This window comes from Pongo pygmaeus, chromosome 9, assembly GCF_028885625.2.
Source record: "Pongo pygmaeus isolate AG05252 chromosome 9, NHGRI_mPonPyg2-v2.0_pri, whole genome shotgun sequence".
Classification (NCBI taxonomy): Eukaryota; Metazoa; Chordata; class Mammalia; order Primates; family Hominidae; genus Pongo; species Pongo pygmaeus.
In genome coordinates, this window is record NC_072382.2 from 90,376,294 (window position 1) to 90,664,651 (window position 288,358).

The 288,358-nt window shown below is 35.8% G+C and overlaps 1 protein-coding gene across 9 annotated transcripts; it reads right to left on the reverse strand.

Moving 5' to 3' along the window:
- Positions 1–23,471: 23,471 nt before the first annotated feature.
- Positions 23,472–191,971, reverse strand: NOX4 (NADPH oxidase 4). Of its 9 annotated transcripts, none has more exons than XM_063671312.1 (18): positions 191,463–191,969; positions 190,728–190,823; positions 145,348–145,458; positions 143,161–143,245; positions 137,879–137,976; positions 134,437–134,464; positions 127,073–127,145; positions 116,165–116,245; positions 96,495–96,711; positions 94,382–94,546; positions 94,184–94,246; positions 67,671–67,731; positions 49,148–49,229; positions 36,281–36,400; positions 34,267–34,375; positions 31,654–31,722; positions 30,018–30,115; positions 23,472–24,005 (listed from the first exon to the last, which is right to left on the reverse strand). In XM_063671312.1, the coding sequence occupies exons 1-18, from the start codon at positions 191,517–191,519 to the stop codon at positions 23,885–23,887; spliced, it is 1,734 nt and encodes a 577-aa protein (XP_063527382.1). In that variant the 5' UTR covers positions 191,520–191,969; the 3' UTR covers positions 23,472–23,884. The 9 variants fall into 9 exon arrangements, with proteins under 9 accessions (XP_063527382.1, XP_063527383.1, XP_054295356.2 ...); XM_063671313.1 differs by having other exon boundaries at positions 30,018–30,118; positions 191,483–191,968; XM_054439381.2 differs by having other exon boundaries at positions 30,018–30,118; positions 191,463–191,968.
- Positions 191,972–288,358: the final 96,387 nt, after the last annotated feature.

The window sequence follows — 288,358 nt, forward strand, 5'->3', positions numbered from 1 at the left end:
TGACTACTTTTGTTTCCAGTGTCATCTTTGAGCACCATACTTTCTCTGTCCCTTGGTGGCATATTAAAGGCAGACCTACTCAATCCAGGCTCCTAGAAACCTCTCTGGGTCTGGGATCTCAGCCCTAAATCTCTGGGAAGGTAGTTAAGACGAGACACACAGGTTTTTATGAGGTACCTTTCAGTCACAAGATTCTATAACTACTAAAAGGTCTGCAGCATAGCATTCTGATAGTTTATAAATGCATTTAAAAATAAATTGGCTGAAAAATTTGAGCTCTTGAAAACACCTTTATCTGCATAAGACTGACCTAAAATCAAGACCACATAATTTTCAAATGATTACTTTTTATTTAGTCCCATTTTATATTTCAAAGAGAGGCAAATATCATCCTACTTTACACATGTCCTAACCACACACATGTTCTAACCACACATTTTGGTTAATTTTAAAATCTACAATAAGTAAAAATTTACAATTATTTCTGAAGTTATCTTATTAATTATCAGAAATTCCTAACAGTTACTAAACTTGGTAATAGAGCAGCAGTCATCTTCTGACTCTCGTTAGTTGTCAGGCTTAAGCTAGCATGTCTAATTTCTGATACTGACTGCAGGAAAATCTGGCAAGAAGTGGGGAGTAGAACACACGGACACAGTAGAAGTCTGTGGGAGGAAGTGATAAATACCAGGGAGTATATCTTCAACTTAGTACACAACCAGCAAAAAAGATTTCAAGCAGATCATTAACAATGGTGTCTGAGGATTAGAGTCAATTATAGATGGGAATTGAAGCTAGTTAAATGAAGAGCAAGAAGGAATGGGAAAAGAAATTCACACAATAGTCTGTAGAAGATTCTGAAGAAGGAATAACGGTGATTGGGGGCACTTTTAGTCACAGATCACACGTGTGGGTGGGTCTGCCTTACCTAACAGGGGCCAAGGTGTTGTGGACACTGCAAAACAACTATGTGTGGGTCACTCATCTAGGATTGATTTGAAGGCAAGATGTTAGTCCAGGGTGGTATGTTTAAATCATTTTTGCAACACATTTTGAATAAAAGTCCACCTAAGAAATTGTCATTGTTACTGAGAGGGAGCCATATAAAGTCATTTTTTTCCTTTGTCACAGGCAATTCCCTCCATCACCGCACCTCAATATAGAACATCACTTTGTTTCTCTAGAGGCTTGAGGTGTCTATTTGTATACAAGCAGCATCTATGATGAAACCATCATCACTTTAATTCCATGGTTTTCTCAATATGGCATAGAAATTACATGACTGATATTTCAAACTGACAGTTCTATTAAATTATAATCAACATTATATTCTATGGCTTTGTTTTTTACTGAGACCTTTACAAATTGCTTCATTTTATGCTTCTGCTCTTATTATTTTCCATTGCTGCATTGTAAGCCACATTCTGTTGAAAAAAAAAGGGAAATAAGCAGCTGCTACTCTTTTTTTAATCTCTCTGTGTTTCGTAAAAAAAAAATGTATTTTTAGTATCCAACCTTTCCAACAAGTCAAATATATAATTCTCCATCTGTAGAAATTACATTTGCAATTGGCACAAGTCATTTCAGCAAGTGTCTCCAGTAGGCTAACAACTGGCATTAGTGGCGGATGTTTTTAGCTTTTTCCTTGTTTGTGTAGGCTTTGATTTTGTGGGATTTCTTTGTCATCATAAAAAGGGCCTTACTGGGGCCACCTATTGTAAGCTTGTTTTGGAGGACATGTCAGTAGAACAAAGTTCCACTCCCCCTGTGATTAGATGCCTTCTGAAAGCTGCTGAAATGCAAATGTGAAAATAGTTTTGGTTTTTTAATAAACTTTTTATTGCTTATTTTCAAAATCATTTGCCATTTTGTACAATGTAATGAAAATTAAAATTGGCTATGGAAACCACTTAGACCTCAAGAGCTTTCAAATTGTTCAGCTATTTAAAACAATATGGGAAGAATTTAAGTATTTTTTTAAAGAAAGGCTTGCCAAAATTCTATATTGTTCATGTTTATCTTATTGTTTTATGAGTTTTCTTAATAGCAATGTAAGAAATTATTCTTATGACTTCATGTTCATCTTCCAATTTTTATGTTTCACAATCATGATTATAAGGCATATTCTTATGATTTCTAGTTTTTCAATTAGAAATAAGTAACAAAGATGTTACAATTTAGTCAGTAGTTGTGATATTCAAAGAACTGTGCTAGGCACTTTCATGTATGTTAACTCATTTAATAATCGACATGTTACCAATATGAGAATAAGTACCATTCATACTGTCAAGGAAGGAAACTGGTTGAAATAGGGTAAACACCTTCCCAAGTTTACACGTCTGCTCAGTAGTTTAGGTAATTTATCTTGGATTTGAGTTTAGTTATTCCTAGGTGATTCTTATTATAAATTTAATTGTTATATTTTACTCAATTATGTCGAAGTGTAATAACCAACTCCTTGCTACTAAACAGTTTTGATTTAGCTTTTGTCATCATTTTGTTTAATATTGTAATGCATATCTTGGTTCATATACCATTTTGTTTATCTGAAGTTATTTTCCAGGAGTAGGTTCTCTGGGTCAAAGCACATGAATACTTTTATAACTTTTCTAATGGACTGCCACAGTGCTTTTGAAAAGGATTATGTGGACTTAAAAATGCAAAGAAAAGAGTCTAAAAAAAGGACATCAGAAAGAATAAATGAGAAAATTAAAAGGTAAAGAACTTAGAAGAAAGAAGACATGCTGCAGTTATCTTTGAGGGGAACTGAAGAGCCTTATTTAAGTTAGAGCCTTAACTTCATGTGAATTTAACATGGCATAGGCTGTGATATTAAGTGCATTAAACATTTGAGAAAATTTTTAACATATGTGGGATCTCAAGTCAGACTCTATGAATTTGATTCCTGGTTCAATCTCTCACTAGCTGTATAACCTTGTGTGAGTTATCTTACCTCTGTGTGCCCCAGTTTTATCATTGTTAAAATGCATGTAATAATAGTACTTTCCTCAGAATGTCCTAAAGAGTAAATCTAAAGCCTTTACAATAGTGCATAAATATTCATTATTATTTCACAAGTTCTCATAGAGTATGTTAACTCAACATGTTACCTGTTTTCAGAAAGAAAGATAAAAATATAACCACACATTTTGTTTTTCAATAATAATTTTGCAAAACCATGAATAGTAATGTACCTATTTAATAAAATGATATTATGATAAGTGTACTTTTAAGACAGAGAAACATTTGGGGCCTAGAAATATTAATCATGCAAGTACATAGACTTCTAGCTCATAAACAAAAGTTGGCTATTAAAGCACCTATGATGTGGTACTGGGCTTGAACCTAATGCACATCCTTGGCCAACAGTCCCTAGCAGGATAAACTCCTCTGAACTACAGAGTGTTGGTTCACTTTTAATCATTCACTCATTCATTCAAGGAACAAGTCTTTATAGAACACCTACTCTGTCTTGGCACTTTGCTGGAGATACAAATGTTAATAAGATTTAGTCTCTATTCACAGTGAAATCACAGTACTCTGAGAAAAAAGTCTATAAGCAAATCATTGCAAAATTATAAATACCATCATAAAGGAATATTCCATGTCTTATAGAAGTAATATAATTAATACTGCAGGGGTACAATATCATCAGGGGAGCTATAGAAGATTTCAAAGAAAAGCTAATAATTGAATGGTATTCCCAGAAGTTCACCAGGTAGATGAGGTGATCGATAATCTGAAGAAAATGATAACATGAGCAAAGGTAAGTGCGGACAAGCTATGGCTAATGGGCTAAATCCTGCCTGGCAGTTGTTTTTGTAAATGAAGCTTTATTGAAACACAGCCAAACTCATTCATTTACATTACATATCGTCTATTGATGTTTTAATGCTACAATGGTAGAGCTAAGTAGTTGCAACAGCAACCATATGGCCCAAAGCCTACAGTATTTACTATCTTGCCTTTGATTGAAAAAGTCTGCTGACCCCTGGCATAAACCAAATCAGAAAAATTCAGATTAGGTGAAGATAGAGCAACGTAGATAAAAAATCATGAAAAAGAACTTCACCTTAACAATTGAGAAAAGAATAGTTGATTAGGGTTTTCATTATTCTACTGTTTTGTCAGTTTATTTTAAAGATATAAAGTGCTTTGGCACAGATATGTAGATATAGATATAATAACAGACATACATACACACACGGACACACACTGAATTATATGAATAAGGTATGTGGGATTTTAAATATTTTTTCTGCCAGCAAATCTACAAATTTCCTAGATTTTTGTTTTATTGATCTTCTTTTTATTCCCTACTGTATCAGTCAATTTTCACACTGCTGATATAGACATACCTGAGAGTTGGCAACTTACAAAAGAAAGAGGTTTAATTGGACTCACAGCTGCACGTGGCTAGGGAGGCCTCACAATCTTAGAGGAAGGCAAGGAGGAACAAATCACATCTTACATGGATGGTGGCAGGAAGAGATATAATTCGTACAGGGAAACTCCACCTTATGAAGCCATCAAATCTCATGAAACTTATTCACTATCACGAGAACAGGATGGGAAAGACCTGCTCCCATGATTCAATTACCTCCCACCTGTCCCTCCCACAACACGTGGGAATTCAAGATGAGATTTGGGTGGGGACACAGCCAAACCACATCACTCACTGTTGCCATTAAGTGTCCTTCCTATGGAACACCCATCTCTTTGTAAGCTCAGGAACCCAACCCTTCTGAAATTCCTGAGTTTTTATTTCACTAATTTTCCTCATTCTTCCCTGTGTCTTCAACCCTTCCCATACTGTAGGGTCCTTAACACTTCAGCATTCAGATATGCTTAACTTAAAAAAGAAAAATCACTCTCCATTGATAGCACATGAGCTAAAATAAGTTATGCACAGGTGAGAGTTTCTTTGACCAAGAAAGGCCAAAATAAAAAAAAGCTGAGTTTCCACTCAGCTTTTGCCCTATTTCTTTCTATAGCCAAGCTTCTTAACAATGCTGTTTATATTTGTGGCCTTTACTGCTATGTCTTTTACTGACTACTTAACACACTTCAATTTGTTTTCTGTTCTGCCTCTCTATGGAAACTTTCCTTACCATTGTCACCAAAGGTGTTTATACTGACAAATTAGATGACATTTTTGGTACTCATTTAACCTGATTCTCTCTTCTACATAAACACTCTTTCCTTATGGTTTCTGAGCAGTAACTCACCTGTAGGTGTTCTCTTCCTGTCTGCTTTTTCCTTCTGGCATTTCCAAAAGGTTCAACTCTTCTATCTCTAGATGTTGAAGGTTTTTTAGTTTGAGTTCTCTAAGGCAGATGTTTGCATGCAGGTGGTTTTTTAGAAAGTGTTTGTAAAATTTGTTCTCACTCATAAGTAGGAGCTAAATAATGTGTACATATGGACGCAGAGTTTGGAATGATGGACAATGAGGAATCCACGGGGTTGAGGAGTGGGAGGAGGATGGACAATGGCAGGTTTCTTTGTGGGTACAATGCACATTGCTCCAGTAATTAATGCACTGAAGGCTCTGACTTCACCACAATGAACTATGTCAATGTAGCAAAAATTGCACTTGCATTCCATGATTATAAATAAATAAAAATTCAAATAAAGGAAATAATAAAAGAAGAAAAGGTAAAACGCTTGCAGAACTAATATCTCTAATGGTGTAAGAGAAGTATGGAGTGAAAGGAAGAGAAAAAGCAATGTAATAGAGGCTTCAGCCCACCCTATGGGGATCTCAGCAGCTAGGAGAAATATGAATATATATACAAACATATAAACATATATATAAGCATATGTATAAACTTTTTATAAGAAATTTGTCTCACATAATTATAGGGGTTGACTAAACCAGTCTGAATTTTGTAGAACAAACAGGAAGGGAAGATAAGATGACTGAAACTCGAACCTCAAGCACATGAGCTAATGCACAGTTGAGAGTTTCTTTGACAAAGAAAGGCCAAAACCCTTTTTTAAAGACTTTCCAATGGATTAAGCTCCACATTTCAGCTTAAATTGTAGATCCCTTGGGTTCACAATTCATTTTAGTCAGCCCTAAACTTTCATTGTCGTTTTTCAGCATCAATGTATCAATAGCACTCAACAAGAGCCACTTCCTTTGAACTTCCCAAATCCCTAAATTGTGCTTTAGTTACAGGTGCATTCAATTCTTCTGTAAGCCCATTCCAGTTAATACTGGTAAAGTTTTTAACAATTGCCCACTATATCATGCTAGGAGCTATCTGTATTCCAACTACTACTAGTGATGGAGTTTTCATTGCCAATTAACTGGTGGATTATCCAGCAGCAAAATCCTATTTCAGAGAATGCTTCCTAAGACTACTTTTGGCACCAGTGGTCTTCAGGTTTCCCAGAAGTCTCAGGTGATCCAACAGCTATCTGCAGTTGGGATGGTCTTTTAGAACTGTCCCACATTAAAGCCAGGAGCTTCAGCATTTGTTTTCCCACATTGTCTAGTCATTGCATTTGAGGTGCCCCAGGCAAGAGACTCAGGCCCAGAGACTCCCTTCTGTGAGCACAGTTCTTGAAGAGGGACTCAGCTATGAGCAATCAGCAGCCAACACCAACAGTAGCTGGGGGAAATGAATGCTTTGGTCCTTAAGGAACAATCTGTTCAGTACAGCAGAGCATCCACTACACGTGGATGATCTTATCACTCTCATCTTTCCATTCTACTTCCTGCTTAAGTATTCTTTTCTAAAATTCCAGAATTGTTGATGACTCCCAAGCTTATATCTCTAGTCCAAGCTTCATCTTAGAGCTTCTGATTGACATATCCAATTGCTTATTTTAAAATTTACTTATTTTATAGGAATTAAAACTGAACACATCTAAAAGTGACCTCTTACTATCATCCTAAATATCAATTCTCAGTGAAATAATGTCTTTTGTAGCAACATGGATGGAGGTTATTATTCTAAGTGAAATAACTCAGGAACAAACCAAATACCATATGCTCTCACTAATAGATGACAGCTGAGCCATATGCTATGCAAAGGCATATAGAGTGGTGTAATGGACATTTGAGACTCAGAAGGTGGGAAGATGGGAACAGGATGAGGGATAAAAAAGTTACCTGTTGGGTATAATGTACACTGTTTGGCTGAGGGGTACACTTAAAACCCAGACTTCACCATTATACAATTTATCCATGTAACCAAAAACTACTTGTACCCCTAAAAATTATTGAAAAAAAATTACTTTCTCATCCAAACTTCCACAACTTAATAAATGACACCTGACCCAGGTTATTTCTCATGCAATAAACTTGGAAGTCTTCTCCGATATAGTTTCCCACACATCTAATCTATTTGCAGCAGTCCTATTTCTGCCTGCAATATGCAATGACTTTGGTATGTCTCTACTTCATTCTAACATGCCCTCACTGTCACATCACAGCAATCTCTCTATTTCAGTTCTAGACTAAGTCATAATCTTCTGTTGTTGAAACTACTGCAATAGCCACTTAATTCTAACTCCCCCATTTGCCTTCTTCTAATCTGCATAGCAATTAAAGTGACCATTTAAAAAGATGCTTATAACACTTCAGAAGCTTAATATTTCTCTCCAGTTAAATTCTAAATCCTCAACAAAGACCTCCTGTTTTAGCCCCTGCCTCCCTTTCCAGTTTTATTTCATGCTATTCTGCAACTTACTTTCAGTACTTTGGCAAGTAAATTCTATGAATCCGTTTCCACTAGATAATAAATTGCATGAAGATAAATTCTGCATTAATTTTGAGAAATTACATTCCCAATGTCTTGTCCCTAGTAAGAATAGGATAAATATTAAATGGAAGAATGAAAGTGAAACTCTTCAAAAATTAAATCTAAGCAAATAGAGAAAAGTAAAAACAGAATAAACATACTTTATGCTTAAAAAACAATAAGATCTAGCCCTCACTTCAGTATGTCAAGGACTTCCAAAAAGTGAAGATTGCTGATAGCTCTCCAGGTTGCATTAAACTAGGTAATACTTCAACTAAAAGGAAATAGAGAACCCAAACTGGTAAACACGGTGACACTGAGAAGTGGGAACTACTTATAGAAAAATCCTCAGTACGAGTTGAAGGCATGCTGATGTGATAAATCTTCTAGTGACTCTAAAAGACAATGTTCTTAGATGGAGATGGTGAACATTTCCATCAGAGCTTCCACAGCATGATAGATCATAAAGAAAAGTTATTAATAATAGGCAATACTGGAATAATTCATAAAAATAGCTTGGTTCAAAAAAATTATTTTCAGATATCAATGGATGAAACATGAGTTGAAATTAGAATGCTAGGCTAAGATATGTGGGGCTACAGAAGTAGCTAGAAAGAAGTTCTGGCCCTTAAGATGGTTTCAGCCTAGGAAGAAATATAAGAAATATTTATACTCCCAAGCTATAAAAATATGATAGATTTGGCTTAGGGCTATAGAAGAAGAGTTATGAAAGATGGAAGATTTTATGGACTTAATACTTAGGGAGGATTTTATAATATGTGTCATGATCTGGGTATTTTACATATTTGATCTCATTGCATTGTCACTGAAATTTTGTGAATTTATTACTATCGTCACTTGCAAGATAAAGAAACTGATATGCTAAGAGGCTTAGTAGCATGCCCAAAGTCATGCTGCCACTATGAAATTGAGATCCAAACCTATGGCTAAACTCAAAGTTCATAGATATTCCAATATACCATGTTGGTATCGATTACTGCCAGGTGTGTGTGATTGTTTAAAGTGTGTATATGTATCTGGTAGTAGCATCAAGGAAAAATCAAGGAAATAATTACATTTAAACTGATCTTTCTAGTTATTCAAATGAGTGGTGTATCTTAAATCAAGGTTTGAAGGCCAACACCAAAAGAGTGTGTTGAGAATTTTAAGTTTGTGTCCTTTGATAATAATGTAGCTTTTCTAGAAAAGAAATCCTGCTCTCCTGCCCGTCAAAAAACTACAGGTCACCGGGGTGTGCATCTTGTAAAACTTCATTAAGGTACATACTTAGTTGATGCCTAAAAATATTTTGAGTGTAGGCACAGACAATAAGTAAAAAAGAAGACCAGGAGCTATAGATATTAAAATTTTTATGAAAAACATTTACAAGTACACATGGAAAAAACATTTTGTATTGCTAGTAGTCTTGAATTTAACGCTGCTTCATATTAGAAAATGAATTAACTAGCTGGTGTTAAATTATCTCGAAAACTAGGATGGTGGCCATGGAAAGAGAAAAGGACAGATGTGAGAAACCTCAAAATGAGAAAATTAAGAGGACTTAGTGACATAAATAATAGAGAGGAAAAATCAAAATTCACATTCAACTTGAAAGTCTGTTTTTTCCCTAAGTTTTCCTTTTTTTTCCAACTAGACTAATAACTAGTCTTTTCTCTAACTAGACTATTACCTAATTTTTAAGTACTAAAAAGTAATGTGTTGATCATATACATAATTAACTGTTTCCATTTAGTTTTTCTTTATAATATTTTTAAGGAAAACTATTAAGATTCTTTTTATGGTTCTAAGTACCCCTAACAATACTCAATATTTCCTATTAGGCATGGCTTTTAGGTATAACAACACAATGAGAATTACATTTAATTTACCAGTTACTGAGAACTTATTGAAAATCAGAAATTTTGCTAGAACTCAGGGGTGAAAAGATGATTAAGACTCTAAAACCATGTACTACTTTGAAGAAATGCACACTTACTGGAGGTGACAGGCAAGCTGATAAATACCTATGAAATTATAACGAAAATGTAATCACTTCTGAAAAATATTTTAAAAACACACTTTCGTAAATAAGTTCATAATATAGAAAAAATAACAAACTATCCATAGTTCACTACCTTATTTCTTCAGGTTGGCCCAATTTCTTTCATAATTATTATAATAGATGCCTTTCTATCTTTTCTATGTTAGACATAATTCAATCACTATATAATTGACATATAGTTGTCATATACACACTGGACATGAGTATATTATTTCAATTTTAATGAGGAGGACACTTGAAGAACAGAGAGCTTCCCAAAGTCACACAACTAGTAAAATGGAGAGACCAGGACTTTTAATCATACATTCCTGATTTTACATCCTCATCCTTCATGCTATCCATACTATTTCCTTGACTTTCAAATTCATCTTTGTCTAATTAGTAAAATTATCGTTATTAATAGCATTTAGAATTTACTTTGTGACCCTAGATACCTTACATCTTATTGATTCATGTAACCCTCATTCTACAGATAAAAAAACTAAAGCTGATAATCATTTTTAAAACATCGTCCAAGGTAACAGAGCTCACTCACACTGGTGCAGGCAGGATTTTAACTCAAGCAGTATGACTTTACATTTTAGAGAGTTTGTCTCAGAAGAAATTGTAACCGCCACATTATATGGTCAGTTCTGGAATTCAATAGGTCCAGAAAGATATCAATCTATAAAGTCAATTAAAAGAAATCATCAGCCATCATCTTGACAGAAACCTAAAAGCTCCTGGACAAGCAGTTGAAGCAGCATCAGTGTGTCATGTATTGACCTTAAAATTGCTGTCTCAGGTAAACTGTTTATTCTGAATTTAAAAAAATAAAGACTGGAAGAAAAACTCGTCACTGGTAGTATATAAAACCATCAAAAAGAACAGCTGATGAGGTATATTCTATTTTTCCTAGGAATATAACCTGTTGTCTAGGTTAAGGTTGGAATTATGAGATTCAATGAAATGAGATAGATTGGAGAATGCAGGAAAGATTACTAAGAGAAGAAAGAAGACTTTGGAAAAGCTAATTCTACCAACACAGATGACATCCACCACAATCCACTTTGGAAAAAGATGGGAGGAGATTGGTTGAATAGAAAAATGAGCAGAGAAAAAAGCAAGGAATATTAGGGCTTTGGTGATATTATAATGTTTTAACTCTGCCCTGCCAATCACCTCTGTTTTGTGTTAGGGAACTGACAGAGGAATATACAATAAACAATATGCAAAGGGGAAAGAAGGTTATATTACCAGCGATGTCAGTGGCTAACTTTAGTTTGGGGTTCTCTGCTAAAGCTAGGTTGGTGCACAAGACTTAAGCAATAGTCTCAAATGAAATGGTTAGAAAAAAATGACTCCAAATCTGGGGCACTTACCACCCTTAGTCTATCAAATTGTGAAAGGAAGGCAAAGAGAGAAAAGAAGCATAACAAAGATGACAGCAACCTCATTGACAGTCTAGCATACGTATGGCATAGAAGAAATGGAAGAGAGAATGAGAATATGGGATAAAGTCCTGCCTCCACTTTTCTCCCAGGGACAAAAGACAATGACAGATGAAGGTACTAAGAGGCATGCAAATTGTGTCAGGGGTGCCCAGTATCACGTAGGTTTACTAATTCTCTAAGGATACTCAAGATCTCAGTATACTTTTACTCACAGCTATGATTTACTACAACGAAAGAATACAAAGCAAAATCAGTAAAGGGATGAAGTGTGTGGGGTGAAGTCCAGGGGAAATCAGGCACAAGCTTCCAAGAGTCCTCTTCAGTGGAGTCGCACAGGATACACTTAATTCCTCCAGCAACAAGTTGTGACTTGCATGAAGTGTTGTCTATAAAGGAAGTTCTTTTAGACACTCAGTGCCCAAGGTTTTTATTGGAGGTTGATCTCACAGGCATCTTGCCTAGCACTTATCACAATTCCAGAGTCCCAGAAAAAAAGCAGGTGTTCATTATAAACCTTATTGTTTGCACGAAAGTTTTGTAACATTCAGTCATTGTTATCATTTGGGGTAATGAGAATTGTCCTGAAATTTCAAGTTCCCAAATGCCAGCCAAGAGACAAGCTTGCAAGCACACTTTTCTCAGAAGGATATTAGTCTCAGGCCTGGTGTATTAACTTTTTTTCTGCACACAGATATATGTGTAATCCTTTATACACAAGAATCATAGCTATTAATAAATGTGGACCAATAAAAATTTCACACCCTGTCCAAATTATTATTCTCTATTCTCTATTCTTGAAGGCAGAAGAAAGGGACGAGAGGAAAGGCCGACCAATCAAAATAGAAAAGCATCTCTGTCTCCTACAGAAATGCCAAAGTTCGTTCAAAATCAGTAAGTGAAGAATAAAAACCGAAGATATAAAAAGTTGTAGAATCTTCCTTCCCATTTACCACACCTAGAAAAAATAGATACTATCAAGCCTCATTATATGTAGATTCTATATTTGCAAATCACCTGCTTGCTAAAAATTTTTGTGACCCCCCAAATTAATACCTGCTGCACTTTCATGGTTATTTGCAGCCATGAGCAGAGCACCCAAACATTTGTCTCTCCAGGTTGACGTTCCCAGCTGAGCCTCAAGTGTAGTGAAGTTTTGTTTAGTGTTCCTAAGGACCTCCTATTAAAGTCTTTTGTCAGAATAAAACAAAAAGTATATCTTCTTGTCTTGTGGATTTTATATATATATGGTAGATAAGCTTTGTCCAGGGATGAGTTCAATGTTAATTAATCAACAATATATATTAAATAAGGTGTCTTTAAAAAGAATCACACATATATAAGGTTATTTATTAAAAGGTAGATGGAAATTTGATCATAGGTTCGAGGGAGCCTATCTGAGAGTAATGGTTTGCTATTCACTAATTCAGTCTGTGTGGCAACTTTATAGAACAAAACTACCATAAATAATGAGAATTGACTCCATTTCAAACATCACTTCATACACAAAGAACCTCTATCTACCATAAAGTCACTGGGTTCTGCAGCACATTGTGCACGTCAGGGAGCTATAGCAACCATGGGCACAGAAGGGGCTGTGACTGGGCAGGGCCAGTGCCTCCATGACTCCTCTGAGCCCTGGGGCAGAGAAAAACTCAGAATCAAGGATAATAGGCTAATTCAAGCGCTGAATTGGGAATAGACAAACTCAGAGCTTGGATTAATCCAAAAACTCAAACAAATAGGCTTCTGCCAATTGTGGCAGCGAACTTTGGGTCTTAAAGTCTGTAGCTGGGTTATTAACCAACAGGGAAAAATAAGGCTCAAGGTTAAAGTTAGGTTCCAGGAAATAGGTTAGGAAAAGAGTTTATATTAGAAAACAAAACAAAAAATGTAGTCATAGTACAACTTCAAGGTATAGCTGTGGCTCTCAGGGCTCTGTCTGTCTGTTAGCTCTAATTTGAAGCATTCTTCCTATTACTTGTAGATAAGGGTTAAAGGGAAGAGGCAACTGCCCCAAAAGACAAGGCTTAACAACACCCACATGGTCATAATATATATTACCAGATATTTTGTTTCAATCTGCTTTGGAAAACAGGTATAAGGTAACTATGCCCTCAATATTTCCCAAGTGTCCCATTAGATATTTAAAATAAATAACTAAACAAACCACTTCCTACAATCACTGTAAGAGAAAACCAAGGCACAGAGGCTGCTATTTAAAAATCTTGAAATCTGAGTTTATTTATCAGTCAAAACCTCCATTAAAGTCTTTTATCAAAATAAAACACAAATTTAATTTCAGAAATCACCTTGTCAAAATGCATGTGTATTTGGAATCTGTCATAATTAGCAGTTACTTTAAGCGTATTTTTTCACACAATATTTGGGTCTATATCTGAAATGCAAAGCCAATTCTGGCATGTATGCTTACATCTCCTAGTTGATTACACATTTATCAGCAAGCTGCAAACTTGGCCTCTGCAACACAAGCCACTTGTAAAGATTTCTCAGAGATTTTCTTGCCTAATAAAAAGTCTGATGAGAAACTTTTACTGTCACATATTTTCATATTTTTTATTCCTAGCAAACACATTCCTGACAAGTGAATCAATACAAATAAGGGAAGACATTTCAGAGAAACTTTTAGTCTTCAGAACTGAGATTTGCATCAATGCCTCTCTGATTTGTGCATCCTTCAAATACTTTTTTCCCCAATTATCTTTTGTGTTATTCTCTCGCTGGCTGCTGCTGATGAGTAATTTTACAACACTGGTGCTATTAAAGCATGCACTCATGACCCCATTGTGACACAAAGCAAATAGTGCACGTAGTGAATGCAAGCACATAACTGCTAATCTTGCCTTTTAAATGCATTTGAACTTGACCTATTGAAATACCCATTACAGAATGTATGACAGCTTGACGAAATACATGGGTCAAGACATCATCTCAGGAAAGCAGACTCTTTGAAAATAAATCACTTGAAAGACTGCAATGTGGTAGGAATTAATTGAGAAAAATGCAGTACCACATAGTGAAGTAACCTGCTTAAACCCTACAAAACAAGTCACTACTTCTAAAAGCTCTGTAAGTTAGAGCTCAGTGGCATCTAATTTAATCCATAAATGACTCTAAAAGAAAAATAATGGCTAATAATTTAATGTAAAGAGCATATATTCAGAAACATCAATAATATAATGTCTTGTATTCTGAAGCAAATATATTTTCTTTTTTCTTTCTTTTTTTTTTTTTTCCCAGATGGAGTTTCACTCTTGTTGCCCAGGCTGGAGTACAATGGCACAATCTCACCTCACTGCAACCTCCACCTGCCTGGTTCAAGTGATTCTCCTGTCTCAGCCTCCTGAGTAGCTAGGATTACAAGCATGAAGCACCACGCCCGGCTAATTTTGTATTTTTAGTAGAGATGGGGTTTCACCATGTTGGCCAGGCTGGTCTTGAATGCCTGACCTTAGGTGATCCACCCACTTCGGCCTCCCAAAGTGCTGAGATTACAGGTGTGAGCCACCATGCCCAGCCAGCAAATATATGTTCATGCTGCTGATGTAGGAACGCATTTCAACTTGGTATAGCCTAGGCATATCTTAGGACCTAAAGGTGCCCACAGTCATATATACTGAAGCATTTTTACTCATCCTATCCACTATAAAATTATCAATTCTACTGAGAGTCAAAGTCAATATAGAAGCACAAGCTATAATGATTCTCAGAGAGATTTTTAGAAAAAAGTCTGATATGCATTATACTGACAGGAAAAGTAGTTTTCAGATGGTATCAGAACACTGGTCTCTAGGACAGGGCTTATGGCAAATGGCTCATATCCCACGTTGGTAAATGTCAGGCACACTTGACAGTAACTCTACTATTATTCTTTATTTTACATAATTTGAAGATTTCAAAAAAGGGAGATTATGATGTGCTGGATAAAATAAACAAAAATCTGTAAGCAGGAGTTTTTACATGTGTGTAAATATGTATGGTATACTCAGTGTTTAGGTAAAACTGACTCCTCAATGGTCAAACATAAAAACTCAACATTTAAACTTCATAATGAACATATTATGTTTTATTAATTTTCTGTGCAAATATTTTTTTTAATATTTTAAAATTATATAAATATTTAATGTTCCAATCTTACTGGGCACAATTATGAGATTTAAAAATAATAACAAAAAACAAACCAAAAATAAAACCGAAATCCCAAACCCAGCATGTTAAATATAAACATCAGAATCCTATCATTCCCAATTACATATCCTGCTGTAAGGAAAATTACAAAAGCGTTGAGTGGCTTGGAAATTAGAACACTTTCAAAGTGTTTCAAAGGAGCAGTTCTTAAATACTACTTTTTTTATTATCTTCACATGTAAGACTGGTCCTTCTTTAGGATGAAAACAACACTATGCTGTTCTCAAAATCCTAGAGAAAATTCTTGATTATTATTGCCAAAAGTGCATAATTGCCAATGAAAAGAGATTTTAAGTACATTTGAACAAATTTTATTTGTTTCAATTGTAAGCACTGTGTCATGTTCTAAAGTAATAAAGGTTTTCCTACATACTATGACTTTATACATACTATGGCTTTATAGCAATAAAATTATATATAAATATATGCATATTGTCAATTATTTACGAACATTGAATTTGATCTAGTGCTTTCTCTCCAGCATTGTATAATGCCACACCTCCATTTAACTAGATAACAAGGATCAAACGCCAAACCTGGATTGCTGACCATCTCACACTTGGATGGGAGGACTACACTTTCTCTAATTGCAAACCCGAAATTGTTGAATGCTGTAAAAGCTGGAGAGTGTTACTAAGCATTATTCTAGAATTTCATTTTCACCCGAGTTTTTTTTATAATCCACCATAAAAATACACATATGCACACACACATTATTTAAATATAAAAATCTACAAAATAACATGAGCTTTGATGAAAACCCATAATGTAAAATATCTCCAGTAAGAGTAAGAAAGCTATACTTTACTTTATTTCCATCTAAAAAAAAAAGCAGATAAAATGTCTTGCATTTTTTGTAAATACAAGGATTTCTAGTGATAAGACATAGGTCTTGAATTTAATTCAGTAGAATATCTCATAAACACCTAAATTTTCCTCCATTAAATCTCAAATAAGTGGGATAACTTATGCTACCCTCTGCGATTCCTGACTTAATTTTCATAAGTCAATACAACTATCTCTAGCCATATTGGCCCTGACCAAAACTAGCTAAGAGGAATTCAGAAAGCATATACTAGATTTAACAAAAGACTTTCTTTGTGGAGAGAAAAACAAAGACAGATAGTGGTGCTGGTTTGCTGTGGGTGTTTCTCTACTTGCCCAGAAAATAAAATTAAATAATCAATCTTTCACGTACAATGGACTGCAACTCATCAAAGCCTGAGTTTTACTTTCTTACAACAGTGTTTGATTTTACACTGTCATCAAAAGTCTACTAACAGAGATTTGCTTAGGAAATCTCTCTCTTCACCACACTTCTCCTCCCCTCTTTCACATTTTTGCCACACTACATCCCTAGTAGATATTATTCCCATTTTTATGTAAGTGGTCTAATACATTTCAGGGATGAAGGCTCCAAATTTTCTGATTTCTCTCTCAGAAGCCTATTTACTCCACAACCATTGAATGTGGCTGAATAGAATGGTAACACTGGCACGCTCTCAGGGTAGAACAGCATGTCATCCAATTGTATGCTTAATTTTTAAAGTGATTTCTACTTTTCCCACCTCTAATTTAAATTTATTTATTTATTTATTTATTTATTTATTTATTTATTTATTTATTTATTTTTGAGACTGAGTCTCACTCCTGTCCCCCAGGCTGGAGGGCAATGGCCAAGCTTGGCTCACCACAACCTCCGCCTCACAGGTTTAAGTGATTCTCTTGCCTCAGCCTCCCTAGTAGCTGGGATTACCAGTGCCTGCCACCACGCCCAGATAATTTTTGTATTTTTGGTAGAGACGGGTTTTCACCATGTTGGCCATGCTGATCTCAAACTCCTGACCTCAGATGATCTGCCCGCCTCAGCCTCCCAAAGTGCTGGGATTACAGGCGTGAGCCACAGTGCCTGGCCTTAAAACAAATTTTAATGAAAAGAGAAAAAAAAAGATAATCTCCTGCTAACGCCTTTTGGTAAGCAGATAATTGCCATATTTAAATAAAGGTGTAATTGCACATGGTGGGCACCCAGTTCTGCCATTAAAAATGCCACACTGACTGAAGAGATTGTATTTTCCTAAACCTGTTAGTCCCTGGGAACCTAAAGAATAAACTGTGCAGCACATCTAATCACAGAGTGCAGGGTATGTCCCAGGTCATGTTCCAACATACACGGGTAAGGTATTTTACATTCCTTTGAGGTTCAGCTGCAGATAAAAACCTAGAAAATTTAACAGCTTTGTCTTTAGCCAATGTGTTGGCTGCACTAAATTTTTAAGCAAGTAAGCAAAGCTCCCATTTTATGCACTGTGGATATTTCTCACGACTAAAATGAATTACATAGTCATACTAAATTGATACTAGGTGCAAGTGAATATGCTGTTATAAGTAAATATATATACTTTTATGTTACAACAGAGACAATGTATGTATCTCAGTGTCTACAATTGTTAAGAAGGTTTTCATTCCCTGGGTGGAAGGATAACGGTTGTGAAATATGACCTTGTAATGACAGAATTTTAATGCATTGTGTATGTGACTAAAGCAATGCATGGCATCCTGGCCTTCTTTATTGCTATGTATGTTAGAGTATTTTGCAGTGCTGGCTCTCATCTAAGCATCGGGGTCTTCTGTAGGTCAAATAGCAGCTCATCAATGCTTTATTTCTTAAAGAACCTAGATGTAATTTTAATCTAAGATAAAGTTTCTTGCTAAAATTCTAATGTCAGTGAAAATGTGAAAAGTTCCCTAAAATCTAGCCAAACATCACATTCTTTCACATTCTTCCAAACCAGAGAGAAAGCCAGTTTACCATGTATTTAAGCATCTTTTGAGTTATAAAAGGAAAAACATTATTATGTCCTGATGTGTTAAATGATTTTGCTTTCTCTGACAATTTTTATTCCTCCTATGAGGCATTTCTTGCCCTTCCTAGTTCCAAAATGTGAATTTTCACACTTTGCATCAGGTTGTTGGTCTCCGTTCTAAAGCAACATTAAACTTTCTGCTAATTTTTATAAAAGATCCACATGGCCTTTTTTTCTCTTATCTTATAATAAACCCCTCTTTCCTAAGTATTAGATGTTTTCTGCTTTTTCTCTTTAGAAAACTTAGTTTAGCTAGTCTTTGCAATTCTGTCCTTTGAGAATAAAGAATATAATAGTATAGAATAGAATAAAGAGTCTCACAGAATAGAATAATAAAGTTAGTGCAATAGAGAGGATATTTAGAAGAGAAATAACAGTGAGTTCTCATTGTCCTGAGGTGGCTGAAGTAAATGCCAATCTCATTACATTTGATTTCATTTATTTCCTGTCTCACTAGTTTACAAAATGCTGACTCTTTTCTCCTGGACAAAAAGTGAGTTATGGTCATGTGGGTAGTGAACAATAGTCATTTGTTTTGACACCAGTTTTTCCTGGGTGGTTAGAAAGCTGGCGAAGTTGTGATTTTCATCTATGAACTTGAATTTAAAATTATATTATTAGCATTTCCTAGAAACTACACTAATACAGATTTTCTCCAATGCAAAACTCTGGAGAACACAATCCCTTTACTACAATTATCATACTTAAAAATAGGTACATGAAAATGGTTTTTAATAGGCAAAACATATAAGACTAACAAATTTAGAATAAGAAGATAGATTCGTAAGAAGAGTATAATTTTCTGAATCTGAATCTGGAATTAACACTCAGTATCATATTTTCCACATGACACTAAATAGGGTTTAACAGGGAGATTCAAACTCACGGTGCAAGATATTTTTATTAGATGAAGATTTCATGGGGAGGTGAAGAGCCTTTCAGTAGAAGAGACTAAAAAAATTGAACTCCAGGCCGGGCGCAGTGGCTCACGCCAGTAATCCCAGAACTTTGGGAGGCCGAGATGGGCGGATCACAAGGTCAGGAGATCGAGACCATCCTGGCTAACATGGTGAAACCCCATCTCTACTAAAAAAAAGTTCAAAAAATTAGCCGGGCGTGCTGGTGGGAGCCTGTAGTTCCAGCTACTCAGGAGGTTGAGGCAGGAGAATGGCTTGGACCTGGGAGGCGGAGCTTGCAGTGAGCCGAGATCATCGCGCCACTACACTCCAGCCTGGGCAACAATGCAAGACTCTGTCTCAAAAAAACAAAAAACAAAAACAAAAACAAAAAAACCAAAAACAACAAAAAAAAATTGAATTCCAGTCTCAGCTCTGCTACAAGCTCAATAATGACTTGTAGCAATTTTGGGCCTCAGTTTTCCCAATCGTAAAATAAGACTACTCCTACCTTCAGTATTTTATATTCAATAATATAACTGTATATGGAAAAAGTCCTAGCTAGTGCAAGAAAAGGAAACTTCTTAAAGTGAATAGCAACTTAAAAATTTTCCCCTTGGTTTGTTTAGAAAACTCAGTTTTTGGTTAGTATAACCATCCTTAAGGAACAAAACATTTTTTCTTAAAATTTATTCTCTTTTATATAATGAATATTCTTCATCACTAGCATTATCTGTTAATGACAACAGTCCATTTGCCTCCAGTGAATCTCTTTAACAATGGCTCATAATTTAAATCCACCACCCGCTGTGAAAGCTCCAAGTAAACACTGATTTGTGGGTTTATAAATCACATGGCTGTGTAGATTGAATTGATTCAGCCTGTTCCTTGTCTACATTGCTTTTATGCTGTTGTTTTAAATGCCTGTACTACCACAGTCACCTAATTGGCATTTTAAAGTCAATGAATGAAGAACTATCAAGCATTTCACTTTTAACTTGAAATTTTTAAAAAAGCAAATGAAGTCCCAATTGTATGTATGTATATGTATGGATTTATGTAGTATATACGTATGAGTGTGTGTGTATGAATTAGTCTTTTAGAATTATTTATATTTAAAAATTATAGCCTTCTCTTGCATAAATCAGGTGATACGGCAAGATTAAAAACCAATGGAAAGTCCTATTGAATTCTCTGTTTGGGAACATATAAAGAGAATGTCCTTGTCCACAAAATAAATGTCTTGGTATAATCCTATAGAAATTGGTAGTTTGGGCCAGGCGTGGTGGCTCACACCTGTAATCCCAGCACTTTGAGAGGCCAAGGTGGGAGAATCACTTAAGCCCGGGAGTTTGAGACCAGCCTGGTCAACATTGTGAAACCCCTGTCTTTACTAAAAATACAAAAATTGGCTAGGTGTGGTGGCGTGTGCCTGTAGTCCCAGTTACTTGGTAGGTTGAGATGGAAGGATCACCTCAGTTCAGGAGGTGGAGGTTGCAGTGAACTGAGATCATGTCACTGCATGCCAGTGTGGCTGGAAGACCCTGTCTCAGGAAAAAAAAAAAAAAAGACAAGAAAAAGAAAAGAGGTGTATGAGTAGAAAGACCTATAGCAATAGCCATTTTGTTTAGAGGTTCTTAAACAGGGGTGCTTCTTTCTGGAGTGCGTTTGTAGGTTCCCCAAAATTGTAGGGATGTGCTGTATGTCATACCAAGCATTTTAATCAGATTCTCAAAGGGATACACTATCCAAAAATTAATAAAATGATACATTTTAGTCTATGTATGAGAAGTAATTCGACTTAGTCACACCATTAACCTGCAACAACATTGATAGTTCCAGAACTCAGATTCCTAAGGCTTCTCATGTTAGTGTGCACTCAAATGCTAATTCCTTTTTTTTTTTTTTTTTTTTTTTTTTTTTGAGACAGAGTATCACTCTGTTGACAGGGCAGGGTTGGAGTGCAGTGGCACAATCTCGGCTCACTGCAACCTTGGCCTTGCCTCCCCGGTTCAAGTGATTCTTGTGCCTCAGCCTCCCGAGTAGCTGGGACTATAGGCACCCACCACCATGTCTGTCTAATTTTTGTATTTTTAGTAGAGATGGGGTTTCACCATGTTGGCCAGGTTAGTCTTCAACTCCTGACCTCAAGTGATCTGCCCGCCTCGGCCTCCCAAAGTGCTGGGATTACAGGTGTGAGCCACCACGGCCGGTGCAAATGGTAATTCCTGACAAGCAGAGTGTGATTCCTAAACTTGCATCATCTTGTGAACAAATGTTGCTGCTTTATTTGTTCCAAAGTTATAGTGAGCTTATAGAAATTTCAAGGACACCATTTCAATTTTAACATTTATTGCTACTAAAATTAGTGATTTAAGGCTTATAAGAATGATCCCCAGAGAAATAATCCCTCAAAATAAAACAAAGTTCTCTTAAACATGCAAGATGAAGCCCTGCAGAAGCAAAGATGACCTATGTTTAACATTTAACATTTGAACACCTACTGGAACTTAAATAAGCAAGGAGGGTCATCTAGAATGGCAGACCAGCTTTGAAACATCATCTTTCTTTTGAAAAATCTTCTACCTGTTTTAATGAAATTAGGTCTATTAATATAATCACATAAATAAATAATGATCAGTATAGAGTTAGTATAGCACATTAAGCCTGGACTAACTCAAAGTTTCTTTTTACTAGTTCTTTCTGTTAAATGTTTTCATGAAAATTCTTTTTAATCTAAAGACTGTTGTCAAGACATACTAGTTATTAAATATGCCTTCAGAGCTAAATCTGCATGAACATTCCACATTTCCTATCACTTTTTTGGGTTCATCTTCTTTCCACAGAAAGGAGAATTTCAAGGAAAGGAAGAAATATCTACAAGTAAATATCATTCGGTATGGGTTAGCATGCTTGATTGCTATAGGTGAATTATAGCAAAAAAAGGCCTCAGCATCTATCATGTTATGTTTTATGTAACATTTTAACAATGGCAAGGTAAGTCACACTGCTGATTTCAGCAATGTGTTATATTTGATAGCAACTGATAGCTGACTACTAAAAAAAATCACTAAACTGTATGAATGCTTTAATTCTTTTTTTTCTTTTTTTTTTTTTTTTTTTAGATGGGATCTTGCTCTGTCACCCAAACTGGAGTGCAGTGGTACAATTTTGGCTCACTGCAACCTCCGCCCACCGGGTTCAAGCGATTCTCTGCCTCAGTCTCCCGAGTAGCTGGGATTATAGGCACCCGCCACCACACCTGCCTAATTTTTGTATTTTTAGTAGCGATGGGGTTTCACCAACTTGGTCAGGCTGGTCTTGAACTGTGACCTCGTGATCCACCCGCCTTGGCCTCCCAAAGTGCCGGGATTACAGGCGTGAGCCATGAATGCCTTAATTCTTAAGATAGTAATGGGGAATATTGTTCTGAGCCAAGAATATGATAGCCAGGGAACATAAGTTTTTAAGATCATACAGTGTAGTTCCAACAGTGACTTTAAACCCAATAGTTCCCTATGGAAACTCAGAATACCAAAAAGTGCAACAGTAATATTCTGGATTCTAAACTTAAGTTTGAATAAGAATATCACATTTCCTCTTACTTAAAAGGTAAAATACACGTTTTACTGTTCAGGAATGTGACTAGACTTTCAATATCTCCATCATAAACCAATGTGTGACAAAGGAGATAAATCTTATATTCGGTCCCTACTGACACACATGATGTCCTTTGGTCGCAAAGTGCAAATTAACTAACTATCCTTAGAGGCTACAGCCTAAGACAAACCCTACCTGAGAAAAAAACAATAATAATAATAGAGACAAAAATGCTGAAAAAAGGAAAAAGTTATTAGTATATGTGTGTATATATATATATCCCTTTATAATTTATAGTAGGAATATTTTCATTACCATGCAATAGTGATAGATTCAAATAAAGATGAAAGGGACCTATTAAATCATTATGTCTAATGCATGCTAAGGGAAGGCATATTTCCCTAGAGAGAGGAATAAAAAGAAAAAATATATATATAAATAGATACTATAACAACATTTGAGGATGGTTCAGTTAGCATATAGTCTTCAGATATCAAATAGAGGTATTAGCATAAGTAGTGGAGACGATTAGATATTGACACAAAGTACCTGTATCAATACAGAGTCTTGTGCTGTGTTTTCAAACATCTAATATATTTGCCTGGAGTGCTTGCAAATTAAAGCTACTCTGTTTATACACAACATAGAAAATGGAATTTGAGCTTCAATGAATTTTTAATTTTGTTCAATCTTGCATTTGTTCAACCAAAAACAATTTAAAGAAGAACACGACAATCAGCCTTAGATTGAGCAAGTTGAGCTCCTCACTAGGGAGTTCTTGAATCCACCATAAAAATCAACAGTGTGCATCTAATAGTTTTCTTTTAATTTGAGAACTGAAAAGTGAATCATCACATCAAATATTCTTCAGGGTCTCTTTGGTTTCCAGATTAAACATGTAATGTGACCGGTCATCTTGCCACATTCTCACATTTCCATTTTAAATAATCATAAATAAGAAAACCTTACTATTCTCTGGCATAACACAGCTGTTTGATTCCGCTGAGTTTCAAAGTCTTAGAAATTGCACTCATTCCTTCTTTAGAGTCCTGCTTCATGGCAAAAGTTTTCAGCTGAAAGACTCTTTATTGTATTCAAATCTTGTCCCATATGAGTTGATCTGGTTACTCAGTTTATGAAGAGTCTTGGATAGTGAATTGGGTCCACAACAGAAGACACCAACTGTTTTCCTAGAACAAGAGCAGAGGAAATGGAAAATCAGGTGTAAAATTAGGCAGAACATGACAAGAAGTATGCTTTATGAGCATGGTTTAAAGTATTAACAAAGTCAATTTCTTGCTATTTTACATAGTGAAAACAATTTTCTAATTATTTCCAAATGTAAATGTCAACCAGGAAAATATTTTATTTACCTCATACTTTTCATTCTAGAATTTAGGATAATTCAGGAATGTACCTATGAGCACAAATATGCTTATTATCAGGCAGAGATTTATCAGTTTGCCTTAGTTTTTTCATGACTTGTCATTGGTGAAACCAGCAACCTCATTAAGAGCAACAATTGATAGATGTCAATTGCTAAACAGCTGACCTCTGAATAGATGTTCAGTCCACACTGGACAATGTAAATTCTTCTTTTATTAGACACTTTACACATAGTTATCTAAAATTCCTACATGGATTTGCAAAAGCAGTGATGAACAAGGAAGGAAAGAAAAAAGATATTTCCAATTCGAAATAATAATTTTAAGTGGCTAATTTATATTCACAGTAAAACAAAAAACATATTCATCTAGTTCTTTTTTATTTATGCACTGCAATAATGTTAACAAATTCCAAGCAGTTTTTATTATTCTCTAAGATAAAATTTTAGTAGTTAAATAATACGTATCTCTAACAAATAGACTAAATAAATCCCAGGAAATAAATAATATTTCAAATTGACCTTCTTCCCAAGTTTGATTTGCATTTGATTCTTCCTAGGATGTCAAAATGATTAATATTTCATCTCATATCCTGGGAAAATCCAGTATCTCTTAATTATCTCAGAATAACTCATGCTGAACAAAAGACACTGAATCCATTAAAATTGGTACCAAAAATTAATAGTAAATACTGAAAAAAAGCTATTAAAACTTTTTACCTTGAAAAATGAAACTAAAATCTGTGAAAATAGAATTTTACTTGCAGCCATGATGGGGTAATAGGGAGTAGATCTACCCTCTTACATTAAAAATCTAGAAAAAAGCAAACAAAATAGATGAAATAAGTATTTTCGGACACTGAATAATAGGTAGCATGGAACTATGATCCCTGAGAAAAGTGAAGAAAACAAGCTAAGCACAGTCACCCTCCTTGCTTATTGCCTGGAGGCAATCTACTGGCAATCTACTGGCTGCAGCAGACAGGGGAAACTCCAGCAAAGATGGAATACAAATTCCAATAATGGAATACAAATTCTTTTTAAGTGCATACGGAACATTCACCAAGATTGTACATATTCTGGGCAATAAAACAGGTGTCAATACACTTTAAGGGATTAGAATCACAAGGAGTTCATTTTTAGATCAAATCTCAATTGAACTAGAAATTAAGAACAAAAAGATATCTGGAAAATTTCCGCGTTTTTGGAAATTAAACAACATTTTTAAATAACCCATGGGTCAAAGAAAAAACATAAAAAATAAAAAATATTTGAACGAGATGAAAGTGAAAACAAATCAAAATGTGTAAGATTTAGCAAAAGTGGTGTTTAGAGGAAAACGTACAGCATTAAACACTTTTATTAAGAAAAACAGTCTGAAATCAATGACCTATGTTTCCATTTTAAGAAACTAGTAAAAATTTTAAAAAGCTAATTAAACCCAAAGTGAGCCAAAGAAATAAAAATATATGAAAATAAATGATGTTATACTTAATAAAATTCAAATTACTACTGAAACATAATGTAGCTTCCATTAAAATGAAAAGAGAATTGAGTCATTTTGTTTCTTTGTATAAACTTTCTGTCAACACCATATGATGGCAATAAGATACCATTATTTTCTTGCTTGGCTTTGACAGGGCAATTATAGAGTTAGTTTGGCAAGTTTTTCGGATTTCCTAAAGGCACTTCTTAAATACTTGATAATAAAATCAAGTATTAATTATAAAATAAATAATAATAAAAATCATTATTTTTAAATCACACAGGATATTATGATTTTTGTGTTTCTTTAACATTTTCTTTTGCAATTATTAACTAGCTTAACTCTGTGATATCCTTTTTGTGTGTGTGCGATTTGAGGATTCCCTAATGTCACTCTCACTAACTTAATGAAATCTTACTTTTTTTTTTCTTTTTCGAATTCTACAAGGAATCTTTGCAATTCATTTGTACTAAATTTGCATTAGAGTGCTGCAATCCAACAATTATCTGGAGACCTGTCTACATGACCTTTGATGGAATGGGTGGAAGTAGATTCGGGTACTAAGTAGAAAATGTGGTTTGGGGGTAGACATTAGAAACTAGTTCTATAAATGTTCATACTTGCTTTTTCATGTAGATTTGTAAACACAGAATCTTACATAATGAGAACTTAATCACTCCGGAGAGCTTATTCACTGGCATTACAGATCCAGGAGAACTGAGTCACTTGACTCAGGGTCACAAGAGTAAATGTGAGAGACTAAACCTAGTTATTCTTAATTTGTATTGTTTGAAAACACTACAAGGCAATAAAATAAAGATATAATATCAAAGATTTCACCCAATCCCAGAGTAGTAATTCTCTACTCAAAAAGCCAAATAAAGTTCAACTTTTCTTTCTCTCTTTGCATCATGCATAAACTTCACAGCTCAAAACAGGATATACATTTTAATTACAAATGATAGGAAATCAAGTTTGGGTTATATATAATAAATAATTTTCTAATAGTTTATTAAATACTAAATGGTTTACAATGGAATATTTAGAATATCTCTATTTCAAAAAAATTAGTTATTAATTATTTTAGTGTTACAGTGAACATTCTGCTACAGCATTCATAGTAAACATGGGAGTTTCTTGCAGCACCTCCCTACTTCCCATCTAAGGGGAACATGGTAAAATAAGATTGCCACTCTTTATCTGTGACAAGCTGACTATGCCCTGCTGTAAAGCACAATGAACTTGGAGTCAGGAGATTTGTGTTCATATCTGCATTCTGGCTCATTAACCATGGCTTTTGATAAATCATTATATTTTGAGGTCCTAACTACTTCTTTGTAAAATAAAAATGAAGGCCTGTTGACTCCCAAAGCTCCTTCACTTTCCATGATCATATAATACCATCATATAATTCAATTTCTGAATTTAAAAAAAGCAACAAAAGAAAGGAATGACTGTCACACACATGTGGAAAGTAAATTAATTCTGACTTTTAGTTTTTGTAGAGCAGTACCTAAATGTGTATACCTGTTGAGCCAGCAATTCCAACTCAAAGATCTTAATCTACTGCAATACTCTCACATGAGAAAGTATGTACAAAGATAATTACCACAGCACTATTTTTAACTGTAAAGAAATATAAGTAATCTAAATATAAAGAATTAGGGTAGTAGTAGTCATGTTATTCATACTCTAGAATACTTTGAGGTACAATTACACAGAAATTGCCCATGATCAAAAGAAGCACATCATTAAAAAGTTAGTTGGTTCTTCCTAACAAAGCCAAGAAAAAGTAAAACAACAAAAACAACAAAGTAAGCTGAAGAATTACTTGTCATAGATTCAATTTTTGTTAAAAAACTAAGGTTTCGATTTTAAATATATATCACCCACACACATAAAAACATAAGTTTACATATACTTTCATAAGTACACACACATACTCTCACACAAACTTACAAAAGCTTCTGGAAGAATACATAATGAAGAGTTACTAATCATTACCTCTGGGCCAGGAGTGCTTAATGCAATTTAAATTTGTATTCTACATAGTATACTAACCTAATGCCTACTGGTTTAATAAGTAATCACTTTCTGAAAATTAAAAAGTGTTGCCCAACACATGATATTTAAAAATCTTAACTTACATGCCTGTTATCTCTATATGTTTTCAGCAATTTGTGTGCATCAGGTTAATCAAAATGCTACATTGTAAATGAAACCATCCATTTACACAGTGCCTTTGTACAGTTAATAAGACCTGAAGAATGTTGATCCACTCTTTTCCTAAGTATGCTATATAAAAATCCTTCAGAAAATGTAAACACATTTCAGGCACCTGCCTGAGAACCAATACACAAAGTCAAAGTGTTGTACAAAATGTCAACAGCAGATGGTGCACATTTGCTCTTCTTAAACCAGTTTTCCATTTTTTTCCAGAAAAAGAACAAACTACTAAATATACATTCACACACAAATCACTCTAAAACACAAACAGCCTAACAAATGAGACTTCTTGAGAACTAACTGTAGGAACCAACAGCCTCAATCTATTTCCCCGTAAATAATCTGCTCTTTAGGGATTTGGTTTCTGAATTCAGCCAAAGAACCTATCAGTTTACAACAATATACAGTGAAAATCAACAAAAAATTTTTGTCAGAAGTCAGTAAATGGCACTAAAGAAGAACATGTCTGCAATGCATAGCAAGAGACAGATGAGTATGACAAGATTATCACATCTAAGATAGGTGATACTGGAGAAAGATGGGAAAGGAAGATAGCCAAAAGTGGGTTGCATTTTTTTCTAAATTTCAACTCTGAATATTACATAAAAGTTCTGCTTTGTAAATCATGCTTACATCTTCATCCCAAAACTACTTCATCAAGGGAAGGGTAATACTACAAAAGTGTTTTAAACATGACTGTAACCTGAATCACATGGGTAACGTTATTCCTTCATAAATTTTGCTTCCCAGGCTCCATTCTGTAATTTCTAAAACAAAATCTTTGAAGGTAGAGATAGGGATCACCTTGAATCAGTGATTTATTCAATAAATAATATTCATCCATGATTTCCTAAATTGGATTTTTAAAAAAATATCCATTTAATAAGTTGGCCTGTGCATTTATAATCAAATATCCTTTTGATGTTTATAAAAATATATTTTTAAAATTATGAAGCGTTCAACTATACAAAGTAATTGAAATGATAACTCAAGCCAGAAGTAAAAATTAACACTAGAGTCTTATGATTACAGGAAATTTTAAAATGAAATATTTAATTTATGTTCATTCTTTTTGCTGAAGTATGATTAGGATTAGGTTAGCAATAAAAATATGATTAGTTCAAATGTAAAAAATAAATTGAATTTTGATGAAATTATATGGGTTAATGGGACAGAAATACAACTTAAATGAAAGAAAAAGAATGATGTAAAACATCCAACTGCTAAAAGAAGAGTTTATGTATTTTTGTAATAAATGACAGTATCATCTAGCTATATTTATATTCCAGTGGATATGTTTAAAAAATTATGTTAATTACAAAATGTCAATATCTGCAATATGTTAGAAATCACATCTTTTACAACTATGTAAACTTATGATGAAACTATTTAGATGTAAACCTAAAAATATGTGAGTGGTTATATAGTTTTCAAAATCTTCTTAGAATTCTTATAGATCAGTGCTCTGCACTATGATAAATTTACAAAAGACAAATGGGCTGGCTGGTCTGTGCCCTAAAATGAAAGCTTTCCTTCTTGGTAATTTCTTCAGATCATAGACACATAGTCCATAAGAACAAGATTCTTTATAAAATTATAGTTTCTAAATAATATTTTTGGAAATATTCTAGGTTTAAAGACTGCATATTACTGTAGAGGGTTTTTTAAAAAACAAACAAAAACATATTCATTATGGTAAAAAAGGTACAAAAAATGTGATTTTTAAATGAATTCATTGTTAGAACTAATTGTAAAGTTCTTTCTTTGGAAACATGATTTTGAAAACTTTTCCTCGGACCACCTGATATATTCTGTGGGAGCAAATACCCATTTTTAATATAGGCCTATAAAAATTTATAATCAGATAGGAGAGTTTAGTTCATAAATACATTATAGACTATTTCTAAGCCAAACTTTAATTATTTGGAATTACAAAAATGTAGGACGATAATGCCTTACTTCTTCCTTTGATAGTGAAAGAGTGTTTCAGTGAATTTGTCATTTGTAAACTCATTGCCAATTCATTTTCAAACTTCGTGTAATTATTTGAAAATATTTTAATTAATTTATTAGCCACATATCAAATTTTTGAGGTATAGTACTTACCCTCTGTTATATTTTGCTATTTCATCAAACAAAAGTTTCCACCGAGGACGTCCAATAAACAGTCTTGAATTCAGTGCATGATATTTTTCTCCAATTATCTTCTGCCAAAAAGAAAGCACTACATTATTCGAGATTTAATTAAGTAACCTAGTTCTCTAACATCATTTCTACTGGTGCTGCGGCTTCCCACCAAATTGCTGTGATATAAAGAATGTAAGTATCAAATGGCAACCTATTACGTACAATTATTTCAAAATATCATTTCCTTTCTCCTTTCTTTTAAAATCCATTATCTCCTTGAATTCCATTTGTTTGTTTTTAAACAAACAAAATCTATTCTGGTAAAAAGGTACAAAAATTTGATTTTTAAATGAATTAATTGTTAGAACTAATTGTTAGAACTAATCTCCTTGAATGCCATTCTGACAAATGGCTAATTTTCTTAGACTTCAGTTAGTCGTTTCATCTTTAAAGAACTGCAATGTAAGACAAAGAATGAATTCTAATTGGTCAATCTCAAAAAGGCTCAGCACATGGACTCCATTGAAGTATTTTGGCACCACAAATACAGTTGTCATATTTGGCTCATTATATAAGTAAAATACTACAAACTGTCATCGTAAATTTGGGGAAATGATCCTCGACAAGACAGCTCAAGACAGCAGAACTCCAAAATTGGGTCTATCAACAAATGGCTGTGAACAGGCTCCTGTTTGCAATTAACAGAGCATTAGATCTAAATCAATGTGAAGAGTCAGAGTGAACTGCGGAGAAAGGAGGAAGTATCTGAGTCGCAGGCAGGCAAACTGAGAACCAGATGCAAATTATGCTTCATACCTTAATTATCGCAATACCAGGAGGAAAAGTGATATTGACTTACTTCGTGAGACTGGTAAAATGAAATACTTTTTACATACCAAGTAGGGTAGAAATATGACTGGAAAAATTAGAGTTAGATTAGTTTTGAGGTAACTGAAAACATTCAAATTTTGTATTCGAAGTATTGTGAAAATGCATGACAAAAAGTACTAAAATAAAATTTGTGAATGCATTCATGCCTAGATTTATACACCAGTCCAGCTCTTCAATGTTGTCTTCAAATATTAGTTTCATCACTTGCAAAATGGGAATAACATTTACTGCTTGACTCTGTTTTAATTACATAAACTAATATATGTGAAATTATTAGCACAGTTTCTAGAACAGTAAATAAATAATGCATGATGGCTATCATTATTTTTTAGTTTTCTTTGTCTAGAAATAAGCTTAATTGTATATGAACTCATCTTCTCTCTCCACATAAAACATTCCCTTTCCTCAATAAAAAGAAATCACAAGGCTGTTCATGTGTAGTCTGAATTTTAGAAGAACTTGAGGCGACAGTGAAGAGGGGAGGGGTCTTTAAAAGGTCTGACCTTTTGAGTCTGCCCCACCTCCCTGTGAGAAGGACAAATGGAAGGCATAATATGGTTGACTTCAAGGACAAGCTATTACTTTTCTGGACATATTCCAAAGGAGGCTTTCCTCTAGGAAACTTCTGTTCGAACCACCTGCAGGAATTTTCTTCCACCACAGCTCCTACAGTAAATCTATTATCAAGAGGCTTGTTTAATTTACGATAACATTAACCACATACCTGTATCCCATCTGTTTGACTGAGGTACAGCTGGATGTTGACATAGTCAGGTCTGTTCTCTTGCCAAAACTGAGAGGACAGAAAAAGGAATAGACTTATTACAATTCTGTGGGTATACTCAGATTTTCTCCTATTCTAACATGTGATTCTAGAATTTAATACAACCTAGCTTATCATAGTCAATATCTATAAGAAAATGAATACACACACATACATACACACAAATATATATAACAGATTCTAACATTAATAATCTGGCCTCTTGGTATGAATTAGGTCTGATGGTGGTAGTGGTAGGGAATAATTTTCTGTTATCTTTATAGATACAAAATTTAGCATGCTAAATGCCATACAAATATTAGTCCTTCTGAAATACTCCTTATTTTATTCCTTAAGAGTCTCAAAATTGTACCAGTTTACTCTTCAAGAACTTGATTTTCTTGAGAAAAAAAGACAATAGTGATTTAATTTATGCATGCTAGCAAATATAAAACAAAACAAATAGACACTTTTTCCTGTTCCTGCCTTCCGCTTATTCAGCAGCAGACTCTGGTTTCCCTTGTACAAAAATGCACGAGGCAAAAATATACCTGCAAAAATAAATAGTCTAGAAAAAAATATGGAACAACAACCTCTCATTTCCCCCTCCCCGAAGGCTTTGGCAACCTGAGAGGATTTTACTGTATCTGAATTGTTTGAAATATTTTTAGCAAGGATGCATACGTAGAGACTATTCCACTTTGTGCCTCTGCAAATTAAACTACTCTAGGGACCTCCTATAAGTGACAGCATAATATATTTGTGCTTTCATGTCTGGCTTATTTCATTTAGCATTATGTCTTCAAAGTTCATCCATGTACTATGTGTCATAATTTCCTTCCTTTTTAAGGCTGAATAGTTTTGTATTGTATGTGTATATCATAATTTGTTTATCCATTCATCTACTGATGAATATTTGGGTTGTTTCCATCCTTTGGCTATTGTGAATAATGCTTCTATGGGCATTGGCATACAAATATCTGTCCAATTCCGTGCTTTTAATTCTTCTAGGTACATACCCAGAACCAATCTTTTTATTTTTATTTATTTATTTTGCATAAAGTCTGGAGGACTTACATAATCCACCTCTTCCCAGAAAAGCACAGACACTACCTCTCTAATTGCCTCTCCTACTATTCTTTCTCTTGCTTACTCTGCTTCATCCACACAGATCACCTTTCTCTTCTATCAGGACACCAAGCATACTGCTGCCTCAGAGCCCTTGCCTATGAAGTTGGGTTTCTCTATCTTGACATTTTTTCTCCAAAATATGTGTCTAGTCTGCTCATTCACTTCAGTCAAGTCTGCTCAAATGGCATTATAGAATTTTGTTTGATGGTTGTTCCTGAACATGCAATATAAATTAACACACTCTCTACTGTTTACGCTGCTTTACTCCTACTTTCCCTTCCTTCTTTGTCCTAACCCGAATCTCAGAACCTGATGCTCAATGTATTTATTCGTTGTTGTCTATCTTGCCCCCTTAGAATGTAAACCACATGAGATCAGAAACTTGGTTTTATTTTGCCATCTGCTGAGTTTTCAGATCCCAGAATAGTTTCAGATTGATAGTAAGCAGTTAATAAACATACACTAAATGATAGAATGACTGACTGAATGAGTGAATGCATGCACAAAGAGGTATATGTAATGATATCCATTTCAGCATTCTTTGTAATTAAAAAGTATCTAACATTAGAGAATTGTTCAGTAAACTAGATATATCCATACAACGAAATACTCTAAAAGAATCAGGTGGGTCTATCTTCTCTAATTGTTGGCTCTGGGAAAAACAATGAGGTAGTTCTATATGCACTAATACCAAAAAATAGTCAAGACATAGTAATCAATTAATAAAGGAATTTGCATAAACAACATAAATAGTATGATATAATTTATAGAACACTTAAGAGTTACCTCTGTTTACATAGATTAGGTAGGGAAGGTAGTAAGAGAGGATTTTACTTTATCAGAATTGTTTGAAATATTTGTAGCAAGGATGCATATGTGTATCACTTGTATAAGGTGAATAAAGATAAATAGGTCAAATGTTACAGGTCGGATAGGAAAAGATTCCTGCTTTATCTCTGCAAAAAATAAAACACAGAATTTGGGATTGTTGAGATTTGTATTGTATACCAAAAAGTCTGGTGATTTGCAGTATTAAAGATGGCAATCAAGGGTAAGTGCTATCAGAACAAAGGATGGAAGGTGTTACAGCAGGAGCCTTCTGGTATTTCCCTCCATTGTCTTCCCTCATCACCTTTAGCCATATGCATACATTTCTATGTGAAACACCCTACGTTAAAACATAGAAATGAATGTTTCTATGTTAAAATACATTAGATATATATGCATATTCACAAATATCCATATCTGAAAAGATGTGTGCCTAATTGCTAACAGATATTATCTCTGATTTTTTATGTCTAAGAGACTTATTTCTTTCCTTGCTACTTATCTGCATAATTTCTATGGTTTATTCTATGGCAAGCATTTATTGCTTTTGTAATATAAAATATATAACATTTTTAATTTGAAAAATTGCAAAACTAGAACCAACCCTAATGTTACCTTGTTATGCAACATACAGAGTAAATCTGCAAACCAACGGAAGGACTGGATATCTCTGCATACCCAAATAAAGTATAGTCTTCTAAGCTTGTATGGTTTCCAGTCATCCCTTTAAAATTAAAATAACATGATAGTGATTAGGATGGCAAACACAAATATTAAAGAATTCATATATTTTTGAAAGTTTCCTTTTCATTAGTAAGCAACCAATAGAAATATCCAATAGAAACCAATAGAAAAATCAGTCATTTACATTCTAGTGTCTGATAGCACGAGACCTAAATGAATTTAATATGCAATATACTGACTCAAGGATATGACATACTTCATGAATTTAGGTGTTTAAGTGTTAAATGAATTTAAGTGTGAATAATATTCACAAGTATGCATATCATCCATTTCCAGTTGAAGGCCATAACTGAACTGGACCAGAAGAATATTGGGCTCTGCATCTCAGAAAAAAACAAGTTTTCAACTTTCAGTGAATTCTATCACAGACTGAGTAGGGCTCCAAAGGTCATTCAGTCTTGCCCTGGCTTTTTGGCAAAATGAGCCAAAAGCATTCCAGAAACTTGGTTGTTTATCCCCTCTTAAAAATCATTAAAGAAAGAGATTTCACAATCAAGTACGATGTAATGCATTCCAGCAACTCATAATTCCAAGTCCGGATCCCCATTTATAAAGTAGGCTTGAGGTTAAGAAAATGTTCTTCCTTTCTCATAACATTAGGTATCCAAATAACTTGTAATGTGTTGTCAGAAACAAACTATTTCTGGCTTAGAGCATGATCATTTTTGTAAGAACCACCAGAAAGTACCAAATTTACATCTAGTATTTAAAACTGAAATAAAATATCATTCAAACACATCACTTAAATTTATTATTGCTTTTTTGGCTCTGCAAAAAAAAAAGTCAACGGAATAGATTTGAGAATAACTTTCTACTTTCATTTTGCTTTGTGTTTTCATAAGAATATCAATCAATTAACTTTTGCTTATAATCCTGAAACTAAAATAAGTTTTAGTTTAGTATTTCCTGGTCAGACAATTTCACCTTTTTTTTTTTTTTTTTTTTTTTTTTTTTGGCAGAGTCTCACTCTGTCACCCAGGCTGGAGTGCAGTGGTGCCATCTCCCTTCACTGCAACCTCCACCTCCCAGGTTCAAGAGATTCTCGTGCCTCAGCCTCTGGAGCAGCTGGGATTACAGGCATGCACAATCACGCCTGGCTGATTTTTATATTGTTAGTAGAGACAGGGTTTCACCATGTTGGCCAAGCTGGTCTTGAACTCCTGGCCTCAAGCGATCCACCCACCTCGGCCTCCCAAAATGCTGGGATTATAGGTGTGAGCCAATGTGCCCGGCCACAATTTCACCTTTGAAGTTACTTTCTTTAGTCTGTTGTAAATTTGCTAAGTAATAAATGAAGAAATGATGTGTTCAGTTGTCATCTCAGAAAAGCCTGACCATACTTCAACAATAAACCCAGCCCTTTATTTCCATATCCATTAATGTCTACCTTTTGTCTTAATTCTAATATTTTCTGAAATAATTTTATTTATATTTCTCATTGCTTTCTTTTTTACCTGCCCCATTTGAATGTAAGCTTTTTAAGGGCAGGGACTCTGTTTTCATTCATTGCTGTCTTCCCAATACCTGTAAGACCTATTGGCACATGGGTGCTCAAAAATATTTGTTGACTGAATGAATGAGTAGAACCACTTACCGCTGATGAGGACATAGAAAATGAAGGATGGAGGCGAATGACTTTTAACAGAGGAAAAGGACAGAGGAGTGCATAACTGTGATATGACATCTTTCTACAAGAGAATATGCTAGGAGCCACAGACCACATGTTGAGAATCACTGAATTATTCCCCTCATCAATCAGCAAATGGAGGTCCTTGATCAACAAGTAGAATAATTCAATAAGGAATTATTTTATACTAAAAAGAGAGATATCAGAAATATTGGCAGTTCTCTATTTGGATTCACAAAATAGATCAAAATGACATACAACAGGGTGTTGAGTATTGATGCAAATGGAGTTACTCCAATGCCTCCAGCCACGCAGAGGCTGACCTCATAGTTCAGTGATTCCTCAAATGGACTTCCAAAAGGACCATCAATATACAGCCTGTAGAGCAGTCAGAAAAAGGTGGGAAAAAATGAAAATAAGTGAAATTAATTTTCTGTATCATATAGCAAACATGCTGAATGCAATCTCTAGATTTTGTGATGGGTCAGGCCTTATTTCATAGTTTCTCATAGTGATTAGCCTAAAGGAGTAGCAGATGTTGTTTATGAAGTGTCAAGATTAAAACAAATACATCTGTTTCTAAGTGTGCCTTTTTTGAGGGAACCATTAATTAAAAGTATAGGGTAATGTAAATATGACCATGTCAGGTAGCTAAGGACAAGTTAAAGCTCTGATCATGTTAGATTACTATATATGACTAAATTAAAGTAACAATTGCTTTACCGTGTCTAAATTCAATAAACATTTTTTCAATGGCTAGATCAGTACAGGAAATACTTATTTAAACATTTACTATGTGAACAGAAAAATAATAGGAGTAAGGAAAAGAATCTAACACTGTCCCTCCTCTTGCCCTGGTTGTTCATAAGTATAGAACTTTACTTACGAACTGATAGTTCTTTAGCTGTTAAGGACAATCACAAAGGAAGCTCTGAAGCTCTAATTACTCTGCTCATGTTTATATATTCAAGTGTGTGTGTGTGAGACAGAGAGAGAGAGAGAGAGAGCATAGAGAAATCCTTCTTAACCGCAACAGAAATGCTAACTGTTCATATAATATTCATCCTCCCATTCTTTCTTAGTAACAGACAATTAATTTTATTCACGGAAGCAAAAAGTCCAGCCAAAATACTACATTTCTCAGACTCCCTGCATCTGTTTTGGCTGTGTGACTATATTTTGGCCACTGCCCCCTCCTTCCTACTCGTCTGCTTTCTGAGCTACACACCCACACACACACCCTCCCCACTCCCCACAAAGCTACTCTTTGGTGTTTTGAAATAACTTTGGACAGGACAACTAGAACTCAGTGTTCTAGTCATTTACGAAGGCTGGGATTCCAGACAAGTAACTTGTCCTCTCTAAACTGGATTTCTTTCATCTATAAAAGGGTCAATAAGGTGGGATGCTACAGAAAAAAAGTGTGCTAAGAATTGTAGAGGGCCACACAAATATCAGAAATACATTTTGTTAACGGCATCAATGAGTGCCTACAATATACTGACAGGCCTTCTGGGAGGCCCAGTATTGATGCAAGAAATGGGCTAAGTCCAGTATGAGCCGGGAAATGTAGGTGGGAATTTGGTTTCAACGCCCTTAGAGAATCAGTTGTTTTTCATTTGAAATGTTTTTTTTTTTTTTTTTTTTTTTTTTTTTTGTACCAGGAGAGAGAAAATTTTGCTTTTCTTGGAAAAAATAAGAAGATAAAATTACTAGTATTTGATTACTTCATGACATCTAGTTTTTTGAGGGAGATGGAAACGGAAACTACTTAAACCACTTTTTTTACATATTTTATCTGATTAATGTGTGAAATACACTGCCTTTCATTTATGAGCAGTGACTTTCTCTCTATCATAGTACATGTTCTTTAAAAGAATGTTATGCTGCTATTGTCATATGTAACCAGATTGTAGAAATTAAAGGTAACTCTTTAAAGTCTTGCTATAACATAGTAGAGATGAAATCAACTTCATATATTTTTAAATTTCAGTTGATAACTAATGAAAAGATCCTTTATGAAGGATTGTGTATCTAAGATAATTCTAAGAATAAGAGATATCTTCTTCCCTGACGCACTCAAAAGTATATAAACATTTTTTGACACTTAAGTTTTTCCTTTGAAAGTAGAATTTATTTACATTTAAAAAAACTGATTTAAATCTTTTATTAAGGTTAATGAGTTTCAAGCTACATTTCTGTTTTATGTGGCTGAATGTGAATATACTTGTTAAAGCTTTTAACATGGTGCCTGAACATAGTAAGAACCTGATAAATGTTAGATATTTAAGAATAATATAATAAATATTATATTATTATTAAAAGTAAAGGTTTATAATTTACAACATTTAATGTTCATATAAGTGTAAATTTTTGAAAAATATTTGCCTTTTAAAATCTTCTCTGATCATCTGTCACTTTAAACAGTTCTTTTAATTAATAAAAAATTTCAAGGTTCTGGTGCAGTGGCTCACACCTGTAATCCCAGCACTTAGGGAGGCTGAGGCAGGAGGATTGCCTAGGGCCAGAATTTTGGGCCCAGCCTGAGCAACAAAATGAGACCCTTGTCTTAAGTATTAGCTGGGCACGGTGGCATGTGCTTGTAATCCCAGGTACTAGGGAGGCTGAGGCAGGAGGATGGCTTGAGTCCAGGAGGTTGAGACTGCAGTGAGCTATGATCACACCACTGCACTCCTGCCTGGGTGACAGAGTAAAACTCAGTGTCCAAAAAGTTTTTCTTTTTCAAGACATGCCTGAGACTCTTACCTCAGAAACCTAAAATAAGCTATAATAACAATGGATACTCTTCACCGAACATTTAATCCAAGGTTGGTACTGAATGTTCTATGTATACCTTCACTATTAATCTACACAACAACCTTCATAGGAAAGTATAATGCCTATTTTATTGCATTGGGAACTAAAACTCAAAAAGGTTAAATAATTTTCTTAAGGTCACACTTATATTAAGGGGGGATGACTTTTACTAAATTCATTCTAACTCCAAAGCTTTGTTTGTTAATAATCAGATAATAATCTTTACAATTACCAATTATTTTGGTGAGGGGTATTACATAAAGGTAAAAACAAAAAAAGCTTCCAGGACAATTATCATCTAACAATTCTCTCTTCATGTAGGAAAAAAGTGAGTGTGATAAACTATTCCTCAGGAGAGGATGGTATTGCAGTTTTAGACCATTCTAGTCTCAGGAGATAATCATATCAATAGAAACAACAAACAAAAGGAGTAAGTTTAAAAAGCCCACGATGGTTCTCCCTTGATGGCTTTCAAATTTTACTGTGTATCAGAATTTCCTGTAGGGCTTGTTAAAACACAGAATGCTAGGCCCTACCCAGAGACTTGCTGACTCAGAAGTCTGAGCATTTGTAGTTTTCACCATTCCCCCAGGAGCTACTGATGTTGCTGATAGAGCAGGTAAGGAGGATCAGGAGTGAGCTGGTGCAGGTGGTGATTTTACAGAGGGTCCCCAACTTAGGATGGTTCAATTTAAGTTTTTTTGACTTTATGATGGAGTGAAAGCAATATGTATTCAATAGAGACGGTACTTAAAATTTTGAATTTTGACCTTTTCCTGCACTAGTAGTATTTGGTACAATATTCTCTCATGATGCTGGGCAGCTGCCACAGCTTCCAGCCAGACACACGATCATGAGCTTAAACAACCAATAGTGTACTCTACAGTGTACAGCAGCATTCAATACAGGTAGGTAATTTTTTCAATCCCTGCCCCTTTCCCTCCCACATCTTGTATTCCCCAGTGTCTATTGTTTCCATCTTCATGTCTATGTGTACCCAATGTTTAGTTTTCTGTTTTTGCATGTAAACATAAATAAAAACAAATAACCTACTTTCATCTCAATAGATGCTGAAAAAGTTTTCGATAAAATCCAACATCCCTTTATGGTAAAAACCCTCAATAAACTAGGCATATAAGGAATATACCTCAAAATAATAAGAGCCATCTATGACAAACCCACAATCAACAGGATCCTGAATTGGCAAAAGGTGGATGTGTTTCCCTTGAGAACCAGAACAAGACAAGGACACCCACTCTCACCACTCTTATTCAACATAGCACTGGAAGTCCTAGCCAGAGCAATCAAGTAGGAGAAAGAAAGGAAAGGCATCCAAATAAGAAACGAAGTCATACTATCTCTCTTTGCTGGTGATTTGCTTCTATACCTAGAAAAACCTAATCTGCCAAGAGAACTGATAAATGACTTCAGTAGTTTCAGTATACAAAGTCAATGCACAAAATTCAGCAGCATTTCCATATACCAGTAATGTTCAAGCTGAGAGCCAAATCAAGAACTCAAGCCCACTTACAATAATTTGTAATTATTATCTAATGCAATCTCAGGTTAAAAGGAGCATTCTTTGAAAAAAAGAACAATTTGATGTTTATCTCTTGGAATTCTGAATGATTCAGTCAAGGCCTTACAAATTAATTAATTTAAAGTCTGCAAGGATAAAAGTTCTTTGGCAAGGAGTCCCCATAAAATAATCATGCTAACAAAATTATACTCCAATAACCATCATGAATGGATACATTTAATATAAGATTTTTAACAAAGGAAGGACTTCAGGCTACTTTGTCGACTGACAATTTCTGCCTAAAAATAAAAAAAATAAAAAAACCCACATAAACAACAAAAATCCCTCAAACCTAAAAACTAAAGAGTCTGGAAAGATATATGGCAGCTGAATGCAGGATGGGGTAACAAAGAAAGAAAATGGCTCTCAAAAGCACTAGATGGAGAATTACTTGTGCTTAATCTATCTCCAGAAAGTGGCTACATCCACAACTTGTTCTGAAATTTTAGCCACCTAACCTCCAGCTCTAGACTCAGCTTGGCCCTATCCTTCAACCAATTCTTATCTGAGTCAGGAATGAGTTGTACTGTCAGTCGGCACTAAGGCTTGTTTATTTGCTTGCTCATTAGCCTTGCACTAACACAGTTTCTTGACTTACATCTCTGAACCAAAATCTTCACAATTTAAGCAGTGCCTCAGTTTTACAGTCCTGATGACAGGGTTTTGCCTTGTGAATCCCAGCCGAGGGGTTGGGATCCACTACCTGCTGATAGATCAGTGTCCTTCGGACATCCTACTTGCCTAGTTTTGCAAACATCAATAGTATTAGGCATTCTTACAACTACATTCCACACTCTAGTCAGAATGCTACCTTTTAGATCTCTTGCCATCCAGGTATTGGAATTTCACATACTATATAAAAGAAAGCCTAAATTTAAGGATTAGAAGATGAAAGACAGTAATTCTTTAATGAAAGACAATATGTATACTGTGGAAAATCTTATGAATTACTGTGCTTGTAGAAACTATACCGGAATAACCACTACCACAAATAGGCAGACACACAAGGGAAAGGGCTCCTTCCTGACTAATCCAAGCAGAGCATATCACCCAGAGCCACCTCTACCAGACAGGACAAAGCATCCCTTCTGACAGGATTTAGAATGGATTGAAGATATAAAAGCAGCCCACATGGCACAGCCTTTCCCCCTGCCCTGAGGCAAGAAATCGCTTTGAGAAATGGCAGAACAGAGCTGACAATGAGAATGGTGATCAGAATTCACTTTTGCAAGAGGCCAGGTGCTTTCTATGATTTTATTTAAATATCACAAAGACTTACAAGAAAGAATTGTGTCATGCATTGGGCATTCCTCAAAGCAACATTAGAAGGAAGGTATCTCCATTATCATCATTTGTAATACAGAACAAAAAGTCAACATAAAGATGCTCAGATTGCCACTCTCCCTCAATCATGAGGACTTAAACCAGAACGTGACTCAAGTGAAAAAGCTTGAAGCCACCCAAAGCTCTTTCCTTCTCCCTCTCTCTCCTCCTCTCCTTCTTGCATAATAGTCATCACATTCTGTTAATTATGCTTCCTAACACCCTTAGACATCTATCTGATCTTCCACATTACTATTACCACAGTACGAATCCATTATCATTTCCTGCCTGAATATGAAATTGACAACTAGCTTCTGTGCTGGCCCCATGTGGTACCTCATGTACCTCTCTAGTTTCATGAGAAATCTATAAAAATGTAAGTCTAATTATCTTTCTCCTTGGCTTAAAATCCTTTCATGGGTCTTCATTGTCTTTACAACAAAGTCCAAGGCCATTTAAGTGGCAGTCCAGGCCAGATGCAGTGGCTCATATCTGTAATCCCAATATTTTGGGAGGCTGAGGTGGGATGATTGCTTGAGGCTAGGAGTTCAAGACCAGCCTGTGCAACAAAGACCAGGCCTGTGATAACAATGTGGTAAGACCTATGTCTCTGGCCAGGTGTGGTGGCACATGCCTGTAATCCCAGCACTTTGGGAGGTCAAGGCAGGCAGATCACCAGAATCAGGAGTTCAAGACTAGCCTGGCCAATATGGTGAAACTTGTCTCTACTAAAAATACAAAAATTAGCTGGGTGTGGTAGCACACACCTGTAATCCCAGCTACTTGGGAGGCTGAGGCAGGAAAATTTCTTGAATCTGGGAGGCAGAAGTTGCAGTGAGCAGAGATCATACCATTGCACTCCAACCTGGGTAACAGAATAAGACTCCATCTCAAAAAAAAAAAAAATCTATGTATCTAGAAAAAAAAAAAAATATATATATATATATATACATACATATATGCCAGGCCTGGTGGCACACACCTGTGGTCCCAGCTACACTGGAAGCCAAGGCACAAGGTTCGCTTAAGCCCAAGATGTTGAGGCTGCAGTGGGCTGTGCTTGCACCACTGCACTACAGCGTGGGTGACAGAGTGAGACCTTGCCTCAGAAACCAAAAGGTATTCTAGGCCCTGTCCACATTTCTCCTTATACCTCGACTCCAAGTGTATGTGTGCTTACACATGCATGCACACATGTGCTCCACACATACACAGTTTTCAGCCACCTGGAAGTAATCCCTCAGTGACCCACCACTTCTAAGTTAAGTATAATTTGAGGGGCCAAACAAATCTGGATTGGACACCCAGCTCTGCCATGTGACTTTGGATAGGGCATTTACCTCTTTGAATCTCAGTCCTCTTATCTGTAAAATTAGGGAAACAGTACTACCTAACTTATAGAGGAATAGTAAGAATTAAATTAATAATGCATATAAAGCACAATTCCTGGCATTCATAGTGTTCATTATGTGTTACTATTATAAACAAAAATAACTTGGGCCAGGCACAGTGGCTCACACCTGTAATCCCAGCATTTTGGGAGACCAAGACAGGTAGATCACCAGGTCAGGAGTTCGAGACCAGCCTGGCCACTATGGTGAAACTTTGTCTCTATTAAAAATACAAAAATTAGCCTGGCGTGGTGGCGCGCGCCTGTAAACCCTTCTACTCGGGAGGCTGAGGCAGAAGAATTGCTTGAACCCAGGAGGCGGAGCTTGCAGTGAGCCGAAATCGCACCACTGCACTCCAGCCTAGGCGACAGAGCGAGACTCTGTCTAAAAAATAAAATAAAATAAAATAACTTGGCTCAGGATCAGATGACAAGTACATTACAGACATGCAGATTGAACAGAAATTATTAAAGATAGATGATGTCTTGAAGAAGAACTCAAAACTTGGCTAGGAAAGAGAAAAGAGGATAAGCTGGAGAACAGACTGTGGAAAGGTCATCTGAGGCTTTGCAGTTTAAGGGTATTACCCAAAATCACCATTTGAAGTCATTTTTACGTAGCCCATTAGAAATGAGATTGAGGTAGGACATTGCTTTTATTGTCCAAACAATCAAGGTTGTTCTTTGGCAGCAAACCAAGTCAAAAAAGAACAGCTCTAAAATTTGTCATAAATGATATTCCCCTCTCTAAACAGTTCTGGTATTAGGAAGCTCAGAGAACTTGATCTTTATGAGAACCAAGTAGAAACAGTTTATTCTTGTATTTTCACAATATTTTTACGTACATTGTGGTTAAAACTTCCAGAGCCACTGGGTCATGTTTTGCTGGTTTAATTGCCAAAATGGTTGCAAGTAATTTGTGGATAAAATTATATCAGATATACTGAAACATTTTACATGTCCAAGCTGTATTTACAAGGATAAAAATATAACTACTCTCTAGTCTACATATGTTATGAACCTAAATCCTTCAGAGTTTATTAGCAATAAAACTTGTTTATCTCCATTTGTTTCCTCCAACCTATAAATCAACAATATGCATTTTGTATTAGATGCACATTCTTTTTTTATTCCTTTCCACTCATCTATCTCTTTCTGACAACTGTCACACCTATTCATGCTCTGAGAATTTTCATGGAGCAATGTCTACAATTACATCCTGATGAGAATGGATGCCTTGGCTTTGGCAATGGGTCAAATAAGAGTTCACAAATGTAAAAATTGATTAATGAACATTCTTGTATTTTAGAAGAGTGTTCCCAAGCACCATTGCAGGTGATATTTTTTAAATGCCTTTCCTTTAAACATACACAAATATACACACATACATTTCAGAACTAGTCAGTTATCTTCATCAATATTTTTCACCTAAATAAAGGACATACATTTCCATATTTCATTATTTGTTAGATGTCTCTTGGTAACAGGAAGTTAAAGAGTATAGGGACAATATGTTGACTAAATAGAAACCCCAGTCCAAATCCAAACTACCACAGCTCACACTAATCAGTGCACAATTAGTCCATGTTAGTGATGTTATGATCTATGTTGGTTATGCAATGATCTGTAAATACTCTGTGATATGGTATAATTTTATAGGGCAAGGAAGTTGCTTTGTAACCCATCTTTTAGGTCCGAAAACATATTTCAATCAGAAAAACGAGGAAAAAATCTCAATGTAGATACATATAACAGTGGTTGTGAATGAAATACATTCTAATTGTTTGACTCATTTTTCAACTTTACAGAATTTTTTTTTTATGTTACAAAGTTACAAATTCTTTGACTTTCAGTTATCTGCAATGATGAATAAATGTGTGTGTTCTGACTGCAACTACCAACCATTTCTCCTTCTCATTCCCTTACCTGGGACCATCCTCTTCCCTGAGACAAAACAATATTGAATTTAAGCCAATTAACAACTCTAAAATGGCCTCTAAGTTTCAAGTGAAAGAAGAGTTGCATGTCTCTTACTTCAATCAAAAATTGGACATGATTAAACTTAGTGAGGAAGGCATGTTGAAAGCTGAGATAGGCATAAAGTTAGGCTTCTTGTGCGAAACAGTGAGCCAAATTGCTAATGCAAGGGAAAAAGTTTTTGAAGAAAATTAAAAGTGCTACTTCAGTGAACATATGAATAATAAGAAAGCAAAACAGCCTTATTGCTGATATGGAGAAAGTTTTAGTGGTCTGGATGATTAAACCAGCCACAACACAACATTCTCTTAAGCCAAAGACTAATCCAGAACAAGACTCTAACTCTCTTTTATTCCGTGAAGGCTGACAGAGATGTGGATGCTGCAGAAGAAAAGTCTGAAGCTAGAAGAAGTTGGTTCATGAGGCTTAAGAAAAGAAGCCATCTCTATAATATAAAAGTTCAAAGCAAAGCAGCAAGTGCTGATGGAGAAGCTGCAGTATATTATCCAGAAGATCTAGCTGAAATAATAGATGAAGGTGACTACACTAAACAACAGATTTTCAATGTAGACAAGACAGCCATCAAGTGGTAGATGCCATCTATGGTATTCACAGCTGGAAAGGAGCAGTCAATGCCTGGTTTCAAAGCTTCAAAGGATAGACTGACTCTTGTCTATGGACTAATGTAGCTGGTCACTTTAAGTTGAAGCCGATGCTCATTTACCATTCTGAAAAACTTAAGGCCCATAAGAACTATGCTAAATCTACTCTGTCTGTACTCTATAAATAAAAGAACAAAGTCCAGATGAAAACACATCTGTTTATAGATAGCATGGCTTACTGAATATTTTAAGCCCACCAGAAAAAAAAAAAAAAGAAGATTCTATCTGAAGTATTACTACTTACATAGGCAGTAAGCAAAGCTCACACCAGAACAATAACAATGAAATGGATTCAACCTAAGTGTCCATCAATGGATGATTGGATAAAGAAAATACTTTATATATACTTAATCAAATACTATTCAGGAACAAAAAAGAACACAATAATGACTTTTGCAGCTATATGGATAAAACTGGAGACCATTACCCTGAATGAAATAACTGAGACACAGAAAGTCAAATACTTCATGTTCTCACTTAAAAGTGGGAGCTAGATGATGTGTACACATGGACGTGGAGTATGCAATGATAGACAGTGGAGACTTGAAAGGTTGCAGTGGGGCTAGGAAGCGGGTGAATAATGAGAAATTACTTATTGTATACAATGTATGTTATTCTGGTGATGGATACCCTAAAAGCCCTGACTTGGCTACCACACAATCTTATCCATGTACCAAAATTACATATGTACCACATAAATTTATACAAATAAATCTTTAAAATTACTGCTCATTGACAATGCACCTAGTCAACCAAGAGCTATGATGTAGATGTACAAGGAGATGAATGTTGTTTGCAGGCCTGCTAACATTACATCCATTTTGCAATCCATGGATTGAAGAGAAATTCTGACTTTCAATTTTTATTATTTAAGAAATACTTTTCATAAGGCCTAGCTGCCATAGACAGTGATGCCTCTGGTAGATCTGGGCAATGTAAATTTAAAAACATCCTGAAAATTATTCACCTTCTAGATGCTATTAAGAACATTCATGATTCATGGGAGGAAGTCATAATATCAACATTAATAGGAGTTTGGAAGAAGTGATTTGAGCCCTCATGGATAACTTTGAGGAGTCCATGACTTCAGTGGAGGAAGTAACTACAAACATAGTATAAATAGAGAACTAGAATTACAAGTGGAGCCTGAATATATGATTGAATTACTGCAATCTCATGATATAATGTTAATAAATGAAAAGTTGCTTACTATGGATGAGCAAATACAGTAGTTTTGGTTTTGTTGTTTGTTCGTTTTGTTTTTATTTGTTTTGTTTTTGGAGATGGAGTTTCACTCTGTTGCCCAGGCTGGAGCGCAGTGGCACAATCTCAGCTCACTGCAACCTCCACCTCCTCAGTTCAAGCAATTCTCCCGCCTCAGCCTCCCGAGTAGCTGGAAATACAGGCATGTGCCACCACAGCCAGCTAATTTTTGTATTTTTATTAGAGATGGGGTTTCACCATGTTGGCCAAGCTGGTCTCAAACTCCTGCCCTCAGGTGATCCACCTGCCTTGGCTTTCCAAAGTGCTGGGATTACAGGAAGAAAGTAGTTTTTTTGAGATAAAATCTACTCCTGGTAAAGAAGCTATGAAAATGCTGAAATGGCAATTCACTTGATACAGCAACAGCAGGGTTTGAAAGGATTGAGTACAATTTTTAGAGAAGTTAGGGTGTGGGTAAAATGCTATCAAACAGCATCACATGCTACAGAGAAATCTTTTGTAAAAGGAAAAGCCAACTGATGGAGCAAACTCCATGGTTTTATGCTAAGAAATTGCTGCAGGTGCCCCTACCTTTAACAACCACCTTCCTAATCAGTCAGCAACCATCAACATCGAGGAAAGATCCTCTACCAGCAAAAAGTTTATGACTTGCTGAAGGCTTAGATGATTGTTAGCATTTTTAACAATAAAGTATATTTTAATTAAGGGATGTACACAGTATTTCTAGACATACCTAGGCTACTGCACACTTAAAAGACTACAGAATACTGTTAAAATTACTTTTATATGCACTCAGAAACTAAAAAAAAAAGTGTGACAGCCTTATTGCAGTATTGACTTTATTGCAGTGGCCTAGAATCAAACCCACAATATCTCTGAGGTATTCCTGTAGCTGCAAATAGATAACCACCTGAGAAACTACTATGACTACCCTCTTCAAGCAAAGGCATTAGGCAAACTGTAAGCCTAAGAGGCAGAAAAGCAGGCATCATCAGCCTCTGCCAACAGCCATTGTAAGTAAAAATACAAATAGGCGTGCACCAATCCTTTCGGGCACGTTCATGCTCCTGGTCAACGTGTACATGTAGAGCAAAGTATGCATTCAAGGCTGTATAGGCACATGTATGTCTCTGTGTGTGTTATCAGGGGATTGCAAGTTTATTGCTAAAAATTAAGGCTGGATTAAAGTTTGAAACAATGCACAAGCAATATAATTAGGATTCTACATTTATTTTTGTGATCATAATTAAGTGAGTATTATCAAAGCTAAGTATTAGAGGGAAAATAATTTCCCCAGAAAGCAAAGTTTATGAATACTTGAAAAAACTCTCAAAGCGATCAAAGAATTTGGCATAGTGATTAGATGAAATATGTATAAACCAAATTCTATTCCTTTAAGTTGATGGCCTTTCTTTTCTATTTCAGATATTAGTTTATTTATTCTTTAGCCTGTTGCACACTAACTATTAAAGATAGTTAAACACTCATAGAGAAGGCCCCAAAATGCCACAGGAATGATCAAGATTCAGCATGCATCAGTCTTTAGGGAAGGAGATGTGTTATAAGGGTCCTGCTATTTCCTTAACCTTCGGGAAGATGAAGGCATATTCCTTCAACAAGGACATACGCTTGGGGCATCTGTGAGAAGGAAAAGTCTGCTTCATATAAGAAAGCGTCAGAAGATTTCACTTCCCCAGTTTTCAATATGATAAATAAGAATACATAGAAATTGTTAAAAATCTTATCTAGCCCGTGGCTATTTTGAAAATGACTTGCTACAATATAAATGAATCCTTGCATTTAAAGGACAGTAAATAGGAAACCAGATGAGGTATCACCAACAAAATACTGTCCCTGTTGATACGGCATCAAGCAAAAAGAACCAGACACAGATGCACACAGCATGTTGTCTGCACTGTGCAGCAGCTCCTCAGTCAAAGCTGGGTTGCAATTACAAGTAGGTATTTCTTCTATGACCCAGCTGCAAGGAGCCTGAGACATTATATTGCAGAAGATGTCTTAGTTAGTTAGGGTAAGTTATTCAAGATTTTCAGAAATCTTAAGAAAGATTACATTTTGTTTTTGTCTGCCCAAATCTCTCCCAGCACTATGCCCATTGCCTCATCAAAACCCAGTGAACTCCTTTTGCTTACTTGGGATAATTTCTAGATTGAATGAAGGGCAGAATTTCGGAGTCTTGACTAGATGGAGGCAGTAGTAAATCTCGAAATCGTTCTGTCGAAAGAAAAATAAACATCAAGCTGTGAAAAGATAAAAGTCATGAAAATAATTTCAAAATGGAAGTATTTCCTATTGGTTTATTTTGTTAGCCAGTTTGACTGTATATCCATCCTTTATTAGAAATTTACCCACCATTTTATGTATTACTAATGTATATATAGTGTATGTATGTGTGTGTGTATATATATATGGATGGATTATAATATTTTAATCATAAATATATATGTAGCCATTAAGGATAAATAGGTATAAATATATAAATAATATATATTCATATATATTTATTTTAAATATATAAAATTAAGCCTGGATTAATATTTGAAATAGTTATATTTATCCTATAACTATACATAATATATACATTTCTACATATATGTATTTCTCATATATAAATATAAAAATATATTTTTTTCCTTAATGGTAACATATATCTTTATGATCAAATCTTATCATCAAAAGGTTAGAGAAAATATACATGGCCAATAAACATACTAAGGGATGCACAGTCTCATTAGTAACCCGTGCAATGTGAATCAAAACCAGACACCATTAACTAGCATTTACATCATGTAGCATTCAATTGACAGAAATTAGTCTCCCAAGACCAAGTGTTGGAGAGGATGTTGATCAACCTAAGCTCTTATACACTGCTGGTGGGAGTCCAAATTGGTACAATAGCTTTTGAAGACAATTTGGCATTATCATTTAAGTTTTACTTTTGCAAAGTCTGTGGTCCAATATTTCCATTCTCAGGGATACACCCTGCAGAAACTTTCACATGTGTCTTAGACAGCAAGTATGAGAATGTTCACAGTAGTACCACTCATAGAACAACATAAATGGAAGCAGCTCAGTTGCTCATTGACATGAGAGAATGGACATTTGTGCTTATTCACAAAATGAAGTACTAACTGAAGTGAAACTGAATGATTTTAGTTACAAATAAAAACCTAATGAATCATATTAACATAATGTTGAGTGAAATAAAATCTCAGCAGATTACATATAACAGAACATAATTTTTATTGAGTTAAAAAAACTAAGCAATGTATTATTTAAGTATGATATATATGAAATAAAGCAAACCAATTAAAAAGGAAGGACATGCACAATTCAGAATAATGATTATCTTTTAGGAAAGGTAGGGGGATGAAATAGGAGAGAAGCAAAAGGGTAAATGTAAGTAATTGTTGGTGTTTTCATATGTATTAATTGTAATATCATAAATGAATAAGTGAATGATGGCCAGGAAAAGACCAATAATGACTCCATATCATGAGCTAAGAATTGATTTAGTAAACTTCAGTGCATATGAATTCATAATGAAGAAAAGAGAGAAAATAGGAGGGGGAGGGGAAGAGGAAGGGAGAAAGAAAAGGGATAAAAAAGAAGAACAAAGGAAAAAATCCTAGATGTTACCTTGGAAATACTTACATTGCATAGCTATCTGCATGGCATAGAGTATGCACATTTTCAGGAATTGGTATGCATTACTTCTAGAGTCATACCTATGGAAAGGCTTCCTTGATCCCTCTATTACATTTTTGTTCTCTCCTCCTGCCCAATTTGGAATAGGCTGGACCTACTGTATACTCCCAGTACAACTTGTGCTTCCACCTTCACAGAGGTTATCACACTACGTTTTATTGTTATATGTATTTATCTCTCTATCCCTCTTTCTTCTTCTAGTAGATGAGTATTGTGCCACCAAGATATAGAACATTATCTGATACATAATTAAGGTGCTGGATAAATATTTGTTGAAGAAATATTTCCAACATCTATTTTTACTGGAGGAAACTGTTTGTTAAGATTAATCATAATAACTCCCAGCAGAGACCAAACGGTCATATATCAACCATGAACAGCAAGTGGACCCATACTCTCATCTTGACATAGTCGCACAGTCAGGCTTAGATAGTATGCAAAGCTAACACGCCCCAGCTGCAGTAAATCCTTCACTAACTGAAGGTGAGCATTTCCACAAAATGATGAAAATATACACTTGATGACAATTGCCATTTTCTAGTTTATGAATAGCTAGATGTTAAATTATTTGGAATACGGCAGTCACAAAGTGGCCAGTGCTTCCTGAGAAGCAGAATGTGTATTTTATCTTCACATTTATTAAAACATACTGACTCAGAGATACATAACTGGCTTCTACTGTTTTTTTTCTCTCTCAAAATTCTGACATTTCTTACAATATAGGTGAGGAGGAACTAATGAGATCCAAACACAGATGTGCTTACACTCTGAAGTCTAGAAATCCAAAAAAATACTCTGTGTTTTTCTCTAATTATACTCTTCAATATTACTTCATATTTTTAAATATTATATTATTGGCTGATATTTGGGCTGATATTACTCTTTTTAATTTATAAAATTAACATTTCTTTCAATCAAATGACTAGTAAACTTTCTGATGATAAATAACCCTTGGTTTTCAGTCTACTTGCCAATTTATGTGGTACTCATTAAATGAGTAATGTGTAATGCTCTATCTTTTCAGTTTTTTTCCCACTTAGCCTTTTCCTAAAATGAGTCTTGAAAAATCAAGCCAAAACCCAACAGCAAACAAGAACTTTACATATCAAGTAAAGAACTGTTAAATCAAATAGCTATATGTGTTATGATATTCCTTGAAAGGTAATAGTATAAATTAAAGTTTAGTGAATTTCTCCCAAACTTGTTAAAAGCAAACAAAAATCGGAATTCTTAGTACACACAACTATAATATAATACATCCTTTTCGCAGCAATAAGTTTTTCTCTTTTTACATAACCATAAAGGACATATGACAATAATTCCAGAGAAAAGAATCTCTGCAGATGACATATTGACAGGACTAAAAACACATACACAGATGCACACATGTGTGTGCATACACACACACACACATAGAGCAAAAGCAGCATAAAAGACATCACTTATAAAGCTATAAGGAAATCTATAACTAATGTTCCTATATTTGGAACATCCTTTAATCAGATTATCATAAATACAAAGAATACCAAGCAAACATATCTTGAATAGCTATCATGGTTGTCAAAAAGAGTTCATAGGCAGGGCATGGTGGCTCACACCCATAATCCCAGCACTTTGGGAGGCTGAGGCGTGTGGATCACCTGAGTTCAGGAGTTTGAGACCAGCCTGACCAACATGGTGAAACCCTGTCTCTACTGAAAATACAAACAATTAGTCGGGCGTAGTGGTGGGTGCCTGTAATCCCAGCTACTCAGGGGGCTGAGGCAGGAGAATCACTTGAACCCAGGAGGCCGAGGTTGCAGTGAGCCGAGATCCTGCCATTACACTCCAGCCTGGGCAAGAAGAGCGTAACTTAATCTCAAAAAAAAAAAAAAAAAAAGAAAAGAAAAGAAAGGGTTCATATATACATAAACAGAAAATAAACACAGAACTTTAAAGCATGTCTTTTAAAAAAAATTTATTTTTATCAATATATTAATAAATTCTTAAATGTGAACAATTAATTTTATCTTATAAAGGCATACCGATTATTCATTTATTTCTTTATAAAAATAGATAAATGATAACAATTATCCTTAGAAAAGTTCAAGTAAATGGAAAAATTATTTATAATTATTTAGTTCTTTAGTCTCACAGATTTTTGCCTATCAGTTATTTAATTAGCATCCTATTGTCTAGTTGATTATGAGGAAAAGGCCAAAATAATTTGATGTTTTACTTGTTAAGTAAAAAAAAAAAAAAGATACATTAATGCTACTTCTTTTGCAGCAAAATGTCAAACCAGATGATCTACTTTCTCAGCAGGCTCAAACTGTTTCTTAAGAAAATGGCACAGTTATCCAAGTACTACAGCTCAGTCCTTTCACAGGACTTCTTAGAAGCAATTCATTAAAGCCACTGGAAAAAAAAAAAACAAAAAACAGGATTTTCTGTAAAGTGATACTGTGATGAGCTGACTAACGATGTGATAATGTCTGAACATGATTTTCTACCAGTAGGAGATATATCTTAATTAACACAAACTTTTGTAGACTTTCACCCACTCTTTCTTTCTCCCATTCTATCAACAAAAAGATTATGAGGCTCTTAGACCTGGATGACATACTGCGCACAATTACATTAATTTGCATTCTCTGGTTAATCAACTGTGACACAATATACTTAATTATTTGAAAACAAACATGAGAAAATTAAAATACTCTTTTCAATTCTAATTGAAACTTTTTCTACATCTTTTTGTGACCAAGATGTTTCATTTTCTCCTTTGCAGAAAATGACCAATCTCTAATCCACCCCAATATGCAGAAAATACCAAATGCAATAAGGATTTACATAACAATTAAAAGCAGTAGGCATTTTTTTTTTTTTTTTTTGAGATGGAGTCTTGCTCTTTCACCCTGGATGGAGTGCAGTGGCATGATCTCAGCTCACTGCAACTTAGCAGTATGCAAACCTATTCCTGGGATGAGAAGAAAATGAAACCTCTTACCACTACAAAAAAAAAAAAAAAAGAAAGAAAAGAAAGAAAAAAATATATAAAAAACAAAAGTAACAATGATTAATGCTATTCTTGTATAACCTAAAGATCCTTTGCATCTAGAGGTGTGATCACTGTCACATAATTAGTTTTTTTAACAGCAACCTAACAAAGAGCTATTGTTTGCTAGAGAGACCCAGACAGGTTTTGCCAATTCCAAATCGTTGTTTTCCTTCAGGTAATTCCCCTTCCCTAACTGCCTCTCTATAACCTCCTCCATAAAAATGAATATTTTAACTGTTTTGAGTATTAGATTTTTCAGGGTAATAAAAAAAAGTCATATAAAGTATTTCTAAGGGAGACATATTTCCCTAAACAAAACGTACTTGAACAGAAGTTCTTTGCATTTTTATTAATAGGTTAAATTTTTTTTATCTTTCTCTTAATGCTCACATTATACTAATTTGCCAGTTTTAATTTTTTTTAAATGGCATCAAAACGAAATCCTTAATGGACATTAAAGATTAAGACTCTATTAAAGTCTTTACATTAGTTTTAAAAAACACCTAGTATATTGTAACCTATTAATAGTATTAGAAGTTATATTGCAAGGAATCAGACAGTACCCCGTACCCCAAAAAGGGTCAATAAGATGAATGCATCATAATATTGATATTATTTCACATTTTTTGGCAATGTAGGCTGAGGATTACTTCTTAATGCAGGAAATATTATCAGAGAGTATATATGAGAAAGGAGATACCAAAGGACAAATCTTTCTTCACTCATACAGTCTGCAGTATTTAGCAGCGACAGGTCATAAGAGAAAAGACACTGTTGCCAAGTAGATCTTAAGTATTCTTACCACACTCAACAAAGGTAACTATTTGAGGTGATAAATACGTTAATTAGCTTGAGTGTGGTAATCACTTCACAATGCATATGTATACCAGAGATATGTACTCCCTGAAAATACATAATTTTACTTGTCAATTATACCTAAATAAAGCAGAAAAGAAATTATCTTGGAAAAAGAAAAAATAAAATAAACAACACTCAACTGGTTGTCAGAGAGCCTGAGTTTTTGACCTATGTCTGCCTCTATTCTTAATTCCTTTTCTGAACTCACAACTGAGTCAGATGAGTTCAGTGATCTTTAAGCCACCTTTTAACTTTGAGTTGCTTAAAAAATATTTGCTTATATTCTCAAACTTTGCATCTGACAAAGGACTAGTTTCTAGAATCTACAAGGAATTAAAACAAATCAGCAAGAAAAAAACAAATAATCCTATCAAAAAGTGGAGAAAGGACATGAGTAGACATTTCTCAAAAGAAGACATACAACAGCTAACAAACATGAAAAAATGGTCAACATCACTAATCATCAGGGAAATGCAAATTAAAATCACAATGAGATGTACCTTACTACTGCAAGAATGGCCATAATTAAAAAGCCTAAAAACAATAGATGTTGGTGTGGATGTGGTAAAAAGGGAATACTTTTACACTGCTGCTGGGAATGTAAATTAGCATAATGACTATGGACAATACATGGAGATTCCTTAAAGAACTAAAAGTAAAACAACCATTGAGTTCAACAATCTCACTACTAGGTATCTACCCAAAGGAAAAGAAGTCACTACATGAAAAAGACACATGCACATGCATGTTTACAGCAGCACAATTCACAACAATAAAGATATGGAACCAACCTAAGTGCCCATCAACTAACAAGTAGATAAAGAAAATGTGGTATATATACAACATGGAATACCACTCAGCCATAAAAAGGAACAAAATAATGTCTTTTGCAGCAACTTGGTTGGAGCTGGAGGCCATTATTGTAGGTGAAGTAACTCAGGAATGGAAAACTAAATATCCTGTGTTCTCACTTATAAGTGAGAGCTAAGCTAACCTTTGAGGACTCAAAGACATAAGAAAGATATAATGAACCTTGAGAACTCCAGAGGGGGAATGTTGGAAGTCGGGTGAGGGATAAAAAACTACATATTGGGTACAGTGTACATTTCTTGGGTGATGGGTTCACTAAAATCTCAAAAATCACCACTAAAGAATTTATACATGTAACCAAAAACTACCTGTACCCCAAAAACTATTGAAACAAAACAAAACAAAAAATAATATTTGCTAAGGAATGAAAAGAAATCTTATTAAAGTCACTGAAAGGGAGTGGGGCCCCATGTCTTTGACTAAGACTATTCTGGTTTATGCCTGCTGTCCTAGCATCCTGCTCCATTTCATATTCACAGGAGATTTTACTTTTAATTAAATATTAATAAGAAAATAAGCTAGGGGTCATGCAGTTGATACAGAGAAGTATCCCCCAAGTGCCTCTTCAGTGAAGAACTTGTTGCCCAGCTGTGGAGAGCGCAGTTGGCAGGCAATCTCCATCTGTCAGTTCCAGATGGGTCGGCCTCAGATACAAAGCAAATACCTCTCACAGAGCAGCTCACATCCAGTGACTGAACAAGGCAAGGATATTTCAGCGCTACACAGGCAACTCTGATGGGCAATATTTGCTCCAGATCTTCCCACCAATTTGGCTGGGCTTTGTTGAACCTGCCTTGTTTCAAATTCTTCCTTCACCTAAACCCTCTTTATTCTCTTTCCTGTCATGGGTATTGATCCCTAATAAGCATTTTACATTACACACACACACACACACACACACACACACACACACACACACACAGCTTCTAGCTAATCCAACCTGAAACAGAGGTGCTTCATAGATCTCCACTTTGTACTGAGAACTTCTACCAACTTTTCGGCTACTATGGGGTGTGATGCATATGCATGTGTTTAAGTAGAATAAAGATCAGCAATAAATCATTTCTGTTTTTCCAGAACCTTCCAGATGTTACATAAATAACCTCTGTGGCATGTGCAGGCAGTCATTGTCAATTCATTTTGATAACTCTTCCAGTCATGCTGTCCAGTATCTTGATCATGCCCACCTTGACTCTATCAATTAACTATTGCCTGTTGGCTTCTGATCATATATAATAGCTTTTTATTTCATCTACATCTTGTTTGAATTTTTAATTTTTAGATTTGTTTGAATTTTAGTTTTTAGTACTTATCTAAAAGTAATCTATCAATCATCTATCTATACGTGTGTGTGTGTGTGTGTGTGTGTATACATATATTTAAAGAGTAGATGTAGGGCATGGATGTGTACACTACCACACATGAACATATCTTTAAGAATAGTTGTCATTCATACTCCTCATATTATAGATCTTGGAGTATTATCCCCTCCTCCACCTTCCAAGGAAAACACCACACCAATGCAGACACACAATATACACAAACACACACACATGCTGCTTGAAATAGAAGGTACAAATGAGTTTTCTCACAACATGTAGGAATTACTATTTAAATATATAGACACAAAATGTGAACATCTAAGATAAGTAATTTCTTAGTAACATTTCTGAGCATGCACTCTAAGTCAGGCACCAAGTGAGGTTCTTCATGGTCTAAAGGTCTAGTAGAGAAGAGGTCTAAATAATGTGCTTCTTTCCCTTTTCAAATAATTTTATAATTACATTCTAAATTCTTTATCAAAAGATACAAACACTACAGGTAAATAAGTGCTAAAGGTATGCTCTGAGAGGTTGGAACACAACAGTCAACTTAGCCTGGATATGCTGGTAATAAAAAGCAAAAGAAGCGGAGAAGTTTTATAAAAAATAAAACAAACCAACAAAGGAAGTCCTTTTGAGCCATGGTACTAGATAAGGTGAATATTTTTGCTCTGTTACATATATATCAATAATCTAAAATGATAGAAAATTTAGAATTGAAAATAAAATCAATATTTTGGATAATCAGAACTTCATCAGCTAAATCATATTTTATTCACTTTTTCACTCATCTAACAAACTTTTATTGAGTACTTATTATTTGTCACATACTGTGAATAAAACAAATTATTATCACCAAGGCAGCTCTGTTTATTAAGCACACACAAAAAATGCCAGGACAACAAAAGAACTTCAATGTCATTATAGCTACTTGAAAAGAATTTAGAATGTAATTACAAAATTATTTAAAAAGGTAAAGAAGCACATTATTGCTAGGGATTTAAAGAAATTAATGGTTTGTCAAAATTTGGTGTTTATTTTCCTTAGAAATATGCATATTAATCTTAGAAAAACAAATTCCTTCTAAAAAGAAGAATTAAAGGGCAAACTTAGAGTACATCCATACCAACTAGAAAGATATGGAGCACAACTCTCCCTACTGAAAAGTTTGTTTAAATCAAGCGAATGTCCTTTACTACCATGGTAACTCAATAATAATACATGGTAATACAGAGTAATGTATGGTAACTCAATAGTAACAATATTTATAATAGTAACAACAGTTGCTATTTAAACTATTGGTTTCAAATAAACATGAGAGGTGCCCAAATTAGTACTACTTTACATAAACCAGGACATCAAGTTGCAACTTATTAAAGATATAGGCAGGCCAGGTGTGATGGCTCATGGCTACATTCCCAGTATTTGAAAGCTTGAGGCCAGGGATTTGAGACCAGCCTGAGCAACACAGCAAGACCCTGGCTCTTCAACAAAGTTTTAAAAATTAGCTATATGTGGTGGTGTACACCTGTAGTCCTCGCTACTTGGGAAGCTGAGGCAAGAGGATTGCTCAAGCCCAGGATTTTGGGGCTGCAGTGAGCTATGATTATGCTACTGCACACCAGCCTAGGTGACAGAGTGAGATCCTGTCTCTCTCTCTCTCTCTTTCTCTCTCTCTGTATGTGTGTATATATATGTTTACATACACACATACATATATACACACACATATATATTTGCCTACATATATTACATATGTAGGCAAATCTTGTGTCATAAGATTCTAGGATTCAAATGAAAATGATTTATAATTCTAGAAGAAAATAAAATGATTTACAATTCCAGAAGAAAAAAACCCTATCAGTTGCATGCTCTGGTTATATAAAACTATCTTTTTTGCAAATATTAAGGCCATGACAAAGCAATATAAAAAATAGAATTTTATACTGTCTTACATAAGGGGAAAAAATCCCTAAACTCATACATGTAATTTTCAGAAGATGAGATGTATGTACAACCAGAGCTAATGAATGAATAAAATAAGAACACTAATAGGAAAACAAAATAAGCAACATAAAAATCCTCTACTTGACATGTATTCTCCACAGTATTCCTGTAATATTTTCTCAACTATACCAAAATCTATCTACTATCATTCACACGTTATGTGGAATTGAATTATCCGTATCTTAGAATTTATTTCTTTCAAAATGATTATACCATTTTACAGCAATAATGAACTGAGAAATTAGGAAACAACTCCCTCAATTTAGTATGTTGTAGACAAGGAAACTAAAAACCAACCAGCTGGCTGATTGTCTCCAGGTCACATGGCTAGAAAGAGGCAAAGATACTTAAAGAAAAGACAAAAGCAAAACAAAAACACTCACAGTCCAGGGTTCTTTCCACTGCCATCATACTGCCTTATTCTCTCCTGAGAATATACAGTACTCCCTTTTCTCCCCTCCCTCATTTTACTTTCTTCTTGCCTAAGGATTACAGGATAAGAGAAAGCTTAGCAGGGTCATATGCCATCTGCATGCCTCAACACCTGGTACTTTTAAATACTGTAAGGTCTGAAGGTAGACAATGCAGTATTACACAAAGGAAGATTATTTAATGGATCCTTTTATTTCCAAGGGGAGCAGAGTGATAAAAGTCTATTTCTGTGATACTCATTATTTTGCTTCTTATTTGTTAAACACACAATTTTAAAAAAATCAAAAGCAGTTTTTGAAAGAACTACAGACAGACTTCTTGGCCCCTAAATACATCAATGAATCAATGCCTAGAACTGGATTTCTTATAAAATATAAATTCTCTTTTATTGCCACAGAGACTAAACTATAACAAAAAATGAAAGAGGGTGGGAAAAAAAACAGTTTCAAAGAAAGTGAAGGCAAATAACAGAGACATTTTTGGGTAAACACATTATTGCTATTAAGCTTTCTACAATCCACCTTTTAAGAAAAATGTTATATTTTTATTTGTCACATCAAATGAATTTTTTTAAACAATGTTGGCTTTCATCAAAAGAAACGCCTCAAACTGATCAAGACTCAGCTCTATACTAATTCAGTTCCTGGTTTCTGCACAAACTGAATACATCTTAGATGTATATTCAAGAAAAAACAGGCCATTTTATCCAAGACCAAGACCCCTCCCCACCTCCAAAAAAAAAAAAAAAAAAAAAAAAAAAAAACCAGGAGATTTTCTTTCATATTTTATGAAGTTCACATCTAAAGACCCAAGCAAATAAAATCAATGCCATGCAATATATGGGCCTTTAAAGCCAATAGAAAACAGCCATGTAGTGAGTCTTCTCTGTTCTTAAATAGAAGATGTCTTGGCCGAAGACCAAGACTATGGATCAGGGAAAAACAACAAGCAAATACATAAAATGATTAGCAAGTGTATCAAGAAAATGAGTACTTAAAAATGTTCCTGATAATAACGATAATGGCACAAAACCCTTGTCCTTTTGCTTCCTTTGAAATTACTTAGTCCATTAACACTAGGCTCATTTGGCAAACTGACATATGCCTTCTTAGCCATTCAGTACATTATGTGGTGTTTTTGACACTGATTAATAAATTATGGTACCAAGAAAATCTCTCATAATTCTTATTTTCTTCCATGTTACATAGTAAAATCAAGTAGAAAATACTGGATAACAGAGACTCTAAGCAACTTTTAGGAACAAAGTAATTCTAATAAAAATATAACAATCCATAAAAACAAACCACTTCACCATAATAACTCTACCTCCAGGTCTAGTAATTGTATGATTTGTTTATTTTCAAAACTAAAAAGTAACATTTTGGCCAGGCACAGTAGATCACTCCTGTAGTCACAGCACTTTGGGAGGCCGAGGTGGGCTGATCGCTTGAGCCGAGGAGTTTGATTAGCCTGAGCAACATGGCAAAACCCTGACTCTACAAAAAACATAAAAATTAGCCAGGCATGGTGGTCTGAGCCTGTGGTCCCAGTTACTCAGGAGGCTGACATGTGAGGATCCATAGATCCTTCCATAGATCCTGGAAGGTCAAGGCTGCAGTGAGCCATGACCATATCACTGCACTCTAGCCTGGGAGACACAGCAAGACCTGTATCCAAAAACTGAAAAGAAAAAAAAAAAAAAAAAAAAAAAAGGAACATTGTGAAAATTGGATAGAAAACAAAAATTTGGTATTTACTCCTATGTTTGGGTTTGTAAAATGGCTGGAATAAATAAAACTTAATGACTGGTGAATTCTTCATTTACTAAGCAATTTTTATATATCTGTAGTATTTTAAGTGAGATGTCACCTACTAAAAAACATGACAGTATATATTTAATGTTCATAAAATGAGAAACCAAGGGAAAAACAATTTATCCTCTTTCCTGAGAACGGATGGACACTTAAATTGTAGTACACATATAATGTGCCTCTCATTTTCCTGATAAAAAATTTCCTTGATTTCTGAGGCTGTAGAATTTATGCCCAGTTCACATTCATTGAATGATTTATTATATTGTGATAGTAAACAAGCCATGTTAAGTTTCATCATTATCCTAAATGATTTCCACATAGATTCACATGAGGCTAGAACTACAGGGTTTCATTATACAAAGCATATATACTTTAAGATAGAATAGGTTAATTCACATCCTGACACAGATCCATCTAGATATACACACAGGTAGTTGGATCTGTATTTGCCATTCATCTTCTGCGGCTAATCACAAGCCAGATCAGTATAAAATCAATCATTCTCATAGTTCGGGGGAAATGTAGAAACAGGAAGAATTTAGAAATAGGCCCATTTGCTCTGTGCCTCTTTTTGTACACTAACTCTCTCCACTTACTGGTCTCCAATGCACTCAGTAATTCACAGCAATATGTACCATCGCCAGACCTTTCCTTTGCATCTTCCTAATGACATGATTTTTATGAGGCTAACTGATATTGCTCAGTCCTATTTATTTATTTATTTATTGGCTTTTTGCAGCAACCATAGATCACTCCTTTCTCAAAACTCAAAAGATTAAGTCTTCCATTTGCTTGACACTAAAAAATCTTTAATGTGATGTATTTGCCTCCAGCCTAGTCTTCTTCCTATTTGATATAACACTGGCAGGGTGACCCATATAAAGGGCAAATTTGATTTCAGTTCCTGTTTAAAACTCCTCAATATTTCACCAGCATCTTTTGGGAAAAGACCAAATTTCATAGCAAGATCTACAAGCTCTTCCTTGGCCCGATATTTGGATGCCACCCCAGCCAGGCCTCCCAATAGCATGACATTTTCCTGACATTCCAAGCTAGTTCACCCTTCTGAGCCATTCAAGCTATTTTTTCTCCCTGGAATAATCCCCCACTCTAGGCAAGTTCTATATATCTCTAACACTCAGTTTGACCCAGAAAGCCTCCCAAGTTTTCTTCCCAGAAACTTGTACATCTTCCATTTGCTCCTGGAACTATATCCTAAATCTCTCCAGCAATATAAAACTTCCTCTCTCCACCTCATTCTCATCATTCAAATAAGTGTATAAATATATTATAACATAATTAGTATATTCTTATAATTATTAAAAAATAATCATATATCTTTAACTTATATCTTCCTTGTCCTTATTTCCTCCTTTCAGCTGCTGACTAATTTCTTTATTTCACTTTACATACAAACTTCTTAGAATTTGTCCAGTGGTATTCTGGCAAATGTTTAATAGCCAGGTCTAACGATAGATAAATACATAAGACCTACTTTATGGTTGTCTTTGTTAGAGAGCTGCTATAACAAAATACCACAAATTAGTTAATTTATAAACAACCAAAATTTATTTATCACAGTTCTAAAGGCTGGGAAGTACAAGATCAAGGCACCAGCAGCTTTGATGCCTGGTAGAGTCTGCTCTCTGCTTCTAAGATGGTGCGTTACTGCTGTGTCCTTACATAACAGAAGAGCAAAAGAGCAAAGGGGGAGGAACACACATGGTAGAAGAGCAGAAGAGAGTGAAACAACTCCCTCAAGCCCTTTCATAAGGCACTAATCTAATCCATGAGGGCTTTATTCTCATGATTTAATCATCTCCTAAAAGTCCCACCTCTTAATATTATCATATTGGTGATAAAATTTCAACATATGAATTATAGGGGACACATTCACACCATGGGAATGATGTTGGTCAATTTCTGTGGAATAACTACTATCACTGTGAGTGATGGGAAGCTATCAGACATGACTTCACTGACTATGGAGGTGGGAAGAGAAGCACATTCTCTCAAGCCCTAGGAGCTAACCCAAGCATACTGCCAGACTGGTCTATACTTACCAGCTCCACATCCTCTCTTACTTTTATTGTCTCTTAAACTTTTTAAAGATATATTTTTATAGATATAAAATACGCTCTTACTTTTATTATCTCTTAAACTTTTTTAAGATATATATTTTTAAAATATCTCATTTATGGAGCTATTTTAAACCTGTTCTTTAGTCCCTGTATGCTGCAAATGCAGTTCCCCTATATATTTCTCCTCTTTATTCGGGGCTCTGTTCAGAGAGCTTTTCTAACTTTGTGTAACAGTGCAGATCCAGGGAGAAACACGACTGCATAAGTTAAGTGGAAGAAGTTCATTAGAGGGAACTAATGACTCATGTGAGGGAAGAAGTGAGAAGCCAAATAGACGGTGGTGAAAAAATACAGAGTGGAAGAAAATTACTACCATCCATAGGGGCTGGTAGGACATAGGGTATAGGTGAGGCTACTACAATCTATAAACCATGGCTACATGGCAGGAGACAGAGTCACACCAAAACATCTCCAAAAAAATAATAAACTCCCCATGGACCAAAACACAATCTCTATAAGAGCGGAGACTTTGTCACTTTTGTTCAATGCTGTGAATCTCCAGTGACTAATAAACAGTCTGGAACATAGTAGCTGTTTAACATACATTTGATTATTAGCCAAAGTTAATAGTTTAAATATTATCTTCCACAAATGACTGATCATTGTAATTCACTAGTAATGGCAACAGTAACAACAAAAAGAGTACTTCCAGGCTCTCCTTTGGGTATACAGCAGTTGATAATGAATATTTATTATAAGCTTAAAGTTGACATTGTATGAACATGAATTATGTAAAATCTGTGAGATTCCATATATCCAAATATGATTTATTTATTTGTTTATTTATTTATTTATTGGCTTCCTGCAGCAACCAAAAGCCATTCACAGTGATATCTAGTGTAAGGTGGTTGATGTAATTGGCCTAAAATATGTCGTCATAATAAAGTAATAACATTAATATAATTTAGTGTGGTTATAATCTGACTTACAAGGAGTTTCCAAAAATGAAAAAAAATACTTTAAACATGTAACACATGTTCTGTTTTAATCTTTTCATGAAAAATCTGAATAAAGCCTCTAACACAACTGGCTCCTACAGTGATATAGAAACAAATAAGAGAGTTATCAACTCTTTTGTGGCCCAGTCCTTAACTAAATCTATATTTAAGATTACTTGCACTGTGAGAAGTCAATATATTATGTGACTGAGGCAAATCCACAATAATATATGGCCCTATCTTCTCACTTTTACTCCTAAAAGATAAACATATCTTCTCACTATAGAAAGCTTTTCCAGTAGACAACATGTGAATTTATACCCAAGATTCATAGAAACATCATGTGATACATGCTACAAGTCCTTTATTGAAAATTTACTCACAATTATTGCTAATTCATTAACTGCTGAAGGGATCAATGGCAGAAAGTTTACATTAATTACATGTGGATGTTATGTATTTAATTCTGTTGTAGCACAACACAAACACCTGTGGAATAAGTGGCTATTTAGACCACCAAAATAGGCAAGGGTATGGCATTATCTCAGACATTAATCAATACTAATCATATGTAATGAAGAAATTAATAAAACATTTTTGTACACTTAAAATGATAATCAAGTCAATAATCTCTGACCATATGTTTGAAACTGGAAAGAATGGCTGCTTCTAAAAGAGCAATAAGGTATTCATTCAATTAAAAGAGAAATCTACTTGGGTAATCCACTGTATCTACTGTACTACCATCATTTCAAGAAAAAACACTGAATGATTTCTAAAATGTTTTAAGGGTCTTCTAAACTTTAACAGGTCTTCCACGTATTTAGGAGATGTAATTAGAGGTCTGGCAAAAATGAAAATCTAGACAACAAATATGAGACTTGGTGCTTCTTTGTCTTGTGCTGCATAGCTGCTTCCCTTGCTCCTCCAGCACTCTATAGCTAGGTATAGTTGATTAGTCTTGGAGAGATCATTTATGGCTATTTTAAACCTGCTCTTTAGTCCCTGTATGCTGCCAATGCAGAACATATTTCAGCAAATAAAAAGTCATATTAAATATCTCTAAGTCAGTTTTAAAAAAAATAAACCTTTGATATTCAACCTCTTAGATATCTCTTTGGTATTTCCTATACCTACTGCTCTTAATACCGAGTTTTAATCAATTCTTTTAGAATAAAAACCAATGATTCTTGATTTCGAAGGTAATGCTCCTACTTTTCCTTCAATAGTTGTAATCTCGTTGTAAGGCAGCTAAATCTCTTTGAACTGAAGTGTCAGATAATGACATTAGGTGTTCTCTGCATGACTGCTTATATTTTTTTCCAAGTCAACAAATATTTCAAGTCAACAACAAAGAAGGTCTATTAATTGAAAACCATCTGACTGGAACTGAACTCTGAATAGAATGATCTTATTTCTCTCAGTGGCATAGTACATTAAAAAGGGAGAATAAAATTAACACTATTAAGTGTTCCTAATAGAGATGATTAAAATAGTAAGACATCATTTATTTTAATGAGCTACTGGTAATAGAAAATAACTTTGTGAAAAAACTCAGTAACAATAGCTAATAATAAACCATCAGCATCAGGAGTTTCTGCTTAATCTTATGAATTAAATTTTGTTTTCATTGTATGTTTTCTTTCAGATATAGAATTCTATCAATTTACCATTCATGACTGAATTTAATTCCTACTATATTGGGAGTCTCACCAGAAAAGAACTTTCCTTATTCTTTATTTCCAAAACAGTAGAAAAAAAAACACTGTGATAATATCAACCTATATTGGGCATATTGTGATTATTCATATGTTCATACTCCGCCAGTGTATATCTATCAGAGGACGACCATGATCTCTTTTCAATGCTACCATCTGAAAATTATCCATGTAAGCCTGGTTTTTCGTGACTCTGAATGAGTTATTACTGTTCATAGATCTTTTTAATTCACTTAGATGTTTGCCCATTAAATCCTATGTTGCAGATTTCCTTCCTTTTTTTTAAGTCTCCAATTCAAAGCTGGCTACCCTTTCTAAAGACATTACATTTTATACATACCACTATTATTTTTTTAACTATATGAAATAACCTCCTTATATAAACTATTGTTTCTCCTCATTTCAAAACACATCTTTCTTATTATCTAACATCTTATCGTTCCCTGGTTTTTACAGAAATTAGGTTCTTCCTTCTAATGCTACCTTCTTAACTTGTGTTCACAAATCCATTACTTCCAATTTCCATCCCCACCCCTCCACTGCCTCCTTCCCCTCTGCCTTTTAAGTACCTTCAAGTCTTCCCTTCATTTTAATCTGTCCAACTAGCAACTTAATTAATACATTTTCATCATAGTGCTTCAAATGCTTCAAAAATTCCCTGAAGTCCCTTGGTTACTCTAATATTTTGCTGAGGCATTCATAATTGTCACCAAGCTGGCCCTAAATGGCTTTTCTATACTACTACCCAGAACAAAATCTTTGCTTTTGTTTGATTGACTTTGTCTTTGTTTCATTTTGTCTGATTGACTTTGCTTTTGTTTAATTGATTAAAGACTGATTGGATTCATCCTTTCCAAAGAGAGTTAATAATTGCCTTGAATTCATCCTTTCCAAAGAGAGTTAATCATTGCCTTTCCTGATTTTTGACAACACTGTGACTTTCACTCAAATTACCTACATCTTTCTTCATTTGCCTGACTTCTAAGCTTCAGTTTAAATTCTATCTTTTCTGTGAAGCTTCTCTTACAGCCCTAGACCACATTTAATCTACATTTTTCTGGTTCCCTACAGATTTTACTTACCAACTCCTTGTTTAGCACCTAAGTATAAGAATATTTAAATTTACTTTCGCATTCATGTTTATATCTGCATTCTTTCCTGCAACAACAACATAACCAACCAACTAACAAGCCAACATTTACTGAGTACTCACTTGTCAGTTATTCTGGTGGGTCAAGGAAATATTAATATAAGAGTGAATAATGTTTCTTTTATTTACTCAAAGCTCTTACTACAATGCATCTCTCAGGTAATAAAAAGTATTTACTGAAGACAAGTAAAGTATCACCAACAGGCCTGCTGTTAAAAGTATCTATTCCAAAGATACTATGAAGTTGCTATATATACTGGAACACCACAAAAAACGTCATGAAAGAACTGGAAGATTTGTGTAATCTCAATATCAGGTGTTGATTATTTTGACTCATGTTTTCTAAGAAACACATTTCAGCATTGCCACTATTGCCAGCATACCTGACAAGTAGGTAGAAACCTATGATTTGCAAGCACACTGAACAATATATTATTAATAATTACTGATATCAAAGGTATTCTGATTGCAAAAATGCATCTTAAAAGGGAAAACATAGATGTCAAAACTGTACAAGCAAAAAAAAAAAAAAAAACAGAACAGCTTGAAACACATACACATCTCTATACATGTTGGTAGTTCTATTAAAACAACATTCAAATTATTACATTCCACTATTTTCAAAGAATGTATCTTAAAACTGTATGTTCTACATACCTGTCCAGTCTCCTACTATTTTAAGATGAACCCCAAATGTTGCTTTGGTTTCAGTTGGACACTAAAAAAAAAATACTAGAATCAATTGTGATCAATAATTACATAATATGAAACTATAATTCAATTACAAATTTTATCCTGATAGCAAGTCCCCCAAATCAATAGATAACAGGAAGGAACAGACTAAAATCTATATAGATCCTTACTAGTGGAAGAAAAAAAAAACAATGTCAACAGGTCAATAAGACAATCTACATTTCTCTAAAACCCAAAAATACGTATATAAAACAATAAATTACACACGTTAAAATTGCTAGTGTATTTCATTTAACTACAAATCTTGCTAAAACATCTTCTAAGTTAAAATATATATAAGAAAAGCCAGTTTTTAATCACAAAGGAAGAAACAAAAACTAATGCTTTTTTGTGTCATTTTCTCCCTAGATATTATATACTTACCCTAACAAATTCCAGGGAGAAAAAAATTCTTAATGTGACATTAATTTTCCATGCCCAACAATTATGCTCCTACAGAAATAACTCTATTTAATTCCCTCCCTTGATTCTCAGAAGAAATCTGGAGTGGTGAGGGTACCTGGGGAAAGGGATGAGTTGTGGAAGTGTAGGTAAAAAAAGTGCTTATGGTCCCATATTTAGGAAACCTAGAAAACATCCAGGTAGTCAAAATGAAAGAATAAAATTTAGTTTACAATAAGAAAAATGAAAAATTTTTTCTTGTTTTCTGGATTCCTACTCACTTATCCTCAATTCCAAAATTTGAATAATGGTTTTTTCGTAACTCATTTGGTAACAATACCTGACTTAAATTAATGGGAGGCTAATATTTCTGTGTAAAAATTCACACATAAGCATTGTCCTACAGCATTATCAACTTGTTTGAGATGCTGACTAACATCCTGTTGGATATATTAAGTATGATATGAAATATGCATACCTTTTAAAGTCCATAAATTCTGAATTCTAAAAATGCATCTAAACTAAGGGCTATGGGTAAGGGACCATCTGCCTGTGACTACCCAGCTTTTATTAAGTACCATGTGTCACGGGAAGTGTTAAGTGATTTATTTTCAAAATCTATAATAACTTTACAGAGTTGTCTTTTATAGATAAGAAAATTGAGTAATTATGTCTTAAAATATTGACTTGCCCAATAAAAAGACAAGACAAAATTTGGATCCAGGTCTCTTAATTCTTAATTATTGCAGGTCACTGTCTCTATTAAAGCAAAGATACATAAAATGGGTGAGAATTGCATAAGAAATCAAATGAAATAGGAGGAAAAAAGGCATGTGTTGATCATTAGTAGAATTGGTATGCCACAATATGAATTAAAAGGAAATAGGGGCTGAAGTTATGGCACAGGTGAAAGAAAACAACAGTGGAAGGGCCCTGTGATTAGCGATTGGGTTACATAAAGCAAGTCCAAGACTTCAGAGCTCACTGTGTTGACTAGTCAATGTAGGTCTTGTAGGGATGCTATAAGGAGAGAAATAAATGAAGATAAAGGTACTATATCTCATGTTAACAACTCATTAGGCAAAAAGGAAAAATCAGTGAAAACACTAAGTATAAAGGCAGGTATTTGTCATTGATTCATGATAAATTATGAACAAACTAAAAGCACATAATCTATGTCCAAGGTTTGGAATTAATGTACCATGGAATGTCCAAGCTACTACTTTACAATCAGTGTTTCTTATAGGATTATTACTGCTAACAGTAGTATAAAATATTAAAATTGAAATATTTTTAAATAACATTGTTTAAACATTTGTATTATTAAAATTATTTCATTTATAAATGTGATTCTGTACTTGTTTTATTTACATTGTAACTTTTGTTGTTGTTGTTGTTTTTGTTGTTGAGAGTTGAGTCTCACTCTGTCACCCATGCTGGAGTGCAGTAGCGCAATCTTGGCTCACTGAAACCTCTGCCTCCCGGGTTCAAGCGATTCTCCTGCTTCAGCTTCCCAAGCAGCTGGGATTACAGGCGTGTGCCACCATGCCCAGCTATTTTTCTTGTGTTTTTAGTAGAGTTTGGGTTTCACACTGTAGCCCAGGCTGGTCTCAAACTCTTGGCCTCATAGGATCCATCCACCTCACCCTCCCAAACTGCTGAGATTACAGGCATGAGCTACCACACCCAGCCCACACTGTGATTTTTAATAACTCTGAAAGCAAACAGTTTTGTCATCAGTAAATCTCCAAATAAAATATTACCTGCAAAAACCACCCACGATTTAACTATACACTACTGAAGGCTGACCAGAGTCTCTCTATAGTAAGAGTTATAGCTCTCAGAACGCAAGATACTCAACAGAGATCTGAGCTACCAATCTGATTGTCCACCTGTCACTGGATGTCTTTCACTGTGAACCAGATCTCAGGTTATGAAAAGATGACCTATAGCCAAGAAGATATCAGAATGGAAGGCAAAGAATGTTTGTCCTTGTGTTCCTGAGGGTACATGTGGCTTGAGTTAATCTCATAATGCATTCTAAAATAAAATACATATTTTGCCAAATATTCATATCTCTATTCAATTATTTCAAAGCAGATACTGTAAAAGGTAATTACACACAATGTTTAATATCTCATTGGGTCTCATAGGAGACTGTAAACTTCTCTCTTCTAAGTACCAGTCCAAGGTATCAATATATCTTCGAATGCTAGTCTGGTTTTGAATGGATAAAACAAAATATTGTTTCTCTCAGCCTCTTGGAAATGAGGTATTTATAAGTCACTGATACCTCTCCAAACTCAGACAGACTTTAACAGTCTTTAAGCATGTAACCTCATATTTGCAAGGAGGCTTCACAGAATAACATAAAGAATGAATTCAGTATATGTGGTTTGAAAACGTGAATGAAGATCTTAGAATCAATCACATTTTAGTATCTTTGCATAAAAAATATCCAGATTCACTAATATTGTCTAGATCACATTGTGGTGATTCATTGTTTTCTCATTGTCTTTTTGTTTTAGAAAACATCTCAAAGGGAAGAAATAATACCAATATTGATATCTATAGCTCTATCGTTCCTCCTAAAACATGAATAAAAAGATATGCTTATGGCAATTTTTCAGTTAAACAAGTTACGGTATAATATGTGTAGTTAAGCACATATTAATATTAAAATAAAAACATGGCTGGGCACCATGGCTCACGTCTGTAATCCCAGCACTTTGGAAGGCTGGGGCAGGTAGATCACAATGTCACGAGTTCAAGACCAGCCTGACCAAGATGGTGAAACCCTGTCTCTACCAAAAATACAAAAAATTAGCCAGGTGTGGTGGCAGGCGCCTGTGGTCCCAGATACTCGGGAGGCTGAGGCAGGAGAATGGTGTGAACTCAGGAGGTGGTGGTCGCAGTGAGCTGAGATCACGCCACGGCACTCCAGCCTGGGTGACAGAGTGAGACTCCATCTCAAAAAAAAAAAAAAAAATACAAAAATTAGCTGCGTATGGTGGCAGGTGCCTGTAATCCCAGCTACTTGGGAGGCTGAGGCAGGAGAATCACTTGAACTCAGGCGGCAGAGGTTGCAGTGAGCTGAGATCACACCACTGCAGTCCAGCCTGGGCGACAGAGTGAGATTCTGTCTCAAAATAAATAAATAAATACACACATAAAAAATAGAAAGACAGATATTTGTGCTTTTTTTCTCATTGAAGAGATTATATAATAAAATTTTAGGAATACTAACTTGGGAAGTATAATTGAAGACAGAGAAAACAAGAACTCTTATAATCATTTCGTATACATCTATGCTTTAAAATTTATCACAAGCCTTTGCTATGATAATCATTTTAAGTATTTTGAAATTTTAATTTAACTGTAAACATTAAAATGTTGCTGAATCTATCTAGTTTCTTTGACATAAAAATAAAGTTTCGATCATGTCGACCTTAATATAAATTCTAGAATACACATTCACCTAAGTCTAAGGATAAGAAAAATAAAAAGTGACAATTTGACTGTAACAACAGATCTGGAGAAATATGTATTTTAATATCCTGGAGAAAATATAACCTTTACCTTCCAATTATTTCTTCAATATGGCATTGGGTTTTTAATGTGCACAAATGACTAATAATTTTATAACAGTCCCACAAAATATAAAAAGATATCTGTAACTTGTCACATGTTTGGGAATTAAATGTAAAAATGATGTAACTGCACATTATTTTTGAATAAATATGAATTTATTCAATATAAAAAATTACAAGCTGCATTTTTTGTTTGTAAAGAAGCACCTTTTAATAAAAATTAAAAATGATTCCAAAATAGCAACTTTTCAATAACTAAATATGCTAAACCTGAGAAAGTGATCACATATGATGTTCTTTAATCATTTTTGTTAAGTCTTTATTTTAACCCTTTCTTCCCAAGTTCTTAGTTTCATATTTTCTACTGCCTGTTAGACATTTATACCTGAAATTCACTCTAAATTTATGATCTATTACTATTATCCTATTAATACTTCCAAAACTATCTTCTCCTTCTAATTCCCATATATCTGGAAATAGAACCTACATCCTTCTCAGAGACTCAAATCTCTCTGAAACCACTTATTTCTCTTGCCAGCATTCAATCACCTTTCATTTCTTTCCGACAGGCTTCCCAAAGAAAATGTCTGATCACAGCAATCTCCGATTGATTAACCTTTTGTGTCCCCCTGTGGAAAAACACCCATATTCTTTCTGTCCTATTGCCTATGGCCAAGCACATCTGTTTCAAATTCTTTCTGGCTTTATATTCCATGTTTCTCCTTTTTTTACTCTAATCGAGCTAAACGAATACTTACCAACTAATACATTTTCTCGTCCCTTCATCTTCACACATACTAGCCTACTCATTTAGAGTGACTTCTTTTCCATTTCTTAGGTTGAATGCCAGTAACTGTTCAAGGTTTATCTTAAAGCCATCATTTCATAAAGATATCCTGATATTTCCTGCCAAGAAAATTCTCACTCCCCTGAACTCTTAAATTATTAGTATGACTCTTATGCTCCTTATTACAGTCTAGCTCTTTATTTTTACATGATTTTTCTGTATTAATAAAATGAAATGTCTTGAGATCAAGAACTATTTCTAAATCATTATATATTCCACAGCACCTTACACATAGAGGGTATCAGTTGAATAAATATTATAATATCAATTGAATAGTAAATATTGGAAGAAAAATATAGGAGAAATAACCTGAGAATGAATAAAAACGTCAAAGGTGGGCAGTTCTTCGAGAATTTATTTATTCACTCAAGAAATATTTATTTAGTGTCCAAAATACTCCAGAGACTATTATGCTAGGAGCTCATGCAATTTCACAACTGAAGATTGTTCTAAATGTCTGAGAGGAGATAACGCAGAGCACCGTATCTTCCACAATTAATGCAACATCATGACAGTAAACATTTTGACAAATTAAAACTTTAATGCTTTTGCATTTATATGAAAGAAAAAAGTGTTTAATTGTATATTTGAATGAAAAATATATTCAATATTAAAAAGAAAGAATCTGGAAGAATATGCAAGTGAAATTTTTATTAACTTGGATTGAACGTGTGCATTTATCTCAGGTCCCTTAGGCAAACAGAATACTAAAATAATGACTTAGAGATATAAAAATAGATGCCACAATGGCAAAAATAACATGGGGAGTGATAAGAACAATAAAGAGATGTCAACACATTTTTGAAAAGTGACAAGTGGATGAGGTAGCCGTTTAGGAACTGACCAAACAAAACATATGAAGCCAAAGTCTCACTGCCTTCAAACAGAGATTACCTTGAGAAGTAAGCCCATCTTTTGATCACAACACTGGAAAAACCCAGGTCTCAGTGTAATAGGAGGAAGTTAGAGTTGGGGCTCATCATTAAAAAAAAAAAAATCTGTTTGTGTCTGTATATGGGGTAATTTTATCCCCAGATTCACTTTGCTCTGATCGCCAGCCATGTAACTGCTACTCCACAAACCCAAAGACAAGGAGAGGTGAAACACAAAGGCTCTATGTACAGAAATAACTGGTCGTGGAAGGCAGGGCTGAGATGCCAGTCATTTGTTCAATAAATATTTAATGAAAGCACTCTAAGTGTCATCTCAAAATAACACCTCCTAAGTGGAGTTGCACAAATTTCCATCAGAACCTCCTCTCCAACCCCAACCTTCCCTATCTCAGTTAATGAAATTCCAGTTGCTCGGACCAAAAACTCTGGAGTCAGCCTTGACTTCACTTCCTTTCACATTACATATACAATCCATGGAATACATTTTGTTAACTCTAACTTTAAAATATATTCAGAATATGACCACTTCTCACCACTTCCACTATCACCACCCTGGTCAAAATCATCATCATACCTCGACTGGATGACTGCAACAGCTCCTAACTGGACCCCCTGTTTCTGCACTTGCTTCCCCTCATCTACTCTTAACACAGCAGCCAGAGTGATCCTGTTGAAAAGTAAGCCATATCATGTCATTTCTCCATTCACACTCTCCCACAACTCCTTTATCAAAGTAAAAGCCAAAAGCCTAAATGTTCTGGATATATGAGCCTGAATTACAGAGTTAAAATCTGGGCTAGGAATATAAACTTGGGACATGAAGCATATGGATACATCAATAAGATGAGACAGACTACCATAGAAATGTGTACAGCTAGAGAGGAAGAGCGGTTGAAGAAATGAACATTGGTATGTTGTAATACTTAGAGCTTGTGGGGATGATAAGGAACAACAAAAATAGACTGAGTAAAAATAGCCAGAAAATGTGGAGAAAAACAGATAAGTGGAAAAAAGTGTTTCAGTAAAGTGAATGACCAGCTGTATTAAGAGCTGCTTATTGGTCAAACCCACTGAAGAGTGAGAACTGAACAATAACATGGTCACTGCTGAACCTGGAAATTTTTAGTGGTGTGCTGTGGGCAAAAGATGGTTGATTTAAGAGAATGAGAGGAAAGGAACTGGATTGCTGAGAGAGGGAGCAGTAGCTAGAAGGGATGTGAGTCAGGAAACAAACTTTTATTGATCATTTCCTTTTGGTACTTAGGTAAAAAGAGGCACCCCAAAATAAGGATTGAATAAATTAAGCTCAATATTCAATAGATTTACTCTAAATACACTAACCTTCTAAAGTTCATACTTATCATGCAGACTCTCATTAGACACTAAGGGAATATTTTTATTTCCCTTGGAAAAAAGCCAAACTAGAGCAGTTAGGTGATGTTTACATCTCAAGAAACTCAGATGTCCTATTAATTTTTCATGAACATTAATCATCTTCTCAGGAAATTTTCGCCACTTTGCTTCATCTAAGGTTAAGATATATTGTCACCATGCTAACCAATCATGTATCCCAGCTGATTTTTGACAAACAATAAAATTATGAAAACATAGAGCAAAACAATTTTTAAGATTTAAATAGTTGAGAGCAAGACCAGAGATCAAAACTGCTGCAGACATCCTGGTTTCATTTAAACCCACTAAATTAAATAAACAATAGCAATAAAATGTTGCCAGTCTTTGTGAGATCCATAGCCATTCTTGCCTGGTTTTCACTGAAAACTGGAAAAACTATTCCTGGAAAAACTCTTCCCATAGTGACTGGTTAAAAGATTAAAAACACAAAGTAGAAAAATGATGGCTAGTGCAGGCATGCTATGTAAAAGTACAGACAATAACAAACAGCTAGACATGCCTCTGACTCACGGAAAAATATGTGAAATCAGGTTATTCAAGCTTAAAAACAATGAATCACACAACTTAGAATACAGATGTCAGGAAAGCATGTTTGTGTCAGGCCTCTGAGCCCAAGCCTGCACGTTAATGTCAGGCCTCTGAGCCCAAGCTTGCACGTATACATCCAGATGGCCTGAAGTAACTGAAGAGTCACAAAAGAAGAGAAAATGGCCGGTTCCTGCCTTTGATGACATTACCTTGTGAAATTCCTTCTCCTGGCTCAAAAGCTCCCCTACTGAGCACCTTGTGTCCCCCATCCCTGCCTGCCAGAGAACAACCCCCTTTGACTGTAATTTTCCATTACCTACCCAAATCCTATAAAATGGACCCAAACCTATCTCCCTTCCTTGACTCTCTTTTCAGACTCAGCCTGTCTGCACCCAGGTGATTAAAAAGCTTTATTGCTTGGCTTACGCAAAGCCTGTTTGGTGGTCTCTTCACACAGACGTGAGTGAAATTTGGTGCTGTGAGTCGGATCGGGGTACCTCCCTTGGGAGATCAATTCCCTATCCTCCTGCTCTTTGCTCCATGAGAAAGATCCACCTACAACCTCTGGTCCTCAGACCAACCAGCCCAAGGAACATCTCACCAATTTTAAACAGGGTAAGCAGGCTCTTTTTACTCTTCTCCAGCCTCTCTTACTATCCCTCAACCTCTTTCTCCTTTCAATCTTGGTGCCACCCTTGAATCTCTCCCTTCTCTTAATTTCAGTTCCTTTCCTTTTCTAGTAGAGAAAGAAGAGACGCATTTTATCCACGAACCCAAAACTCCGGCACCAGTCACGGACTCAGGAAGACAGTCTTCCCTTCGTGTGGGGAACTTGCCTGATTATTCACCCACGTTTCAGAGGTGTCTGATCATCGCAGGGACGCCTGCCTTGGTCCTTCACCTTAGTGGCAAGTACCACTTTCCTGGGGGATGGGGGCATGTACCCCCCACCCCTTCTCTCCGTGTCGCTACCCTTTCTTTTCTCTGGGCTTGACTTCTTCACTATAGGCAACCTTCCACCTTCATTCTTCCTTCTTCTCCCTTGGCCTGTGTTCCAAGAACTTAAAGCCTCTTCAACTCACACCTGACCTAAAACCTAAATGCCTTATTTTCTTCTGCAATGCCACTTGACCCCAATACAAACTCGACAATAGTTCCAAATAGCCAGAAAACACTTTCAATTTCTCCATTGTACAAGATCTAGATAATTCTTGTCGTAAAAGGGGCAAATGGTCTGAGTGCCTGACATCCAGGCATTCTTTTACACATTGGTCCCTCCTTAGTCTCTGTTCCCAATGCGACTCGTCCCAAATCCTTCCTTCCCTCCCACCTGTCCCCTCAGTCCCAACCCCAAGCATCGCTGAGTCTTTTCAATCTTCCTTTTCTACCGACCCATCTGACCTCTCCCCTCCTCCCAATACTGCTTCTCCTCAGGTCACTCCCTGCCAGGCTGAATCAGGCTCCAATTCTTCCTCAGACTCCACTCCCCCACTCTATAATTCTTCTATCACCTCCCCTCCTCACACCCAGTCCAGCTTACAGTTTCGTTCTGTGACTAGCCCTCCCCCACCTGCCCAATAATTTCCTCTTAAAGAGGTGGCTGGAGCTAAAGGCATAGTCAAGGTTAATGCTCCTTTTTCTTTATCCAACCTCTCCCAAATCAGTTAGCGTTTAGGCTCTTTTTCATCAAATATAAAAACCCAGCCCAGTTCATGGCCCATTTGGCCACAATGCTTATACCGTTTACCGCCCTAGACCCAGAGGGCCCAGAAGGCCATCTTATTCTCAATATGCATTTTATCACCCAGTCAGCTCCTGACATTAAAAAAAAGCTTCAAATATTAGAATCGGGCCCTCAAACCCCACAATAGGAATTAATCAACCTCGCCTTCAAGATGTACAATAACAGAGGAGTTGCAATTACTTGCCTCTGCTGTAAGAGAAACCCCAGCCACATCTGCAGCATACAAGAATTTCAAAATGCCTAAGCCACAGCGGTCCGGCATTCCTTAAGGACCTCCTCCCTCAGGATCTTGCTTCAAGTGCCGGAAATCTGGCCACTGGGCCAAGGAATGCCTGCAGCCCAGGATTCCTCCTAAGCCGTGTCCCATCTGTGCGGGACCCCATTGGAAATCGAACTGTCCAACTCGCCCGGCAGCTACTCCCAGAGTCCCTGGAACTCTGGCCCAAGGCTCTCTGACTGACTCCTTCCCAGGTCTTCTCGGCTTAGTGGCTGAAGACTGACACTGCCTGATCGCCTCTGAAGCCTCCTGGACCATCACAGACACTTTGGGTAACTCTTACAGCGGAAAGTAAGTCCATCCCCTTCTTAATCAATATGGGGGCTACCCACTCCACATTACCTTCTTTTCAAGGGCATGTTTCCCTTGCCTCCATAACTGTTGTGGGTATTGACGGCCAGGCTTCTAAACCTCTTAAAACTCCCCAACTCTGATGCCAACTTGGACAACATTCTTTTATGCACTCCTTTTAAGTTATCCCCACCTGCCCAGCTCCCTTATTAGGATGAGATATTTTAACTAAATTATCTGCTTCCCTGACTATTCCTAGGCTATAGCCACACCTCATTGCCGCCCTTTTCTCCAGTTCAAAGCCTCCTTTACATCCTCCCCTTGTATCTCCCCACCTTAATCCACAAGTATAGGATACCTCTACTCCCTCCTTGGCAACTGATCATGCACCCCTTACCATCCCATTAAAACCTAATCACCTTTAACCCACTCAACACCAATATCCCATCTCACAGCAGGCTTTAAAAGGATTAAGGCCTGTAATCACTCGCCTGTTACAGCATGGCCTTTTAAAGCCTATAAACTCTCCTTACAATTCCCCATTTTACCTGTCCAAAAACCAGACAAGTCTTACAAGTTAGTTCAGGATCTGCGCCTTATCAACTAAATTGTTTTACCTATCCACCCCATGGTGCCAAATCCATATACTCTCCTATCTGCAATACCTCCCTCCACAACCCCTCTACAACCCATTATTCTGTTCTGGATCTCAAACATGCTTTCTTTACTATTCCTTTGCACCCTTCATCCCAGCCTCTCTTCGTTTTCACTTGGACTGACCCTGACACCCATCAGGCACAGCAAATTACCTGGGCTGTACTGCCACAAGGCTTCACGGACAGCCCCCATTACTTCAGTCAAGCCCAAATTTCTTCCTCATCCATTACCTATCTCAGCATAGTTCTTCATGAAAACACACATGCTCTCCCAGCTGATCGTGTCTAGCTAATCTCCCAAACCCCAACCCCTTCAACAAAACAACAACTCCTTTCCTTCCTAGGCATGGTTAGCTACTTCCGCCTTTGGATACCTACTTTTACCATCCTGACTAAACCATTATATAAACTCACCAAAGCAAATCTAGGTGACCCCATAGATCCTAAATCCTTTTCCCACTCCCCTTTCCATTCCTTAAAAAACAGCCCTAAAGCTGCTCCCACACTAGCTCTCCCTAACTCATCCCAACCATTTTTCATTACAGACAGCCAAAGTACAGGGCTGTGCAGTGAGAATTCTTACACAAGAGCCAGGACCGCACCCTGTAGCCTTTCTTTCCAAACAACTTGACCTTACTGTTTTAGGCTGGCCCCCACATTATTTCAGATACCACACCTGACCCCCATGACTGTATCTCTCTGATCCACCTGACATTCACTCCATTTCCCCATATTTTCTTCTTTCCTGTTCCTCATGCTGATCACACTTGGTTTATCGATGGCAGATCCACAAGGCCTAATTGCCACTCATCAGCAAAGGCAGGCTATGCTATAGTATCTTCTACATCTATCCTTGAGGCTACCGCTCTGCCCCCTCCACTACCTCTCAGCAAGCCAAACTCATTACCTTAACTGGAGCCCTCACTCTTGCAAAGCGACTATGCATCAATATTTATACTGACTCTAAATATGCCTTCCATATCCTGCACCACCATGCTGTTATATGGGCAGAAATAAGTTTCTTCACTATGTAAGGGTCCTCCATCATTAATGCCTCTTTAATAAAAACACTTCTCAAGGCTATTTTACTTCCAAAGGAAGCTGGAGTCATTTACTGCAAAGGCCATCAAAAGGCATCAGATCCCATTGCTCAGGGTAATGCTTATGCTGTTAAGGTGGCTAAAAAAGCAGCTAGCATTCCAACTTCTGTTCCTCAAGGAAGTTTTTCTCCTTCTCATCAGTCACTCCCACCTACTCCCCCACTGAAACTTCCAACTATCAATCTCTTCCCAAACAAGGCAAATGGTTCTTGGACCAAGGATCTCCTTCCAGCCTCTTAGGCCCATTCTATTCTGTCGTCATTTCATAACCTCTTCCATGTAGGTTACAAGCTGGTAGCCCGCCTCTTAAAACCTCTCATTTCCTTTCCATCATGGAAATCTATCCTCAAGGAAATAAATTCTTAGTGTTCCATTTGCTATTCTACTACTCCTCAGGGATTGTTCAGGCCCCCTCCCTTCCCTACAAGTCAAGCTTGAGAATTTGCCCCTGACCGGGACTGGCAAATTGACTTTACTTACATGACCCGAGTTAGGAAACTAAAGTACCTCTTGGTCTGGGTAGACACTTTCACTGGATGCGTAGAGGCCTTTCCCACAGGGTCTGAGAAGGTAACCACGGTCATTTCTTCCCTTCTGTCACACATAATTCCTTGGTTTGGCCTTCCCACCTCTATATAGTCCAATAATGGACCAGCCTTTATTAGTCAAATCACCCAAGCAATTTCTCAGACTCTTGGTATTCAGTGGAATCTTCATACCCCTTACTGTCCTCAATCTTCAGGAAAGGTAAAATGGACTAATGGTCTTTTAAAAACACAAATCATCAAGCTCAGCCTCCAACTTAAAAAGGAATGGACAACACTTTTACCACTTGCCCTTCTCAGAATTCTGGCCTGTCCTCAGGATGCTACAGGGTATAGCCCGTTTGAGCTCCTGTATGGATGCTCCTTTTTATTAGGCCCCAGTCTCACTCTAGACACCAGCCCAACTTGAACCGCACCCCAAAAACTTGTCATCCCTACTATCTTCTGTCTAGTCACACTCCTATTCATCATTCTCAACTACTCGTAAATATCCTGCCCTTGTTTACATTGCCAGTTTACACTTTTCCTTCAAACCATCATAACTGATATCTCCTGGTTTTACCTCAAACCGCCACCCTTAATTCTCTTTTAAAGTGGATAGATGATCTTTGCTGACAGGGTACCCTCCAATACTTTCACCCTGATGAAGTCCTATTCTTTACTTTTATACGCACTCTTATTCTTGTTCCCATTCTTATGCCACACTCTACCTCTCCGCAACTATCTCCACCACACTATCAATCTCACTCACTCTCTCCTAGCCATTTCTAATCCTTCTTTAACAAACAATTGCTGGCTTTGCATTTCTCTTTCCTCCAAAATCGTGGAGGCCTTGACTGACTCACTGCTAAAAAAAGAGGACTCTATTTTTAAATGAAGAGTGTTGTTTTTACCTAAATCAATCTGGCCTGCTGTATGACAACATAAAAAAACTCAAGAGTAGAGCCCAAAAAACTCACCAACCAAGCAAGTAATTATGCTGAACCCCCTTGGGCACTCTCTAATTGGATGTCCTGGGTCCTCCCAATTCTTAGTCATTTAATACCTGTTTTTCTCCTTCTCTTATTTGGACCTTGTGTCTTCTGTTTAGTTTATCAATTAATACAAAACCATATCCAGGCCATCACCAATCATTTTATATGACAAATGTCTCTTCTAACAATCCCACAATATCACCCCTTACCACAAAATCTTCCTTCAGCTTAATCTTTCCCACTCTAGATTCCCATGCCGCCCCTAATCGCGCTTGAAGCAGCCCTGAGAAACATCGCCCAGTATCTCTCCATATCACCCCCAAAAATTTTCACCACCCCAACACTTTACCACTATTTCGTTTTATTTTTTCTTATTAATATAAGAAGACAGGAATGTCAGGCCTCTGAGCCCAAGACTGCATGTATACATCCAGATGGCCTGAAGTAACTGAAGAGTCACAAAATAAGTGAAAATGGCCAGTTCCTGCTTTAACTGATGACATTACCTTTGAAATTCCTTCTCCTGGCTCAGAAGCTCCCCCACTGAGCACCTTGTGACCCCCACCCCTGCCCGCCGAACAACCACCTTTGACTGTAATTTTCCACTACCTACCCAAATCCTATAAAATGGCCCCACCCCTGTCTCCCTTCGCTGACTCTCTTTTCAGACTCAGCCTGTCTGTACCCAGGTGATTAAAAAGCTTTATTGCTCACACAAAGCCTGTTTGATGGTCTCTTCACAGGGATGCATGTGACAGTTTGTTCCTGAATACAAATAATAACAGAAGAATAAAGAGGTATTCAGGTAAACATCGATTCATTACTACTATTTAAAAGGCAGATTCTGCATTATTTCCATAATTGAGAATCCATGAAATTAGTATGAAAATACTGTCTACCTCAGCTAAATATGAATAGATGCTACATTTTGTAGCAAGCACTGGGTTTCTTGCTCTCTTACGTTAGGGCTTTTTCCAATCATCTGTAATTTATACAGGTAAATTAGGTGAGAACACACCTTAGTAAAGGATTTGATTTGGTAGAAAGTCTTAAATTTGGTAATCACAGAGCACAGCTGGAAAATACTTGCAGACATCCATTACATACTTGAAGAACAAAACGTTACATTCCACACAGGTTTTAAATCAATAAAGGTGTAAAGCAGGAGAAGAGTCAACAAATGGGTTCCAGCTATTGATTGTATTATTTTGGTTACTTTGGTCACTTCAACAGTCTATGCTTTAGACTTCTCAAATGTAAATAAATTGGTAGTTTGGACAACAGATTTTTAAAGTTCAATTAGTGTAGATAAACTAGAATTTATATGTACCTCAAATTTAATTTCTAGTTTTAAAAATGGAGAATTAGCTCATAAAAGATCTAAGTTTTTAAAAGCTACTTAATGGACACTGTGCTGCACTGCTCAGACCCTTTCCCTTCCCAACCTCTGCCCAACTTCCAGGATCAACAAACTCATTCACCATTCTTCCAGTTTCTGAAAAGGTTGCCTGGGAGGGCTCACCACTGAGACCTGCCCCAGGAATAGCTATCCATAGAACAAAGCTTCCTTACCTATGTCTAAGTGCCTCACCCTGGAGGTATCTCAAAACCAATGACTGGTCAATTGGGGGTTACAAAGATTTGGCCCCCTGACTTCAAGGCACGACCACTGTAAGCTATCATTTCATCTGCAGATCTCCTGTCAGATCTTCTGAGACCTCTATGGACCTGTATCACATAGTTCAAGTTCTGCCTTGCCTTTTTAGTCAATCGTTATTGATTGTTGTCCTAAGCATACTTCCCAACAAATCTGCTGCATGCAATATGCCTGCCAGCCTGTTTTCAAGGAAACCTAACCTAAAACATCATTCATCATTAAGGATAGAAGACCATAAAAGGCAAATAAGTCATCAGTTCCCCTCAAATGACTGTTTCTAAACCAATCTGTGGCCAAAGCTTAGTCAGTTACTACATACTGAAGAACGAATCAAAAAATCTTAATTTAATCCATGTCTTTGGTCCCTTAGTCACTATCTGAAACAACAATAACTAAATCCACTTATGGAGAGTTTACTATATTCCAAGCACCACACATACCACTTAATTATATGTTTTGGAATAATATTCAGAGTAACTCCATGGAGAAGTTGCTATCATTAACTGCAGTTTTATAAAGAAGTAAACAAAAGATTATGTTAATTTTCATGTCCACAGTCATAATACTAGAAAGTAGAGCATACAGGTCTCCATCCCAAGCTGTAGTATTCCAAAATCCACGATCTGATACTACACAAGGTCCTATAATTTCCATCAATCTTGTCAGCAAACATGTGTGTGGGATTTTACCATGACAAAATATAGGTGTACCATAGCAAGAAACAATCACAATTTCCTTGGAAAACCCATCAAATCAGGATATCCTTCTTGTGTAGGGAAGTCAATGACATGTATGAAAAATAGTGAAGCATGTTAAATAATCAAAACTCCAACCTTTGCCCTCCTAATAAATTAGTGCTTAAAGCTTAGCTTTACCTTGACCAAAACAGTATTTCTGTGCCCTGTCTTTTGTACTTTGAAGTTATACTTTCAGTGTGAAAAGCTTAATCTCCATCTTAAAAAGTGAGCTAAAACTCAAACTACTGAATTTGTAATAGCTGTATATATTATTGATTTGATTGTTTCTAACTGGCACAGTATATGAAAATAAGTATTAGACTTCTTAAAAATGGGATTTATTCAAATTTCACCACTTCACACTGTTAGAAGAGCTTAGTAGTATGGACAATCCAAAGCTTTCACATTACTATAGAAAACACATATTTGTGTTTTCAATAAACCTCAGTTCTAAATGGTAATTTTAGACTTATTTTTGTCTTCTGACTCCAGCAACATAGATGTCCAAAAGTAAGAGCAGTGTTAGCAATATGAAAGCCCTCAGCATGGATGGAGAGTGTGGCAGGAGAGAGTGCAGAACAGTTAATAACATGCCTTCAGCCAGACAGGTCTGTGTTTGTATCTCACCTCTACCTCAACTAAATGTGTGACTTTGGGAATGCTATTTAGTCTCTCTGAGCCACATTCTTTTCTGCGTCACCGAGTTAACAATACTTGTCTCATAGGAATATAATAAGAATTAAATAATATAATATTTGCAAAAGCTATGAAAGAACCTCTTAGGCACTTAATTAGTAGGTACTATTATCTTTGACAAAGATGTGATACTCACTGTTTAGTGGGAATCACCATATGGGAAATTGCTTTGTTTTACTTCAAGGGAGCTCTTAAGACAACTATGCAGTGAAAATGTTTGAAAGCATGCATTTTACATTTCTAAGTGCCAAATAGAAGTAATTGGACAGAGAAGGAAATGGCAGGAAGAGACTGTAAATTAGCATAATAGCATAATGTAAAATTTAGCTTAGAAATATTTGCCCTACTCAAATTCATTTCTAGGTAGCAGCAAGTTTGCCTATTTTCCACTTATGAAAACAAAAACTCCCTTGGGGGATAGTACAAATGAGCGAGTTTATAACCCCCCAAATCTGGGAAAGCTATAAACCATTTCCTAAGCCTACATGATAAACAGACGGTCTGATAAAAATAATTTATTTGCCTTAAAATTTTATTTAAAGCCAACTATTGTAATCATTTAAAATATCTATGAGATAGAGTGGTTTTACAAAAACAGTTAGTATTTATAATTGAGATTTAATAAAGCATAAGTAAAACATACAGAAACTGATGTTTAAAATATGAATGAATGTGAATGCAAAACCTAATCTTGTAGAGTCAAGTTCTATTTCAGCCTACAAGGTGCTAGGTGAATCTAAGAAATATTGACGGCATTTGTCAGATAAGCACAGAATTAGGAGCAAGTAATTTTCTGTTACTATTTGTGATGAGAATAAGGGAGGTGAGGTGAAAAATGACTTCATCGTAGACCAGATATAATCCACAAATTGCGTCTATTTGTCTTTGGTGGTTCTTTCTAAAGATCTTTGCCATAGGTACATTTTCCCCTCCTCTTTTGTTAGAGAGAAATAAGCACCATGGCCTCAAATATTAGACTTTAATTAAATACTCTATTCTGACTCAGTCTACTCCAAATGAGAGCCACTTTGGAAATAAATATTTCTCCTTTCTTCTTTATCCCTCCAACATTTCCTTTTCTGTAGTTGCACCCTCTAAGGAAGACTGTGCTATAAAGAGATGGGGGAAGGAGGCTCTGTCCACAAAGCATTTCTCAAGCTAGGTCCTGAGCTCTATATATTAGGTGGTTTTTACTCTTTCAACAGATATGCATTGATTATCCACCATATACTGTTCTATGAATTCATCTTTCAAAGGGCTCATGGAGCTTATGATCTATAAGGAGAACAGATATTAATTAAACAAATAATTTAATGACTGGTGTTGAAGAGTGTACATGGGATGCTCATAAAAGGAAAGGTCAGGAAACTTAATCTAATAGGGAAGGGTCAGTGAAGGCTGCTCAGCAGAAGTGATATGAAGATGAGATGTGAAGGATGAGTAAGAGTTCCCAGACAAAGAGAATGGGTGGAGTTTAAGGTGTGAATACATGGAAGAAAATGAGGTTGGTTCCCAGGGTGAGACCCAAAAGTGGGAAAATGAGAAAGCATTAACTAAATGATTGAACAAAATTTAATGGGATTGGCGGCATGGGGTGGCTCATGCCTGTAATTCCAGCACTTTGGAAGGCTGAGGCAGGAGTATTGCTTGAGGCTAGGAGGTTGAGATTAGCCTGGGCAACATAGTGAGGCCCTGTCTCTACACAATTTTTTAAAAAGTTTAGCCAGGCATGGTGGCATATGCCTGTAGTCCCAACTACTCAGGAGGCTAAGCCCGGGTGTCCAAGTTGGAGTGAGCCATGATCACATCACTGCTGCCCAGCCTGGGTGACAGAGGCAGACCTTGTCTCAAAAAAAAAAAAAAAAAAAAAAAAAAAAAAAAAGATAGAAAGAAAGAAAAAAAATTAATGAGATTATATATTAAAGAGCTCCTCAAAACCATTAATACATTAGTAGGCACTATGCACTTTAAAATATATATTAATCAGCATTTTCCAAACTAGGCCATTGAAAAATGTATTTTATTTCATTCTCTCCTTCCTTTTTCCTTTTCCCCTCCCCTTCCCCTTCCTCTTCCCCTTCCCCTTCTCCTTCCTTCCTTCCTTCCTTCCTTCCTTCCTTCCTCCTGTGCCCCCTCTCCTGATCTGGGATAATTTCCAGAGAACAATCTTTCTTTAAAAGAATGGAAGAAGTGGTCTCCAATAACCTGCTTTACTACAATTATCCTTTTTTTCTCCTCTCTGTCATTTTGGTAAAATATTCTTACAGAACCAGAAGAAATAAGACAATTTTTTTTCTTAAATGAAAAAGTAAGAAAAGAAAAACTATGATGGATATAGACTGTACACATCCAACCTCTTTATCTTCATCTCTTGCACTTCTGAACCTGAATCTTCTGAAACAAGCCTGCAATGGACTCAGAGCCTTCGTACTGAGGGCTCCCTGGGCCACCTCAAGAGTGAAGGCCCAGGGTGAGATGTCCTTTGTTGTAGGAGGCAACCCATAGGGAGGCTCCAGAGCCTCATTTAACTAATGGAGCTTCCCTGAGGTGAGGAAAAGCTCTCTTGTCTTTTTCCACCAACCCAAACACATTATTTCCCAAAGTGGTCACTAAACCAATATTTGTTCTCCAAGAACAATGTACTGTTTTTATTTTCACACTTTGAGATTCCACAGGGGGAAAGAACAAACCTTTCATTTATATGACAAAAATATCAAGTACATGAGGCTATCCTCATGTCATTTTAATTATTGATGAACTTGTTAGATCTTTATACTGTATCCCACTTTTCCTTTTCATTCATATCCAAACTGTTATTTGGGCATTGATGACAGTGAATATGAAACAAAAGAATTCTGAATTTTAAAAGTAATCAAATTCTCTTTCAAAGGTCTACATCACATGAAAGTATTCAGGAGCTCATTGTAACCAAAATAATTTTCATGGAATTCCAAAAAGGATTCAAGCTGAGTAAGCAAAATATGTTTTTAGATGATGATGTTTATATGAGTACTTTAGCAGAATCCTCATAACAGAGACCATTTGGAAGTGAGCTGTTCTCACTGACATGACTGGTGTCCCCAGAACACAAAATAAGCACTCCCATCCCTCAAATTCTCTATTGTGTTTAAATTATCCTTTCTCACAGTGGCCTCTAAAGTGCTGAAGCCCTTTAGCACTGGAAGCTATGTTGGACAACTATCGATCTAATGCGGTGATTGTCAACTGTAGGTGATTTGCCCCTCAAAAGGCATCTGGCTACATCTGGAGACACTTTGCTTCTAGTGGGTCAAGGCTAAAGATGCTGCAAAACATCCTATAATACACAGAACAACACATCCTATCGAAGAATGATCTGATCCAATATGTCAATACTGCCATGATTGAAAAATCCTGATCTAGTGCAATAATCCTTGCAAACACTTCTGTGAGATAGCTCTTTGTAATTTCTAGACTGGTCTCATTGTTAGAAATGTCTTTATTATGTTAAATAAAAATGTATTTTCCTAAAACTTTCTGCCTATTGGGATCCCAAAGGAAAAAAAAAATCAAATCTTTCACCCACATGACAGGTAACTGAGACTACTCTCATATTCCCAGTTTCTCATTCTCAGTCTCTCATGGGCAAGTTGAAAAGCCACATGCTCATGTCTTGCACTTGCTTCTCAAAAAAAACATAATTTCAGAAATGAAAGCAATAATCCAAGTTAAAACCAGGTATTTTAAGATTATGAAAGTAATAATAATATCTGTATTACCAAGTATTGACCACTAATGATGTGCCAAGGGTTTTATACACATTACTTTATAAACTAATATTGACAATACCAAAGATGCCCTGCCAGGTAAGTATCACTAGCACTATTTTGCAGATGATGAAACTGAGCCTTAACAAGGTGGAGAGATACATTCACAGACACAGAAGTAACAAGTGAGGGATCTGGAATTGAGTTCTAAAGTCCTTGCCATTTGTGTGAATAGTTACTACTATTGTATTTCACATAAAATTCAGTTTTCCTTTCTCAACCATCTCCTACCTCCAGTTCCTTTTCTTCTGTCTGTACCTACATTCCCTTCTCTCCTCTTTCTTTTCTTCCCATCTTTGCCTCAAGCTGGCCACAGGGCTCTCACATCTTTTACCATAATCACATCTTAAGAAGCAGGCCAGGCCGTAGAAGGGACTTACTTAAAGCCCTTCCAGCTCTACACACTACTTCTTTTGTATTTTCCCTTTGCCTTGTGAAAAGGGCCTAGGCCTGCTGAAAGAAATTAGATCTAGAAGCCTCTCTTCAGTGTGAACATAGGTGAAAAAGTCTTTGATACACTGTTTTAAGAAAGCGAAAAAGTTTTCAGTGATTCAGTATATACTAAAAAGTAAACTAACCTCTATATTTTTTATGAATACAAGAATTCATTATACTATTCTCTCTACTTTTATGTTGAAAAATAGTTTAAAAAAACAACAACAAAAAACTCTTGCTGCTCTGTACTTGACATTCAGCAACTGATTTCTTTTCTTATTCCATATTTTCTATTTAATGCTATGGTGAAGAAATGATTTTCAAAATAAAGTTGCCAACACAAGGGAAGGTTAATTTCTAAAGTAATTTTTTTTATTATTATTATACTTTAAGTTCTAGGGTACATGTGCACAACTTGCAGGTTTGTTACATATGTATACATGTGCCATGTTGGTTTGCTGCACCCATTAACTGGTCATTTACATTAGGTATTTCTCCTAATGCTACCCCCTCCCTAGCCCCCCACCCCATGACAGGCCCTGGTTTGTGATGTTCCCCGCCCTGTGTCCAAGTGTTCTCATTGTTCAATTCCCAACTATGAGTGAGAACATGTGGTGTTAGCTTCTCTGTCCTTGTGATAGTTTGCTCAGAATGATGGTTTTCAGCTTCATCCATGTCCCTACAAAAGACATGAACTCATCCTTTTTTATGGCTGCATAGTATTCCATGGTGTATATGTGCCACATATTCTTAATCCAGTCTATCATTGATGGACATTTGGGTTGGTTCCAAGTCTTTGCTATTGTGAATAGTACCACAATAAACATACATGTGCATGTGTCTTTACAGCAGCATGATTCATAATCCTTTGGGCATGTACCCAGTAATGGGATGGCTGGGTCAAATGGTATTTCTAGTTCTAGATCCCTGAGGAATCGCCACACTGACTTCCACAATGGTTGAACTAGTTTACAGTCCCACCAACAGTGTAAAAGTGTTCCTATTTCTCCACATCCTCTCCAGCATCTGTTGTTTCCAGACTTTTTAATGATCATCATTCTAACTGGTGTGAGATGGTATCTCAATGTGGTTTTGATTTGCATTTCTGTGATGGCCAGTAATGATGAGCATTTTTTCATGTGTCTGTTGGCTGCATAAATGTCTTCTTTTGAGAAGTGTCTGTTCATATCCTTTACCCACTTTATGAGCGGGTTGTTTGCTTTTTCTTGTAAATGTGTTTAAGTTTTTTTTAGATTCTGGATATTAGCTCTTTGCCAGATTGGTAGATTGCAAAAATTTTCTCCTATTCTGTAGGTTGCCTATTCACTCTGATGGTAGTTTCTTTTGCTGTGCAGAAGCTCTTGAGTTTAATTAGATCCCATTTGTCAATTTTGGCTTTTGTTGCCATTGCTTTTGGTGTTTTAGTCATGAAGTCCTTGCCCATGCCTATGTCCTGAATAGTATTGCCTAGGTTTTCTTCTAGGGTTTTTATGGTTTTAGGTCTAACGTTTAAGTCTTTAATCCATCTTGAATTAATTTTTGTATAAGGTGTAAGGAAGGGATCCAGTTTCAGCTTTCTACATATGGCTAGCCAGATTTCCCAGCACCATTTATTAAATAGGGAATCCTTTCCCTATTTCTTGTTTTTGTCAAGTTTGCCAAAGATCAGATGGTTGTAGATGTGCGGTGTTATTTCTGAGGGCTCTGTTCTGTTCCATTGGTCTATATCTCTGTTTTGGTAGCAGTACCATGCTGTTTTGGTTACTGTAGCCTTGTAGTATAGTTTGAAGTCAGGTAGCATGAGGCCGCCAGCTTTGTTCTTTTGGCTTAGGATTGTCTTGGCAATACGGGCTCTTTTATGGTTCCATATGAACTTTAAAGTAGTTTTTTCCAATTCTGTGAAGAAAGTCATAGGTAGCTTAATGGGGATGGCATTGTATCTATAAATTACCATGGGAAGTATGGCTATTTTCACAATATTGATTCTTCCTGTCCATGAGCATGAAACGTTCTTCCATTTGTTTATGTCCTCTTTTATTTTGTTGAGCAGTGGTTTGTAGTTCTCCTTGAAGAGGTCCTTCAGATCCCCTGTAAGTTGGATTCCTAGGTGTTTTATTCTCTTTGTAGCAATTGTGAATGGGAGTTCACTCATGATTTGGCTCTCTGTTTGTATGTTATTGGTGTATAGGAATGCTTGTGATTTTTGCACACTGATTTTGTATCCTGAGACTTCGTTGAAATTGCTTATCAGGTTAAGGAGATTTTGGGCTGAGACGATGGGGTTTTCTAAATATACAATCATGTCATCTGCAAACGGGGACAATTTGACTTCCTCTTTTCCTAATTGAATACCCTTTAAGTGCTGCAATTAAGACACACAGACTGACAAATTGGATAAAGAGTCAAGACCTATCTGTGTGCTGTATTCAGGAAACCCATCTCACGTGCAGAGATGCACATAGGCTCAAAATAAAGGGATGGAGGAAGATCTACCAAGCAAATGGAAAACAAAAAAAAGCAGGGGTTGCAATCCTAGACTCTGATAAAACAGACTTTAAACCAACAAAGATCAAAAGAGACAAAGAAGGCCATTACGTAATGGTAAAGGGATCAATTCAGCAAGAAGAGCTAACTATCCTAAATATATATGCACCCAATACAGGAGCACCCAGATTCATAAAGCAAGTCCTTAGAAACCTATAAAGAGACTTAGACTCCCACTCAATAATAGTGGGAGACTCTAACACTCCACTTTCAATATTAGACAGATCAATGAGACAGAAGGTTAACAAGGATATCCTGGACTTGAACTCAGCTCTGCCCCAAGTAGACCTAATAGCTATCTACAGAACTCTCCACCCCAAATCAACAGAATATACATTCTTCTCAGCACCACATTGCACTTATTCCAAAATTGACCACATAGCTGGAAGTAAAGCACTCCTCAGGAAATGTATAAGAAGAGAAATCACAACAAACTGTTTCTCAGACCACAGTGCAATCAAGTTAGAACTCAGGATTAAAAAACTCACTCAGAACTGCACAATTACATGGAAACTGAACAACCTGATCCTGAATGACTTCTGGATAAATAATGAAATGAAGGCTGAAATAAAGATGTTCTTTGAAACCAATGAGAACAAAGACACAATATACCAGAATCTCTGGGACACATTTACAGCAGTGTGTAGAGAGAAATTTATAGCACTAAATGCCCACAAGAGAAAGCAGGGAAGATCTAAAATTGACACCCTAATATCACAATTAAAAGAACTAGAGAAGCAAGAGCAAACAAATTCAAAAGCTAGCAGAAGGCAAGAAATAACTAACATCAGAGCTAAACTGAAGGAGAGAGAGACACAAAAAACACTTCAAAAAATCAATGAATGCAGAAGCTGGTTTTTTGAAAAGATCAACAAAATTGATATACTGTTAGCAAGAATAATAAAGAAGAAAAGAGGGAAGAATCAAATAGATGTAATAAAAATAATAAAAGGGATATGACCACTGATCCCACAGAAATACAAACCACCATCAGAGAATACTATACACACCTCTACACAAATAAACTAGAAAATCTAGAAGAAATGCATAAATTCCTTGACACATACACCCTCCCGAGACTAACCCAGGATGTTGAATCCCTGAAAAGACCAATAACAGGCTCTGAAATTGAGGCAGTAATTAACAGCCCACCAACCAAAAAAAAGTCTAGGATCAGACAGATTCACAGCCAAATTCTACCAGAGGTACAAAGAGGAGCTGGTACCATTCCTTCTGAAACTATTCCAATCAATAGGAAAAGAAGGAATCCTCCCTAACTCATTTTATGAGGCCAGCATCATCCTGATACCAGAGCCTGGCAGAGACACAACAAAAAAAGAGAATTTTAGACCAATATCCCTGATGAACATTGATGCAAAAATCCTCAATAAAATACTGGCAAACCGAATCCAGCAGCACATCAAAAAGCTTATCCACCAAAAATCAAGTGGCTTAATCCCTGGGATGCAAGGCTGGTTCAACATATGCAAATCAAGAAATGTAATCCATCACATAAACAGAACCAAAGACAAAAACCACTTGATTATCTCAATAGATGCAGAAAAGGCCTTCGACAAAATTCAACAGCCCTTCATGCTAAAAATTCTCAATAAACTAGGTATTGATGGGACATATCTCAAAATAATAAGAGCCATTTATAACAAACCCACAGCCAATATCATACTGAATGGGCAAAAACTGGAAGCATTCCCTTTGAAAACTGGCACAAGACAGTGATGCCCTCTCTCACCACTCCTATTCAACATAGTGTTGGAAATTCTGGCCAGGGCAACCTGAAGTTAATTTCTTATGAACCCAGGATTAGGCAAAACTTCTTAAGTTATTTAAGTAAAGACAAATTTACTTGTGTATTTTCTCCCTTTTCAATTATTCCCTTCTATTTTCATGTTACCAATTTCATGTATATGGGATGTACAGATGCAGACAGATGGGAACATGTTTTACAACATGCTTTACAACACGTTCCCATCTGTCTGCATGTATACATACCATATATAGAAAATAGTTTTGCTCTCTTTCTTAAGTATACATTTAAACATGTGGTCTCTGTTCCCAATTATCTTTCTTAGAAAATGAATAAAGTCCAAATATCCAACATCAATGAGAATATTAAATAAATTACAGTACTTTCCTACTGTGAAATATTATATGGTCATTAACATGAATGAGGCATATACAGTAATATGGAAAGATGTCCATCACATGTAGTTGAGTGAAAGGAGCCAGTTACAAAACAATAGGATCCAGCAAATAAATGTTAGAAACTCATGTACGCAGAAGCATATGGGAAAATATCTGGAAAGATATATGTCAAAGAGTAGAGAAAAGGATTGGAAAGTGGGGAAAATTTTTTTTAAGTTTGTATTTTATTTTATATCTGTGAATTGTCTAAATGTTTATAATGAACTCATGCTATTTTTATAATAATATTAAATGATATGCTGACTAGCTAATCATATTTGATGGTGTCCATTATTTAGCTAGATGCCCTCCCATGCCATTATTTACTCCATTTTATTTTTCTAATTTTACTTCCCATTCTCTCTCCCATTACACTGGATTTTACCTTTTCTAAACACTGCCTGTTTTGTTTAATGCTTCCACCTCAACCCAGAGTATCCGTATTTCCCCTAAATTCCATCTCCAAAGAAAATTGTGCATATATTAGATTTCCATATACATTAAAATACTCCATAAAAGGAGAAAAGTAAATATTAAAGAAATTAAATATATATATATCTTTTTTGAGACAAGGTCTCACTCTCTTGCCCAGGCTGGAGAGCAGTGGTGGGATCAAGGCTCAATGAAACCTCAAACACTGGGGCTCAAGCAATCCTCCTGCCTCAGCCTTCCTAGTAGCTGGGACAACAGGTGTGTACCACCACATCTGTTTTTTTTTTTTTTATTTACTGTAGAAACGGGGTCTCCTTATGTTTCTCAGGCTGATCTTAAAATCCTGGGCTCAAGTGGTCTTCCTACCTTGACCTCCCAAAGTGCTGGGATTACAGGCATGAGTCACTGTGCTTGGCCTATATTTTGAATCAACAAGCTTTAATACATTTTAATTCATTACTTCCTGAATTGTAAGGTGTCAAAAAATAATAAAGAGTAGTTACAAAGTTCTTGAGCAGATAACTATTTTCCTTGTAAAAAGATGGCTTACTTAAACATCAAGAATACTATGGTAGCCTTGAATACCTTTTAGAATGAGATAGGACACAAAAAAAGAAAAAGATGCATAGCACCCTAAAAATGTGAAAAAGCAAGAGATATGTTTCTTACCATTGTGAGGGTAAATGGATGATTTTCTAATGCAGATACACTGGGACAATGTAGAGTAATATACTAAAAAGCAACAAACAGATAAGTTTTAAATGACCAATTAAGAATTTCAACTATTTCAATGATGCTATGTTTGCTAAATTCCAAAAATTACATAAGGATAAAGGCTATTTAAAAAGTTGCTGACCACTGACTCACCTGGCCAGGTCTTGCTTTAAAATTTTCTTTGACCATTCGGATTTCCATGACATCTGAGGGATGACTTATGACTGAAATGATGGTGACTGGCTTATTGCTCCGGATATACCTGTAAAGTCTTTCGGCACAGTACAGGCACAAAGGTCCAGAAATCCAAAGCCAAGTCTAAGACAAATTTTTGAAAATATACTTCAAGAAATACTCGTGTTGTAGAAATCTACACCCTGCCCAATTGCTTATTGCATACATTACAGTAATAGTATTTTAATTTGTATTTTAAATAAGAAAACATAATAAATGAGTGAAAAATAACAGATGCTCACTATCATTCAAACAAACAAAAGTATAAAATAAAACAGAAAGTAATATCAAGACCCTACCCTCAATCTCATGCTCTGGGTGTAACTATCCATGAACAAACAAGTGTATATTCTTTCATACACCTTTCTATGCCTACAGATATGTAATATATATACACGATATATTTAATAAAAGAATAAAGGGGAGTTAACAATCTCCGATAAATCTGGGGATAATTTTAGAAATAAAGTAACAGTCTAATGTTATTAAATAAGAAAACCCTAGATTTTTAATGTACATAATGTATATGCATAATATACATACATATAATAAATATATATATGTTAAATATGTATAGCACATATGCTTAAAAATGCAATATGCTAGGCATGTTGTTTACCACTTACTTTTATATAATATAATAAGAATATAAAATAATATTTATAATTTGGAAACCATGACAATTTTGAATATGTGTTGCATGGTTAGCCCTGATTCCAGGATATATGCAAACTTTGGGAAGTGCAGAAGCCTATGTGGCTTACTGTTCTCTTAAAATTACACACTTTATCTTTCACATCCCTTTGAGGCCTCCAACTAAAACTTGTCTTAATGGTCACTTTTTAAAGCCTCACTTTAGTTGTTTCAAATCTTCCTTCTTTCATGCAGACAGATCATGCCTCTTCTGCATATAATAACATTTAGCCCCACACTGTGTTATGAGTAGCATTGCAAGACAAGGTCTGCAATGTAGCAGCCTCACACCTTTGAGACAATCACTTACTCTTTGAGTGTCAGGTCCCACATGAGCAAAACGGGAGTCGCCATACCTGCCTGGTCTAATATTTGTGAATATTATGTGAAACTCAGAAAAGTTCTGAAAATTATAGCGGCTAGTAGGGATCTAGAGTATTATTATTAATAATAATAAACACATGACTAATACACTATTCCAAAGTCATCTACAAATTCATTCTAGCTTTTGACTTCTCTTTCTTCTCTTCCAATATAGACATTTGACATCACTATTTCCTACTTCCACTTTCTATAGATGAGGAATAAATGGTGTAATTTGCATGGGGGCAGTTCTCACAGGCACAGAGGAAGATAAGGGCCCTTATTGTACTAATTGCTGAATACTTATGGATGTTTACCAGGAGCAAGCATATTAGTCAAAGACCTGGGTTTACATGCTTCCACTGCCACTTACTGGTTTGGAGACTTTGATCAAGGTAAGCACAATTTCTTCATCAGAAAATCGAAGGTGATATTAATTACTTCAAATAGTCATTGTGAATATTGCAAGAAATATTCTGTATGTCTAATAAGTGTTCTGTATTAGGCATACAGGACATTTTAGCACAATGCCTGGCAGATAATATTAAGCATTCAATAAATTGATTTTGCTATTTACTATTTACAATATTATACATAATATTATAATACAATAAAGTAATAATTTGTGGTATTGGTGGTAGGTTTTTTTTACTACTATTTTTATTATTCAATCAGCTTTTCTCAAATGATGGAAAAAATATTTGTCATCTCTTGGCTGCAAGCACCAATGCTGTTGCATGCAAAGGTCATATGGTCAGTTAAGTAGAAATGATATATATCCTCTAATATCATAGATCTTTTGCACTGAACTGTCAGGTAACTGTAATGGAATAACAGGTACTAACTTACTGTTGAAACATCCTGAAATATCCTATTATGCATGAATATATATAGCTTGAAAAACACATTTATATGTGATGTTGTTCAGTCCAATGGAAACAAACTTTGTGGAGATCAAACACAAAATTAATCTGACCTGTGGAAAATTAGCTTGGAATCTGGGCTCTTCCATACAAATCTTCACAAACGTGTTCTGGGTAAACTCTTCCGGTTTTGAAAATCCTTCAGGGAAAGGTTCATGAAAATGTTCTGAGAAATACTCTGGTAAGGAAATATTCTGAGAGCTGGTTCGGTTAAGACTGATGCAGCCAGGAGGGTGGGTATCTAAATTAGTTTGATACTTCAGCAGCCCTCTAAAATTAAATTTAAAACAAAAAAACAGAGAAATGAAAAGATTTGAGATCAGGGGACATGGTAAAAGAAAATAATGTATGTATTTTTTTATTTATTTTTGCTAACTTTACACAGCATTTATCCAAAAAGTGTTCCTTATGTATTATGTTTAGGAGAAATTGAAAAATCTTAAAAAATTTTAAGAAATTCTTATCTATAGGACTAAAACAAAAATTTTGGCACTCCAAACAAATGCTATAAATATGTGTTAGAGAAGAATACATTCAATCTCTCCAGGCATTGTTGAATTTGATGGCCTTTACTTCAAGACTATTAGGCATTCATACAATCACATACAAGTTTTCACTTCAATAAACAGTATAATGAGGAATATTTTGCTAGATCTCCAAACATAAGGGAAAAATACCGGGAACATATTTAACTTGGCCAAGCCTGGATAAAACAAGCCTTGCTGATTTGCAGAGAAATGTTAAACAGAAATAACTGGAACTGGAAGTTTGCCTCTCCTATGGTCTGAAAACAATGTATATACAGCAATCAGTCCCTAAATCTGTTTACTTTTCAATTTCGCCATAGACAGAACCACATACAAAGTTCAAAATAATAAATCAGGCAGGAGAGCCCACACCATAAAAATCTCATTCTGATTATTTCTTATTTTGTGAGAAACCAAGACAAACCATTCAACTTTCTGTGTCCTGCCTTTCTTGTCAAGTGGTTAACATCTACCTCATAGGGATAATCCATAAAATGACAGATTGTACATAGCATCAACAAGGTCACTGCTGCATAAGCAAGTATTGCATGACAAAGTAAGATTTGGAAATGCTTGAAAATTTTGCAGTATATTTTATTATTTTAAAGAATACTAAGGAAAAATTTATTTCCAAGATTATCTGTTTTTGGTTGGCCTACAGTACATGCTTTTTAAATTATCTTTCATGCTCCCAAATACTTAATTTTAGTAGTTTAATTGCCTGAGGTCAGGAGTTCAAGACCAGCCTGACCAACATGGAGAAGCCCCGTCTCTACTAAAAAACATAAAAAATCAGCCAGGTGTGGTGGTGCATGCCTGTAATCCCAGCTACTTGGGAGGCTGAGGCAGGAGAATTGCTTGAACCCGGGAGGCGGAGGTTGCGGTGAGCCCGAGATCGCACCATTGCACTCCAGCCTGGACACAAGAGCGAAACTCCGTCTCAAAAATAAATAAATAAATAAATAAATATATATATATATGTATGTCACGGCTATGATGCTTTTACAAAAATAACATTTTTAAACAAAAACTGTATAATGATACTAAGAGATCCATATATGAAGGTTAGGAAAGCAATGACCAAACCAGTCTCTGGTTGTCATCTGGTTCACCATCTCCTCGTCCTGATCACTTTCCTTTCTTCCCTCTTTGCTTATGCTCACTTCCTTTTTTAAATTTTATTTTCTTCCTTAAAATTAGTCATCATGAATCATTAGGGAGCATTCAGTACATGTCAGGGGCATGCATTACATGACATCATAGTAGACCACACACAAACATACTTTTTTTTTTTAAAGTAATACAGCAGATATACCCTTTGTATGAGATAAATTGATAAATATTATACAAAAACGAGCCAAATTTTTGTCGGTAATCATTTATAAGTTTCTAGTCACACAATACAATTGCTGGGATATTATACTTAGACAACCTATGAATTTGATTCAGCTTTCTTTACATTAATAATTTACCCAAACCTTTTGCTCCTATTGGCCATCGGAAGGATAGTGACTAATAGCTAAGTAGGTAAAAAACCCCAAGCATTTATTCTACTGGCCAAAAGTTGAACAGACATGAGCATAATGCACTTAGCACTACTCCAATGGTTCTTCCGAATTCAACAGAGTCAAATCCGGCTCCTAACACTCCAGAAACTCATGATCTAGTTTGGAAGATCTCTTCAAAGAAGCTGAACATAAGTCAGACTACAGATAGTAACTGGAGTAGTGTTTTAATAATAGCTTAGTAATGTATGGAAAACACCAGGTCTAGCCCAGAGAAATTTATATGCATTTTACATTATCCTCACAAAAACTGCATGAACTAGGATCATTATTCCCATTTTAAAATTTAAAAATAAAAGTATTTTAAAAGATGAAATAATACCCCAGTGTCACATAGTTGAAAAGTAGCAGGGCCAAGATTTGAATTCAGATCTGATTCAAATTCTATGCTCTTCACCTCTCATGATATATCACATTAGTTCACTGAATCCTCACAACATAACTCTGAGAAAGGTAAGGAAGGGGGAAGATTAATACTTGCTAAGAAAGTATCACATCAGTAATTTTTAGAACATCTATTTCTCATTTAAACTTCAAAACAAAATAATCATACAAGGTAAGTATTTTTATTTCTATTACACAGATGAGAAACCTAAAGCTTTCATTCAGGTAAGAGATGAACTAAGTATACTCAAAGCATAGGGTTCAGAAACCTACCTAGCTCACTCCATGCCCCTATGTCACGCGAAGCAAATCAGATGGTTAAAGAGGTAGACATTGTAAAAGGGGTTCAAAATAAACAAAAGTCAGATTGTGTGTGTGCGTGTGTGTGTGTGTGTGTGTGTGTGTGTGTGTGTGTGTGTGTGTGTTGGAATGGGGCTGCTTATAATTTAGGGTCCTAACACCAGGCAAATAAATGTCGTTAATCCCTTCTCCTGTCATAACATTCAAGTGGACATAACTCTACCATGCTCTAGGTCCTTAGAGTAGCGAATGTTGTTACTATACAGTAAAGTTCTTCAGGCCAGCCCAATCAAACAGTTGTGCTGTTCTTGGCACATAAATTGGCACGTATTATTCTAAAATTCCTTTTAATTTTGAGAGCTTTGTATTATTTTAAGCTACACTCAAGCTAAATAGCATAGGCCATCTCTGTCCTAAAACCCCATTAAAACTGTCCTTACTTTGTCTTCTTTTTTTACTTTCAGATTTCAAGCTTTATTTCAAGACTATAATAATAAAAACAATACGGTATATGCATAAAAACACAAAAAACAAACAGAATAGAGAGCTCAGATTACTTTGTCTTAGTTGTAACTGTTGCCACCAAAGAAATATGGATAAGATCTAAAGACAGACAATGATAAAATCATTCATCAAAAAAAAACTCAAGTATGACATCCCAGGTCATTTGGCTGTAAATTAGGTGGTGAAGGTACTGAAAGTTCACTGGAAGGCAGGTTTTTCACTCAGTATTGAAAGGCCACCTACTGGTTAAAAAAAAAAAAAAAAAAAAAAAACTTGTATGGTAAAGATCAGTGGCCTTAAATTGGGAGTACTTAAGTATCTCCCAACACATCAATGTCAGTCGGCAGAGCTGGGAATGAAAGCCCAGTTAGTCTAATTCCAAAGTCCGTGCTCCTTTCTCTGTACCAGGCCTATTCCCCTTGCAGAATATCCACACTACTTTATGGACAATCTTTAAATTGAAGACCAATGTATACATTGGGCAAAATTTGATGGCTTTATATGGCTATAGACTTAGAAACGGAGGGAGCATGTTTTATCAAACCAATAATTTTATGTGTTATTTTTCAAGCTCAATTGAATGCAATAACTTACTTTTTCATTGTATGAGTAAAGAGTGAAAGTGTTCATTTCTTTGGTATTAGTGCAGAATTTCTTAGAATTCTTATATTTGAAGGCCATTATAACAATCTCTTTCTAAAGAATATTGAATAGGAATGTAGATTAGATATTAAGGATATTTGGATTGATAGAAAAAATCTGATATGGTCTCTCTAATCCATTTACTTCACTGTGGCCATATTTATTAAAATTTGAGGCACGTGTTCGATAAGATTTTTATGGTGTTTTAAATTCCTGGTACCTTTATTTATTTTAGATGCATGCCTTTCTTTAAAGTAGAATGAAATCTTCTCAAATGTAACAGAACCCACTTAAGATAACCCAAAGCTCTGTGTCTATTTGCCAAACAATACTTCCCCTGCTTCTTGCCCCACACCGCCACTGTGATATACCTCATTTAGACACATTATTTTATTAATTTTGGAACCTTATTAGCTTCAATATTATGGTCACTGCGTTCAAAGGCATGCACAGTCTAGAGCAGCACTGTCCAATAGAGCTTTCTGTGATAGTGGAAATGGTCTAAGTCTCTAATGACCAACATACTAACTATTAGAGAAAAGTGGCTATTGAGCAATTAAATTTGCTCAATAAGAACTGAATTCTTAATACTATTTCACTTTAATTTAAATTGAATAGCCACAGCACAGATATAATGGGTCAAATCAAACATAAAACCAAAAATGATAATTTAAAAGGGCAAAATGATTAATGCAATATAAACATATGATAACCTCTTGAGAGTAGAGATGGGTAATGAACTTTGATTATAAAATTCCAGAAAGGCTTCACAGAGAAGAAGGCAGCTGAAGGATGTAGAGATTCCAGGGGTTAGAGAATAGGAGAATGGCATTCCAATATGAGGAAGCCAGATGCACAAAGGTACTTGGTTTATTCCTGAATAAGTAGAAGGGATCATGTCTTATGCATTTATCCCTTATACATTCATACTCACTGCCAAACCTCAGCATCCCTCTAATACTTTTCTTGCACATAATAGATCTCTAATGCATTTCTAGTGAATTGATTTTAAAAGCAAACAATAAACACATAATTTGTTTTAATATAGCAAATCATGTAGTAATCAAAAAGACAGCATTCTTGCATGTATTGTTGTAGCTTTCATAAATAAATGATAAATAATTTTAAAGCAAAAAACAAGAAGGGAAAAAGACATTAGTGAATGGTAAACGAGAGTCTTGCCAGGTTATAATGACATGGCAAGGGATGAGGAAAGAAGTTGCATAGACTATGTGGAAATATAAGTGTTTATTATTAATTTTATAAGTTTCATTGTATGAGGTTCCAAGGAGAAATTTTGAAGTATCTGTGGAATGTCTAGTGTTCTCCTATCACGAGAAATAAAGAATTTTATGGAGTTTCAAAATTGTTTCTGCACTCAAAAGGATCTTAACATGTGCTATCAAACATTCAACCATGTTTCAAAGTTGTAGGTTTCTTTTTTTTTCCCTTGTTTCCCTCAAGAGGCATTATAGTTATCCTATCTGGGTTTTTTTGTTCATTTGTTTTGCTTTCTGTTTGTTTCTTTGTTTTTAATACCCGGCTGTGACAAAGTCTTATAAAATAATACAATACATTAAATGAATCCTACTAAGTAATAACGTGATTTTATGGCAATCAAAACATGATTTTATGGCAAAAGATAAATATTACAAAATACCACACCTGACAAAAGGACAATGCCAGAATCATCCCTACTTTAATTTCATGTTAAAAATATCCCACAAATGCAGTGTCACTTATGTGACCTTCATATTTGTGGTATTTTAATCTATTTTGAAGGAGGAAAAAAAAATTCTTATCCCTTAGGAACCTACTTTTTTTCCTAATATTTTATAACATGATTTTTTTTCTTTATGGTAAAAATATATCTTGATTCTGGCAGTTATTTTTATTTTGCTTCAAGTACAAAGAAAAAGAGTTTAATTCAAAAAATAAAACCAAATTGTATATTTTAAAATTTATTGCAGTTCTCTAACTTCTGTAGAATCCACTAGAATGTGCACTTCTTAAAGTCAAGGGTTTATCCTGCTCCACTGCTATTTTTCTACTGCCTAAAATAGTGCTTATGATTTATAATAAGTACTCAATAAATATTCATTGATTAACTTAGTGACCAGAAGTGTATAAACAACTTCTGTTGTGATTGTTGTTGAAACACGTGATTGGGGAGTCATCTGGTTTTAACAGATATTTGAGCTCATTTTCAACCTTCAAAAAGGAGGTCTATATTTTAGCAAATGGCATGTAGTAACATGACAGTTATTAAGTAACAGAGAGTAACATTAAGTAACAGACAGTTATCAAGAGAGTCAAGTCTACTCGCTAGGTGCATTTAGAAGTAGAGTGCTTTCCTAAACTACAGATCCAGTGTGCCTCAGGAAATCCTAAGTATCTGGGCACCCACCCTACCAAAGCTTTTACTCCCACCCCCACTTTGTTTCTCTGGCCTAACAGAGTTCTTGCCTCTGCATTCTTTCCTGGCTCTTGCCTTTGATAGCTAAGAGTACTGCCATCTGCAGCTTAACCACAGCAGGAATTGTGTCTAGCTCTTACTGGTGGGGTGGTCCAAGCTTACAAGATAGGAATAACATCATGTGTTTGTAACCTGTGCAGGTGCACCGGACCTTGCTCTTTAGAAAGACCCTGCTATTGGTTTACTGCTCTGTTGTCATCATCTCCAAATGCTTAATAATTTTTTGATCAAGGAATCCCACATTTCATTTTGCAGTGGGCCCTGCAAATTAAGTAGCTCATTCTGCCACAATCTCTGTGCAGCTGATTAATGTATAGCCTAGGGTCTTAAGGGCTTAGGATCAACATTTACAACTTCCTTGAGTACCTGAAGTAAAATAGGTCATTTCCCTAAGTTTCCTTAACTGAAAAAGAGAAATAGTACCTGTTCCTCTGTACTTCACAGGTATACAAAGGGAAGAGCTTTGACCCCTTGCAAAGAAAAAAAAATGTAAGCATCTATTACTTCTTAGTATTTCCTCAGCTTTCATGCTTCACTAAGATGACAGTGGAGGATAAAATATTTATTTCATGTTTCAGAAAAACAGTACTATACTGAAAATGTTTCTTAAATAAATAAAGTCCTTTTTCCTTCCCTTTCCCCCAACTTTCTCATCTTATAATACCAGCTGTAAACACTGGCTAATATAAAAGTTCCCTGAAGAAAAACTGAGATGGAAATTATGTGAAAAAGTATTTGGTCTATCTCCAAAACTGGGGAAAAAATAAACTCACAGTTTGGAAGTTTAAGAAAATCCATTAATATATACAACTTATAGCATAAATGACTTCATGTACATAAAAATGCTCTGTATATACTATATCTATGTATATAAGCAGATATATATATACATACAAACTATAGAACTATAAGCCATCTTTAATGGGGAAAATATCACATGACCTCAATCCCTACTGCCAACTGGGTTACAGCACAAAATATCAACAAATGTGAATAAACCATAAGATCTTAGTCCATAATTACTATAGAGAAATACTACTTTTTACATAAAATTTAAAAATCCAATGAATAAAAAACTGGAAGTTGGCAAACAAAATTGGAAGTTGGCAAACAAAATTGGAAGTTGGCAAACAAAAGATATAAAGGTAAAAAAAACTTTATATCTTAAAGATCATAGTTATATAGGACATTGTATTTATTAACATATTGAAAATATGTAAATATTATGGAGGAGAAGAATTTGGATTCCATCTAACAGAGATCTAATTTTTCAATAATATTTTTCACCCCATATATTTAAGTGAAAAATTGAAGAACTAACAAGTGAAATAAAACAAATCAGGAGAGCTGGGTCTGAGTATGCTCGATCACGCCTGCAAACCCAGCACTTAGGGGCTGAGGTGGGAGGATTACTTGAGGCCAGACTTTTGAGACCAGCCTGAGCAACACAGAAAGACCATGTCTCAAAAAAATAAAATAAAATAAAATAAGAGGCATGGGTTTTTTTCTTTCAGAATTTTTAGCCACAGAGATGCACAAAGACCCTCAACAAAAATGTGCTAGTCTACAATATAATCAAAATAGTTAAGATTTAAAAGCTAATTCCTTTGGCATGGGAATCAATATACTAGTTGCCATAATAACTAATTACCTAGATAAGACTAAATATAAATGATAGTTACAAAATGACAGTCCAAGTTATAGTTAAACAAATTTAGAGATTATCCTTTATTGTCATCTGTAATGCCTTGATACTTGAGGAAAATTGGAAGAGCCTAGAAGGACAACACATTCCTAGCTTAAACTAATTAATGCAATTCAGCTTCATCCAGTAAATACTGAGTGAGTGATATGTGAAAGGGATTCCCTGCATAAAGATGGTTAATAAACACTCCTATCCCCAAAACCACTATAGTTTACCTAGAATATGGCACAATGTTCTATTTTATTTTTCTTTTTTGGGTTGGAACTCACAGATACATAAGGAGGTTAGAGAAGAGAACTCAGTGTTGCCCTGTCACAATGAGCAACACCAGGAAGAACTCAGCCAGAGCCCACAGAGGGAGCATTTAGACCCAGTCCTAGTCAAAAAGGAATTGCCCATTCCGGCAGTCAAAACGTAAGTCCCAGCAAGCCTTGCCATTTTGGGCTAAAGTGCTCTGGGATTGTAAATAAACTTGAAAGGCAGTCTAGGTTTAAAGGACTGAAATTCCTTGCAAGTCCTGGTGCTGTGCAGGGCTCACAGCCAGTGAGTGACGTGGGGGGCACACACCCCAGTGAGACACTAGCCAGAGCAGCCAAGAGAGTGCTTGCACCACCTCTCTACCAAGCCCAGGCAACACAGCTCACAGTTCTGGGAGAGACCTCTTCCTTCTTCTTGAAGGGAGGAGAGAGATGAATAAAGAGGACTTTGTCCTGCCTCTGGGATGCCAGCTCAGCCACAGTAGGATAGGGCCCTGGGCAGAGGCCTGAGGCCCTGATTCCAGGCACTAACTGTCGAATGACATTTCTAGACACACCCTAGGCAAGCAAGAAACTTGCTGCCTTGAAGAGAAGGACCCAGTCCTGGCAAGATTAATCATCTTCTGCCTAAAGAGCCATTGGCCCTTGAATAACCAGCAGTGGTACCCAGGCAGTACTCGCCATGGGCCTTGGGTGAGACTGAGAGATGTTCTGGCTTTAGGTGTGACCCAGCAAATTCCCAACTGTGGTTGTTATGGAGAGGGACTCCTTCTGCATGAGAAAAGGAAAGGGAAGAGTGAATGGGACTTTGTCTTGCAGGTTACATACCAATTCAGCCACAGTGGGGAGCACCAAGCAAGGTTCCCTGATTCCAGGCATTGGCTCTCAGATGACATTTCTTGACACTCCCTGGGCCAGAGGGGAATGCATTATCCTGAAGTAAAAGTCCCAGGCCAGGAAGCATTCACTACAACCTGACTGAGGAGCCCTTGGGCCTTGAATGAACATAGGCAGTAGCTATGCAGTACCTCACTGTGGGCCTGAGGTGGGTTATATTTGTTGCAAGCCTCACTGTAACCACAAATCAGAAAACATACAACAAATACATAAAAAATAGAAAAAGAAGAAATTGAAACATACCCCCAGAGAAAATCACCTTCACCAAAAGGAAGACAGGATGGAAGGAAAGAAGAAAGAGAAGACCACAAAACATTCAGAAAGCAGATAAGAAAATGGTACAAGAAAGGCCATACTTATCAGCAATAACATAGAATGTCAATGAACTAAACTGTCCAATCAAAAGACATACAGTGGTTGAATGGAGAAACAAAAAGACCCAACAATCTGCTGGTTACAAGAAACACACTTCACCTATGAAGATACACATAGACTGAAAATAAACAGATGGAAAAACATATTCCATGCCAATGGAAACCAAAAAGAAAGAGGAGAAGCTATACTTAATATCAGACAAAATAGATTTCAAGACAAAAACCATAAGAAGAGACCAAAAAAATCATATTGTGATAAAGGGGTCAATTCAGCAACATGATATAACAATTGTAAATATATATACAGCCAAAACTGCAGCACACAAAAACGTAAAGCAAATATTATTAGGGCTAAAGAGAGAGAGAGACTTAAATACAACAATAGCTGGAGATTTCAACGTTCCACTTTTAGCATTGGACCGATCTTTCAGACAGAAAATCAACAAATAAACATCAGACTTAATCTGCACTATAGAACAAATGGACCTAATAAATATTTACAGAACATTTTATCCAATGGCTGCAGAACACAGATTCTTCTCCTCAGCACATGGGTCATTCTCGAGGATCATATGTTAGGTAACAAAAATGTCTCAAAACATTCAAAAACTTGAAATAATATCAAGCACCTTTCCTGACCACAATGTAATAGAACTAGAAATCAATAAGAGGAATTTTGGAAACTATACAAATACACAGAAATTTTACAATATACTCCTGATAGCCAGTGAGTCAATGATGAAATTATTGAGGAAATTTTAAAACTTTTTGAAATGCATGATAAAGGAAATACAACATACCAGAAGAATGAAACTAGATCTCTATCTCTTCCTAAATTAAAAAAATCAAAATTCATTGAAGACTTAATCTAAGACCTGAAACTATGAAACCTCTAAAAGAAAACACTAGGGAAACTCTCCAGGACATTGGACTGGGCAAAGATTTCTTGAGTAATATCCCACAAGCACAGAAAATCAAAGCAAAAATAGACAAATGGAATTACATCAAATTAAAGAGCTTCTGCACAGCAAAGGATACAATCAACAAAGTAAAGATCTAACCCAAAGAATGGGGGAAAATATTTGCAAACTATCCAACTGACAAGAGATTAATCACCAAAATATATAAATAACTCAAATAGCTCTGTAAGAAAAAAATCTAATAATCAGATTTAAAAATGGGCACCATATCTAAATTGACATTTCTCAAAAGACATACAAATAGCAAACAGGTATATGAAAAGGTGCTCAACATCACATCATCAGATAAATGCAAAGTAAAACTACAATGCAATATTATCTCACCACAGTTAAAATGGCTTATATTAAAAACACAGGCAACAACCAATACTGGTGAGAACATGGAGAAAAGGGAACCCTCATATACACTGTTGGTGGGAATGTAAGTTAGCATAATCCTTTTGGAGAAAAGTTTGGAAGTTCCTCAAAAGACTAAAAACAGAACTACCATATAACCCAGCAATCCTATTGCTAGGTATATACCCAAAAGAAAAGAAATCAGTATATTGAAGAGATATCTGCACTTGCATGTTTATTGTAGCACTATTCACAATAGCCAAGATTTTGAAGCAACCTAAGTATCCATCAACAGATGAATGGATAAAGAAAATGTGCTACATATAACAGTGGTATACTATTCAGCCACAAAAAGGAGATCCTCTCATTTTCAACGACGTGGGTGGAACTGAGGTCATTGTGTTAAGTGAAACAAGCAAGGCACAGAAAGACAAACTTCACACGTTCTCACTTATTTGTGGGAGCTAAAAATGAAAACTGAACTCGTGAAGACAGAGAGTAGAATGACGATTACCAGAGGCTGCGAATGAGATGGGGAGAAGCGGGGATGAATATTGGTTATAAAAATATAATTAGATGACTAGAGTCAACAATAATGTACATTAAAAAATAATGAAAACAGTACAATTTGTATGTAACACAAAGAAAAGATAAATATTTGAGATTATGAATATCTTATTTATGCAAATGTGATCATTACACATTGTATGCCTGTATCAAAATATCTCATGTATCCCATAAACATATATGCCTACTATGTATTCATAAAAATTAAAAATAGAAAAGTTTTTTAAATGGAGAACATTACATAGACAACAATAAAAATATATGTGTATATATATGTGTGTGTATAGTGTCAATTTTATGAACAATAGCTAATATTTATCTTCTAATAGGCCTGGGAGATACAATTATTTTTCTTTATTGCACAAATCAGGAAGCTCTATAGAAAACTGATTTGTCTAAGATAAGTGATCTTCTAGGAATCAATCCTGTTTCTTCACTACTATAACCCAGGGCATTTGTTTCACTATATTTAAAGTCAAAATACCAAAATGTGTGGGATAGCGAAACTATGGTAATTCACAAATTGCATGTTTACTTGGGTTCGTTTATGTATTTACTTTGGAATTCCATTATCAAATTCATCCCTCACATTTGAATAATAACTTGATGGGTAATCTAATATTTAGAGAAAATTCATAGCAAAATTCTAAAAGGTATGGGTTTTGGAAATCTGTGGACTTAATTGATTTTTCTGTATGATGAATAATGTCTTTTCCCCATTGCTTTCTTTGCTATGTTTTGACTTAATCCTTTTATAAAGACACACTGGCAATAAAATACTGATAAGAATATCTCTTCCACAGCATTTTTATCTGCTCCAGTCTAAATCCTAGTCTTCTTCTTTGTTATTTTCAGGTTACATGGGAGAATTCTGGCAAGTAAAGTATCACATAAATATAATTTTATTATTAGATTTATTATAAAGTGATTACATTATATTATAAAGTTATCATATTATTACCTATCTTAACAAGGTCAAACATTTTAGGAAACATTTATCAGGCAGCACCATAAATAAGCCATTTTCTTCTTACTCCATTTTCTGGGAGCTAGTTAGATTTCACCTTCAAAACCTTGAAATCTATGTACCCTGAATCAAAATTGAACTTCTTATTCAAAACAGGCAAACATATATATATATATATATACTCACCAACTTACATGGATAAATAGAAAAATATATCCTAGATTTTTACATGACATAAATATTTTTCATTCATAAGCAAGGGTACTTTCTAAATGACGAATAAATAATTCAATAACTCAAGAAAAGGGTAGAAGTTAAATTCAGGGGTCAAACTTCATGGGCTCAATCTTAGTTTTTTCAGTTATTAGCTGTGTGACTTTGGACAGTTATTTAATCTAATCTTTCATGCTTCAATTCCCCATCTGTAAAATAGAAATGATAGAAGAACTTATAGTACTGTGCATATTAAAAACAAACAAAAAATTAATGTGTGTGTGCGTGTGTGTGTGTGTAAAGTGCTAAGAATAGTCCCTGTCACATATTCAACATTATCTAAAACTAGAGAATTATTTGAATAGTATAATTATTATCCTCTAAAATGATAATGCAATTGTTAAGTTGTTCATTATATTTGTCAAGTTCTCTTTCCAGTAGCCTTCATGGAAGAAAAAAATGCCCCAATGGCTTTTATTTTTCCCACAATGCAGTGTTTCTAACTCTAAATAAAACTGAAGCAGGCTATATAAAATGTGTCAAAGTGATATTAGATATTATAGCTCTTTGGTTAAAATCTAGCTTTAAAAACTTCAGTTCCATATTTTTTGAAACATTTTTGACCACACAAACTTTAGGGTATCTAATGAAAGTTGAGAAACTTGTTTTATATAAAAATATACAAATGTGTCTCAAAATTAAACATATACTTAAATATGCAGATAGATGTGTGTATGTATTTCAGGAATTAATGAATCCCTGAATCCATTCAATGAGTCCTAGGGATTATGGAGCCATGTTAAAAACACCTATCCTATGGAAGGAGAAGTAGAATTTTGTGATAGAAATAATGGGCACCAAACTGATAACGAGTATGCCAGACTCATTAGAAACTAGGCATCTAGGAAGTATTAGAACAGGTCATCTGTATCAGTGACAGAGAGTTTATAAAAGATTTTACCCACTGTCATGAACACCCAAATCCTCAGCCTTCTAATGACCATGGTAGTGGACATCTATTTATAATCTCTAAAGTGAGACAAAGCTAGGCAAACCTACAGTGTGTATTATTTGAAGGTTGTTTCTCAAACACACACGCAGAGCCCCTATTCAAGGTAAGGACTCCTTTTGTGGCTCTAGCTCAAAGTCTACATTAAAACAGTGCATTAGCCTCTCTTAAAACTTTCCCCACTGCCTAGGAATAGGTAGAATACCTATATGACCTGGTTTTTCTATAGCCACTGCTGAATTATCAATAGCATCCCCATTCATTCTCAAAAGTATCTGGTTTGGACAATAAATTACAAAGTCACTGCAAATGTACAGGCAAGAAATGGGAAACTGAAAAGAATGTAGAGGAAAGTAAAAATTTACTCCCTCAGTACTAGAACAGGATTGTTTAAAATACAACTTGTGGGCCTTCCATTCAAAATGCAATTTGACTTTCTAAGAGGAGCAAGTGCCTCCCACCAGTAGCAAGATGACCAAGCTTTTCCCTCTGCCACATCAGTGTGGGTGAAGGAAGACTTCCACGAAAGTGGCTTCTAAAAGAGGAGATACTTGGGTATCAGCAGTCCTTAACGCTTCACTGCATTGCACAAATATCTCTATCCCCTAACAGTATATCCTTAATGTCCTTCTTCTGAGGCCCGAGGCCATAATAGAGGGAGGTTATTTTCCAGTCAGCACAATAAGCCGACCCCCACAATATCTGTCTAACCCTGGTTAACGTCTTGAGTCTAAACTCCTGTGATGCTCCCCGTTAAACTATCTGCCTATGACACTGCCGGGGGCTCATTAATGTCACTGTTGACAAAGCCTGCCCACTGTGTTCCCCTGGCATAAAGAATAAATGTTTTTAAAAACATGCACATAAAAATACTCCTTTTAGATTTCCTAGAAAAAAAAATGATTCAAGTAGAATATAAATCATGCTCTATGATTAACTCTTGCTAACAAGTAGTACCAAATGGCAAAGAGCTCTGCTTAAAAGAATAATTCAGGTATCATTCATATAATAAAAAGATCTGAGAAGTGCAGCAGAGCTAGCACAAAAAAATATTTACACTATTAATGTGCTGTCATTGCCATCCAAACATTTGAGGAGGACCTTCCCCTCTATCATTTCCAGAATTATCACATTATAGTCTCTCTCACTCACTTAAATAAAGACATAAAATACAATCACCACCCACAAAGCACTCTCCAAGCTAAAGCCAGTGGGAGTGTTGACTATGGAAAGATTGCAGAAGCTAAGGTGCCAAATCTCATTTACAATGCATTCCCTCCACATTTCTTCAAAAGGAGCTGGGTTAGGCTCTTAAGCAGAGGCTCTGTGACATTCATAATTTATTTTCCCTCCAATATCCTTTTTATCAGTAAGTGAGAATAGCAGAGAATATGCATCTCCTTCTGAGTTTTTCAAAAGAAAATGAGGAAAGAGATACCAGTTCTATACATGTTTGGAAAGAGGAAATTGTTTTGTTTTGTTTTGTTTTCACCAGGTATCTTAGGAATTAAATATCTTTAATGCAAGCACACCAATAGTAACCTCCTAAAAAGGTATATTAAAAATTAAAACAAAAAATTCCTCAGGAGGAAGGCTTGTTTTGCAAAGATAAACCTTTATTGCTAAAAATCAATAGAATTTTAGAGACCTTAGAATATTATGATTGTTGCCATATCAAGGAATATTCCTTTGAGCTGTTAAGTAGTTTTCAGTATGTTCAACAAATTACTTTGCTGATAAGAAAATCTGGGCTTTTCAAAAGTGTTGTGTCTTTATCAAAAAACCTGATTTTTCAAAGTTAAATGTGGAGTGTCATTCTTACAAAGCTATTAGTATTGGTACTAGTATAATTTGTTCTTATTAACATTTATTATGTCTATATTCTGCCTACTTTGCTGCATTACCTTATTTAAACCCAAGACAACAATATGATAAAGTGATTTTATTAATCCCATTTAATTGCTAACAACAAGCAAGGACAAATTATCTGCCAAGCTCATACAGGTATAAAGTGATATATCTTTTAACCTCTATGCTGTATTAACATCTTGGAGAAGAAAATTAATGTATTTTAAATACATATTTTAACACTGAAAAGAAACACCTAGTTTAGTGTACATGAAATGTCATCTTTTGAGGGTGGCATGCAACGATTTATAAATGAAGAGAATTGCTAAAATATACAACAAGAATGAAAACCAGGTTAAGCCAAGAGCACAGATAATCATGGAACAAAAAATTTGGGTTCTAAATAATACCGATTGCAATATTTGTAGCGAAGAAAGTAAGACTTTCACTCTGCCAAAATCAGATCACATACTCCAAGAACATTTAGTTTGGTGGAAGTTTTAAAAGGGATACAGAGAAGTGTTGCCAAACGGGTGCCAGCATAACTTAGTGGTTAAGAATGTGAATTGTGGTACCTGATACCTGGGTTAAAACTGGAAATCTACTTACTAGCCATGGCCCTCAGCAACTTATCTCTCACTGTTCCTATTCTCTCAGCTGAACATTGAGAATAATAATAATAAATTTACAGGGTTGTTAGGAGGATTTAATGAGAGCAAATGTTAGTAAAAGAGAAACATTCAATTAATATTAATTGTTAATATATTCAAAGAGACAGTTCAGAAAATTGAGATCTGAAATATCACAATGTAAGAAACAGATGAATAGAATTTGGAAAAGTGGGCAACTTAACTTCCATGGCCTCCAGAATCACAGACTTTTAATAGCTAGACAGAAATTACAGTAAAATAATTCCAACCAAAAAGAAAGAACATCGTGAGAATTAGAACTTCCCCTAAGACAAAATGGACATCTTCAAAATTAGGCATTGACTTAGTAGATCTATTGTAGAGGAGCTTAAAAGAGGCTTGATCAAGATATCTTTTCAGCTTCCTTTAAAATTTAAGATTCTATGAAAAAAAAAAAAACCTTAGAAAATCATATGAAGCAACTTCTCGTACTGTAAAAGTCTGCTTAGGTAGAAAAACCAGTCAACAATGTCTAATCACCTCATCTTTGAAGCCTAATATTTTCTAAAATTTCTAGCCCACACTGATAATTCTCTGAATTGCTAGCATTCATGTAAATAACACACGAATGTTTACATTTTAAACATACGCAGTTTTATAATATGTCTAGCTTTTCCAATTGATTTTTCAAAATTCCAGATCAATGATCAATGTTGGATGACTAGAGATCACGCAATATATTGCTCTTCTTTACCTTATGGTACTTACCACATTGATGGACAGAGAAGTTAATGCTAAGCAAATAGTGATTTTCTGTTCAGACCTAAAGCATACTGTTGAACAGAAATTTCAATATAAATCCAAGAAATTTACTTTGAACAACTGTACTTTATTTATATAACCAAAAGTTGAAGAACAAAGTTATCTAGGTATTTCAGAAGTAAAAATATGCCTGTTTCCAACATTTGCACAAATAAATAGACTTAATTATAAGCCAATCCTTCATCAATATAGATTTTTTTTAATTTTGAGAAAATGGTAAAATGTTATCAGTAGTAACATTTCTCATACGAGAAGCATATCTATGTTGCTTTTTAAAAAATTAAATTTCCTGGAAAAAATGTGCACTGTAGAATGCTTATTGTATTATGTATGGGTTGCATGACATGTTTCAAAGTTAGAATAATTGCTTTCTTCATTTCTACCTATAATAAATAAATACATATTAATTTAGTTTAATAATTGATTGATTATATATAATGCATCCTATAGATGCCTACTATTTCTCTGTATAAATTAAAGTCACTTTCTGTGATGCTTGTTCTATAAAAGTAAAAATCAAAATTTCAATATGCATTCCTTTTACTTCCAAAAAAGTAAAGAACTCTCAATGTAATCCTCCTCCTTAAAAAGAAGTCTGTTTGAACTGCTGATCCTTCAAAAAAAATTGACACTATTTTGATTTACAAAGAAATAGTTTTTTTCAGAGTTTTAATTTAGTAAAACATAAAGGTAAAATAATATATAATTATACTAATAAATGATTGCATTTTTCTTTTGTATATCTATCTGATATAGATACATAGATGAATAGACAGATCACAATCTCAAAGAAGTCAAAATAAAGGCATTTAAACAAATACTAAGATCAAATTCTCAGAAGTACAGACCTCTCCAAAAAAATAGAGCTCTGTTGTAAAAACTTAGGAGTTTCTGAATCAGAATGCCTAGGTTTGAATCTAGGATCCATCAGTTAAGTAAACTTCAGCAAGTTACTTAATCTTTCTAAACATCAGTGTTCCCACTTCTGAAAGAGGTTTAACAATATTATTTATTCTCATAAATGTCTGAGCATTTAATAACAAAGTATCAGAAGCATTTTGAATTTATACTTAGCATATAGTAAGCATTATGTAACTATTTTAGATTACTGTTATTATCATTAGTAGTATCTGGTTATTCATAGTCCTCTTAAGGAGCATAGCCCTGGACAGGTAACCAGTCCCATTTAAAGAGCAGAATGTAAAGCAGACTTTGCTCTACCAAGGGCTTTCTTGGTGCCCTGAGGGTCCAGAGAATTAGTTATAATGTGTGGCCATGTTTCCAGTGCTCTACAACTATGTGTTCTAGAACCTTGGTACTGAACAAAGCTAACCAGGACATATGGGATAAACCCATTTGATACTGCTGTCTTAACCAGCAGTCTCCAAAATCAGGGGAAAAAAAACCAAAGCAACATTTTGAATATGTACCCTGAAATAAATATATCAACAATGTAAATGACCCACTGTACTGATAAATTACATTATAAAACATTCTGAAGAAAGAACTAAACAAAGGTCTGAACGTTTCTTCAAACTGTTTGCCTGGAAATATTTCAGGTTAAGAAAAATAGGGAACGTCAGCTGTGTTACCAGCAACATTGTTTATTATCGGTGAAATGCATCTGGACCGAAAGGACTGTGATTGAACCATGAAATCATTTTGGGCCTCACAGACGTCAGCCTCCTTGTGTACAGTGTGTTCTTGATCCCAAGGGCATCCCTTGAGGGGACCTACACTGTTCCCAAGACACAGGTTCCTGTGGAGTAGGAATGAGCCTTACCCAATGCAAGGTAGACCATGCCTACCCACATGGGCTTCTTATCTTAAAACAGAGTTGCTACATGAAGGAGTGGGGGTAAATGCTTCTAAGCAACTATAGGGACTCCTACTTAATAAGCACCTGGCATTATCCTGTTGACATTCTGTGTGTCCTGCCCTGTATCCTGCTAAACCAAGTAAACCTGCTGCCAGACCTATTATGTCATGCAGGTGTGAATGTCACGCCAAAGCCACCAAGTTCACTGCTGGTGGCCATACATACATATGCATATACAAAAATACATTATTTTCTTCATCTCTCTTCATGTATTGTTTTAAGCATCATGCTTTTGAGTACACTGCTTGGGTACACATACTTTCGGAATACTTTAGGTATACTCTTTGTAATAAGCTTAGGATACATTATTTTTTCACTTTATGAATTTTTTTCCTTTGGTGATTTTGACAAATCCTTTTCTTTGGTTATTTTAAATCTTTGGCTCTCTCTGCAAGTATTACTTCCTGTAGAACTTTTAAAATGAAAAACTGGAAATTCCGTTGTCGTAAATCTTGCTTTAGCAGGACAGTTTCAGGAAATACAAATACTAAAATATATTCCTGATGTTCTTCATTCTTAAATTTTTTCCTTTAGAAGATATTAGGATATATCCATAGGAAGATTTAGAAACTAAAAGGTTGTGGGAGAAGTAATTCTAGCTTTTAAATTTAGTATACTTTATACTGGTTTTGTTACAATATGCTATGCTAAAAATAGAACTATTTCTTCCATTCTAGACACTATCCTCAATTCCACTCTTGACACTGTCCTCAATAGTGGAGAAACTATTTCTTCCACTCTTGACACTTTTACCACCTCCTATGAAATTTCCTATAGAATTGTCTTTCATTAACCCATTTTGGGGCACAAATGGTTTTAAATACATATATGTATAAACTTACCCTGAAACATGCAACGTCAGCAGCATGTAGAAGACAAAGAAGAGGTTATGAGTATACCAGAAGATATCATAGTTAGAAACTCTGCAAAAACAAATACACTCATTTTAATGCTACTTTACATTCCATTTTACTAAAAATATCAAAAATACCATGTATCATTTCAAACATCTCACAATTTAAGAAAGCTAAAATACGAGTACATCATATTCATCTACTAATACCAAAGTATTAACACACTATATAGAGAGAACTGACAAAAATTATGAGTAAGATTTTATCATTTTGTAAGTTCGTTGTATTTCAAATAAAGACACATGGAAATAATAAAATTAAGTTGTTTATTTTCAAGTTATTATGATACAAGGCTAAGAAGCAGATAGTAGTCTGCTAATATGTACATTGGCTATTACTTTATCAATATTCTTAATTTTCAAATAATTTCCAAAACAACCAAAGCTCCTCTTTCAATACATATTTTGAGAGTAGTTCAAGGAAAACTCAAAAAGAGATAAATGAAGTAGATGATGACCAAAGTGTTATATTTTTTCCTGGACAGCGTAACAAGAATGATACCTCAATGTTACTGCTCTGGGGGAGGACAAAGACACTGAAAAGACAGGGAATGATAAGCATAATCTACAGAATGTTTGAGAGAAGTAAAAGAGAAACAGTCATTTTACTTCATATGTCCAGGGTGGATTTCATATATTAGAATCTTGGAAGTAGAGGGCAGATATTTACAAAAGCTTCCTAGATGAATCTGATGCTTCTCATAGACTCTTAGAGAAACCCTTATTTAAGCAGCAAGCAATTGCTTTACATTTACTCCACTCATAGTATTTGCTATCATAAACAATATCATTACCATCCCTTGCAACATATACAAAGTTCTGATTTTTTTTTTTTTTTTTTTTTTTTTTTTTTTTGAGATGCAGTCTTGCTCTGTTGCCCAGGCTGGAGTGCAGTGCTGCAATCTCAGCTCACTGCAACCTCCACCTTCTGGTTTCAAGTGATTCTCCTGCCTCAGCCTCCTGAGTAGCTGGGATTACAGGCGCTCGCCACCATGCCCAGCTAATATTTGTATTTTTGTAGATATAGGGTTTCACCATGTTGGCCAGGCTGGTCTCGAACTCCTGACTTCGTGATCCACCTGCCTCAGTCTCCCAAAGTGCTGGGATTACAGGCATAAGCCACAGTGCTTGACTCTCTGATTCTTTTTAAAATCAAAACCATTAGAATTTGAATTGCAAAATAAAGGGATACACACTTGTAATGCTTTTAATACACACTGCCAATTGCCCTCTAAAAATATATTTATTAATTACAAACCCAACAGTAGGCTAGGAGTGCCTGTTTCCCAAAAACTCAGACTAAATTTTGTAAGTTTTCATTATTTTTTATAAGTAGGATGGGGTATTATTTCATATGTGTGTTACTCACTTTTAATTCTTCTGTGACCTTTCTGTTCAAAATCATTACCCATTTCTATAGAGTATTTTTAATTAATATGTGTAATTTAGCTAGACCTACATTTGCTTAAACTTTACTTTCCTCATAAGCTTGTAATGTCACCTTTATTATCTAGTAGGTTCTTATATATTGCAAGGTCATTTACAGAGCTTTTTACTGACTTTGTCCCTTGGTTCAATGTGTTAGTCATTTTTGCAAGTAAGTCCCATTCTCTTTTAAGTTACTGAAGTTTAATCATTTTAATGTTTAGTAAGGCACATCCCTCCTTTTACTCCTCTTTTGAAATATGTACTTGGATGTACCCCAGACAAACTTTGGAATCACTTTGCTAAATTAAAAAAACAAACAAAATAACCTGTCTGAGAATGTTATTGAAATCGCAAAACTCCTTAAAAAAAAAAAAAAAAAAGAAAAGAAACACTGAGGGGTCAGGCATGTTGGCTAATGCCTGTAATCCAACACTTTAAAAGGCAGAGGCGGAAGGAGTACTTGAGCCCAGGAGTTTGAGAACAGCCTGGACAACATATTGAAACCTTGACTTTACAAAAAAAAAAAAAAAGAAAAGAAAAGAAAAGAAAATTACGCATGGTGGTGTGTGCTCATGATCCTAGCTACTAGGGAGGCTGAAGTGGGAGGATCACTTGAGCCTGGGAGGTCAAGGTTGGGGCTGCAGTGAGCTGTAATCTTATCACTGTATTCCAGCCTGGATGAGAGAGAAAGACCCTGTCTCAAAAAATAATCTAATAATTAAGGAAGAACTATATCTTTATAGTATACAGCCTTTATTCAAATCTCCACGTTTCTCTCAGTGAACATATTTCCTTAGTCTCCAGATATTACATGTTTTGCTGCAATTTTGAGTGGTATATTTTTATTTTATTCAATTTTTCAAACTAATTATAGTTAACAGAAGGATTATTTTTATATTTGCTCTATATTTAATTACCTTTTTAAACTCTTTTACTCGGTGTTAACACCAAATTTTTCCATAATTCTCTTGGATTCTCTTAGAAACCTAATAATTACCATTATTTCCAGAAAAGTAGATATCTACTTTTCTGGAAATAATGGTAATTTATTGTTGCATTTTTTCTAATAATTCCAAATGTTTCATTTTTTACTATATGTAAATATTGGTAGAATTAAAAATACTTTTGCTTTTTTCCTGATTTTCTTAGAAATACATCTAGTGTTTCACTGTTGAGTATAACCCCAATTCTGGCTTTTACATTTTTTAATTCTACAATGGAAATAATTTTAATTTTTAGCTTATTTACTCTGATTATTGTAAGTCAAAATTTGAGTTCATATTAGTAACTGCCATTTTAAAATCAATTGAGATGAGAAAATGTATTGCTGTCATCTGATAATAGGATACATTAATTATTTTAATAGATTGACCCATATTGAACTCTCCTTGAATTAGGAGGCTACATTTCACTATCAGAAATCAAACACTGGGGACTTATTTATTCACTTGATTTGTCTAATGCTTTAGTTTCTTACTGGTAAAAAGAAAAGGTAAAATAAAAGAGGTATCTGTCTCCACGATTCATTTAAGAATTTCATGAGTCTAACGATAATACAGAAAAGCAAATAGGTGTTATAATCTTGTTTAAACAAATTTTAAACAAAGCATAAAAAACACTGAAGATTAAGAAGTGCTTAAATTGTTTATGAGAGCAAATGTAAAAGTTCAGCTCAGGATAGAAGCTGATCTTTTTATTCCATTTGACAAAACTATACCTCAAGGATTTTAAAATAAGTATGTCACATGCTTTAATTTTCCTTCAAGAATTCCTAAAATTGAAAAAGTGAGTTTTTTTAATGATTCCTCTATCTAAATAAAATAAAATTGCTCCCCACAAAATCGGCACTCTCATGTACTAATGTTAGTGAGTTGCCTTTCTGTACACCAATTTTTCATTCTTATGAAGAGGTTTAAAAGTGTTCTTACAATTTCACTCAGCTATTCTACATCTAAAAATTTTTCCTTAGGACATCATTGAAAAAGCATGCAAAGACTTATGGATGGGGGTGTTTGTTTCAAAATTGAAATACCAAAAAAAAAAAAAAAAACTACCCAAAACATTTAGTAATAGGGGTCTGGGAAAATAACGTATAAAGACCTATATTGCGATGTGCTGTGCCATCAGTAAAGAGAATAATAACAGAATATTTATTAATGTAAAAAATGTTCGTAATATAAATTTAGGCAAAAAGCAAATTAAAAGTAATACTCTAATATGGTCCTATTTTGGTAAAATACATAGGTATATAAGTGAGAAAAAAATGATTTAGGGGTAGGAGGAGGGGAATTAGTGAAGAAAAGCAAGAAGGATTTAATCTATAAAAATACACTACATATGTACAGTATTAATCTTTGGGTAGTGGGTAGACTTGTGAAATTTTAGGGTGTGTGTATGTGTGCACACAAAGGTTAAAAAGTACAAAGTCAGTTTCATTTAAGTATATTATTTGACAATTACTTTCAAAGCTTATATATATATACATTTCTGTGTTTTTGTTAAATTTCACATCTCAAGTAGAACAACTGGAGATTCTTGAAGACTAGAGGAAATACATGTTACATTCCTTTTTTTGCTTTCTTTAACTAAAAAGTTTATTCAGAAGCATCAACACTATAAATATTCTGAAAAACTGAATGTGTCCATCAGAAAGGACATGTGAAAGTGCTCCTGAAAATGTATATCTGATCTTGCTCAAAATCTCTTAACTATAACAATCAATATGAATGCAGATAATTTGTTATTTTAGCAGATGCAAACCAACACTTTCTCCAAAGTTTTGTATAGAATGTCAAGTTAATTTACAGCAAGACAAACTCATATCAGGAAAATAGCTTTAAAATAATTTTAACAAGGGTTCCAAGATGGCCGAATAGGAATAGCTCCAATCTACAGCTCTCAGCGTGAGCAACGCAGAAGATGGGTGATTTCTGCATTTCCAACTGAGGTACTGGGTTCATCTCACTAGGGCTTGTCAGACAGTGGGTGCAGGACAGTGGGTGCAGCCCACCGAGCATGAGCTGAAGCAGGGCAAGGCATCGCCTCACCTGGGAAGTGCAAGGGGTCAGGGAATTCCCTTTCCTAGCCAAGGGAAGCTGTGACAGATGGCACCTGGAAAATAGGGTCACTCCCACCCTAACACTGTGCTTTTCCAATGGTCTTAGCAAACAGCACACCAGGAGATTATATCCCACGCCTGGCTGGGAGGGTCCCAGACCCACGGAGCCTCGCTCACTGATAGCACAGCAGTCTGAGATGGAACTGCAAGGTGGCATCAAGGCTAGGGGAGGGGCGCCTGCCATTGCTGAAGCTTGATTAGGTAAACAAAGCGGCAGGGAAGCTCAAACTGGGTGGAGCCCATGACAGCCCAAGGAGGACTGCCTGCCTCTGTAGACTCCACCTCTGGGGGCAGGGCATAGCCAAACAAAAGGCAGCAGAAACCTCTGTAGACGTAAATGTCCCTGTCCGACAGCTTTGAGGAGAGTAGTGGTTCTCCCAGCACGGAATTTGAGATCTGAGAATGGGCAGACTGCCTCCTCAAGTAGGTCCCTGACCCCCGAGTAGCCTAACTGGGAGGCACTCCCCCGTAGGGGCAGACTGACAACCCACACGGCCGGGTAACCCTCTGAGACGAAGCTTCCAGAGGAACAATCAGGCAGCAACATTTGCTATTCAGCAATATTTGCTGTTCTGCAGCATCCACTGCTGATACCCAGGCAAACAGGGTCTGGAGTGGACCTCCAGCAAACTCCAACAGACCTGCAGCTGAGGGTCCTGACTGTTAGAAGGAAAACTAACAAACAGAAAGGACATCCACACCAAAACCCCATCTGTATGTCACCATCATCAAAAGCCAAAGGTAGATTTAAAAAACCACAAAGATGGGGAAAAGACAGCAGAAAAGCTGAAAATTCTAAAAATCAGAGTGCCTCTCCCACTCCAAAGGAACACAGATCCTCAATAGCAATGGAACAAAGCTGGACAGAAAATGACTTTTACAAGTTGACAGAAGAAGGCTTCAGACGGTCAAACTTCTCCGAGCTAAAGGAGGAAGTTCGAACCCATTGCAAAGAAGCTAAAAACCTTGAAAAAAAATTAGATGAATGGCTAACTAGAATAACCAGTGTAGAGAAGTCCTTAAATGGCCTGATGGAGGTGAAAACCATGGCACGAGAACTACATGATGAATGACAAGTTTCAGTAGCCGATTTGATCAACTGGAAGAAAGGTATCAGTGATTGAAGATCAAATGAATGAAATGAAGCAAGAAGAGAAGTTTAGAGAAAAAAGAGTAAAAAGAAATGAATAAAGCATCCAAGAATTATGGGACTATATGAAGAGACCAAAACTACGTCTGATTGGTATACCTGAAAGTGACGAGGGAGAATGGAACCAAGATGGAAAACACTCTGAAGGATATTATTCAGGAGAACTTCCCCAATCTAGTAAGGCAGGCCAACATTCAGATTCAGGAAATACAGAGAATGCCACAAAGATAGTCTTCAAGAACAGCAACTCCAAGACACATAATTGTCAGATTCACCAAAGTTGAAACGAAGGAAAAAATTTTAAGGGCAGCCAGAGAGAAAGCTCAGGTTACCCACAAACGGAAGCCCATCAGACTAACAGCAGATCTCTTGGCAAAAACTCTACAAGCCAGAAGAGAGTGGGGGCCAATATTCAACTTTCTTAAAGAAAAGAATTTTCAACCCAGAATTTCATTTCCAGCCAAACTAAGCTTAATAAGTGAAAGAGAAATAAAATCCTTTACAGACAAGCAAATGCTGAGAGATTTTGGCACAACCAGGCCTGCCCTACAAGAGCTCCTGAAGGAAGCACTAAACATGGAAAGGAACAACCAGTACCAGCCACAGCAAAAACACACCAAATTGTAAAGACCATTGATGCTAGGAAGAAACTGCATCAACTAACAAGCAAAATAACCAGCTAACATCATAACGACAGGATCAAATTCACACATAACAATATTAACCTTAAATGTAAATGGACTGAATGCTCCAATTAAAAGACACAGACTGGCAAATTGGATAAAGAGTCAAGACCCATCAGTGTGCTGTATTCAGGAAACCCATCTCACGTGCAGAGATGCACATAGGCTCAAAATAAAGGGATGGAGGAAGATCTACCAAGCAAATGGAAAACAAAAAAAAATCAGGGGTTGCAATCCTAGACTCTGATAAAACAGACTTTAAACCAACAAAGATCAAAAGAGACAAAGAAGGCCACTACATAATGGTAAAGGGATCAATTCAACAAGAAGAGCTAACTATCCTAAATATATATGCACCCAATACAGGAGCACCCAGATTCATAAAGCAAGTCCTTAGAGACCTACAAAGAGACTTAGACTACCACACAATAATAATGGGAGACTTTAACACCCCACTGTCAACATTACACAGATCAATGAGACAGAAAGTTAACAAGGATATCCAGGAATTGAACTCAGCTCTGCACCAAGCAGACCTAATAGACATCTACAGAACTCTCCACCCCAAATCAACAGAATACACATTCTTCCCAGCACCACATCGCACTTATTCCAAAACTGACCACATAGTTGGAAGTAAAGCTCTCCTCAGCAAATGTAAAAGAACAGAAATTATAACAAACTGTCTCTCAGACCACGGTGCAATCAAACTAGAACTCAGGATTAAGAAACTCACTCAAAACCGCTCAACTACATGGAAACTGAACAACCTGCTCCTGAATGACTACTGGGTACATAATGAAATGAAGGCAGAAATAAAGATGTTCTTTGAAACCAATGAGAACAAAGACACAACACACCAGAATCTCTGGGACACATTTAAAGCAGTGTGTAGAGGGAAATTTATAGCACTAAATGCCCACAAGAAAAAGCAGGAAAGATCTAAAATTGACACCCTAATATCACAATTAAAAGAACTAGAGAAGCAAGAGCAAACACACTGAAAAGATAGCAGAAGGCAAGAAATAACTAAGATCAGAGCTGAACTGAAGGAGATAGAGACACAAAAAATCCTTCAAAAAATCAATGAATCCAGGAGCTGGTTTTTTGACAAGATCAACAAAATTGATAGACTGCTAGCAAAACTACTAAAGAAGAAAACAGAGAAGAATCAAATAGATGCAATAAAAAATGATAAAGGGGATATCACCACTGATCCCACAGAAATACAAAACTACCATCAGAGAATACTATAAACACCTCTATGCAAATAAACTAGAAAATCTAGAAGAAACGGATAAATTCCAGGACACATACACCCTCCCAAGACTAAACCAGGAAGAAGTTGAATCCCTGAATAGACGAATAACAGGCTCTGAAATTGAGACAATAATTAAGAGCCTACCAATCAAAAAAAGTCCAGGATTAGACAGATTCACAGCCGAATTCTACCAGAGGTACAAGGAGGAGCTGGTACCATTCCTTCTGAAACTATTCCAACCAATAGAAAAAGAGGGAATACTCCGTAACTCATTTTATGAGGCCAGCATCTTCCTGATACCAAAGCCTGGCAGAGATACAACAAAAAAAGATAATTTTAGACCAATATCCCTGATGAATATCAATGCAAAAATCCTCGATAAAATACTGGCAAACAGAATCCAGCAGCACATCAAAAAGCTATCCACCAGGACCAAGTGGGCTTCATCTCTGGGATGCAAAGTTGGTTCAACATATGCAAATCAATAAACGTAATCCAGCATATAAACAGAACCAAAGACAAAAACCACATGATTATCTCAATAGATGTAGAAAAGGCCTTTGACAAAATTCAACAGCCCTTCATGCTAAAAACTCTCAATAAATTAGGTATTGATGGGACATATCTCAAAATAATAAGAGCTATTTATAACAAACCCACAGCGAATATCATACTGAATGGGCAAAAACTGGAAACATTCCCTTTGAAAACTGGCACAAGACAGGGATGCCCTCTCTCACCACTCCTATTCAACATAGTGTTGGAAGTTCTGGCCAGGGGAATTAGGCAGGAGAAAGAAATAAAGGATATTCAATTAGGAAAAGAGGAAGTCAAATTGTCCCTATTTTCAGATGACATGATTGTATATTTAGAAAACCCCATCATCTAAGCCCAAAATCTCCTTAAGCTGATAAGAAACTTCAGCAAAATCTCAGGATACAAAATCAATGTACAAAAATCACAAGCATTCTTATACACCAATAACAGACAAACAGAGAGCCAAATCATGAGTGAACTCCCATTCACAATTGCTACAAAGAGAATAAAATACCTAGGAATCCAACTTACAAGGGATGTGAAGGTCCTCTTCAAGGAGAACTACAAACCACTGCTCAACGAAATAAAAGAGGACACAAACAAATGGAAGAACATTCCATGCTCATGGACAGGAACAATCAATATTGTGAAAATGGCCATATGGACCAAGGTAATTTATAGATTCAATGCCATCCTCATCAAGTTACCAATGACTTTCTTCACAGAATTGGAAAAAACTACTTTAAACTTCCTATGGAACCAAAAAGGAGCCCATATTTCCAAGACAACCCTAAGCCAAAAGAACAAAGCTGGAGGCATCACACTACCTGACTACAAACTATACTACAAGGCTACAGTAACCAAAACAGCATGGTACTGGTACCAAAACAGAGATATAGACCAATGGAACAGAACAGAGCCCTCAGAAATAATACCACACATCTATAGTCATCTGATCTTTGACAAACCTGACAAAAACAAGAAATGGGGAAAGAATTCTCTATTTAATAAATGGTGCTGGGAAATCTGGCTAGCCATATGTAGAAAGCTGAAACTGGATCCCTTCTTTACACCTTATAAAAAATTAATTAAAGATGGATTAAAGTCTTAAATGTTAGACCTAAAACCATAAAAACCCTAGAAGAAAACCTAGGCAATACCATTCAGGACATAGGCATAGCAAGGACTTCAGGTCTAAAACACCAAAAGCAATGGCAACAAAAGCCAAAATTGACAAGTGGGATCTCATTAAACTAAAGAGCTTCTGCACAGCAAAAGAAACTACCATCAGAGTGAACAGGCAACCTACGGAATGGGAGAAAATTTTTGCAATCTACTCATCTGACAAAGGGTTAATATCCAGTAGCTACAAAGAACCCAAACAAAGTTAAAAGAAAAAAACAACCCCATCAAAAAGTGGGTGAAGGATATGAACAGACACTTCTCAAAAGAAGACATTTATGCATCCAACAGATGCATGAAAAAATGCTCATCATCACTGGCCATCACAGAAATGCAAATCAAAACCACAATGAGATAACATCTCACACCAGTTAGAATGGCAATCATTAAAAAGTCAGGAAACAACAGGTGCTGGAGAGGATGTGGAGAAATAGGAACACTTTTACACTGTTGGTGGGACTGTAAACTAGTTCAACCATTGTGGAAGTCAGTGTGGCGATTCCTCAGGGATCTAGAACTAGAAATACCATTTGACCCAGCCATCCCATTACTGGGTATATACCCAAAGGACTATAAATCATGCTGCTATAGAGTCACATGCACACGTATGTTTATTGTGACACTATTCACAATAGCAAAGACTTGGAACCAACCCAAATGTCCAACAATGATAGACTGGATTAAGAAAATGTGGCACACATACACCATGGATTACTATGCAACCATAAAAAAGGATGAGTTCACGTCCTTTGTAGGGACATGAATGAAGCTGGAAACCATCATTCTCAGCAAACTATCCCAAGGACAAAAAACAAACACCACACGTTCTCACTCATAGGTAGGAATTGAACAATGAGAACACCTGGACACAGGAAGGGGAACATCACACACAGGGGCCTGTTGTGGGGTGGGGCGAGGGGGGAGGCATAGCATTAGGATATGTACCTAATGTAAATGACGAGTTAATGGGTGCAGCACACCAACATGGCACATGTATACATATGTAACAAACCTGCACGTTGTGCACATGTACCCTAGAACTTAAAGTATAATAATAAAAAAATAAATAAAATAAAATAAAATCACAATGTCAAATCTTAAAAAAATAAAATAATAAAATAAAGTAATTTTAAGTCACACATTCCTAGGAATTTCTAAGGTCCCAATATGTACACATTGATTTCAAATCCTGTGTCCCATAGAGATACACTGTCCTTCAGAAAGATACTCAAATTCTGAAGAACTCTAATTCTTTTGGTCATCAAATGCAGTCTCCATACACAATTTCTTTCCAAACCAGAAAATTAGCTAATACAAAGAGAATTTTCAGAAACAAGAAGTCATGTATAGAAACAGCTATACTTCCCCAGAATAGTCCATTAACCAGGACACTACAATGGTTATACACTTTGATTACTCAAGACTTTTTCTAAATAACCTGACATATGCACCTCAAAATAATTGACTCTGACACTTACCTTATTGCATATGTAGAGGCTGTGATCATGAGGAATAGCACCACTACCATGCAGACCCCTGTCAGGCCAGGAACTATAAAAATGTGCAGAAGTACATTTTTACTTAAATAATAGTGAGAAAAAAGTACAAAAAATGATTACATTAGAATCCAAAATACTGTGCTGTTCTGTGGGAAGCCTAATTCAAATCCCATATCTACTTGTATGTTCTCCCTCAAACAAGCCTTTTACTTTTTTATTTTTTTAATTAATTTTAATTGACAGATAATAATTGTACATATTAATGGAGTACATAGTGATGTTTCCATACATATAAAGTAAAACTGATCAGATCAGAGTAATTAGCATATCCATCTATCATCTCAAACATTTATTATTACTTTGTATTGGGAACATTCAGTATCCTTCTTCTAGTTATTTGAAAGCATATAATACATTATTGTTTACTATAGTCATTCTACAGTGGTATAGAACACCAGAACTTATTAAAATCAGTAGTTTCAAAGTCTTTTACACCAATCAGGATCTTTTATCTATTTTATAGAAGATTCCATTTTTTTATTACCAAATATTCTACTCAGAATGCAAATAGGTACTTACTTCTAAAGGTATACACTTCTAAAGGTATACACTAATATCTAAACGTAATTAATGCAACAGGACAGGGTTAACATTCAGCACCCTTTCTGTTTTGGTTTTAGCCACCATAGCACTAAATCTCCCTTATGCTCTCCTTCCTCTTATGAAACTAAGTAGTGCCTTCAGTTTCAATTTCAATTAACTGCTTTTAGGCTTCACTACCTAGAATAATTTTAAACAAAAAATAAAGCCTAAAGTGTTTTCAAAAACCACAAAACACAGAACAAAAATTGTAGATTTCTAGAATAAACTACAATGTTGACGTTTTAAAAATACTTGCAGACATATTTCTTCTCAGTATGATAAATATGTTGAAATCAGTGCTTCAGATATGGCATAACATTTGTTTTTTTAATGAAGAAAATGTGCAAATATATTGTCAAAATTATAATGGCAGGATAGATTGCTACAAATCCAACATTAGCACATACAGCATGTCCAAAATGAATAGCTAACTGAAAAACAATATCCTAAACAATTAAAGTGTCAGCGGTTTCCTTTAGTATTGTATTATTACCAAATTAAATATCCTGTCAATAAGCTACATTCCTTTACTCTCACAAGCAACAGTAAGTCCTGAATACCCCATCTGAGATAGTCTTAAATCAGACTACAAAGAAAAGCTATTGAGACAATTCCATCTGGAAAAGTGACATTCCTCTGCTTCTTTCCTTGTCAAGAAACCTGCTATGAAATAGAAGGGCTGTCATGGACTATGAGCCACCAGCAGAAGCAGACACCTTGTGTACAAGGTAAGAGCAACACAGGTGTGTATCATTAGGATTCCAGAGTTAGAATCCCTAGAATATAACAACATTTGAAATCTCATTATGGTAGAAACAAATTTCATTTATAAAGCACCACGTGAAAAATATGGGTTCTCAGCACTTGAGTACTCGCACCTCCTCACTTTCCCAGTAGACAGTTTTAGAAGCCTAACAAAAGGTGCCCTTCCCTAATGTACCTAATCCAAATCATTTCTTCTCTATGCTTCCTTCCTAGAGTACTTCCTTTCCTATTGATTTTTCCGTTTCCTACAGTGAGTGCTTACTTCCCAGTTGTAAGAGATGAGCAAGATAACTAGCCTAGTTCACTCTAAAGAACTAGCAGCATGAAAAATACACTATTTTGGAATTACAGAATACCTGCAAAGTAACCCAGCCATTGCACTTCCAAGTGTTTACCCAAAAGAAACAAACATATATCCATGCAAAGACTTGTTTAAGAATGTTCATAGCTACTTATTTTTAACAGTCAAAGTCTATAAACAACTCTGATCTTCATCAACAGATTAATGGATAAACAATTGTGGTACTTATCTGTACCTGGAAAATTAATCAGCAATAAAAAAACCATAAAGTGTTGATAGATAAGCAACAATATACATGAATCACAAAATTGTTAGACTCAATAAAAGAAGCTAAACCATCCCAGCCCTGAAAAAGTACAAATTCTATGATTCCAGAAAACATTTCTAACATTCCAGAAAATTCACACTATTCTTCAGTGATAGAAAGCAGATCAGTTGCTAGGAGGGGTAGAGGGCAAGATGCATTATAAAAGAGCACAAAAATCTTCTGTGATAATAAAAATATTTATCATCTAACTTTTGATGATGGTTCCACTATTGTGTATGTATGTGTATATATGTATATATCAAAACCAATCAAATTGTATACTTTACATGTGTATAATTAGTGTACTTCAATTATAATTTCATAAATTTGAGGGAAAAAAGAAGAGGTCGGTCTCACTGTTTTCAAGTATTAAAAAAGAAAACCTTTATTTGACCAAATGAATAACTAAATGATAGAATCCCAGATGGCTACATAGTGTGAAATTCTATTTAGAGGGGCCTTTCTAATATTTTATTGGGCCTTTATTAGTGTTCTTCTATGTCTGCATACAGTTTCCTATATAGTTTTGAACATGCCAAGATTAGTCATGGGATGTCTGCAAATTACTTCATCAAAAGAACACCTGGAAAAATGGAATATGTTTATAATAGAGCCACAATTTCCAAAGTGTATTATTTGAAAATTAATTCCTTGAAATACTAATTTCTATTACTAAAAATACTATAACCATTCCTTAAAAAGTCACAGGGTACATTAATGTATAAAAGTCCCTGAGAAGCATTAAATTCAAGAAACCTGATTAAACTTAAATATTTTCTTAAACTTATTAGATCAGAGTATTCCTTTTAGGTCAGAACATGAAAACATATCGGAAAGACTTAGAGGAAGTAAAATAGTTTACTTCAGTCATTTGAGGATAAAGTAGAAAGGCCAGACGACCCAGCCAATGATGTATATGGTCTGGGATTATACTCTTGTTACTGTGCCTTAGACAAAACTCCAATCTCACTGAATCTCATCTGCAAACTAAGGAGAATAAATCTGAAGATTTTCCATGTTCCTTCAGATTTATAAAGTTATCTCTTTTATCTAAAGAATTTGTTTTTCCTTATTTCTCAAAAGTAAAAAAGACCAAAGTGTATAATTAATAAAGTAATATATTTCAGATCAATGAAGAAGAACCTACAATTAGCAAGGGCACAAAAGCATACTATAATCAGAGTGATCAAAAAGTCAGGGGTAACTACCTTAAGAAGCCCACCGGAAGCAAACAAGCAGAGGCTGGCTAACCTATTATCTGGGATATTGCAAGAAGATCTATGCATCAAATAAAAGAGTTAAACAAATGACTTTTATTCGTTCAGTGAACAGTTTGTGGGCATATACAGTGTACTGTCAGATGTTAAATGCTAGAGACAAAATAAATTCTGCTCTACAAAAATTCCCAGTCCACTGGTGGAGACAGACAAGTTAAGCAGGAAATTGCAAAACAGGGCATTAAGTGCTGTAAAGAGAGCTAAGCACTGAGTGCTTTCAGGGCACATCAAAGGGCACCCTAAGCTAGCCTTGGATGACAACTCAGCTAAGTCCCAATATATTAGCCTTATTACAACACATTCCAAGAGTCTGAAAACACCAGCTGGAAATCACTGGGCTAGTCTAATCTCACCGGGCAAAGTTACTTGTCCAAGTGAAGTACCTTGATTCTCCTGTGAATTTTTTTAGTCCTTCAAGTTAGGAAGCTAAATCTATACTTGTTTCCTTAGTAAAATACATGTTTACATGTTTATTCTTATTGCTTTATGTTTATGCATATTAAATTTATTAACTAGTAGCTTTTAAAATGAATAATTGCATGACACTGTAATTTCTAGATGAACCTGAGAGATTATTTTCATCCATACCCAGATGTGGTCAGAAATATACCATTATCTATTCATTATCCTATTTTCCTAACATAATTGGAAACATAATTATATTTGTTTCTGAGGGTTTTTAAAATTAAAATTAGATATTATCCATTTTATTCTCACCATAAAAGCTACTACCAAATTTGGAGATATATAGTAAGCATTTTTAAATGAACGTTTAAATAATTCAATCTATTAATCTTACCTTAAAAATCCTTAATTGGAATGTTTATAACATTTCTTATGTAATAAGTTTAGCCACTATATTTTATGTCACTAGTATAGCCAAAGACTTTATTTTTTACAAGACAATCTTAATTTGTCAATACTAGATTCCATTGAAAAAAATTCCAACACACAGAAATAGAAGACTCTACGTAACATTAAACAAAAATCCATGAAATCTATTAACTAATAAAAATATTATTTATCAGTTGGGTGCAGTGGCTCATGCCTGTAATCTGAGCACTTTGGGAGGCTGAGGCGAGCAGATCACGAGGTCAAGAGTTCAAGACCAGCCTGGCCAACATAGTGAAACTCTAGCTCTACTAAAAAAAAAAAAAATACAAAAAAATTAGCCAGGCATGGTGATGGGCACCTGTAATCCCAGCTACTTGGGAGGCTGAGGCAATGTTTCCTAGGTGCTGTGCCTGAGAACATTCAGAGATGGCTGTGGAATAATTTTAGTCAATATTAGTGATACAAAGTTGGATTAAGTTCATTGATAGAAAAAGATGTCTTTCATCCCATTACCATCCTTAGACTCTACTTTGCACTGTCACCTGCTATTCTTCAGTGGGGACAAACAGATGCCTTAGGAACTCCAGACTCATGCTTAGGGACCCCTGTGTCTGAGCCCAGTTCCAGGCTGATGACCTGGGAAGTGGATGCCTCCTGCTGGCCAGCATAGTATTTCTTTTCTTGAAATTATGTGAGAATGGGCCACCAAAATGGTGCTAATTTGCTGAATTGGGTGATTCAAATTGTTTTTATTGCCAGAGGCCATAAAAAAATGTTTACCTAGGACCCTGCATACTCTAGAAGCAGCCCTTCCCAACCCAAGAGAAGCTCACCTACAAGTGGAAAAGACAGTATACGTAAGGAAATAAACTATTCTACAACAAAGTGTTTTTACAGTCATCCTTCAATATCCATGCGATTGGTTCCAGGACCCCTCACAGACACCAAAGTTTGAGAATGCTCAAGTACTTATACATAACCTGTGCACATCCTCTCACATACTTTAAATTATCTCTCGGTTACTTACAATAAATACCTAATACAAAAGGCAAGTAGTAGCGAGACGGTATGCTCAAGAGTATGATGAGATGTTCAGTAGTGACAGAACAGCAGCTCCCGAGGTACCTGGGAAGGTTAGCAAAACACTTTGCCAAGTCTCTCCCAGAGACACACTAAGGTAGACCCAGGAAATCTGTATTAAGTGTCTTCTTTACTAAGTTCAACACCACTCATGGGGACCTCTGGGAAAGTACATAGGATGATGGGGTTGCATGCTAGGTAGTGAGATTACCTGCTTATAAGAAGTATTAGTTATTAGTAAAATAATATTAGTATTATTAGTATATTAGTATAATATAGTAATATATTATTATTACTATATATAATAATATATAACATATAATAATTATATATAGTATATATACTATATTAATATATAGTATACAATATATACAGTATATATAGTATATAATATATACTATATACTATATATTATATATAATATAATAATATATAATATATAATATATATAATTAATATAATATTCGTAATATTAGTATAATAATAATAGTGCTAATAGTAATACTACTACTAATAATAGTATAATAATATTAGTGCCTTAATGTGATATCTTAGTCACATAACAAATCTCTTTGTGTCTTTGTAAACTAAACTTTTCAAAGCATTTTAAAGGTTCCAAGGCTTCAATTAAATTTTATGTTTTAGAAAATAATATTAAACAAAGCTTTTGTTTCTCTCTCTTAAATGAGTTAACAGTAAACCAAAAAATACATTGGTTCATACATAAGGTTTTGCTTTTCTGTACTTTTTGTTCTCATCCAATTCTTCAGGCCTAAATGAAAATATGTTTTCAATGAGCAAAGCTGAAAGCAAAACTAAATTGTGTTCCTAAAGAGAAAACTGTGAAATACTTTGCAAGTGGCAAGTATTATAAATCTATAGACAAAAGTAAAATGTATCTTATAAATCTAAATATATAGCTGTGACATGGATGAGGAAAGCACTAGAATTATTGTGATGTTTCATCATAAAATTGATTCAAAAGAAAAACAATGCATTTGCCAGGGTAATGTGCCTCAGTCCCATGTGCAATTCCAATACTTAATTGGGTATTACACCCAACAATTTATGATAGAGCACCTCAACTATGCAATCATCCTTGTTCCTGAAATATGTGCTAAAAATTCCCCAAATGCATCTTTCTTCTTTCATCTTTATAAATCTAAGGTTGGGAAAAAGAAGACTTTTAGTAAAAATTGTTTAACATCAGGGGAAATTTTGAGATGTTCAAACGTGCTTTAACAAATTAATAGTCTAGACTGAGATTTCATGGACAATAAGCTTGAAAAGAAAAAATAAATTACAAATGAAATAGAAGACACATTTCAAAGAAATAACTTATTTTAATGACTATTTCTCCTCTTTGTTGTATATTTTAAGATTATAGAAAGTTGCACTAAATTACTGAATTATAAGAACTCCATGGATACCCACAGTGCTTGGTGTTCCTTTCCAATACATTGAGGGCAGGAGCCTGTTAAACATGCATTATCTCCTACAGCACTTGCCACAGCAGCAGGCACAAAGCAGGCCCTCAATAAGAATGCGGTTACATTGTTTTGTTTAGAAGAATATACAACAGTGAAATGTATTTGCTTATTTTTACTCTCCATTTATTCACACCCCAATGTTTGCATTGTCTCTGTTCTCATTGCAACCTTATCCTTTAACTCCAAATATTTATTCTTATATGCAAATTGTCCATATGTTATATTTGTAACATATATCTAATTGTTGTGTAATTTGATAATGCTTAGTATTTTTTTTTTTCTAATTTTAATTTTTTAGACGGAGTCTCACTCTGTCATGCCCAGGCTGGGGTGCAGTGGCGCAATCTCACCTCACTGCAATTTCTGCCTCCTGGGTTCAAGTGATTCTCCTGCCTCAGCCTCCTAAGTAGCTGGGATTACAGGCACTTGCCACCCATCATGCCCGGCTAATTTTTTGTATTTTTAGTAGAGATGGGGTTTCATCATGTTGATCAGGCTGGTTTCGAGCTCCTGACCTCAGGTGATCCGCCCTCCTCGGCCTCCCAAAGTGCTGGGATTACAGGCATGAGCCACCGCGCCCAGCTCTACAATGCCTACTTTTACAGATGTTCCTAAACCTAAAGAAAAGGCTAAGAATAACAACTTACCAGTTGTGAAGAGAAGTTTTCTAGGATCCTGAAAAAAAGAAAAAAAATAAATGATTAAAAACTAAAGTACTGATGATACATAATTCTATAAAGAGTATGCAGGATCTACAAACCACATTATTTGTCATGTAAAATACTGTTCATCCAACAGAAGTGAGAAAGACTCGATTAAGTTTCATAACATTTTCACAATGCTAGAGGAGATTACAACAAGTAAAAACCCAATTCAGAGAAATCTATCCATCTGAGGCAAAATACTGGATGACTCAAAAGGCCTAGAAATTATTCTTAATGGTTACCCGCAAGCTAGTGGCACTGGTTTTAAGCCCATCTTTGACCATTTTGAAACTCAGTATCTTAGCCATGATGTTAAAGTATTATTATACACTCTGTCTACCAAAACTGTGAAACTGCATCACAAGATGTGAAGACAGAATTAAAAACCAATAAAATATGTAGAGGATTTGCACATTATAAGCTCAGTACGAAGAAGACTAATTGAGAGCTTTCTGTGCTTCAAATATAGTGAAAAGTGGTGAAGATACTCAAATAAAGATCAGTTTCTGCTACTTGGAAATATGAAACATTAATATTGTTATAATATTGTATTATTTCGTTTAAACTACATCTCTTATGCTGTAATGGTTATAGTCTGCACCCTTCTACCTTCTGGAAAACCAATCCCCACTAGATTTGAAGATTTATTTTTTATCCCCATGGTGCTTAATATTTCACAAGCTTTTGAATTCCTTTCTGTGTGCCTCCATTGAATCTGGGGTCAGGCCTGACTATGTACTAAGAAGGAAACAATTGATACAGTGTCATTTGGGGTCTTTGAATAAGGACCACTTGCTTAGGAATAGCTCCTCACCTGGCTTAATTCAATTGACTTCTATTCCAACTATTAGAAACATGGCTATAGGATGATCTAAGGAAACTGAATATATAAACAACCCATAAAAATGTAATATGGGCTGAACAAAGTGGTAAGAGTAGAAATGGGAATAAATACCTAAGAAAACCCAGAAGATGGAACAATTAATCTTGCTAGAGAAAGAAAATGATACATGACAGTGAGAGATGTTTTCACAGTGGCAAGATGAGGCAGATTTAACTGGGCTATCAAGAAAGTGCAGCAGTCACAAGCTGGAGGGTGAGTCCTTCCATGCAGAGTAAAAGCATAAAAGAAGAACAAGAGGGTATATGGCACAAAACCATCTTTTTCAAAAGTGCTTCACAAAATAGCATATGTGTTGATTAAATATATATATATATATAATCTATATATAAATATACCAATATATAAAATATAATCTATATATAATAGATATGCCATATATATTTATTTACATAATATTTAAATACATAAGTATATATACACTTATTTTCATCTACATCTAATGCATTGCCTTGTACCTGTTAGATGCTAAATACATATTTATTAAAAAGTGGGAAAAAAGCGTAAAGAGAGACATGAAAGAAGCAATACAAGAAGAAATAAAGGCAGGGGAAATACTAACTTAAAACATTGAGTTGCCATTTTCATCCCTTAGATTGGGAAAAAAAAACCCCAGAAATGAGTTGTAGAAATAGGCATTCTAATATTAGTTAGAAGCGTGAAAACAGGAGAAGACTTCTTAAAAAGGAATTTGGCACTGTCCATCAAAACTAAAAATGTGCAACCTTTTAAACCAAAATTCTGCAACTACAGATCTGTGTAGAAGTGGACAAAGAAATACATTTACTGGAGTGTGGTTCGTAACAAAACCTTAGAATCAACCTAAATGTCTGAATAAGAAAAAGACTAAAAACAAATTATGGCATAGTCATATGGAGAGAATGAGATAGATTAGGATATGTTGATACAATAAGCTATAAAAGCATATTTATGGAAACAAGTAAATTGCCAAGGAATATATATCATAAAATGCCACTCAAAATATCAGAAAAAAACATAATAAACTGTGGCTTGTTTTGGAGGAGAAGCTTTCACTTTTAACTTCGTTTACTTGGGAGTTTTAAAATATTTTATATTGAGCATGTATAACGTTTCAAAGAAAATAAATAACTGAAAATCTTGAAATCACTAAAAATATTGGAACTTAAGCAAAAGTTTATTCCATTAAAATGAGAAAACCATTAAAGTTATTAAAGACATGAATTCTGAAAAGAGAAGAAAAGAAGGAAAAGAGAAACAAAGAAAATGTTGTAACTGGGGCAGGAAACAAGTAGCTAGTGATTTGAGCAGAGGGCAGCTGGAGAAAGGGAAGCAGGTGGAAGTGAGATGGGCAGAAGTGGAGGCTGGGTCTGAAATTACACGTCAAGAGTTGTCACTGGCCTGCTAAGGAGCTGAAATTTTTCAGTGGTTCTCAGTGCTGGATGCACTCTACAAGCCTGGTAAACTTTTACAAATTATCATTGCCTGCCTCCCATCCAAGACCAATTAGATCATGTTGGTATTTTTTAAATTACCAGTAGAGACAAGGGCTATATCAAAAGTTGCTGGGTATTTTGGTTTTGTGATTTGTTTCTGAATTTGTTGTTACTTTTTCCTCAGTTTTGTTTTGAGAGGGAGGTCAAACACATGATCACAACAGTATTAAACCTAGAAATCTCTGGTGATATGTGGAGGAGAAAAAGGAGTGGGGAAGATGGGAAAAAATGTTAACAAGTCACTACCAAACTTAGTCTGCAGAACAGGAAAATGAGGGTGGGGGGATGCTGATTAAATGGGACAGAACAGTTTGTTTTTAATGTAATCTTGGCATTGTGAAGCAAAGGCAGCCTGAGGACTGTATGAAAGCATCAACCAACAGAGACCTAACTGGCTGAGCATGTGCTGTTCATCAGGCTCTGGCCTGCACGTTGCACATATAATTTCATTTCATGGATGGCTTCACATGGAGAAAAGCACTCTATGTCAGATATTGCCTGCTACAGAATTGAATTCAACATCACTTAATTCGAGGAATGTTTTTAAATGAATGAATCATGAAAACTCACTAACATTTTTTAAGTCAAATAAATTGATTTGCCCAAGATTCACAAATAATCAGTCTACTTTTCTTCCCTTTTCCCCAAAACCCAGTATGTGAGTTATAAAGTATTTTTACCCTGTAACGGCACTGTCGACACTCTCAGCTGAATGACAGGAATTAGACAAAAACTGCTGGGAGTCAGAGGCAGACCTGAGTGGCAACCATCTGAACATTGCAATATAAAAAAGTAGACATTCTACAAACTCCCACTTTTAGCAGGAGAGACTATGAAATAGTAATTACTTATATTTTCTGTTGAAAAGGAATGAAACTCAACTTGACAACTGCATTTTAAAAGCACTCAAAACGAGCAGTAAGGTACAAATTTTCAGGGAAAAATCACAGACCCTCATTAGTCATCTCATGACAAGTGAAAGAAAAATGGGAAGACAGAGACCACCCACCTCATCTCGGTATCTTGCTGCATTCAGTTCAACAAAATCTTCACTGTAATTCACTGAGAAGTTGAGGGCATTCACCAGATGGGCAGCCACATGCACGCCTACAGAATCACACCAGGGGCAAGTTAGTGGGATTTTCATATATGCTCTATGTCAAAGACTCAGTTCTTCCTCTCCCTAAGTAAATACAGGGTCAAACTTTGACAGCTATGTGGGCAATGAAATATTACATTGAAAGGTGAAGTTTTAAGACACAAAAAACTGAACTATAGATAGTTTACCAAATTTTCAAAGGCTGTAATGAAACAACCCTAGTAAGTCAGGGATAAGAGAAACACACACACACACACACACACACACCCTCCCCCTAATACACACACACACACACACACACACACACACACACTCTTACATAAATATGCGTCTAATGATATGGGTATTTATTTACTTGAGCACCTCCCTGATATTTTAGGTATTCCACATCTTTCACCTCTTCCATAGTTCCAAATCTGCTATTAATACATATCTTGCATACTTCCCTACTCCATAAGGTAAATTATAGGCCATGGAAAGACTTTCAACTAGTAGAAATTTTTCACAATCCACAGATTTAAATCATAACATTCTTAACTCAACAGAAAAAGTGTTGGGAATCACTTCATGGGACAAAATTCAGGAAACAATAATCACAATAAACAAAGGGCTCGACTGACTTAGAGCTCACATAAACAATAGCAGTGTTAGGAAATTACTAGAGATGTGAAGATGAACTCATTTTGGCAAAGCTAGGGTAATAAAAATTATTTTGCGGAGGTTGGGTAAGGAAGGAGAAAGCGAGATGTGCACGGTCCCATCACACCCTCCCGCTTGCTCAAGCTTTGCTTGTAGGCAAAATAAGGTGTGAATTAACACCACATTTTAATGTATTGGAAATACAACAGGTAACTCGCTGGAAAATTTGTGATCTTGGCCATATCATTTGCCTTTCAGGGGCCTTAATTTACTTCTCTGTAAAATGATGGTGACAGAAATGAAAGGCCTAATGAGATAAGTGATCTGAAATTGCTTAGTACACCATTACAGTTCACAATATGTGTAGTACAATGGTTCAAAAGAAGACATAACCTGGAATCTAGAAAACTCTATAATTTCCCACAACCCATAATATGAGATGTAGAGGGCTTAGAGTTCTAAGTTACTCACACACACACAAAAATAATAATGAAAGTGAGAGAGGACTAGAATGCTAAAATGCCTGAAAGTTATTTAAAGGATTTATAAGGTCCTTCAAGTAATCAAATTAGAGGTGGGGGAAGAGTCAGGACTTATTATGAAGTTATAGTAATCAAGAATGTATGATATTAGCAAAAGAAAAGACAAATAGATTAATGGAACAGAATAGATAGCCCAGAAATCCACCCACATTAATACAGTCAATTGATCTTTGGCAAAAGAGCAAAAGACATACAAAGAAGAAAATGCCTTTGTCACAAATGGACCTGAAACAAGGAAGCATTCACATTTAAACAAATAAATCTAGTCATAGACTTTACACCCTTCACAAAAATTAACTGAAAATGAATCAGAGACCCAAATGTAAAATGCAAAACTATAAAACTCCTCAAAGGAAACACGGGAAAAAGTCTATATGAGCTTGGCTTTGGTGATGGCTTTTTAGATACAATGTTAGAGACATGATCCATGAAAGAAACAATTAATAAGCTGGACTTCATTAAAATTAAAATTTCAGCTCTGCAAAAGACGTTGTGAACACCATGAGAAGATAAGCCACAGACTGGGAAAAAGCATTTGCAAAAGACATATCGATAAGGGATTATTATCAAAATATAAAAAGAACACTTAAAATTCAATAACAAGAAAATAAACAACCCAATTAAAAAATGTCCCAAAGATCTTAATAGATACCTTACCAAAGAAGATATACAGATGGCAAACAAGCACGAAAAGATGATCCACATTATATAACATCAGAGAAATGCAAATTAAAATGACGAGTTACCACTACATACCTATTAGAATGACTAAAATCCAGAATACTGACAACACCAAATGTTGGTGAGATTGCACAGCAACAGAATCTCTCATTCATTGCAGGTGGGGGATGCAAAAAATGGTACAGCCACATTGGAAGTGAGTTTGGTGGTTTCTTAAAAACTATACATACTCTTACCACATGATCTTGCAATCACACTCTTGGATATTTACCCAAAGGAACTAAAAATGTATGCCCACACAAAAACATGCACACTAATGTTTACAGCAGCTTCATTCATTATTGTCAAAATCTGGAAGCAACCAACATGTCTTTAATAGGTGAATAGATAAAAAAAAAACTGTGGTACATCCAGATAAGGGAATATTATTTACACTATAAAAAGATGAACTCTCAAGCCATGAAAAGATGCAAAGGAAACTTAAATTCATATTACTAAGTGAAAGAAGCCAATGTGAAAAGACTACATATTGCATGATTCCAACTATATTACATTCTAGAAAAGGCAGAATTACGGAGACGGTAAAAACAAATCAGTGGTTGTCTGGCGTTAGTGGGAAAGGAAAGATAAACAGGCAGAGCACAGAGTATTCTTAGGGCAATGAACTATTCTGCATGATACAATAATGGTGGGTACAGGTCATTACACATTTGTGCAAACCCATAGAATGTATAGCATCAAGTGTGAACCCTGATGTAAAGTATGGACTTTAGGTTATAATGATATGTCAATTAATGTAAATTTATCAATTGTAAAAAATTGTACCACTCTGGCAGGGGATGTTGATAATGGGGGAGGCTATACATGCATGAGGACAAATGATATATGAAAACTCTCTATATCTTCCTCTCAATTTTGCAGTGAACCTAAATCTGCCCTACAGAAAAATAGTCTTTAAAAAATTTTAAGAGAAAAAAATGGACAGGAAGCTAAAATGAGTTAAGTAACAAGCAAGGACAAGTTTCCAAAGTAGTAAAACCAAGGGTGTCTAGGTGTGACACAACTATGGCACAGGTATAAAATATTATTTACACAAAACTCTCTGTGTCATATAGCTTCATCAATACCCAAATGTGTAGTAAAATAATCCTTTGATATTAAATTAAAAGCTTATACATTAACTACATACTCTATGGCTAAAAAATGCAAAGTCATCTATAGAAGAATTACTATTCTTTCCAAATTTCTCTGAAAAAAAAGTCATAAGTAACAGCTATAGAAAATACATAATTAAGGGATATATTCACCTTTTTAAAGGATCTCTTAGGTCAAAAGAATTTAGGCTTCTAATTTTAGGCAGCAAAGAAGCAGCTAAACCAAGCACTTTACATAGATTTTCTCATTTGATTCTCAAAACAAAACAATGTGGTAGATAGAGTCATCCCTATTTTACAGACAAGAAAACTGAAGTAAAGAAGGGTAATGTAGCCAAAGTCAGACCACTAGCGACTGGCAGAATGCAAACCCTCTGGAACACAAGCTCATGCTAGCTCAGTTGCTTTGTTGCTCTCCAGCTGAACAGAGTACTTAGACATGATTACAGTTTAGAACAAATTGAGTTATGAATATGCTGGTTTCCTGATCCTCCTCTATTTCTGACCTTTCATTCTCCCTCTCCCTAATCTGTCTCTAACCCTTACTACACCCTTGGTCCTTATCTCATCCTCACTGAACTGCTAATCCTATCCCTGAGGCTTTCCCCATCTATCACCTGCAGAGGTGGGACTACAAATTGGAAGATATTCAGAGATAAAACAATGAAGTTATCCATTTCAACAATGGTTGGCAATTTTTTACAAAGCTAAAAGTATAATAATGTCTTGGCAATAGCTGTATCAAAACATTTGTTAGTCAAAATGGCCCTACTATCAAAACAGCTATGTCATCAAATAATGGCCAGGTGAAAATACCAGGTGCTATGCCACTGGAATAATTAACCCTTGCAAATGTAAATAACAATTACTAATTCTATTCTAAAAGTTTCTATTTATTTTCTCATTTTAGTCTTAAATCTATGAGGTAAGTCCTGCTGTCAATCCATTTTACAGTTAAAAACGACAGCAACAACAGCAAATTGAGGATCAGAGAGGTAACATCACACATTAAAATAGAAGGGCAGCTGAGGATAGAACCTACGCATGGACTCCTCCGAATCCATGTACTTCATCACTATGTTTCTTACTTTCTGTTCCAAAAATGTGAAAAGTATCATCTAAAAGCTCAGGATCAAAATGTATTTTAAAAAGACTTATAATAACACAAAGATCATTGCTTTATTTTTTAATTTGGAAAAGAGCAGGATAAAGCTTCACAAATTTTGACATTTGTTTTTCTACCAAATATTAATATCAAAGAAATATTGATTACATATAATTTGGGATGGAATCCTAATCTACTAATGAGTATTTCACATTCTAATTTTCATTCATTTGGCCAGACACAGTGGCTCCCGCCTGTAATCACAGAGCTTTGGGAGGCTGAGGCAGGCAAATTGCTTGAGCCCAGAAGTTCAAGATCAGCCTAGGCAACATGGTGAAAGCCCGTCTCTACAAAAAATACAAAAACTAGCCAGGCGTGGTGGCACACGCCTGTAGTCCCAGCTACTCGGGAGGCTGAGGTGGGAGGATGGCTTAAGCCTGGGAAGTAGAGGTTGCAGTTAGCCAAGACTGTACCACTGCACTCCAGCCTGGGCAACAGCGCCAGGCCCTGTTTCAAACAAATAAAAAATAAAATGTTCATGCATTTAAACTCATATCATATCATCACTTTCAAAGCTTGAAAACTTTAGTCGGTTTCTTCCAGTATTTCTTACTGGAATGAAATTACTTACTTTCAGGAAATAGTCATTATCAGCTTGGGGGCCAACTTTTGGATATCATAATGTAAAAATCATAAGACACATCCATTTTCTGTAGCTCCCCGTAGACAACCCTTTTTAAAAACATGGAAAAGAACTACTAAGCTATGTAATAAGAAAATCTTAAGTTGCTGACAGCAGATAACATACAGAACAATAAAATCACACATTTTCCATGTATAATTTTACGTGTGGTTTAAAACACAAACCACATGATGATCTTACATTGTTCACCATTAATGACATTATATGTTAATATATCTGCAGGCAGTTACCCCAAATTGTCATCAGTGGTTGTTCTGGAAGAATAAGATTAGGGAAAACTTTCTCTGATCATTCTGCATTATGTCTGGAATGTTTACATTTAAATGTGTAATTCTAACAAATTATTTAATATCGTGTGGCTTTCTCACCTGAGAAAATACAGATAGTAACACCACAGGTAATATGGAATGTTCTGCTTTTATCCAACAATCTCCTGGTTCTCCTGCTTGGAACCTAAACAAAAATCATTTAATACGGTAAAAATAATGCAACAAATGTGATAAAAGTTTTTCAGTATAGCATTGTTCATTATGTCAAAATTTTTTAAATATAGCGGAAGCCTATTAATAAAAAATTGGTGAGATGAATTATGATCTATCTAGTTAATGGAACACCTAAACCATTAAAAAATATATGTGAAAAGTGTATATTATTGATATAGAAAGATGTTCAAGACACATTGTTAGATTAAAAAAAAGTTACAAAAAAACTACACGGTGATCTTATATTGATCAACACTAACGGCATTAGATGTTAATGTATCTGCAGGCACTTACCACAAATTGTCATCAGTGGTTGTTCCGGCAAAATAAGATTAGGGTAAACTTTTTCCCATCATTTTGCATATTTCTGGAATGTTTAAGTTTTAAAATATATATGATATCCTTTTGCAGTCAAAAAATAAGATTATTTTAAAATGAAGCAATCTCATCTATAGTTTGAAATGCCTGTTTGATCTTATAACAAAATAAAATGTCAAGCACATTTGAATCACTGTTTCACACTTGGGGCAAATGTTTAAGAGTGATTAAATACTGAGAGACTTAGGTGGGAACTTTTCATTCCCTGCCACTTATCTTCTCTTTCTCCAAGCCAAACCAATAGCCAACCACAGGGATCAAAACCTAGCAGTTTAAATGGTAGGCAACCTAGAGAGAGTTATTTTCACAGATTACTGCATTAAAAGGAAAGAGTTTCTAAATATAATTACGTAGAAAGGGTTGAGAAGTTTTCCTAGAGTAAATCTGCACACATTAAATTCACAGAACATCAAAGTGATCTCAAGTTAACAATTCCTTTTAAAACATCAATATCTATCCAGCGATGCTTTGCTTAGTGAATCTTAGGGAAGAATAATCAACACGCACACACACACACCGTCACACATATACACAAAAATAGTCAAAGACAAAAAAGAATTTTTGTTAAGTTTTAGCAGAATGACTAAGTGTTTTTCTGTTTTCTTACATACTTCATTTTACAACACTACATATAACACTTGACATCACTATTTAATCAAGACATATTTATCTGCACATGTATGTTTATTGTGGCACTATTCACAATAGTAAAGACTTGGAACCAACCCAAATGTCCAACAATGATAGACTGGATTAAGAAAATGTGGCACATATATATGGAATACTATGCAGCCATAAAAAGGATGAGTTCATGTCCTTTGTAGGGACATGGATGAAGCTGGAAACCATCATTCTCAGCAAACTATTGCAAGGACAAAAATCCAAACACCACATGTCCTCACTCATAGGTGGGAATTGAACAATGAGAACACTTGGACACAGGATGGGGAACAGCACACACCAGGGCCTGTTGTGGGGTGGGGGGAGGGGGGAGGGATAGCATTAGGAGATATACCTAATGTTAAATGATGAGTTAATGGGTGCAGCACACCAACATGGCACATGTATACATATGTAACAAACCTGCATGTTGTGCACATGTACCCTAGAACTTAAAGTATAATAAAAAAAGACATGTTTCTCAAGCCTATTACACACTTCAAAGTGAGTATATGTGTTAAGCAGAGATAAGTTGTTGCTAACACCAGCAATCATTTCATGTATTGCTCAGAATCTAAAGGACTCTAGTTTGCTCACCTGGATTTAGCTAAGTGAAAATACAGAATCTCAATGAGACAAGACATAATGGAAAGAACTCAAATTAAGATTGACCTTAGCTCTGTCATTCACTAGTCTCGAAGTTACTCAAAGCCTCTATGCCTGAGGTTTCTTGTGTGTGAAATGAAACTAACAATACCTGACTGTAGAATCCCTGTAAGAATTCTCCAGCATGTATGTGAAATACTAAGCATAGTGCTGGAAATCCCTGTTAATAATATTACTATTATCCTCTGCCCTTATCTGGTGTTGCAGAATAACTCACAGATCATCTTGGCAGGTGACATGTCTTTTACCATCATCTTAGAAGAAATCACTCCAGCCAAAAGTCAGACTATGAAAAGTAAACAAACTAACATGCGACTGTTATACTTGATTTTTATGCTGGAATTTGAAAGTAGGACTGTTTTTTCTTACCTTCTGTGATCCTCGGAGGTAAGCCAAGAGTGTTCGGCACATCGGTAAAAGAATAAGGCTGCAGTTGAGGTTAAGAACAGATGCGGAGGCTCTGCTTAGACACAATCCTAGCTGAACAAATAAGGCAAGGTCAGCACACAGTTAAGGACAGTAGTAAAGCCTTGTCCTGGCTCTACAAGCTACAGGTCTCACCCTATTGCTCTTTTAAGAATCATGCCAAATACCAACTCCTTCAAGAGCCTTGAATAGTCTCCCCTTTTCCTCTCACTAAAACCCCCTTTGAACGACTTCTTTCTGTTCTGCACTGCCACAAAACTTAGTACTCCTCTCATTAATGCTAATGTTACAATCACCTGAAAACACTGTTTCCACAGAAACTCCATTTCTCGTTCTGCCCCTACCCCATTGTTCTGGCTGTTAAGAGCCTTAAGAGTTTCTGTATATACTGCACCTCCACATTTATGTGGTGTTGGACCCTTTATTCACCGATAAGGTCACAGTTTTAAATGACATTTTTCTTGTGTGTTCTCTCTCTCTGGAACACTCTCAGTCTCCACACAACCCACCCATTTACACACCACAGCTTTTCTGCAAGCTCTGCTTATCACTAACTCTACTCATCTTTCTGGTCACATAGTAAGCACGACTCTTCTAGAGTTCTTCCCTGATCGGAAACTAGGAGAGAACCCACTGGTATACAAGCACTCATTGCTTTCTGTACTTCCCTGATTATGTCTCTAACCTTCTTTCTAATGTTTTTTAAAATTTTTATTTTATTTTTAATTGACAAATAATAATTGTATATATGTATGGGTAAAATATGATGTTTTAATACATGTATGCATCATGAAATGATCAAATCAAGCTATTCTACATATCCATCCCCCAAAACACTTATCATTTCTTTGTGGTAAATATATTTATTTATATTTATTTTTTAATTTTTTTGAGGCAGGGTCTCACTTTTTCTCCCAGGCTGAGTGCAGTGGTGCCATCAGGGCTCACTGCAGCCCCTTCCTCCTAGGTTCAAGCTATCCTCCTGCCTCAGCCTTCTGAGTAGCTAGGACTACAGATGCATGCCATGTGGTGAGAATATTTAAAATCCACTCTTAGTCGGGCATGGTGTAATGCACCCATGGTCCAAGTTACTCTGGAGACTAGGGCAGGAGAATTGCTTGAACCCAGGAGCTTGAGGCTTCAGTGAGTCATGTTCATGCCACTGGAGTACAGCCTGGGTGAAAGAGTGAGACTCTGTCTCAAAAAATAAAAAATTAAAATTAAAATACACTCTTAGCTATTTTGAAAAATGCAATACACTATTATTAACTATAGTCACCCTGTTGTGCAATTGATTACCAGGCCTATTTCTTCTAATCGAAACTTTGTACACTCTGTCCACTCCCATCCCCACCCTCTGGTAACCACCATTCTACTCTCTACTTCTATGATTTCAACTCTTTTAGATTCAAAATGTAAGTGAGATCATACAGTATTTGTCTTTCTGTGCCTGGCTTATTTCACTTAGCATAACATCCTCTAGATAATCCATGTTATTGAAAATGACCAATCTTAAATAAGACAGTGCCTTGAAAAACTGAGATTCATATATTTGACTATGTCTTGGGAGGAGGATATATCCATTCTTTTGAGAACCATTTTCATTTGGTGATAGCTAACTTAAAGCATTATCTTCATATGTTCACACCGAAAACATTATGTTCATACTAAAACAAATGAAGAATATAATGGAATAAAAATGCAGAAATGTGAATACCAGGGATCAGGAAAGCTTCCCTGATAGGCTCTCCTCCCATCTAATGTCACACCTTAATCTTGGGGATGTAATGCATCCTGATTTCATGGGGAGAGTACAATAAAAAGTTCTCATTTGATACTTCAAAAAAAAAATGCAGAGATGTTAGCAAAAGCACACCTATCTCTTACTATTAGCCACACATAGTTTGGATCAATTTACACTTATTAATACATTAAACCTCTTTCTGCAACCCTAGGAAGTAATTAACAATATTATCTTCCTTCTTAAAAAAGAAAGAATATTGAGTCATAGTGAAGTTAAGAATTTACCCAACATAAGATAATCAGAAAGTTGTGGAGCCAGAATTCAAACCCAGATATTCTGGCTCCAGCATTTATACTATTAACCCCCACTTTATCGTGCTGCTAAATTGCCTTTAAAAAGAAAATGTCCAGAAGGCACATATTAGGTAATAAACATTTTGTTGAATGACTTGATGAATGAATGAACATTTGAGGTAAGTGGTTTTAGACAACCACCCTAGATAAGACTTCCCTCCTAGTAACCCTCTCCAGCCCCAATAATGTTATTGTTCTTGTTCTTTATCATTAAAGAAAGCCCAGGTATAAACATTTGAGAAGTACTAGACAAGGTCACAGCCTCATATACATTAAGGATTGCCTACACAGTGTGATTAGGATGGGATTCCTAGCATAATTATTCTGTTACTTCCATTTAGTGTGTGACATGTTACCTTGAATTTTTTATGTTTTAACCTTTTTCTCTAAGTAAATGTTAAACCCCTCAAGACCAGGGTAAATATTTCTAAAATGTTTTAATATTACCCTACATTTGTATTTTAATTATCTGTTTATCAATCGCTTTTGAATATATTTTTAATGTAATCATCAGATCTACTCTGACAAGCTGAGTAGATGTTATTATTGCCATGTCGGAGATGAAGAGCTGTTACAAAATAATAATAATTAGGTCTACAAGAAATCCTGAATTCAATGACTTTGGGTAGTGTCTGAACATTGACATTTTTGAAAGCTTTCCAGATGATTCTAATATCCCACCTGGGTTGAACACCACTATCTAAGGCTATTTAGCCAACTGTACTGTTTACAAGTTATGAAACAATGACAACCATTAAATTATAATAAGTAAATGTAATTGCATATTTCCAAACTTACTGGCCAAATGTAGCTTTAAAAATAGCATTTTTTATATTAAAAATACAAAAGTAAATAGTCTGGGCATAAATAAAAAGCAAAGCAAGAACAATAAAGATCTCATCTACAGAAAGCTGACATAGTAAGTTACAACAAACAGGTTTACCATCTCTTTATCATCCAATACAGAACAGTCGCTAGGCTAAGTGTTTTTAATGAATCACTGAAAATATTTTCAAAAACCTTGTAAAGTAAGAACTATTATACTCAATTTACAGATGGCTTGTATAAGGAACTTAGAAGCTGTATACCTTGTCAAAAGTCAAACTAGTTGAAAAGGAATTCTGTACCCTGGAATCTAAGACTCTTTTTATCTCAGGGTTAAAACTAAGGCAAAAAATGTACTGAAGGATATGGAAGGATAAATATTAAATTGAGAGATATGAGAAAAGCCTACCCCAATGGCTCCTATAGGCCATATACATTATGCTTAGTTGCCAGTAAAGTATGTTAGTTAAACACAGGTCTTGGGTTTCATCTTCCATCAAGCATGACTACGTTAGTTTATTACTTAGTCATGAGTTACCCCTATAGTCCTAGCCAGCACCATTTCCTCTTTAGTTGGTATATGAATTAATGTGTTTGTGTCTTGTAATACCTCAAACTTCTCTGACTTTCTATGCATTACCTTGATTCTTATATATTATCACAAGGACATTCCATGGAGAAGCAGAAACCCCAAAGGTACCTCATTTCTCCTTATAACTGCCTCTCAACTCTAGGATCTGGCTTACTCCTCCTTTCTGCTCTTTTCCTACACCCAGGTAGTAAGTATTTCAAAAGAAGGATCCTTTTTTTTACAGCTATGTATCCTCAGCCCTAACACATGGGTAGTATTCAGTAAATCTTTGTTGAATTGAGCTGAATTTTTAAACACAGGTACCATGCTCTGATAAGCATTTTATTTGGTTACAACTCTCAAGTTTGTTCAAATATTTACAATCTTTGTGGTTATTTTATTCACAAAGCTTGCATGTCCACCAATAACTTTAAATTGCACAGCTTGAAGTATCATGGAAAATATTACGAAGTGGTCACTGAAAACTCCCCACTGTTACCAAGAAGATGAAGTCATATATATATATGAAACAAAAAGCAGGCACTTCAAGAAAATTCCTAGTTGCATTATTCTTACTCCCATAGTCTGTAGGCAACTTTATCCATCAAAATGGGTAATCAATAAATCTTGAGCGAATACACATATGGGAGCTAAAAAAAAGAAATTGAACTCGTGGAGACAGAGAATAGACTGAGAAGAGTAGTGGGAAGTGGGGAGATGAAGAGGCAATGGTTAACAGGTACATGAACACAGTACCCATTAAAAGGAATAATATCTATTGTTTGATAGCACAATAAGGCAACTATAGTTAACAATAATTTACTGTATATTCCAAAATAACTAAAAGAGTGGAATTACAATTTTTACAACATAAAGAAATGATAAATGGTTGAGGTGATAGATATCCCAGCTACTCTTATTACACATTGCATGTTTGTATCAAAATATCATGTGTATTTTATACATATATACAATTACTATAATAATTAAAAATTAAAATTGTTTAAGAAGGTAAATCTAAGCAAGCTTCAAAAAGAAGTCTTGTGTGAATAAATGAATGGATGAATAGAAATAAATAATAAGTACATTTAGAATACATATATTTTGGCAAATATAAATGCACAAATATTTCTATTAACAGATTTTGAAAAGACTAAAGATTTAGTCTAAAAAGAAAGTAGGACAAGACCCAAGATGGCTGACTAGATATAGCCAGGAGGAACATCTCACACTGAGAGACAGGGACATGGGGAAGACTAGCAAACTCTGAGCAGATCTTCAGCAGGAAAGCATTGAGAGTGGATGGAGTGAGGACACAGACAGTGGGCTGAACTTGGGGAGGAGGCTGGGAGCCCTGTAGAGGGCTGCTGAGCACTGGGGCTCGTTCCTGGACCCCAGCAACTCCTGAGGAATGAGTTAAACAGGTGAGGAGTGGTCTGTCCTCACCAGGAATCCCCAAAAGTCCTGGCAGCAAGAGAGCCCATGACTCTCACGGACACTTGAGCTGACAGAGAGAGTTGGCAGAGAGGTGGAAGAAACAGGATTCCAGCCTGTGCAGAGCACACAGGGTTTGGCACAGGAACAGCTGCAGTGGAGTATGGCTAGGGTGCCCATCCCCAAAGACTCTCCATGTCCTTCTAAGTGACGTCAGCCTTTGAGAGACTGTTGGACCTGGACAGAGCACGGTGGTGTTGCAAATGGGATGGGACCAGTCCAAACTGCACATCCTCTGTCTGCTGGTCTCTCCTGGGTACAGCCTGGCTATATGTATCTGCTTGAAGCACAGCCTCCGATGCGCAACCAAGTTGCTTCCCAGGGGTTATCATCATAGCTCCTTCACTGGAAGACTGTGTATGTTTGTTGAAGAGCTCCAGTAGACCAGCCCCTGACGATGCACACTAGCCAACCTGCAGCCTTGACCCACTACAGTTTCCATCTCCCCATGTGGGCAGACCTCATCTCCCTTACCCAGCCAATATGTGTGTGTGAATGCATCTCACTGTGCCACCACAGATGATGCAAACAGAGCTCACTGTCCAACCCCTTGCTGATGCAGGAGCGCCCTGTTACACTGCCACCAGCAGCACAAATGCGTACATGGACGCTGGCAACTCTGCCTCTGCCACCACCCTGCACCAGCCACACTGCCACTGCCATAGGCATGAGCATACACAAGACCACTTCAGGCTCACTCCCACCAATGCGCCACCCAAGCCAACAGGAGTGAACACTGCCAGCACCAGCTTTGTAGAGTTGTGGCCAGTAGACTAGGACACCTCAGCCCCCCCAGTGAATCAGATTCCAGATTCCTAACCTCAAAGGGCCAGAGACTGAAGCTGAGGGCCTAGTACAGCCATCCAGAGTTAACAGGCAGTCCAGGAGTGCTAAGCTGATCCTTGGCCCCCTAAAACCTTCCAGAAATAAAGTCAGTCTACTGAACCTACCTCAAACCACAATCAAACTTCCAAAGGCATCAAAGAAAATAAAATTGTAAAAAACTCCATCCAAAGAACAGTAACTTCAAAGACTAAAGGAACATCGGTCCACATAGATGAGAAGGAATCTGGCAACTCAAAAATCTAGAGTGTCTTCTAACTTCCAGTTGACCACACTAGGTCCCAAGCAATAGTTCTTAACTAGGCTGAAATGGCTAAAATGACAGAAATATAATTCAGAATATAGATAGAAACAAACTTCATACAGATTCAGGAGAAAGTTGAAACCAAATCAAAGGAAACCAAGAAATACAATAAAATGATGCAGGAACTGAAAGATGAAATGGCCATTTTAAGTAAGAACCAAACTGATCTGATAGAGCTAAAAAACTCACTACTAGAATTTCATAATCCAATCACAAGTATTAACAGCAGAATACACCAAGCTGAGGAAAGAATGTTAGAGCTTGAAGGCCAGTTCTCCAAAGTAGCTCAGACAAAAATAAAGAAAAAAGAATGAATGAAACCTCCAGGAAATATGGGATTAAGTAAAAGGGCCAAATCTACTAATTGGCATCCCTGAGAGAGAGTAAGCAAATTGGAAAACATATTTGAGGATATAATTCATGAAAATTTCTCCAACCCTGCTAGAGAGGCTATCACTCAAATTCAGGAAATGCAGAGAACCCCTGTGAGATCCTATACAAGATGACCATCCACAAAATACAGTCATCAGATTCTCCAAGATCAAAATGAAAGGAAAACAGTTAAAGGCAGCTAGAGAGAAGGGGCAAGTCAAACTACAAAGGGAATACTTTCAGGCTAAAATGGACCTTTGTACAGAAACCCTACAAGACAACAAAATTGGGGGCCTATATTCAGTATTCTTAAGGAAAATAAATTCCTATCAAGAATTTCATATCCAGCCAAACTAAGCTTCATAAACAAAGGAGAAATAAGATGCTTTTCAGGCAAGCAATTGCTAAGGAAATTCCTAACCACAAGACCTGCCTTATAGGAGATCCTGAAGGGAGTGCTAAATATAAAGACAAAAGACCATTACCAGCCACAACAAAACAAACTTAAGTACATAGACCATTGACACTATAAAGCAACTACACAATAAAGGCTGCATAATAACCAGCTAACAACATGATGATGGGAACAAATTCACATATATCAATAATAGCCTTGAATGTAAACAGGCTAAATGCTTTAATTAAAATACAGAGTGGCAAGCTGGAAAAAGACACAAGAGTCAACTGAATGCTGTCTTCAACAGACCCATCTGACATGCAATGACATTCATAGGTTCAAAGTAAAAGGATGGAAAAAAATCCACCAAGTAAACAGAAAACAGAAAAAAGCAAGGGTTGCTACTCTAGTTTCTGACAAAACATACTTTAAACCAACAATGAATAAAAAAGACAAAGAAGGGCATACATAATGGTAAATGGTTCAATTCAATAAGAAGACCTAACTATTCTAAGTAGATATGAACTCAACACAGGAGTACCCAGATTCATTAAAAAAATGTTCCTAGAGTCCTATGAAGAGACTTAGATAACCACACAAAAATAACAGAAGACTTCAAAATGCCACTAATATTATTAGGCACATCCTTGAGTCAGAAAACTAACAAAGATATTCAAGACATGATCTTGACCCATGACCAAATGGACCTAACAGATATCTACAGGACACTCTGCCCCAAAACAAGTGAATATACAATCTTCTCATCTGCACATTACATATACTTTAAAATTGACCACATGCTCAGCCATAGAACAATTTTCAGCAAAATTTAAAAACCTAAAATCATACCAACCACAGTCTTGGACCACAATGCAATAAAAATATAACTCAACACTAAGAAGATTGCTCGAAACCATACGATTACATGGAAATTAAACAACCGGCTCCTGGATGACTTTTGGATAAACAATGAAATTAAGGTAAAAATCAAGAAATTCTTTGAAACTAAGAAGAACAAAGATACAAGATATCAGAATCTCTGGGACACAGCTAAAGGAGTGTTGAAAGTTTTTAGCACTAAGCACCCACATCAAAAAGTTAGAAACACTTCTCCTATACCTAATGTTAAATGACGAGTTAATGGGTGCAGCACACCAACATGGCACATGTATACATATGTAACAAACCTGCACGTTGTGTACATGTACCCTAAAACTTAAAGTATCATTAAAAAAAAGTTAGAAAGACTTCAAATTAACAACCCAACATCACACCTAGGGGAACAAAAAATAAACAAAATCAGAGCTGAACTGAATGAAACTGAAGGAGGAAAAATCATACAAAAGTTCAGCAAATGGTAAAATTGGTTTTTTGAAAGGATAAATAAGACTGATAGACTGCTAGCTAGACTAACATAGAAAGAGAAGATCCAAATAAACACAATCAGAAATGACAAAAGAAACATTATCACAGGCTTCAGAGAAGTACAAAAAACACTCGGAGACTATTATGAGCATCTTTATGCAAACAAACTACAAAACCTAAAAGAAATGAAGAAATTTCTGGAAACATAAACCCTCCAAGATTGAATCAGGAAGAAATCAATACCCTGAACAGACCAAATAATAAGTTCCAACATTGAATCAATAATAAAAATCCTACCAACCAGAGAAAGCCCAAGACCAGACAGATTCATAGCCAAATTCTACTAGATGTATAAAGAAGAGAGAGTACCATTCCTACTGAAATTACTCCAAAAACATGAGGAGAAGAGGCTTTCACCTAACTCATTCTGGTACCAAAAGCAGCATCATTCTGGTACCAAAACCTCGCAGAGATACTACAAAAAAAGAAAACTTCAATCCAATATCCTTGATGAAAACAGAAGCAAAAATCCCCCCCAAAAATTAATAAATCAAGTCCAGCAGCAATCAAAAAGCTAATTCACCACAATCAAGTAGGTTTTATCCCTGAGACAAAGGTTGCTTCAACATACATAAATCAATAAATGGTATATATCACATAAACTTAAATATTAAAAAACCATGATCATCTCAATAGATGCAGAAAAGGCTTTGAGTAAAATTCAACATTGCTTCATGTTAAAAACCCTCAACAAACTAGGCATTGAAGTAACATAACTCAAAATAATAAGAGTCATCTATGACAAACCCACAGCCAACATCACTTTGAAAAAGGAAAAGCTATAAGCATTCCCTTTGAGAACTAAAACAAGACAACGATGCCCTCTCTCACCACTCCTATTGAACATAATACAGGAAGCCCTAGACAGAGCAGTCAGCTAAGAGAAAAGCATGAAGACATCCAAATAAGAAGACAGGAATTCAAATGATCTAGGTTTGCAGATGATATGATTCTATACCCAGAAAATCCAACAATCTCTGCCCAAAAGCTCCTAGATCTAATAAACAACTTCAGCAAGGTTTAAAGATAAAAATATCAATGTACAAAAATTAGTAACATTTCTATACAACAACAATGTTCAAGCTGAGCGCCAAATCCAGATCATAATCCCATTCACAATATCCACAAAAATAATAAAATACCTAGAAATACAAACAACCGGGTAAGTAAAAGACCTCTGTAAGAGAAATACAAAACACTGCTGAAAGAAATCAGAAATAACACAAACAAATGAAAAAAAATTCCATCTTCATAAATGGGAGGAATCATTATGGTTAAAATGGCCATACTGCCCAAAGCAATTTACAGATTCAATACCATTCCTATCAAACTACCAATGCCAGTCATCACAGAATTAGAAAAAACTATTTTAAATTCATATGGAACCAAAAAAAGAACCCAAATAGCCAAAGCAATACCAAGCAAAAAGAAGAAAGCTGGAGGCCTCACATTACCTGACTTCAAATTAAACTACAAGACTACAATAACAATATAAATGGTGCTAGGATAACTGGCTAGCCATTTGCAAAAGATTTAATCTGGACTCCTTCCTTAAAGCAATATAAAAATCAACTCAAGATGAATGAAAGACTTAAATATAAAGCAATATAAAAATTAATTCAAGATGAATGAAAGACTTAATGTAAAACCTAAAACTATAAAAAGCCTGGAAGCCTGGAAGATAACCTAGTAAAAATATCATTTGGGACATAGACCTTGGCAAAGATTTCATGATGAAGACAAAAAAAGCAATTACAACAAAACCAAAAATGGACAAATAAGATCTAATTAAACTAAGTAGCTTCTGTACAACAACAGAAACTACAACAGACAACCTACAGAATGGATGATAATATTTGAAAACCATGCATATGACAAAGACATAGTACACAGATTCTGTGAGAAACTTAAACAAATTAACAAGCAAAAAACAAACAATCTCATTAAAAAGTGGGGTAAGAACATCAAAAGACACTTTTCCAAAGAAGACACACAGGTGGCCAACAAGCATATGAAAACAATATTCAACATCACTAATTATTAGAGAAATGCAAATCAAAACCACAATGAAATACCATCTCACACCAGTCAGAATGGCTATAATTAAAAAGTTAAAAAATAATAGATTCCAGGAAGGTTGCAGAGAAAAGGGAACACTTACATGCTGTTCATGGGAATGTGAATTAGATCAGCCCCTGTGGAAAATAGTTTTGCAATTTCTCCACGAACTTAAAACCAAACTTTCATTTGATCCAGCAATCCCATGACTGAATACATACCCAAAGGGACATAAATCATTCTACCATAAAGACACATGCACACATACATTCACCACAGCATTATTCACAAGAGCAAAGACATGGAATCAACCTAAATGCTCATTAATGACAGACTGGATAAAGAAAATATGGTGTATACATATACCATGGAATACTGCACAGCCAAAAAAATAAGCAAGATCATGTCCTTTGCAAGAAATATGAATGGGGCTGGAGGTGATTATCCGAAAACAGAAAACCAAATACCAAGCACATGTTCTCACTTACAAATTGAGGGCTAAACACTGAGTAGACAGGAACGTAAAGAATGGAACAAAAGACACAGGGGTCTACTTGAGGGTGGAGGGTGGGAGGAGCGTGACATTCAACAAACTATGTGGTACTATGCTTATTACTTGGGTGAAAAAAAAAAACCTGTACACTAAATCCCCATGAAACACAATTTATCCCTATAGTAAACCTGCACATGTACCACTGATCCTAAAATAAAACTTTAAAAAAAACTCAGGATACAAAATCAATGTGTAAAAATCACAAGCATTCTTATACACCAATAACAGACAAACAGAGAGCCAAATCATGAGTGAACTCCCATTCACAATTACTACAAAGAGAATAAAATACCTAGGAATCCAACTTACAAGGGACGTGAAGGACCTCTTCAAGGAGAACTACAAACCACTGCTCAATGAAATAAAAGAGGATACAAACAAATGGAAGAACGTTCCATGCTCATGGGTAGGAAGAATCAATATCATGAAAATGGCCATACTGCCCAAGGTAATTTAAAGATTCAGTGCCATCCTCATCAAGCTACCAATGACTTTCTTCACAGAACTGGAAAAAACTACTTTAAAGTCCATATGGAACCAAAAAAGAGCCCCCATCGCCAAGTCAATCCTAAGCCAAAAGAACAAAGCTGGAGGCATCACACTACCTGACTTCAAACTATACTACAAGGCTACAGTAACCAAAACAGCATGGCACTGCTACCAAAGCAGAGATATAGATCAATGGAACAGAACAGAGCCCTCAGAAATAATACCACACATCTACAACTATCTGATCTTTGACAAACCTGAGAAAAACAAGCAATGGGGAAAGGATTCCCTATTTAATAAATGGTGCTGGGAAAACTGGCTAGCCACATGTAGAAAGCTGAAACTGGATCCCTTCCTTACACCTTATACAAAAATTAATTCAAGATGGATTACAGACTTAAACATTAGACCTAAAACCGTAAAAACCCTAGAAGAAAACCTAGGCAATACCATTCAGGACATAGGCATGGGCAAGGACTTCATGTCTAAAACACCAAAAGCAATGGCAACAAAAGCCAAAATTGACAAATGGGATCTAATTAAACCAAAGAGCTTCTGCACAGCAAAAGAAACTACCATCAGAGTGAACAGGCAACCTACAGAATAGGAGACAATTTTTGCAATCCACTCATCTGACAAAGGGCTAATATCCAGAATCTACAAAGAACTCAAACAAATTTACAAGAAAAAAACAACCCATCAAAGAGTGGGCGAAGGATATGAACAGACACTTCTCAAAAGAAGACATTTATGCAGCCAAAAGATACATGAAAAAATGTTCATCATCCCTGGCCATCAGAGAAATGCAAATCAAAACCAAAATGAGATACCATCTCACACCAGTTAGAATGGCAATCATTAAAAACTCAGGAAACAACAGGTGCTGGAGAGGATGTGGAGAAATAGGAACACTTTTACACTGTTGGTGGGACTGTAAACTAGTTCAACCATTGTGGAAGTCAGTGTGGCGATTCCTCAGGGATCTAGAACTAGAAATACCATTTGACCCAGCCATCCCATTACTGGGTACATGCCCAAAGGATTATGAATCATGCTGCTGTAAAGACACATGCACTTGTATGTTTATTATGGCACTATTCACAATAGCAAAGACTTGGAACCAACCCAAATGTCCAACAATGATAGACTGGATTAAGAAAATGTGGCACATATACACCATGGAATACTATGCAGCCATAAAAAATGATGAGTTCATGTCCTTTGTAGGGACATTGATGAAGCTGGAAACCATCATTCTCAGCAAACTACCGCAAGAACAAAAAACCAAACACCACATGTTCTCACTCACAGGTTGGAACTGAACAATGAGAACACTTGGACACAGGAAGGGGAACATCACACACCAGGGCCTGTTGTGGGGGTGGGGATGAGCAGGGAGGGATAGCATTAGGAGATATACCTAATGTTAAATGACGAGTTAATGGGTGCAGCACACCAACATGGCACATGTATACATATGTAACAAACCTGCACGTTGTGTACATGTACCCTAAAGCTTAAAGTATCATAAAAAAAAAAAGAATACGAAACCAAAAAAAAAATTTAAAAATAAATAAATATGAGAAGAAAATATTTAAATCCAATATTAACATTATGGAGCAGAAGAAAGTGGAATGAGGGGAACAAAACCTCATTACAGAACATCTTATAAGTCACAGGTCTTAAGGTAAAATTGACCAGTAAAATCCCACTATTATCTCTTTCAAGTTACGGAAAAATTATTTGAATTTTCTAATGTTTGCATTACCCAGCTGCCAAGAGAGAACATAATACCTCTATGTGAGGAAATTCAGCCACAAACTACTTGTAACATGACTCTAAAATGTTTTCTATTCAATAAATGCAATCCTTAGTAAGCTTTTGTTTTATTCTGCTACTTTTGGGAAGAAGAAAAAAAAGGAAGAAAGGGAGCAAGGGAGGGTAAGAAGCATGAAAGAAAGCTAGCTAACTGCATTACTATGTAACAGCGACAAATATTTTTAAAAACATATTTTAAAGATTTTATTTTATAAAAGTAATAAAAAATGTAAACTGTCTAGTAAAAAACTTAACAAAAAAACAAACCACAAGACACAAGTAAAAACAAGGAACTAAAGGAACGTAAGAGAAGGAAGAGAAGGGCTAAGTAGTAACTAATATACCATGTTTCATGTAGGGAGATTTAATTTTGTAAAGACGCCAATCTCTCAAAATTGATTTACAAACTCGATGTAACTCCAATCAAACTCCAATAGGTTTTCTTCATAAAACTTGACAAGCTGACTTTCAAATGTATGCAGAAATGCAAAACAGCAGAAACAAAGTAAAACACTAAAAGAAAAGGAGAAATAATTTGGCCTTCACATAATAGAACTTACTATAAAGTTACAGTAATTCAGAATGTGTTTCTTGTGTATAGATAGATAAACTGACCAGTGGAACAAAACAAAGACCCATTAACAACTATATATACATCAACTATACATATATAGATAGCATGTCAGATAAATGGGAAAAGAAGAGTCTATTCGATGAAGAAAAACATTGGTTATCATATGGAAACAAAATCACGTAACATCCTTGTTTCAAACCACCCCAAAACATTAGTCCCTGAATAGTTAAGAACTTAAAAACCAAAATCAAAATTCAAAACTTTTAATAGAACATAATATATTAATCTTTTGGACATTAGCATAGGCATGGATTTCTCAAGACATAAAAAGTTAGAAATCGATCAAAACAAGTAATACATTAAATATACAGGCAAAATAAAACTATTTTTTTCAATGTTAAAGAAAGGAGAAATTCAAAATTCACAATAGTGGTAATATTTTGCAGGAAGAGAGAAGAAAAAGATAGATATATGATAAAATAACCAAATATATAGATGTAAATTACTCATAATGTTCTAATTCTAGGTGCATGTATGGATATTCATTATATCATAAGTAATTTGTATAAAATAAATAAAGGAGGATCATGCTTAAATTAACAAATTGGGATAGGAACTGAGGAATATTAGTAATCAGATTCTGTCCATTTAGTAAAAACAAATAAAAATAATTATGTATGTAAATTGTTTAACTCAATGCCTGTCATATAGCAATAATTCCTATTAATAATAATAGGAGCACTATTCTCTGGATTACCACTGAATTCTACATCCCAGATCAGCTGTGCTTCATACAAGCTAATTACAATCACATGACACAACATAATTTTCAAAGAATCAGTTCCCTTTGGTATTGATGCAATATTTTATGGCAACAGATTTGAATCATATTCTTGCTAGCCTGTCATCTGTTGTTGTCTGGTGCAGTCCACACTTTTTATATGAATAGTGTATACAAATATAACAGGAGATAGGGTCATATCTGTATATTTTTCCTGAAGTAGGCCACAAAACAACTCTATTTTAATGACTCTAAGAATATGTGTAAGACAGATGCTTTTCTTATCTTGAATCTGTTCATGTGCTTGATATTTCCAACTTAACTGTTGGCAAAATGTCAACTTTGTGTTTATTGTCAGCATATGAAATATAGTTCCTGAAAGGGAGACAGGATAATAAATAGTGTTTTCAGGAAAGCAGTAATTTTCATTGACCGATATAAAAAGTAATTAATATGTCCAGTTAGGTTATTTCTACATCTTAAGTTGGAACACCTTAGGAATACAGTTTAATGGATACACCAGTAAGTGGACAAATAGATATAATACTCTCTGGACTATCTAAAAAAGGTTAAATATGATTTTTTTATCTCAATCAGTAAAATAATTATCATTTGAGAGTGATAGGTTTTTCTTGTTTATATAGGATTCCAGAGAAATAGAATAATTATCTCTTTTGATCTGGCATTTGCATATTATAAGAACATTTTAGCTCAAAGGATTGTATATGACAATTTATTTGTAGTTTTAATGTAGCTGAACAATAGTTAATTTAAAATATATCAGCTAAAATTCAGGAATTAAGAGATACAAATAAATCATCCATATTTCCTTTGAGATTAAATGCTTTAAAGAAAATTTTTATATATCTTCATTGTCTAACTATGTATTGCATGTCTGGAAGTGTTTTATTATTGTGTTTATATTAAATCCCACAGTAATTTAATTCAAAGTGGATTTAAGTGTCCCCTTGGGATAAATAGAGCTTATTTTAGCATCAACTTCTTTATGATTCTGGAAAACCCAACTGGAAATTTTACCAAGAACCCACGTTCTCATACATGTTTGTTCCTGAATATAGTTAGTTTTTTAAACTAAGCAGAAAACCTTTTTACTAGGTTTTCAGAGTACAAAACGTTCTCATTCAGAAGCAGTGGAGTGGGGAAAGTGGAGACGGACCCATTTTTAAGTGGCAAGATTATAAGAAAACATTTTATCTAGTTACTACGTGGGCAATATTCTATTAGCTAAACAGATTGTTTTGTTCAATCATTATTAATCCATGAGCTTCACAAGCATCAGTTACTTCAGGTGTTTATTTTAAAAAAATGACTGCTCTAAGTTATGTGTCCAGTCCATTCTATGTGAATGATTTGTTTTACCCTTCCCAGCTACTCCAGAGTTTTTTAATTTAATCAGGTTAGTTGTCACTAGATGGAAGTGTCATTTTCAAGTTTCAAGTCCCACCTGTCAAGGCGTCTAAGATACATAATTAACTGAGGGTTCCATATGTAATTTTTAAAACTACAAATAGATTTAAAATGAAGACGTATAAACAAAACAAAGTTTAGTTTTTGTTATGAACTAAATGCCATTTCTCTCCAAAATTCATTTGTTGAAGCCCTAGTTGCCAGTGTGATGGTATTTGGAGTTACGGCTTTTGATACAAAATTAGATGTCGATGAAGTCATGAGAATGGAGTCCTCATGATAGGATTAATGCCTTTATTTTTAAAAAACATTTTTATTATACTTTAAGTTCTGGGCTACATGTGCAGAACGTGTAGGTTTTTTACATAGGTATACACGTGCCATGGTGCTTTGCTGCAACCATCAACCACATTAGGTATTTCTCCTAATCCATCAACCCATCAACTACATTAGGTATTTCTCCTAATCCATCAACCCATCAACTACATTAGGTATTTCTCCTAATGCTATCCCTCCCCTAGCCCCCCACCCCCCGACAAGCCCCAGTTTGTGTGCACTCCCTATGTCCATGTGTTCTCATTGTTCAACTCCCACCTATGAGTGATAACATACAGTGTTTGGTTTTCTGCTCTTGTGTTAGTTTGCCGTGAATGATGGTTTCCAGCGTCATCCATGTCCATATAAAGGACATGAACTCACCCTTTTTTATGGTTGCATAGTATTCCATGCTGTATATATGCTACATTTTCTTTATCCAGTATATCATTGATGGGCATTTGGGTTGATTCCAAGTCTTTGCTATTGTTAACACTGCTGCAGTAAACATACGTGTGCATGTGTCTTTATAGAATGATTTATAATCCTTTGGGTATATGCCCAGTAATGTGATTGCTGGGTCAAATGGTATTTCTATTCTAGATCCTTGAGGAATCACCACACTGTCTTCCACAATGGTTGAACTATTTACACTCTCACCAACAGTCTAAAAGCATTCTATTTCTCCACATCCTCTCCAGCATCTGTTGTTTCCTGACTTTTTAATGACTGCCATTCTAACTGGTGTGAGATGTTATCTCATTGTAGTTTTCATTTGCATTTCTGTGATGACCAGCAATGATGAGCATTTTTTCATGTGTCTGCTGGCTGCATAAATGTCTTCTTTTGAGAAGTGTCTGTTCATATCCTTTGCTCACTTTCTGATGGGATTGTTTTTTTCTTGTAAATTTGTTTAAGTTCTTTGTAGATTCTAGATATTAGCCCTTTGTCAGATGGATAGACTGCAAAAATTGTCTCCCATTCTGTAGGTTGCTTATTCACTCTGATGGGATCTGATTAAACTAAAGAACTTCTGCACAGCAAAAGGATTAATGCCTTTATAAGAAGAGGAGGACATCAGAATACCCTCTCTCCTTCTCTCACCAGGTTAGAATACAGCAAAAAGGCAGCCATGTGTAAACAAGAAAGAGGGCCCTCATCAAACCCTAAATCTATTGACACTGTAGTCTTGCACTTCCCAAGCAACAGAAAAATGTTTGTTGTTTAAGCTGCCTAGTCTATGATATTTAGTTATACCAGCCTGAACCAAGACAATCCTATAGAAAAATATTTTTAAATGCCATTTAAAGTAAGTTATTGAAGAGCATAATATCTAGGTATACCAAGTACATGGTTATTTCCTTAAAATCTCAAACAGTTTCTTTTTTTTTAAATTTTATTATTATTATTATACTTTAAGTTTTAGGGTACGTGTGCACAATGTACAGGTTAGTTACGTATGTATACATGTGTCATGCTGGTTTGCTGCACCCATTAACTCGTCATTTAGCATTAGGTATATCTCCTAAAGCTATCCCTCCCCTCTCCCTCCACCCCACAACAGTCCCCAGAGTGTGATGTTCCCCTTCCTGTGTCCATGTGTTCTCACTGTTCAATTCCCACCTATGAGTGAGAATATGTGGTGTTTGGTTTTTTGTTCTTGCGATAGTTTACTGAGAATTATGATTTCCAGTTTCATCCATGTCTTTACAAAGGACATGAACTCATCGTTTTTTATAGCTGCATAGTATTCCATGGTGTATATGTGCCACATTTTCTTAATCCAGTCTATCATTGTTGGACATTTGGGTTGGTTCCAAGTCTTTGCTATTGTGAATAGTGCCACAATAAACATACGTGTGCATGTGACTCTATAGCAGCATGATTTATAGTCCTTTGGGTATATACCCAGTAATGGGATGGCTGGGTCAAATGGTATTTCTAGTTCTAGATCCCTGAGGAATCGCCACACTGACTTCCACAATGGTTGAACTAGTTTACGGTCCCACCAACAGTGTAAAAGTGTTCCTATTTCTCCACATCCTCTCCAGCACCTGTTGTTTCCTGACTTTTTAATGATTGCCATTCTAACTGGTGTGAGATGGTATCTCATTGTGGTTTTGATTCGCATTTCTCTGATGGCCAGTGATGGTGAGCATTTTTTCATGTGTTTTTTGGCTGCATAAATGTCTTCTTTTGAGAAGTGTCTGTTCATGTCCTTTGCCCACTTTTTGATGGGGTTGTTTGTTTTTTTCTTGTAAATTTGTTTGAGTTCATTGTAGATTCTGGATATTAGCCCTTTGTCAGATGAGTAAGTTGCGAAAATTTTCTCCCAATTTGTAGGTTGCCTGTTCACTCTGATGGTAGTTTCTTTTGCTGTGCAGAAGCTCTTTAGTTTAATTAGATCCCATTTGTCAATTTTGGCTTTTGTTGCCATTGCTTTTGGTGTTTTAGACATGAAGTCCTTGCCCATGCCTATGTCCTGAGTGGTAATGCTTAGGTTTTCTTCTAGGGTTTTTACGGTTTTAGGTCTAATGTTTAAGTCTGTAATCCATCTTGAATTAATTTTTGTATAAGGTGTAAGGAAGGGATCCAGTTTCAGCTTTCTACATATGGCTAGCCAGTTTTCCCAGCACCATTTATTAAATAGGGAATCCTTTCCCCATTGCTTGTTTTTCTCAGGTTTGTCAAAGATCAGATAGTTGTAGATGTGTGGTATTATTTCTGAGGGCTCTGTTCTGTTCCATTGACCTATATCTCTGTTTTGGTACCAGTACCATGCTGTTTTGGTTACTGTAGCCTTGTAGTATAGTTTGAAGTCAGGTAGCGTGATGCCTCCCCCTTTGTTCTTTTGGCTTAGGATTGACTTGGCAATGAGGGCTCTTTTTTGGTTCCATATGAACTTTAAAGTAGTTTTTTCCAATTCTGTGAAGAAAGTCATTGGTAGCTTGATGAGGATGGCATTGAATCTACAAATTACCTTGGGCAGTATGGCCATTTTCATGATATTGATTGTTCCTGTCCATGAGCATGGAATGTTCTTCCATTTGTTTGTATCCTCTTTTATTTCATTGAGCAGTGGTTTGTAGTTCTCCTTGAAGAGGTCCTTCATGTCCCTTGTAAGTTGGATTCCTAGGTATTTTATTCTCTTTGAAGCAATTGTGAATGGGAGTTCACTCATGATTTGGCTCTCTGTTTGTCTGTTATTGGTGTATAAGGATGCTTGTGATTTTTGTACATTGATTTTGTATCCTGAGACTTTGCTGAAGTTGCTTATCAGCTTAAGGAGATTTTGGGCTGAGACAATGGGGTTTTCTAGAATACAATCATGTCAACTGCAAACAGGGACAATTTGACTTCCTCTTTTCCTAATTGAATACCCTTTATTTCCTTCTCCTGCCTGATTGCCCTGGCCAGAACTTCCAACATTATGTTCAATAGGAGTGGTGAGAGAGGGCATCCCTGTCTTGTGCCAGTTTTCAAAGGGAATGCTTCCAGTTTTTGCCCATTCAGTATGATATTGGCTGTGGGTTTGTCATAGATAGCTCTTATTATTTTGAGATATGTCCCATCAATACCTAATTTATTGAGAGTTTTTAGCATGAAGGGTTGTTGAATTTTGTCAAAGGCCTTTTCTGCATCTATTGAGATAATCATGTGGTTTTTGTCTTTGGTTCTGTTTACATGCTGGATTACATTTATTTATTTGCATATATTGAACCAGCCTTGCATCCCAGGGACGAAGCCCACTTAATCATGGTGGATAAGCTTTTTGATGTGCTGCTGGATTTGGTTTGCCAGTATTTTATTGAGGATTTTTGCATCAATGTTCATCAAGGGTATTGGTCTAAAATTCTCTTTTTTGGTTATGTCTCTGCCCAGATTTGGTATCAGGATGACGCTGGCCTCATAAAATGAGTTAGGGAGGATTCCCTCTTTTTGTATTGATTGCAACAGTTTCAGAAGGAACGGTACCATCTCCTCCTTGTACCTCTGGTAGAATTCAGCTGCTATAAAGACACATGCACACGTATGTTTATTGTGGCACTATTCACAATAGCAAAGACTTGGAACCAACCCAAATGTCCAACAATGATAGACTGGATTAAGAAAATGTGGCACATATACACCATGGAATACTATGCACCCATAAAAAACGATGAGTTCATGTCCTTTGTAGGGACATGGATGAAATTGGAAATCATAATTCTCAGTAAACTATCGCAAGAACAAAAAACCAAACACCGCATATTCTCACTCATAGGTGGGAATTGAACAATGAGAACACATGGACACAGGAAGGGGAACATCACACTCTGGAGACTGTTGTGGGGGGAGGGAGGGGGGAGGGATAGCTTTAGGAGATATACGTAATGCTAAATGACGAGTTAATGGGTGCAGCACACCAGCATGGCACATGTATACATATGTAACTAACCTGTACATTGTGCACATGTACCCTAAAACTTAAAGTATTATAATAATAATAAATAAAAAAAAGAAAATAAGAAAGAAATTGTTTGAGATTTTAAGAAAATAACCATGTACTTGGTATACCTAGATATTATGCTCTTCAATAACTTACTTTAAATGGCATTTAAAAATATTTTTCTATAGGATTGTCTTGGTTCAGGCTGGTATAACTAAATATCATAGACTAGGCAGCTTAAACAACAAACATTTTTCTGTTGCTTGGGAAGTGCAAGACTACAGTGTCAATAGATTTAGGGTTTGATGAGGTCCCTCTTCCTTGTTTACACATGGCTGCCTTTTTGCTGTATTCTAACCTGGTGAGAGAAGGAGAGAGGGTATTCTGGTGTCCTCCTCTTCTTATAAAGGCATTAATCCTTTTGCTGTGCAGAAGTTCTTTAGTTTAATGAGATCCCATCAGAGTGAACAAGCAACCTACATAATGGGAGAAAATTTTTGCAGTCTATCCATCTGACAAAGGGCTAATATCTAGAATCTACAAAGAACTTAAACAAATTTACAAGAAAAAAACAACCCCAACAAAAAGCGAGCAAAGGATATGAACAGACACTTCTCAAAAGAAGACATTTATGCAGCCAACAGACTCATGAAAAAATGCTCATCATCGCTATTGCCATAGGGTCACTGGATCACATCCTTTCACTAAACATTGGTCTGTACTTTTAAAGTAAGTGCTATCTGTTCCACTTATATTATTAATCGAACACATATTTATTGTAATCGGCACATATTTTGGGACACTAGGAGTTCAATAGTGAACTAAAAACATAAAATTCCCTTTCCCTTAGGCTGGTTATGTTTTAGTAGAGGAAATACATTAATCAAATAACTTGATAAGCAAATACAATTTGTAACAGTGATAAATGAGAAACGGAGTATGAATACATGTAACAGGAAATCAGATCTAAATGGGAAGATCAGCAAGCCTTCCTTGATTAATGAAAAGTAAAAAGAAAACTGAGATCTGAAGAATAAAACTAGAAGTCAGCTAGAAATAAGAGGGACATCCATGCAGGGAAAAAAGCAGCATGAGAAATGATGTGTAGCAAATGAAAACATGGTGTATATGTAATAAATAAATAGTAGGCCAATATAGTTCGTTTGGAAATGAAGGGTGATGTGACATAAAGCTGGAGAAGCTGATCAGGGGAAACTTGCTGGACTTTGTAGGTTACATTAAGAATGTCTTTATTGGCCGGGCACGGTGGCTCACACCTGTAATCCCAGCACTTTGGGAGGCCAAGGCAGGTGGATCACGAGATCAGGAGATCGAGACCATGCTGGTTAACACGGTGAAACCCCATCTCTACTAAAAAAATACACAAAAATTAGTTGGGCCAAGTGGCAGGCGTCTGTAGTCCCAGCTACTAGGGAGGCTGAGGCAGGAGAATGGTGTGAACCCGGGAGGCAGAGCTTGCAGTGAGGCCAGATCGTGCCATTGCTCTCCAGCCTGGGCAGCAGAGCCAGACTCATCACAAAAAAAAAAAAAAAAAATTTGTCTTTATCTTTTTATTTTATTTTATTAGTGCAGAGCATCTCTCTCAGTCTGCTCTGGATGCTTTAAGAAAATACGATAAACTGGGTGGCTTATAAACAACAAACATTTATTTATCTCCATTCCGGAGTCTACAAGTTCAAGGTCAAGGCAGATTCAGTGTCTGGTTAGGGCCCACTTCCTCATAGACAGTGCCTTCTGCTGGCGTCCTCACATGATCGCTAACTAGCGCTCTGAAGCCTCTTTTATAAAGGCACTAATCCCAGTCATGGGGGCTTTACCTTCATCAGCTAATCACCAAGTCACCCAAAGGCTCCACTTCCCAATACTATTGCCTTAAGGGTGAGGATTTCAACATATGAATTTTGGGGGGACACAAATATTCAGTCCATAGCACAGAATGATTGTTTTATGCCAGGAAGTGGCATGAAGAGATTAGTATTTGGCGATGATTATTCTCAATGAAGGGTGGACAACAGATTGTAAGGAAGTAATTTTGGCAATTACATTACTTTGTATAGTTAATCATCTCATCAGTAAAGTTTTGTTAGCGACAAGGACTACATTTCAAGTTAACTATGTGTGAGTTACATATAGGACGGATTCTGTTGTGACTAAATATTTTACTTATCAGTAAATTTATTTTGCTAAATACTAAAACATAATTCTAAAACTGGAAAACTGAAAGGGCCTAGCTCATACTGTACCTCCCACCCACTGTCTAAACCCCTTCTCTGACAGTCCCCAACCAAAGGTAACCTACATTCTGTTTGAATTCTTCCACATAACAGGCTGTTCCACTGTTCTATTTTGTTTTCTTACACTAGGATGAAATCTGTCTCTGTAACTTCCACCCACAGAGCTACTCTGCATAATAATTTTCCTAAGACAGACATTCAAAAACTGAAGATAAAAGAGGTATAATTTCCTAACCCAATCTTGCTTTCTCCATGCTAAATACAATTAGTTGCTTCTACAATTCTTGATATAATTTTAAGACTCCATCATCTTTGTGCACCAATATTCAGCACATTCTTGACAAAAGCTCATTGCACAGAGCAGTGCTGAAGACTATCGTCTCTGTTACTATGGACGCTATCTGCTAATTTTAAGATTGTGTTATCTTTTAAGGAAATTATGTCACATAAAGGCTCATCTTGAGTTTCCAACATATAGGTTTTCTTCACATGAATTTCCTATTAAACAATGATCCCTTTATCCTATACTCAAAAGAAAAAAATGGGACTGGGTGAGAGAAGGTACATAAATGCAAGAATTAACCTATTCTATTATATTGGTTGTGAATTCTGTATTCTTATATTTTTCCCTCTCATCTTTGCCTCAGCTAGAAATTTTGATTGTCATTTATTTGTTTATTTTTAGAGACAGAGTCTCAATCTGTCACTCAGGCTGGAGTCCATTGGTGTAATCACAGCTCACTGCAGCCTGGAACTCTGGGCTTAGCTGATTCTCCCACCTCAGCCTCTAGAGTAGCTGGGACTACAGGTGCATGCTACCACACCTGTCTAATTACTTTTATTTTTGTCTATTTTGCCTAGGCTGATCTTAAACTCCTGGCCTCAAGTGATCCTCCAGCCTCAGCCTCCCAAAGTGCTAGTATTACAGGAGTGAGCCACCACACAAGGCCTGAAAGCTTTACATTTATGTTTTTCACATCTTCATCCAAATTTTTAGCAAAGCTATTAAAATGTACAAAATCCTATGAAATAGCTGACTCCAGAGAGGACTCACAAACTACCTGTTTTGGTAAATTAACTTTCAAATGAACGTTTTATTCTCAACTGGAAATTTTCTCAACAAATTAAGGGAACATAAGATGATATTCTACATGTAAATATGTACACTAAACTATGTTCAAAGGGATTTGAAAAGGCCAGAGAGGTTAGTTTGAATAATTGGTCATTTATCTGGGTGCTTCAAAGGTGAGTCAACAATTAGGAAAATAAAATTAAAAATAATGAAACCTTAAAGTGATAAAATATTTTAAAATTCTGATTTGGCATTGGTGTTTGTCTAAAAATTTGTAAATTTGTGCTCATTGCGATCAATTTTATTGACTCTTCTATCCCAAGGAAAATTTTAATCAAACCAAATGATGCCTATACAAAGCCTAATTCTTTTGTGCTTTAGAATAAAAAATCTGTAGTTCTTTCATGGCGCCTTACAAGTCATTCAGTTCAACCTTATTTTTGCCTCTGTTTACACTGCTAGTTCATAAAGCTGCAAGAATGGGAACCCAAGTCTCCTCTTCATGATCTGTATCACTTCCCTTGCAATGCATCACTCCCCAGAACGGAGTTGCAAATTCGGACACCTTGCCTAGTGCTCTTTCCATATTTTTATACTTTATACTGTTACCCAATTAACAAATTTTCCTCTCATTTTATGTAAATCTTGACAAAGGCTTCTAAAATTGGACTGTACATATTTATTACCTGACGGGCTATTTTAAAATAAACCACTTTCTACTACTGCACTTCTAAAGTTCTTATTCCTTAGGTCTCGGGTGGAGTTCTGAGCCAGGATCAGCACTCACTGATTTAGAGGACAATTTGAAGTCACACAAACCTGAATATGAAGCCCCTTAACTAGCTATGTGGTCTTAGGTACTATGTGACTTTATCTCAGTCTCATTTTCCTCATCTGCAAAATGAAAATAATAATAATAATAATAATAATATACCTACCCCAAAGGGTTATTGTATGCATTAAGTGAGCATATATAGTATTTAATGCAGTGCTTGACATATAGTAAGAAGTCAACAGAAGTTATTATCATCATCCTAGTGTCCCTTGTCATCCACACATTTAAACTAGTTTCAGAATTTAAATGAACTTATGGCATGGCTTCCTGCAAATCTCCAGGCTGCCTTTCCAGCCACAGCTTTGGAAAGTGACATTCTCATTGTAGTTACATAAACTGAGCTTTATTTCACTCACCTGATCTAAAGAATTCAAAGAAAGTTCTAGGCATCTATGTGTTCTGTAAATATATGGTGGATGAATGAATGAACGAATGAGGCTAAGAGATGATCCTTCAATGCCCTTATTTTAGAAAAAGAGAATACCAAAAGTGATTACCCAGGAAATCTAGTTAAGATCTGGAATCAGAACTCAGGACATACACTTTCCATCCTGTTGCTCAGGCTCAGCAGCTCTGCCTCCACCCTCCACTCTCTATTCCACCACTTCAAAGGCTGGGATTGCCTCTGGAACAGCACCCAATTAAAGAAAATTTTCAAAGCCACTATAGCTTTTGTATGAGACTGTGTAGATGATCTAGTCCAACCTCCTTTTTTTTGGTCCCAACTTATATTACAAGTCTGTAAACAGGCCTAACTGATGATACCATTAGGCTACTTGGCTACATATACTTTTATATTATATGCCTCATTTTAGCTCCCAGATGCATTATGAAGATTAGCTAACCCAAGTTGTTACTACCTATCTCAGTTGACACTACAGATCCACAGCTCAGACTGCTGCTATCCCTTCTATTTGTATTGGCATTGTACCTGTTCCAACCCCCATGATAACTACCAGATGGACTCTTTATTAATCTTTCAGTTACAGAAGAAAGTGAAGAAAGTGCCCCAGTGTCACTTTCTCTGTAAGGGCTTACTAGGGCCCATATCCCTATCTCTACCCTCATTTGTAACTCTCCAAATTTCCCTTTTACATATATTTAGACAAATCTGGAACATCTTTCTCAGTGTTTCCTTTTTGCCTTTCACCATATCTCTCCTAGAACACTTAATTCTTTCTATTGTAATGGTTTATGTATTTATCTCCTTGTCTCCCACATAAAGCTAACAAGGGGTTGCACAGGCAAGTGGCAAAGCCCAAACTGCCTCTTACCTTTGAGGACCTCAAAAATGCATGGTTATTAACAAATAAAATTGTTTCTAATAAGTACTCTTTGGGGAAAATACGTTCTGAGCAACGAAAGTCAACAAAAAATAGTCACAAGGACAGATACATGAACAAAAAGAGAAACCACATAAAGTAGGCTATACCATTTTTCAAAGCTATGGTAAGCATATTTTTATGGTCTATATAGTAATCAAAAAGGTCTATGGCAGAAAATCAGAAAAAAATTATTTTTCCTATGCCTGTAAGTCAAAATTGTAGTCCTAATTAATATCATTAGGTTAATATCATTAATAAATTATAATGGGAATATAAATTTTGAATATAGTAAGCATTCCATGGGAACAAGACTGCACTTAAGAATAAAAAATGACATTTCAGTGAAGGACTGGTTAAAAAGCTGATTACCTAACTTTTTTGATTGTTTTTGTTTGTTTGTTTGTTTGGCTTTTTGAGACAGTCTCTCTCTGTCACCCAGACTGGAGTGCAATGGCTAAATCTCGGCTCACTGCAACCTCCGCCTCCTAGGTTCAAGCTATTCTTCTGCCTCAACCTCCTGTGTAACTTGGATTACAGGTGCATAGCACCACACCTTGCTAATTTCTTGTGTTTTTAGCAGAAACAGGTTTTCACCAATTGGTGAGGCTGGTCTTGAACTTCTGGCCTCAAGTGATCTGCCCACCTTGGCCTCCCTAAGTGCTGGGTTTACAGGCATGAGCTACTGCACCTGGCCTTTATCACCTAACTGTTTTGATAAGGTTATTTTGATAAGGTTTCATATGAAAACAATGATGAAGAACATGTCATGAGTAACCAGAAAATGATGAACAATAATTGAAGCAATCATTTCTTTAAAAAATATTCTGAAAATAAACTACCAATTCAGTGCTTTTGGGGTTTAACCAAAAGTTCATGTATGTACCTTAATGCCATAATAAAGTATAATTCATTCCAAATGATCCCAGTTCATTTCTGTCAACTAGCTTCCCTGGAGACTTTTAACTATGATGTAATTTTTGACTCAAGTTGACTTATCTTCTCATCTATAATCTGTTTTTTTTTCCTTAATACTATCTCCAAAAGAAGCTATCAATTCTAAAGAAACAAAATGGTGTAATTTTTTTTTCATAAAACTAAAGGAGCTACCAAAAATATACAGTTCATCATGTCTTTATATTCAGATTTCCTTATGCTTAACTCAAATCTTTTCTATCTGTTTTATGTCATCATTTTTTTATCTACCCTTTCTAAAAATGACACTCTTCCATTTTCAGTGGGAATGTGGTTTTTCCCTAGAAAAGCTATTAAAAGTCAGAAGGACACGTAGCTATTACAGAGAGAGAAGAAAGCAATATTATAACATATTTTTGTCCGAATTTTGTTTACCTTGTATTTCCAGTGCCAAAAGCACAGAGGGCAGAAAACATTCACTTCTAGACTCTGTGTCTGTCTGGAAAAGTTAAGCTTCAACATAAATGGCATTCAGAGTTGCATATGAACACAGCCAGGGGTTTCTAAAGACAATATTGTCTAGTGAACAGTTCACCAGGTGTAAATGATTATGAAATTTTAATCACAATTAATACCTGTGACCTCTACCAAGGCCACTTGTCTCCAGAACCTAGAATTGAAGAATTTAAACAATAGTAAACACTGCCTTCACTTTTCCTTATAGAAATGTATCAGGTGAAAAAGGTTTGACCTCTTTGGCTGAAAAACATTATTGAAGGGGAAATATTTTTAGTTGATCTATTAAATTCCTATCAATATTTATACCCACTCCTTATTCTATACACCTTTCTAAGGCTCAACAACAAGGTTTCAAAAGTTACAGAGCATTTGATTTTACGTCACTCTTACATTTTCCTCCCTCTACAGAAATTATCTGTGCACAGGAGAAGGCAGGGAGAAGTTGAAAGTGTTTTGCAGAGAGCATGGTTGACTAGATAACTGAAACAGGCCTTGTGTCTCCTACGTCATGGGTTCAGCACATCTGATCACAATTACTGAGTGTTTAGTTACCTCTCAGCTACTCCTCATCAAAAACAATCATTCCAAAATGTTGCCTCATTCCTCTTTATCTTTAAACCATTTTTAATTTTTCAACATTCCTCTGAAAATTAGAAGCCAAAACAGATACACTGGTGGCCTGAACAAACAAAAAAAAAATTGAGAGAAAACACACATGACAATGATACCTCTTCATTTATTAGAATTTTAATCAGACTATCCATGATGATATATATTAAAATTCATATAGTGAATATAGGATACTCAATATAAAGATTTTTTTCTCATGTCTCCTAAGCATAGCCTACTTAAACATATTGTCTATTTTACTCCTCCTGAACTCAATCCTATTTCTTATTAACTTTTACTAATTGAATCTATAAAATTGTTTTTAAATTCTATCTCTGTCCTCAAAATACTAGCAATCTTAGCTAACTAGGCATGTCTATTAACTATGACTTTCAACTTTTGAATGAAGTTGACTCTCTTCCAGTCTTTCCTTGGGGAAAAAAAAATAAAACACTGCCTCCAAAATAAGCTATCAATTCAAAGAGAAAGATCTCTGTATGCAAAAAAGAGCCAAAATGCCTAACACAGTAGGTACTCAGTTAAGATGGACTAAGTGAATGGATAATTTGGTACAGACTATTTTCCTAAATTTCCTGATATATACGTGTTAAAGAATTAGATTCTTCTGACAAACTCTTCACAAAGTTTAATTGGCCAACATGCAGTGGACCACACTAGTTTAGTTGTTGGGAAAATAACGTTTAGTTTGGTGCAAAATTAATTGCGGTTTTTACTTTCCATGGCAAAAACCACAATTACTTTTGTGCCAACCTATTAAATTAAATCAAACATAAGATGATATATTTGTAGTCCTCTTTTCTCCAATTGACAATCACTGCATAGTTTCCAAATGTTACAAAAAAAGATTTTACAACATCAGTGCCACATTTTTACAAAGACAAAGGAAATGCAATTCAAATTTAATCTTTTTTTCTGTAAAAAACTAATATTGTGTAAGACCAATACATCACATCTTGGAATTTCTTTAAAAAGTAAAATGACATACAGAAACACTTTTCTAATTGTACAAGTAAATTTCTACAAGGATATTCACTGCCATATGATCTATAATACCAAAAATAAAAGGAATTAAAGTTGTCCAACAATTGAGAAATGCAAAATAAATTACGGTGTACATTATGGCATTATGGTGCACTATGTAGTCATTAAAGATAAAATTAATTAGCCTCACATAATAGAAATGAAATAGTAATATCCATCCAGATTACTGAATAATATGCATATGTATATATGTGTATCTATATGTACAGTCATATATATATATATAGACATAAACATAAATGAAAGCAATTCAGGTGGTTACTTCTAAGATGTAGAGGGAAGTTTCTATTTTTTTCTATTGTATCATCAGTGTTTAATATACAGAATCAGGTATTTCTTTTGACATTTAATATTAATAATTAAGTACCAAGAATTCAATGGATAAAAAAGCAGCACAAATTCACAATAAAAGAAATTAAATGGGTTAATATACTTTGAAAATCTAATAACATATCCAAAGGACATATGAAAACAGAGGGAGTATTCTGCACAATGATGTTTTTCATTGCAGTTTCTAGGTCAGTAAATAACAGAAGCCAATTGCATTTGCAGAAATATGGGAGTGTTTAAGTTTTGTGTTTTATTTATTCAGTGAAATATTAAAAATAAACAACATATGCTTAACGAGTTTGTGATAACAGAGATAAATCTAATGTGATATTTATGCTACATTTTACAGTAGGAAACAAAACTGTTGATTCTGAATGATCACACTGCTACTTAAAAAATAAAAAACTTGTACTGAGGACATGCACCAAAATGTTAATGGTGGTTATATGTGAGTGATGATATATATAACATTTTTTTCTTTTCCCCTATTTTCTATAATAAATAGGAAAATAATTAGTAAATATAAAACAGTTCGAAGAAAAATTATTTTTCTTAAGAAAATAAAGTAGGGCAAGTCTTAAAAATACAATTTGAAGAATAACATTGTTCTCAAATATTGATAATATTTAAAAATTTTCCATTTCTACTTTTGTGCATTTTTCATTTTTCTCTAATGGTATGCATTATGTTAATACTGGAAAATGCATGAAAACTTCTAAAAATTACCTTGAAATATTTAATGGCTTAGGATGGAATCTTTCAGAAGAAGGGTATTAAGCTGCTGATCCGTTTTCTTCTAGACTTTTGATAACTGAGGATATATCAGTGTAAAGCACAGGATTCAACAGAATAGGTTAGGATGAGATGGAACAGGATAGGACAGGACAGGACAGAATACAATAGAATAGGAACAGAGAAGAGACAAAATTATAATAATTGATATTATACTATAGCAATCTAAGAAATAAGAGGGGTTCCAAGTAATATAGGGAAGAAATATTGAGGCACTGGGAGGGCATAAGGGACAAAAATTCCTAACCCTTTAACACTGCTAATTGGACCCAAACATTAAATATTATCCAACCTCTGGTTCCCTGGTGATATCGTATTTCTATACCATATTTCTTATGGTTTGCTTTTCTTGTGTACTGTTAAGACACTTAGCAAACAATTTTGGAAAAAGTATTTTAACACATACTACAATTTTAATAAAGAAAATCCTAATATCCTGCCGTGTACAAAACAAAACATCTCCACTCATATTCCATCTCACAACCTTCCTAACCTACGATTGCTCACTAGGGTTGGTACAAGCTATCTACTGTACTGTACTTTGCAGTTCAGGAAGTTAGGGTGAGTTGTTTTCTACTTTTTTATTTACCTGTCTTTTAAGAAAATCCATTCCACTATTTGCACCTATCCTTTTAATGTTCTCTTTTATATTTTTTATTCCATTGCCTAGTACTCTCAAGCTTGACGTTATATTTGTTAGGCTTGTTGTTTTACTGTAACTATATATATAGCACTTTTTTGGTTAAATGGTTACTATTATGTGCAGTTCATAAGAAAGATACATAGAAGTTAAATCATACTTAAAATACTCACTACATTCATTCCTTACATCACACAATATACTTTAGTTTCCTTGCTGAAAACTAGTTATTAAAATCAAATATATTAATATTTGTAAACTCATTCCACATGTTGATATTATTTTCATATTTATCCTAATCTGACTGAATTCAACTCCTATAACAAGTAACTAAAAAAATGCTAATTTTTTAACAAAATGAACATGTTATTTGTGCTCCTTTTTAAAAGAAAACCTAGTAGGCAAATCCAACAAAATACCATATAATATTTATATTACAACAGTATCCTTTATATTCATGATGATGCTATTTGAAGCAGCAGGAAATTAGAGGTAATCTGAGTTTACATGCCTGGAAGAACAGATATATAAAAAGTGGTAGATGCAAACAATGGAATACCATGTAGCAGTTGGTAGCAAGAAACAAAAGAAGCACACAGCCACATAAATAGACTTCAAAAATATAATAACAGATGAGAAAAATTAGGAAACTAAATAAGTCCTATGATCCAATGCCATTTTTGTGAATTAGAAGATACGTATACATAAAACACCCAAAAAAGGATAAACATCAAGCACATTAGAAAGACTGCTATTGTAAGAGGGAGAATGCAGTGGTCCTCAACATTTTTGGCACCAGGGACTGGTTTTGGGGAAGACAATTTTTCCAGATTGGTGGAGGGGGCAGTGGTGGTTTGGGGATGATTCAACTGCATTATATTTATTGTGCACTTCATTTCTATTATTATTACATTGTAATATATAATGAAATAATTATACAACTCACCACAATGTAGAATCAGTGATTGTCCTGAGCTTGTTTGCCTGAAACTAATTGGTCCTATCTGGGGGGTGACGGGAGACAGTGACAGATCATCAGGCATTAGATGTTCATAAGGAGCTTGCAACCTGGATCCCTCCTGCGCAGTTCACAATAAGGTTCATGCTCCTAAGAGAATCTAATGCTGCAGCTGATCTGACAGCAGGTGGAGCTCAGGTGGTAATACAAGCAATGGGGAGCAGCTGTAAACACAGATGAAGCTTTGCTTGCCTGCCAGCTGCTCACCTCCTGCTGTGTGGCCCGGTTCCTAACAGGCCAGGAACTGGTCCCTGTCTGTGGCTTGGGGACTGGGGACCCCTGGAAGAGTGGGATTGGATAATGGAGAATGATTAAATTGATAAATTAATAAATGAATGAATGAAGAAGAAAGTAAAAGGAAGCCTGGCACAGACCCATGAGGATAGTGTGTTATGAACTGAGGCATATGTTTAATTAAATATCCTGTACTTGATATCAAAAAAGTTTTTAAAACTTTTTTGTTTTTATGGAAATAATTCACTGTTACTCTCCTATAAAATGGGTCCTTTTCATGTGTATCTCAATTTATGAGCTGCTTGACAGAAGGTTTTATAAAGGCCAAGAATTTGGGAGCTAAAATGTGGAAACCACAGCCAACTGGAAAACAATTAACTGTGAGCTGAAATATTTTTGAAATTCTAACTAAGAAAATAATATATACTGTCATTGGCAAAATATTTTTTCGTATCACTTCAAAATGCACGCTTTACTCTAAACTAGAAGGTATTTTCTCTTAGCTGTCGGAAATTTTTATAATCATTAACAAATGTTTATAAATAAATTGCAACTTCAAAACATTCTTAATTCCAAAGATGTTTTCTGAAATAGATAAGTCAGCATTGTCATAAATTTGTCTACTATAACTTGCCATTAGGATGAAGGGAATTAACACTTTTTGAGAGCCTTACACTCATTTCTTCCTCACTTTGGTTAATCTTTTCCTCTCTTTCCCTGACCCTCTCCCCTGCCAAAAAAATTCTTATAAGTGATATATTAGGTTAAACTAAACAAAGGTTAACCGAAATTGTCATTTTTGTAAGTCAAAATGTTTCTATATTGAAATTTTCATGTAGCTCAATTAATAATATAAATCTCAACTGAAAACTGAGAAAACTGAGGCTTTCAAAATTTTAATAAATCATTTACAGGTATATTTGTTAAGAGGTGAAGTTGAGATTTCAACTTAAATCAATTTTCCACAAAATCCATGTTCTTTTCATGACATCATGCCACTCTTACTGATATTCTCGACTTTTCACAGATATTACCATAGTTGATATTTGAGCTGATAGACACTATGTGCTCAGGAAAAGGTGACAGCAGACACTCGATTTTATTAAGAATCATAATGACAGTCATAAAGGACTTTAACAAATTAACTTTCATATACTAAAATTTGTGCACTGAACAAAATGTATTTTCTTCAAGCATGACACACTCAAGATTTAAACCCAGTACAAGTCTAAGACCAATTTTCTTCAAGGAGATCAAAGTTAAAGAAACCTTGTAGATCCATTCTCAGCCCATAAACTAAACTCTTCCAAGATTTACGTTTGACTCATTCTTTCACTCTTATGTTTTTTTAAAAATGTACAAAATCAAAATAGTAAAAGTTAGTTCAGTGATGGGTTCTACACAGTCCAAGCCCATCTGCAATACAGAGAATAATCACTTGAGCCAAGGAGTTTAAGACTGTAGTGCACTATGATCATGCCTGTGAATAGCCACTGCACTCCAGCCCGGGAAACATAATGAGATCCTGTTTTGTTTCATCTTAAAAAAAAAAAAAAAATGCAATGTGGCCAAGGAAAATCAGTGAGAAATAAAAGTACTCTCATCACCTTATCTCCTAAGTGTTCTCAATAGGTGGTTATTTTCTTGTTCTACAACTTTCTCATCTTATGAGATCTTCACCCTCCTTGAAGTCTATGCTTCCGTATAAAGTGGAGTAGCAGGGATTTTATTCAGTATAAGATGCTAAAGGAAAAGCACATAAAGGAAGGCATGTTGGAAGAAAAGGAAGCTTACAAGGAGAATCAAAAGTATAGCATGGGGATAAAAGAAACTTGTTTGGATCACTGCCACTCCAGATCCTCCCACCGGACCTTAGCTTTCTATGATCACGTTAATGAGATTATTTGCAATTTGAAATCAGGTATTTGAAAATTTGATCATAAAGAAAAGAGATATAGTCAGAAAGGCATTCCATATAATCTTTTCTTTATTATACCCTATTGTTAAAATGCCTCCATTAGAAAAAAAAACTCTCAGCTATATAAAATTATTATACTTTGGTTATATCACTCATCTCTTCTTCCCTTAAAATATATCAGACCTCTGAAAGTCTTGATATGTGTCTGGAGACCTTGAACAATCCTTTCATGGGTTCCCATATCCATGAAAACGTTTGATAGTTTCCATTTAGAGATGAGAGCCATTGTCAAATTCAACTTTCTAATTTCTAAAGATGAACACAATTTCTACTGATTGAACAAAGTCATTCTTTTCCTTTATTTACTTTTCCTTTAGTCTCATTGTCAGAACTGAAAGTAAACTACTTTTCACTAGACACTAACTTTTTATCACATTGCTCGAGTTTTATTATATCACAAAGTTGCTTTAGGATGTAATTCTAGGAATCACATAGACTCACTCACTACCTATGTAATTTGCTCTTTCAGTCATCCCTTGGCATATGTGGGGGATTAGTTCCAGGATCCCCACATATACCAAAATCTGTGAGTATTCAAGTGCCCCAGTGGGCCCCATGGAATTGGCCTCCAGGAAAAGTCGGTCCTTAGTATATGTGGGTTTCATATCCTGCAAATTCACATTTGGTTGAAAACTATCTGCATGTAACTGGACCTGCGCAGTTCAAAGCCCCATGGAATTGGTCACCAGGAAAAGTCGGTCCTTAGTATATGCGGGTTTCATATCCTGCAAATTCACATTTGGTTGAAAACTATATGCATGTAACTGGACCTGCGCAGTTCAAATCTTTGCTGTTAAAGAGTCAACTGTATATACTTGTTTTGCTATTAATTACAACATGTCACAGACTTTCACGATCCCACTTCAACAGTCACATTGCAATGGTAAAGCATATTGCATGCTAAGGGCTGACTGCCATTTTTTTTTGGCATGAAGACAAACGTCTCATTCCTTTCTTCAAATTTTCCTTGATGGTGTCCAGGGGAACAATGTCATGACACCATGACTGAAGCCTTAAAAGCTTTGTGAAATGATAGGAGACAAAAACACTACATAACAACAGTCATTAATATCTGTGAAACTTAATTCTTCAAACTACTTTCTTATGTATTAAGTCATAATGTTCAGCACAATATTCTGAGATGAGTAGAATATTTCCATCATGTTTTCCTGGGGTATAAAACAGTAAGGTGAATTATTTTATGAGGCTGTGAAGGATAAGAGCAGAGGGAGGAAAGAAGACGACTGACATTTTTACAGCTCCTGTTATGGAACAGACTTCATGTTAGGTGCTTATAATCAATGAGCAAATTGCTTACAAATTCTGTTCTTTAGCTTCCTCTTATGAATAGAACCTACCTTGTAGAATAGTGGAGACTGTAGCAAAGAACATAACAGAAACTTGGCACAATGTCAGGCCCATGAAAAGATTGCAATGAAAGCTAGCTCTAGCTATTATTATTATTCATTTTAATTTTCTTTAAAATTTACAATAATCTGAGATAGGTAATTTATCTTATTTATCTGTTGAAATTCCAAGATTCAGTGAAGATTAATAAAAAGTACTAAGTAATGTTTTGTTGAATAAAATGTGTTCCACCTCAAACTAAAATTCCACCCAACAATCATAGCCAAATTGCCACAAACATTTTGCCAATAGCAAATAGCAGTAAATAGCCTTCCTCTCTCCAGAGGATCAGGGAGGCAGCCAAAGGTCAACCAAAGGACTGAAGGTAACATGTCCCTACTGACGAGCAAACATACAACCTCAACATCAAACATCCATTTATTAAGCACCCTTGTGAGCACTGAAATAATAGATCAAAGGGTAAATCTCTGTCCTAGATGTCATCTCACATGCTCAGCATCTGTATGCTCAGCAAATCCCTTCCATCTTTACGTCTCTGAATTCTTTTTAACATATATATATATATGTGTGTGTGTGTGTATATATACACAATACAATATTACCATTTGGTTCTATCCATAATATTGATGCCATTAATATTAATTACCATTATTTAATATTTATAGTAATAGTTACCAATTTGCTGAATGCCTATGTACCAAGTGCTAAGCACTTCACCTGCATTTTCTCATGCTGTCCTTCCATCTAAACTAAGAGTAGGGCTTAAGCCCTATTTTATGAGTAGGGTTTACACCTAGGCTGAGAGAATAGTATGTCAAAATCACAAAGGGAGAGAAACGCTTAACCACAATTGAAATTCACATCCATATAGCTCCAAAGCCCATGACCTTTTCAGTAAGAAATTATAATTATTTTTCTCTCCAGAATTACTTAGGCAATTTTAAAATCAGTTTTATGATAAACACAATGCTTAGCATGATAGACATGAAAAAACACTGACCAGGAGTTAGAGGACCTACAATCCACATTCAGCTTTGCACTGAGTCCATAAATAAAGCATTTAACTATATGAAATTCATCCATCAAACAGGGTAAATGGACTAGAACAGTCCACAGTTCTACAGGCTCCTCTCCCTCCAGGCTGAGCATTGCCCAGAAGAAAGTATACACAACTATGCCTAGGACTAGGGCTATGACGACTGCTACTATTATTGGCCTCAGTGGTGTGCAAGGTAAAGTAGTTCCTCAATATTCACTACTTCCTCTTCTGGGAGTCAGTTCCCTGAATTCATACTCTTGATGCCAAGATCTAAAAAATCAAAATAAAATATTGACGCTACTCCTCAGAGGTGATAATTTATCTGATTTTCTTCTTTGAGGTAATGGAGGGAATAAAGGGTTGTGTAAGAGCATGTTTAAAATAGTTGTAGGGTGGGGCTAAGAATAAAGCTCGACAAACCTCTAAGGAGGAACATTACAACACCTTCCTAAAAAGGCCTGGGAAGGACCCTTGTGCTATGTCATTCTGGAATGCTAGTGCTCGGCTGGGCTTCCACAATTAAGAAGAAAAAAAAACTACATTAACTTCAAATTAATTTCTCAAAATGCATGCTTAGCTTCCAGAGGAAGACTGACAAAGTTCGTAGTTGTACCAAGTTGAATTTAACTCACAATGTGACTATATTTGGACACAATCTTTAAAGGGGTAATTAAGGTTAAATGAGGTCATTGGGATGTGCCCTAATCCAATATGACTGGTGCCCTTATAAGAAGAGATTAAGACAGACACACAGAAGGAAGGCCATGCAAAGACACTGAAAGAAGAGAGCCCTCTATAAGTCAAGGAGAGAGGCCCTCAAAAGAAACCAACCCTGCTGACACCTTCATCTTGGACTTCTAGCTTCTAGAACTATGAAGAAATTTCTTTCCTTTAAACCACCCAGTCTGTGGTACTTTGTTATGGCAGCCCTAGCAAACTAACAGAGTAGGTATTAGTTATACAAGTCCACCTCATATATAAGAATAATGCATATATGCTTGCATTTACTTCTGATCAAATACTTCTTAACAGATACAAAAAACACACTAACATGCAAACAGCAAACAGAGGGAAACACAAACAGTATATTCAGCGCCACCATGGCAAAATGTATAAGGACCTTAGACAAGAGTAGAGAATTGCAGGTTCTAACACTACCTGTTTCAGAACCTCACCTGGAAAGCAGAGTGATTGAGAGCATGGTCTTCAGTTTCAGACAGGTGTGGGCTCAACCTGGGCTTCTCTACTAGTCAGCTACATAACCTAACTACTCAGAAAGTTACCGAACCACTCAGAATCTCAGTTTCTCAATTCTGTAAAAAGCAAATAGTTCCCAATCTAAGCTTCTCAATTCTGTAAAAATCAATAATTCCTATCTTCTACAGTTGTTACAAGGATTCAATTAAATATAAGGATTAAATGAGATTATAAAAGTAAGGGGCCAAGAACTGTGTCTGACACATCATATATAATCAATAAATGGTAACAGTTGCTATTAGGTTGAGCCATATAAAATGGCTGATATTTGACTGTTTTTGATCTACCAATCTATATTATTCAACCTAATATTAATGTTGCAAAGAGACAACAGAGCACAATGGCTCAGAATACAAATTTGGTCAACAGATAAATGGATAAAGAAAACATGGTATATATACATAACAGGATACTACTCAGCTTTACAAAAAAGAAGGAAATCCTGTCATTTGTGACAACATGAAAGGAGACCTGAAGGACATCACGTTAAGTAAAATAAGCCAGGCACAGAAAGACAAATACCACATAATGTTACTTACATGTGTAATCTAAGAAAGAATGTAACTGAATTTACAGAAGTAGAGAGTAGAATGGTAGTTACCAGGAGCTGGTGGGGGTGGGAGGGGGTTGGGTAGCTGTTATTCAAAGGATACAAAATTTCAGATAGACAGGAAGAATAAGTTCAAGAGATCTATTGTACAACATGGTGACTATAGTTTATAACAATATATTCTTGAAAATTGCTAAGACAGTAGATTTTCTGCTTTTATCACAAAAAAAGGATAAGCATGTAAGGTAATATACATGGTAATTATCTTACTTAGCCATTTCACAATATACACATATTTCAAAATATAATGTGGTACACAATAAGTACAATTGGCATTTGTCAATTAAAATTTTATAAAACAAGAATACAAGTTCTGGAACCAGGATCTTTGGGCTTGAGTCCTGCTTCTGTCCCTCACTAGCAAGTTATAGAACCCCTCTAACTCAATTTCTCAGCTACAAAACAAAAACTTGAAAACATGCCCTCCATACTATGGAGGAGAGAATTAAATAAATTAATAAGTGCAAAGCTCTTAGACTAACGTCTAGTATTAGCCAGTTATCACTGAGCACAATCTGTTATTGATATTATTCATATCATTTATTAAAAAATAAAGATTTGACTATATTTGAGATTCATTCTAACTTCCAATTCTATGCCGTTTGGGATGATATTGATAAAGGAGAATTATGTAGTTAGCATTTAGCTATATATCACAATGAGGTTAAATATTGAGTCTTAGAATTCTGAAAAGTATTGTGAAATCAGAAAAAAAATAAATAAAAATTCTCATAATTCCTTCACTATTTATCGGCAAATAAAACTAAAAATATATTTTATTTTGAGAGTAAATCAATCATTTTCCCTAGCTTCTTAAATTGCTAGACATTTTAAAGTATCATTTCACCTAAAATTTAAAGCTAGTAGTCCATACAGTGTGGGGTTTAAAATGTTCTTGCATGTGTTTATACAGCTGTTCATTATAGTGGGTAATATTGGACTAAGGAGAACAATAGATTAAATAGTGACCAAGTCACTAATTCAGTAGGTGATAGTGAACAAATCACCTCAATCTCATTTTTCCATTTTGGAAAATGAAAAGTTAAGTAAAGATATCAAAGTTTCCTTCCAAGTCTAAAATTCTATGAATCAGTGTCTACTGTAAATAGATAAAGAATATAATTTCATCAAAGAAATATAACCCATTTCACCTGCCAATAAACAAGAAGAAAATTGTGTTTAAATAGCAGAATGTTAAGAATAAAAACAAGCAAAATAACACTCATCTAAAAATGTCCCCTGAATTGTTATCATAACATGTGCCTGAGCAACTCTAGCTAGTGATTTTACAGTCTGTATAATTAGGTTTTAATGAACAAATCTCTTCTGAAAGTAACAGGGATCATATATTCATTCTCAGCAGAATTAAAGCTGCCCAGGCCAGCTGTGAAACTAACATTGACTTAAAATCCTAGGTCCATTTGTCCAGAGACTCCAGTCTCTGACCTTAAGAAATTCACATGACATCAGATTTCTGTCTCTGTAAAATGTTATGATATAACTTCTAGGACTCTTGAGAGGGTAAATTAGTTAATGTTTCTAATGGATAATGATTGACTAAAGAAAGATAATCCCAGTGTTTCACAAGAAAGAATCTGAATGCTCAAGAGCATATATATTTCAATAAAAGTTAAAAAAAAAAAAAGCTTCACGATCACGCAGCAGATCTAAAACAATATTTGTGAATAAAAGCAAAATAAAAATTAAAATCTCATCATGACACCATGTGAATAACTAGTTTGAAATTGAATAGTTTGGAGGGAAAAATATATATAACTAAGACGCATTGAATATATATATATATAACTAAGACACATTGAATCTGATATCATAAAATCTCTTTTCAAGTTAAAATGTTTATGGGAATTACACGATATTCTTTAATTATTAAAATGTAAAAAACACAACTCAAAACAGGTAAATATAAATTCAAGAGCTCCTGTAAATGGTGTTTTGAGTTAAACTGCCCCAATATTTCCAAAAAAAAAAAAGAAAACTACATTTCTGAGAGTTGAACACAACCTGTTACTAATTTCTATAAAGTTCAAGCAACTACATTTTCCATTCTTGAAAATAAATAAATGAAAATGGATTTATTCTTAAGCAATCAATGAAGTGCCTTATTTAAAATGTTGCCATGGGGGAGTGGAGCAGGCTATTGTTTGGTTTGTTGGTTTGCTTGTTTCGGTGTTCATTTTGGCTTCTCTCAATAGATTCTTTTTCCTCTTAGCTAATTTTAAGATTCCAAAACTCATGACATGTCACAATTAAACATCTCCTAGGAAGCGCGCAGTCTGATTAGCACATTAACTCAGGCATAAACCAGCCATGACCACGTTGCCTCCAGTCTGGATCAGACCAGTCTGGGGAAGGATAATCATGATGAGAACCCCCAATAAAACATATTAATCCCAATGTTATTTTATCTTCTAGCAATTAAGATCTTATTTTTTCTGTCAATTCGTATGTATTTTTTTACTCTTTAATTTTATTCTGAGAATAGTAACCAAGAAATAAAAGTGGATACTCTAGTTCTGAGAAGTAAATGCTTTCACCTTCATTCTCAAAGGTTCCCACCTTCAGAAAACTCAGAAGATAAGACAGAAGTCAGGGAGATTTTTATAGTTCTATACCAATTTTATTTATTTATTTATTTATTTTAGAGGGAGGGTCTAGCTGTGTCAACCAGGCTGGAGTGCAGTGGCCCAATCATAGCTCACTGCTGCCTCCAAACTCCTGGGCTCAAGCAATCCTCCTGCCTCAGCCTTCCAAGTAGCTGCAATTACATGCATGTGCCACCACGCCCAGCTAATATATATGTGTGTGTGTGTGTGTGTGCATATATACATATATACACATACATATATATGTGCGTATATACATATATACACATACTATATATGTGTATATATACATATATATGTGTATACTATATATATAGTTTTTTTATTTTTGTAAAGATGGGGTCTCACTTTGTTGCTCTGGCTAGTCTCAAACTCCTGGCTTCAAGCAATGCTCCCACCTTGGCCTCCCAAACCAATAATTTTTGTAGTTCCACAACTTCCCATCCTTTGACAATTCCTGCTTAGTAGAGGAAGAGCAAGAGGACTACCGATGTCCTGATGCCTCTTTTGCTGCCTGGTTAGTTGGCTACATATTATTAAATAAATGTCACTGGTTTCTTTTTCCTTTTATTAATGTGCTACTAGAAAACTTTAAATTATATATATGACTTGCTTTATATTTCTGTTGGGCAGCACTGGTAAAAATTAATACTAACCAGTGGTATAAGTGTCTGACATGGACCAGTGAAGTCGTTTAGAAAAGCTACGTAGTGTGACGAAAAAGCAGAGGCCAGACAGGGCTGTACTCAAATCCTAGCTCTCACACTGACCATTAAAATGTATTTGAGCGAGTCATACAGCTTCCTCAGCCCATATTTCCCTGTGTGTAAAACAGAGAGAACAGTTTCCTAGCTTAAACAAAACATTTGTAAAATTCCTGGCATATCACAGATATAAGTAAACATTTGAATAAAAAGTCATTCTTCAATAGAAAATAGAGATTTTCAAGCAATTACTAAGAATTAACTGCTTCTCATTGTCTGTGTCTTCCAATAAATGGACCATATTCTGTGGGTCCTTCCTGCCTATAATACTAGTACAACTTTGTTATTACCTTACATTTCACAGACGAATGACAGCAACTTTATACTCAATGCTATTATCAAAATGTTCACAATGAAAGTATTGTTTCTATTTGCGTTTTAAATGGTACAATGAAATACATTTCCAGAAATAACATCATGATTTTTACAAACCTAAAATCTACCTAAAAGAGACTTATAATATACCTAGACTCTCTTCAGGAATCCCACATGCCTATACCACTGGGACCAAGTGTTTGCTAAGTTCTAAGATGCATCACTCTAAGATGCTAAGTTAATAACATACAGTTCCTAAAAATGTAAAACATCAGAACCAGCAATATTTATTTTAAAATTAATTCTATCTCTTTGTTATACTACATTTCTTTGCAATTTGAAAAGTGCCTGCAAATTGTTACTCTATGAAATAATGCAACAGTCATTATAAGATTAGAAAAGATAAGCCTAGGACATAAAATTAAACACTACTTCATAAATAGTAAAACTGTAGAAGGAGTTTCTTTTCCAATAAAAAGTAATATACAGACTGAAAACACCTATTCCAAAATAGCTTAGATAAACTAATGACTGGAAAATTCATAACAGGTAATTACTGAGAAGTTTATAAGTCATATTTTATCTCTCAGCATGTAGAAAGACCATTCCTGTCCACAATGACTCTTGGTAAAATGAAGAATACTTACTAGATAGCTCAAATATCAACTCACTATAATTATTCTTGTGTGTTCTTGAAAACTAATTTATAACAACCTCTCCTTTCTTGAATCTGTTTCTTATCCTTTTTGCTCTTAGTCTTCCATTTGGTCCTTTTATCATTTTTTTCTTCATTCCCTTGATCAATACTTATTGAGCCCTATGTGTCAGCAGTCCTTGAAGCTCATTAGCCTGTCTATTACTCAAGCAGAAGCAGTAAAGTGGGATGGAAGTAGAGAGGTGAAATATAGTTTAAATGTTTTCCAAATTTGTTGGTTTATGTTTCTGTGCATATGTGATCTTAATCATATCTGACTTATCACCAAATTAAATTTGAAATTCAGTTATACAGTATCCAAGTTCATAAAAATTAATGAGTTGGTTTCCAAATAATTATTTTTTTAAAAAAATAAGATGTTATTTTAGCTTATACTATGTCACAAAGCTAAAATCCAAAGTTCAGTTATGGCTTTCTAGGTTATTGCAATAAATTTCCAATTCTTAGATTTTTATATTAATACAAATACCTCGTGATCCAGAGCAAATTTTACGATTCTATATCTAAAGAGTTTTCTCCAAGTTGTTCATCAAGTTATGTAATAGATGAGATAAAGCTTCCACTGAAAAATGTCCTATTCATTAACTTACACCTAATGGGGAAATACTAGAAAACAAAACCAAAAAGTTATCAGACCTCATGTGTTTATTAGAAGAAACCTTTTCTTGTTTATTGAATTATAATTATTTATTTGTTGTTTTTCCATTATATTGTAAGCAACTTGAGTGGCAAGGTGAGGTCTTACTCTCTGGGTGCCCATCTGAAATGTATAGGTTTCAAGACAGTTCCTGGATTGGATGGATGAAAGAAATAAATGTTCAAATTGAAGAGTTACCAATAAAATGGGTTTAGCTTTACAGACTATTTTTTTCAACCCATTGGCTTAAAACCTAGAAGTTAAACTTTATAAAGTGTGTGATCAACAGATTATGATATTACTTTGTTGTATAAAAAATTAATTAATTAATTCAACTGCAACTTGTTGCAGGCTTAATATGTGCCAATCACTAGTCTGGGTACTGAGAATTACAGATAAATAAGATCCATCCATGTAAAACATAGAAGGGAGAGCTGATTCCACTGAATTTGTCTGAGCTCATCTTAAGTAGTCATTAAACCATGAAAAAAAATAAAAAAGCAAAATGTGTTTTTTTCTGCACCCCCTCCACCCACCAAAATGCAAAATCTATTTTTTCAGGTTCCCTAAGTTTTTGCAGGGTTTTACACTTTTTGCTTGTTGCTTAGAAAATGCAATCTTGGCTGGGCATGGTGGCTCACGCCTGTAATCTCAGCACTGTGGGAGGCTGAGGCAGGAGGATCACTTGAGGTCAGCAGTTCTAGACCAGCCTGACGAACATGGTGAAACCTCATGTCTACTAAAAATACAAAAATTAGCCAGGTGTGCTGGTGCGTGCCTGTAGTCCCAGCTACTCAGAAGGCTGAGGCAGGAGAATTGCTTGAACCAGGCAATCGGAGGTTGCAGTGAGCCGAGCCGAGATCACTCCACTGCACCCCAGCCTGGGCATCGCAGCAAGATTCTGTATCAAAAAAAAAAAAAAAAAAGAAAGAGAAAGAAAGAAAAAGAAAACGCAATCTCCTTGTGCAAAGTAATATGCCTTCAGTGACACTATCTTCTGTTAAGCAGTCAAATAAGAAGGAGATGGAACAGAAGAATGAAATCAGAAACATCATAGAAAAGAAAGAAAAATATTAACATAAAATAAATCAGAAAAAATTTTGCCCAGTATCTTTCTCATGTTATAGTAGAATACTGGAATATCATCGGCCACTAACCCAAAGCAAGCACTGAGAACTGCCCAGAAATGAATAACCCCATTATACCCATACTTTGTGAGAGTTGTCAGTAAAAACAAACAGTGCAGAAATCCTCTGGATAAGCTCATGAACAGGCTAAAAGCACTGATAAGTATAAACTAAAAGCATGTTATTGGTTGATCCTCCTAGTGAATCAGATCCTTCAGGGTACTTAGCAGCTGGCAGTAAGTAGCAATTTTTTTGAGGCACCAATAATCTGGTCTGGCAGGTTCATTCGTTTCACTTCAGCAGATATTACCTTTGGTTCTTGAGAGAGTCAATCTTTTTAACTTGTACAAGTGTAAATGATAAATCAGGAAAATGTGACCACTTTAGAGAACAACAAATGTTTTCAAAGTGAAGAGTGCACATTTCTTTAATGAATGGAACTGACTAAACCTGTAGCAATGTCTGCCAGTGTTAAACCCATTCCACCAGATTATCCAAGTTCAACTTACTTACCCCCAACATCTGGTGGAGGTAGTGATACTCTGGCCCTTGGTTATACAGCAAGAAGGTTTTCCAGAAAAGCAGGACATTCATGGAGAGCCAGATGAACTAAACCAATCAGACATGAGAGACAGAAAACAAAAATTGAAAATAATTATTACCTGATTAATAGAAACCACAGGTAAATTCTTGGACACAGTGCTTTCAATGGAACCTAAATCAGTAACTGCAGAAAGCATTTTCAATTAACCAGCAAGTTGAAAACCACTCAGAGGAAAACAAATCTGACTTTACCCAGCCCTTTCACCTGAGACTAAGCATTTGGGCTGCAAATAGGTCTCCTAAATGATTTACAGCTATCCCCTGCCGTACAAAATGAGATTGAGAAATTAATGACATCACCATACCTCAAGCAAACAGAAGTAATCTGGGAAAAGAACAAAGGGAGCAAAAATGTTTAAAGGGTAAAAGGAAAAGCTGTGTTCACTGAAAATGACCTCTTCCCTCTTCCTCCACACCTCCTCTCCCATCAATGTGCAGAAAAATTCTCATGCATTTGGGGGACAGGCGCAGGGGTGGGAGGGGGAGTGTTCATTGTTATCTCCAGCATAAAGTTTTGTTAGTTGAAAATGTTCGAATTAAGACAAAACTTCCACTTCCACCTTCCCACCCGTGCATGCTCAGAGAATGAATCAAAATCGCTGCAGGACAGAGAAAATGCAAGGAGAGCCTAGCCCGCCATCCTACCAGGCAGAGGTGTTTAACACCTTCGTTGGCGAGCCAGCTCCTCCAGGACACAGCCATGCCGCCGGCCCCGCCGCGCTGTGCTCTGTGCCCGCCGGCCCGAGAAGAAGCGGGCGGCGGCCGGGACAGCGGTTACAGTTGTGCGGCCTGCGGGGCCGCTGAGCGAGGACCGAGGGTCAAAGACTGAGTGGAAGCCCGAAGGCCCGGCGCCGAGCCAGCCCGGGCGGGGTCTGCTACCCAGAGCCGGGTTTTCCGGGCGCCCTGACTCCGACCCGCACCGGGTCAGCTCTGCCCACTCAGCTGCCCAGACGCCCAGCGCTCCGAGCGCGCGGCCCAGGCTGCACCAGTCTGCTCCGCCGCGCCGGCCCCTTTGTCTAGGGGCGAGCCTGTTGTTGTGGCTGCTGCTGTTCAGGATGTCCCGGGTGGGAACTTGGAGGCGTCCCCCGCAGCCTCTAGGCAGGCCTGCCAGGCTCCAAAATACTGGCAAACTTGTGAACAATGCTACTCATAGTAAAAGTGGGGACCCTCGCCGCCCCCTCGTACACACACACACATACACACACACACACACAGCTCTTTTAGACTGGTTGTTTTTCCCTAAAAAAGTTCATCTCAAAGAGCCCTGGTAACGAAATTTGAGCCGGAAACAGCCTTTTGTGTACTAGCTCACATTTCTCCCACCCTTCCTCAGCAAAATATCCCACTCCCAAACTAAAGCCCCCCTGACAGCGCTTACCTAAGGCTTCCACCAGCCACCAGTTTCTTTATCCCCTTGCCCGCCCATCCCATACTGATAAAAAGGTTTTAAGACATTACTGAATAAGAACCCAGGGAATTAATGGTTAAAGCTGATGTAATTCTTAGGGGCTCTAGGGGAACTTAGATTCACTCTATTCGGGAATCTTTTTGTTTTACTACCTAGTCTGTTTAGTAAGTAATAGGAATCCTCTCAATCTTGTACCAGAGGCCCAGTGAAGAGTGAGAATGGTGTGGAGTTGACCCAGGTACCTATTCGACACTGCAACAAATCAGTATTAGAAAAGAGAGAGAAAAAAATGCCATTCATGTAGAAAAATATCTGATGCAAAATAGATATCCAATAAAGGTTTGTTAAACCAATAACTTTTCCAGATTTAACAACTAATGAGAGACAGAAAAGTTTAATACTAGTTGCTTAATCGAATGGCTTTTAAACTCTTTAAAAAAAAGTCTTACAACACAGGCCATAGGATATAATTAAAACTAAAATTTCAAAAAATACTACTACTCTCACTACATGCAATATACTTATTCCAATTAATTTAATGAACTGATTAATGATTGCAGTCCTCAGTTTGAAAAGTCAAAATGAATTCATATCAAGTCCCTGTTAGAATTCACACAATTTTCTAATAGCCTGTTTTTCCTGTTTGATGCATGACCAAATCCAGAAAGCTGTCCTAAATATTTCTGAAGTTAGAGAGCATATTATTTATAAATAATACTATGTTCTTTTTGACCATGTGACACCTAAAGGATCAGGGAAAGAGCACACAAAAAACCCAAGGAGTCTCAGCACTGGAGGGAAGTCAAATTCTGGGATGCACTGGTGCTCCTAAGCTTTAATTTCAATAGATGGGGGCAGGAGGTTCATTGGCAGAATAGGTTCTTGTCATGAGTTGAGAAGCGTGAAACAATTCAAGAATAGTAAAATAAGAGACCATTTTTAAAAGCTCAGCGACTTTCAGAACAGCAAAAATAACAAAAAGACAAAAGGTTTAAAAAATGGCTCCAACTCTTAATAATGTACCTACTAAGTCCCAGGCTCTGTCTTTGCTACTTCATATACAAAATCTCACTCCACTCTCATAGTAGCCCTCCATGTGCGTGTTAGCATTCTCACTTTAAAGATGAGAAACAGACTGCCGGGCGCGGTGGCTCACACCTGTAATCCCAACACTTTGGGAGGCTGAGGCAGGTGGATCACGAAGTCAGGAGATGGAGGCCATCCTGGCCAACATGGTGAAACCCCGTCTCTACTAAAAATACAAAAATTAGCCAGGCGTGGTGGCAGGCACCTGTAGTCCCAGCTACTCAGGAGGCTGAGGCAGAAGAATTGCTTGAACCTGGGAGGCAGAGGTTGCAGTGAGCCAAGATCGCACCACTGCACTCCAGCCTGTGCGACAGAGCAAGACTCTGTCTCAAAAAAAAAAGACATGATAAACAGAAGCTAAAAGAGATGAAGAAATTTGCTTGAGGTAATGAAACTGGGTTTGCTTCCAATTAAAACAACCTATAATCAGGTACTTTTGTAAAATTATTTTGTAAAATGATAGAATGCTTATATAAATGTTGGTTATTACTTATGGCTATTATTTCATAACTCTGTAAGAGGGGCCTGAGATCTGTTTATGTTGCTTTACCAGGAAACAGTACTCCAAGCCATCCCCAAGGGACAGAGCTCGTGTCCTGTTGTGCAGGAACTCTCATTAATGAGATTCTTTGCAATACAATTTTCTCTAAGCCAGATTGTTTTATTATTATTATTATTATTATTATTATTATTATTATTTTAGATGGAGTTTTGCTCTTGTTGCCCAGGCTGGAGTGCAATGTCGCAATCTCGGTTGACTGTAACCTCCACCTCCTGGGTTCAAGCAATTCTCCCGCCTCAGCCTTCCAAGTAGAGTAGCTGGGATTACAGGCATGTGCCAACCCGCCCAGCTAATTTGTGTATTTTTAGTAGAGACGGGGTTTCACCACATTGGCCAGGCTGCTCTTGAACTCCTGACCTCAGGTGATCCACCGGCCTCGGCCTCCCTAACTGCTGGAATTACAGGCGTGAGCCACCGTGCCTGGCCAACCAGATTGTTTAATGACATAGTTGCTGTATTTCCCAAACTAGGAAAGGCCATTCTTGAAAGTAATGGCGAGAGAGTTCTGTAGCTACATCAGTATTTAAAATATTATAAGAAAATTCACACTTTTGCCAGGAACAGACTTTACAATAACAGCTCAAATGACGGATACCTTTGATTTTTGGCTAAAATAATGGTAAGCTAGTAGTATAACACTGATCTTCCTATGTTAATTATAAAACCTATTGGCAGTTAGAACCATTCTTGACCTATTATATATTACTTAAACACAGAAACTTTTTCGTAGACAGTGTTTTTCAAAATATGAAATGCACTGGGGAAATACAATACTCTTTGTACATAATCATTACTGCATTTTCCACAAATTAATTTAATTATACGTATGTGTGTCTAATTCTCCTACTCAACTGAACTTCTTAAGGACAAAAATCCTGTCTTACTCCATTTTTATTCTAGGACTTAGCACAAAGCTTGACACATAGTAGGAATTTACACAATGTTTATTAGATGAAGAAATAGTGGTTAAGTATATCATCTTTCTTTCCGTGCCTTTCTCAAATCCCAATTTCTCAAGCATAACTCTCCAGTAATATAAAAATAGTTTCTGCTCAGCTTGACAATTAATGACCAGAAAAGGTAAAGAAACGGGGCAAGAACCCCTTAAAATGGATGTTACCAACCCCACAGGTTAAACGATAGGAATTTAAGACAAGTGGGCCCTTCTATTAGCTTCCTATGGCTGTGCTAACAAATAACTACAGACATCATGGGCTAAAACAACAGAAATTTATCGTCTCACAGTTCTGAATGTCAGAAGTCTGAAATCAGTATTATTGGTTCAAAATCAAGGTGTTCACCAGATCACAATCTTTTCTTTTCTTCTTTTGAGACAAGATGTCGCTGTGTCACCCAAGCTGGAGTGCAGTGGTGCAATCACGGCTCACTGCAGCCTTGACCACCCAGGCTCAGGTGATCTTCTCTCCTTAGCCTCCAGTGTAGCTGGGACTACAGGTGCATACCACCACGCCTGGTTCATTTTTAGTTTGTTTGTTTTTTGTTTGTTTGGTTTTGTCTTTTGTTTTTGTAGAGACGAGATTTTGCCATTTTACCCAGGCTGGTCTCGAACTCCTGGGCTCAAGTGAGCCACCAGACTCAGCCTCCCAAAGTCCTGGGATTACATGCATGAGCCACCGCGACCAATGCACCATCTTTTCTGACGTGCTAAAGAGAATCTGTTCCTTGTCTCTTCCAGATTCCAGTGGCTACTGACATTCTTTGATTTGTGGCCGTATCACTCTAATCTCTGCCTCGGTGGTCACATTGCCTCCTCCTCTTCAGTCTGTGTGTGTGTCAAATCACCCTCTGCCTCTCTCTTACCAGGACACTTGTGATTGTATTCAGGGCTCACCCAGATAATCCAGGATAATATCCCTATGCAGGATACTTAAATTTAATCACTTATGCAAAGTCCCTTTTTCCTTATAAAGTAACTTTACAAGTTCCTGAGATTAGGGTATGTTATCTTTAGGTGGCTATTATTTAGCCTAGGATAGCACCTAATTAACCTAGATCATCTTAATTTTCTTTCTCTGATTGGATATGCTAGCCTTAGAATAAGACTTCTGAAGAAATTTACCTTAAAGAATAAATGTTTGAGACTCCTAGTTAGCATTTCCCTCAAGAAGTCAAAAATTATAGACCAGGAAACATGCCTGATAGAATTCAGTAAGATTTCTTAACCATTGTAACTTGATATAGTTTACCATTTTTGTTATTTCATGTCTAATTACCAGGAGGGATTAGTATTAAAATTCAATGTAAAAAGAGCCTGTGTGTTTTTTTCAGGAAGAGAAAAGAGGAACCTAGGAAAGCTCCATCCCAGTATGCAGCATAAACTGAGAGGGTAAAAGAATCCTAGAGGTTTGAGTAACCGAAAGGGACATTAAAAAGAAAAGGAAACTCCATCATGTCCCTGAGGCCCTTGCAAGGATGAAGGGCCCACCAGGAGCCAGGGAAAAGTGGTCCAAAGGCTTAACATTCCCAAGTCGGGGGACAAGTTCCAGACAGTGACTCATTCTCATTTCTATACAAAAACAAGTGTAGACCATCATCTGATTCAGTCATTTAGGAATGTCTACCGCGTACCCACATGGCTGGGTTAGCTCCTTGAGAAATTCTGAAGAAGTTAGAGAGGTCCTTATACCCTTAAGGACCAGATACTTTGTTGGAAAATGAGGCTTACAAATGTGAAGGTAATTTAAGAACTTCAAAATGAAGATGTTCAGTGAAAGCTTGTTGAATAAAACTGAATAATAATGAATTTTTGTTTAGAATTGCCCTACATTAAACACTTTTCCAAACTTCTGGATTTCGTAGACCAATAAAATTTCAAGAAGAAAAAACATGGTAATCATTTCGCAGTGTATATGTATGTGACAACATCAAATTGTACACCTTAAATATATAAAATTTTATATGCCAATGATAGATCAATAGAGCTGTAAAAAAAAGAGAAAAAATAAATACAAACCAACACAGACTAGTCAAATTTTGCTGCAATTAGGGCAATTTTTAAAACACAAACTGAAAACAACAGTCACAAAAATACATTCACTTCTGTGTTTATTAAAGAAAATTCATTTTTTACAAAATAAATGTAAGAAATACTGACTGCCTTCAGCTTCCAAAGAAGCTCTCTCTCTCTCCTCTCTTTATGTTTCTCTCTGTCATTTCACAGCAACCCTCTTATTGTTTTTCTTTATTTGTTCCTCAAATCTATAAGGTAGGAAGGTAGGTAAGGCCATCATTTTCTTCATTCTAATTTTATAGATGACAGAACTGAAGCATATGTACAGTAACTAACTTGAACTACCTTGCCCAAGGTAACCATGATATTAAGTAGTGGATTTCCAAGAGCGAATACCCCTGCCCCTTCCTCTACTTCATGTAGTCATTGTTGAACCAGGACGTCTACCTGTTCTTAGTTCTAATGCTTAAGGCCACAAATGCAGTTGTGGTTGGCAACTTTCTCCAGTCATCCCAGGTGTGTAGAGATTTACCAGCAGGGCTTTGTGTTGCCAAGACAGTGCACACTCTCAAAAGACTGTTGTGTCTATTGTTTATGATATCATTTGTGCTTTATCTTGCATGGCATTTCCTGAACACAGCTATTAACACAGTAATTCCTGTATGTGTGTGAAGTGTTACTGTTCTTAAAGTTTTAAACACAAGTGTCTGAAAAAATATTCTTAATACCCGAATCCATGTTTTCTGGTTGCATCTTCAAACAGCTTTAAAGTATTGAGGAAATATGATTGGACTTCTATAGTCTCACTTCACTTTCTGAATATATTCTGAAAATCTTAAACTATTAGAATCCATGTTAAATAATATGAGTTTTACAGTCATAAAAACATTGGAATTGGAAGAGGCTTTGGAAAGCATCATAACATTTAGTTATAGAAAGGAAACTAAAGCCTTTTTCTCAGCTCTTTGAGCTCACCGAGCACCTTCATGCTACTGCGTCTTTGCACACTTGGAGGGTGTTTATTTATGTATTTATTGATGAGCTTATTTGATTAATGTCTATATCTGTCTATATCTGACTAAATTGCGAACTTCCCAAAGGCAAATCCCATGTCTGTTTTGTTCATTCTTATTTTCCCAGAGCCACACACAGGGCTTGGAACATCAGTAAGGGCTCAGTAATGGTTTAAATGAAAGAAATGAAAGACAGTAGGAGAATCTAAATTTCCTGACTTCTCTTCCAATAATTATTTCACATTGACATTTTCTTTTTTACACTAATATGATATTCTGTATTTCTTTAATTCTTTCTTTTCCCAAACATATCCTGTTTTCTCACATTTCCATTTATGTGTATGCTATTCTTGTTTCATGGCACACCTTACCTGGAGATGCTTACTTAGTCTCCAAACTCAAGACCAGTATCTTCTCCTGCTAGAGACCCAAGTAGACTCTTCCCAGCGGGATCAGGAACCTCTTCTTTATGTCCACTGTGTGCCACTCTCTCTCAGAGCAGTTATTGTGCCACATTTGTTGGTACATTTTCTAGGTTGTTTCTCCAACTAGACTACAAGTACTTTGAGGAAAATAAGTTTATGTTGTTGTTTAATGTATTTTAATAACAAACTTATAGGAACAGCACAGAAGATAGATAACGTAAAAAATGTATTTGCATGTGGGACAACTTAGAAAAGTATAGTAAAGAGATAGAATCTACTATATGATAAAAATTATACAAACATCATTTAGTTGCTGTCAGTAAAAAATTTACTTGCCAACCCAATGTCAATCCAAATGTCCAGAATAATTTAACAGGTTTATTTATAATTGCTATAAAGTTGAATTGCTGAAACTTGTTCACCGAAGTATGTTGACTTGCATTAATGCTTCACATCCCCACGTTTATATTAAAAATTCACATACAAATGAAAATAGAAAAAATGCAAATAACTGATTTCTGTACCCTATTTTTCCACTTGCAAACATATATTTGGGTACCTTTTGACCCCATGGGAAAAAAAATAACGTTCAGAACGACTAATAATAGGAAGAAAAGAATTTGTCAGGAGGGCCGAGGGATACGAAATGTTTCCCATCACAGGGGATTCTTAAGCATGTTTTCTATGTTTGTGGCATGCTAGTTGAATGTCCTTTGGCATAATTGTTACACATTTGGCATGGGTAACACCAGGATTGTGCCTTCAAAAAGGTTAACTAGCTAGGTCTTCACTTGCCTCTTGCAAAGCACCAATAGCTGCACTCCGTAAGCACAGACCTATTTTGAAGTCTTGAGAAATTTTTCACACCAGATGCTAGAAAGAAGTTTTTGAATCAGAAGTTCAATGGGCTTTTCATAATATCTAATTTCATGAAGCACTACAGTGTAAGCCTTGTCTCGGTGAGGTTTCTTCACCCCTCCAGTAGAGGGTGCACTTGCAGGTGGCATTTGTAGCATTTGGTGAGGTTTCTTTACCCCTCCAGTAGAGGGTATACTCGCAAGCGGCATTTGTAGCTAGTTATTTGTAGCTAGTTGCTTCCTGGGCAGTTTACTATGGGTCATTTGCAAGCAGTCCACTTTGTAGGAGCCATGGAATAGAGATTTCCTTACTTACACCACTTGTCCTTCAACTGCAGCTCAGTGAACTAGAGGCTGCACTGGCATTAGAGCAAGAAATTTTTCTTCATTACATAAATCCTGGCACATACTAAGTGCTCAAAATACATTTAATGAACAAATGAATAAATAAACTAATGTCTAACATGTGAAAACAGTTTAGGTTATTTTCAAAATGAAAACTCAGCATTCACCAAATATTCTAATTGCCAAGAGTGTGGCAAAGGTTTTAGGTTAGAACTTGTTAAAGAAGTAGTTCAGGAATAAGAGAAATAAATAAGTAAACAAATAAACTTGACATTTGTCTTGTCTTCTTCCTCAACAATCTGGCATGGAATTTAGCCTTCAGCCAAACTTTCCTACTCTCCAAAAATTTAAAGCTGGGAATTTCACAGTATTTTTTGTTTTTGTTTCCATTCTCACAATTGGATCACTCTTACTTATATCGATTTAATAGCTTAAATTTCTCTAATGTTAATGCATATCTCACTGTATAATACGTTGGTTTATCTGTCTTCCCCATGGGAATCAGACAACTGCCAGTCAAAGAAACTGTGGAATTAATCTTTGTAATCTCAGGGCCTTGCACAATGCCTGGTTCATTATTTAATCAATGGATATTTAATTTTTAAAAAATAAAAAATAATGCTTGAGCACCTGTCATTATTATTTATCATTCTAACCTTGGACTTCAATACTGTGTTACATTGAGAGAAAAACTATTATAGGAATAAGATTCTATTAGAAAGGTAAATTACCTACATGGTATAGAATGTGACATCTGTACTTCAGATGTTATGCCTGTCATATTTCATTGCTATTCCTCCTAAGAATTCAATCCCCTAAGTAATGTATTCTATTATGTGTTGCCTAGCTTATGAGGACTATTCAACATCTTTGAAAGATTACTGTGTAAGATCTAATGTTTAAAAGGAGAATAATCTTGCATCTTAGGGTTCTGCATTCTTTTCTACTATTGAAATTTTTGGTTAAGAATAAAGTTTTGTACCTTATTCCTTTTTATCTTTTCTCTCAGTTCTGTCAATTTTTTGCCTGGAGACCCTTTTGATTCAGTCTCCTACAGAAGGCAGCATTATGCCTCCTGTGGTCTTTCATAGTCCTTTCTTAAAATTTATAAGTGTTCAATTATTACATGATGATGCAATTATTTGTCAACCAAATGTCTTCATATCAGTGGAATTTCACTGGAGGAGCACATAGCCTGCAAGTTCTCCATCATTCTGCTCTTTTCTCATTTAGCAACAAAACACCCTGAGTTTCAGCTGCATTATAGCTGTGAACTAGCCATTACTTGTTTTAGCCTCTCTTTCAGTCAAGATTAGACATTGGCCACGTTTCTACAAATGAGATGTGAGCAGAAGAGATGTGTATGTCCTTTTACAAAGGAAATTTCTTCCACATTTTCCTTTTTCTCCTTTCTCACAGGCTGGAAATATGCTTTAAGCATGAATTTAAGGACAATGAAGGATAATGAAAGATATTATCTGAAGAATAATGAAGAAATAAGATATTAAAAACTTAGATGACCTTGTAAATGAGTTGTAGCTACCCACTTATATGGTTCACTTCTTTACTGTTATGAGAAATAAACTGCTTTATTCAGGCACTGTATTTTAGGTTATAGCTGCTTAACTTATTATAGCCTATTATTATAGAAATTGGTTCCTGCAAGTGGGGCATTGCCATAATAAAAACCAAAATACATGACATTAGTTTAGCACATTAGGGGGCAGGTAGAAAGGACCTGCAGGCTAGAAAGTGATGTCCTTTGATATGCCATTACAAAACATATGCCAACTTGGAAACATACTGCATTATTACCAAGCTGTAGCCCTAGGGGAACAGGATTTTTTTTAATGTCGTATTTGTGGTATGTTTTGGCTGCTACTTGGAACTTTCAGCAAAATGTTACAAGAGACATGAAATAAAGTTAGGCAAGAAATGGCCCATTTGCAAATGGAAATGAAAAGAAAGCTCTGCTAATGGAAAATCTCTCTGCCTGTGATCTGCAATTTAATGGATTAAAATTTCCCTAATTTGAGACTTCAGAGTGTAGAAAAGCTAACTGTTGCCATATCACAATGAGCATGAATGAGCATGATATTAGATTGTCCCTCAGAGTCAGCTCAGAGGTAAAGAGCAGTAGTTTTGGGTGGTATTAAGGTCGCTTATATTAAGTTAAGGGAAGGAAAGATGAGCAGAGAGGAGAAGATAATAAAAAGGGGAGCATCTATAGACTCTATAGACATTGCTCAAAAGATTGTTTTTGCTGTGGTTACTCCACATGGAAGTGATTGGAAGCAAATAAGCAAGAATCCTACTAAGGGTCTGAAAGAATTTTATTATCATAAGAACCACAAGGCTGGTATACAACGACCTTTGTTGTTAGCTCTCTAACACAATCCTCTGTCCTTCAAAGCTGAACCAAGGAGAGAACTCTCTCTTGCCACCTTCTGATGTGGACAGTGGATGAAGAAGAACCTCCCAAATATGTAAAGTCAAAGCTGCAGGGGGCAATGGACAAAGAAAATACTCACTGAGAGCAGAACAAGAGGTTGGTTAACCCAAACAACTAATACACCAGCAGGATGGAGAGTATTCACGATTTCTACCCAGGAGAATTTGAGATTTACTGTGAGCCAGAAACAGCTGGGTGCTTTTCAATTTTTACGTTTCTGAATGGGAGTTTTTGTTGCAGTTATCCTGTCTCTCCTCCACCATTATATATCAGGACAAAGAAAGATATGTAACTTGTGTTTGTAAGTTTGTAAGTTGATGCCAGAGCACAAGGAGCCACTTCCAGACCTGAAAGAGAAGACTACATTTCACTCCAGTCCTGGATTTTCAGCTGCAGCAGTAACTGAATAAGATTTTATGTGGGCCCCCTTGAAGAGGATTTGAGTGTATTTATGAAGAAAGATGAGGGTGCATGGATACCTGGGTTGTTAGAAGGGCAAACTGACAGACTGATACCTATCCATTGTTATTAATTATCCCGTAGTCCACTTACTAATAGAACCCCACGAGTCTTATCTGAACACAGAACTGCTCAGCTAGATGCAACATTTTGCAACCTACTCAGGTAAGTGTGGGCATGAGGCTACATTAGTAGGAGTAATGGGTTAAACTTTCCAGTCATATCTGTTAAAGAAAAAGTTGCTTATATTTCATTTTCTCTCTTTCCCCATTCATGAGATTGGAACACAAATGTGCTGATGAACTCTCTTTGACCAAGGGAAAGAAGACTGTGCTCTAGGAGATAGCTGAGCAACTCAATAAGAAACTGGATTGCTAAATGACCTCCTGGAGCAAAGGTCCCTGCTAGCCAAGAATGGATTGACTCCTATATGAGGGAGAATAAAACTATCATTTTGATGAATCCACCATCGTTTTTGGAATTTTCGTGTTACAGTAACTTAGTCAATACTCTAAATGATATAATTGAATTGCAACAATATGAATTGATGACAGAAGAATATTTTTGATGTGAGAAACACAGCCATATTAACATGCTAAATGTTTGAATCACATTTTAAGTTATTGATAACTCAGGGAATATATCTTAATATTCATATTCCTAGACTTAACTGACTTTGTAATGAATCCATATTTCTTTCATTAATTAGTCAAATAATTCACAAAATGAAAATAGCAAAATAAGAATGGTTGTATGATTCAAACACTTCAAAAATGAACACAATTCTGTTCCCTGTACTATTAATTGTAGTTGTCACCTTAGGGTCTAGCTTTGTACCTTCTCCTCAAGAGTTGAATTATTACTCATCATATCTGGCCTATATAAATGAAAAATACCCTTGATCTTTATTTCTTTGTCCTAGACTATTTAAATCATTTATTTTAACAGCAAATTTGGAAGAACAACAGTAGACTGTGTTTAATAGATGTGGACAGGCACTTGTTAGCAAAATATGTTAAAATTCCTTTTTATATATTTGGAATCCCATAGCCAAATTTGCAGTTGCAAATTCTATACTGCTGATATTACTCCCAAATATCATGAGGTCACAGAGAAATAAGTCCTCAACTAGACTCTCCCACACAGACTAATTTAAACAACAAAAGAGTCCAATTCTATTTATGGTAATTATCTGAGTGATGATACTCATTAATAAGGTCTCTAGCAGAATATAAACAGGACATATGCATGGGGAAGATTGGAATAATATAACTGTAGTATAATATTCAACACAATGTTAAAAAAACTGCCATTCATTCTACTATTGATGATCAAATTACATTTCCTCTTTTCAGCTCATTAATACTGGACATGCTGTTGTTTTTCTCAATAAGTAAAAAAATCAGGTTGTGAGATTGAAAATGCCATGTTAGGGAGGTATTCTGATATATTGGACAGGGCAGTGAATTTGGAGTTGGAATTCCTGACTTCCACCGAACTCTGGCTCTGCCATTAATCTTTTTACTAACTTTAGACAAGTAATTTAATGCTTTTAAGCTTCAAATTCTGAATGTATAAGATTAATGGGACGGGCTAGACAATATCTAAGGTATTTTCTGGTTCTGGAGTTTTGTGATTCTACAAATTTCCCAATCCATCCTATAACATTGAAATCTCATGCAACATATATTAATTGAGCAATACACTTTGGATTAGATGTCATACTACATCAAAGCTGAGATGATAGGCCACCATAGACATGATCCCTATCCTTCTGGAACTTACTATCAAGTGGAAAGACATAGGCTATGGTAACAATTACAACACAAAACACTTAATTGTATTCGTGGAAAGTTCTACACAAAGGGTACACAATGCTGTGGGGTAGAAAATAACAAAACCTTCGTAGTCTTGAGTGCTATGGAATCATATCTGTTAACAAATGTGGTTATTCCACTTTAGAATATCTCTTGTATAACATTCTGCTTCATTATGGTTATTTTCATTGACTCTTTTACTCTTATGTTTCTGCAGTACCCAGCCTAGTAGTTTGCACATGGTAAATATTAGCTAATTCAAAGTTGAGTTCAGGATAGGTAAGCTTCTAAAGGGAATTACTATTTACCACCAAGAATAGCAGTGATGGGCCTTTAAAAATGTAAGAATTTCTTAGAAACGTCGAAGTTTCATTTAAAGATCAAAGCATCTAAACAAATAGAAATTAAAATCCAAATAGCCAAACACTCTCTCAGATAAACACATTCAGAAGTTATATTTGCCCTCATAGTTTATATAGATGGAGATTTATTTTTATACAAAGCACCCATTCACTGGTAATATATACAACTAGGAAGATCAAATAAATAAACATGCTTTTAAAAATAATATAATGCAAAAACTATTGGTATGTAAACTGACTTTCTTGTAACCCTCCAAGATACTGTTAGCTATGAGAATCTTAATATCATACTGGTTTATAGGCTACCTAATTCATACTTGCATTAGGCAGAAAAACAAACATCCTCAAAAGTGAACTTCCCAAAGCACCACACTCAGGATGTCTGTACTACAGGTATGATGTCTTGTAAATGAGCACCAGCTCTCTGACAAGTGTCACTCTTTGACTGACCTGTGGCCAGACAGCCCAGGTCAGAAGGGTACTTTTGTTCAGAGCTTGCCAATACACTTGATGGTAATTTTAATCACCAGTAACTCTGAACTATTTCTTTTCTTGAGCCTTTCTAAGATTACTCATGTTGAGAAAATAAAGGCAGTTATATCTTTAGAAACTATTTATGATATTTTGAATGTGCCAGCTTCTAAACAATGAGATAGAACATAATCATGTGACAAATGACATGTCATAACTTTTCATATTTTTTGATACGGTGAGAGACTGCCCAAACAGGGACATTTTTTGGAGAGGACGGATATGAGGAGGAAGTCATGGAGAGAGGATGGGAGTGAAAAAGAAACTGACATTAACTCTGTGCCTACAATCTCCCCGGCACCATGCCAGGCCTGTTCTCGATGCTGTGTTATGTAGTGCTCACAACACTTTCTCGGGTAGCTATAATTAACCCCATTTTGCAGACGGAAAAACTGAGGATATGAAAGGTGAAGCCACTTGTCAAGTTCACAAAGCAACAAAGTGACAGAGTTGTTATTTAAATCCAGGTTTGTAAAGCTGCAAAGTTTCCATTGCACACAGTTGTCCAGTCGGAAAGACTCAGCACAGAGATTTTTTTTTCAAATGGCGTTTTCCTATTATTCAGGAAACATAATTTAGTTCCCAATTCAAATCATGATGTCACTGAGAACTTTATGAAGATATGACTCTTAAAATGTTTTTATTTTTTAAATAATGAATATCATAATCCTGTTCCTCAAAAAAATAGAATCAGAAACAATAAGCGCAATATACTTGTAAATAATAAATCATTCTGAGCAAACCTAATTACCATTTTTCTTCCAACAGAATTGCATGGCCAAAAGATACTGGAAGTTCAAAAGAAACAATATATCTTGATTACTAACATAATAGTGTCTCTTAGACATTAACTAGCACAATTAATTGAAAATAGTCTCAATCTGGAATATGAATTGACTTCATTGGAACAAAAGGGCAATGTCATATACTGTCAGGGGTCTCTCTGGGCTCCCTGTCCTGCCCAGCTCTAATTGCCATTTATAATGGTACTTGTAGGGGCAGCAATTGTCTGAAATTACAAAGAAGACAAATTCTTCAGTCCAGTGCTGCCTCTGCCTATCTCTAAGACTCAACTTACTTTAGATAGAGATAAAAGTTGGGAGCCATCAACAAGTTACACACTAGGAAAATGAGTAGTGATTGTAAGACAAATACATAAAGATTTAGGAAAGCCATCATGACCTTTAGAATGGTATTTGTTAATGAATTTAAACTAAATTTTGCCAAACATCTGACAAAAGAGTATATCAGAGAAGAAATTAATCAGCCTTGAAAGAACAGAAAAAAGAACCACAGGGGCAGAAAGTAAACCATTTAGATTTATCAAGGTGCAATAACCTGCCCTATAACACACAACAATCAGGGATTGGAAGGAAAACTAAAACATGATGTGTCCGTATCCACTGATTGTAATCAACTCAAGGGCTCTGATAGCACTCTACATAAAGATGAAAAATGTCCACTCAAACTTCTCTACCTCCTCTATGCGAGGCACTGCTAGGCGTTGCAGGACAAAGAAATGACCAGGTAACGATGGGTAGTAGGAATATACACAGCCTCCATTAATGGAGGTAATTTGAACCTATGGAGTGGTAAATAGATGACTTCCTGCTTTCTTCTTTGGAATCTGTGGATTCTTTTGAAAAAGTTAGATATTGGTTGTATTATAAGGCATAAAAAGGCTACTGTGCAATGCACCTGTTGGACATCTAGGCAGGAGGGAGATGGTCAGGCTTTCCAAAGTGATAGCACTTTCAAGCATAACCTAGAAGGTACCCTGCTCATTCAGATCTTAGAGTGACAGCTTGAGTTACTTATTAAGAAGGTGAAGAAAATTCCTCATAAATCATGCAGAGCAAAGAAGCTTATATTTTCTATTTAGAGATTAAAACATGCCCCAAGACATAGCTTCTATTTGCCTTAGCTGAGATAGGTGAACACACCCTAGGCAAAAATATGAAACTTACAAAATACTCTTCCATATTCCTGGAATATTCCATATTCCTTCTCTGGCTTAACTACCACAGTTCCAAATCAATGGTTCTCAATACTGCTCAGATGGGACAGTAACACAAAGTCACAGAAACTCTTGCAAAAGAATGTGGAATACTGTGTTTTTAATTACTAACAAATTATGTAATTTTTACAGAATCAGAAGACACTCTATACTTGAGTGTAGAATAGATAAATAATAGCAGACACCAATAGTTTAAGAAAAATTCAGAGAAAACAAAAAAGCAAGAACTTTTTATAAACTTAAAATGTTTGATAAATTTTTTTGAAATAGGATTATTTTTCCATTTTAGCAGCAACATGTTTCTGGCTTACATGGTACCTATGCATATTACTTGAGAAATATCCGTTTGGATCCAGGAATTGCTTAATTTATAAAATTATATTCTAGTATTTAAGCTGTGTCCATTCCTAAAACAAATCTACATAAGACTGCCTACCTTTGGTCTTGTAGTACATCCTCCTCAGTATCTAAGGACAGATAATGTATTTTCTCCTAATTTTAACACAATCTCTTTTCCTCCTGCTTCAAAAGTCCCAGATAAACATTTTCTGAAATATTTGGAATTGCATTATTTTTTTCTAAACATAATTCTTTGTGTCATGCTATATGTAGGTATGCTACCATTGTTTCTTTGGAGTTCTTATGAATTTTGAAAATTTATGTATTTTAATTGACAAATAATCATTATTATTATTATTTTTTTTTACGAGTAACCATGATTTATTGAACACCTGGAACTACGTGAGGCATTTTACACATATCATTTCTTTTTTGAAATAACAGCTTTGTTGAGATGTAATTCAAATAATCATTATTAACATTACATTTATGGAGTACAATGTGATGTTTTGATCTATGCATACATCATTAAAAGATTCAATCAACTAATTCACGTTTTCATCACCTCATGAACTCATCATTTTTTTTGGTGAGAACATTAAAAATCTTTTCACAATTTTGGGATATAAAATTCATTATTATTAACTGTGGGCATTACAGTGCAATAGATCACTAAAACTGATTATTCCTGTCTAATTAAAATTTTATACCCTTTTGTCAACGTTTCTCTTTTTTTCATCCCTTACTCTTCCCCCTATCCTCTGGTAACCACCTTTCCACTCCCTGTTTCTGAGATTAACATCTTTAGATTCCACATATTAATGCATAGTACTGGGGAAGGTTTTACTGGGGGGTATTTCATAACTAGGGGTTATTGTTGAAGGCAACGGACAGTCTAATTGCTAACAGAAATTCCGATGACAAAAATAGGATCCTGATTACAAATATCTGTGTGTCAGAAACAGTCTATTTCCTCTTTTAAATAATATCAGATTTGGTCAACTCTTGAAGCCACAGTGGAAGCTTCCTAAAATTGTTTCTTTGGAGTGTATTTAAGGGTTTAGAACCACTTAAATTACTTTTCAGCCTTCTTGTTTTCAGAAGCTTTCCTTTACCTGAACAAAGTAAAGTTTTCCAAAGAGAAAAGCCACTCGCCAGATTTCTCTTGGAGTCCACACATACCTCACAAAATACTTGTTTACAAAAAGGCCTACGTCTTTTAAGACGAGGACAATTTACTGAAATAATAAAGATATTGAAGAAACACACTTCTCACTTGGACCATCAATCTTCTCTGTTTGCAGATTACAGATGTAATTAGTAGCTGTTTATATTGCTGAATTTGGCTCTGAGCTCAATAGAAAATTTTTATTTGAATTTTTTACCTGATATGTTATCAGCTTTGCTTATATATTGCATTGTTTCCTCTTAATGAAGCCAATACGTTAACCTTTTTTAACACATTTATTAAAGTGTTACTGATACACAAAAAAGTGTACATATTTAATGTGTACATTTTAAAGAGTTTGGACATATGCAAACGCCCATGGAACTATGAACCACAATCAAGGTAATAGACATATCCATCGTTGCCAAAATTTGCTGTGTCCTTTTCCTTTTCCTTTTTTATAATAAAACACTTGATATAAGGTCTACTCTCTTAATAATTGTTAAGTGTACAATACAATATTATTAACTGTAAGTGCTATGTTTTACAGCAGATCTCTGGAATATGCTTATATTGTACAACTGAAACTTTATACCATTTGACCAACTCCCCATTTCCCCTCCCTCACTCTAGACCCTGATAATTACCATTCTATTCTCTGATTCTATGAGTTTCACATTCTTAGGTAACTCATGTAAGTAGAATCATGCTGTATTCATCCTTCTGTGACTGATTTATTTCACTTAGCATAACATACTCTAGGCTTATCCAGGTTGTCACAAATGGCAGAATTTCCTTCTTTTAGGCTGAGTAATATTACATTGTATGTATTTACCATATTTTAACTCCATTCTTCTGTCTATGGTCATTTAGGTTGTTTCCATATCTTGGCTGTTGTAAATAATGCTGCGATTAATCTTAATCTTAGGTTAAACATCACTTGACCATTAAATTCTTCCCCCATCTTTGCCATACACTTTTAAAACATCCTGTGGTTCTTGCCCACTGATTATACTTGCAGTTACTGGTCTGTATGTAGCAACATAGATAGGGAAAGAACTTCAGAGTAGGATTCTATCTTGACTTGTGCACCACTGTATGAGTAGCATCTAGCAGAGTTCTGAGAACATACTCAGTTCTGAAAATATGTTGAGGAAGTAAGATATTTAACTGAAATCTTTGGAGGAATATTTGTGAAATTCTTTGAAACTATAATATTTTCACATTTGGCTGGGTGCAGTGGCTCACTCCTGTAATCCCAGCAATTTGGGAGGCTGAGGCGGGCAGATGACCGGAAGTCAGGAGTTCAATACCAACCTGACCAACATGTTGAAACCTCATCCCTACTAAAAATACAAAATTAGCTATGTGTGGTGGTGCATGCCTGTAATCCCAGCTACTCGGGAAGCTGAGGCAGGAGAACTGCTTGAACCTGGGAGGCGGAAGTTGCAGTGAGCCAAGATCCTGCCATTGTACTCCAGCCTGGGCAACAAGAGTGAAACTCTGTCTAAAAAAAAAAAAATCACATTCATAGAAGGAATTCCAACAGAGCTTTGTCTTAACTCACTAGATCCTATGTAATACTTGACTTTAAATCTCATTGAAAACCAAATAACAAAAATCCTAAGCAATGAAAAAATCTCTAGCTATAGAGAATGTGCAATGATATGCAACAGAAATTAAGTTATTTATTTATAATATAATTTTTCAAACATAAGCAAAATAATCTTTGAAATACAGTTGCTTCAAACAAAAAAATAGCCTCCGGAAGAAATGCAGATTAAAAACTCCTGTTTTTAATCTATCCTATTAGTTCTGTGCCTCTAGAGAACCCTGACTAACACACTCCTATTTGACATACATATGGCATTTGAAAAAATTATATTTTATATAATCCTCAGAACAAACCTGTGATGTATATATTATTATCTTTATTTTTATAGAGGAGAATACAAGTTTGAGATGGGTAAGTAATCTAATGAAGATCACTGAATGAATGTGCAAGGAAACCATAACATAAATCTGTATCTCTTTCTACTAGTCAATTTTTTCCTGTTACTGTCATTTTAAAAAATAATATTTATGGGGTTACAATTGATGTTTAATAAGCTTTACCCATTTTACCATGTTATGACCCAACAAGAAAGCCTTCACCAGATGGGGCCACTTGATGTTGAACTTCCCAGCCTCTAGAACCACAAGGTAAATAAATTTCTATTCATTATAAATTACCCAGTATATGATATTCTATTAAAGCAGCACACAACGAAATAAGACAGAGAATATTGTCATTTTAACAATATTAATTCTTTTGCCTCATGACCATGGGGTGAGTTTTCAATTACTTAAATTTTATTTAATTTTGCAAGATTCTTATGTAGTTTTAGCTCATGAATATCACACTTTTTAAATAAAATTTATTTCTAAAGTAGTTTTTTCTTTTGAATGCTGTTGTAAATGGAATTGTGTTCTTAATTTCATTTTCATATTGACATTACTAGTGTAGAGAATTACAATTAATTTTTGTAAAGTGATATTTTATTCTAAAAATTCTGAATCTATTTAACTCTAACAGTTTTATACAGATGCCCTAGGATTTTCAATATACATAATCAACTAATATACAAAAAAGATAGTTTTCTTCTTTCTTTATAATTTGTATTTCTTTATAATTTTTATTTTATCTTCATAACTAGTTTTTCTGACTACATACTCTAGTAAAATGTTTACTAAAATTAGCAAGAACAGATGACCTCGTCCTGATCATAGGGGAAGAGCATTGAGTACTTCTTATGATGTTAGCTCTGGGTTTTTCATAGGTGCCCTTAAGTTGAGGGTTTGTTTGTTTGTTTGTTTTATCATGAAGGGGTACTGAATTTTATAAAATGCTTTTTCTGTGTCTCCTATGATGATCATGTTTTTTGTTCTATTATGATGATGCATTACATTGATTTTTGTGTGTTAAACTAACCTTGAATTCCTTGGATGCAATGTATATGTTAATTTTGCCTATTCTTGAGTGTCATATACCTTTAATCATTTTATATGTTCTCTTTTGTTTCTGTTCTTTAGGTCAGCATAATATTTTTCAAACTCATGCATGCTCCTGCATATATCAATAGCTCATTTTTTTTATTGCTGAGTATTATTCCATGGTATGAATATGACATGACATCTGTTCATCCATTTACTTGTTAATAGACATTTAATTTGCTTCTAAGTTTTGGCTAGAATAAATAAAATTTTTATGAATATGCATGTGCAAGCCTTTGTGTGAACAGTTATCTTCATTTATCTTGGATAAATATCCAGGAGTGCAATTGCTAAGCTATTTGGTTCATAAAAATTTACTTCAATAAGACACTGATAAATTCTATTTCAAAGTAGTTGTACCCTTTTAAATCTTCACCAACAGTATATGAGAGTTCCATTTGCTCTACAACTTTGCCAATTTTTTTAACGTGAGTTTTTTTTTTAGCAGTTCTAATAAGTATTTATAATGCTGAACATCTTTTTCACATGTTTATGGCTATGTCACTTATATAGCTTCTTTTGTAAAATATCTGTTCAAATTTTTCTCCTCTTTATTGTTTTGTTTAAACAACCTTCTTATTGCAGTGTGTCTGTTATACATTTATATATTTTGGATTCAAGTATTTTTTTTCAAATACATGCATAACAGATTTTTTTCACATTCTGTGTCTTGTTTTTTCATTTTCCTAGTGATGTCTTTTTAAAAGAGTGTAATGTTTGTAAATCCCAATTAATTAATATATTTAATAGTTATGTTTCTCTGTTCTATTTAAGAAATATTTGCCTATACCAGGATTGTAAAAACCTTTTTTATTCTAGAAATTCTATAATTTTAGCATATATGCTTAGGTCTATGATTCATGTCAAATCTATTTTTATGTATGGCATGGGACGATTAATAGATATTCATTTTCTTCCAGATACAATCCTGTTGTTCTAGCAATATTTGCTTAAAAGTAATTTGTTGAAAATCAGTTGACCATATACATGTGCGGCTATTCCTAGACTTTTTATTCGGTTGCAAAAAAATTACCTGAAAATATCCCAAATTTCTTGAAAAACATTTATTGCATTGACTACATCTTCTTCCATCTCCATTCCCCTGTTGAGTTCATCCAATAAATTTGTTTTTACACCTAACAATTTGCATTGGCTTTTTGTTTGTTCTCCTTTAATTTCTACAGTGATATTTTTATGTATTATATATTAACTTTTTATTTGGCATCTCTAATGTTCTTTATTAATTTCTTTAGATCTGAGTTGCTACATGATGTCATTCCTCTTCATCCTTAAAAAAAAAAATCAGAATCTTTCAGCAGTACATTTCCATTCACTTCCCTATTAGTACTGTGCTATCACATGTATTGCATCTACATATATTATAAACCTCAAAATACAATGTTACAGTTTTGGCTTTAAACAGCCCTATATCTTTTAAGAGAAATTCAAAGAGGTAAGAAATTTAGTAAAATTGAATATAGATCTATAGAAATTAGAGATTCGATATGCTTCACAAGCCCTAATCAAATGAACACAAAGAAAAGCACTGTCAAGGTATACTATCATCAAACTAACTATGATTTCCTGATTCTAGATTCCTCTCTAAATTTCAGCTGCTTTGACAACCTCAGGCTTTTTTTTAAATCTCAAGATAAGATGCCTTCAGCTTTCTGAACTCCATATTGTTTAGAAATCCACTCAGTTAAAAAGTAGCAACCTCATGTCTTACCTGGTTCAGCACTATTTTTCAAGTGTAGATTCCTGTCTGATCTCTGACTGAATTTCTTACTAGGATCCTTGAGGGTCTTATCTGCATGTAAAGTCTGGCTGTCAAAGTAGTATTTGTGCAGGGTTTATAGTCATATTTTGGGTCTTACTCCTGAAATTCTCTCAATGCCAGATTTTTCTCCTTTGAACTTCCAGTTGTTATTTCAGTCATAAACACAATTCTCTGGTACTTAGAGCCAGTAAGTCTAGGGGTGTCTGCTGTTCTTGCCTGATAGCATCATGGGTATTTGAGGAGTGCTTTCTGCCAGAAAGCCTTAAACATGCAATGCTTACCCTTTCAGCTACAGTTTTTCAAAAACAAACTCAATGGCAGTGACGGCTGCAGTTTCCTCCTCTCTTCCTCTCCTCCTCCTTCTCCTGCTCTTCTCCTCCTCATTCTTTTTGTTTTCTAAGATGTTGAGTAATTATATTTAATATTTGGTTCAATGCGTAACGGAAATAAGCAAAGGGCTTAAATGACCACTCTCCACCATTACCAGAAAGACTCTCACTTATATCACTTTGATGTAATTCAAGTCATAACTGTATATTATATCTAAGAGTATATGTCAGACATATTTAAAAATGTGTTTCTAACAAGGACCTTTTTCTAAAAACTTTTTATTTCATTGGCCAGGATTATTAAAAGTAATGTGAAATGTCCTGCTACATTTCTTAAGGTCTGGATTATCGAGTTTTTTAATTCATCAAGTTTTTAAGTTATTTGGTTGACCACTCATCAATATATTGATATCTGATTAAATATTACTTGACCAAGCAATCCTTCCTTTACTTTTTATATGTGCTTCAAAAGCACCCTGTACCCTTTGTTAATGCTTATTTCCTTTATTATTTATTTATTTATTTATTTATTTATTTATTTATTTATTCATTTTTAGAGACAGGGTCTTGCTGTGTCATCCAGGCTGGAGTACAGAGGCACAGAGGCATGATCATAGCTCACATCAGTCTTGAATTCTTGGGTTCAAGTGATTCTCCCATCTGTTTTCTGAGTAGCTAGGTATACGCCACCACAGCCGGCTAATTTTTTTTTTTTCAATTTTAAAGACATTTTTGTAGAAACAAAGTTTCACTATGTTACCCAGGCTGGTCTCAAACTCATGGCCTCAAGCAATCCCCCCACCTCAGCCTGCCAAAATGCTGGGTGATTTCTTTAATATATACTTTTCTCATGAGGAAATAAACACCGTTAAATAAGGATTATGTCGATCTTGTGTACCACTGTAAGGCCAGCACCCAGTGTGTAGCCTGGAAAACAACAAGTACTTAATAAATGTTTACTGAATAAATAAAGTGAAATCTATGGAGGAATATTTGTAAAATTCTATATTAACTAGACCTAATTAACTTAAAAACTCTATATTTAGCCTTAATAAAGCAATTTCAAAAAAGCACCATTAGTATAGACAATTTTACTTTAAGTCTCTTTGGAAAACAAACACACAAATTAAATCCCAAAATAATGAAGATTAAATAAATTGGCTAAACAGAGCTAGGGTTTTTCAACTTTGAAAAACATTGGCATAAAAGTTGAGACACACTTAAAAATTTGCAGTTAGTAATAAGTAAAGAATAGAAATAAAAAGAAAAATTAAAACAAACCTAATTTTTGGAAGAGACAAGCATTCAATCAAACCAAACTGCTTGTGCTTTAACAGGAACAGACTTTAATTCATACCAAGCAAAATTTGGAAAAGGTTTATGGACAGCTATAAAAAATGACCACAGGAATTCAATTATCAAAGTTCTTAAAATGACTACAGAAAGTCTTGGGGAGGGGGACAAAGATGCCACTTGCTTATAAAGAAAACAATAAGATCAAGAAAAACATAATCGGAATTAGTATCTATTCAGACTAAAATAATATGATTATTTAGGGATTCTATCTTAGTAATTCCTATTTTTAAAAATGATCTGCAATAGTCATCTGCGTGTTCTTTGCAAGAGTATGTCAGAAGCATTTGGTCTGGGTGAACTCTATTCCTTTGACATTCTGGTAACTAAAACCTGAATCCACAGCAAGTCCTCCTCCCTTAAGGAAAAATATGTGAAAAATCACTGCTCTACACTTTTGCCAAATTGGATAATCCAATACTAATAGAAAAGTTGTATGGTATAATAAAACAATAATGGAAAGGAAATAAGGTTGGTCCTTAATGAACCATGTAACATGGAGTAATTCACCAGACCTCTGATCCTCAGTGCTCTAAAGATGACACCTAAGATATACTCTATTTTTAAAAATTTCTTAATTCATAATTTAATACTTTTCCATTTAAAGATCTATCTGTGATTATGATTAAAAAAATCACTGAAAAGATGAGCAATAGAGTTAATGTAAAAAATTAGATGGTAAAGAATATTTTTTAGTCCTTACATAGGACTGCATTACATTGCATTTATTCATAAATCAAAAAGTACTTACTCAGTGTTCATTATGTTCCTAGATACTGTGTTAGGTTGTTGGTATCAAATAATAAATACCACGTGTAAAGTCTTCAATTACATTATAAAGAAATAAGGAAGATGGGTCAACAGAAAAATTCTAAACCATGTGAGAAGTGCTATGATTTAAGTAAATGAAAAGTAGTCTGAGAGCATAAAAGAAAGTCACTTCACATGGTTTTCAGGGAGTTAGGGAAAGTTGTTCCGGTAGAAAATATCTTGTATTTTTAAATTTTAATTTATTTATTTTTGACTCCATTTACTGATTGCTTCCTATGAATATAAAATTGTGCTGTATACCGTAGAGAAATTTTCAGATGTAACCAAACAACCCTAGATTTTAAGGTGATTATAGTTTTGAACAGAAGATAAAATGTAGGTAAATGAGGTACTGAATAAAAAGTTTAAAAATATATAAGAAGTAATGTATTGATGTATATAAAATTATTTTGTAAGATCTATGAGAATTTTTATCATTTTAAAAGAGTTGAACATTTTTTCCAACAAAATAAATTAAGGGTATCTGTAAGGAGACTATCAGTATACAAGTTGGTATTCATCGGATAAGAAGAAGCAGTTCAGAAAGAAGAGATCAATGAGGCCAAAGTTTCAAGAGCTAGGGAGCAGCCAATAATGTCATTAAAATCCTGCAGCGAAGAACAGAACTATCTTAGCTTACATATTCAAGGAATACAAGAGTGTGTATTTCAAATATATAACATTTATATTCAGAGTCTCACCAATATCAGGGCTCTCTGATTCTCTTTTCATTCCTTGACTTTCATTATCTCTGCCCTCTGTGAATGTTGACCTAATTCTTTTCTGCTACAGGCAGAACCAAGGCAACATCTTTAAACCTTAACAACACAGATAAGAAAGCATCATTCTCTCTCTCTCTTTCTCTCATAATATTTATATATTGGATATAATAAAGTACCCTACCATTTCTATGTTCATTACTTGGACCAATTACTATGAAGTGCAAAATGAGGTAGGCTGCTTGACTAGGCATGAGTTTGTACCATTGTGGTCAGGGAGCAAACAGTGCTTGATAGTCCCTTTTCAGTTTCTAAAGAACTGAAAAGGGTTGGGGAAGGCATAGCTCCCCAATATGGAAGAGGGATATTGGGTACACAACGAGACATGCGCTATAGTTATTGCCCTGAAGAGGCTAAAAAAAATGGTAAAATGTCTTATTTCCTCCTCTGCTATATGTAAAGATGTATAATGTCATGTCATTTTTACTGAATTTATAAGAAATATACTAATGATTCCCACCAATTTCCAGATTCCATAATGTTTCTTTGCATAACCTTGCCAAAACGAAATATTTAGGAATTATACTTCAAAGCATATATCCCTCACTCTATCAGCAAACACAAACACACATTCAAGGAGCAAAAGAACAGTTTGAATTCTCTAAATAAAAAGTAGTATGAAGATGTTTAAAAACACTAAGAAATAAAAAGTTATTAGAACTTTTGAACGTCAATCTTTAAAAATGCTTGAAATTCAAAATAATAAGAGCAATTTATGACAAACCAACAACCAACACCCCACACTGAATGGGCAAAAACTGGAAGCATTCCCCTGGAGAGCTGAAACAATACAAGGATTCCCACTCTTACCACTGTTGTTCAACATAGGACGGAAGTGCTAGCTAGAGCAATCAGGCAACAGAAAGAAATAAAATCATCCAAACAGGAAAAGGAACAAACTGTCTCTCTTCACTGATGATATGATTCTATCCCTAGAAAACTCTAAAGGCTGTGCCAAAAGGCTCCTGGAACTGATAAATGGCTTTAGTAAAGTTTCAGGATACAAAATCAATGTACAAAAATCAGTGGCATTTCTATTCACCAATAACATTCAAGCTGACAGCCAAATCAAGAACACAATTCCATTTGCAATAGTCATACACATAAAATAGCTAGGAATATGTCTTAGTAAGGAAGTGAAAGATCACTACAAAAAGAACTATGAAACATTGCTAAAAGAAATAATAGATGACACAAACAAATGGAAAAACATTTCATGCCCATAGATTGCAAAAATCAGTATTGCTAGAATGGCCATATTGTCCAACAGTTTCAATGCTATTCATATCAAACTCTTAATATTATTTTTCACAGAATTAGAAAAATCTACTCTTAAATTCATGTGAAACAAAAAATGACCCTGAATAGCCAAAGCAATACTAAGCAAAAAGAACAAAGCCAAAGGCATCACAATATCCAACTTCAAACTATGGTGTAAGGCTGCAGTAACCAAAATGGCATAGTACCAGTAGAAAAACAGACACATAAACCACTGGACCGGAATAGAGAACACTAAAATAAAGCCACCCACCTATAGCCATTTGATCTTTGACAAAGTCAACAAAAATAAGCAACAGGGAAAGGGCTCCATATTCAATAAATGGTGCTGGAATAACTGGTTAGCCATATGCAGAAGAAGGAAACCGGGCCCCACCTTTTACCACATACAAAATTAATTCAAGATGGATTAAAGATTTAAATAAATGACTTCAAACTATAAGAATCCTAGAAGAAAACCTAGGAAACACCATTCAGGACATCAGCCTCGGAAAAAATTATGATTAAGTCCTTAAAAGCAATTGCTACAAAAACAAAAATTGTCCAGTGCCACCTAATTAAACAAAAGAGTTTCTGCAAAGCGAAAGAAACAACCGACAGAGTAAACAGACAACCTACAGAATGGGAGAAGATAATCACAAACTATGCATCCAACAAAAGTCTAATATCCAGAATCTATAAGTTACTTAAACAACTGAACAAGAAAAAACAAATAACCCCATTAAAAAACAGGCAAAAAATATGAACAGGTACTTCTCAAAAGAAGACATATAAGCAGCCAACAAACACGAAAAATGCTCAACATCACTAATCATCGGAGAAATGCAAATCAAAACCACAATGAGATACCACCTCACACCAATCAAAATGGTTACTATTAGAAAGCAAAAACAGCAGATGCTGGCAAGGCTGTCAAGAAAAGGGAAAGCTTATACACTGCTGGAGGGAATGTCAATTGGTTCAGCCACTGTGGAAAGCAGTTTGGAGATTTCACAAAGAACTTAGAACAGAACTACCATTTGACCACCAATCTCTTTGCTAGGTATATATCCAAAAGAAAACAAATTGTTCTACCAAAAAGAAACATGCACTTGCAGGTTCATTGCAGCACTGTTTATAATAGCAAAGACATGGGATCAATGTAGGTAGATTTGGTAGAGAAAATGTGACACATATACACCATCAAATACTATGCAGCCATAAAAAGAAATTATATCCTTTGTAGCAACATGAATGCAGCTGGAGGCCATTATCTTAAGCAAATTAACAGGAACAGAAAACCAAATACTGCATGTTCTTACTTATAGTTGGGAGCTAAACATTAGGTACTCATGGACATAAATGGTAGCAGTAGAAACTGGGGTTTACTGGTTGTGGCAAGGTTTGAAAAACCAACTATTGGATACTACACATAGTAACTGGGTTTATGGGATCATTTGTACCCCAAAACTCAACATCATACAATACACCCTGATAACATACCTGCACATATATCCCCTGAATCCAAAATAAAATCTTAAAATAAAATAAAATAAAATAATTTGAGAAACGTTTGAGGTTGATTCAGATGATTTCATAAAGTTATTCATAAAATAAAAGTAAACTTAATTTTTTTCAATATAAAAATTGTATCTACCAAGGAAAGTAGAATTAGTCCTTAGGAGTTTATCTAAATTTTATTGCAGAGTACTTCCCAGGCAACCACAGTTATTCAGAAGGCAAAAGGGAAACAAAGCCCTTTAATAAATCAAACTAAGTATTCCTAGGACTCATGGTAGAGAGGTCTCATTTGGTGTTTCACCATTACTTACAACAAACTTAACTCACTTAGCTATATGAACTCCCAGGATAACTGATTACACCCAATAAGTGGGAAAGTACAGAACGCTTTTTTTTTTCTTTTCTTTTTTTCTTTTTTGAGACAGAGTCTTGCTCTGTCGCCAGGCTGAAATGCAGTGGCGCGATTTTGGCTCACTCTAACCCCCACCTCCGGGTTCAAGTGATTCTCCTGCCTCAGCCTCCCGATTAGCTGGGACTACAGGTACGTGCCACCAAACTCGGCTAATTTTTGTATTTGTGTTTTTAGTAGACACAGGATTTCATCATGTTGGCCAGGATGATCTCGATCTCTTGACCTCATAATCCTCCCGCCTTGGCCTCCCAAAATGCTGGGATTACAGGCGTGAGCTACAGTGCCTGGCTGGAAAGTACAGAACTCTTAATAGCAGGTATATTGATAACTTCATGGAAGGGCAAAAGAAAGCTCAGCAATGAGAGAATAAAAATAAATGAGAATATATAAATGTAAAGTAGTCTGAGGGTGAAAGGCTGGTACAGAAATAGATGGATTAAAAGCTGCCATCTAAATGACCATATTTTACTGTGTAGAAGATACATAACCAGGCTTTGTTATTTAACTATTCATTATTTGGACCTACTCTGTTTTTCTTCTCTGTAGAAATTGAATTAAAGGAGATTCTTATCATACATTCCAATCCTAGGTATTTAATGGAGAGAAAATGAAAACATATGTCCACACTAAAAAATTACACATGACTGTTCATTGTGGCTTTCTTCTCAATAGCCTCAAATTAGAAGCAATTCAATAATCCATCAATGAGTGAAGAGATAAACAAGACATGCTATACTCATGCAAGGAAACCTATTCATCATTTAAAAGGAACTAACTACCAGTACATTCAGCAGCATGGATGAATAATCTCAAAATCATTATATGGACAAAAGAAAGTAGACACACAAACATATGTATAGCATGATTTTATTTACATAAAAATTTAAAAATATAAGCTAATCCATAGCGATTTAAAAATAAAACAAAACAAAACAGATCAGCAGTTCCCTGGGGCCAGAGGTAGAAGGAGAATGAACTGCACTGAGGTCATGGAAACTTTCGGGAATGGGAAAGATGGTGGGATGCAAATGTTCTGTATCTGTTTGCTGTGGTGGTTTATGGATATAAAATCTGTTCAAAATCTTTCTAATGCACACTTTAAGTAGATGCTGTTTATTCTCCATAAGTTCTACCCTCAAGAAAGTCCATTAGAAAACAAGTTGTTTCTGAAAATGTGTTAACCTTAAATACAATATAGAGCACTGTTTAATGCCTACTTACTACAAATGTCAAGTAGGTTTAAGTTAGCATCCTTTCCGGAATAGTTTTGGAAATGATTCTTTTAATTTAAGGCCTATCAAAGGAAAACTACGTAATTAGTTAAAATAATGTAAGGAAAAAGGAACTAACAAGTACTGAGTACCTACTAGGTATAACACTTTGGTTATATCATTTATTTCAATATGACAGTTGTAAATTAATCCACATTATAAGTGAGAAACATCAAGGCTCAGAAAGCTTACCTAATTTTCTCTGGCTTTCAAACCATATCAGACCATTGATTCATACTCCTATGTAAGATTTGAATTATCATATTGAGGTTCACATAAAGTAAAATTCACCCACTTTAAGGGCACATTCCAAGAAGAGTTAATAAATTTATTCACTAATGCAACCACCATTACAAGGAAGATACAGAACATTTTCTTTTTAAAAAAAAAGTCTATTATTTTTTAATTGACAGATATAATTATGTGTATTCATTGCATGTACAACATGTTTTGATATATAAATACATCGTGGAATGGTTTAATCTGACTAATTACCAAATGCATTACCTCACATTAACATTTTTGTGGTGAGAACACCACACAACATTTCCCTGTGCTATTTCCAGTTAATTGTTCCCACCCTGGCCCTAGTCAGTAACTAATTTGTTTTCTTTGATTATAAAATAGTTTCCATTTTCTGCATTTTTATGAGTAGAATCATATTTTATGTGTATAGCTTCTTTCATTCAGCTTAATGATTTCAAGATTAATACAAACTGTTATGCAGATTAAAATTTCTGCTTTTTAATTGTTGAGTAGTTATGCATTACATGAATATAATGCATGATTAAAAATTCAATCACCTAGTGAGTGATATTTAGATTATCCCAGTTTCCAGTTTGGAATTATTACAAATAAAGCTGTTATGAACATTTCTATACAAATCTCTAAGTGAACATCTCTTTTTACTCTTTTCTTTAAATTTCTAGGTGTGGAATAGCTGCCTAGATGTGGAATAGCTTGATCGTATTGTAGATGTATGTTTAACGTTATAAGAAACTGCCAAAGAGTTTTCTAAAGTGGTTGTACCATTTTAAATTTCAGGAGTAGTAAATAAGAGTTCCAGTTGTTCTATCTTCTAGTCAATATTTCGTATTATTATTTTTTTAACTTGGCCATTCGAATGGATATGTAATGTATCTCATTTGTAATGTGTAATGCAATGTATCTCATTTGCATTTCCCTGAAGTTGAGCACTTTTTCTGTGCTCATTGGCCATTGGTTTATTTTCTTTTATAGTGTTTCTTAAAATCTTTTGCTCATTTTTGTTTTGGGTTGTTTCTCTGCTTATTGTGTTATAAAAAAAATATATATATATATAAAACTGTTCTTTATGTATTGTGGATAAAGGTTATTTGACAGAAACATATGTTTTATAAATCTTTTCTCGTATTTTGTACCTTGTCTTTTTATTTTCTTAATGATGTCCATCGTAGAGCCAAAGATTTAATTGTTTTAAAAGTTAAATTTATCCATTATGGTGGATTATAATCTTTGTGTGCTAGATAAGCAATATTTACCACCTGGAGGTTTCAAGAATTTGTCTTACATTTTCTTCTATAAATTCTATATTTAGATTTTATATTCATGCCTATAATCTATTCCAATTTAATATTTTCTGTATTGTATGAGATCAAGATTGATGTTCATCTTTTTCCCATATCAATATTCAGTTTTATAGAAATATTTGTTGAAAAGATTCTCTTTCTCCATTCAGTTACATTTACACCTTTTTCCAAAATTAACCATATATACATGAGTCTATTTCAGATGCTACCTATTCTTCCCATGAATCTTTATGTCAATAACACATTGTCATAACTAATACAGCCTTATAGTAGGTCTTGAAAGCAGCTTGTATAAGTTCTTCAGCTTTGCTTTTCTTTTTAAAAATTTTTTGACTAATGTGAGTCATTTGAACATTCATATACATTTTAGAATCTGTCAATTAGTTAAAAACGTACTGCATTTAAACTTTTTAAATTTTATATGTACATAATAGTTGTACACATTTATGGGGTACATCTGGTATATTTTGATGCAAGCATTTAATGAGTAATGATCAAACCTGGATAACTGGGATAAACATCACCACAAGCATTGCTATTTTCTAATACTGAACATGTTTCCCTGAACTTTGATCTCCTTCTTTATAAAACAGAGATGAAAATATCAATTTTCAAGTCTTATATAAGGAATATCTACAATATGGTTAGGCTTTCTGTTGCCACCCAAATCTCATCTTGAATTGTAATCATCATAATCCTCATAATCCCCACGTGTTGAGGGAGAGAGCAGCTGGAGGTAATTGAATCATAGACTCAGTGTCCCTTATGCTGTTCTCATGATAGTGGGTGAGTTCTCATGAGATCTGATGGTTTCTTAAGGGGCTCTTCCCTGGCACTTCTCTTTCCTGCTGCCTTGTAAAGAAGTGCCTTGCTTCCCATTTGCCTTCCACCATGATTGTTAGTTTCCTGAGGCCTCCCCTGCCATGCTGAACTGTGAGTCAATTAAACCTTTTTCCTCTATAAATTACCCAGTCCCAGGCAGTTCTTTATAGCAGTAAATTGGGACTGGAGAGAGTGGGATGTTGCTATAAAGATGCCCAAAAATGTGGAAGTGACTTTGGAAGTGGGTAACAGGCAGAGGTTGGAGCAGTTTGGGGGGCTCAGAAGGCAGAAAGATGTGGGAAAGTTTGCAACTTCCTAGAGACTTGTTGAATGGCTTTGACCAAAATGCTGATAGTAATATGACGATGTCCAGATTGAGGTGATCTCAGATGGAGATGAGGAACTTTTTGGGAACTGGAATAAAGGTGACTCTTGCTATGCTTTAACAAAGAGACTGGTGAAATTTTGCCCCTATGCTAGAAATATGTGGAACTTAGAACTTGAGAGAGATGATTTAGGGTATCTGGTGGAAGAAACTTCTAAGCAGTAAAACATTCAAGAGATGATTTGGGTGCTCTTAAAAGCATTCAGTTTTATGCATTCACATAAAGATAGTTTGGAACTGAAACTTATTTTTAAAAGGGAGGCAGAGCATAAAAGTTCAGAAAATTTGCAGCCTAGCAATGCAATAGAAAAGAAAATCCCTTTTTCTGAGGATTTTTCTGAGGATTTTGCTGAAGAAATCCCTTTTTCTGAGGAAGCCTGCTGAAGAAATTTGCATAAGTAATGAAGAGTCAAATGTGAATCGGCAAGACAATGGAAATAATGTCTCCAGGGCATGTCAGAGGTCTTTATAGCAGCCCCCACATCACAGACCCAGAGGCCTAGGAAGGAAAACTGGTTTTGTGGGCTGGGCACAGGGCCTTGCTTCTTTGTACAGTCTTGGGAATTGATTCCCTGTGTCCCAGATATGGCTAAAAGGGGCCAACATATAGCTCAGGCTGTTGCTTCAGAGACTGAAAGCCCCAAGCCCTGGCAGCTTACATTTGGTTTTGGGCCTGAGGGTGCACAGAAGTCAAGAATTGATGTTTGGGAACCTGTGCCTAGATTTCAGAGGATGTATGGAAATGCCTAGATGTCTAGGCAGAAGTTTGCTGCAGTGATGGAGCCCTCATGAAGAACCTCTGCTAGGGCAGTGTGGAAGGGAAAGGAAGGGTCAGAGCACCCACACAGAGTCCACACTGGGACACTGCCTAGTGGAGCTGTGAGAAGAGGACCATCATCCTCCATATCCCAGAATGGTAGATCCACCAACAGCTTGCACTGTCCACCTGGAAAAGCTGCAGGCACTCAATGGCAGCCTGTGAAAGCATCTGGGAGAGGGGCTGTACCCTGCAAAGCCACAGGGATGAAGCTGGCCAAGACCATGGGAACTCACCTCTTGCATCAGTGTGACTTGGATGTGAGACATGGAGTCAAAGGAGATAATTTCAGAGCTTTAAGATTTTAATGCCCTGCTGGATTTGGACTTCCATGGGGCCTGTAGCCACTTCATTTTGGCCAATTTCTTCCATTTGGTATTCACCCAATGCCTGTACCCTCCTTGTATCTAGGAAGTAACTACCTTGCTTTTTATTTTACAGGCTCCTAGGTGAAAGCAGCTTGCCACGTCTCAGCTTGCCACGTCTCAGGCAAGACTTTGGACTTGGACTTTTAGGTTACTTCTGGAATGAATTAAGACTTTGAGGGACTGTTGGGAAGGCATGATTGTTTCCGAAATATGAAATGAATATGAGATTTGGGAGGGGCCAGGAGCAGAATAATATGGTTCAGATTTGTGTCCCCACCCAAATCTCATCTTGAATTGTAATCCTCACAATCCCCATGTGTCAAAGGAGAGACTAGGTGGAAGTAATTGAATCATGGGGCTGATTTCTCCCATGCTGTTCTCATAATAGTAAGTGAGTTCTTATGAGATCTGATGGTTTTATAAGGGACACTTCCCCTCTTTACTCAGCACTTCTTCTTGCTGCCTTGTGAAGAAGGTACCTCGCTTCCTCCTTGCCTTCTGCCATGATTGTAAATTTCCTGAGGCCTCCCCAGCCATGCTGAACTGTGAGTCAATTAAATTTTTTCCTTTATAAATTACTCAGTCTTGAGCAGTTCTTTACAGCAGAATGAAATTGGACTAATATAATCTATCTATCATCTATCTATCTGCCAGCCAATATATCTACCTATTGACTGACTGACAAATCAATCAATTTATCTATCTATCTTTATCACTATAACTTGAATTACGCTGGATACTATTATTATGTGATAGAACAAAATATTAAGCACAATTCTCACAAGTCCCTGCTCCCTCCTTTTCTATGAAGTGTGGTATCCAATAAAGACAACTTCTGTTTTGTGAACAGGTAGAAGATAAGAATACAGAGGAAATCAAATCCCCAGAAAGTGTAGAAAGAGAAAGAATTAAAAAAAAGACAAGGAAGAAATGTGTGTGGCTGTCATAAATTTGACTTTTGAGGGGTAGTAATGAATAGACAACTGGGATTGATAGAAAATTCTGTGTCTGATGTTCCGTCTAATCCCTCTCTCAGTGTCCTCAAGACAACCTCAGTAAACATTTACATTCCTTTTCAGGGGTTTTTGCAGGTATATTTGTGTTTATTTTTAATATGACTTTGTAATAAGACTAGCTTTAAGGAAGGAAAAAGGAAATATAAATGTGTTCAATTTATAATCATAATCTAGTTAACTAAAACCAAACTGTGGATATTGGAGTAAGCAAAGAAAGGAATGCATTGAGAAACTCAGTGAAGTAGCCTGATTACACAGACCTTCACTGTACCATATAAGCAATAATACAGGAAGATATTTAAGTAGTTAAATACCTGGGAACAGATCCTAGACAACCCTAAAGCCAAGGTTACTTGTTAAAAAGCCATACATATGATGTTTGGATACTTTACTTCATTTTTATTCCAGGTATATCCTGAGATGTTTATAAACTAAAGATTCTTGAAGAAGCTAGCAAAAGAACAGAAGATGAAATATCAACCAACAATCACTTTAAAAAAATATATAAACTGTGGCCAAAGAAGATATACAAATTCTTAAGTTCTGTCTCCAGACAGTTTAATGCTTTCATTCTTCAGTGACACACTGGAAAGCTTTCACTAGTAAATATATCCAAGACAGGAAAATAAATCAGAGCTGTTTATCAAACTGGACACAATGTACAAAGACTGGACATGATGAAGAAATTATGTGGATAATAGTCATAGGATAATGGCTCCCATTTCACTCAATTTTGAAGTTATAATGTCTAAATAGTTTTGGCAGACAATGAAGCTTGCTTTACACATAGATAAAACAATTAGAAGAAACAAAAACACAAGAAAAGAACTGTAATGGCAAATATCAGTTTTTAGCACCCACTGTGTCCTAGCTATCTTACATATTTTATTGTTAAACATCACAGTAGTTATTAAAAGTAAAAATTATACTACAATATCACAAATAAAAAATAGATCTGAGTTTATGTTAAATTGAGCTTAAATGATCTGTGCAAGGTTAAACAATATCCAAATCCAGATTTTTCTTGGCTCCAAATCCCATGTTCTTTCCAGCTGTAGGCTGTAGGTATTGTCAATGCACTAGATGTCCTCAGAGTGTCTATCTAACTCACAAGGCTCCCATAATTGCCTTTCCCTCACTCTCTCCATAATACCGCATTCTTAATTGATCTTCACTTGTTCCAGATGTCTATTTTTTTTTTTGAGATGGAGTCTCACTCTATCACATAGGCTGAGTGCAATGGCATGATTTTGGCTCACTGCAACCTCCACCTCCTAGGTTCAAGTGATTCTCCTGCCTCAGCCTCCCGAGTAGCTGGAATTACAGGCATGTGCCACCACATCTGTCTACTTTTTTTTTTTTCTGTATTTTTAGTAGAGACGGGGTTGCACTATGTTGGTCAGGCTGGTCTTGAACTCCTGATCTCAGGTTGCCTGCCTAAACCTCCACCCACCTCAGCCTCCCAAAGAGTTGAGATTACAGGTGTGAGCCACCTCACCTGGATTGTATGTCTATTTTTTAGGATATGATTAACTTCATTACCTGAAGTACACCATTTCTCTCCTTCCTGGCCAGAGTTAATTGATCTAGGGGTAGGTTCCTGATACAAGCTGAGTTAATTGGAGTCTTTTCTCTTGGTATTTAAAATTAATGAGAAATAAATAAAATTAAGGTCAATACATGTGGCTCTGTAGACAGAGGAGCAGAGGAAGCTAAACTGTAGAGAAAATAAGAAACGTAGGCACAGAGTAGAGTGAAGGTGAAGAGAGATTTCCTCCTGAGTTATTGATTATTTCTATTCCCAGAATATAATTCCAATCCTTCCAGTGACCCAGCTGCAATCTTCTCACTGGACTCTCACCCGTGACACTCCCTTGTTACATTATAATTTGCTGTCCTGTTTTGCTTAAGTTAGCTCCAGCTGGCTTTCTTTACTTGCAATCTAAGAGTTCTAACACCAAATATGCCAGCATTTATTTTCATCAAGAGGATAAATGCACAAAATTTCTCCAATCTCAAAGATCAAGTTGACCCCAGAGGTTTATGTTTTTTCTTATAAAGATCCACATAGATCTGGGTAGGTCTCTAACTCTGCATTTCTTTCTATGAGGCCCCCTAAGGCCATCAAACTCTCACCAACACATTCAACTTCACCCACAACCTGAAGACTGAACCTCTTTCTAAGCAACAGTGATTTTAAGACACCTAGATCACCAGCTCAAATTAGTCAACATTAAGACACACAGAAGCTTTAGGTCAACAGTCCTGAATTTGAACACCAAATGCTAGCTGCCTGAGTGAACTTGGTAGTCACTTAGTTTTACTAAGTGACATTGATATGGTTTGGCTTTGTATACCCAGCCAAATCTCATCTCAAATTGTAATTCCCACGTGTCAAGGGAGGGTCCTGGTGAGAGTGACTGGGTCATGGGGACAGGTTTCCCCATGCTGTTCTCATGATAGTGAGTGAGTTCTCAAGAGATCTGATGGTTTAAAAGTTTATGGCAGTTGCCCACTTACTCTCTCTACTGTCACCATGTAAGACAGGCCTTGCTTCCTCTTCACCTTCTGCAAAAACATCTCCAAGGCATTTCAGAGATATTCGCAGTAGCCCCTCCCATCACAGGCCCAGAGGCCGAGGAGGGAAAAATAGTTTTCTGGGCCAGACCCAGGGCCCTGCTGTTTTGTGCAGCCTGGGGACAAGATGCCCTGTGTCCCAGGCACTCCAGCTCCAACCATGGCTAAAAGGGGCCAAGGTACAGCTCAGGCCATTGCTTCAGAGAGTGCAAGCCCCAAGCCTTGGCAGCTTCCATGTGGTGTGGGGCCTGTGGGTGTGCAAAGACAAAAGAGTTGGGCTTTGGGAGTTTCCACCAAGATTTCAGAGGATATATGGAAATGCCTGGATGTCCAGGCCATATGGAAAACCTGTGCTAGGACAACGCAGAGGGAAAATGTGGGGTTTGAGCTCCCACACAAAAGTCCCCACTGGGGCACTGCCTAGTGGAGCTGTGAAAAGAGGGCCACTGTCCTCCATACACCAGAATGATAGATTTGCTGACAGTTTACACTGTGCACCTGGAGAAACTGCAGGCACTCAACACCAGCCTGTGAAAGTAGCTATGGAAGCTCTACCCTACAGAGCCACAGGGGCAGAGCTACCCAAGGCGTTGGGAGCCCACCCCTTGAAGGAGCATGCCCTGGATGTGAGACATGGAGTCAAAGGAGATTATTTTGGAGCTTTAAGATTTAACGACTGCCCTGTTGGGTTTTGGAATTTCTGTAGCCCCTTTATTTTGGCCAATTCTCCCATTTGGAATGGGAGCACTTATTCAATGCCTGTACCTCCATTTTATCTAGGAAGTAACTAACTTGCTTTTGATTTTACAGGCTCATATGCAGAAGGGACTTCCCTTGTCTCAGATGAGACTTTGGATTTGGATTTTTGGGTTAATGCTGGAATGAGTTAAGACTTCAGGGCACTGTAGGGAAGACACAATTGTGTTTTAAAATTTCAGAAGGACATGAGATTTGGGAGGGGCCAGGGGCAGAATGATATGGTTTTGTTCTGTGTCCCTACCCAAATCTCATCTTGAATAGTAATCCCCATATGTTGATGGAGGGACCTGGTGGGCTATAATAGGATCATGGAAGTGGTCTCTCCCATGATGTTCTCATGACAGTGAGCTCTCATGTGATCTGATGGTTTAAAGGTGTGTGGCATTTCCCTTCTCACTCTCGCTCTCTCCTGTCATCATGTAAGATGCATCTTGCTTCCCCTTCAACTTCTGCCATGATTGCAAGTTTCCTGAGGCCTCCCCAGACATGCGGGTCAGTGAGTCAATTAAACCTCTTTCCTTTATGAATTACCGAGTCTCAGGTACTTCTTTATAGCAATGTGAAAACGAACTAATACAGACAATTTTAAAAAACAGAGATAATACTATGTGTCTCAAATTATGGATGTATGTATTGGAATCAAACTATATAAAGTGTCTAGCACAGTGTGTGACATATAGTAGGCACTTACATGAGGTATATTTTATTTGCTACAATTTTGGCCTTGTTTTCCTATTGTTAGTAAGTGACATGCTCATGCACTTGAATTTCCTAAATTGGTGTTTTATATATTCTTCCTTTAGATCAGTTTTCTTTCCATTTTTGTTCCTGCCTCAAACATTTCTGACTACCTCTAACACAAACTAAAGATATAGTTGCTGCCTTTAGAAGTTCACAGTCTAGTGGGACAAATCTCACAGCAATACAACAGCACAAGCCAGGTGTAATAATAGAGGACAGTTTAGGGTTACATGACATAAGGTCATCTAACTTGGACTGCAGGTTCAGAAGAAATTTACTGGTGCCATAGTTCCCTGAGTTGCTGCTTGAAAAAAAGCTGCTCTAGAGGGCTGCTAAATTTGCTTCATATGCATTTTGAGTGAGAACTAAAATTCTTTTCTGTTAAGCCTTTAAGATTTGTGAGTTCTTTGTTATAGATAACAGCTAAAGTAATTATGTCAAATAACTTAGCTCCCAAGAACTAAAGCCCCATCTCTGAACAAAAGACCCCAGGCTATGGCTATCTGCAGTAGACTCAGGAACATTTTCCTGCACAGACCTCTGCCTATTGTTTTCTGTAAAGACTGTTGATTCTACACAGCTTGTCCTGAATTTTTTCTTCTGCATCTATCCCAGGTTGTCTCGGCTCACCACTACGCACATCCTTCCCCTGACACAGACACCTATGGTGATGATGCTTTGAAGTAGAACATTGTCTTAAGCTTGTCTCAGGCTTGTCTCAAGCCTCTGTCTTGTCTAATACACAAATATGTTGAGAGGTCAAATAGAACAAAGTTCCTATCACAAAAAGGATAGCTTTAATTCCTTTCCCACTTACTCCAAGTCTCAAATTTCTGTTTTAATCCTTTTCCTTATTCTCCGTTGGGGCATCAGTCATGCTCACTCTCAGTGGCACCGTTCTGTGATTAGACAAGGCAGGAAGATGCCTAGACATTCTGAAGAATGGCTTTTGTTGTGCAGATAAGCACAGACTTTGTGTTCCTGCCTTTGTGCTTCCTGATACTTTGAGATTGGCATTGACAGGTCACACCTGAAGTTTATGACCTGGCCTCAGGTAATGTCAGAAACAAGAGATTTATCCAGATTTTGTATGCCAAGGATAAACCCTGAATATCCTTGTAGACATTTCTGAGTCACAATATTTTTTCTCTCTACCTGGTTGGCACAATCTATAGGCTTGACCCTTGTCTTTACTCCACATCTTCTCTCTCCACCTCTCCTCCTCTTCAATATACATTACCTGCTCACCACATATCATAACTAACATGATTCATTCGCATAATAGTTGAATTTCCCACAGAATGGTGTTTTGTCCTGTATCACATCCCACTGGGCCAGGTTCAGCTTCTTCTGTACAGCTCTTGCCAGGGCCTTATCCCAGAGACTGAGTCCACTTCTCTAAGTGAGTGAGAGTGCCGTCAGAAAAACAAATCAGCTTAGAATGGTCCAGAGTTCTGCCAGATTCTCCTCTATTAAATGTCCTTAGCCAGTAGACTGGACTGCCCTGGAGTCTTGCCCAAAACCATACCTGACCTTGATGAACTACTGGGATGTGATGCTTTGGCAAGCTTGGCTGTCCTACTGGATTCTCATTTCACTCTTTTGGTTTTACTGTTCATATCCACAATAGTTTGCACATAGGGCTGTTTACACTGTGACTGCTTGTGTCTAGTAGTGGATAACTATCGATTCTGAGGAAGAATTCTCTAAAAGCCTGAACCTTTTCCCCCAATTTCAAAGACTTGAATTTGAAGTTTAATTTCATAAAACTGAAAAGCGACTTAAAATAGAGCTTTATTTATTACAAGAGGTTAATCTGTCTCTGCAATCTGAGAATTTTTAAATTTTTTGTTCTTGTTACATTTTTTTCTTATCAGACTACTACAAACACATTACAAGGAAAAAAAGGAAGAATATAAAAGAACATTAAATCTCAGTCCCCTAAGATAAAAAAAAGTTAGCATTTTTCTACTGTCCTCCAGTCACTTTTTATGAATATGTGTTACAGACATATTTGTGATTACACTTAATATTCTTCTTAAATATAATTGTAACTAATCATCCAACCCCATTTGGTGTTTAGTTATTTGACTATGTGCTCTTTAACTGACTTTCACTCTAACGTTTCGGTCAAGAGACACATAAACGTGTTCCCTATGGGACTCTCACTGATTTTTCAGTGGCATCCAAGGCCAAATAATTGTCCAAGAAACAGCATTAATTTACACACTAAAGTAATTTGCTACCTCCCTCAAAAAATAATCCAAAGAAAGCCAGATGTTGTAGCAAAACTCTGCATCGGATCATTCATGTAATTTATTTTGATTAACCTCTCCTCCTTTCTGCTTTTTGCTTTCCCTCTTCTGTCTCTCTCTCCTTTCCTTTCTCTACTCTTTTTCTCTGTCTTCCTCTTTGTCTCTCATCTTCCAGACGTAGGCACTGTGCTCTGGGATACAGAGTTTAAAAAAAAAGGACTGTATACAAACTTTTAACTAAAGAGTGTAGTATATATACAGATTCCAAATTAATAATTATAAACTTTTTGAAATTAGATAACAAATATAAAAATAATTATAGCCACACTGTCATAATATATTACAGATTAATTATTCTCCTAAAACCTAATTTAAAAAGCAATTGAAAATAAAGCAGTCTATTTATTTCAGCCATGGAGAAAGGTAAATTTCCAAAGATAGAAGCACTGAGTAAAAAGGAAATCCCACAGTCTCTGTTTAGTTTAGGCCTGAACTTTTTCTTACCCGGAAAACTTTACTAACCACTGCCTTCAATCTGCTCCTGGGGTTTTCTTTCTGATCATGTTAGCTTTTTATTTAATGACCTTTGGTAGATCCCTGTCACCCATTCAGTAAAGTTCAGGGTTCTCAGCAATCTTTCTTGATCTGGTCCTTTTCTTTCTTTTTTTTTTTTTTTTTTTTTTTTTTTTTTTTGAGACAGAGTCTCACTCTGTTGCCCAGGCTGGAGTGCAGTGGCGCAATCTCAGCTCACTGCAAGATCCGCCTCCCGGGGTCACGTCTTTCTCCTGCCTCAGTCTCCTGAGTAGCTGGGACTACAGGCACCCGCCACCATGCCCAGCTAATTTTTTGTATTTTTAGCAGAGATGGGGTTTCACCATGTTGGCTAGGATGGTCTCGATCTCCTGACCTCATGATCCGCCCACCTCAGCCTCCCAAAATGCTGGGATTACAGGCGTGAGCCACCTTGCCCAGCGATCTGTTCCTTTTCTACCTCTGCAGTTCCATATGATCCTTCTGCTTCCTTTTCCAAGTTCTACTTCAGTTATCTAAAGTGTTTAGAGCCGCTGCAAGAATTAAATTGATTTAAATGTTCTAATACTTCAAATAGTGCTGGTGCATCAGGAGTGACTCAATAAATATTACTGTAAATATTATTAACACTACTTCCATTGCTAGTAGCACTATTATTACTACTTCTTCTTTTACTGTGGCCACTTCTTTTTCTCCTCCTCCTCATTATTATGATTATGGCTATGATTATGGTTATGATTATGGCTATGGTTATGGTTATGATTATGGCTATGGTTATGGTTATGATTATGGCTATAGTTATGGTTATGATTATGAATAGCTAGATACTATGCCTGGTGTAAGGTGAATATTACCATTTCCAATTTTTCCTCAAGAAAATAAGATTTGGAGAGGTTAAGTCAATTGCCCAACGTATGAAGCCAAAATTCAACTCCAGACTGATTCAAACCTTCCACTCTTTCTTCCATACCAGAATCATTTCCAATGAGAAGTGTGTGTTGTGTGAATATTCATTTTGAAAACAACTACATAGTTATTGGAGAACTTCAGGTTGTACATCTGAACTACACAAATGGGATTATGCCCACTTCTGAAAGTAACAATCTAACAGTAAGCTGCACTGGTGTGAAATTTTTGACTGAAATCCAAAAAGCAAGGCATATCCAGAGCCAAGGAGAGCAGCTTGGCTCTTCATATTTTGAGTTTTTGCCATTGTTTAAAAATATAAAGACAGAATGTAACATGTTGGAAGTAAAATGTCAGCCAACGTCCTTAGTCAAAACTAGGAATTGCTTTATTTTTATAATGTTCTAAAATGATGTTAAGCAAACATTATGACCTATTGAGTATATTATTTGATTTTTTCATATTGGTCATTACAATATATAATAAGGTGTTTTAATTTAAAAAGCATATTTATATCTTTTTATAATCTCTCTCAATAGTTATACATATCTATAGTTATATGTATAGTCATGTATACATATTATATATGTATACATATTATATAATATGTATATGTATACATATTATATAATATGTATATTTATACATATTATATAATATGTATATTTATACATATTATAAGTATCTCTCATATGGTTATTATACAGTGCTTGTAAACACCCTTTTATATATGCTGTATAAAAATTGTACTAAAAACAAACATATTTCATTTGTTCTGCTCAAGTTTATCATAAGATAGTTAAATTTCAAAATGCAAGTATTAAGAAAAAGCAAAGCATAGACACTCAGGCCCCCCCGGCTAAACTGCTCATTTTTAGATCTAGTAATGTTACTTATCTAATGTTTACCTGTACTATCAAATTGAAAACAAATCGATCACATGTTAACTCTTCCATTTGAAGGCCAGCTCTCAACCCTGGAGTTGGCTTTGTACAACACTATGATGTTCTCTGCTAGACTCACACTTTGTCCAGATTTTTAACACTAATTCCAGGCAAGTAAGCACATACGACATAGAAGATGGCCGTAGCATGTCTGGTTTTCATCTCCAGCTCTAACTCAAATCTCTATTCCGTCTTCCTTTTGAGTTTTTCTACACCAACCACCTACTTTGATAACCTCTCTTTTACTTTCCTCATCCAATCTTAAACCAGAATATGGTTGGAACAACTAGTGCTTTTTTGCCCTATTTCTCCGGTCCCTGGCTCTCTGCTGTTTTTCATTTTATTTTTCTGGTGTCTTGTTTTGTTTTAACAAGTTAACATGTCTCTTAGCATGGACTGGAACCTGCCTTCATGCTGAAAACCGTCAACATGGGGAAATGCACCCAACTGCAGTTCCATTCATCTATGTGCCAAACAACTTCCAAAACCTGGCTGCATTTGTTTGCTCTTCATAGCCTACATGTAGTTGTTTATTTCAATATTTTGTATAGAATTTATAACTTTCATCTATAAGCAGGTTAATCTGATAAGAGCTACTGTTCGTGTCCTGAAGAGAAATCTCCACAATATGGTTTGAATTTTCACTTTTTAAAAATCAAATTTCTGACAATCTTCTTTAAAATTTAAAATTGAATTACCTTAATAATTATTTATTTGAAGCATCTGGTAACACTGATATAAAATTGTTTTTGAAATTCTGCTTCTGATAATGGAGGCAACATGTTAACAGCTAGACCTTCACTTTTCATACATGCCCAGCAAAACTTGGAATTGAAATAGAATTAAATGAATTTGGAACACTCATTTGATCTAAATAGAAAAGGATGCTTCACAGAATGATATGTAAATGACCTTTCTACATCTTCTGTTTGGGGTTTGATTATGTATTACTAAGTAATAAATTTCTCCAAAACTCAGTGCTTAGTGGCTTAAAACACCTCACTATTTTTTTTTTAATTTCGCAATTTCCTAGATCATAAGTTAAGAATAAAGTGTAGCAGGGAGAGCTCATCTCTGCTCCATGATATATGGGGGCCAGATGTTATGGACTCAATGTTTGTGTCCCCCTCAATTTCATATACTGACACCCTAACTCCCAATGTGATGGTGTTATGAGGTTGGACCTCTGGGAGAAATTAGAGTTAGATGATGTCATGCTGGGGATGAGGTCAACCTGATGACACAAGTGCTCTATAAGAAACCAGAGAGCTTGCACTCTCTCTTTTCCCCAACTCCCAACCCCAACACTTGAAAATACAGCAAGAAGACTGCCTTCTGCAGGCCAAGAAGAGAGCTCTCATCAGAAACTAAAGTGCCTGACACATTGATCTTGGACTTCCCAGAGGTCACAAATAAAAAAATAAATAAATTTTTGGGCAGGATGCGGTGGCTCACGCCTGTAATCCCAGCACTTTGGGAGGCCAAGACGGGCAGATCATGAGGTCAGGAGATTGAGACCATCCTGGCTAACACGATGAAAACTCATCCCTACTAAAAAATACAAAATTATCCAGGCGTGGTGGCATGTGCCTGTAGTCCCAGCTACTCGGGAGGCTGAAGCAGGAAAATCGCCTGAACCCAGGAGGCGGAGGTTGCAGTGAGCTGAAATTACACCACTGCACTCCAGCTTGGGCAACAGAGCGAGACTCTGTCTAAAAAAAAAAAAAAAAAAAAAAAAAAAAAATTAATGTAATAAATAAATAAACTTTTGTTGTTTAAGCCACCAAGTTTATGGGATTTTTGTTATAGCAGACCAAACTGACTGATAGACATTTTTCTTTTCCCATTGGCTCTGTGTCCCTTTCTCTCTCCTTTTTTGCCTCCCCCTCTCTCTCTTTCCCTTCTTCCTCACCCACCCTCTTTCTCTTTCTTTCTCTAACTTTCTTAGAGAACGAGTGCCTTAAGTTTCATGTTTTACAAGGTGACTCAGGGCTCCAAGAGTCTTTTAAGAGACAGGAAATAGAGGCTGATAGACTCCTAAGTCCTGATACCAGAACCAGCATAGTAGTATTCTGGAGTATTCTTTTGGTCAAAACAGCCATAGATCCCACCCAGGAAAAGGGGAGTAGTCATGTACCCAATCTCCCCATTGGAAGAGCGTCAAAGAATTTTCAGCCATTTTAATTCACCTTAATCTACCCTCTGGTCATAAATTACTTACATCTTCCCCTGCAGAATATACCCTCTCCCTCCCAAGTCTCCCCACATTCTCAACTAATTATGGAAGCAGACTCAGGCTTGAGTTTCAAGATCTCATCATTTAAATCTAGTCTAAGAACAGATTAGGCACCTCAAGTGTCAGTCTTATCACTGTGAAAACTTGTGAACTAAAGGAACCTCATACCTGTGTTCTCATACATGCAACATAAAATGCCAAGACAACCATGGGAAATCCACAGTATATGCTCCTATTCAAAAAAGAGAAAAAGAAGCCATATAGAAATACTTAGTCCATAACAATTCTGAAACCTAGCTAGTACATGTTATGAGTTCTTTTATTAGGGTATGGTTTTGTTCCCTGGGAATGATTCTTCATGTCTCTTAGCTTTGCCAGCTGGGTACTTCTTTCATCCTCCGAGTCATTCTTCCATTCCTATAAGAAATTGCCTGTACTTACAGCTAAGTAGTTCTCTCAGCATGTTTATTGCTCATATATTAGGTGTTCAAAAGCCTTTTTTTTTTCATTTTGAACTGTTGCTGCCCCTTTTTGTGCCATGCTCCTAATTTCTTTAAAAATTTTGAAAGCTTCGCCCGAGCGCAGTGGCTCACGCCTGTAATCCCAGTACTTTGGGAGGCCGAGACGGGTGGATCACGAGGTCAGGAGATCCAGACCATCCTGGCTAACACGGTGAAATCCCATCTCTATTAAAAATACAAAAAAAATCAGCCGGGCGTGGTGGCGGGCACCTGTAGTCCCAGCTACTCGGGAGGCTGAGGCAGGAGAATGGCGTGAACCCGGGAGGCGGAGCTTGCAGTGAGCCGAGATCGCGACACTGCACTCTAGCCTGGCCTACAGAGCGAGACTCCGTCTAAAAAAAAAAAAAAAATTGAAAGCTTGGCCCACCAAGACCATGTTTCTTTCTAAGATAGATCCCTCTCTACCTGAGGTCCTTTCTGAGGAGTTCTATTGTTTAACAAACAGAATCCAAAAGGTAAACTCTTAAGACACTAATAACGGCCTTTTACTTGAAGAGTTAACAAAGTACTTTACATTTTTCTGAGGACTTACCAAGGTGTTTTATAGTTGTTTACTCCATATTTACCCCAAGGCAGTGTTTTACTTAGAGAAACTTTTTTTTTTCTTTTTATTATTATTATTATTATTATTATTATTATTATACTTTAGGCTCTATGGTACATGTGCACAACGTGCAGGTAAGTTACATATGTATACATGTGCCATGCTGGTGCGCTGCACCCACCAACTCGTCATCTAGCATTAGGTATATCTCCCAATGCTATCCCTCCCCCCTCCCCCCACCCCACAACAGTCCCCGAAGTGTGATGTTCCCCTTCCTGTGTCCATGTGTTCTCATTGTTCAATTCCCACCTATGAGTGAGAATATGCGGTGTTTGGTTTTTTGTTCTTGCAATAGTTTACTGAGAATGATGATTTCCAATTTCATCCATGTCCCTACAAAGGACATGAACTCATCATTTTTTATGGCTGCATAGTATTCCATGGTGTATATGTGCCACATTTTCTCAATCCAGTCTATCATTGTTGGACATTTGGGTTGGTTCCAAGTCTTTGCTATTGTGAATAATGCTGCAATAAACATATGTGTGCATGTGTCTTTATAGCAGCATGATTTATAGTCCTTTGGGTATATACCCAGTAATGGGATGGCTGGGTCAAATGGAATTTCTAGTTCTAGAGTTTGCAGATGACATGATAGTATATCTAGAAAACCCCATTGTCTCAGCCCAAAATCTCCTTAAGCTGATAAGCAACTTCAGCAAAGTCTCAGGATACAAAATCAATGTACAAAAATCACAAGCATTCTTATACATCAATAACAGACAAACAGAGAGCCAAATCATGAGTGAACTCCCATTCACAATTGCTTCAAAGAGAATAAAATACCTAGGAATACAACTTACAAGGGATGTGAAGGACCTCTTCAAGGAGAACTACAAACCACTGCTCAAGGAAATAAAAGAGGATACAAACAAATGGAAGAACATTCCATGCTCATGGGTAGGAAGAATCAATATCATGAAAATGGCCATCCTTCCCAAGGTAATTTACAGATTCAATGCCATCCCCATCAAGTTACCAATGACTTTCTTCACAGAATTGGAAAAAACTACTTTAAAGTTCATATGGAACCAAAAAAGAGCCCGCATCGCCAAGTCAATCCTAAGCCAAAAGAACAAAGCTGGAGGCATCACACTACCTGACTTCAAACTATACTACAAGGCTACAGTAACCAAAACAGCATGGTACTGGTACCAAAACAGAGATATAGATCAATGGAACAGAACAGAGCCGTCAGAAATAATGCCACATATCTACAACTATCTGATCTTTGACAAACCTGACAAAAACAAGAAATGGGGAAAGGATTCCCTATTTAATAAATGGTGCTGGGGAAACTGGCTAGCCATATGTAGAAAGCTGAAACTGGATCCCTTCCTTACACCTTATACAAAAATCAATTCAAGATGGATTAAAGACTTAAATGTTAGACCTAAAACCATAAAAACCCTAGAAGAAACTAGGCATTACCATTCAGGACATAGGCATGGGCAAGGACTTCATGTCTAAAACACCAAAAGCAATGGCAACAAAAGCCAAAATTGACAAATGGGATCTCATTAAACTAAAGAGCTTCTGCACAGCAAAGGAAACTACCATCAGAGTGAACAGGCAACCTACAAAATGGGAGAAAATTTTCGCAACCTACTCATCTGACAAAGGGCTAATATCCAGAATCTACAATGAACTCCAACAAATTTACAAGAAAAAAACAAACAACCCCATCAAAAAGTGGGCGAAGGACATGAACAGACACTTCTCAAAAGAAGACATTTATGCAGCCAAAAAACACATGAAAAAATGCTTACCATCACTGGCCATCAGAGAAATGCAAATCAAAACCACAATGAGATACCATCTCACACCAGTTGGAATGGCAATCATACTTAGAGAAACTTTTGTTGACTGGAAACTCTGCCTTAGGCCCTCAAAATCATCTTAAATTCTCTTTGAAAACTAATAGTTTATTCTTCAGTAGTTCATTTCTCCATATTATATTTTATTATAGAAAGTTAGAAGAAGCAGTTAAAACTTTTAAAATTCTGCCTGGAATTGTCTATAGCTAGATCCTTCACTTAGTGGGTACATTTCCTATTTTCTACCTTATCTCAGACAACAGTGCTGTCGAAATTTCCACCACTCCCTAAGAAGGGTTTTTTTGTTTTTTTTTTCCCCAGCCTCCAATAATATTTTTCTCACTTTCCTTCAAGTTTTACCAACTACTTCCTCAAAGTCCTTTCAGTCTCTTCCAACCACCAGGTCTCAATGCCAACATATGGTTTAGATTTTAATTATAGCAGCAATACACTACCAGGTACTAGATCCTTTTTAAGTTAACAAATAACTTTTCAAGCACATACTGATTTTTTTTTCAGGAGATATGTATCTTCTGGTTTTCAGCATAGTCAATGCTGAATGCAGACAAATATTTTATTAGTTATAAGTGATATACTCATCATTAGCTTTATTCAGAAATGAACATTTAATATCAAATTTTTATTAAATGTACAGAAAATGCACTTTAAAAAATTTCTTGGAAAGTTTTCACTATAAAATAAAAGCATGTTTCTAAACCAAAAAAAGAATAAGTGAACATCATTTGATAAATGACAAAAATCTCTGTAGCAAGAGTCTTCAAATTATACTGTTTATTTATTTATTATTAAGATAAGTTCTCACTATGTCACCCAGGCTAGAGTGCAGTAGTTCAATCAAGACTCACTGCAGCCTCAAGCAATCCTCCCACCTCAGCCTCCTAAGTAGCAGGGAGTAGAGGTACACACCACCACACCCAGCTAATTTTTGTGTTTTTTTTTTTTTTTTTTTTTTGTAGATACGGAGTCTCACCATGTTTCTCAGGCTGGTCTCTAACTCCTGGATGCAATCCTCCTGCCTCAGCCTCCCAAAGGGCTGGGATTACAGGCATGAGCCACCACACTTGGCCCAGACTACTCTTTAAACACCTCATGGTTGCTCTTCATCTACTAAAAGAAGGGTAAATATTTCTCTTTTTACTGAAAACATAATGTCCTTGTTAATACATTGAGTTTGTGCACAACAGAAGATTGATTCTGCTTCCTAATTATTGTCTAAGAATGATTCAAAATAAATAATTATAAAATGAAAATATTATATCTAATATATGTCTTCTAATATTTATCTGACTTTTAGCCAACAGTTCTATATAACTGGTCAATCATTCAGATACCTCAGGGCACTCTGCTCAACTAATTTACTATAACCTACTTAGAATTTACCCTGTTTAAAGTTAGAAGTTATGTGATTTTTTTTTAGGCTTTATTAATTAAGGCTATGGCAAACCTTGTTGATTGTGAGCCAATATGCATTCTTCTTAGTTGCAAAGTAATAAAATATTAAGCCAGGCAGATTCTGTCTGGAATACAAATCCTGTTCCCCAGCATGCCCTAAAGCTGGATGTGGCCATGAGAATAAGAACTAGTCCATATTTCATAGGGCAGCTTCTAGTGGTGTTCTTTGTTCTCTCCGTTTTTATCCCTTTCTTCACTGCCTGGAACAGGGACATCGTCATCTTGCTCCATGCAATGAGCATCGCATCCTGGGGGCAGGAACCCAGGTTTCTAATTAAAGCGTTGAGGCAAAATAAAAGCATTTTCAATTTAGGACTGAAAATTTTTTCTTCTCTCATACTCCTGAGAAAAATAGCAAAAGATGCACTCCAACAAAATAGGAAAAATAATTCAAGGAAGATAGGGGATTTAAGAATGCTAATAGCTAACTTTGTGGTAGGGAAGTATACTGAAATTCTGATGGAGGAGCAGACCTTCACGGAAGTAGGAGCTCTACAGAAATGCTCTTACGTAGAAAATTAAAGCTCTTTAGAAATGCCATCATGTAGAAAATAGATTCCATAATTTCAACACTATAAATAAGATAGGAAAGCTACGTGATAGGATGAAAGCAATGTACATTATTTGGGTGATGGCTACACTAAAAACCTAGACATCACCGCTGCACAATATACCCACGTAACAAAACTTCACTTGTACTGTCTAAATCTACATAAAACAATTTTTAAAGAAAAAATAAATAAGCAAATTAGTGAATCTGGTTGTCAAGAATTGACAAGATGGAAGAAAGAGATTTTATGTGATCTTGACAGTTAGAAGTTGTTGTTCAAATGGAAAGGATTTGGTGATATAGAATCACATATATGTTACAATTTTCCCTATTGTTCTACATATTAATTGGTTTCTCAATAGACAACATGTTGATTATATTTACCAGTTTTTTGTTTACAGATTTAACATGGCTACGAATTACAGAAGACTGGATTTTAGCTACAGAAAAATATAAGTATTCTCTACCCTTAAAACAAAAAAGCAATATATATTCCTGACAGAATTTTAAAGAAGGGTGTGGGGAGGAAAAGTTATAGAATAATAAATATGCAAATATCTTCATTTTACATAATACGGAGTCAAGGATGCTGTCTAAAATTGATGCAACAAAAAATTTAGTATATTATAAATTTATATAAGAAGTATAGTTCTAATAGAATCATCAAAAACCAGCAAAAGTATGAGGATGACAGATAGTGTAAGTCAACTAACATTAACTCCTCAATTGTCATTGTGGAAAGTAAATAGATATTGTCTGAATTTGATAGATCATTGTGGAAAGTAAATAGATATTGTCTGAATTTGATAGATCAAGAAATAGAATTATACACATTTTATTAACAGTCGAGGTGACCACTGAAAGAAATAAAATTAGATATGCTTATAAGTAATTGCTGCGGAGTAAAAGTGGGGAAGAAAAGAAAAGGGGAACCTGTTCCTTTTCATTTATGTAATCCTGTGCTCTTTTTTGTAACTATATAAATATGTTATTTTGAAAAAATAGAAGTAATAGAAGCCATTTTTCTAATACTGTAGACTCTTTCATAATATTAACCCTGTGTTGCTAAAATTTCAGGCTCAGCCATGGGCAATGATTTGGTCTGATTTATCTCAATACATTTCAACCAATATTTGTTAAGTTTCTACTCTGCTAAGCCTATTCCATTCTTCTTGAAATCTCTGCTTAAATGTTTTTTTCCTCTAAGAGGCTATTTCTAGCTTTTTAATTTAGGTTATATCTTCCTAATCTCTGTTCCCATTTTACATGTTTAATTATTGCCTGCCTTCCCTCAGACTTTAAGCTCTGTAAAGGTAGGTACCACCACTTTTAGTTTTATCCTGCTCCACAAGAGAATTAAATCATCTTCTGAAGTGCAGTATCAAATAAAGGCGGAACTGAACACTGGCGAGTGACTCAGAGATTCAGAGTGCTTTAGCAAAACAAGGTGAAAAGTCATGAAGTAAAAGAGGCATTTAAAAGTGGTATAGGCAGCATTGTATCTTAACATACTGACAATAATAACATAGTCTAGATGGACATCTTTTAAGGATTCCTGCATTGAAGAAATGTATACTGAATACCTAAGAAGTTTTAGAAAAGATGAATCTTAGAGTCTGTCTTCATCTTTACAACATGGTTAGTTACGTGTAACTTTTCCAATTTTGTAGTAAGGTCATGCTGGGCTGAGAGTGGCTCAGTAATTTGCTGTATGTCATACAGCAAAAAAAAAATACAGTCTTATTTTCAATTCACATGTACCTTATTTCAAAGCCACATTGCCCTTAAACTTTTAAAACTCATATTATTTTATAACATTCTAAAATTTGCCCTTAAAGAAAATATATATCCTATGACCCCACCCAATTACTGAATGTACCAAACAACAAACAAACAAACAAAAAACTTGGTAGCCACATCACCAAGTCCAGATGTTCAGTCTCTTTTGAGTAACAGGATACTTATTTAGCAAAGTCTCATGAACTTTTATATTTAGATTAGCTAGTAATTTTTGCTTTTGCTGTTGTGGTCTGTAAGTTGAATAGAAGGAAACCAAAATAGCTTTCATTTTTTGTCCCATTTCTGTCTGTACTTACCATGACAGTTACTGCAGAACAAGTGCTGTTCCAAATGATTTTTTCAGCAAAAGGTCATCTTATCAGATGCTAGGCATTTAGTTCTGTGTATGTTTTTCTGCTTTGACTACAATTGTGAAAATGAGGCTGTTTCTGTCCAGTAGAAACCTTTGAAAGACTGTGTTATGAGTCTAAACTTGACAATCTACCTGTTAAAACAGTAAAAATAACTTTTCTGGTTTTTAATTTACAAACCTTTTCTCTGCCATGACTCTTAAATAAAAATCATTGGCAAATACAATTTCAGAACCTTCAAAATAACATTTCTAACCTCTGCAGATTATAAAAATAATATATGATCATTGTAAAAAACTTAAAAGACACAAAAAATATAAGTAAATTTTCAGTGGTTTTACAAATACACCTTTAGTAAGTTTTTAATAACCTTCAATGTGACATTTAATAATGTCACAATAGAGAAATTTACAGATGACAATACATCACCAGGATTACATTTAGATACCTCAAATATAAATCTGATTGCGGCATTGTAGCCCCTGAACTGAAAACAGTTGGATAAATACTCAAATTTGTATAGCAGAAGTACTACTTAAAAAAAAAAAAAAAAAAAAAAAAAAAAAAAAAAAAAAAAAAAACCTCTCACCATCATTATTTTATCTCTTTCCTGAAGCATTATTCCATTGTCATGATGAAAAAGCAGAGTGTCAGATTTAACCAATGTCATATACCTACTACTGAAAAAGAGACTTGACGAGAGTCCTCTGACTTCAGAGTTTGACCACACATTCCTTAATCTGTACAGCACCTGTCTGGAAAATGAGTCTGGAAAATGAGTCTGCCTGCATTGTATGACTTATGGCACACCCATCAGCCCCTGTATGCCTATTACTTCATTTTTGGTCTTCCTGTGGTAAATATTAGAGTTAGTCCATTGAGTTAAAAAATATTTTAAAATTTCTCTGCATTTTAAGCATTGTGGCTGTTAAAAGCAACATTAGTTATTAGCCTATTGAAAATTTCTTGTCAACTAGTTCTTTACTTCATTTCAACCACTGTTCCCACTGTCACTGCCTTAGTTCAGGCTCTCAAAATCACTCTTCTGCATAATTATAATAGCAATCATTTATTCACTTAATAACTATTTATAACTACTATATTCCAGGCACTGTGTTTGGTGATAGTAATTAAAAAAAGAAATGTTTCCAGTTCTTAAATTATACTGATAAGCCTATGAAATTTCAGCATCTTAGAGGAGGAATCCTAAGTGGGATCTAAGCCTCCATTCTTACCCTGCCTATATCCTTCATGCTGCTGGATCATCTTTCTTTTGTGTTTAAAAGTTGTCTTTGACTTCCCATTTAAGCTTGTTGCAGGATAAGAGCTGGGACTCAGGAGAGAGATAGAGGCTTGGCTCTTATCACTTATTAGCTATGTGATCTGAATCCATTTATATAAACTTTTCAGTTTCTTATGGTTTCTGTCTTAGTCTGTTTTGCATTGCTATAACATAATACCACGCACTGGGTAGTTTATAAAGCAAAAAATAATTTCTCACAGTTCTGGAGGCTGGAAAATCCAGTGTCTAGACTCTGGCACCTGGTGAGGGTCTCCTTGCTGCAACATCTCATGGCAGAAGGCAGAAAGGCAACAAAGCATGCACATGAGAGAGAAAAGAGGCGGAAGTAATTTTTTTATAAAGAACCCAGTCCTGTGCCAAGTAACCCACTCCCGTGATAACAGCATTAACCCAATTACAAGGGCAGAGACCTCAAGAACTAATCACCTCTTCAAGGTTTCACCTCTCAACATAGTTGCATAATGAATTGTTTCAAACACACAAACTTTGGAGGAAACGTTCAAACCATAGCAGTTTCTAAGCTACCTCATTTGTCATTTTAATAAGTATTTTCTTCTCGTAGACTTGGTGTGGGGATTAAATTAAATAGTATATATAAGGCACATAATGAAGTGTCTGAAAAACAGTAAGTGTGCAATGAGTGTTCAACATTATTGTCATTTAATGAACTGGTCCTTCTCTCTGCAGTCTTTCCTCTCATCCTTTCCCTAAATGACCCCTACTACTGACTATACCAAATTACTTGTAGAATTAACATACAGAGTCCCTCATGCTCTATATATTGCCATAGAATCACATGGGGGGGACAATCGATACCATTAATTTAGTTAATTGAATCAGTTACTTGAAAAACAACAGTAAGCAAAGATTAATGAGGCATAGTAAATTTTCTGACATGGCAAGATGCTCTTTATCAGCATCTAAAACTAGAATATACTCATGGAATAATAATTTCTCCTTCTTGAAGCTTGAGTAGGAAAGAGCATATTTCAGAAGACAATAAACTGGTGCGATATAATTAATTTTAAATATTCTAGGACCTTGCTATTCAAAGTGTAGTCCCTGAAACTACAATATCTCCTTCTCTTGGAGGCTTATTAGAAATCACAATTTCATGTCTCACCCTAGATCTACTGAATTTAATCTGCATTTTAACATGATATTCAAGTGATTAATACAACATTAAAGATTGAGAAGAAATACTGTCTGGGACAGTGGTTGCCAAACTTGGCCACACAGTAGAATCAACTGAGCAGCTTACAAACAAAACAGACACATGATTTTCAGGACCCAATCTCAGAGGCTCTACTTTAATTGAGAAGAGTTTAAGGATGGGTATTGTTTAAAGCTTTTCAGGTAATTCTAAAGTATAGCTGTGGTTGAGAATCAGCGCTGGGAAAGTATAGCTATATCATGCAGCAATAGATCCCCAATATTTCCCTAGAGCACTTTATGCATAGACCCAATAATTTATGGACCCTCTCACCACATTCTATCCCCACACGACAGCAGTTATGAAGAAACAGACATGGCCACTCTTCTGCAGAGCAACAGTAACTAAAAAGAAAAAAAAAAGCTTGGAAATTTAATTAAAATTGATAATTTTCAGAGATACTAGATGAGATGGAGGAAGACTAAATATGTATAAATTTTGTAGAAAAAAAGTGACTGTTTTAGATAAAATGAAAAGATGCAATGCAATGGGCTGAACGTTTGTGTCTTCTTAAAATTCATATGTGGAAGCCCTACTCCCAGTGCGATGGCATTTAGGAGGAGGTGCCTTTGGAAAGTAATTAGGTAATAAGGGTTGAGCCCTCATTAATGGAATTAGTGTCTTTATAGGAAAAGACCAGAATGCTAACTAGCTCTGCTTCAACCACATGAGGATACATGAGAAATTTGTCATCTGCGAACTGAATGAGAGCCCTCACCAGAAGCCAGCATTGCTGGCAGCCTGATGGGACTGCCACTTCCAGAACTGTGAGAAATAAATTTCTATCATTTACAACCCACTAAGTCAATGATACTTTGTTGTAGTAATCTGGACTGACTGAGACATGTGGACATTTGACAGCAAAAAAAGATCTAAAGACAGCAGGGTATGGAGAAGGGATCAGAAACCTGGAGAATGAGGAAGGTGTACTGGGACCCTCATAATGAGGCCTAGAGAGTGAGTCCTTTCCTCTAATGGGGTAAAAAGAAGTGAGATATTTGACTTCTTGTCTATCTACTTGTCACAATTCTCCTTGCTTTCACCTGCCATGCCACCCAGCAGATACTTGGAGATAATTATTTTAATATCTTAAGAACCTTCACCAAAATCTGGTATTTCATAAAAAGATGGGTGAAATGGTATCTGCACTAGAGAATAGTATTTCTTTCTTTGCACCACAGACTGGAAGCCGCTGCTGTGTTTGCTATCTGGAGACACCAGCAGGAGAAACCATAAAGCTTATCTCCAGACTCACCCCACCCCACTGGAAATTCAACCAAAGTTTCATTCCCTATCAAACAGGGAAAAAAGTCTCATAAAGGTTTCGTGTGTTCCATGTAAGCACCATATATAATAAATCTCAAACCTTTTCTTAAATTGGAGAATGTTTCAAAAGCAATAAAACTTTAATGTAACTATTTTATCTCCTTCAAGGGAGCAAACCGAAAGGCCCAGAACTGCTTTTCATTGTTTATTGTAATTCTTGTGTGGAAATCATCTTGCATATTTCTTTCTTTGACTAGATTTTTAAATATTATTTGCCATCATTTAGCATTATAAAACGATGTTACTGTGTGTTATTACTAACAGTTGCAGACTAAATTCACATTTAATTTTCTATAAGCTAATTATTCTTAAAACCAACCTTTTCTCAGATTTTATCCCCCTTGTTCTCTACTATATTTAACAGCATTAATCAGCCCATCCTTGAAGCTCTCCTCCCTTGATTTTTGTGACACGTCTTGTTTCCTTCAAATGGTGTTAGTATCACATAAAATACTTTTTATGTATTATAGAGTGCTGCTTTTTCAAACTTGTTTAAAGACAATCCATAACAATAAGTACATTTTAATTTTTTTATTATACTTTATGTTCTGGGATACATGTGCAGGACGTGCAGGTTTGTTACATAGGTATACATGTGCCATGGTGGTTTGCTGCACTCATCAACCCGTCATCTACAGTAGGTATTTCTCTTAATACTATCCCTCCCCTTGCCCCACATCCCCAAACAGGCCCCAGTGTGTGATGTTCCCCTCCCTGTGTCCATGTGTTCTCACTATTCAACTCCTACTTATGAGTCAGAACATGCAGTGTTTAGTTTTCTGTTCCTGGGTTAGTTTGCAGAGAATGACAGTTTCCAGCTTCATCCATGCCCCTACAAAAGACATTAACTCATGAATTCATTCTTTTTTATGGCTGCATAGTATTCCATGGTGTATATGTGCCACATTTTCTTTATCCAGTCTATCATTGATGGGCATTTGGATTCGTTCCAAGTCTTTGCTATTGTGAATAGTGCTGCAATAAACATATGTGTGTATGTATCTTTTTAGTAGAATGATTTATAATCCTTTGGATATATGCCCAGTAATGGGATTGCTGGGTCAAATGATATTTCTTGTTCTAGATCCTTGAGGAATTGCCACACTGTCTTTCACAATGCTTGAACTAATTTACACTCCCACCAACAGTGTAAGTGTTCCTATTTCTCCACAGCTTCACGAGCATCAGTTGTTTCCTGACTTTTTAATGATAGCTATTCTTTTTTTTTTTTGAGACAGAGTCTTGCTCTGTTGCCCAGGCTGTAGTGCAGTGGCATGATCTTGGCTCACTGCAACCTCCGCCTCCCGGGTTCAAGCGATTCTCCTGCCTCAGCCTCTCGAGTAGCTGGGATTACAGGCACCAGCCACCACGTCCAGCTAATTTATGTATTTTTATTAGAGATGGGTTTTCACCATGTTTGCCAGGTTGGTCTCGAACTCCTGACCTCAGGTGATCTGCCAACCCTGGCTTCCCATAATGCTGGGATTACAGGCGTAAGCCATAATGATACCTATTCTAACTGGCATGAGATCGTATCTCATTGTGGTTTTGATGTGCATTTCCCTAATGACCAGTGATGATGAGCTTTTTTTCATATGTTTCTTGGCCACATAAATGTCTTCTTTTGAGAAGTGTGTGTTCATATCCTTCACTCACTTTTTGATGGGGTTGTTTTTTTCTTGTAAATTTGTTTAAGTTCTTTGTAGACTGTGTATATTAGCCCTTTGTCAGATGGAGAGATTGCAAAATTTTTCTCCCAATCTGTGGGTTGCCTGTTCACTCTGATGATAGTTTCTTTTGCTGTGCAGAAGCTCTTTAGTTTAATTAGATCCCATTTGTCAGTTTTGGCTTTTGTTGCCATTGCTTTTGGTGTTTTAGTCATGAAGTCTTTGCCCATGCCCATGGTATTGCCCAGGTTTTCTTCTACAGGTTTTATGGTTTTAGGTCTTATGTTTATGTCTTTAATCCATCTTTAGTTAATTTTCATATAAGGTATGAGGAAGGGGTCCAGTTTCAGTTTTCTGCATATAGCTAGCCAGTTTTCCCAAAGTCATTTATTAAATAGGGAATCCTTTCCCCATTGCTTGTTGGTGTCAGGTTTGTCAAAGATCAGATGGTTGTAGATGTGTGGTGTTATTTCTGAGGCCTCCTTTCTGTTCCATTGGTCTATATATTTGTTTTGGTACCCATACCATTCTGTTTTGGTGACGACTTGTAGTATAGTTTAGTTATAGCCTTGTTAGTTTGAAGACAGGTAGCGTGATGCCTCCAACTTCATTCTTTTTGCTTAGGATTGTCTTGGCTATATGGGCTCTTTTTTGGTTCTATATGAAATTTAAAGTAGTTTTTTTCTCATTCTGTGAAGAAAGTCAGTGATAGCTTGATGGGGATAGCATTGAATCTATAAATTACTTTGGGCAATATGGCCATTTTCACGATATTGATTCTTCCCATCCATAAGGATGAAATGTTTTTCCATTTGTTTGTGTCCTCTCTTATTTCCTTGAGCAGTGGATTGTAGTTCTCCTTGAAGAGGTCCTTCACATCCCTTGTAGGTTGGATTCCTAGGTATTTTGTTCTCATTGTAGCAATTGTGAATGGGAGTTCACACATGATTTGGCTCTCTATCATTGGTGTATAAGAATGCTTGTGATTTTTGCACATTTATTTGCGTTCTGAGACTTTGCTGAAGTTGCTCATCAGCTTAAGGAGTTTTGGGGCTGAGACGATGGGGTTTTCTAAATATACAATCATGTCATCTGCAAATAGAGACAATTTGATTTCCTCTCTTGCTGTTTGAATACCATTTTTTTTTTCTCTTGCCTGATTGCCCCGGCCAGAACTTCCAATACTATGTTGAATAGAAGTGGTAAGAGAGGGTATCCTTGTCTTGTGATGATTTTCAAAAGGAATGCTTCCAGCTTTTGCCCATTCAGTATGATATTGGCTGTGGGTTTGTCATAAATAGCTATTATTTTTATTTTAATTTTTAATCCAATGATTTTCTTACCCACACACTCACACACATATATACAATCACTAGAATAAATTGTTACAAAAATGCTTATTTTTACCATGAGTGATGAATTCTGCTTTTCCAGATCTTTCTTATTAAAATGCTATCTGTTCCTCATTAAACTGTAAAGCTAATTTCTCAAGAAAAAGGCACAACCTGTAGTTTTAAAAACACTAACTTTATAATACATTTCTGAAGGAAGTACTGTTTGTTCTATTTTACACAAAAGGAAACTGAAACTGAGAAGAATCATGTAACTGTTGAATTCCAATGTCAGATCTGGGACTTGAATTCAGTTCTCATAGACAGCGAAATCCATATTTTTATCTGCTGTACTATCTTGTGTCAATCGTTGATCATTTATGTCTCATTTTAATTTATCTTTGCAGAGGAACTTATCAAGCTCCTTTAATTCTTTTGGCAGTTTAACTTTATCTTTCTGTCTCTTTGCATCTCTATTATGGAAACCTTATAATTCATTGCCTCACCATTTAGACTATTACAACAGATTCTTCCTTTCTTCAGATCTGCCCACTCCCATTCGTCACCTAGGTAAGTTACCATCTAGATCAAAGAGAAAGAAAAATTCCTCGGTTACATTTATTTATGTTCTTTCAGTCCCAGACGCAGGTCTGAACACAGAATATTGGCTTAATAACTACTTAAAAGTTGTTCTCTTGAGTTCATTGGATTTAGTTCAGTCTTTGGATCAAAGTCTGCAGAATCTAGACATTCCATCAGATTTACTGGGAATAAACTGAAAGAAATTGAGTCCCTGATCACACAGTAAGAATTCTGCTAAGAAGAAGTGAGACTGTAGGACAAATTTTATCAAGTAACTTACTGTTGAGTCAAAATCAGAGCAGAATTCTCAAGACTCACATGTGTTTATTACACATATTACTATTATTCCAATACCAGTTAGGCATGAGATTATGCCCCAAAATTATCATCAGTAATAACATTTTCATTCAAGTCAAGCAGTAAGAAATTCTGGAAGCAATGTGCTTGGTTTTAATCCCAGCTGATAGATATCTCCTGCCACTCACCCCAGAGAAAACCAGGCTAGTTAACCTGCCCCATCTCCATCCCACAGTGTTTTACCCCACACAGGGTCCTAGTCAGAATTCCAACCCAGACAAGAGAACCAATATAAAAACAGGGCTGATATGGTTTGGCTGTGTCCCCACCCAAATCTCATCTCCAGCTGTAATCCAAATTGTAATCCCTACATGTCAAGGGCAGGGTAGGGTTGGTCCTGGTGGGAGGTGATTGGATCATGGGGACAGTTTCCCCATGCCGTCCTCATGATGGTGAGTGATTTCTCACAGGATCTGGTTGTTTGATAAGTTTCTGGCAGTTTCCCCTGCCTCACTCTCTCTCCTGCTGCCTTGCTTCCCCTTCTGCTATTATTTTAAGTTTCCTGAGGCCTTCCCAGCCATGTGGAACTGTGAGTCAATTAAGCCTCTTTTCTTTATAAATTACCCAGTTTCAGGTATTCTGTATAGCAGTGTGAAAACAAACTAATACAAAGGTTATTTACAGCAGAGGAAATCTGTATTTATATTGGTAATAAAATAATCTCTCAACCTAGAAATCTTTCCTATAAAAGTAGTAGAGAAACAAAAAAAAATTCATTATTGAATAAGAATTAATCTAGAATGTGAGCATATCGCAGGCAATCCACAAAGAGACTGCAAAGACAGGAAGAAATTTTACATAGCCAAGCAGATACAGCCCATTACACACATATTATCAAGATAAATAACAACTAGTCTTCGAGTAAGAGGGCTTGACAGCACCATTTTAACTTTACCAGATAACTGGGGTGACCATTTATTTTAGCTAATTGGAATTGGCTTTACTTAGAAGAGAAACAAACATCTTTTTTTTTTTTTTTTAATGACAGGAGGTAGTTTTGCAACTTGGAGGGAAGTGCCTACCTAAGTTAGATTCCTATCCACTCACAGAAACTGGCAGGCAGGGTGCTAACTCCTTTCATGTTTACATTTCAAAGAGACAGCTTCCAGGTCCTTGAGAAAGACATTCCTGGATGATTAAGCTGAAAAATGTCTTGCCTAGGTTTCAAAAGGATGTATTTTTTTTTTTTCAGAAATAGTATCAAGTATGTATAATTACAAGTTTTCTAAAGCAAATGCTCAAAATAAAAGGGGGGGAGGGGAATCTCTTATTTTCATAAAGCATGGATCTAGCTTTTTAAAATTGCATTTCATTTATTTTTCTAAATGGCTGTAAAATTGTGGTCCTACCACTATTGAAAAATTATTTTCACCATGATCTGAAATTCCACATTTATCATAAACTACCTTCATATATGTATTTTTGAGTTGTATATTCCATCCTAGCTCTATCAAATTCATTGATAAACCAATAGTATTTTTTAAATTTTAGCTGCATAATATGCTTTACTATTTTAGAATGCTGTTCTTTCTCATTATTCTTCTCTTACTGAAGATTCCCAGATATTCTGAGATCTTTTATTTTCACAGAATTCATTTAAAAGCAACTTGTCTAGATCTAACAATCCCCATAATTTTAGATATCTGTATCTAAATAGATATCCGGGTATAGTTATAGATATAAATATCTTGGAAGGAGGCATGCAAGAGACTTCTAGATATTACCTAATTCAGTATCTCATCTTTAGGGTGGATTAAATATCTTTCTAAATCTATGACCCTCACTTGTATTCTTAATGATTCTTAAGAGTACATGGTAGATGTTGACATTTAGTTAGCAATCAGTAGAAAGGCTTTTACAGGTTACATTTTTAAAAACCAATCTGATGTATTTTTAGAGGGCTGTAATTAGAAGGCATAAATACACAAATGATCAAAATTATCAAGTTATCAATTTACTGAAATCAAACTTTATGCTTTATTATTCATCTGGGTCTGCTGTCCATTTAAATTTAGTGAAAAGAAATAATCCAAATTAAAATAATTTGATGAGAAATACTACAGAATAACTAGTATACTTTTAAAAGCATATAGAGCTTTTAAAATTTATCTTTTTAAAAATTAAAATGGCATGTACCTGATTTTAGAAGCTTAATAGTGGTACAACACTTATAATAGTTTCCTGCCCTAGTTCTCCTTACCCTTAGGCAGTTTCCCCAGTGGTAATTAATTCCATTCTTTTTGCTGGGTCTGCTGGAATTCACTTCCAGAGTTGTTAGAAAAAAATGCTTTTAGTCTGGGAGCACTGACTCTGGATTGTAAATCCCAACACTTTGGGAGGCCAAGGCAGGAGGATTGCTTGAGCCTAGGAATTTGAGGACCAGCCTAGGCAACATAGCAAGTCGCCATCTCCACACACACAAAAATTAGACAGGTGTGGTAGTGAACACCTATAGTCTCAGTTATTGGCAGGCCAAAGCAGGAAGATCACTTGAACCCGGGATGTTGAGGCTGCAATGAACCATGATTGCACCACTACACTCTAGCCTGGACAACAAAGTAAGAATCTGTTTCAAAAAAAAAGAGTTTTTAGTGTGCTTTCTTATTCTTTATTTATCCTGTTATTGATTTATGCTCTTATTGTTATATAACACTTCATAAACGAAATGATACTTGAATTGAATTTTGAAAGATGAGGCCCTCTCTAGGTCTTCAGTGGGAATTTGAAATGGGAAAGGTAGGCTAAGTGTAAGGAGCAATATGAACAGAGGCACATACAGAAGTACCGTGGACACCATTTGAAACTCCTATAGGAATCTCTAAATGCAACGCTTAAATTACTGATCAATCAGGAACCTTGTTTCTTACCATGTGTGTGTAAGCCGAGAAAGAGAGCTGATATGTATTATATGATATTTAATAGCCAGTAAAATCTGCAAATAAATATATGCAGGGTATATACAGGAACTGTTCTGGCACTTCCTGGTTGTTGGTTTATTCATTCAAACCTTTAGCTCAACAAAAGAATGTTTAAACAATGACATGGAAACAAAAAGTAAACTAGCATTGTTTCCTCATTTATAGGACTCAACAAACAGTTTGTGTGCTAAAAAAAACCTTTGTGAAGATATCTGCTGCATTGAAATACAGACAATTTGGCCAAGAACAGGGTAGACAGCAAGAGCTTACATCTCTAATCAATTCATTGTTGCCCTCGCTTACTTGGGTTCTAGCATCTACCCTACAACATAGTAAACCATAATAAATATTTATTAATTGAATAAAGAAATGATCATATGGGCAAATAAGTATAATCGCAGCCCTAAACCAAAGGAAACATAATGGAGGTTCTGGGAAGAAGGCATAAGGAGAAAAAAAATTCTAGCACAAGGCGAGTGGATTACCTGAAGTCAGGAGTTCGAGACCAGCCTGGCCAACATGGCGAAACCTCATCTCTACTAAAAATACAAAAATTAGCTGGGCTTGGTGGCATGTGCCTGTAATCTCAGCTACTCGGGAGGCTTAGGCAGGAGAATGGCTTGAACCTGGGAGGCAGAGGTTGCAGTGAACTGAGATCACACCACTTCATTCCAGCCTGGGTGAAAGGGAGAAACTCCAAGGGGAAGGGAGGGGAAGGGAGGGGAAGGGAGGGGAGGGGAGGGGGAAGCCTACATCTTCAGGAGTAATAGCAACACTACAAATCCATGGGGAGTTATTTGAAGAAACATATCCTAATTTGGGAAGAGGCAAGTCAAAGAAAGTAATTAAAACTATTCACTACAAGAAATGGGAGGGTTACCTCAATTCAGGGGAACAGTAATTAGTAGGATTAACCATACAGATATATAGTGAGCTCTCTATTCATATATGTTAACCCTTGAACACAGGTCAACTTCCATCTCTGAGGGATCAATAATGAATGCTGTAAACTCTAACAAGTTTGGATCTGAAATATGAAATCTCTTAGCACCATTATGAGATGGGGTGGAGGAGCCAATCCTGCAACAATGGTGTGGGCAGAAGTTCATGCAAATGTGCATGATGTTTTAATGAAAATGTGATGTTGCCAATGCTAACTTCACACGTGCAGTCATATTACCATGACAACCAGTAGCTCTCTAGAGTTCAGATATGGAGTAATGACTTGCTTATGCCTGAACATTTAACTTAACAGTTTTTCATGCTGCTAACAATGATTAAATTGAAAAAGAACTCTGAGCCAAATCTGACAGATATGGGAAAAATTCATTTCTGAAAGCAATATCTAAAATAATTGCTGGCTACATTTGCTTCCTAATTCTGAGAAAAAAAATTCCAAACTGTGTGGCAATACAAAAGCCTTGCTTATGAGTTTTTGGGTGGTGAATGCTAGAATTATTAAGTGAAGATGATTTTGCAGCATGAACTTGAATAATAATTACAACCAGGGCAGTATTTGAAACACTTCACTGACAACTACTTCTCCGGGAAAGGAGGGACCCAAGCCAGGTCAATTAATTACATCTCTAAAGAAATCATTTCTCTTGGAAGACTTCTTGTTTTTAATTCATGCCACATCACTGGCACATTCCTGAGTAGTAAATCACACCCTTTAAACACTTATCATGTTCCTGGTCCCTTGACTGCCTTCTGTTGACTTTTTAAACATAAATAACTGCCAGGTACTGACATAATTTAAGGGACAAGAGAAAAACATGTTTTACTTGTTTGTTTTTTTATAGCTGAGACTGAGCAGGTTTATTGGCACATGGAGAAAAGTAGCAGTATTTCATGCTCCCTAAACTTAGTCTCCATTAGCACTTACTCAGGATACCTCATAAAACAAAATACACTTTATGATTAATTACATGGGATGGGGGGTACACGGGGTAGAGCAATGAGAACAGGGTAAATGACTCTCTGTTATCTATTCAGGGTCTGAAACAAAGACACTTGTAGAAAATTAAAGTTGAACTAACTTGTCTCCAAGGGCAAGGAAATCCAACTTGATAGTGGTGTGGGGGAGACAGGAAGGAGAAGAAAAGGAGGAGAGGTTTTTGGGAAGGAAACTGACATTTGTGACAGGGTTAAGTTTTCAAATACAGGTCAATGTTTTAATATAAGATCTTCTTTAATCTTTACCTCAGCCCCAGGACCCAGAATGATTGTACAGATTGCTTGATTCCTGCATTTGGAGGCCAGTAGTCTTGTACCCTGAGTATGAGCACCAGAAACAAGAAACTATCTTTTTACTTATGCAAAAGAGTCGTTTTCTTGCCAAGCCATTAGCTAGAGGGACTGCATTAGCTCAGAGTCGATGCCCTTTACTAATTCATGCAAAACTTCCTTAAACGTTAGTGGTGGTCTCCTTTTTCCAACAGGTTTGTACTGTTACCCCAATTTAAGACATAAAGAAACCAACTGCAGAAAGATTAAGTACATTACTGAAAGTCATTTAATAAACTAAGAGTTAATTTTAATATCTCAATATGTCTACTTTCAAGACTTTTACCATTTGGCCATACTTGATAAGTCTGGGCCTTCGGTAACCAAGTCTCTGGATGGAATGAGTTGCTTCCTAACTACAGCTGATACTGCCCATATATAGGTGTTTAATTAAAGCCTGGAAGCCAAGACTAGTACCTACCTCTTCTGTCCCTAGATTATTTCCCAGGCTTAGTAGTACCCCAGAATATTTCACATATGTTGACCTATCCTCCCATTGAAGGCATTTATTATTTTCATTTCTACATTGAGCCCATCTTTATCTCATGTAGCTCCTTACAGTGAGGTCACCCAAGGATTCGTTGGCACAAATGGTAAGTCGGTAACTATGCCATAGTCCAGTTTGCATTCCTTTCTTCAATTGTCAGATTCTTTTATTAGAATAAATTTACTACATTCTAGGAACCTCTCACTGGGTATATGCCATACACATCTCTCTTTACTTCAATTGTCCCATGCATCTGATTAGATTATTAATGTTTACCATCACAAATCATAAGTGCAAAGAGGCAGGAAAAATAGATACCAAGGAATTAACACTCTCAGTTTTCACCTAAATTTAATTACACATCTTAGCAGGTAACTTGAAACTCAGTGCCTTTTGGCCATGCTTTAACTTTGCCTGATCACCAAACTTAACATACTATCTCATAATTTTGATTTTCCATTTATTCATCAAATGCATCATAAATATTTAACAAATATTTATTAAGTGCCTGTCATATGCTAACTGCTGTATTTCTGTGCTAGAAATAAGCAGAAATAAAAAAATCATGGGTCCTGCTCTCAAGAAACTTAATTTAGTGAGAGAAACAGATATTAAATAAATGCATATATAACTGCACAATTACAACAAACAGTTTCAAGAAGAATAGAAAAAGGAATTCAGAAAGAGAATAATGAGAGGAAGGAGTCTATTTTAAATGGGTGCTATGGAAAGCTGGTCTGAGGAGATGAAGATGAGGCCTAAAGGAAGTACAAGAATTAACCAGTATATCTGGTAAATATTTAACAGCTGCTTTTCCAAGGATAAAAAAGATCTGATTTGTACTGGTAGCTGATTTCTGTATTACAAATATGTCCACTCTGTGGCCAATTTCAAACTACCAAGGTGAGGTCACTGAATATGGATTTAGGGAGACATATGAATGCCAGTATTTTATATTTCTGCTATGTAAATATAATAGATGCAAATAATCTAAAGAGTATAGATAGATAATAATCAAATGTAGCAAAATAGCTAGAAATGGAGGAGTTTTTAGAATGTATTACCATTGCTTTAAATGTAATTAATTATGTTTATATATTTAATTTTTAATAATTGCTGTCTTTGGCAACTGGCTTCTGAAAATTTAACAATTGACCCTCAGGAGCTGGTGTGAGATGGCTCCAGTACAACACCAGAACTTGAGCAAAGAGTGGGCAGAAAAGTAATGCAAACAGAAGAGACAATACATGGGAAGTCACTGAAGTGAGAAATAGCTTGATACATTAAACCCATTATTAGCAATCCCATCATGCTGATGCTCTCCATCTGCTATGGGTTGCATTGTGTCCTGCAGAAATACATGTTGAAGTCCTATACCCTTGCATCTATGAATGTGACCTCATTTGGAAGTTGGGTCTTTGCAGGTATAATCGAGTTAAGATGAGGTCAGTTAGGGATTGCTCAAATCCAGTATGACTGTTGTGTTCATAAGAAAAGAGAAATTTGGACACAGACATGTACACACATACATAAAAGATGAACACATGAAGATAAGAACACACAGGGAGAATGCCATGTGATGACAGAGACAGAGATTGGAGTGATGCATTTGTAACCCAAGGAATGCCAAGGATCAGTGACCTCCGTCAGAAGCTAGGAAGAGACAAGGAAGATTTTCTCCTACAGGTTTCACAGGGAGCATGGCCCTCCCAATATCTTGATTTTGGGCCTTTGATTCTGGCACCTTTGATTTTTTTGCCCCCAGAACTGTCAAACAAAAATTCTGTAGTTTTACATGAGTTTTATGTCTGTAGTTTTGTGGTATTTTGTGACAGCAATTGTGATGGTTAATTTTAGATGTCAACTTGACTGGATTAAGGAGTACTTAGAGAACTGATAAAGCATTATTTCCATGAGGTATGTCTGTGAGGGTGTTTCTGAGGAGATTGGTTCATGAATTGTGAGTTGGTTGACTGAATGGGGAAAGATCTGCCCTCAATGTGTGTGGTTAACATCCAAACAGCTGTGGACCCAGGTAGAACAAAAAGCCAGAAGAAAGGCAAATTTGCTCTCCCTCTTTCTCTCTCTCTCCTGGAGCTGGGATACCCTTCTTCTCCTGCCTTTGGACATCAGAACTGTAAGCTCTCTGGCCTTTGGACTCCAGAACTTACACCAGCAACTACCTGAGTTCTCAGGCCTTTAGCCTCAGATTGAGTTACACCATTTGTTTACCTGGTTCTGAGGTTTTCAGAGTTGGACTAAGCGATGCTATCAGCATTTCAGGGTTTCCAGGTTGCAGAAAGCCTGTCATGGGAGCTAATTCCCCTAAAAAAATCCCATCTCATCTCATCTCTCTCTCTCTCTCTCTCTCCATATATATATATATAAAATATATATATTATATATATTCACACACACAAAACATATATATACATATATACACATATATATACATATATACACATATATACATATATACACACATATATATACATATATACACATATATATACATATATATATCCTATCAGTTCTCTCTCCCTGAAGAACCCTAACACAGCAGCTCTAGGAAATGAATACACCACCTCTCTTTCAAAGTTTGTTCTAGCCTATCCATAGTATCTCTTATGGTAATTCCATAAAGGATTAAAATACATTTAATCAGTAGGCAAATATATAATGATAAGCCTGCAATTCTTCAATATATAAGCAGAAGGTGGAAGAAAGCTAAGGGATATAAGGCAGATGAATTGCAACCCAGCAGGTAAATTGCTAGGAAACATGGATTCCATCCAAATATAACAAATCACCATTTGGTCATAAAATTATTCTTCTATCCATTAGCTAGCTGACCTTGAACAATCTATACATCTGTCTGCAATATCTATCTTACAGCACTGCTGTGATGACTGGAGCTAATTTATATGTCAAAGCATAGGTTTGTAAAAATAGTACTAAAATGACGGTGATAATAATTGCTAATGTTAAGTTATATTCAGCAAGTTGTTGAATTTCTCTAGACCTTAATTTCCTCATGTGGAATTCTTTTCACTATATTTTATAGGAATATTATTTACTAATTCGTTCAATAAATATCACCTAGGCATCTACACTGTGCCAGACACTGTTGTTGGTGCTGGGGACATACAGCAGTGAACAAAACAAAATTCTTGCTCTTGAGGAGCTTCCTTTCTCGTGTGGGAGGCTGGCCACAAACAAGCAAATCCATAGGATGTCAGATGGCAATAAATGCTGTGGAAAAAAGGGGAGCAGAATTGGAAAAACAGAATTGGAGGTAGTGGGAAAGTGAGCAGTGGCCTTTGCTATGTTATATACCGTAGTCAGAAACAAGGTGATTTCAGAGATCATACATGAATATGCCCTGTAGATGTCAGAGGAAAGTACATCCCAGGGAAACGGAACAGCAAGTACAAATGCTGTGAGCTGAGGCAATGCCTGTTTTGTTAGATAAACAGCAATAGGGTAAGTGTTACTGAGATCAGAGTTACTTCCAAAAACCTCCATGCATTAGGACACTGTAATCCAAGGCATTAATTAATAAGCACCTATATTCACTTGTTGCATGCTAAATATTCCTGACATTAGATTAATTATAAATATTCTTTATAATATCTAATGAAAATCATATCAATGCAGATGTAAGTTCACATGAGATATAGAAATTAAAAATGAGAAAACAGAATTGAGACTTGGGGGAATTAGAAAGGAGTCAATGAAAAAAAAGGAGCCTTAAGAAAAACTATCGTCTGCCTAAATTCCATGGAAGCTTTTTGTTAGATAATAAAACTGGTTTATCCTCTCCTCTCCCTTCCCTTCTCTGCCCCTTCTTCTCCTCCCCAACCCTTTTATCCAATCTATCCCACCCACTGATGCCAATATAAGTAACCTGACCATATCTCTCTCTCCTGTTTAAAAATCAGCTGATTTATTCCTACTGCCTTCAGCCTAAAGTACTTAATATGGCACATAAGATAAATCAAAACTTGGTCTTTATTTCTGATACTGGTTTTTCATTCTCATAAGGCTCAAGAGTTAACCATATGAGACTATGTATTTGTCATCTTTCAAGACCTAGCTCAAAGATTCTTTTCTGAAACTGTTCCTGACATTCCTTGAAGAATGGGCTCCTCCTTCTTTCATAATTTTATGGTGTTAATGCGATTATGAAACTTTTCACCTATGCTTTGTGTATTTATGATTCTAACAATTAGATCATATGATACCATTTGGCTCTGTGTCCCCAACCAAATCTTATCTTGAATTGTAATCCCCACATGTTGAGGGAGGGACCTGGTGGGAGGTAATTGGATTATTGGGGGGATTTTCCCCCATGCTGTTCTCCTGATAGTGAGTGAGTTCTCATGAGATCTGATGGTTTGAAAGTGTGGCACTTCCCCTCTGCTCACGCTCTTTCTCTCTCTCCTGCTGCCTTGTGAAAAAGTGCCTGCTTCCTCTTCACCTTCTGCCATGATTGTAAGTTTCCTGAGGCCTCTCCAGCCATGCAAGACTGTGAGTCAGTTTAACCTCTTTTGTTTAAAAATAACCAAGTCTCAGGTAGTATCTTTTTAGCAGTGTGAGAATGGACTAATACATCATAATATTCTGAAAAGAGGCCCTACGTTTCATTTTCAACACTTCATTGTCAATTTGCATGGTACCTGAAACAATGGTTTAGCTTTTCATATCTTTGTTAACAACTCATAAATACTTTTTGTTAAATTACCAGAAGTTTCCACTGTTTAGATAGATGGGAGAGGTAGTTTGCCGGTGGTAGGGAGATGATTTTATGCCACTCTTACTTCTGGCTTGGTTTCTACATTCCGAACCTGGGAAGTGGCTCCTTGGGAGATTGATATACTCCAACCATATCACTTATCTCTGCCTCTGAATCTCAACTCCAACCCTATTTGATCTCTCTGCTATATATTTTTGCCTTTCCAAATGCTTTCTGACAAGAACGTTCAAAAAAATACAGAAAAACATGTTTTTTTTAATTCCCTGAACTCATTAAATGAATCCAAATCTTCCAGAGTCTTTAAATTTTTTATGCCAAATTTAGTAAGTTTGATAGACAGTTGATCCCTGCTTTCACCTCCAAATTTTGAACATGTAATTTTAATTTTTCTCTGATTATTGTAGAAAATGAATTTATATGAGTGAAATTACAATTTTGAGTGTTTGCTATATGATTTGTCTTTCTTAACATTACTTTTTTTAGTAATAAGCTTTTATTTCTAATATTAAAGTTTATAATAAATAAATTTTACAGTATTTTGGAAATATAGAAAATAACACTTGCAAATTTGTAAGTTCAACTTTTCAAAACAAAAGCCTTCAATTTTCAGCTTTTATTCCTTTACATATCATTTAAATTTCTTCTAATGACGTTCTAATTTAGAGGAGTTTACTGAACAGTAGCCTTGCCTTTGACATGGCGAGACCGTTTAGATAAATAAAAGGCTTTGTGGTTGGGGAGGAACACATTTGAAATGTACCGTATTATAAAAGATCTACTAATAATAGAGTATGATAGAATGCACCGCATGTTTCCTTAAATTGCAAATCCTGAACTGTATTAGTCCATTCTCACAATGCTAAAAATAACTACCTGAGACTGGGTAATTTATAAAGAAAAGAGGTTTGATTGGCTTGCAGTTCTGCGGGCTATACAAGGAGCATGGTTGGGGAGGCCTCAGGAAAATTACAATCACGATGGAGGGATGAAGTGAAAGCAGGCATGTCTTACACGACAGGAGCAGGAGGAAGAGAGCAAAAGGGAAGGTGCTCTACATTTTTAAACAATCGGATACTGTCTTCCCATCTCATGCACTATCACAAGAACAACAAGGGGGAAGATTCGGCCCCAGGGTTCAATCAGCTCCTAGCAGGCCCCTCCTTCAACATTGGGGATTATAATTAAACATGAGATTTGGGCAGGGACACAAATCCAAACCACATCGTGAACCTTGACTCTAAGAATAGTGACAAAGTGGGTAACTGGGTAGCCTTTTCATAAAAATAAGGTGGAGCTTGTTTGTTTGCAACTCAGAACTTGACACACTTGCCAAAAGATCAACATTACATTTCTTCAAGGAAATGGGAATTTTGGTTTTCTAATTTTGGAGGACTTTTTTTATTTTTTTGTTTTTTTGTTTTTTTATAGTTTCCCATCCCAATGTGAAGAGTGGGCTCATTCTTCCTTTTGTGGCAGTTTTGCAGATTCTTCAACCAGCATTAATAGCCACTCATCTAGAACCAGATCTTTAAATTGCAGCTTAATATTTCTGTTCTGGAACTTGGAAGATCCAGTCATGGAAATATCCTGTAACTTGGCTCAGTTGTGTGAAGTGAAAATTTATCCCCCAGTTTTCTTGGCCATATTCTGAAATAAAAGGAGAATAACTTAAAAGTCTGCTTACTGATATCTAAAAATACCTGCTGGAATTTTGACTGGGATTTAGCCAGTGAACGTATAGCTCAATTTGAGGAGAATTTACATCTTAAAATATTGAGTCTTCCTATTCATGAACATATATTCTGTTCTCTTTATTTAAGTCTTCCTTAACTATGAACATATATAAAAGATTTCTCAATAATGATTTACAGTTTTCTCTGTTAAGACTCTTGCAGGACTATTTTTTGGTATATGATATATCAATAATATTATAATATTATGCTTTAAATTTTATTTTCAATTGTTTACCACTGGTTTATACATAAAGTTTTGATATATTACCTTGCACCAACATCCTTGCTAAACTTCTTAATAATCCAGATAACTCATCTGTATATTCATTGGATATTATAGATACATAATCATGTATTTTGCAGCTAATGAGCATTTTATTGCTTTCTTTCAACCCTTATAACATTTTTCCTCTTACCTTCCTGTTTTGACAAGAATGTATAGTATAATTTGAAAGGGAAATAATATTAGGAACATTTTTTCTAATTTCTAATCTCATTGGAAAATATTTTAACAATTCATAATAACATTTGCTATAAGTTTTTGCAAAATCCTGTTAGATAAGAAAAATTTCATCTATTCCTACTTTGCTAAATACTGTACCATAAATGATTATTGCATTTTATCACTAGCTTTTGATTTTTATTATCAATAGCCTTTTCTGTACATGATTTTTTCTGCTTTGATATAAAAGTAAATTACATTAATTGATTTTTCATTATTAAGCCAAACTTCCACTTCTGGAATACAGCCTGCATGGTTGTGATAATGCTGTACTTTTTATGTATTGCTGGATTTGTGCACTAATGATTTAAGGCAGCTGCATCTCTGTATATAAATGAAATTAACTTATTATTAATTCTTTTTTTCTTTTTTTTTTTTTTTTTTTTGAGACAGAGTCGCGCTCTGTCGCCCAGGCTGGAGTGCAGTGGCGCAATCTCGGCTCACTGCAAGCTCCACCTCCCGGGTTCATGCCATTCTCCTGCCTCAGCCTCCCAAGTAGCTGGGGCTACAGGCGCCCACCACAATACCCGGCTAATTTTTTGTATTTTTTAGTAGAGACGGGATTTCACCATGTTAGCCAGGATGGTCTCTTGATCTCCTGACCTTGTGCTCCACCCCCTCGGCCTCCCAAAGTGCTGGGATTACAGGCGTGAGCCACCACGCCCAGCCTATTAATACTTTCTTTCCACATAATATACTTGTTTGCTTTTAGCATTATGTTTATGCTGCCCTTATAAAATAAATTGAAAATATTCCTAAGTTTTTCTATTCTCTAGGAGGTTTTATATAATAGTTCTCTTGAATATTTGGTAGGATTTATTAGCATAGGATTTCTTTCTTAAATATTTGGTAGGACTTATCAGTGAAGTCATCTAAATTTGGTGCTTTCTCTGTAGAAGACATATACATAAAAATACACATGCAAAAAAGTGAGAGGAGCCAAGATGGCTAGCTAGACACAGCAAGGAAAAGCATCTCCCATGGTGAAACCAGACAATCATGAAGTCCAGTATACTCTAAGGAGATCTTTAGAAGGAAATCATTAAGAGTGGAAAGAGGGAGCATGCAAACACTGGGCTGAAGGGGGAGGAAGCTGGGAACCCTGTATGAGACTGCCAAGCACCAGGACTTGTCCCCAGCCCCCAGTGACTCCTTGGAAGGAGTGAGTTAAATAGGTGAGAAGTGGCCCATGGACTTACCATGGACCTCTAGAATATTAACCATAGGAATCTCCATGACCACCATATACATCCGAGCTGCCATGGAGAGCTGCTCGTAGAAGTGTCAGGGACAAGACTCCAGCCTTTGGGGAACTGGGGGGTGTTGGCACAACATGACTACAGTAGAGCACAGCCAGGGATGCACATCCTCCAAGGCTTACCACACTCCCCTACGTGGCTTTGGCCTTTGTTGACTGTCAGACCTCAACAGAGCAGAGCTATCTTGGCCATGGGACAGGGCCAGTCTGATCTGAACACACCCTTGTTTGCTGGTCCTTCTCTGGGGCACCTCCCCACCTCCCTAGCCACACCCATTTGCACTGCAGCCTGAGATCCCCAACAGAGGCATTTTGCAGCAGCTGCCACCATAGCTACTTGGTGTGGACCCTACCTAACCATCGGAGAGCTTTAGCAGACAAGCCTGGCTGACATGCACCTGCCAGCAGCCTCCTACCACTGATTTGCCCCCAAGCACCTGCCCATGGCCTCTTCCTACTACTATGCTATGGTGTGCACTCTGTGACCCTCACAACCCCAGTTTTTTCGTTCATTCTCACACTACTATAAGGACATACCCGAGACTGGGTAAATTATAAAGAAAAGAGGTTTAGTTGACTCACTGTTTTGAATGGCTGGGGAGGCCTCAGGAAACTTATAATCATGATGGAAGAAGAAGCAAACATATCTTTCTTCACATGGTGGCAGAAGAGAGAATGAGTGCAGAGTGAAGGGGGAAGCCTCGTATAAAACCATCAGATCTCATGAGAACTCACTCACTATCACAAGAACACCATGGGGGAACCACTCTCATGATCTAATCACCTCCCATGAGGTCCCTCCCCCAACCAGTGGGGATTACAATCCAATATGAGATTTGGGTGGGGACACAGCTGAAACATATCACTCAGTACCAAAGATGCATGCATGTGGAACTCACCACCATAACCCAGCCCCTGCTGGTGCCTATGTGCATGGAGACCCAGCCACTCCACCACCACTAGCATGAGCATGTGTATACAGACTCCATCACACTGCCATCACACTGTTGTCAGTGTGTGTGCATGTGTGGACCCTGATGCCACTATCCTGATGAAGTGCTTTTTCCAGCACCCCTTATCAGAGTATTGGTGCTTGTGGACTGGGAACATCTCTAGCACCTCCAGCACAGCAGCTGCTTAACCTCAAGGGGACAGAGAATGAAGTTATGGGCCTGGACACCACACCATATGGTTAGAGCATGCAGCTCAAGAGTGCTCAGCTGAGCCTGGCCCCCACTGAAATCATCCAGAAACAAAGCCACTCAACTGAACCCAACTTACAGCAAATCAACCCCAAAACTAGCAGAAGAAAAGAAATACTAAAATCCAAGCTGAACTGAATGAAATTGAGATTAAAATAAATACAATAGATTAACTAAACAAAAAGCGGGTTCTTTGAAAGAATAAGATTGATAGACCACAAGTTGGAGTAATAAAGAAAACTGAAGATCGAAATAAACACAATTTACCAACAACATCCAAGCTGAGTGCCAAATCAAAAACACAATCCCATTCACAATAGCCACACACATACAAAAATACCTAGGAAGACAGCTAACCAGAGAGGGGAAAGATCTCTACAATAAGAATAATGAAACACTATTGAAAGTAATCAGAGACTAAGCAAACATGGAAAAATAATCCGTGGTCATCTGTAGGAAGAATCAATATTGTTAAAATGGTCATACTACCCAAAGCAATTTATAGATACAATGCTGTTCCTATCAAACTATCAAAAATATTTTCCACAGAAATAGAAAAATATATTCCAGAATTTATAGGGAACCAAAAAATAGTCTGAATAGCCAAAACAATCCTAAGCAAAAAGAACTAAGCCAGAGGCATCACACTCTACTACAAGGCAACAGTAACCAAAGCAGCATGGTACAAGTATAAAAACAGACACATAAACCAATGGAACAGGATAGAGAACCCAGGAATAAGGTCACACACCTACAACAAACAACTTTTGACAAAGTTAACAAAAACAAGCAATGGGAAATGGACTCCCTATTTAATGAATGGTGCTGGGTAACTGGCTAGCTATATGCAGAGGATTGAACCTGGACCCCTTCTCCTTACCATAAACAAAAGTCAGGATGGATTAAAGACTTAATGAGTTAAATGAAAAATGTAAAATATAACTCATCTTGAGGGCTAAAGACTTAAATGTAAAACTTTTAACTATAAAACCCTGGAATAACACCTAGGAATAAACATTCTGGACATAGGTCCTGTCAAAGATTTCATGACAAAGACTCCAAAATTGAAAAAAAAAAAAAACAAAAATGGACAAGTGGGATCTAATTAAAGAATTTATACACAGCAGAAGCTATCCACAGAGTAAATTGAAAGAAACCTAAATTGAAAGAAAAAATATTTGCAAACTATGCATCTGACAGAGGTCTAATATCCATAATCTATAAGGAACTTAAACAAACAAAACCAAAATAACCCTATTAAAAAAATGGGCAAAGGATATGAATAGACGTTTCTCAAGAAAAGACATACACTCAGCTAACAAGCATATGAAAAATGCTCAACATCACTAATCATTAGAGAAATGCAAATCAGAACCACAATGAGATACTATCTCATACCAGTTAGAATAGCTTATTAAAAAGTTGATGCTGATGAGATTAAGGAGAAAATGGAATGCTTATACACTGCTAGTAGGAATGTAAATTAGTTCAGCCCCTGAGGAAAGCAGTTTGGAGATTTCTCAAAGAACTTAAAATGGAATTATCAGTCATCCCAGGAATTCCATTTCTGGGTATATATCTAAAAGAATATAAATGTTCTGGCTGGGTGCAGTGGCTCACGCCTGTAATCCTAGTACTTTGGAAGGGGCTGAGGCGGGTGGATCACAAGGCCAGGAGATCGAGACCATCTTGGCTAACATGGTGAAACCCCGCCTCTACTAAAAATACAAAAAATTAGCCGGGCGTGGTGGCGGGTGCCTGTAGTTCTAGCTACTCGGGAGGCTGAGGCAGGAGAATGGCGTGAACCCAGGAGGCAGAGCTTGCAGTGAGCCAAGATCACGCCACTGCACTCCAGCCTGGGTAACAGAGTGAGACTCTGTCTCAAAAAAAAAAAAAAAAAAAAAGAATATAAATGTTCTGCCAGAAAGACACATTAATGCATATGTTTATTAAAGCACAATAGCAAAGATGTGGAATCAAGGTAGACACTCATCAGTGCTGAACTGGATAAAGGAAATGTGGTAGATATGTACCATGGAATATTACGCAGTCATAAAAAAGAATGAAGTCATGTCCTTTGCAGCAACACATGTGGAACTGGAGGCCATTATCCTAAATTAGTTAATGCAAGAAAAGAAAACCAAACACCACATGTTCTCACTTATAAGTGGGAGCTAAATATTGAGTATACATGGTTATAAATAATGGACACTAGGGCCTGCTTGAGGGTGGAGGGTTGAAGGAGAGTGAAGTGTGAAAAACCACCTCTCAGGTACTGTGTTTATTATCTGGGTGATGAAATAATCTGTATAAGAAACCCCTGCAACATGCAATTTACCCATGTAACAAACCTGTATATGTACCCCTCGAACCTAAAAAAAGTTGGAAAGAAAAAAATTGATTTTCAAAATATATGTATGTATTTTTAAAAAGTCAAATACTGTGGCTTATGACTAATCCCAACACTCTGAGAGGCTAAGGTGAAAGGATCACTTGAGCCCAGAGTTCAAGGCCACCCTGGGCAGCACAGGGAGACCTTGTCTCTATGAAAAACAAGAAATTCATCAGGTGTGGTGGTGCATACCTGTAGTCGAAGAGAGGAGGCTGAAGTGGAGGATCACTGGATCCTAGGAGGTTGGTCCTGCAGTGAGCCATGATTATGCCATTGCACTCCAGTCTGAGAAAGACAGCAAGACTCTATCTCAAAATTAAACAAACAAAAAGTATTGTTTATTGTGTATGGCTCAATACTTTCTCTTGTCAACATGCCACACCCAATGGGAAAGAGAATTAATCTCTATTTTGACCTCCAAAACCATAGATTAGGTTCACTTAATTTTATACTTCATGCAATTTAATCATAGAATATGTATACTTTTTATGTAACTTCTTTTGCTCATTTACGTTCATGAAATTAATCCATATTTTTACTTGTAACTGTACATTGTTTATTCTCATTTCTGAAGAGTATTCAGTTTAGCCATTCTGGCACAGTGGCTTTAATTTACATTTCCATAGTGACTAAGGATGTTAAGCATCATTTCTTATGTGTTCTTGATCTAAATAATTGGATATTTTCCCACTTTATTGGCGGCATTTTTACTCTCTTGATGGCATATTTTTGATAAATGGTAGTTCTACATTTTAAAATAGTCTGATTTATTTTTTTTTCTTCTCTGATTTATACTTTTTTTTTTTTTTTCGAGATGGAGTCTTACTCTGCCACCCTGGCTGGAGTGCAGTGGCATGATCTCGACTCACTCCAACCTCCGCCTCCTGGGTTCAAGTGATTCTTCTGCCTCAGCTTCCTAAGTAACTGGGACTACAGGCGCACACCACCACGCCTGGCTAGTTTTTGTATTTTTAGTAGAGATGGCATTTCACCACATTGGCCAGGGTGGCCTCAAACTCCTGACCTCGTGATCCGCCCGCCTGGGCCTCCCAAAGTGCTGGGATTACAGGCGTGAGCCACCACACCCAGCCTATATCTTTTTTAAATAAGCAAAATTACTGCCTACTCTAAGAGCAATAAGATGTTTTCTTATGTTTTCTTTGTAAAACATGCATTGTTTACCTTTGTGGAAAAAAAAATAAACCTCAGGACCCCCAAATTACTAAGCCAAGGGAAAATTCAAGCTGGGAACTATGTCACCTAAACCTGCCTCCCGTTGTATTCCTAAATAAGGTAGCTACAAAGATAAAAAGCTACATACCTCCCCCACAGGGAATTTCCTTGTGGACAAAGGACAGACAGAACTCAAAGTCATCCCTCTGAGGCTCACCTGAGACAAATGCATATCTGATTGCTTTCTCCACTGTATCGTTTATGTAAAAATGTAGATTCACTGAGCCAGACCAAATTGTGTATTCGTGTATTCAGTGGAAGGCTGATCAAGGACTCAAAAGAATGCAATCTTTTGCCTCCTCCGCCCTCTTCAAGTTGTCCTGATTTACTGTACCTAAGGCAATGTTACACATATTAATTGATGTCTTATGTCTCCCTAAAATGTATAAAAGCACACTTGAACCCTGACCACCTTGGGCACATGTCTTCAGGACCTCCTGAGGCTCTGTCAGGGGCCATGTCCTTAACCTTGGCAAAATAAACTTTCTAAATTGATTGAGACCTGTCTCAAATACCTTTTGGTTTACAACCTCATATTCAGATCTGCAATCTACCTGGAAATGATTTCTGTATATAGATGAGCATTTTTTAGTTTTAATTTTATTTTTTCTTATTTTGGCTCGTTTTTGCTATCGACCTCTAGCTCAACTAAATTGTGGTCAAGAAACATTCTGTATGATTTCAGTCCTTTAAATTTTATGAATATGCATTATGACTAGTGTTTGGCTAATTGCTATTAAATTCTCCTTGAGACAATAAAAATTATGTGCATTCTGCAGAATTATATGTTTTTTTGTTTGTTTGTTTTCTTTTTTTTTGTTGTTTTTTTGAGACGGAGTATCGCTCTGTCGCCCAGGCTGGAGTGCAGTGGCGCGATCTCGGCTCTCTGCAAGCTCCACGCCCCCGGGTTCACGCCATTCTCCTGCCTCAGCCTCCCAAGTAGCTGGGACTACAGGAGCATCTTTTTTCCCATCTTCTTTCCCATCTTTTTTCTTTCCAATCTTTCTGTATTTTCTTTTTCCATATATCTCTTAAACAGTGTAAAATCGAGTTTCGTTTTTTGTCTAGGCAGATAACAACTGTCTTTATTTACATTAAATATTTTTAACATTTGGCTTTAAATCTACAATCTTGCTCTACATTTTCTGTTTGTCTTATGTAGTCTTATACTTTTTAATCTCTTTTCTTGCCTTCTTTCACATTAAAATTATTTTCTCTTTTCCCCCAAATTAACTCAGCATTTATTCCTCTTTTACTATAGTTAACTGGTTTTCCTGAGAAACATGTACTAGAATTAATTGATACTCTCTTCCCAGACAATGCAAGCACGGCAGAACACCTTTCCCTTCAAAGTATATGCATTTTAAATTTTATTTTAATTATGTACATATTATAAGACCCCTGAGACAATATATTATTATTTTTTGCAGTCGGTATTCATTTAAATTTACCTGCATATTTTATCATTTATTTTGCTTTAACCCAACTTTAAGAACTGACTTTTTTGGCTGGGCACGGTGGCTCACGCCTGTAATCCCAGCACTTTGGGAGGCCTAGGTGGGCGGATCATGAGGTCAGGAGATCGAGACCATCCTGGCTAACATAGTGAAACCCCGTCTCTACTAAAAAAAATACAAAAAATTAGCCAGGCGTGGTGGCAGATGCCTGTAGTCTCTGCTACTCGGGAGGCTGAGGCAGGAGAATGGCGTGAACCTGGGAGGCGGAGCTTGCAGTGAGCCAAGATCGCGCCACTGCAGCCTGGGCGACAGAGCGAGACTCCATCTCAAAAAAAAAAAAAAAAAAAAGAACTGACTTTTTTTTTTTTTTTTTGGTCACCCACATGACTCAAACTTTTAATAGCTGTTTTGCTTCTGATGCACCCTTAGACCTGTTACTGGTGGCAGGCATCTGAGTTACCAGCCGCGAATCTGTACGGGCCTGCAGCAAACTGAATTCTTACTTCCTCAGAAGAAAGAATTCAATTTAGGGGCATAAGGCAGAAAAAGAGACAGGAGAAGTTTCAGAGCAGGAGTGGAAGTTTATTAAAAAGGCTTTAGAACAGGAAAAAAAGGAAAGATCACTTGGAAGAGATCCAAGTGGGCGACTTGAAGAACAAGTGTCGCATATAACTGTGATCCTAGGACCAGGGCTTTGTAGGCTGGCATCTTATGCCCCTTTTTGTGATTCTTCCCTTAGGGTGGGTTGCCCGCATGCACAGTGCCCTCCTTATGCTTGGGAAGTGAGCATGTGCACTGTCTTTAGGAAGTGGTACACATGCCCATCTGAGGCTTTCTTCCCTTTTCCGGTGGAGTGGCCCCAGAAGGTCATACTCTGACATTTTGTCTCTTAATGCACATGCCTGGGAAGTTGCTTCTTCCTGGCTGCTGCATAATTTTAACACTTTAATGTTAACAGCTCTGACGGTAAGGAGGTTGTCTCTCCCTGAGGCCCTGGCACAGGCTGCCAAATTATCATTTTTAGAGAGGCAGTGTGATAATTGTCAAACCATCACCTGACATTGCTAGTGGGTAGGGGTGAGGAGCCCTCTCCTGCCATGCTCATGCCTGTCTAACTACCTGTAACAGACCTAGAGTACTCTTGTCTGATTCCAGCCCAATAACAAGGGATTTACCAGAGTCACACTATTTTGTGACATTTATTTCCAAGGTAATTTTCCATGGACCCAGGAATCTTCCCAAAGTACTGCCCAGTCTGTTGGATACCTATTCTGTGCTGCCAGTACCTACAGAGCAGAAGGATTCCAAACACCAGGCTCTTCTCTCTAGGTTTCCGGTTTCTTCCAGGTATTGATGCCATAATTAGTTCCTAGTTTATTAGTTATCAGATGACATAAGGAAAATATTTCATACATTTTGTTTAGCTCTTTTGTTATGCTCTTCAGGAAGTCTGGTTCAAAATATTCAGTTTGCCATTACCCGAAGTCTATAATGATCTTTTACAAGGCTTTTTCTCTCAACTGGACTAGTTCTCTAAGAATTATCTTATTTTCTGTTCCACTTCTAAGTACCTGCCTGGCACTTAGTAGGCAAATAGTCAACATTGTTAAACAAATTATTCACTTTACTCAAATAGCCCCAAAGAAAATACTACAATACATCAATAGTGCTATCTCAAACATCCATACATTTAGAGATGAATCTGGATGAAGACAGACACATTTTCCTATGGCTGTGTTTTAACAATTTATGTAATTACCTAGTATACCAAGGCGTCATTAAAGATATTGCTAGTGAGGCCAGGTGCGGTGGATCACGCCTCTAATCCCAGCGCTTTGGGAGGCCAAGGTGGGTGATCACCTGAGGTCAGGAGTTCGAGACCAGCCTGACCAACACGGTAAAACCCCGTCTCTACTAAAAATACAAAGATTAGCCAGGCATGGTGGCACATGCCTGTAATCCCTGCTACTCTGGAGGCTGAGGCAGGAGAATTGCTTGAACCTAGAAGGCGGAGGTTGCAGTGAGCCAAGATTGTGCCATTGCACTCCCAACTGAGCAGCAAGAGTGGAACTCCATCTTAAAAAAACACAAATTGCTTGTAAAAGCCCAATTTACATTTCTAATGAAGCTTAGTGCCTATTAAGAAATGGAGGTACATTGTAGTAAGTGTTTAATTTTACACTGATATTTTAAACTAGGCAGAACCAAATAATAATTTTTTTGTGTGATGATGCCAAGAAATTTTTTCACCCAGGAATCAGTTTTATGGGAAACAGCCTACAGATCTGTAGATAAAAGGGAAGATGAGTGAAAAATCAAAACGGGAAAGCACATCTATTGCAAAATTGAGAGAAATTGAGTAAAATAATCTGACGATTTAAGCCAAATACAATCATTTATTTATTCTACTTGCTATATATACTACCTAAGTCATGGTTCATAGACTATAATGGGCAAGTATGGCATTATTTTCCAGCCACTTTATAATATAACCTCTTCTCCCACTCACTCCATCAATAGAATTACAGTAGGAGCTGCCCGTTTTTGTTTCTGTTTTTTACTTCCTTTCTTTCCCTTTTATTTTCTTTCTCCATTTCAGCCTTCCTTCCTTCTTTCCTTCTTTTTCCTTCTCCCTCTCTTCCTCCTTCTCTTCTTTCTTCTACTTCATTTCCTTCTCTTCCTACTTCATTTATTTTTATTTTCCTCTTAATAACTTTAAGCATTACAAAAACACTAGATACTTATTCAAATTCAAGTTTTGTCACTTGATCAAGTCTCTGAACATTTGTTGTCACAGTTCACTAATCTTTAAAACAAAATTATCAGAAAAGTGATGTTTAATGTGTCTCCTAGTTGTAACAGTCCATAAGTCTATGAATGCTCCATGTTGCTAACAAGACCCTATTTCTCTGACCACAATTGTTTGTCCAGTTTTGGGCACATGATCCAAGCTGAACAAATGATTCCCTTGTCTGCAATTTTTGGACTTGGAACCAGAGATAGCAGCAGTTAGTAATGTTCTCTCTTTGGAGGTTAAATTGAAAGGTGTACAACTTTAAAACTGCTTGTAGTCAACTTTACTGCTAAGTTGAGAAAGTTTGAAAAGTAAAGGAAAAACAATGTGAGCATTCAAGAAGCAGCAGAGATGAAAGCCCAAGACCCTGATGTCATGTGAGTTCTAGTGTTCACTACCTGTCACTAGATCTAGTGTCCCTGGGGTACAAATATAGCCCTCTCTTTTTTCTGGTTTGGTTTCCATAACATGACCTAGAATCCTTCCAATAAATTACTTTTTTCCCTGAGATCATTTAAATTGGATTTCTGTGTCTTTAAACTTGAGAAATCTTAAAAATCCTATGATAAAAAAGCTATATTTTAATCATTGTGGCTATATTTTTCCTGAAAAACGTTATTTAAATCTAGCTTCTTCTTATATTTTTATATCCCCTTATGATGACTGTCTGCTCACATTTTCACATGCTATCTGCCATTAACTCCGTATAGTTAATGCCAAGGGGACACAATCCAGCTTTGTCTTTAGTGTGACATTATTCGATTTTCAGGCAAATGGCGAATATTTCTCAAAAAGCTTTTGGTTTATAGGACATTCCTTCAATCTTTAATGTCACATTCATATAATCTCATACTCAGTTCTATTAATATACAGAGTAAGAATTATTTCTTTAGTTTTACAAATATTTCCTGAACATTTGGTTATGTAATGGAGCTATATACAATTAAAAAGTAGCAACTGCGCAATCACAGTAACACCAGTAATTTGTTTCAAAACAAATTATTTAACTTCATATGTACACAAAATTATGCTATTGGTAAATTTAAAAGTTAGAGACCCAATACTATGCCATTTATATAACATGTGAAGAATGCCAGAGGCTGAGATGTCTTGTCATAGCACATCTAGTACTGATTATGTAACTTTTTACCTGTTGAGGGTCCCAATTTCTTTTCTTCTGCAAGGTGGTATTAATAATATCACCTTATCTCCTTCAAAAACTTTTTGTAAAAGAGCTCAGGCAGCAGTGGGATATGATGGAAGATTTATATTATTAATTTTTTACTAGCATAGAGAATTACCCAAATATTTTAAATTTCAATAATATAAAAACAATTCTGTAGTTTTGATAATCTATTCTTATATATTTCATTCTCAATGATGATATATAAGATAGATCTAGAAGATTAAGTCACAGGATACACAGAAAAATTTGATTTAAAAATATCTAATGTACGAGCCAATTTTCTTAAGCCATTTACATATCTTGCTGAAAAATAGAATGCTGGAAAGGGCTCAGATAAAGGATTTAGATAAGGAAATCCAAGCAAGAGTTACTATTTGAAGATCTTTTATTATGAATCAGGAACTTTACAAATATTGCTTGCCATTTGACAAATAACCCAGAAAGATAAGAAATATTATCTCAACTTCACACAGAAGGAAATTGAGATTAGAAAGATTAAATCATGTGCCAAATTTATGTAGCTAGTTAATCACTGACCTGGGATTCAGCTCCTCTCCAGCTCATTATGGCTACAGAGAACAACTTTTTTCTATTCTGCAACACAGAACTGCTTCTCTAGACATCATCAGCTATGCCTTATCCTCTGCAATTAGTTTATAATTTCTTTTGGAGTACATGAATGAAATAATTAATGAAAGAATTCATATGTACATAAATTAATTGATATATTAATAAAGTATATAAAAACAAATCCAGAAAATTTTACTTTTCCAATGATTTTACAATACTCTGAGAATCGAGGAGTGTGTATGATTTTGTAATCAGTGCACTGCACATTTCTAAGGCAGAGTTTAAAATTATGTATTAGTGCACATCTGTCAATTTTTTGGAACTTTGCATGGTGAGGTTTGGATTTTTTAGGTATCCAACACCATATGTTTTCTTAGTGCCCTAGGAGGTGAGTTTTTGTGGTTCATGTCAATTTTTTTGTTAGACAATCCAAGCTTGCTCTTTTAGAAGTATATGCTGGGAATTTTTATATGTGCATCATTTTCCAAGTTATTATTTAAATCTTTTTTTTTTTTTTTTTTTTTTTTTGAGACGGTGTCTCGCTCTGTCACCAGGCTGGAGTGCAGTGACGCGATCGCGGCTTACTGCAATGTCTGCCTCCCAGGTTCAAGCAATTCACCTACCTCAGCTTCCTGAGTAGCTGGGACTACAGGTGCATGCCACCACGCCCAGATAATTTTTGTAGTTTTAGTAGAGAAGGGGTTTCACCATGTTGGCCAGGATGGTCCACATCTCTTGACCTTTTGATACTCCTGCCTCAGCCTCTCTAAGGAGGCCTACTTCAGATTACAGGCATGAACCACTGCACCTGGCCTATTTAAATCATTTCTAATAGATATAGCTACAATTTACCATTAATACTCTCAACAACCATAAAATATAGTCACTTTACATATAGATAAACTAATATACGGAAAGATTATTCTACATGAGATAATATAGCTTGTAAATGGTACAATCAGTTAATAAGACAAACTTTCTGACTCCAAGGTGAAGATTCCATAGCCACAAACAACCTCAATTAATGTTGAATTCATAGATATATTGAGGTCAACAGGAAAAATGTGTAAAAAAGAAGCAAACACATTAAATCAGATTTAATAACTATTCCTGTGAGTATAATCTAGCAATTGTATATATTACATTGTAATATGAATATGCATTTCTTTGAAAAACTATGCCCATACAAGAAACTTCACATGAGTATCTTCAGCAGCTTTATTCCTGATTGCCAAGACTTAGAAACAGTCAGGAGTGTTCACTTCAATGGGTGAATGGATAAACAAATTGCAGCACTTACATACAATGAAATATTATTTAGCAATAAAATAAATGAACTATCCATCCATGAAAAGACACAGAACCTTAATTTCATATTGTTAAGTGAAAGAAGCCAATCTGAAAAAGCTACATACCGTATGATTACAACTGTATGACATTCTGGGAAAGACCAAACAATGGAGATAGTAAAAAGATAATTGGTTTTCTAGAGTTCATGGAAGAAAGGGATGGAGGAGTAGCACACAGGGAAGTTTTAGGATGGTAAAACTATTTTGTAGGATACTGTGATGAATACACGCCATTATTCATTTATCAAAAACTCATAGAATGCACACCAAGAGTAAATCCTGATGTAAACTATGGGCTTTGGGTGATAATGGTGTGTCTGTGTATGTTCATCAATTGTAGTGAATGTACCACTCTGGTGGGGGATGTTGATAATTGGGGAGGTTATGCATGTGTGGGGACAGAGAGTGTGTGGGAAATCTTTGTACCTACTGCTCAATTTTGCTATGAACCTAAAACTGCTTTATAAAAAAGTCTATTTAAAGAACAAAATAGCCATAGAATATACAACATAGAGAGTGAACCTACCTGTAAACTAAGGACCTTAGTTAATAATAATATATAAAATTGGTTTATCAACTGTAACAAATTTATTATACCAATGTAAGAGATTAATAATAGGGGAAACTGTAGGGAGTGAGGGGTATAGGGAACTTTGTACTTTCTGCTCACTTTTTCTGTAAACCAAAAGCTGCTTTAAGAAATAAAGCCAATTAATTCAAAACTGAAGTGATGTATATGATGTTGATATTATGAGTATACACTTATAGAAATTGCCTTTGTCTGGAGAATTCAGTAAATGCTCCAAGGTCAAATGAAAAAAAAAAAAAAAGACTGTTTATAAGATACGTAAATTGATTAAGTCTGTGAAATAAAATTTCCAGAGACTGTAAGGATCACATTTTCAAAAAATGCTTACATTGCGTCCTGGGAAATGATCATGAGGACTTTAAATGTAGCTCTAGAGAAGATAAAGATCTTGATAAGCGGGTTTTGTGTAAGAGTTTGAGCAAGTTGTATCATGTATTAAGAGTGAGATGAAAAAACATGCTATTTCTTAATAATTTTGTTATTTGAAAAGATATACTATTTATTTATTTATGCAGTTATTTTGAGATAGAGTCTCACTCTGTCACCCAGGCTAAGTGCAGTGGCATGATCATAGCTCACTGAAGCCTTGACCTCCTGGGCTCAAGTGATCCTCCTACCTCATCCTCCTAAGGAGCTGGGACTACAGGTGTGCACCACCACACCTTGCTAATTTTATTTTTTGTAAAGATGAGGTCTCACTATGTTGCCCAGGCTAGTCTCGAACTTCTGCATGTAAGTGATCCTCCTCCCTAGGCTTCCTGAAGTGCAAGCATTGCATGTGCGAGCTACTGAGCTCAGCCTAAAATATGTGGTTTAAATATGTAAATGCAACTAATTTAATAAACTAAGAATTAAAACTAGTTATTAGATAACCTCATAAACATTAAACTGATAAGCGAATGTATATTATTCTAGGGCAAAATCATTTGATTAGTAAAATTCTCATTGGGAATATGGAGGCTCACTCTATTTGGGGAATTATATTGAAGCATTCATGGTATTTTTTAAGTGCTTATCATATATTAGGCTCTGGGTTAGGTATTGTAAGGCAGATACAAAATAATCACCAAGATATGGTTCCTGCACAGAGTCCCTAAATTACGATTCTATGATAGGGATTGAATGGAAATAATTGAAGTGTAACTCTAGTCACTGCTCAATGTTTATGAACAGTTCCTGTGAAACATGGAATTTATTATGCCAGTCTAAAGGAAGGTGAAATTGCCTTGTCTGGAGAATTCAGTAAACGCTCCAAGGAGAAAACAATAGTTTTGATGGCCTTCAATGGATTTGAAAAATGGAGAGGAAAAGATGAAAATTTTAGGTTGAAAGAAATTCCATAAGCACAAATAAAAGTGCAGAAAATGATAAATTGTGTATGAGGGTTGACAGGTAAGTCAGTAATTTGGTTAGATCACAAGAATCTGAGTATGAAGTGGAGGGGAGAATTCTTATGGAAATGGTAGATGTGGGTAAGGCATGTGCTGGATTGACAGCAAGATAAAGCATAGTCCTTTTTCAGTTAGCAATAGATGGGGAGATATTAAAATGATTAAGAGTTTCTGAGCAAGAGCTATCCCTTTAAAAACTCAATGTTATTCTTCAGTTTTGTGATAATAGAACTTATCTGACTGAATTACACTTTATCAGGTCCTTTTGTCCTCTAGACTGTGAGATTCTCAAGGGCAGATGTCATGTTTTATTCATCTTGTTATTTTCAGCACTTAATATATAACTGGTACACAGTGTAAGAACTATAAATGCTTATTAATGAATAACTGAATTGCCTTTTTCTTAAACACTTTTAATATAATTTTGAGAACTTAGAAATATTGGTTTGAAAATACTCAAATCTGAGTCAATTCTAATAACCACTGACTTACTACCTCTGATTGGACTCTTCTAAACCATGTCAGACATCTGGAGTTGACAGGGAAGGGACAAGGGAATGAATTAAAATGTCAGGGTTCAAAGAGACTAAGCCCCTAATAAATATATTACTGCTTTACTTAAAAAACCCACGTTATTGAGGTATGATCTACATACAAAATACTGTACATATTTAACGCATATAACTTGATAAGTTTGGAGGTAACTATACACCCATAAAATCATGACCACAATCTATGCCATAAACTTATCTATCACCTCCATAAGTTTCCTTTATTTATTTTTTCTTTCTTTTGCAGGAGTACTTGATATAAGTTCTATCCATGAAAGCAAACTTTTAAGTATAAAATACAGCATTGTTAACTATAGTCCATACAATATACAGTAGATCTCCAAAACTTATTCATCTTGCATGACTAAAACAATTTTGTACCCTTTGACCAATACTTCCCCATTTCTCCCTCCCTCCAGCCCCTGTCAGCCACTATTCTAGTCTCTTGTTCTATTAGGTTGACTATTTTAGATTCCTCATAAAAGTTGGGGTCATTCAGTGTTTGTCTTGGCTTATTTCACTTTGAATGTCCTCTAGATTCAAACATGTTGTCACAAATAGCAAATTTCCTTTCTTTTTAAGGCTGAGTAATATTCCATTTTATATATATACATGTATACGCACACTATACATTCCATATTTTCTTTATCCATTCATCTGTTGAGGGATATTTAGGTTGTTTCCGTAACATGGCTATTGTGAATAATGCTGCAATGAACATTAAAGTACAGATATCTCTCCAAGATCCTGACTTCAATTTCATTGAATATATATATACCCAGAAGTGGGATTGTTGGATCAAATAATTCCATTTTTAACTTTCTGAGGTATCTCCATACTGTTTTCCATAGTAGCTGCACTAATTTACATTCCCACCAAGAGTGTGCAAGAATTCTCTATTCCCCACAAAACTTGTCTTTGAACTACTGCTTTTCTTTGAACTCACCGTCCTCCCAATATACTAGAGCTGGTAACTGGATATTTAGATTGTTTCTTGTGCCTAAAAAGTCTTTGTGACATGTCTGTGACCCCAGCTTCTCTAAGACTGTGGCTTATTTTACTTCTCCAGGTCCCTGCTTAAAGTTTAACCTTGAAACTCAGGCCAGTGCCTGCAATCCAGTGAGCTACCTGCTGACAGGTGTCCTTCAGGCGTTTCTCCTGGAATCCTGAATGCTGCTGTTGGAATTTGTCTCTACGCCCTCCTCAAACCTCCTTATCAGGACACTGCTCTGAATACTACGTTCTGTCCTTCAGACTGTCCTTCCCCTCAGCATCTGCTATTCAGTTTCTATAAGCAGCGCCTCTTCCTCCTGTATAGGAAGATTTTGTTCTAGGTCTGGTCCCAGACTTCTATAAATAACTGAGTCACATACAAGCAACTTCAAAAATATTTCTGAATATAACATTAAAATAATCTACATTTTAAAATTAAAAATACACAATCAAAATAACACCACTTCTTTTATTCTGCCTTATCAAGCTAGCATAGCAGTATAATTTATCTTTTTACATTACAAACAATGGCCAAAATGATCAGAAAATATGTACTTGAAGTTAATTACTTTTACAAATATGATAAGATGTCTTGGAAAATAAGACGAATTTCTGCCACAATCCATTCTGATGTCTGAGAAAAAAAAAGGGTTGTCCTCAGCACTGCATAAACTCAGGTGAAACTTAATATTGTTTATTTTTAACATTTCCAATGGTTATTAACTAACAGACTGTCAGTGTTGGAAGAGACTTTAGAGGTCAGCAATAATTTCTTTCTTCAATGGGATAAGTGCAGTAATCTTATAACTCTTTAAAAGCAAAATGGATTAGCTAAACTAATTCCCTTTCCACATTGAAATGCTATGCAACATATTAGAAAAATCTTTATTGCCTCCATTCCAGTGGCAACAAAGTTTTCCTTGCCTTGTCTGTCAGCCTTGTTACTATCAAAGATTTATCCTAAAAAGAGCATCAAATGTTTTCTAACAAAAATTATACTTTTGTGGATTTGTTATAATAAGTTATCCCCTTAATTAAGACTTCCCCACCTAGCAATGGGAAAAACTTCTGTCATCACTATCCCTGTGGTAACATTACAAGTTACAGCATTACCACATCTCTGTGGTAACATTACTCCAGGAATTGCACTGATCCCTCTAAGGTCTGTCTTTTTACCTGAGTAAACATTCTGAGGGTTGCACCTTTGTTTACCCAGGACTACTACTGCACTTTGCACATGGCAGTGGTTCAATAAATATTTTTTAAAAGAAATAATAAAGGAATGGATAAATGAATGCAACCAATAAAAGATAGGTAAATAATTATTTGTATCAACACACAAAAGAATGTATATCTGAAATTGAGTAATGGTTAAAATCATTGATGCCTTTGAAAAATTACCTGACTTTCACATTCTTACTTTCCTTCGGTTATTACTATCGTAGCAGTAAGGCAAGCCAAACACCATCTCTCCTCTTCGGTAGTGAATTCCTACTCATTCTTCTTAGGATAAAAATTTGATTCTTTGTGAAGTATTTCTCATTCCCTCAGGCAGAACTTTATGTTCATTTCTCTTATTACTTATTACATTGTATTGTCATTTTCTCCTCTGGAATTATCTAGGCCTTAAGTGAAAACTAAATATGAGTCTTTATATATCACCCAATGTTGTTCACTGTGTTTCTGTACCTCTGGATTTAAACTTGCTTCCCCTGATCACATTCCCTGTGCTCATAGATATCTTCGAAGGATATATACATACATGACATTTTTACCAGTTTTGCACCACAATCAACCTTTTAAATGGACTCATTTTACTTTTTTACTCTGTCATGTCAACAACTACTATTAAAATGTAGTAACAGACGTTTGAAGTGTGTGGTAAATAAATTTGTGTGTGTAGCACAGATAATAAATGTACTGCTGAGCTTTGACAGTTTAATTCACAAGAAACCCAAACAGTTTGAATGTCAGTTAACAATGAACAACTTTAAGCAGGCTGTGGTAACTATAATGCTTATTGGGAAACGATGAATATTTTATATTCTAAAAAGTACAGCCTATTTTCCCTTGTCCTAAGTAAAAATGTGTAGTTCAAGAATTGAGCTTTGAAATTCCCCCATATAGAATCCTCTACCTGAAAAAGAATGACTAAAGATAGATAAGATAATGTATATACATATATTGATATATATTTCTGCATGTAGAGAGAGATCATTCTGTCACTCACCTATCTACCTAGATGCTATACTGTGAAATGAAATGATAGATTGCTCATATACTATGATTATCTTCATTTTTGGTTTGTGGTCTAGTAATCCTTGGGATATACAAGGCCTTGTAGTCTAGGGGTGTTAAATTCTTTTTGGTATAATTACTTCTATTTATGCAGTAATGTCCCCAGGCTTAGGATCCCAACCAGGGCCTCACCATTATTGGGTGGGCGAATTTTGTATTGTCAGGTTTCTGGCATCACCTGAAGCATTAGCTTACACAGGCTTTTATAGAATCTGACACCATGATTCTTTAGGTGTCATTAGGCCTCTTTAGTTATGCTTAGAAATTCTTAGTCACTGCCCCAAAGATAAGCTTTTCAGTTTGACTACCTTCTGGTAGCCATTCTCATATTGCTCAATGCTGCTCCTCCTGGACACATTCAATTTCTCCTGCTTCCTTTCTTACCTCTCTTAAAATACACCAGACCTTCTGAAATCCACTGTTTGTGGTAAACTCCTCTTCATGTTTCAACTAGACACAAAATTATTTTCTAATTCCTTGCATTAATTATATCCTAGCATATATTAGAAGACACTGATTTAGCTGCAAACTTCTAGAGCATGGTTACGCAAGCTTTCCCTATAACATAGTAAATATTTTAGGCTTTGTGGGCCATATGGTTTTTGTTGCAATTAATCAATTCTGCCACTGCAGCACAAAAACAGCCACAGACAATGTATAAATTAATGAGTGTTGCTGTGTTTCAGTGAAACTTTATTTACGAAACAAGCATCAGGCCAGATTTAAGGGCCTTGGTGATCAGCGCCTGCTTTTCAGTAGAGAGTGTCCATCCTCCCATATGCCTTGTTTCACAAAAGCAAACGATTGAGTCACAAATCTAACTTTCCAATTCATTGTACTCCCATCCTTGTATAAGTCATCCTTTATCCCATTCACATCACTGTTCTTTACCAATTTCTTGGTCACTCCTGAACATATTTTAAAGAATCTGGTGACTGATTCACACTATTCCTCTTAACCCAAGGCCTATCTACTATCTGAAATTTCTATGGCAATCACCGAATATCCACATTTCCAAATTCAACAATAATATTTCACAATATTTAATTCCTTGTTCACCTCAACTCTGATTATCTTACAATCCATCTTGTCTACCCTTACTTATGACAGTATTTTGGATCATGTCATCAAAATGCAGTTCTCTAGAGCAGAACATTACACTGCTGACAGAATATAATAATTTATAATACTCTCTCACTACAACCTCCTTTTATTGCAGTTATTCTCATTCCTTTATCTCTACCAAAACGTTCATTCAAATTAATTAAGCTTTCATTCCTTTGACTTCCCAATTTTATCCCAAACCATTCTATTTCAACTGTCTCTACTTCCTTTTCTATTCAACTGAAGCCCTATAATAGTAGCAGTCACAATTTATTGAGTACTTATTAAGTGTCAGACACTATGCTAAGTATTTCACATGCATTATATAATGTCAGTTCTCACAACAACTCTATGAGGTAGGTACCAATGTCTTCAGATGAGGCAAATGTGATTTTGAGAAATTAGGTAATTGACTCACCCAATTAAGTGTCAGAGTGAGCTTTCAGTATAGGCCTGCCAAACACTAAATTGCATTATGCAAAATAATGCAAGTAATTCATTTAAGTATTCTTAGTGCTTATCTGTGGCACTGGTAATATAAAGATCAAGAAGAAATGGACTACTTCTTCAAGAAGCTGAAGTTTAGTGGTAGAATCCTTCATGCATACAATCATTCTTCATAACTACGATGCAACATCATGTAATAATAAAGAAATGTTCAAATTAATATTATAGCAAATGGGAGAGAATGAACTTTCTTAAGAGACTCTTTGCAGATAGAACAACACTTCAGCTGGGTCTTAAAGCGTAATTTGAAATTTACCAGGTGGGAAAAAATTTAGAGTATTTCAGGAGGAAGAAAAATCATGTACATTGACGTGGAGATAGGCTTCAGCTGGCGTGGTCCTCAAATGTCAGATAACAAAGGTGAAAGGACTGGGAGTGTTAGGAGAGGAAACTAGCAATTAGGTGAATGATAGCTGTTGCAAAGATTCTATGGAATTTGTATGTTTTTTCTTAGCAAATGGAGAGATTTTATTTAGTTTTATGTCCTAGTGTATATAAGAGAAAGAGGAAGCTCCCAAGATGATAAAAAAGGCAACATTTGGGAGCAAAGACACAGAAAAAATAATCAGAATTGTTGAGGAAAAAGACTGAATGGAGGGCTGGCACCCTATGGGGTCAGAGAAGAAAGAATGAATTCAAGACAAATGCCAGAAACTGAATTGTGAGAATTTAATATATTGTATGTAGTAACATAGAAGGGAGAGGATAGAGGCACCTAGATGGCTTAGATTTCTTTCCAAGGAGACTATTAAAATGGTGATGCCGCTATATAGTTACATTAATTAAGGAGATGGAAAACAATTTTTGTAAGAAGATAATGTACTAAATTTTAAAATGGTGAGTTTCAGATAGTCCAGGGATAGAGATTCTGAGATTCAAAAGTTATAATGAGTTTATTAATAGGAATGGGTGATTTGAAACAGACATGTGGAACAAAGGTGGGAGAGGGAAAGGATCCAGATGAACGCAATCAGAGGGGAGGAAAACTACCAGGGCATAGAGGTGCCCACAAAGCCAAGGGAAGAAAAAATTATAAGAGGGAGTGGAAAAGAAAAGCAAAATGTCTCAAATAGGCCATAAACCAATAGAACCATGGGATTAGTGGCTTAGGGACAATTTCACTGGAATTTTGAAGGCAGAAATCAATAATTTTATAATAGTTAAAAATGGTTTATGTGTTCACATTTGTTTATCAAATGTTACATATTTATAAACTGATTTCAATTAAAGTATCTATCTCTACCAATATAAATAATTTTCATCCTTTGTTTTTAGAATGTTTTTGAAAGGATTGGGATTGGGCTATTCTTAGATTTTGAAGACACTGGAGAACAGATGGCCACATTTTCAATATGACTTAAGATGATATTTGATAATAAAATACAATAATCAGTAACTTTATGTTTTCTCATTGCAACACTTGCCCCCAGATTTCTAGGGGAAAAAATCCCAATTGTTTTTCTTATTATTTCTTATAATCTATTCTCATGTTTTCTATTCTGGTGTTAGGATCCCACATGATTATAATTTGTAATTTTCTCAGTAGTGATTAAATACTTATTTGCTTTTACTCTGCTTAATGTATAACACATTTAATGAAAATTATCCCAATTTTACATTCTTGTCAAAATTCAAAGAAATGAGTTTAAACTTTTGTTGCTTGACTTTTTTGATTCAAATAAATTTAAGTTCATAGCAAAGAACATGTAATGCCAATTTTGTAGTAAATGCTACCTCATCGTCAACGGCAGAGAAAAGTAATCATTTTAGGCTAAACATAGCTATTTTTATTTTTTTAACCAGGCTTTCAAGAAATATTATAACAAAAAACAGAAGCATCGAGAAATACATTCCAGAAATCATGCACTTTAGACTGAAATTGTTTCCTATTCCAAAGTGATGGAAACATTAATGATTGTGTTCATTTTTAGTCTTAACAGGTCATAAGTTTCCCTTGAAACCATGCAATAATGAATTACTAATTAGTAATGAGAACTTGCTTCTTCAGCAAGTGCTTGCCTCTCCCTAAGACAGGTCAACGTGGGGTGAAACTTTTCACCTGGGTGTATGCTGCAGGCCTCTGCACTTAGGGTATTAACTAAAAGGTTATTCCCTGAAATTACTAGGCAGCAATCTTTGTGAAAAAAATGGTTGGCTGATTTTATTCTGTCTGCTTCTGCCTAGGAGGTTACATGGGGGAGCAGCATTTTTGAGCAGCATTTATTTTTACAACAGTCTGAATGAATTGAATCTGTAGGCGTGATTGAGCATGCGAAATAAATACAGTGCTGTGGCTCCTACCCACAGAGGATACAGATTATACTGTCAATGGCTGAATATATACACGTGAAATTAACTAAAAGATATGTAATTGCAGAGGGGTCCCGTATATCGGTAGTATTAGCAATATCACCATCTCTCAGTTATCTTCCCTCTCAACCCTCTCAAGGTATCTCCTCAACCAATATATGATTAAGAAATACATATAATTAACAGATAATATATTAGCCTAATTTTGTACCTGAAGCCTGACTACAGAAATTATGAGAAACTGTAAATGTTCATCTACCTTGCTCCCAATTACTAGGAAATCTTTCTATTCCTAGCTCCATCTGGAGTCTCTCTCTTGGAATCCAAGCATACACGGTTAGCTTTTTAAGGACTCTCTGGAGCATTTTGCTTTTGATCTTTACCTTCCCACTTTTTCCGTTCCCCACCTTCACTTTCATCACAAGCAGCTTACTTGGATGTTGATTAAAAAGGGCCCAAAACTTGTCATTCCTTCCTTGAGAAGTGGAATTTCTTTCTC

Coding starts and splice junctions, on each gene's coding strand:
- NOX4 (XM_054439381.2), bottom strand. CDS start 191,519: ATGGCTGTGTCCTGGAGGAGCTGGCTCGCCAACGAAGGTGTTAAACAC. Junction 143,246..145,347: donor ACCTCCGAGGATCACAGAAG/GTAAGAAAAAAC, acceptor ATTTTTGTTTAG/GTTCCAAGCAGGAGAACCAG. Junction 49,230..67,670: donor AATAGTAGGAGACTGGACAG/GTATGTAGAACA, acceptor TTCTTTCGACAG/AACGATTTCGAGATTTACTA.